General features: G+C 45.1%; 1 protein-coding gene across 1 annotated transcript; it reads right to left on the bottom strand.

Moving 5' to 3' along the window:
* Positions 1-54695: 54695 nt before the first annotated feature.
* Positions 54696-241240, bottom strand: TMEM116 (transmembrane protein 116). Its single transcript, XM_069214823.1, has 11 exons — positions 239742-241240; positions 154443-154489; positions 150796-150859; positions 124824-124955; positions 100753-100836; positions 96529-96578; positions 95799-95882; positions 68784-68931; positions 66546-66690; positions 56936-57012; positions 54696-55578 (listed from the first exon to the last, which is right to left on the bottom strand). The coding sequence occupies exons 1-11, from the start codon at positions 239811-239813 to the stop codon at positions 55381-55383; spliced, it is 1101 nt and encodes a 366-aa protein (XP_069070924.1). The 5' UTR covers positions 239814-241240; the 3' UTR covers positions 54696-55380.
* Positions 241241-288358: the final 47118 nt, after the last annotated feature.

Below are 288358 nucleotides of genomic sequence, written 5' to 3'. Positions count from 1 at the left end.
CACCGTGAGGTTCGAGTCCAGCTCCTGATGTGTCTTGCTGCCTAACCGGGGGATTTGTATCCCAGTCATGAGCTTATGAGTTGGTTCTTCTCTGAATCCCCCGGATTATTGTAAACCTTCTCCAGGTGGTCCCTAACCACCTCTAGCATAGCGCTCTGCATCCACGCTCCCATCCCGGAGGATCAGGCAGGTATAGTACTGGGGCATGGGGTAGCTCACGGCGAAGGAGCCAGGCTAAATGTCGACCTGAACTATCCCCTTCCCAATGTAATAGTTGATGGTATGATTTCAGTGTGTATCATTCCAGCCTGTCTTTGGTGTCTGTCATGTGCCTCAGGAGTTCCGTCTCCATTTCCAGTTCATTCCCGTGCCTGCCTGTCTTTGAAATGCAGCTAGTGTTTCCTCCTGATGAAGGAGTTCTATTTGTAGTGTGCGTCTTACCCCTAAGGAAAGACCCATGCATTTGCCTCGTAGCACTGTTTTCAATGCTTCCCATGCTGCTGCGCGGCTCTGGGTGGACAACCAGTTCATAGCCATATACCCCTTCAGATTGTCTGTCACTTAGTCCTTGCCCACCTTGTCCTTCAAGATCTCAGATGGGAATTTCCACGAGAAGGGAGTTTGGGTGTCACCCCTCCATTGGAACAGACACACAACCGGTGCATGATCTGATAAATAATCGGTCAAGTGAGCCACCCCCTGAACTCTGGTAGCAGTGTGTTGTGTTACCAATATTCGGTCCAGCCTACTAAACGTACAATGCGTGGTTGAATAACATGTATACTCCCGTCCTCCTGGGTGCATATCTCTCCAGATGTCACCAAACAAAGTGTGTCATAGTTTCAATCAGACTGTTCGTCATCTTGTGCCCTCTCGAAGGGGTTGACGTTCTAAATCTCCATGTACTACACAGTTAGTCACCAACCCAGAATATATCCATTCCTACTGGAGGCCATCTACCAGTGATGGAAAAAAGGAATAGTCATTGGTGTTGGGGCCATAGGAGTTAATGAGTGTCAGTTCCTTGCCATCTAACGTACCCTGTACCATTATATATCTCCCTTCTACATCTGCCATCATACATGTTAATGTGAATGGTACTCCAGGGGCTATCTACACCAGCATTCCTCTAGAAAAGGAGGAGAAATTGGCATAGTAAGCCTGTCCGCTCCATATTTTGGCTAGTTTAGTAGCATCGGGTTCAGTTAAATGCATTTCCTGGAGACATGCTATGCTGACTTGATGTCTTTTCAGGAGCAATAGCACTCTATACCATTTGGTACATGTGCTGAGCCCCCGAACATTCCATGAAAGGAGTTTATACGTTATCTTTTGTGCCATTATGTCATACAGTCCTGTATCCCATTAGTAATTCACCAGCATGCTGTGATGGCTCAAACCCTTTCAGAACAATTCCACAGGATTGTCCAATATATAATGAAACATCAAAACTTCCCACAACCCACCCACCCAAGGGCAACCATACTCCCAACATGTGACTACTGGAGCCCACCCCCAGTTATGACACGAAGAGCACAGTACCCCAGCAGGTCCCTGGTGAACCTGCTAACTAAAGTAATGGATATGTGTGCCGCTCAGTCAGGGATCATTACCTTTCTCCCCATTTTGGCATTGTTTAGAGGAGGTGCCTTTGCATGACATTTTGAGACTGTTAAAAAGCCTTGGTACCCCCTTCCCCCCCCCGTAGGACGTTTGTCTCCTTAATACATTCAAATAATGGTAGCAACAAATATTATACTACATAGAAACAGTCCTGTGCGATCACATTGTGATATGTACATATTTCACCAAATGTGCCAGGTATATCTTCAAGCAGAACAAGCACTGACTGTGTCCCTCTATTCCTCCCCAGTCTTGTTCGCCAAAAGGGCCAAATCTGGAACCATCTCTGGTGTAAGAGCCTGCTAAGGTGAACCGCCTCCCTCATCCAGCGGTGCGAGCCACATCAGGTGCATTGCTCCATCGCTCACTATTTTCACCCTTTTCAAGCCTTCTGGGGATGGGTTTGAAATGGGCCCGATGTTGCGTGTTTTGTCTGTGACATTGCTTGAGCGCGGCCCTCTTTTTCATCGGCGGTCGAGTCCGCTGTCTGCAGTAGTGGTCACTTGCTGAAGGTTGAGCCGTTATCACACATCGGTGGCGTAGTGTTACACTGCACTGTGAGCCCGCACACCAGGCTGTGCCTAAATCTGGGGGCTGGCAAGCGCCCCCTTTTCTGCCCCACCCCCTCACCAGGACACCTATGGCTGGAGGGGAAAAACACGAGAGAAGAAAATATCTTATTTGTGCTCTGGATGCTTGTTGGCACTTAAAACCTCATCAAACAAATTTAAACAAAAGAAAGCGAAGCAGGCGCTGGTTGGGCAGTTTTTCAAACCTGCTAGAACTTATGCAGTTCTTCCACCCTGATATGTATATTTACATTTCTTTTATTTAGCATTTGCTGCATTAGCCTGCAGGTTAGGGGCACCATAAATAACATGTCTTACTGTTATCCAAAACCACGGTATTCCTTTTTAGGTTGAACCTTCTAGACAGTGCATGCGCTGTCTGTTGTGAGGTACATTGTGGCTTACCAAGAACATAGAGGGTTTGGAGCCCACCCATTGCTTTCTATTGCTCGTCTCTCCTGTCACTCTCATCTTCCTTCTTCTTATTCGTGTCCCAGTTTGGCAATCACCTGTTGGTACCTTCCATTGAGCATGCCTCTTTACCTTCTCTTTGATTGGCTGGCATCTCTGCTATCACAGCTTGCATTTCAAGCACTACTTTCATGTGTTTTTCAGCTGTTTCCTTTGTGTACTTCTTTCACCCTGCATTCCATGTTGCTCTCTCTTGACCGAGTAATTGTCCCCGCCCCCTCTCTCCTGTGCTACTCCCCATCGTGACCTCTGTGTTTCCTCACTCCACAAGTGCCCTCCTCCTCCCTTCCCATTTTCCTTGCCACACCCAAGCCCTCTGTGTTGCTTTCCCTCAACCCCCATGTTGTTCCTCATACTGTGCTGCTTTTACGTCCCTCACACTCTCTCCTGTTGCCCAGGCATCCCCCCAGCAACTCTGTGTTTCTTTGACCTCCCACTGCCCTCTTTCATGATGCTTCTGTGTTCCCCCTTCATCTCATGTTGCCTCTGGATTGCTTCCCCCGCCTGTGCCTTCCTCCTCTCTCCGTTGTTCCTTTTCACATTCGCACCCTCCTTGTTACTTTTCTCCAACCCCAGTTGTGTTTCCCCATACCTTCCACCTTCCCTGTGTTTCTTTCCGGTCCCTCCCACTCTATCCATGTTGCTTTGGTGTCTCTCTGCCATCCTAAGTGTTGCCTTGGCATCCCACAGCCTTTCTCCATGTTTCTTCTGTGTTCTCCACATCCTCTCCCTATGTTGCTTCACCCCACTGTTGCTTCCCTCATCCCCCAACACTCGCTTAAGAAAAAACAAAGAACGCTTTTGAGCATTTCAAATTAATTTTAGTTACCGATTTAACTCAGATTGGGAACTAATAACAAAAAATCATCCGTGTTTTTCTTAACTTCAGCCATGATATGCTGTGCAGCGTACCTAAAAACCTGTGGCGTAACGAAACTGGAAGCCCCCCCCCCCCTGCACAGAACATGTAGGAGGGGCCTCCACTCTCACTCAGGTCAGGTGCTATGCTGAGGGCCCCCCCTAAAGCGTTCCCCCCGCGCCGCGGGGGCTGCGAGGGCCTTCATTACACCCCTGCTAAAAACCGTTGACAAAGCCACCAGGTGACTGAGATATGCCTTATTGGCTCTGTAAATGCTTGTTTTACATTTTGGCATGACAGCGCTTTTTCCACTGTAAAAGTGAACCATGTGGAACATTGGCATGAACCAGGTAGGCTGATCATCCTATATGAAAACACAGACCTCATCAGATGTAACATGGCAGCCAAGCTGGTGAAGTAGCTGCCACTTCAAAAGCACCATGTTATAGCTATGAGGGTGAGCACTTATTCAGAATTTAATTTCCTTGGACAGTCTGTTACTTGAAGTTAAAGGCTACTGACTGTTATTATAGCATTATAGCCCACTCCTGAGAGCTAGATGTTAAAGGCCCCCTTCCTCATTTATAGGCCCAGACTGCAAGCAAAAATATCTGTTCAAAGCAAACCAAGTTCACTCATAGAGAGATGAATATGCAGCATTATGATCTGAGATCCCAGAGGGTGAAATTAAGAACTTAGAAGCGGACTGCCTTGGTAAGTAGATAGGCTCTGACATGTTGCTAATGATGATAAGTCGGTCTGGTGAAGGAAATGCTAGGCTCCATGATAAGTGTGTTTTTTCTCCATTGACTTGTGTTTTCTGTGGTTGAACGAGTTGGGAATTCTTGTTAACAGAAATCCCATATTGTGCGGTGTTCCTACTTTATGAACCCTCTTTAGACTATGTTCTGAAGCAATTGAGCTTTTATCGTTCAGCTGTGTAAGTAGGGGAGCAAGTGTATAACTGAAGGCAAAGACGGGACACCAACTGACAGCAATTTAGAAACATTATGGAATTGAGTTTTCAATGACAAGCTCAAATTCTGACAATGTGGTTCTTTGGTACATGGTAGCAAGCATCTTGAAGACCCAAAGATGCCACAGTGTCCAATTAGCATTTCCTATGAGATCTCTGCTAGGATCACCATGCGTAAGATAACATTAGAAAGCAATAGTTGAGGTCCTAGAGATCTAGAGTCAGCCTTAAGCAATTTTCAGTAATTTATCATTTCCTGGAAGCTATGACCCAAAGACCCACCCTACCGCCCTGTATAGGTGGTGTGGTTATGGGCTCTACGTTGGGCTGAAGCTGAGATCATAGAGCTTTATAGGGAAGAATCAAGAAGACTTAGGAAATACTAGACAGCGCAATCGTGGGACAAATTGGTGTAGGAGGCTGGCATGGCTTGTAGTGGGTACCTTGTGGTACTTACACCTTGTGCCAGGTCGAGTTATCCCTTATTAGTAGATTAGAGGTGTTCTAGCAGCTTAGGCTGATAGAGGTAGCTATAGCAGAGCAGCTTAGGCTGAACTAGGAGACATGTAAAGCTCCTACTATACCACTTATATCATATAGCACTATATCACAAGAAAACACAATACTCAGATTTACTCAAAATAAAGGTACTTTATTTTAGTGACAATATGCCAAAAGTATCTCAGAGGATACCCTCACTTAGGACGTAAGTAATATACACAAATTATATGTACACAAACCAAAATCAGGTAAGTAACAGTAAGAAAAGTAGTGCAAACAATGTAGAATCACAATAGGATGATAGGTAGAAATAGGCCTAGGGGCAACACAAACCATATACTCCAAAAGTGGAATGCGAACCACAAATGGATCCCAGGCCTAGTGTAGGTTGTAGAGGGTGGCCGGGAGTGTCAGAAAACACTAAGGATGTCCAAGATACCCCACCCCAAGACCCTGAAAAGTAGGAGTAAAGTTACCCTACTACCCCAGAAAGACAGTCTAGTCGAGATAGGGAGATTCTGCAAGAACAACAACTGCCAGCAAAACACTGAAGATGGATTCCTGGACCTGAGGACCTGTAAAGGAAGGGGACCAAGTCCAAGAGTCACGCAAGTGTCCGGGGGGGGGCAGGAGCCCACTAAACCCCGGATGAAGGTGCAAAAGGGCTGCCTCCGGGTGGAAGAAGCCAAAGATTCTGCAACAACAGATGGTGCCAGGAACTTCTCCTTTGGTCAGAAGATGTCCCACGGCGTGCTGGAGGATGCAGAGTTGTTTCCACGCAGAAAGACCACAAACAAGCCTTGCTAGTTGCAAGAGTCACGGTTGAGGATTTTGGGTGCTGCTGGGGCCCAGGAAGGACCAGGAGGTCGCCCCTTAGAGGAGGAGACAGAGGGGGTACTCAGCAACTCAAGGAGCCCCCACAGAAGCAGGCAGCCCCCGCAGAAGTACCAGAACAGGCACTTAGAAGATCTAAGAACAGCGGTCACAAAGGAGGGTCCCGTGACGTCGGAGTCCAACTCAGCGAGTTGGGCAATGCAGGACGGAATGCTGGGGACCTGGGCTAGGCTATGCACAAAGGAAGTCTTGGAAAAGTGCACAGAAGCCCGAGCAGCTGCAGATCACGCAGTACACAGAATTACTGTCTGGCGTGGGGATGCAAGGACTTACCTACACCGAATTTGGACAGAAGGGCCACTGGACTGTGGAAGGCACTTGGACCCAGCTCCTGTGTTCCAGGGACCATGCTCGTCAGGATGAGAGGGGACTCAGAGGACCGGTGATGCAGACGTTTGGTGCCTGCGTTAGCAGGAGGAAGATTCCATCGACCCATGGGAAATTTCTTCTTGGCTTCCAGTGCAGGGTGAAGGCAGACAGCCCTCAGAGCATGCACCACCAGAAAACAGTCGAGAAAGCCGGCAGGATGAGGCACTATAATGTTGCTGGTAGTCGTCTTGCTACTTTGTTGCGGTTTTGCAGGCGTCCTGGAGCAGTCAGCAGTCGATCCTTGGCAGAAGTCAAAGAGGGAAGTGCAGAGGAACTCTGGTGAGCTCTTGCATTCGTTATCTGAGGAATAGCCCAGAGGAGAGACCCTAAATAGCCCTCAGAGGAGGATTGACTACTGAGAAAGGTAAGCACCTATCAGGAGGGGTCTCTGATGTCACTTGCTGGCACTGGCTACTCAGAGCTGTCCATTGTGCCCCAACACCTCTGCATCCAAGATGGCAGAGGTCTGGGACACACTGGAGGAGCTCTGGGCACCTCCACTGGGAGGTGCTGGTCAGGGGAGTGGTCACTCTCCTTTCCATTGTCCAGTTTTGCGCCAGAGCAGGGCTGGGAGATCCCTGAACCGGTGTAGACTGGCTTATGCAGAAAGGGCACCATCTGTGCCCATCAAAGCATTTCCAGAGGCTGGGGAGGCTACTCCTCCCCAGCCCTTTACACCTATTTCCAAAGGGAAAGGGTGGAACACCCTCTCTCAGGGGATTTTTTTTTTCTGCCTTCTTGGGACCAGGCTGCCCATGCTCCAGGTGGGCAGAAACCTGTCTGAGGGATTGGCAGCAGCAGCTGCAGTGGAGACCCCAGAAAGCAAGTTTGCCAGTACCTGGGTTCTGTGCTAGAGACCCGGGGATGCATGGAATTGTCCCCCCAATACCAGAATGGTATTGAGGGTGACAATTCCATGATCCTAGACATGTTACATGGCCATGTTCGGAGTTACCATGGTGACGCTACATATAGGTATTGACCTATATGTAGTGCATGCGTGTAATGGTGTCCCCGCACTCACAAAGTCCGGGGAATTTGCCCTGAACCATGTGGGGGCACCTTGGCTAGTTCCAAGGTGCCCACACACTAAGTAACTTGGCACCTAATCTTCACCAAGTGAGGGTTAGACATATAGGTGACTTATAAGTTACTTATGTGCAGTGAAAAATGGCTGTGAAATAACATGGCCGTTATTTCACTCAGGCTGCAGTGGCAGGCCTGTGTAAGAATTTTCTGAGCTCCATATGGGTGGCAAAAGAAATGCTGCAGCCCATAGGGATCTCCTGGAACCCCAATACCCTGGGTACCTAGGTACCATATACAAGGGAATTATAAGGGTGTTCCAGTGTGCCGATGAGAATTGGTAAAATTAGTCACTAGCCTGCAGTGACTATTTTAAAAGCAGTGAGAGCATAAGCACTGAGGTTCTGGTTAGCAGAGCCTCAGTGATACAGTTAGGCACCACACAGGAAACACATACAGGGCATACATTATGAGCACTGGGGCCCTGACTAGCAGGATCCCAGTGACACATAGGCAAAAACAAACATACATACAGTAAAAATGGGGGTAACATGCCAGGCAAGATGGTACCTTCCTACACAATCCCCCCCCCCAAATGAGGGACAATAAGGCTAACCTTGCCCAGATGAGTCTTCATTGTCTAAGTGGAAATATCTGGAGAGTCCATCTGCATTGGAGTGGCTTCAGGAGCTGTAGTGGTCCTTAAGGGAATGGCTTCAGGATACCTAGTGGCATGGTCCACTACCCCAAGGATGAATCTATTGCCTGAAGCTGTTGGAGGGTCAACGGGGCCAACTATGTCAACCCCCACCCTTTCAAAGGGCACCCCAACCACCTGAAGTGGGATTAAGGGGGCCTTTGGAGTGCCACCAGTCTTGCCACTGGCTTGGCAGGCCACACAAGAGCGACAAAACTCTTTAGTGTCCTTTGATATATGAGGCCAGTGAAACAGGGGGACAAATCTTTCCCAAGTTTTCGTCTGGCCCAAATGCCCAGCCAAATGAATTTCATGTGCCAAGGTAAGAAGAATCTCTCTGTAGTGCAAGGGAATAACCAATCTCCTGGCAGCTCCAGGTTTAGGGTCCCTTGACTCAGTGTACAAGAGGTTGTCTTCCCAATACACCTTATGGCTATCACTGACATCTCAATTCTGCTGTTTGACAGCTTACTGTGTTAAACCCTCTGGTGTGGGACAGGTCTGCTGTGCCACACTCAGCTCTTCCCTAGCAGGCCCCCCTGCACCCAAAAGCTCAGCAGTGTCTGCTGCCAGCTCCTCTGGTGTAGGTTCTGCACAGGGAGAGGATTCCTCTTCCTCAAAAGGGGAATCTTCTGGAGAGGGAGGGATAGTGGGCAAGAATTTGCCCTTTCTACCCCTAGCTTTTGGAAGCACTTGGTCCATTGTTCCAGGATCCAAGTTTCTCTGTCCTTTTTGCTTTTTGGCCTGAGCCCTTGTCAAAGCAAAAATATGCCCAAGAATGCTCAGCATTGCTGCATGAGCCTCCAGCTCCACTTCTGTCCGAGCTGATGTTTCCAAATCATTGCATAGCAAGCAATCTACAGGTAATTCAGTGGCTACCACAACTTTCTTTGGACCAGTAACCCCCCACCCCCCAGTTGAGATTCACAACAGCCATGGGGTGGCTAAGAGTATTGTTATGAGCATCAGTCACTTGGTACTGCTGACCAAGTAGGTGTTGATCAGGGTGGACCAATTTTTCTATCACCATAGTTACACTGGCTCCTGTGTCCCTGTAGGCCTCAACACCATTGATTAGGGGTAGTTGCTTGTACTTACCCATATTAAGGGGGCAAGCAACCAAGGTGGCAACGTCAATGCCACCATCAGATACTAAAACAGCCTCTGTGGTCTCCCTAACAAGACCAACCCCAACTACACTGCCAATAGTGAGCCCAGCTACACCCTTGGATTGGCTATTTGTAGTAGATTTTTCACCACCACTGCTATTACTAGGGGCACTAGAGGTTGCAGTTGGGGTTGTAGTGGTGGGAGGTTTGGTGTTTTTCTTCTTTGGACAAGTGGAATCACTTGCCCAATGGCCTTTTACTTTACATAAATAACACCAAGGCTTTTTCTGATTGTTTGAAGAGGATTTGGACCCACCACCCCCAGAGGACTTTTGTGGGCCTGATGAAGACTCAGAATGTTTACTTTTGTTCCCACCCTTGTCAGAAGACTTACCATCCTTCTTCTTGCCGTCCTTGTCACCCCCTGTATGAACTTTTCTGTTCACTCTTGTTCTAACCCATTTGTCTGCCTTCTTTCCCAATTCTTGGGGAGAGGTCAGATCTGAGTCTACCAAGTACTGGTGCAACAAATCAGACACACAATTGTTAAGAATATGCTATCTCAGGATCAGATTATATAGGCTTTCATAGTCAGTCATCTTACTGCCATATAACCAACCCTCCAAGGCCTTCACTGAACAGTCAACAAAATATATCCAGTCTTGAGAGGAATCTTTTCTGGTGTCTCTTGAACTTAATCCTGTATTGTTCCGTGGCTAAGCCAAATCCATCCAAAAGTGAATCCTTCAAAACTTTGTAATTATTGGCATCACTTTCTCTGACAGTAAGGAGCCTATCCCTACCCTTTCCAGTGAGAGATAGCCACAAGATAGCAGCCCACTGCCTTTGAGGGACCAACTGTACCATACAGGCCCTCTCAGGTGCAGCAAACTACTTGTGAATGTCACCCCCCTCCTTGTAAGGGGGACTATCTTATGCAGGTTTCTGGAATCTTGCTCTCTAACAGGATTACTATCTGAAACACTGCTGCTGCCACCATGGGGAACTAACCCCATTCTCTGTCTTTCCCTCTCTATATCTAAGGATTCCCTGTCTAAGGCCAGCTGCTGCTGTTTAAGCTTCAGTCTGGTCTCTTCCAACCTCAGCTTTCTGAGTTCCCTTTCCATTAAGTTATCCTCAGGGTGGGAGGCTTGGGAATGTTTGGATACAGAGGAAATGTGGGAATTGGCAGAGAGAGACCTGTCCCTAACTGGCTGGACCCTAGTAACCTGGCCTTTAGGAGTGAAAGATGCCCTGCTAATGTGTGAACCTCTCCCACTACCAGTGTCATTAGGAGGTCTGCAAGAGGGCAGGTCTTTATAAGAACCCTCCCTAATCTCTTCAGGGAACTCCTCTGAGTCTGACTGGGTACCTTCCCCTCCTACCCCCTCTTCTTGAGATGGGCCAGACTGGTTCTGGTCACTTTCTAAGAGCAGGTTAAAGAGAAATTCTTTTGTAGAATTCTTACCAATACTTAAACCTCTTTCTAAGCAGATACCCCTCAAACGTTTGTAGTTTAAACTCTCATAGGTTGCCTGAACAACTTTGGAAGTGAGCTCTACGGAAGACATGATAGAAAAGGTTTAAGACAGAGAGAGAAAAAGTTTTAGAACTTTTGAAAGTACAGAGAAAAAAACTTTTTCAAACTTTTTGAAAACTTTTTAAAGTTTTCAGAACTTTTCAGAAACTTAGTAGAAGGTTTTAGAGCAGAAAAGTAAACTGTTTTGGTTCAATGTACATATATTGAAATATTTGGTATAAGTTTTTCTTATGAAAATCACCAAATGACAAAGTGGTAAAGCAGTTACAAGTACTTATCCCACTGCTGCACCACCAATGTAGGAGGCTGGCCTGGCTCATAGTGGGTACCTTGTGGTACTTACACCTTGTGCCAGGTCCAGTTATCCCTTATTAGTAGATTAGAGGTGTTCTAGCAGCTTAGGCTGATAGAAGTAGCTAAAGCAGAGCAGCTTAGGCGGAAGTAGGAGACATGCAAAGCTCCTACTACACCACTTATATCATATATCACTATATCACAAGAAAACACAATACTCAGGGTTACTAAAAATAAAGGTACTTTGTTTTAGTGACAATATGCCAAAAGTATCTCAGAGGATACCCTCACTTAGGACGTAAGTAATACAAATTATATGTACACAAACCAAAATCAGGTAAGTAACAGTCAGAAAAGTAGTGCAAACAATGTAGAATCACAATAGGATGCAATAGGTAGAAATAGGCCTAGGGGCAACACTAACCATATACTCCAAAAGTGGAATGCGAACCACGAATGGACCCCAGGCCTAGTGTGGGTTGTAGAGGGTAGCTGGGAGTGTCAGAAAACACTAAGGGTGTCTAAGATGCCCCACCCCAAGACCCTGAAAAGTAGGAGTAAAGTTGCCCTACTACCCCAGAAAGACAGTATAGTCGAGATAGGGGATTCTGCAAGAACAACAACTGCCAGCAAAACACTGAAGATGGATTCCTGGACCTAAGGACCTGTAAAGGAAGGGGACCAAGTCCAAGAGTCACACAAGGGTCCTTTGGTCAGAAGATGTCTTATGGCGTGCTGGAGGATGCAGAGTTGTTTCTACCCAGAAAGACCGCAAACAAGCCTTGCTAGCTGCAAGAGTTGCAGTGGAGGATTTTGGGTGCTGCTGGGGCCTAGGAAAGACCAGGAGGTCGCCCCTTGGAGGAGGAGACAGAGGGGGCGCTCAGCAACTCAAAGAGCCCCCACAGAAGCAGGCAGCACCTGCAGAAGTACCGGAACAGGCACTTAGAAGATCTGAGGACAGCAGTTAACTCAGAGTCACAGAGGAGGGTCCCACGACGTTGGAGTCCAACTCAGTGAGTTGGGCAATGCAGGACGGAGTGCTGGGGACCTGGGCTAGGCTGTGCGCAAAGGAAGTCTTGGAAAAGTGCACAGAAGCCCAAGCAGCTGCAGATCACGCAGTATACAGGATTACTGTCTGGCGTGGGGAGGCAAGGACTTACCTCCACCAAATTTGGACAGAAGGGCCACTGGACTGTGGAACACACTTGGACCCAGCTCCTGTGTTCCAGGGACCATGCTCGTCAGGAGAAGAGGGGACCCAGAGGACCAGTGATGCAGATGTTTGGTGCCTGCGTTAGCAGGAGGAAGATTCCATCGACCCACAGGAGATTTCTTCTTGGCTTCCAGTGCAGGGTGAAAGCAGACAGCCCTCAGAGCATGCACCACCAGGAAACAGTCGAGAAAGCCGTCAGGATGAGCCGCTACAATGTTGCTGGTAGTCGTCTTGCTACTTTGTTGCGGTTTTGCAGGCGTCCTGGAGCAGTCAGCAGTCAATCCTTGGCAAAAGTCAAAGAGGGAAGTGCAGAGGAACTCTGGTGAGCTCTTGCATTCGTTATCTGAGGAATAGCCCAGAGGAGAGACCCTAAATACCCCTCAGAGGAGGATTGGCTACTGAGAAAGGTAAGCACCTATCAGGAGGGGTCTCTGACGTCACCTGTTGGCACTGGCCACTCAGAGCTGTCCATTGTGCCCCAACACCTCTGCATCCAAGATAGCAGAGGTCTGGGACACACTGGAGGAGCTCTGGGGACCTCCCCTGGGAGTTGCTGGACAGGGGAGTGGTCACTCTCCTTTCCTTTGTCCAGTTTCGCGCCAGAGCAGGGCTGGGGGATCACTGAACCGGTGTAGACTGGCTTATGCAGAGAGGGCACCATCTGTGCCCATCAAAACATTTCCAGAGGCTGGGGAGGATACTCCTCCCCAGCCCTTCACATCTATTTCCAAAGGGAGAGGGTGTAACACCCTCTCTCAGAGGAAATTCTTTGTTATGCCTTCCTGGGACCAGGCTGCCCAGGCCCCAGGGGGGCAGAAACCTGTCTGAGGGGTTGGCAGCAGCAGCAGCTGCAGTGGAGACCCTGGAAAGAAAGTTTGGCAGTACCCAGGTTCTGTGCAAGAGACCCGGGGATGCATGGAATTGTCCCCCCAATATCAGAATGGTATTGGGGTGACAATTCCATGATCCTAGAAATGTTACATGGCCATGTTCGGAGTTACCATGGTGACGCTACATATAGGTGTTGACCTATAAGTAGTGCACACGTGTTATGGTGTCCCCGCACTCAAAAAGTCTGGGGAATTTGCCCTGAACCATGTGGGGGCACCTTGGCTGGTGCCAGGGTGCCCACACACTAAGTAACTTGGCACCCAACCTTTACCAGGTAAAGGTTAGACATATAGGTGACTTATAAGTTACTTAAGTGCAGTGGTAAATGGCTGTGAAATAACGTGGACGTTATTTCACTCAGGCTGCAGTGGCAGGCCTGTGTAAGAATTGTCTGAGCTCCCTATGGGTGGCAAAAGAAATGCTGCAGCCCATAGGGATCTCCTGGAACCCCAATACCCTGGGTACCTAGGTACCATATACAAGGGAATTATAAGGGTGTTCCAGTGTGCCAATGAGAATTGGTAAAATTAGTCACTAGCCTGCAGTGACAATTTTAAAAGCAGAGAGAGCATAAACACTGAGGTTATGGTTAGCAGAGCCTCAGTGATACAGTTAGGCACCACACAGGGAACACATACAGTGCATACATTACGAGCACTGGGGTCCTGACTAGCAGGAACCCAGTGACACATAGGCAAAAACAAACATGCATACAGTATAAATGGGGGTAACATGCCAGGCAAGATGGTACTTTCCTACAATTGGTTCAAGCATTAAAAAACAGGGTGAGATTATGATACCAGACCTCCTCAGGTCCCAAATTAAAGTAGGCAGTATATCAGGATTGGACTTTACTGACCGACTGCCATTCGGTGCCACTCCAGTCCAAATAAGCCTTCTTTCCTGAGGGTCAGTCAGTACCTCACTCATATTTGGTGTCAATATGCATTTACACCCCAACATCTGGCAGACTTAAAAGAATTGTCTATTTCTAGGCACTAAACTATCAGTGTAACAGAATCAGTTGGGTAGTCTTTCCTCAACGGTGAAATATCTATTGCAACCGTACCTCTCAGCTGGTACAGTGGTATGCTTGCTGCTGTGTTTCTAATTATGGTTCAGGTGACAATGAACATTCTGAATTCCAAGAGGCAACTATGTCATATCACTAGCAACATTAACACATGCCTGAATAGTCATATGAATGTAATTTATAATGCTAATTTACATGTCACAAATGATCTGAAAATAAGATGATTTAAAGTAAAATTATAATTTTCTAGAACCAGTTTGACTGATCAAGAAGATACGTTTCAGAATTTCTTTTCGAAGTTCTGAAATTGTGTACCAGGTGTTAGAGGTTAAAAGGGAAACTTTTATGCATTTTCCATGATGACCAGCACCTCTTGATCTTGGATAGTCACTGTTCAATGGCAGTAAACGAATGACACTCTTGCTGCTCCTGAGGTTGATGAATCAAGCCAGTGCATTGCAACCCCGTTTCAAAGGCAGCCATGGCGGTGGTTTTTTAACCCTGGTAGAAGAGAGGGGTGATTTAAGTTTGTAACAAAATCAGGTTTTTTTTGTACGAAGCAGAATATTTCCCTGGACACTGATATCTGAATTTAAAATCCTTAAAGAGCCACTTTTGGATTAACACATTCATCCCTTCTTTGAGGAATTGTCATTGCAGTTGGTGACAACATTAATAATGTCACTGCAATGACACAACTTTAGAGTTTTACCAATCACTGCTGAAGCTATTGTGTCAGCCTAATATCAATTTATTTGCATCTCCTTCCCCTCAGGCATCAAATCACCGGCAGCGTCAAAAGTATGACATATGCAGTGTTATCTAGATTCCCTAGATTCTCCCACTTTGGTAAATTGTATCAAGACGTAGTTTTAATCTGTTTACGTGCGAAAGAATCATTGTAACAATACTTTTTTGCCTTAGTTGTCTTGTGCTTTGACCTTGTTATAGTGCATGGAAACCTGCCATCCCGGTATAAAACCAGTATCTAAATTGATAATTAGATCACTAGTGATCTGTGAAAAGAATATCGTGCAGTAGCTTAACGGTAATCATGTATTACAGTTGAGTTGTGACGCCACAATGCCACCATATATTACAGTTGAGTTCTGACGACACAATGCCATCTGCCAGCAGAAAGTGTGACGGCCAAATCAAAGAGCAAAATTAAAACTGCTGTTTGAACAATGAAAAGCTAGCTCTTCTGATCTGTTTTCTTAAAACTAATAGTCCTTAGAAGGAAGGGTCCATTTATTGCAGCATGTTTATTTTTTGCACAGGTAAAGCTCATTACTTGAATTCCGCAATCCCTCTGCATTTTATCCAGCGTTATGACGTATAGCTGTTTTTGACCATGACGTAAATGAAATTGTGCATATGTTTATATTGTTGCATGTTGGTGTGTTTAAATTCTCACTACAATTATTCTACATATTTACAACCGCACTGATTTTCAAGAAAGAGAAAGAGACTAAGGATCTGGAGGCACATTTACAAAATTTTCACGCAACACAGGGCAGCAAGCAAAGTTGCTGTGCTGCGTTGTGTGGAAGGGAGAGCCCAGAAATGCTACATATTTACAAAAAGATGGAGCATTTCTGCTCTCTCCTTGCGCTGGCGCACTGTGTGCAACCTAGCTCCAACACAGGCACCCTTGCAGCATAGGGGAATGGTGCCAGCTCTTCAGGCACGATTGCTTTTGTCCAGAAAGGGACATTGTATTGTACAAAAAAAAAAACCTTTGGAGTGTTTTCCTCTCTCTATGTGTGCTGTACAATACAGTACACGTGTAACAAGAAATAATGAGGAAAAATAAATATATTTTCCTTGTTATGCCTCACTTGGAAAGGCGTAGCATTTTGACAGATTCCCAGGTTTACAAATCTTTGTAACTCTGGCAATGCTCCAAGATCCATGGGTGGATGCATGGGAATGCCCATGGGAATGCCATGCTCCACCCATGGAACGCTTCCTCAGTTGAAATGTAGGGTAACGCAGCGCAAGCAGCTGCCTTGCGTTACATTTCTTTATAATGCTATGGAAATCAGGCCTTGCGAGGTCGTTTTGTAAAATATTACTGAAAGCTTTGCCTGGTTATTGCGCCGTCTTGCATGGTGCAAGGCCAACGCAAACATTTTCTAAATATGGGCCTACATTTTTCAGGTGAACTGTAAAGGAATGACCAATAACTAATATACCCTTTGACATATGGTAAAGGGTTATTGTAAGTCACTCTGGAGTACCATGACCTCATAAAGGGATTCCTCAGTGGTGTTCACTATCCTTTTAATGTTTGGCAGAGGGTACTTTATCCCGTATTTTAATTATTTTTCCATAGGCTGGACCTATCCATATGGGCAGTGGAGTGCTTCACATGTAACATGATATTACAGTAAAACCAATAGATAACGCCAATTCCGAGTCTTAAGATGGGAAGGAAGGAAGAAAATATGGTTGAATGCTGAAGGAGAGCTTGAAGAAGTGTTTCTTCAGTGCCTTTCAGGAGGACACAAGCTTGGGTGCTAGTCAAATGTTTTCAGGAAGTTGATTAAAGGTTCTCGATGCCAGCACAAACAAGGCATTTGTGTTTTTGGGGCTTAACATTTCAATAAGTAGTAGAAATGTCTGGTGGTGTCTGGTGTTCGTTCTCTGAGGAGGAATCCATAGATGGATAGTCTTGTAGTTAATGCAGGAGTTTTTGAAGCTGATTCAGGCTTCAAGTAGTAACCAGTGAAGTTTTGTTCCAAAGGGGTTCAATATTATCAGAGTTGTTTGCTTCTTCAGCCAGCCAAATGGCTGCCTGAAGTACACACTTCATGGGTGACAGTGAGGTGAGATATTCCAGCAAATAGCACATTACTGCCATTGCCATTCTGGGGTGAGAGTATTTTCCCAATTACTTACTGGTAAGCTTTATTACTTTGAGTCCTACGTTACCTCATTACAGCCCTTGCTAATTGACTGAACCCACTCACCAAGACAGGCAGCCATGACTGCCCACTTCCTTAAATACAATTCTTTCAGGGATCAAGAAGCACAGCTTTCCTCCTTTTGTTGTGTGTGGTCATAAGAGACTCTCCAGCCCCACACACTTCCTGTATGTCAGTAACCAGCAATGCCACCATGGGAAGGTCAGTGAAAGTAGGGCTGTCATGATGAAGGCTATGACTCACTGACTCACTCCTTCCTCATTTGCAACCTTGTCACAGTCTTTACTAATTAAGGATGTAACAAGAAATTCACAAATACTGAGAAAACAGTCGATGACAAAAGTAATGGCAAACAGAAAATATTTAGCACAAAATCAACACATCACATTTAATCTGCTGACACCACACTCAAAAGCTGCATAGAAACTGCACCCCACTTGCAAGCAATAGTGATGAACAAAAGTATGGGGAAGCCCGGGTATGAGGTCCACAAATGTAATTCAAAGAAAAATCCCCCACCTCAGCCTTTGCCCAGGATGCTGCCATGCCCCTGCAAGAGCCACAGCGGGCACTCATGAGTGGCAGCAACTGGGCCACCAAGTAAACAGCCAATACGGTTGCATGGAGCCAGCTAATCAAAGAAGACTTTTTGCCCCATGGTAAAGGGTCCCAAAGACAAAAGGTCATTTGGACACTTAAAAAGAAGCTATGTGACCCAGATAAAAAGGGGGTTTAGACAGAATATCAGAACCAAAAATATAGTGTCAAGAATATCGAGGACAAAAATATACTCAAGATAAGTTGCTATAGGTGAGCAAAGTTTTACTATAAATAACTCTACATATATGTATCATGACAATATATATATATATATCTTCAAGGTACGTAGATGTAGAATTAAGAATAGGTAATCCCTACTTCCTATTTCTATGTACCTTCTCGATATTTGATACTCAAGCGTTTTCACACAATATTCTGTCCACACAATATTTTTTGGGTCCGATATTCTGTCAGTGATCCAATAATAAAGAAAAGCACCCAATGCATGTCCAAGATAGGGAGAGCCACCTGCTTAAGCAACACTGGTCACTGGAGAAACATAATCAAAACAATCTCCCCCTCTAAACAAAAATGAAAAGCAACTTTAGATCAAAAAGACAGATCTGGCTGTAGAGCTATGGGATCCGGAAAAACAAAACAAAATGGCCTGGAAGAAACAGACTCCCAACTCGCTAACTGAAGCAGCTGATATAATGGTCATTAAGAAAAGGACATTATATCTGAGAAAGGAGACTGCTGCAGTCTCCAAAGGCTCGAAATATGTCTTCTGAAGAGCAGACAACACCGGAGGTTGATCTGAGGATTGAAACAAAGGTCTACGGTTTTCAAATCTTTTTGTGAAGTGACTGGCTAATGGCTCCAACTGGGAAAAGTTCATCTACATTTCTATGAAGGTGTGGAGGTTACCCATTGGATTCATGAATAAAAGGGAATACACCTACAGAAGCCCATCCCACAAACTATTCAAACTGCCTGGATTTAATGTCTGGGATTACAGCCCGTGTATCAAATACCATTTGCTCCATTTTACAAAACTGGAAAATTGCTAGCCATCAAGATTGTTGAATATCCAAGGCCCCCGTTGAGAACACCCCTTTCTCTGAAAACCCATCCACTCAATTTCATAGTCATTAGATGAAGACAAAGAAGGGTGAACGCAAATAGAATTGGCATGAGAGGAGACAGGTTAACTAGTAGAATCTGTGCTTGGCTCACTGTTATATGATGTTTTACCTGTAATTGCCTTTAATAAAAAGTTGAAGAGGATATCCTGAAATTCAGACTGCTAGTGGGTCTTTCTTAACCTGAATGTTGCCTATAGTGAATGGGGAATGACCACTCCTATAATCCTCCTATAAAACACTAGAGCCTTGACCCTAGGGGACTGTGTGTATTGTTTGTAAATGTCATATTTTACTAATAAATTCTCCTTATTTATAAAAGCAAGTATTTGACTGAACAATCCTTTATTGCTGCTGAACGTGTTTTGAGTTGTGAACCTGTTGACCCAGGCTACCAGTGAGAGTTAAGTGCTGAAAGGATTCATGGCCCAGTTGCTCATGATGTTAACCCCATGGCTAGGCCCAGTGTCTCCTGTTTGCCCATTGGCCCTCTGAATGGGGTTCTGAAATAGGGCAGGCAACATTAATGGCTCCTTATGATTTAGGCATTTTGTAGGCCACTAAAGTCTCTTCTTTAGACAACGGAGGAAAGTCAGCCTCAAAACCCTCCAACCAGTGATATTTTGTAACAATAAGTGGAAATGCCAGTCTGTCTGCATCAACTCATTCTTCAAGCATCCGTTTGCACACAGCTGCATGCATGGGAAGAATGCCACGATCAAAGAACTGGGTATGGCCAAACAAGTCCTCCTCCCAGAAAGGGCAGGACCCAGGATATCCAGGTTCTCCCTCAGATGCTGCAGCACCTCCTCCATCTGCAGTTCCTGATTGTATTTTCCATAGCCAAGAGTTCTTTATGAATTTCTTGTTCAGCCTTGGGCTGTTGTTGGGTGTGATCCTGAACAGTTGCTGAAATAACACTATCATTCAGCACCTTCAAATCTCTCTCTGACAGAACGTGTTTTATGAGCTCTTCACCCCAGACTTTCATCCTCCTGTGAGGTAGAAACCCAGTGTTGCTATGCTGAGCACTTGTGAGACTTTAACCCCTGGGCCATTTCCCATGACCTGGGTTTAGGGAGAGGGCGGATGATGGGTTGCCAGGCAGCAACAGTAGCAAGGCCAGGTAGAATAACACAACTGCGTGGGTATCACATGACACCATACTGACAGCTTATCAGTGGTGTAGTGTGGATTGTATGCCGGTGCCTACTGAAGCAGGCCTACTTCCATAGTGGTGCATGGCTGGTTCTTATCCAACCCTTAAGCCTGCTCAGCACTGCAACACCATGGTCCCCATACTATTAGCCTCAGGTAACATTACTTAAAAAGACATGAACACGGACTATCAGTTCAACTAACCTGACCTTCTGCCAAGCACAGGGTCATCACCTCGGTCTGTCCCATAAACTCCTGTGTGGAGGTCACCCATTGGCTTCATGAAGAAAAGGGGATAAACCTAAAGAAGGCCATCCCACAAACTATTCAAACTGCCTGGATCAAATGTCTGGGATTAGAGCCCACGTATCACATACTATTTGCTGAAATGCTCCCAGTGCTTTATACAAAACTGGAAAATTCCTAGCCATCGAAATTGTTGAATTTTCAAGCCCCCCTGTTGATAACACCCCTTCCTCTGAAAACCCATCCACTCAATTTTGTAGTCATTAGCTGAAAACAGAGAAGGGTGAGCACAAGTAAAACTGCCATGAGAGGAGACAGGTGAATCAGTAGAATATGTGCTTGACTCACTGTTATATGATGTTTTATATGTAATTGACGTTAATAAAAAGTTGGAGAGGAACTCCTGAAACTGAGACTGCTGGTGGGTCTTTCTTAACCTGAATGTTGCCTATAGTGAATGGGGAATAACCACTCCTATATCCCTCCTATAAAACACTAGAGCCCTGACCTTGGGGGACAGTGTGTATTATTTGTGAATGTTGTATTTTACACTGTGTTCACACATTAATTCTCTTTTTTTCACAATACAAGTGTTCGACTGAACAATTATTTATGGCTGCAGAACGTATTTTGAGTTGTGAGCCTGTTTTCACCCCCTGTATCACCCCTCCCCCCTAGAAGACTTGGACTGCTAGATCCAGGCTACCAGTGAGAGTTAAGAGCAGACAGGATACTTGGCCCAGTTGCTCATGATCCGTAGTAGGTTGGGGCCAGGACATCAAGCGTGAAAGTCCTCAACCCCATGGCTAGGCCCAGTAGCTCCTGTTTGCCCATTGGCCCGCTGAACGGGGGTCTCACAAAGGGTAAGCATCTTCAAGGGCTACTTATGATTTAGGCATTTTGTAGCCCACTAAAGTCTCTGCTCAGATGGAAGTCAGTCTGAAAACCCTCCAAATTATGATGTTTTGTAACAATATGTGTAAATGCCAATCTGTCTGCATCAATTCATTCTTCAGGCATCCGTTTGCACACAGCTTCATGCATGGGAAGAATGCCGCAATGAGAGAACTGGGTACGGCCAAACAAGTCCTCCTCCCAGAAAGGGCAGGAACCAGGAGATCCAGGTTCTCCCTCAGATGCTGCAGCACCGCCTCCATCTGCAGTTCCTGAATGTATTTTCCATAGCCAACTGCTCTTTATGAATTTCTTGATCAGCCTTGGTTGTTGTTGGGTGTGATCCTGAACAGCTGCTGAAACAACACTATCATTCAGCACCTTCCATTCTCTCTCTGACACAACATGCCTTATGCGCTTTTCACCCCAGACTTTCATCCTCCTGCTTTGCTGAGCACTTGTGATGCTTAAAACGCTGTGCCATTTCCCATGACCAGCGGTTTTGTGTGTGTATGTGTGTGTGGGGAAGTGGGGGGGTTGAAGTGTTACCAGGCAACAATACCAGCAGGGCTAGGTAGAATAATGAAATTATGACAGGTTCTTGCCCAATCCTTATGCTGGCTCAACAAAGCAAAAGAGGGGCCCCATACTGTTACACTCAGATAGCATTACTTAACGTGATAGGACCACAAACTCTTGATTCAACTAACCTGAAATTCCGCCAAGCACAGGATCATCACCTGTCTCAGTCTGTCCTATATAAAAATATGGCTTTGGAGGAGAATCTTCAACGAGAAAGTGGTAGACGAGTTTAAAAAATCTGTTCTTGACTCCTCTATGAATTTTATTGACTCAGGGGTCAATCATGACTGTCTGTCCTGGGGAGTGGATTGATTCAATTAGTAAGGACTGTGAAGAGGAAAGTGGATGAAGAGGGAATGTAGGTTTTATTTTAATGAGAAGATGAAACTGCAAATAGAGGTTTCATGGAGATGAATGAGAACTATTTTGAGTTCTCTGTGGCCAACTGAAAGCATCCATTAGATTGAGTTAACTTAGAAGGCAAGTGTTGACATCATCTAAAACACACAGAACATCATGCAGCATCAGAAGAGTTTCCATGCTGCTTCTTGGGTAGATTCCAGACTGAAATGAGTCCAGGACATTGCAGTTATAAATATGTTCATAGATTGGCGGGGATCTTCATTGTTTTTGCATCAGGAGGAATCAAGACAAATTGTGGAAGGTGTGCTGGTTGGTTGAGGGGTGCTTCTTTTTTTTTGTTAATTTATTTTTATTACATTTTTGAATAAAAGAGACAGGCAACAATCATCAATTAACACGAGTCACATCACAGACGTTGTCAAAGCCATGCAGCATTATTACAATTAGCAATGTATAAAGACAAGATTCATACATATCCGTGTTGTAAAGATATAACATGTCAGAGGGGACCAGTTAGTGTAGAGCGATGTATGGTAGGTGCGTCAAGTCCAAAGAGGAAGCATCAAGAGTGTTGAAATAGTCACAAAAAGGCTTCCATATGTCTATAGGTCTGGACGTGGGGGAGCTGGGGGAATGTGTAGTCCTCGCTGACGCTATCACCGCATGTCATACCTTTAAGCCAGTCGGTAGGGGATGGAGCTCTCCAATGTACGGAAACCTCTCGTTTAGCAAGTAGAAAGGCCATTGACACAAGACAGCACGAGGGCCATGGGAAATCTCTAGTGTACCCCAGAAGTGCAATGGCCTCTGGAGATAGGTAACAGCAATGAAACCATTTAAAATGCAGCAATTTTTGTCGGTAATTGATCAAAATGCACCGTTTTTGGGTACAGCAGATCCTCTGCCCATGCCTCTCGCACTCTGGTTGTAGTGTCGAGTTTTATAGGAAGGCATAGTTGGTATATTCCGCAGACTAACCGATTACCCTCCATATCCGTGATCACATGTGTTAATAGAGAGAAATCCTTGGGGGCTAGTGGATATGTGGTGAAGAGGGAATGGAGGTTGTTGTGTATTCTCCTAAACACGAAGAGATCCATGTAGGAAACGTTATGTTCCGCGGGGGTTGAATAACATGGCCGTTGGAGAGGAGATCCCCAATTGTGGATAGATTATGCTGGTGGAGTGTGCGCCTTACCAGCGCTTCTCATATGAGTGGGAGTCATGGGTTATTATATAGGGGGACAGTGGGAGAATAGAGGGGCCCACCACTCAGTGTCCGTCGCAGCTGATGCCAAGCCCAAAACATTGTGGAAACATTTTGGATGTCTTGGGGGTCCAGTGGTGTACTCTTTGGCAAGAGTTTGGAGTTCAGGAGCCCCTCCAATTGATCTCACTTGGATTTAAGATATGGGACATGGGCATCCGTATGGTACCATCTATGTGTGTACTGACATTGAGCAACAAATGGAAGTGTCAGGGTATCCCAAAGAACCTGCGGGTGACCCTCCACCCATATTAAGCGCAGGTCACTACGCAATGTACGAAAAAAGGCGAGTTGCATAGTGATGGGGATATTTTTTAAAAGGTAAAGAAAGCAGGGGAGCACCACCATTTTATTAATGGCCATTTGTCCCACCACAGATGGGAATTTTTAGCCACCCGGACACCTTAGCCTCTATGTTAGCCATTGCTGGGCCATGGTTAAGCTGGAGTATTTGGTCTTTGTCCCTATGAAGATGGATACCTAAATACTTGGTATCGTGCTGTACCCATCAGAGGGGGAATTCTGCTGGTACTGTTTGTGTGGAGTCTGTCAAGGGGAGAGTTCAAATGTAGACCAATTGATCTGCAATCCCGAAAGCGTACCATAGTGAGCAATTTCTTGAAAAATTGGAGTGAGGTTGGTTGAGGGATGGCGAAGGAAAAGCAGGATGTCGTTTGCATGTAGGGAGAGCAGGAGCGGGCCATGGGTAAGCTGGAGACCCGTATGAGAATGGAAGTCTTGCAGGTAGCAGACCAGAGGGTCAATAGCAATAACGAAGAGGGGAAAGGGGGACATCCCTTTCTGGTTCCTCGCCTGATCTGGAAGCTTTCTGTGAGGAACCAATTGACATGTATACAAGCCACAGAGTTAGCATACAATAACATAACTAGTGATATGAATGGGGATGGAATACCTACTTGGCTCATGATGGTTCTCAAAAAGGGCTACTCCAAGGAAAAGCTTTTTCGGCATCCAGTAGGGCTACGGCTGCAGGTACGGTAGGAGACATCCGATGGAGAACTGCAAAAATAGTGCAAAGGTTTAGGGAGGTCAAACGATGGGGGACAAAGCCAGATTGGGCGGGCGCAATAATCTGCTCCATCAGGAGGGACAGCCTGGTGGCAAAGACTTTAGCCAACATTTTATTGCAAAGATTCAAAAGAGAAAGGGGGCGGTAGGAGGCACAATGAACAGGATTTCTACCTGGCTTGAGCAATAGGGTAAGAATTGCCTCGCGGAGTTTCGGGGGAAGCGTGCCAGTATGTAGGGAATCAGTCTATAGTGCTAACAGGTGTGGAGCTAGTTGAGGCTTGAAAGATTTATAAAAAGCTCCTGTTAGGCCATCCAGTCCTGGTGCTTTGAAAAATCAATGGCATCAATGGAATATGTGAGCTCTTGAAGTGTGATTGTCTCAGTGAGGAACTCCTGCTGTTCCCCTGTGAGTCAGACCAGCACCACTTCACTGAGATATGTGTCTATCCTGGAGGGATCGTCAGACATGCAAGAGACATAGAAGTGTTTGTAATTGAGCAGGAATTCCATCATGATATTAGTGCTACCCACAATATGTTCCCCTTCCGTCGTTTTAAGTTCTGTGATGTAGCTCTTAAGTCGATTGGGACGTAGTGGTCTTTCCAGGGTGCATCCAGGGCATTCCCCTTCCCCCTATCGATGAGCCTGAGCATGTTTACCTGGGTACACCAGTTCTCTATCTGCGAGGCTGTGGAATTCCATTAATAATGTGGAGCAGCAGTGCAACAGGGGATCCCCGTCTGCGAGTGCTATGTTGTCAATGTTGCTTAGGTTTTTTTTTATACATTGTATTTGGGCTCTGGTGTCCTGTAGATTACCAACATGCTTGGAGATACACACTCCACGCGTAAAGACTTTAAATGCTTCCCACAACGTCCCCTGTGTGGCAACTGATTCAGAGTTCAATGTGAAATATTCATTCACCGGGTGGAGGACCTCTCCTCAGAACACTGGGTCTCACAGGGCTTCACATTCGCATGGAACCTCCAGGTGCGTTCAGAGCCACAGCCAGAAGGGATCTGTAGTTGAAGAAGGGCAGGGCTGGGTCCGACAGCATCCGAAGGAGGACAGCTACATGTGAGACCGAAAAATATGTATTGATCGTGAGGAACCAGCAGTCAAGCCTGGTCCAGAGTGCATGTGGGGCAGAGCAGAATGTGAAGCCCGGGGTGTCAGGATGTCTAGAGAGCAAGATATCATGCAATGTATAGGTGTCAATAATGTTCTGTAGAATGATTCAGGCTCTTGATTTATCACTGGGTTGGGAGCTTGTAGAATCCGACTGAGAGCAATGGGGGCATGTTAAAGTCACCCCCCAATATCAAATGGTCAGCTTCCAGTCTTCCCATAAGAGTAGTTATCTCCTGGAAGAAGGCAGGGTCGTCCACATTTGGGGCGTAAATGTTTAGTATCAGCATGTATTTGTCCGTTAACACGCCCTGCACAAGGCCATACCAGCCCACTGGGTCAGAGTGGCATGACTGGAGTGTAAAGGTAACACGTTTATGTATTAGGATACATGTGCCACAGGAACAGGAACTGTAACCAGAAAAGTAACAAAGTGATCCCCAAGTGCTAGCAAAGGGGAGGTCGTTGTTGGGGGGTGGGTGCATTTCCTGGAGGAAGGCCACTCCCAAGTTCTGTCTATTCAGATAGGACAACACTTGCTTGCCCTTCCTTGGATTAGCAATTACCCGTATAGAAAGGTGAGGTCATATAACCTAGTCATGGAACATCAATCCCATAATAAAAACTAAGGTGTGCGGACAACTCGCCGGGCGGCTACCATATGAATAAGGAGGAACATGCAGGGTGGTTTTAAATCAGATGCAGTTTGCATCGTATAGCTTGGTACATGAGCTAATTTGGAGATGTAGTCAATTCATCGATAGTAGCCAAAGAGTCATTGCCTGGTCAGGGCCTTCCACATGCCCATAGGCAGAGTACAACAGTCAGGCCGGGCCCGGTGATGGAGAACTGCGCATAGCATCAGAGTTGGGATGTTCAAGTGTATCTGGATGGGGGGAGACATATTTAGATGGTAGTGTTTTGCAGAAGGCGACTACGTCAGTGGAGGAGTCAAAATATGAAATTGCCCATTATGTTCCACTCGGAGACGAGCAGGATAGAGCATAGCATAGTGTACTCCCATCTTCTTAAGGGAATTCTTGGCGTCTGTGAGTTTTCAACGAGCATCCTACACAATTGGAGTGAAATCAGGGTATATCGAAATGGAAGCACCCTGATCTCAAAGAGTGCCCTCGGGCAGGGCATAATACTGTGTCTCTGTCCTTGTAGTTGAGGAGGCAGGCTATGAGAAAGTAGGGTGGGTGACCTCGGGGGTCTTGCACCCAGAGAACGGTAAGCTCGCTCTACGGCGAATATAGTGGAGAAACAGGAGCAGTCAAAAAGATCGAGGTGAAGGTGCTCCACAAAGGTATCTGGTCTGCCCATGTTGATAGTTTTGGGGACAATGGCTATACGTATATTGTTCCTGCGGGAGCGGGCCTCTAGGTCTTCAAACGTCATTGCAGCTTGTTTAAGGGTGTGCTCCATCATCTCCACACGTTTTTGTATAGTTACAGCTCCGTCCTCCAGGCCAGAGATTCTTTCCTCAGCGACGTCAAGCCTTACCCTCTGGTGATCCAAACACTCTCCTAGCTTATCAATGCGGCCTGCTATGGTGTTGAGTCGCTCCTCCATTGTGTGGAATCCTGCCTTGAGCTCTACCATAATTGGGCCCATGTCCTGGGACGAGGCCGCAGTGTGGTCTTGATTAGCAGGTTCTTCCATGTCTGAGGAGGTGTCATGAGTCCCAGTAGGCCATGTTTTATCAAAAGTAAGTCTGTGTTGCCTGGGGTCAGTCTTGCCCATTATGGTAGTTCTGCGCGTCCGTTAGGAGATTCAGCAGCAAGGGACGCTCTTTAAGAATGAAAAGTGCTCCCAAATATCGTGGCCTGGCAAAGGGATGACCTGACCAGAACCCCAAAGTGAACGAGGGCAGGTGGTCAAGTCTCGGTTGAGGTCCCGGTGTTGATGCATTGTCCGGGCGGGGAGGGGCACAGCAGGAGCACGATGTGTGTTGTTGCGGCTGGTGGGCGGCAGTTACAAATCTAAGGTTGAGAAGATGTTTGCCAGCCATTAGTAATAGCAGGGGGTGTTGTACATCGAAGCAGCAAATCCAATGGTGTCTACGAATGGAGTGGAATACTGCATGCATCAGAGTGTTCACATCAGGCATGGAGGGAGATCAAGCAGCTTATCCTAGGTATAGTAAGCACTCCAGGAGAGCCAAAAGAGCAAGCATGCCCAGTCTTGTATGTGTGATGGATGCCCAGTAGCGCACCATGGGGGACCTGCACTTCCAGCTGCAGCAGACATTCTAGTGGTTACAAGTTTGGATTCCAGCCAGCGGAGGGCACCACACACCACATGCCACGGATATCGCCTACAATGGCTCCCTGTTGCAGATGCGATGAAGTCTCGGGCCACAGGCAGGCAGCTGGCATCCACAGCGTCTGGAGCTCCAAGTCCAGCCGTCAGTTGTGCACCCATTCAACAAGGGCTGTTGCAGCCGCGCCCAGGCTCTACAGGCTACAACAGCCGCATCCGGGCCCAGCTCCCTGCCTAGCTCCGCAGGCCAGTGGAGGCAGGTGGCGCATGACTCCTCGCTGCTCCGAATGGGTGGTCTGCAGGATAGACCCCAGCACCATGCCAGGCAGCAAGTGTCAGCCTTCTCGGTGCACGTATGGAGGCCGGGTGTGGGGATGTATGTGGCGTACAGCTCTGGCAGGATCAGGCGATCCTGGCCTCATGCTCACCCGCGGACCCTGTTGCCTTGGAGCCTCCGAGGCAGGCCAGGCTTTAAAGCCCCTTTGCTCTTGGTAGCAGTAATCAGGGGGACCAGAGGCCCTAAACAGTTCCCCGGAACACCCCCAGCCTCCGCAGTAGTAATGTGCCATCTATGTCCGTCATTACAGCATTGATGGCAGTGATTGAAGCATTATTCAGGCTGCCGAAGCCTCACAAGACGACGGCCATCTTTGTGGGGGTCATGACCATGCCCCCGAGGGGTGCTTCTTTAATAGTTGTATGATTTGCTCTAACTTAAGGGATGGTGGATAGGCTTCTTCTTCAAAGGTGTGTGAAGAAGCATGGTTGCAGGTAGTGTGGATGACTGAAGACAGGTGGGCTCTGGAAGCTCAATTTATTTTTCATGGACTTAGGTAAACAGACATAGCAAGATAAAACTCCACCAGACACTAATGTTTATATACTGTGAACCACATCTACACTGGGGCTTATCAACTGACTTCCACTGAGCAGTCAGACATTAAACTTCCAATATCATAGGCACTAGGGCAATGGATAGGAGAAATCCAGACCTAGAGAGGACTAACTGCACATTAGAATACTCCTTCTCCTTTACAATCGAAAAACAAATGTTGCAGCTGCAATAAAACTCTGTCGCACCCTAACCAACCACACGATAACAAAACGTACATGCATCACAAAAATATCAACTTACGATGTACATCCCAGAAAATTGAATATATAACTCAACTAGAAAGTACCAGAAGGACATTGGACTCAGGCGGGCACACCTGGTTAAACAAAAACTCATCAAAAATCACTGGACACAGAAAACCACAGGCGTAGGACACAGATGTCTCAAATGCACTGTATAATTAGTGTTCTACAGTGGCAAGCAGTCTATGCCCATTGTTACATCTCTATCTCTACTTTACTTTTCTTTTTTTTTTAAGACATCTTTGATTGTTTACAGTTGGATAACAGCAATATAAATAAGAAAAATCAAAAACGACAGCCATCCCCCAACATCTGAAATGCAGTAAGAAGTGATTGCAGGCCAAAGTCCAAAGAAGGAGAAATGTTAGGTACCATGGCCTAACACTCTCCTCACATGGCACTGCAGGCACAACAAGCAATGTTACTTTACTTTTCAATACTTTATACGATTATTGTAAATCAAAAACCATAAAAACATACAATAAATTAAAGTAACAACGAAGCAGAACAATATTGCACAGAAATTAAAAGTCATACAATAAGATATAGGGGGTGATTATGACTGTGGCGGGCAGCCGAGGCTGCCCGCCACAGTCCCGCCGACAAATGACCGCGGTCAAAAGACCGCGGCGGCCATTCTTACATTTCCGCTGGGCCGGCGGGCGCTCTCCAAAAGAGCGCCCGCCGGGCCAGCGGAAATGCCCCTGCAACGAGGATGCCGGCTCCGAATGGAGCCGGCGGAGTTGCAGGGGTGCGACGGGTGCAGTTGCACCCGTCGCGTATTTCAGTGTCTGCTTTGCAGACACTGAAATACTTTGCAGGGCCCTCTTACGGGGGCCCCTGCAGTGCCCATGCCATTGGCATGGGCACTGCAGGGGCCCCGCGGCACCCCCTACCGCCATCCTGTTCCTGGCGGGAGACCTGCCAGGAACAGGATGGCGGTAGGGGGTGTCAGAATCCCCATGGTGGCGGAGCGCGCTCCGCCGCCATGGAGGATTCTCCCGAGCAGCGGAAAGTGGGCGGAAGACCGCCGACTTTCCGTTTCTGACCGTGGCTGAACCGCCGCGGTCAGAATGCTCGAGGGAGCACCGCCAGCCTGTTGGCGGTGCTCCCGTGGTCGGTGACCCTGGCGGTCACCGGCCGCCAGGGTCAGAATGACCCCCATAATGTTCAAACAGAGATATAGAACATGTTTTAACTTCCTCCTGCTTATGTGGTGTAAAGAGTCAAAATAACCAAAATATTATGGTCGTCCTAATTCCAAACAGTTCTGTCTTATACATTTCAATCATGGGAGTTGTAAAGACAGCGAGGACTGAAGACAGTCATCCACAATCTTTCAATTTAGGGTCCACATGTTATGCCAGGGAAAAATTGTTTGGACTCTAATCACATCGGCTAAAAATCGAACACTGGGTTCATTGTGGCAAACAGGAGATGATACATTTAGGATCGGCCAGGAGTCTCCTAACGAAGGCGTTCTCAGTAAGTTGGAGGGGTTTGATGTTACTGCGTTCCCACGCTCCCCACCCGATACAATGCCACAGACATACACTTAGCCTTATAAATAGTAACCATTTCATTCAGGGGTCTTTTGTCAAGCTTATTTGCAAAGTTAAGCAGCTCCGATGTAGCTTTTACAAAGTGCCATTTCCTGAAATTAATGGCCTATTTCCATGAATTATGTGCCTCGAATAAAAGCCCTAGGTAACAAAAGGTAGGAGTAAAACAGTTTAATATCACCAACTTTGAAATCACAGCACTTCATAACTTCAGGCTCATATTTCATTAAAAACGATTTACCCACTCTTACGTTTAAACCCAAATCCTGCATAAAACTAACAAAGCAGGTGAGTAACCGCTGCAACCCCATGGGGATACAAGACATGAGCAAGGCAGCCTCAGCAAAGACTAGAGCAGGGCTGGAATCGGGTGAGGTACGATCTGAGGGAGACCTGCGCACCATTCAGTCTAGACTGTACCCAAGCTGTACACAGTGAGGAACGGCATGAGAACACAACCCTGCCTAACCTCTTTCCATGTCAACTTTGCAAATGCATTCAGACCTGAGTCCATTGCGTTGCCTAGTCATGCTCTCGGCATACAGCTCTCTAAGAAAATAAATTATTGGTAGGTCAACCCCTAACTCCAATAATACTTTCCACAATTTGTCATGCACCACACAATCAAATGAGCACGATAGGCCAACAAATGCTAAAAACAATTGCCCCTCTTTAATTTGAGTATATTTATGAATTAGCAGATTTAAAGTTAAGACCTTGCTGAATCACCCCCATTCTTCTATGAAGACCATACTACAGATCTGACAGAATATCATTGTTTTCCACCCAATCTTCTAGTCTTCTCAACAGTATTCTGCCTATGACTTTCGCAGAAGAATCAAGTAGGGAAGTGAGGCGGTAACAAAATGGATTAGAACGGTCTCACTTTTTTATAAATAGGGACTATCAAAGAATCCAACCATGAGGTAAAAATACCTAATCTACAACAAGCCGCTAGCACTTTAGTCGGTATTGGGCCCCGGAATGGTATATAAGCCTTAAAAAGATCAGTAAGAATACCGTCTGGACCCAATGCTTGCAAGCTCTTGCTGTTAATAAGAGCCCTGTTGACCTCCTCTGAAGAAATTAGACAATTATGGTCTACTGGTAGATCCTCAAGAGTGGCATGGTCCAGCCTCAATGGTACCAATTCAGGGGCAGAATAGAGCTTTGAAAAATGAGCCTCCCAGGCATCTTCATTAATAGCAATTTCTAATCTGGAGTCCTGTTGCCGTGCCTCAACCTCAAAGGTACACCTACGAGAAGAGATGCTTTAAGTCGCCTATGGGCTTTTGCAAACAAACACAAACGATGGACGGAATGTGGAACCAATCGAACATTCACTCCCAGTCTCAGATCTGGGTTTAATCCATCAATTATTTTCCTCATCATGCCTCCCCAGCTTGGACACAGCTATATGCAAATCAGTCTTGACCCTGTTCCCCATGGGAACAGTCCAGTCCCAACTCCCAGGCCAGGTCTTCCCTGGAGCGGAAACAAGCATCCTGGGACCAGTTTCAGGGTATCATCCTTCATCAGCCAGGCTAGCTTGAATCCAGTGACATAGTGAGCCCAGGACCCATGTCTTAGTGTTAAGGTGCTCTGCCAGCCCGTGGATCCAGCAGAACTGACGCATCTCCTGAAGCACAGGTTACAATGGACTGCAGTATTTCCTTGCCTGGGACCAGACTAAAAGTCCCAGGCTCCCTGCTATAGTTGCCAACCGCCAGGAGGTGGTGGAGACATAGGACGCAATGAGTGGGCGCTCAAAAAGACACCACAGCTCCCACAGCCGGGACACACCCAGGCTCATTCCTGGGCAAGGATCGGGACAAGAAGGGTCCCATCTGCACCCATCAGAGCCCTGAGGAGGCTGGGCTGGGACAACTCTCATTGGCCTGTTTCTTCAGTTCCGAATAGTAATTTATTTAACTTCACTTTTAGCATCATGGCAAAAATAGAACTTCCCCTTGCAAGGGCCAAGGCTTCGAGTACAGACTTCTACCTACCTCAATTACTAAGTTTTTACCAGTGGAATAGGGGCCATTGATAAAGCAATTAATACTGTTGAAGCAAGACTTGTAATTTACCATCAGATTTTGTCAGAGTTAAAATTTCCCATCACGTATTTCATATACGAGGAATATTAGGACTGCTGCAGACATATACAAATCAGTCTTGACCCTGTTCCCCATGGGAACAGTCCAGCCCAAACTGCCAGGCCTGGTCGTCTCTGGGCCAGATACAAGCATCCTGGGACCATTTTGAGGGTGTTAGAAGTGTATCCACAGATCCAGAAGGTAGGCCTCACAGTAGTGAAAACACATTTAAGAGTTTTTCACTAGCAGGATATGTAAAACTTAAATGTATATGTCATACCTTTTAAATACACTACACCCTGCCCTCTGGGCTGTCCAGGGCCTACCCTAGGGGTGAGGTACATGTAATAAAGTTTGGCCTAGCAAAAGGTTTATTTTGCCAGGTCGGCATGGCAGTTTAAACTGCACATGTAGGCTGCAATAACATGCCCGAGACATGTTTAAGGGTTAATTAGGTGGGTGGCACAATTAGTGCTGCATGTCCACTAGTAGCATTCAATTTACTAGCCCTGGGTACAGGTAGTGTCACTTTACTAGGAACATACAAGTAAACGAAATATGCCAGTTGGACATAAGGCAATATTACCATGTTTTAAGGAGTGAGCACATGCACTTTAACATTGGTAAGCAGTGGCAAAAAGTTGGGGGGAAGATCACTCTAGGGCTGAGAGGTCTAATATGTGTCCCCCTCCAGCTGAAAAGCGGGGAAAACTACCTAACCCTTTGGGAGTTCTTATCAGTAAGGCAGAAGAATCTGGATAAACCATTGGGGTTTATGTGGTCTGACTCATGACGGTGTTCCACTGTGAAGTTCATTCCCTTTAGGGAGATAGACCACCTCAACAGTTTGGGATTTTTGCCCCTCATTTGCATGAGCCATCCGAGGGGCATGTGGCCTATCTAAATGCAAAAGGGAGTCCCAGACAGGTATGTCTCAGCTTCATCAGTGCCCAAACAGCAGCAAATGCCTCCCGTTTAATCGCACTACACATCTGTTTCCTTGGAAGTAAGTAACCTTCTGCTATTAAAGGCTACCAGTTGGTCTGGGCCCTCCTCATTTAACTGTGCTAATACCACCCTTATGCCAAGCTCTGAAGCATCTGTCTGCACTATGAACTACTTAGAGAAGGCAGGAGCCTTGAGTACAGGTACTGTACACATGGCCTCCTTGAGGGTATCGTAGGCTTTCTGGGCGGCCTCTGTCCAGATTACTATCTGGGCTGCTTCTTTGAACTCAGCTCTGTTAAGGGGAGCAACAATGGTGTCATATCCCTTAACGAACCTTCTATAATATCCTGTGAGATTATAGAAGGCTCTCACCTTAGTCTGCGTTTTCGGGGGTTGCCAGGCTAGGAGTTTCAATCTTGGCCTGAAGGAGTTTCATCTTGACCCCGCCCAAGATGTGGCCCAGATACACCATGGCATCCTGCCTTTTCTGACATTTATTGGCCTTGATAGTCAGGCCCACCTGGTGCAGAGCCTGAACCACCTCCTGGAGGTGGTACAGGAATTCCTCCCAGCTGTGTCATCCAGATAGATAGCACAGAATACCTCCTTCCTAGCTAGGACCCTGTTGACAAACTTCTGAAAGGTGGCAAGGGCATTCTCCAGACGAGAGTGCATCACCCTACACTTGAAGTGGCCCTCTGAGGTTGTGAATGCAGACTTCTCTTTTGCAACCTCAGTCAGAGCAATCTGCAAGTACCCTGATGTCAGATCAAAAGTACTGAGAAAGCTGGCAGCGCCCAACCTGTCTATTAGCTCATCAGCTTGGGGATGGGATGTGCATCAGTTTTACTAATGGAATTCAGCCTCTGGGAGTCCACACCAAACAGACGTTCTGGTGTGGTTCCCGGTGGGGCAGCCTTAGGTACCAGCATCACAGGGCTGGACCAAGGACTGTTGGAGAGCTCATTGGCCCCTTAACGCTAGCATCTTGGAGACCTCCTCCTTGATTCTGGCCCTCACCTTGTCTGACAACCTGTAAATCTTATTTTCCACAGGCGGATTGTCTCCATTACCAATGTCATGGACGCACAGGTGTGTGAGTCTAGGAGTGAGGGAGTGTGTGAGTCCAGGAGTGAGGGAGGCAGTAGGTGGCGACAGTCACTCTGCTGTTCTCGGTTCAATGTGGGAGAGAGGATGACACTCTCCACAGACCCATCATGCAAAGGGGCAGACAGGAGTGCAAGGAGGGGCTTGCTCTTCTCTTCCATTCCTTCATCTGTCACCAAGAGCATGCTTACTTCGGACCACTTCAAGTGTGGTTTGAGGCGATTCACATGGAGCACCCTCATGTGAGGCGATTCACGTGAGATCCACCAAGGAGATAGACTCCCCCTTCCGCTGCTTCACCTCATATGGACCTGTCTGGCAATCTTGCAGAGCCCTGGGCTCCACAGGCTCTATAGCTCACACCTTCTGGCCAGGTTGAAACTCTACCAGAGTGACTTTCTGGTCATACCTGAGCTTTATAGCCTCTCGACTGGCCTCAAGATTACTTTTAACCTTTGTCCATAAGCGATGCACCTGGTTGTGGATGACCAGCATGTAGCTGACCACATCTTGAGGGGGTTTCCTGGGAGCTTGCCCCTATCCTTTCTCTGAAAAGGCAATAGGGTGGCCACAGAGGAGTTCTAAAAGGGGTAAACCCAACCCCCTTCTGTGGCACCTCTCTGTAGGCAAAGAGAAGGCATGGCAGGAGGACGTTCCACTTACGCCTCACTGGCTCAGGTAAGTCCATTATTATGCCTTTCAGGGCCTCCTTGACTCTCTCCACAAGACCGTTGGTTTGGGGGTGATAGGGTGTCAAGAACATATAAGTTACTCCACCCACATCCAACATGGACCTCATGTATCCAAACATGACTTTAGTGCCTCTGTCAGACCCTACCTCTTTGGGGAACCCCACATGGGCAAAAAGCCTTATTAGAGCCATGGTCACCGTAGGTGCAGTCATCGACCTCAGAGGAATGGTCTCTAGGTAGAAAGTGGTATGGCCCACCAAGACCATGATGACCCTGTTACCCAGACCTGTCTTGGGATTCAAGGGTCAAGCAATGTTGATGCCTACCCTCTTGAAGGGAGTGACAACAACAGGTGATGGGGTCAGGGGAGCAATGAGCTTTTTCCCTGACTTCCCACTGGCCTGGCAGATGGGGAAGGACCCATAGAATGCATGTGAGTCTGTCTTTATCCGGGGCTAATAAAAGTAGGCAACGAGCATGGCAAAGGTATTGTCTTGCCCCAGCAGTCGTGACAGGGGAATGTCATGAGCCAGCCCCAGTAGGATGGCCCTTTAACACTGGGGAACCACCAGCACATGGGCTGCCCCAGGTCCAGGAACCTTAGGCTCACTATATAGGAGGTAATTCTTTGGATAGATCAAGTGATCTGCAGAGGTGTCACCTGCTGCCTGGGCCTCAGTTTGCTGCCTCAAGCCCACTACAGTGGGACACTCTTTCTGCGCTTGCCAGAATATCTCCCTTGTGGGTACGCTCTCAACTTGTCTACCAGCAAGCTCAGGCAGGTCACTTAGGAGCATGCTCCTTAGGTGCACGTCAACCTGGACCGGGGGAACTGCAGAGGATGGTTTCCCACACCCATTGTTCTGACTCTTCTTGGCAGCTGCCTGGGCCATTGTTCCAGGCACCCTTGATTCCCTTCCTCGGTAGTCATGAACCATGTGGCAATCCCAAAATCTCATTCTGGTAATCATCTCTAAGTGTGACCTGGGATCTACCTCCCTCCAGATAGTGTGCTCCAAGTCATTGCCTAACAAACAATCTACAGGCATGGCATGGCTCACAGCTACTTTTTGAGAACCCACCAACACACCCTCCACCCTCCAACACTCAAAGGGAACCAGAGACATTGGTAGGTGACTCTCAGGGTTGTCTGCGACTATAACTTGGTGGAATGTGGAAGGGGAGACCAGCTCTGAGGACACCAGCTGACACTTCAACCATTGATAGTGACCCACTACTTGTACTTATAAGTACTGGCAGGCATGTGGGCTTTTGGCACCATCTCCTTATCACTGAGAGAAGCTCGAGTCACTTCTGTCTGCTCCCCAATGCTAACTGGGACCACCTTCTCCCTAAGTGCTACACTCGCCAACCCAAGTGGGGGGCTGAGCCCTCTTGGGACATTTGGAGTCACCCTTGGAGTGTACATACTTGTAGCATTCCGTGCATTGGGAGACAGACCTCCATCTGCTTATCAAAGAACCCCTTCTTTTTAAGCTAATACTGTGACTGTCAACTGTTGTTTCCTTGGGAATTATTTGGGGGGATTTTGAGAATGGACCACCTTAAGGCTGACAGGCCTAACAGCATCTGTGACTGAGCCACAGGAGAAGAAATAGGCCTGATTCAGTGCAGCCACAAGGTATAGGAGGGCAGAGGCCTAACAAGCAAGATGAAGTCTCAGATGCCAGTATTAACAAGGGTGGCAGATGAGCCTGAGGCAAGTCTGCGGAGCGCTCACAGATTCGTATGCTCCATCTTTAGTAATCCAGCACCTGCTGCCACTGAAGGGGTTAGGGGAGGCTGTAAAACTTTGGTGGCTATCAAATAAGGAGGTGGCAGGACAGTGGGGGCCACCTTCTTAGGAGTTGCAGGGATTTGTGAGGAGTTACCAGGACCTGGAGCCTTGGCAGGACCACTGCCCTTGGTAAAAACTGACTGCTAGCTGGAGTGCTTAGCAGCGGCTCAGGCTAGATTTTGTGGTATTATGAACCTCGTGAGAGCACGTGACTCGAGCACCTGCTGCAGAACGTACAATTGTTGCTTCTCTTATTGTGAGCGGGCAGTGTCCATGACATTGCAGATGCAAGGGGCTGAGGCCTTCCGCAATGAACTGTGCAACAATATTTAACAGGCCTATTAGAGTTGTTGTACAAGCTGTGGTGAGTGGTGTGGCCACTTTGGAAACTGAGGGCCTGTAGCGTCACTGAATCACTACCTGCCTTAAAAGTATTTGATGACCGGAGTACATGGCAGTGGTACCTGCACAGATTGTTCTCACAGTCAACACGTCTTGAGTATCTGCTGCAGGATTTAAGATTGCTTCGTGGCCTGTTATGAACTGTTTGAGTTTAAAATTGCAGGGGGGCTTGAGCAGAAAACTTCCAGTGATAAACTGTGCAATATCACCACAGAAACCCTTTACTGGTGTTGCTCGGTCTGAGTATTATCTGCATATGACTAACTAACATACTGGCAGGCCCACCCTTACAAGGCTGGGATGGGACTTCCTGTTCATGTGAGAAGTGCAAACCTGCAAAGTTCAAAATGGGCTGTGGGGATCAGACACAGGCCAAACTATAATTCGACCCGAAAACAAAGGTAAGAAAATAGGCACTATCTAGTGCAATATGCGTTATTGCTGACACAGATAGGAATCAACTAGACAACAACTTCGAAAGGGGATCTTTATTGATGGAATTTAAATCAGGCCTTAAAAGAAATGGTGACAAAATTTACATAGCCAGGTACAGACTAGACAATTTAACTGAATTCAAGATTGACAAATTGTTCACACAAATGGCGGAGAGCGGAGGACCTCTAACTTGGAAGATGATATATGTAAAGAAAATGAGAAACTAACACGGATGGAAAAAACACAAAAGTGGTGATCTCAGCCAAGAATTAAGATTTAGAGGTACGCTTATACTGCAACAATGTATGTATCACAGGGCTGCTAGAGTAAACCAATATGTTGCCTATGTCGAAAATACGCTTTCTGAACTTGTCAGACACAACTGCCTCACAAATAAATTTCTGGTGGAAAGAGCGCACTGCAAGCTGGCGCAGAGGCCTTTGTCAGGACCTCATGCCCAAGACCTATCAAGGACTGATTACTTATTGGGACAGTTAGAGTGTGCTGCTGCTGCATCTTGATAGAGAAAGGACCCATTGCAATACCACTGCTCGGTTATAAACATACTTTCTGACGTTACATAAGCCTGACACAAATTCACCAAAGCAAAAACTACCCTATGGATCAAACATACTCCATGCAATATCCAGCCAAGCTCAAAATAATAACACAGGGCAAGACACACATTTTCACTGACGGCATTGAGGAAACGAAATAGGCAAAGAGACTTACTATGCTGAAAGACAACCAAACTCAGGATAGATCCAGATCTCCAGCCACAAGGGTCACTGGCGTGGTAATGACAAGCAATTTAGAATAGCACACCTATCCCAACACCCAACAACATGACCACAGGAATCATGTTGTTATTGTAAAATGTGATGGGTCTCAACCAGTCGCGGCTCACGGGGATTCCTGGGGGGCAGGGAGGCGTGCACAGGGGAGGGGGGGTGTCAGCAGGGGAGGGGGGATTAAGACCTAAAAAATTTAAAACTAAATAAAAAAAAAGTACCTCCTCCACTGCCCGCCTCTCCTCTCTCCCGCATTCTCGCTGCATGCAGGCACAGGCTCCCAGGCTGCCCTGCAGCCAAATCCTGATGGTGCTGAAAGCCAGGACTCTCCTAGGCAGAGAGGGAGCATGTGCAGGATCTCTCCAGCCCAGCAACTGGGCTGCAGAGAGTCTTGTGCGCATGTGTGTTTTGGCTGGCCAGAAACGGTTGGTCAAACATAAATGCGCAGTGAGGGGGAGTGCTGTGCACTCCCCCTCAGTGCATGTCACCCCTTTCAAAGAAAAGAATAATAAACAAAGGCCCTGATTTATACTTTTTGGTGCAAAACTGCACTAACACAGTTTTGCACCAAAACGTTTAGCACCGGCTTGCACCATTTCTGTGCACCAGCCAGGCACCATATTTATGGAATGGTGCAAGCCGGTGCAAAGGGTGGGCTAGCGTAAAAATAAATGACGTTAGTCGGGTGGGGCTGGCGCTATGGAAGAAGGGGGTTTTGCACCCAAAAATTACGTTAGGCAGGTTAGAGTAAAAAAAAAATGACTCTGACCTACCTAGAGTCATTTTCTGACGTAGCACCATCCATAACTCATGACTCCTGTCTTAGAAAAGACAGGAGTCATGACCACCACCCCAATTGCCAGCACAGGGGACCAGGGTCCCCTGTGCATGGCCATTGCACCCAGTGCCATGTAGGGGGGGGCATTTCAGGGCCCCCATGGCATTTAGAAAAATAAAATGCAATACGTACCTGTACTTACCTGGGATGGGGTCCCCCATCCTCCGCAGTCTCTCTGGTGTGAGGGGGGGTGTCCCTGGGGCCTGCGGAGGGCACCTGTGGGCTTATTCCATGGTGTTCCATCATGGAAATAGGCTCACAGGCCCCCTAACGCATGCCCTGACCCAGGTGTTAAAAAATGGGGCAAAGCGAGCTTTGCACCATTTTGTGACCCCTCCTCCCTCCCGCGCACCATTTTTGCACGGGAGTATAAATATGGTGTTAAGGCCATAGAGTCATTTTATGCACGGGAACGCCTACCTTGAATCTCATTAAGACAAGGTAGGTTTCCACTTCCAAAAAATGACTTTAACTCCATAAATTTGGCGCTAGATGGGTCTAGTGCCAAAGTATAAATATGGAGTTAGTTTTGCACCGACTTAGAGCAAAAAGAAATGACGCTAATTTGGTGCAAACAGAGTATAAATATGCCCCATATATAGTTTATTATCCTTTTCTTTAAAAGGTTTTGCAGCTGCCGCTGCTGGTGGGGAGGCGACACTCCTTCCGCCCTTATTGAGGAGCCATCCCTAGTCTCAACAACCTCCAAAAATCACAAAGAGTGTTGCTGTATTTAGACCAACAAACACAATGTCGACCTGGCTGTGCTACAGGTGATGCGTACACACCCCAATCGGTCAACATACCTACCTAAACAAAATAGCAAATTGGTTTCCTCATACAGTTCTACTCACATAGCGTCCGAATCCTTGTCTGCAAATTGCTGAATTCCAAATAAAGAGAGGAACATATACACCTGTAGGGGAGAGATATACTCCTGTTGGGGCCTATACAGGACAAATGTATTACATTCTGGTCCAAACATAGACATGCAAGCATTCTTTGATACTATTTGGGGTTGTGCAAAAAGGGTGCATGCAGTAAAATATTAATTAGAAATGGGTTATCTAAATCTGGTGCTGAACCAATGTTTAGAGTGACCCACATCTCTGGGCTCGTAGGGGAGCCAGGAGGCCACAAACGGGCTGCAACTTTTTGACATACTGCACCTGGGTGATAAATTGTGGTAGGCACAGCATGGTACAAGCATACTTGTTCTATCTTCTTCTCAGGATATGCTGTCCTGCACAGATTATTACAGCTGAACCCATGGATTTCAAAGATATCCTAGTTACCATGCTTGCTCTTGGTTCATTCACCCAGGCTACTAGAAATGGATGTTCATAACCTAAAAATGACAATTTGTAAAATGGAAATTCACTGCAGAAGTCCTTACCCAATGTTCTGTAATGAACTACACAAAACCCGGGTCGGAGCTTACCTGGCCTGAAGATGGCTACCAACTAGATGAGCTCCTTTGGCCACCAACAGTCCTTAATTATCCTGATGCTGCATTGCTCTCCTTCAATGGGGGAAAGGTGCTGATTTGGTCCCTAGTACGCTCGTCAGCCGTGTGCGACCCAATTGCTGGTCTCTTTGGCCATGGGTGCAGTGATTGCCTTGCCATGTGGCCGCTCCTATGGTGGTGTCATGGCGGCTGTGCTGACACTTTGAGGCCTGCTGCGGAGAGACTCAGAGCGGGTGTGGCCAGAATTGCTGCACAGTGGAGTTACAGAGTCATAGAATTGTGCTGCTGCATGTGTTGTGATGGAAATTATGTATTTGGCCTACATATTGGCCTACGCAATGTAATTAAAATGTAGTATTTGTGGAATGTGGGATGGTAGAGATTTTAGTTTGGTGGTTGGGACGGACAAGAGCAAGGCGTACTGTGCATTATGTGTTGGGGCAGTTTCTATTTGGAAATAAAAATATAAAAATGCAGAGGATTTGTGGATTTAAACTTAACAAATTTGGCGACGATTACTTGGCAGCCCCAGCATCATTCCCACGAGTTTAAAGAGTGTGAGTTTTCAGCGATACACATAAAGAACTTGTTTTTAGTTACAGATCCATTCAGCGGAAGATCAGTAAGTGTATGAGCATTTTTTTATTAATCTTCCTGGATGCATATATTATTCACTTTCAACATATGATCTCACGCGCTGTGTGTGTGCTCGTGCCGCTGCGACCCTTGTGTACTTGTGCTGCTTTCACCGCAAAAGACAGCGTGATTACGCATATGACCTTATCCGACGTGTTCATGTGTCTTGACGTATAAAAAACCATCTAGAAAGCTCACCTTCATCATTGTGTATGTCAATTTACACCGTTTCTCACGTCAAGAACCTGCCAGGAGACTGCAACATTGTGATCGTGTGATACTACATTAAACATATGGTTCTAGTTCTAATAAAAAAAGAAAAAAGAAGAAACAAAATAAATAGAAAGAAATTGTTCTACAAAAGTTAAGCTTTATCCTCAAGTTAATAACACAAAGTATGGCATCAAATACATTGAATTTATCACCACCACAACCATTTTTACCAGATATTGGTGATTCCTCAATGAAATGGCAGGAGTGGCAAGAATATTTTCTAGATTATATTTCTGCTTGTGATGAAGACAATGATTTCGCTGCGGAAAAAAAAAGAAGATATTGTTACATTGCCTAGGTCCTCAAGGTCTGAAAACATATAATCGCATTGAAAAAAAACAAAGGGAACAAGGTGATTTGTTTATACATGCTTTAGAGGATTTGGATAGATACTACGCTCCCACAGTTTGTGTTGGGATAGATCATTACAAATTTTATCACAGGAAGCAAGATAAAGATGAATCAAATGAAGATTACGTTTCTACTTTAAAAACGTTGGCATTGACATGTAGATTTGGCACTGTACATGATGAGCTGATAAGAGATCAAATAGTTATGCATGCTGCAAACTAAAATATACAGGATTGCTTGTGGGTTAAAGGGGATGCACCTTTACAAGAAGTAATAGAGCTAGTCAAAAAAGTGGAATTGACTGGAAGGTGTTGCAAAAGCAGTGTTAATGGGCAATATAAAGGAGGATGAACCCAGAGCGGAGTCTAACGATCTAATTAACAAAATAAAAGAAGGAAGGAAAAGTTTGAATGTGACGGACAATAAATCAAGTAAACAAAACTCCTATAAACAGAGGCTTAAAAAAGAAGAGGATTACAAGTCCAAGGTTAAATGTTTCAGGTGTGGAATTTCTGGTCACTATGCAAATGATAGGAAGTGTCCAGCTCGGAATCAGAAATGTTCTGGTTGTGGTATTATGGGTCATTTTCTTAAAGTCTGCAAAAAAAGAATAAGTCTGCTATTAAATTGTTAGAAAGTGCCACTGGTTTGGGGTCAACATCGGATAGTGACAACAAGAATATGTGTGTCCTTAACATAAAAAACTGAGATTGTTCAACATCATGCAATCAACAGAAGAAACCGAAATGTGAAATATCTATTGGAGGTGTTACAATTACTATTACGGCAGACTCGGGGTCGCCTTATAGAATTATAAACAAAATTATCTGGTTGAAGAAATTTAAACACATTATTGGTGGAGATCTAGGTACACCTGATATTTCTCCAAAAAGTTTTACTGGCGAACCAATTCATTTGTTAGGCTACAGGAAACTATTGTTTGTATTTAAGGATAGCAAAGCAGAATTTAAAATGTGTGTTTCTAAATCGGGTCCTTCTGTTTTAGGTTGGTGGGATCAAGGTGCACTGAGGATGATTCTTGATCCCAATAGCACGGAACCTATTTCTGTGATTCAGGATGAGGACATCAATGAGGAATCCATAAAAGGTTTATTTCCACATGTGTTTTCTGGTACTATTGGTAATTTGAAAAAATTCCAACACAGAATTCTGTTAAAGGATAATGCTATACCCACAGTCCATAAAGCAAGTAATATACCTTTAAGTATTAGGAGTGAGGTTTCTAATGAATTGGATAAATTACTACAGGCTGGCATTATTGAACAAATTGAAGGGTCAGACTGGATTGCACCATTAGTGGTTGCTAGACGTTCTAATGGTAAATTGTGGTTATGTGTAGATTTGAGGGATCTTAATAAGAATATAATGGTAGACCGCTTTTGTTTACCTAAAATCAATGAAATTGTGGCTTTAACTAAAGGCAAGGAGTGGTTTACCACAAATGACCTAACCTCAGCTTACCATCAGGTGTCTTTACATTTGGATAGCCGTAGGATGACTGCTTTGTTAGGGTTACTTTTGGGCTAGCTTCTGCTATGCTCCAAAGATTAATGTTTAAACTTTTTAACAGAATACATGATGTTGTCTTTTTTCAAGAAGATATCCTTATTATGGGTAAATCGAAAAAAGAACATGATGCCAAGATAAAGTATTAAACGAGCATGGGCTCACACCTGAATATAGTAAGTGTAAAATTGCTAAATTAAACATCACATATTTAGGACACAAGATTAGTGGTGAACCTAAGGCTAGTTTAGTGGTTACAATAAAAGATTCGCCTGCACCCACAAATAAAGAAGAGGTCAGAGCATTTTTAGGGTTGGCAGAGTTCTATGCCAAATATGTGCATAATTTTTCCTGTAAAATGTACCTTATTAGTCACAGCAACATTATTTGCTAGATGATAATTTGAAGTAGAAACATGTCTTAAATTGCACATCGTCCCGGCCCATTTGAGGCACCTGACAGAGGAGGCACAGGCCCAGATGCTTTGAGGACCTGGTGACTACTCGGGGTGAGGAGAGCCCTTGTTGGTGGACTGCCCAGATGCCCTTCGCATCCTGCAGCCGTGGCTTGCTTGCCAGCTGTGGGGTGGCTTACAGCCATAGCCCAGAGAGATTGTGGCCTAGCCTAGGTCTGCAGGAGGGATTACGGAGACTGGCCCATCACCCTGCTGTGAGTACCCTGCTGCTGTAGTGTACCATACTTTGGCTGAGTGCTGCAGTAAGTGCAAGAGGGAGTGACCCCCTATAGCTCCTTCTTTCTAGGCCTGAGAGCGCCTCTGGGAGTGAGTGAAGTAGTGTGCACCTACCTTGGTTGTGACACAGACTTGATATTGGTGTGAGTAGCACAATGGGTAAACCAGACAAGACACAACCCAAGCAGGGCGCAAGCAGCAGCTTAAGGTTGCTGGGGTGGGTGCCGGGGGGCAGTGAACTATCCAGTTCTGGACTTAGAGGAAAATGAAATTTGCCACTGCACAATTGACTCAGATGATCATATTGCAAAAGGCTAGAATGCAGGGCGCCAGATATATCTGACAGGAGTGGGTTGGTAGATGTTTGGTGGCACAGATCACCTGATGGCACGGAATACACCCATTACTCCTCTGTGCACGGCATCTATACCTGTATTGACTATTGGCTGCTGTCTAGGGGCTTGGTATCCAAAGCCCTCCTTTGTAAGCCTTTACTGCACACCTATTCCAACCATTAACCCATCTTGCTGAAACTGGTGTTAGACAATACCAATCGTATGGCATTTGCTCGGAGGTTCTCGTCGCACTCATCATATGATGTGGTGTTTCGGGAGGAACTTGCACTGGAGATTGATCATTTTTTGCTAATATTTGGGCTCCGTAGATAGGTTTGAAACTGCATGGGAGGCTTTTAAGGTATACATCCAGGGGGTCACCATCTCCAAACATGCAGCAGTGTTGAGGTCGCTTTGGAGTCGGTTGCAAAAACTAGAAGGTGAAATAGCTGCATTGGAATCTGTGCATGGTGAGAAAAGGGTGATCTGGGCGGAGATTTAGGCAAAATTGGAGAAATATGATGAGGTGGCCAGTAGTGAAATAAAACATATTGGAAAATATGCTACAGCCAGGAGCTATAGTGAGTTGCAATCCTCCTAAGGCCCAGTCGGTAAGACGCCATGACCTTAAATGTCCAAGCTTAGCTGGGGAAGTTGCTTAGCACCTCAGAGCAGATAGTAGGGCGTTTCCAGCACTATTACAGAGAACACGCATCTCTCATGATCAGTGGGCCATGGATGAGTATTTGGTTCACATAGCCATAACATGGTTTTCCAATGAGTATAGAGAGCGTTTGATGGCTCTGCTGTGCCTGGCAGAGGTTGAGGAGGCCCTGAATTGCATGCCAGGTGGGAAGGCACCTGGGAATGAAGGCCTCATGGTCGCCTTCTATAAAGAATATCAGTTGCTGTTGGTACCGCATTTGATCACCTTCTTTGAGCAAATGGCCAAAGGGGGGTGTAGGCCTCCAACAGTGTGGTAGCCCCTTATTGTTAACAAAGCTGGATAATCCTGCTGATCAGTGTTCATCTCAGCAACCCCTGTCGTTGTTAAATACCGATACAAACATCTTCAAGAAAGTATTAGCAAATAGGTTAGCAGCCCTTATGTCAGACTTAGTCGGACCGGAGCAGGCTGGTTTTATACTGGACAGATTACAAATGTACAATTTTAGAACCTTTTTCACCACAATTACCAGAATTGACCCAAAGATAAGCGCTGTTGCGGTATTTCCTAACACAGACAAGGCATTTCATTCCATAGAGTTCGAGTTTATGCTGGCAGTCCCATGGCACATAGGGGTGGGGGTGGTTTTACTTCCACTCATACAGGTTTTATACACCAGGCTTATGGCGCACGTTAAGGTTAATGGCATAGTGTCTGATACCACTGAGCTCAGAAGGGGTACTCGACAGGTCTGCCCTCTTGTATGCCTTAGTGGCTGAGCCCTTTGGGTGTGTCTTGGGTGAACATCACTCCCACTGGGGGATGTGCTTCCCGCGCAGTAGCTTGATTCTGTCTAGTATGCAGATGACACGCTTCTGTAGGTTCAGAACTCGGAGCACAGCTGAGCCCCAGACCTACATGACTACGCAAGGTTGTTTTATTTGGCAGACATTCTGGACTCTTGAGTCAAGTGGGACAAATCCTTGTTGTTTCCTCTCATGGCCACAGCATCGCCTGTGCAGCCGGAATATCCCTTACAATGAACCATGGATTCTGTGAGATATTAGGGCATTCGGGTTCACACTGACCCCGCTGTAGTATTACTGGAGAATTATGGGAAAGTTACTAGGCTGTCAGAGGCCATTGATAGCTGGATCAAACTCATGTTGTCGCTCAGTGGGCGCATCGCATAGCAATTATGAAAACGGTGGTGTTGCCTCATTTCTTGTTCTTTTTTTTAAGAATATCTCTATGCTGCTTCCACATGCCTTTTTTGCTATCCTGCAGAAACAATTGACTCACTTGGCATGGGCAGGTAAACAACCGCAGGTTATTTGGGACACTCTGACCCTTCCGTACAGACAAGGCGGTTTGGCAGCCCCTGATCTTGAGGCCTACTCAGTGCTTAATTTGTGCATATTTTTTTCCGGTGCTGAGCACAGGCACTTATTTTTGAGGGTCGGCGCTTATTCTTCTGCCTCAAGCATTTGCTGCGAGCAAACGACACAGATGGGAAAGACGGAGCAAGAGAAAAACTAAAAAGGTCACAAAGGTAGAAAGCAGAAAGCTGCCAGAGTGAGCTAAAGGGGCAGAGAGTGCCTTAAAATGGATTGAAGAGGCCCGAGATGGTTTCAGAATTACGCTGTCTCGGGATTCCGTGCTGGCACATTTAATTGCAGCAGCCGCGTGTTTAAGAGAAGGGCTTCGGGCACCGGCGCGTTTTTATTTACAAATCAAGCACTGGGCCTACTGTACAGCAGCACAATGTATGTTTGCTCATTATGGGCTTAACGGCCCCTATTACCTCCGCACCGGTGGCTAGAGAAGGATGCTGCCTTTCCATATCAGCTGCCTCAGAATGTGCTGGATAAGCAGATGCAGCGCTATAATACTATTGATTTGGTTAATACCATCGTATACTCCTGGAGGAAGTTGGAGGAACTTCAGATTTGCACTCGCATGTACTCAGTGCGACTGCTGAATGATTGGTGTATATGGTTTCCCTTGGAGTGGCGGGCCTGCTGCATCGCATGGGGCATTTCTTACATAATGGGATGCGGCGCAACTAGGAAAAGGTGCGTGCATCTGATAGAACGCATGGGAACTGTTTCAATACTTCGGCGCTCCTCATATCATGCGTGAGCGGCTGGGTGAAGACTGTTAGAGATGCCCACCCTGACGTATTTGATGCAGAATGAGTCCCCACAGCATGTAGTCACGAAGCTTTATTGTACTTCCAGGATGAAACCATGGTTGGGGTAGCCAAGGTGAGACACGGATGGCAACAGGATTTGGGGGTAGCTATAATCGATAAACAATGGCCACTGCTTAGTTTGTAAATACAAACGTGCCCAAAGCCCTCCTCTTAAACGCGGCTGCTGCAATTAAATTTGCGGGCACAGAATACTGAGGCAGAGTAATCCTGAAGCTATCTCGGGCCTCTTAAATCCATTTACAGCCACTCACTGCCCCTCCAGCTCACTTGTGCAGCTTTCTGTTTTCTCCCACTGTGACGCTTTTTCGTTTTTCTCTTCCTCCGTCTTTCCCATATGTGTCTTTTGCTTGCAGTAAATGCTTGAGGCAGATAAATTAATGCCGGACCTCAAAAATAAGTGCTGGTGCCCGCACCGGAAACAACAAGCACAAATTAAGCACTGAATATTCTTACTCTATTATAAAGACTGCATCACTAAATAGCCATTGTGGGTTTATCTACTTTAAATTTGTTAACAGGGTATACTACACCGCGGCCTGCCTGTTTCGCTACGGCCTGTGAGATAGCCCCGGTTGTCATAGGTGTGCCGCTGGAGAGGCGGGATTTGCCATGTGGCTTCTCACTGCCCTGGAGTTAAACACTTTTAGGATAGCATTTTTGGGGCGCTGAGAGAGATAATGGGGAAGCATATTGAGGCCACGCAGCTGCTTGCGCTCATGGGTTAGGACAGAGAGATCACGAAGGCCAGCAGGCGTTGGGTAGCTCTTGGGCTTTTGTGTGCGATGTGTCGATTGCTATGCGCCGGGCGAAGTTGGCCCTCCCAACACCTGAGGTCTGGCATGTAGACATGACGTTTTGTAACACTATGTCCGATGTCTTTTGTGACCTCATGTCAATCAAGAACAGACCGCGCGATATTTGAGGGGTACACCATACGTCCCTGACCAGAGTGGGGACAGATGTGGCGGTGAGCTGTGACAGATGCCATGCCGGGGCAGGGTGCGAACTGTTCACTGTGGGTTGGAGGGTGGTCTGTGTTCCCAGTGGATACATGCTGTTCTGTGACTGAGGAGGAGGTATGTTATTTGTCCCCTCGCCCTGTTACTTTGCAGGTGTTCCAGACTTCCCTGCTTTTCATGCTGTTATCATGTATCCATGTGCCCTGACCTGCCGCACAACGTGTTTTTGTGTCCGCACCTTTGTGCTCTGTAACGTAATGCTTAACAATACAGATGATTGTTCTAGTAATGATAAATAAAGGTTTAAAAGAAACTGCACAGCCGTCCGTGTTTTTTTATAATTAAACCTGGGCCCTGTTTCCAGCTTTGCAACCCTATAGAAATCTTTCAGAAGTGAAATTACCCAGTGCATATCCTAAAAGATATATCCTCTCACTTGGGAGCTTCTTGAGAAGGAAAAGAATGGAAATCCACCGTGAAGTGAAAGTAATGAGCATACATCAAACTTCATGAGTTTTGCGACTTAAGGATAGGAAATTGGCATCCCTGGGCAAGCATACCCTAGCCAAATAGTATAGAGAGGGGGAGAGGCCAGGTAAAACACGGGCCTGGCTGCTCAAGAAAGATAAATCCTCATTATTGTTACGTATATTGAGAGGGAGGACATGGCACTGCAAAGCCTAATCTAGAAATAGTGACTGAATTTGCAACATATTACTCTCAACTCTATAACATCCAACCGCCGGTGACACCTCTCAGACTGAGTAATATTCAGAGGGTATAGCTCTGGCCCGGTTGGAGGATCACCACAGACAACCAATATGCACAGTAGACAGGAGTCTCCGCTCATCCCCTTTGCTTTTTTTCATAGCCATGAAGCCTCTAGCTTGTTGCCTTAGACCATGGGTACTCACAAACAGTTCCTCGAGGGCCACAAAGAACTCTCTGTTGCTTGCCAGAGGGCCGCACCTAAACCAGCAGGGAAGGGTTCAGGTGATCAAAGGTGGGAGTAGGGGGATGCGAAGCAGATGCGGACAACAAACCAAGCCTTTGCGTGACTTCTGTCTGCCACCAATGCTCTATTCTTATGCACCAAGAATTAAAGTCAAAGCATACACTTCTCATGTGAAACACAAGAGGAAAAGAAAGACTCATCTGATGGCTGAATTGCAAAATGTGAAACCAGAAAACCTGGTATCTGTCCTGGCTTCCCAGTTTACCAAATTTGGTGATCCTAGGCAATTGATTAATTTCACTTTGCCTCATTTTTCTTCATTATCACACGAGAGTCCTTGAAATACACAAGTTCCAGGTGTGCGCTGCACAATACCTTTTCTTGTGGTTTATTTAATAAACTATAATGTTGTTCCAGTTATATAACAACCAGGACTATGCACCAGGTGCACCTGACAAATGACGCTTCTTTTAATAATGCCATTGATTTCCGAATATGGGCAGCATGATTATTTCCAAGATCATGTTTGAAAAATATCACTGCTAATAAATGTCTCTCAATGCAGTGTCATAACCAGAAGTACTAAGGAAAAACACTCATGCATGTTAATGAAGCACACTTCTTTAAGTTTGCAGAGACGTTTATCATGTCTCTACATGTTTAGTGCAAGATGTCTTTAAAACTAAAGGTGTTCCCAAAGATAAGTTGGCTAGGACACCATCTTTGCTTCTTTCCTATTACTTTAGTTAACGTGTAAATAAATGATGTGCATTTCACAGTTTTCTGAATGTTCCTTCTCTGTCATGTGTACAGCAGCCCAGTGCTGCCATTAACCAGGGGGGCACAATTAGAGGTCAAGAGGGCCGCAAGCGGCCCCCGGGCCGTACTTTGAGTATCCCTGCCTTAGACCGAAACATATCAATAAAGGACTGGTCTTCAAGATAGACTGTCTGCTAGTATCCATGTATTTATTTTAAAATTTGCTGGTTGATCCTAACCAGACCTCCTTCATTAAACTTAGATCATTGCTCAGTAAACTGGTCTGGGATGGGAAATAGCCCACAACAGGTGGAAGAAACTCGCACTGTCATAAATTGAGGGGGTCTTGGAAATCCCAGATTTGAAAGCCTATTCCCTAGTGGCACGGGGACACTTTGTTAGAAATTTGGTTGCATCCATTCCCAGGAACTCTGCATTTGATATTGTGGAAAGAGAGCACATTTCCGGCTGCAGTGTGTGCACACTCAATTGCCAATAGGTCTGCATAGACCAGGTACGGAGGTGACCATGGTGGCAGCTACAAGCTGATTTTGTCAGAGAACGTAAGTAACAGATGGGTGTCCAGAGTAATGTCAGCACATTCTTAGTCCCAAAATATTCAGGAAGACCCAAATGTTTGCTTAGGGTGCTCCAACAAGAAAAGAGAGCAGCCACATAAGTGTGCACCAAGTTCAGGACAATCCCCCGCTACAGAAGAACGTTCTTGCAAGCACACCAAAGTACAGTGATGAGTCTTTCTTGTAATTGAACAAAATGGTCTTCTTTAATTCATTCTTTTAATCAAAACTGATTTAGCCATCTTTGCTAACGTGTTTCATCAAGCGTGCATCATCTTGACTTACTCAGGGGTTTATATATGTCAAATAGGGAGTTGTGTTTTGTCTTTGGGGAGATCCTCCCGACTGCAGTCCTCAAGATACTACTCCTAAATGCCCTTTGTGAATTCCCAAAGTCGTAAATTTAGACTTTGGGTCTAAGTTTAGACCTAAGGTCTAAGTTTGCCTTTGTGCATCGGACCCAGTTAGTTTCTGTATTAAAATGAACCCTTGTGTATGGGCTCAATCTAGTAAATGTTCACACCCATGCACACTACTATGAACTGTAACGGGTGCAGAAGGGATAAATTATACCATTAAAATTAAGTCTATCTTGTTTTGTTCTCTGTTATTAGCACAGAACACTACCTTCAGTTATCTCTCTCCAGCCGGTACCCCATCAAACCTCCGATCCTTCTCGAAATCTTGCAGTCAGTGGAAGTTCATTCTCTGTCCCAAACAGCAAAACACTTGAAGTCTCTCCCAGCAAAGATGAGAAACAAACAAGCTCACTTGTCACATGGCTCTTTATTTCACTTCATGTGAAGCTTCACTCTATTGGGACAAGAACTCTTTGCTGGGAGAAAATTCCAGAGGTATGGCGGCTGGCTCTATGACACCTTCTCTGCCCTTTGTAGAAGAAAGCTCTTGCAAGCACATCATTGATGTTATTTAATGTGTCATGAGTGATGTAACATGGAAGGTCATGAGGAGGACATGATTGAGTGCAGGCTATAGTTATTCAACTAAACTATGCCTGCCATATTTCTGTGTTTTTTTGTGTTTTTATGGTTAGCTTGTATCTCATTCCAACACTTAACTATAATTTCGCTTTAGCTTGTTTTTTTTTCTCAGTAAAAAGAGAGAGAAGAGTTAGTGAGAGAGAGAGGGGAAGAGTGTGGGTGTGTTCAGAATTTAAGGCTCTGAATCTCTGAATGAGACATATTCCTTGCATGAATTGACTTTACACTGAAAAAAGATAGTGTCCATAACACAGGTTTTACTGACACAGATGGAGTGAGTCTATACAAACGTCAGGAGCAGCCGGACAAAATCAACCAGAGCCCTACAGCCTCATTACCAAGTCGAAACAACAGAAACGGGGCACAGTAGATGGGAGATGCTTTGGTGGAGGCATGGTTCAGATGGGATGCTCCAATGTGTCAAAGTTCTAATTTATCTTTGGCCCTGCCTGTTGGTGCACGCAATTCCTAACCAGTTGGGGTGGGGTGTTGGGGGCGGGGGGGAAAGAAAGAAGACAGCGTTCGTAAAGTATTGTCAGGCGTGTCTCGCAAACAGGCACAAAGAAAACAAATATACAGAATAATGTAAAAACAGCCTTGAGGGTTATTTTAAGATATGGATTTACAGATGGATTTTCATTTTATATTTTGAAAAAAATAGAATAGTATAACAAGGCATTGGCTCCAGGTTGCTCATCGTTATCCAATTATGCTTGCCCGTGGCACCACCATGCAGGTAGGCAGATTCTGCACAGGCACTAAGGAATCACTATACTAAGGGTTAATGGCAAAAACTGGCAGACATTCTGTGAGAGTTTCTTTGGCATTTACAGATATTGTCATAAACAACACACTTACTATTCAATACTCAAGTATTTTAATGATGTAAATAAAAAGTACATTTTAATTTACAGGATGGGAAGTGAAATATTTAACAATGGCACAAAAAAGTGTGAAAATATCACAGTAGCAAACCCCCTGTACTCGTGAAATACGTTCGGCCATGCCCATTCATGCCAGCTGTTTGCTAACTCAAATCAGCAGTTTGCTATCATCCCTGTTCAGCTTTCTCTGAAGATGCTTTTCTGGTTCTGGGTTCTAGGATGAAGGAAGCTGGCAGAAGTTCCCAACCACATTCTTGGTGGAATTGCAACATGTAGCAAAGATACTTAGGTGTGGTACAGACATCTTTTACAACTGAGTTTCAGCATGTGGCCATGTTGGAGAACTATTATAAATTAACTGCACTTGGCAAGTGGTGAACTAGTATGATCTGACTCGTCTAAATACCCCAAGGACATCACAAGGGACACAACAGAGAAGCAAAAAGCAAACATAAAACACTTAACAATGTGAGACAAATAAATTAACACTTTTGCAGCTTTTAGCTCTCAATTTCCCAAGAAGGACATAATCCCAAAAGTAGAAGTTCTGGGAGATCAAAAAGCAAGACCATGATCTACTTTCTTTCAATTCATCACCTGCTCTAAACACCAATACAGAAGCCCTTGATACCAACAACTGCTTGGGCATGAAGTGACGCTGGACAAACATGATAACAATGTTACTTTGTAGATAAAGTCATGAAGGGACCCTGTGACTGTAACAGTTAAAAAAACACATCTAGTTTATCTCAGGGCAGTAGCACAGGTGCCCTTAGGCTGCAATAAGCAAGCAATACGTCTTTAAACAATGCCTGAACATGTACATGTGTTATATGCGGTCTTCTCAAATTGCTATCAGCACAAGAAAGCCTGTGAATGCTGCAAACAAAAACAGCAACAAGACGCAAGGGAATGCTGTATCCGAAAACGTATATTAAAATACAGAGTCCTGGAAAAACTGACTGTAACCACCAGGCGGGAGCATAGGGCCAGATGTATGAACATTTTTTGCACTCACAAACGGTGCGAATTGCAAAATTCGTCCGTTTGCGAGTGCAAAAAAGTGGTCTGCGATGCATGAAAGGCATTTGCAGACCACAAATAAGAAATCGCAAAAATTGCGATTTCTTGCGTTGCGACCTGGTTGTGCAAGTCGCAATTTGCGATTCGCAAAATCCACATCGCAAGGCGACGCTGCAAAAAATTGCAAATTGCGATTTTCCGAAGAATGGCATTTTGCACATGCAAAATACCATGAAATGAAACCAGGTGGTAACCTGGTGCAAAATTAAAAAATGCATTTAAAATGCTTTTTTAAATTGAACATGTAAAGCACACATGCCCTTTTGGAATGTGTGCACCTTACATGTCCCCCAAAACATTTTTGGGGTGCAGCAGAGGGGGCCATAGGACCCCAGCACCCTGGGCATTTGCATTTCCAAAATTGCGATTTCTGGTTCAGAAATCGCAATTTTGGAAATGCAAAAAAATTGCAGCTACGGGCCAACAGGCCCATAGGTGCGAATGGGGCGGGTATCGCAATTTGCGATTCGGTAATAGCATTTGTGATTTTTAAGGAGTCGCTATTACCGAATCGCAAATGTGATACATGGCACTTTGCGAGTCGGAAATAGCGATTTCCTAACAATCAATATTTCCGAATTGCAAAGGGCCATGATGATACATCTGGCCCATAGTCTTTTTTTCTGCCCCTCCTAGTAACAGGAACTCATTTGGGCCCATATTTATACTTTTTTAGCGCCGCATTTGTGCCGTTTTTTGACGCAAAAACGGCGCAAACTTACAAAATACAATTGGCCCATATTTATACTTTTTTTAGCGGCGCATTTGCGCAGCTTTTTGACACAAAAACGGTGCAAACTTGCAAAATCCAATTGTATTTTGCAGGTTTGTGCCGTTTTTGCATCAAAAAGCAGCGCAAATGCGGCGCTAAAAAAGTATAAATATGGGCCAATTGTATTTTGTAAGTTTGCGCCGTTTTTGCGTCAAAAAACGGCGCAAATGCGGCGCTAAAAAAGTATAAATATGGGCCTTGGTGCTTTAAGGACGATCATGGTGGCCCTTTCTGATGGCACCTCTCCAAAGAACTGTGGCCATCTCACCTTCCTCCTAGAGTTGCTACTATATGTGCAAAATAGTTTGCATTACAAGAGGTGTCATCAATCACAGAACAAGTAAAACCCTATTGAATGCCAACTCTTGTGCAGGAAAGCAATGTTTCACATTTTAGGAGCACATGTTCAGTTTTTGCTGCATTATTGAAACTATTCATATTGCTGCCTCTCTTCCTAGTCTTTTTAGTGTGTTACTCAAAATTATAATTTAAAGTGCTAACTAACAACATGGGGTAAAACATATGTATTGTGCTGCATTGCGCAGAATCAATATGATCCTCTGCAATAAAGAATTGCACACTTCACCCTTATTACACCAAACTCTTCAATACATATTACACAGTTTATGTAGTAATTCAAGATCCATTTTCCAAAAGGAAGTATATTTCTTAAAGGCTTGTCTAAAATCGTCAACCTTCTGGTTCGTCTCCTTTCGAAGTTTAGGCATGAAATCCTTCCTCTAGGAAATCCTTAATCTTCAACAGTTCATAAAAAACAGGATTTGCATTCTGTCATAAGGGATTTTCAAGCAAGTGTGTTTGTTGTTCCATCCACTTTGTGTCTCGCAGGTTGCAAACTCTCGTATTTTTTTTTTTGCGTACGCAGTAATGGTGTCTGTGTGCTTGCGTCGTGGCATGTGCCACGTTTCAAATAGCGATAGAAATTCTGGGTCCATCCATACACCAAGCAGTTCAGCAGTCCTTGCGATGTTGCAGTGAATGCCTAGGAGGAAGAAATAAGCATAAACACATCATACACAGAGATGACAATTTGTGGCTGCAATTGAGATGTGACTAAAGCCAGAAGGAGGTACTGAAGAGCTCTTCATTATGTCTTATCGATCCTTCTGAACCAATCAGCTGCATTTTTCTGCAGACTCTTTCATCCTCCAGCTCTCCTTTACCCATGCCAAACCTCATCTTACCACTATGATCTCCCAATTAACACTTTCTGGATTCTTCCCTCTGCTATCCCTCCATTATTCTATTCATCAGATCTACTCACATGTCCACTGCTAAAAATGAACTCATATTTCACTATACTAATACTATACTCACATTTACCTGTACGAATCCATAACTAATCCTTTTGGGTTCTGGAGTAGCGTGCTACTCTCTGAAAAGTGCTTTAACGCCTTGTCAGGGGTAGTAAGCACTATAAATACAATTACAATTCAACACAATGGATACGATTTTTTTTCAAAAGGCTTAAGGATATAACAGAAACATTAAAGACCGCAAAAAGCTGGTTCTTAATTGTTTGTATTGATTATTGCTTGTAAACATATAATCATAGCCTACCCTTAGATTTTTCAACTTCTCTAACAGGGCAATGCTGCTTGTTTTCGAGAATGCTCTCTAAAATGCTTAGAAACGACCCACAAGATTGCAATGCCAAACCGGAGGCGCCTTTCCACACATCTGCCAGTGACTCAGATTTCTTTCCACATTAAAACACACTCAAACAACACTTGGCCAAGGCCCAAAACCAACAAAAAACATCTTCTAGTGGGAGGCTAGACCAGCAGCTTAACATGATGAACATCGTCATGCTCTCACTAGAAGGCACCACAATCACCCCTCAACCAGAGGTAAAAGTGTGATGCGTAGTGCATATCTTAATCTGGAACTCTTTCTCCGGTGCTTCTGGGTCATTCATTGAATGATTATAAACTTGGCAGCAATAGTGAAATAATAGTACAGCATGTAGAATACTATTCCACAATGGCTACCATGTTTATAAGGAGTTGGAGAACAGCATAGCGGCCCTGGGGAGTGAGTGTTGGCAAAGGCATTTGAAAAGTGCAGGCTTCAGAAAATAAAAGAAATTCTTAGATGCTTTTGTCAGCTCTCGCTCCCCATTGTTACCGGACACCCCACTGACTGATTTCAGATGCAAGTAGAATGGCTCAAGCATCATACATGACATGATAAACAGTGATAATTAAATCCCTGCAAAAGCTTATCAAAAGATACAAGGGACTTATGACTGTTCTATCCAGAAATCAGTGCACAAATAGGATAAAACAGATAATGCAACTCAGGGTAAACAGTAACTGTTAAAATTAAGAGGAAATTACCTGAAAAACATAAAGAATCATATAGACCGTCCCATGTTCATTGTAGTAAAACAGCTTCACTAGCCCGAGGATGAATGCTGCAAATAAAATGGCATGTCTCGTTATTTAACATGGTTTAATTCCTTTTGCAAGTATGTGCTTCTCCCCCCGGCACAATTAAACAGTTTGCCTAAAAGATATTTAATTAAACTGTCCATGTAATCACCAATTCTTGAGTTCTCCAATGCCGGCGAAAATCCAGATGTAGCATCCTCCCCAACCCAGGAGCATGTAAATGAATACACCACACACGGAGCTCTATAACAGACGTCTTTAATCTTCAGCATACTATTGTGCTCTATTCGCACTGCTCATAACTTTTATAACCACACTTTAACACCTTCCATCTGATTATGTAACTCCTGTCCAGGCGCGGCTCCTCTATATGGGTGGAGGAGTGTCGACCCCCCCCCCCCCCCCGCCAGCAGCAACTGCTGCAAATCCTTTTATACGGAAAGGATAATAAACTCTGTTTATTATTTTTTCTGTGTAAAAGGGACGGGGCATTGGGGGTGACGAGTCGAGGGGAGTGCTCTGTGCACTGCCCTCAGAGCGCATGTGTGTTTGGCCGGCCGTCTCAGGCCAGCCAAACACACATGGGCTGTAGGCTTTTGCTGGCCTGGAGAGAGCCTGCACAGGCTCCCCAGTCTGCCTGGGAGCACCCACATGATATCAAAGACACTACACCAGAGACCATCATTACATCATTTTGTGGTCTAGTGGGGCTGGAAATCTCACATTTCTCTGAAGAAGGCAAGGAGAGTGGTATCCAGAAACCCTTTGAGGAGGCAGACTATACTCCAAAAAGAAGCGTGGGATGTTTGAACTCATGAATGCTGATTGGCATTGAGCTGCTGCCCAACTGCCAGGGGTTTGAAATATCACCTAGAGCTTCCCCTAATTTACTGAACCCAGCACTGGGTACAGTCATGGTACCTAGAATCCCTACCTATCATAACAGCTTGAATATCTTGAAAAATGTAAACTTTAGTAAATGAATTTGACATTCAGAGTAGAGTTTTGAACTCCAGCTTTTGATTAATGTGGAAGCGGTGCCCTGGTCTTGTAAGTGTCTATTTATCAGCGTCATTAATAGCTACACGTCTAATTTTGAAGATGAGTTTCAGTCAAGTTGAAGGTTTAGTTTGAGCTTACCAATGCATTTTCACATCTCCCTGAAGGATGAAAACGGAGAGTAGGAGTTCTAATATTTAAATGACTGTTGTCATTCACATGCAGCACCTGGAGTAAAAAACTACTTTTGGGATTTCCACTGTAACAGTTTGCTAGCTTGCAAAAAAAGAATAATAATGATGCTGATGATAAATTCTGTTCTTCCATGACTGCAATGAATAGAAAGATAAGGGGACAAGCGATTCTAAAGCCTACTAGGTTCTTCATTTTCTCTTTCTCTTCCTTTTCTTCTTCATAACTACTAAATTGGCGGGAAAAGTGTTAAAACCTTCTGAATTTATGCGCACCTCATGTATCTTACTGCCGTAAAGGTGAACTTTTTTTAGCTTCCCTATCTTATGGCTTTCTCACCTCCTATTGGAAGAGATCAGACAGCTTTTATATTTAAGTTTATAAATATTAATGAAGATCCCCTGACAGAGAAGTGCAGGTTACTTACCTGTACCACTAGTTAGTTCCCTGTCAAGGCTGTGTTCATCAAATTCATTAACTACCTGCCCTCCCTGCCAGTGAAATCACAGGAATTGGAGCGAGGGTTTGGTCGAAAGACCTTATGGTTTTATCAGACCGTCAAAATGAACTTAGGCTCTTACGGTGGGATTCTGGTGGTCCAACAACAGCCCTAAGGCGACAGCAGTTTTTTTCTACCATAGGCTTTATGTCTAGGACAACAGTTTATTTTCGTCATTTTTAAAAAGGGTAAACGGTTCGAATGTTTCTGAGGAGCATAGCTGCTGCATTTTTTGACCCAATTTAAAGTTATATTGTGTAATTGATTAGTTTGTTTTCAAAAGTTCACAAATGTAATGCAAATGTTGCCTATTCATATTATTTTGCTTTTTTGGAGAGCTTCTGCTCTCCACTTTTAAAAGTGTTCTGGGATCCCATGCATGGACACGACAACTCAGTGTTTCTGAATGTTAATTAGGATTCCTTGGCAGAGAACTATTGCTACAACTGCAGTCAAGATGGGCGGAGGCTGTTCTTGGCAAGCACAGTTCCTTCCCACACCAGCATTTGTAACAACTGAATTTCTACATCCACTTTTATTGGTTTCTTCTTTGCTAAGTTTAGCGTTTTTGGAGAACCCGGCACCCCGCTGACCTGCATCCTAGCCAGAGTGAGAAAGACCTTTGTCCTCCAGGGTGAGTAACTTGTGCCAGTGGGTTGCACAGAGCCGCCCGTGTGCCAGCCTGTGATGGTCATCAAAGTTGGCTCCCCCTCACGGGAGAGGAACCGCTGAAATGAAGTATCTACAGCCTACACGTCATGTAATATGCCCGTTTCAAGGCAGTGACCACCTAAGCTTTAACTTGGAGATATACTTATGTTCCCTGACACTGGGACTACAATTCTCAAACTCCGAGAAACTTCCCATTGCACGTGCCGGTTACTGTTGTACAGTACACTGATTGCCACCGTCCTTCTCTTTGCTTCATTTTGCTTTCAGTGTTCATCATCAGTAGGGCTGTGAATGGTAAAGGTCTGCAAACCTGATCAAAAGTGACCACGTTTTGGCTGGAGTATTGCTACCTCCTATTTTACTGTGTTGTATTTGCAACAGTGTAGGAATCGCTAAAGGAACTTTTAAGAATATTACTTGAACCATTTCATTACAGTAACTACTTTCCTACTGTTGTTTTTTATTTTGCAGCAAAGTTCCAGTGTTCCGTCATCATTTACAGTTTTTATAGTCTTGTCGTCTGTTTTATCACTGCATTGTTTTAAGTTACTTTTTACAATTGGATTCATAGATTACTGTACATAGCTATTAATAAAGTGTTGTGTATCTACAAATGTTCACAATTATGGCTGCAAGCCAATCTTTTTTTTCTCATAATATGTTTATGGGCATTCTGCATGTTCATCATACATCAGAGGTAACAAAGCGTATCTGTCAACCATTTCCAAAATATCCAGAGCTAATTACAAGTTGCGATATGTCAGTAGGGCAATGGATGCACTGCATGTGGTGACCCGCTCAATAAACACATTTTACCAGAGTTATCAATCAACTCTCAAACGAACAAACAAACAACAATACCCGACCCAGAGCAATCAAGAGTATATAGTAGAGCATGCAACCTGTGTTTTTCGGCCTGCGAGCTGGTCCTAGGCGCGGTGGTGGAGTATGGGGGATTCATCGGTGTGCTCACAACCGGGAAGCGAGGGAGGGTGGCATTCTGCTTGTCCCCGCACAGCCTCAGCCCTATTCTCCCCTCCCGTGCCATCCCGCGTTCAGTCCACTCTCCTCTTTTGCACCAACACCGTTGTTGCAGATGGAATTAAATAGGCATCTGGTACTACAGAAGGAGCAGGTATGCTGTGGGTGCCTTTGTAAAAATGTGTATATTTATGAGACTTGTGTAATTTTTATATGTGCAGAGTAAGAGGTGTGCTCTTGGAAGTGCTGGATGATGGTGAACAGTGTGAGTGGGTGCAGCATGAGTGGGTCGAGTGTAGCATGAAAAACGTGCCGATGTGACAGGTGAGTGAAGTGTCACATGCGTGCAGGTTGATTAGTGACTGCAAGGTGAGTACAGGGTAACAGCACGAGTGCATGGTGAGAAGTGTGAGTGCAGTGTGATCACTGGGAGTGCAGGGTGAGCGCTGTGCTCGTGTGAGCACAGGGTGAGAGGAGGATGAACGGTGTGAGTGCAGAGTTACAGCATGAGTGCACGGTGAGAAGTGTGAGTGCAGTGTGATCAGTGGGAGTGCAGGGTGAGTGGAGTGCTCGTGTGACCACAGGGTAAGTGGAGGGAGAAGGGAGTGAGTGCAGTGGGGTCGCTGTGAATGCAGGGTGAGCGCTGTGCTCGTGTGAGCACAGGGTGAGAGGAGGATGAACGGTGTGAGTGCAGGGTAACAGCACGAGTGCATGATGAGAAGTGTGAGTGCAGTGTGATCACTGGGAGTGCAGGGTGAGCGCTGTGCTCGTGTGAGCACAGGGTGAGAGGAGGATGAACGGTGTGAGTGCAGAGTTACAGCATGAGTGCATGGTGAGAAGTGTGAGTGCAGTGTGATCAGTGGGAGTGCAGGGTGAGTGGAGTGCTCGTGTGACCACAGGGTAAGTGGAGGGAGAAGGGAGTGAGTGCAGTGGGGTCGCTGTGAATGCAGGGTGAGGCTGTGCTCGTGTGAGCACAGGGTGAGAGGAGGATGAACGGTGTGAGTGCAGAGTTACAGCATGAGTGCATGGTGAGAAGTGTGAGTGCAGTGTGATCAGTGGGAGTGCAGGGTGAGTGGAGTGCTCGTGTGACCACAGGGTAAGTGGAGGGAGAAGGGAGTGAGTGCAGTGGGGTCGCTGTGAATGCAGGGTGAGCGCTGTGCTCGTGTGAGCACAGGGTGAGAGGAGGATGAACGGTGTGAGTGCAGGGTAACAGCACGAGTGCATGATGAGAAGTGTGAGTGCAGTGTGATCACTGGGAGTGCAGGGTGAGCGCTGTGCTCGTGTGAGCACAGGGTGAGAGGAGGATGAACGGTGTGAGTGCAGAGTTACAGCATGAGTGCATGGTGAGAAGTGTGAGTGCAGTGTGATCAGTGGGAGTGCAGGGTGAGTGGAGTGCTCGTGTGACCACAGGGTAAGTGGAGGGAGAAGGGAGTGAGTGCAGTGGGGTCGCTGTGAATGCAGGGTGAGCGCTGTGCTCGTGTGAGCACAGGGTGAGAGGAGGATGAACGGTGTGAGTGCAGGGTAACAGCATGAGTGCAGTGTGATCACTGTGAATGGAGGGTGAGTGGTGAGAGTGACAGGTGAGTGAAGTGTCACATGCGTGCAGGCTGGCTAGCGTGCTCATGTGACTGCAGGGTGAGTACAGGGTGAACAGCACGAGTGCATGGTGAGTAGTGTGAGTGCAGTGTGATCACTGGGAGTGCAGGGTGAGTGGAGTGCTCGTGTGACCACAGGGTAAGTGGAGGGAGAAGGGAGAAGGGAGTGAGTGCAGTGGGGTCGCTGTGAATGCAGGGTGAGCGCTGTGCTCGTGTGAGCACAGGGTGAGAGGAGGATGAACGGTGTGAGTGCAGGGTAACAGCATGAGTGCAGTGTGATCACTGTGAATGGAGGGTGAGTGGTGAAAGTGGAAGGTGAGTGGAGTGCCATGCGCGTGCAGGTTGAGCAGTGTGCTTGTGTGAGTGCAAGGTGGGGGGAGGGTGAATGGAGAGAGTGTGAGCATTGTGACTGTGACTGCAGTGTGATGGCTGTGAGTGTAGGGTGAGCGTGAAAGTAAAGGGTGAGGGTGGGAATGCGGGGCTGACGTAGGGTTTCATATGCGTTTAACTATTGCTATTATGGTATCAATGACGTGCTGATCCTGCGGCAAACTTTCAGTCTTGTGATTAGGGTTACCAGCTCAGTATTTTTATGTCCCACCCGTACAAAAATAGGCAAAATCACCTAAAGCAGGTATTTTTTGCACTTGACTGTGCATACTTCAAACACCAAATATGAATATAAAGCATTTTTAAATGTGTTCTAAGGCTGCATTAATGACCCATGAGTAATAATTAAAGGAAACAAAGACAGAAAAGTCATGTTTTAAATAGATACAATTGTATTTACTGCTCTATTTAGTGTCAAGGCAAGGCTTCCCTTTTGCAGGGTCTTTAAATAACAAATGGCCAGTATTTACCTTCTGGAAAGGTGGCAACACTACTGATGATTTGCCTTTTCATGAAGTGCGTTCTCACACTGTGGCAATAAAAGTAAAAGGCACATGTTGAATAGACAGTGGGGGCCCAGGGGGTACTGACACTGCCCAGTGGATGCCACAGCAGCTCAAGCTGCAGCAGCCTGGGCTGAGACACACGGCGGGGAGGGCTAAAGCCTTTTTAGCCCTATGGGCATTGGGCACCTGGTGTCTATATGTACGTGTCTGTACAGGCCTGCAGCTGCTACACTGCATTAGCAGACAACTTAAATGCGCACTCCCCTACAGCTCTGCAGATTTTGAAGTAACGTTCACCAAATTTTCCAAACCTACAGAGCAGGTGTCCAAAAATGGTTTCTCTGACTGTATGAACTGCCAATCGATTTCACAGCTCCACCATAGCTAAAGACACTCCATGCTGGCCTTTGAGGACACATATTTATGATGTGATAATGAAACTGAAGCTACAGGACGGAGAATTCGATGTGTAGCTGGATTAAAGCTAAGATACCCCAAGGTGACCCTCATGACATGGAGATTGGCAGCTATGGCTACCCAGGCGCAGTGCTGAAACAGTGCGCACTGCCAAAATGGTAAAAATGGCTTCCACCATTTCAGTTAAAAAGACGCTGAAACCTAGACTAAGATGGAGAATTCATCCATCTCACCCACATGAAGGCAACTCTCGTGCATACAATTAGACTAGAGGTTGATATTTGTGGGCATGCGTGTCAAAAATGATAACATAGGATGCTCCTGGAAAGTTAACACGGGTCTTGATAAATCTTAACCGTCTTTGCATTCATAGATTCCAAATTTAATTTTTAAAGTAATGCTTGGCTCTGCAGTGGAGTCATTCCACTAGGTCCAAGGTTGGTAGATTTTGTTTCAAGCAGTGAGATCCTGAAAAAGAGTTACTGTCAATATTGAAAGCAGACTAACGGATGGATTATATCTATGTAAAATCGACCCTCAATGTTTGAGATCAGTATTCCTCAGTGTTATCTGTAAAACCTACAATCGAGCACCCATGCATGAACATTTCAGGTTCCTAGTGTGCAAACTCACTTGCACTGCTAACTGAAGAATAGAAGGGTGTGTAAATTATGTAAAAATTGGCTAGAGTCAGTGTAGAGTGTGAAGTCTATTCTACGGGATTACTCCAGCTTGCTAAGCATTATAAAAGTGGGAACTACATTTCTTGGTAGGATATTTCCAAAGATTTGGTGAGGGTTTGTACGTCAATAGCGTGTTACATGCATAAATGTATATATCATTTGACCCAAGCCACACTTCTACACATATGCTTACCATTGCCATTTCTCTTTAATGTAAAAAAGAGCCAATCAGTGCATCAGTTTTTCAGAGAAATGGATCAGGAGTGGGTGGGATGTTATGCGTAATAGGAACAAGCCTAGGGACTAAGGAGCAGCCTTTATTCATTTAAAAAAGAACCAAACTCCAACCGATCAGCAGAATGCATCAATAATGGTAATTGTATTGGCTGGACTTCCAACAGAAGAATTCTGTGGAGAAAAAATGTTGCAGAGTTGAACATTTGTTCTTCTTAAATGATGGGAACAGGTAAGTGGAAGCCCATGGGCTACGTTTAACATTACACTGCATTGTAATGATACTGTGGGACTCCAAGCTCAATGACGGGGAAAGTTCAAACGTGTGAATCCATGATAGATCCAGTACTGGAAAACTGTCCACACAGAAGCACCGACATCTGGGACCAAAATCGGAGATGGTACCTGGATCAAGACAGTGTTGTCAACTGAGTCCGTTGGCCTGGTACCAAAGGATAATCTAGGGACCTGCATGGAAGGTTGCAGGTGATGCACCAGGGAAAGTGGGAGTCACCAGGTGCTAAGCCAGTATATTAGGCAAAGGACCAAGGGAGTCTCTCAGCCTTTTAGATTCGCATATACCGCGTTGAGGAATGATGGATGATAGCACCGAGGCAAATCCTGCAGCTAGATCAACGAGAGCCAGGGAGTATTGCAACTCTAGCTACTTCTGTTCTGAGGGTTAAGAATGATCTGGCTGGTCTGCCATGGAGTCCACTACCCCTGAAGAAGGTATTGCTGATACAATAGACTGCACATTCCAGGTCAGACTCCTGAGAGGCCAAATGCCATGCAGGATAAACCAGTGTCAGTGTCTGCTCCTCGAGGAAGTAGACCAAAAAGTGGATTGTGGGGTCACATACTCAACAGGTGTGGTGCTCCTCCAGTGTCGGGGCAACTTGTAAGCAGTCCTGCAACAGAGCCTCCGAATGCTTATGCTTTGTGCCTTCTGTGCCTTCTTTGGGCACTAGGTGTCTGAGCACTGTGAAAGGCCTGCCTTCTGCAATCATTGCTGGCTATCTGGGATGAGCTCTTCTTCTTAACAGTCATCTGCCCAGCACAGAAGTTGGATTAATAGCCCTGCCAAGTTTCACAGGTCCATAGGTGATGTGCTGCTCCAGTCCAGGTTTTTCCTTTGAATTCTGTGGCTTGTTGTTTTACTTATTTAATTATAAAATAGGACTACAATACACATATGATGTTTCAAAGGATTCAAAGGAAAACACCTGGACTGGAGCAGTACATCACACATGGACCTGGGAAACCTGCCAGCTATGGGTTTAATGACGGCGCAGAAGCTGGGTTAGGAGAAGAACCTGTGCTAGACTAGGATTTCAAGAGACCCTGCCCATACGAGGAGCCAGGCTCAACTCCCCCGCCTTCGGATCATGGAGCTCCAGGCCACTGTGGTCCCAAATCCACACTCGGGGAGGGGGATGGACTCCTTCCCTATGTGCAATGTACCTTGGCAGTGTTCTCAGGAGAGACTGGCTCTACCTTTTAGTGCAGCAGTGGCTTATTGCTGACGTGAGAGGCACAAGAAAAAGCTAGCCAGGATAGTGCTTGTGGCCCCAACATCCATTAGAGTATAGTCTCTTGGTCCCCATCGTTTTAGCCTCTAGGCAGGAATGAAGGGGTGGCAATGGGCACAAAGAAGAAAGGAGCATCAGGAATGTTTCTATACAGGTTGTGATGTTAGAGACAAGTATCAGCGAGTGATATTTTGTGTGTGTGTGAATGAATCGATTTGGTTGCCTAATCCATTTGGCAGCATTCCACTTATTCAGTTACCTGAGGCTTGGCGGGTCTCTCTCTCACACATACACACACACACCCGACCCCTCCCTCCCCCATCTTCCCCCTCTGGAGCAGGTGCATTAGCCCTCAAAGTTGTCTTGGTGGAATAGTACATGTTGACTGATGAACCTTTTTTGCACAGAAACAATACGCCTTCTATAAAAATCTGCGAATGTCAGTGCAGAGACACCAGAACTTGCTACAAGTTGAGTTCGTGCACTCCAAACGTCATGTGGATGTTCCAGTACTGTGACACCAGTGTGCACTGCCCTGCCTGCACGCAAACATAACTCCACTGCCATCAAAGGCTGTAATTTAGTTCATGGAAGAGGATGCAAATGTCATTGTTCTGACAGCCGAATACCACCTCTTACTAACGCAAACAGACCATTCTAACGCTAATACCGAACATTTGTCTAATTTCAACATACACAACAACGACATCATCGCTGCTCAGTCGCAGGCCTCATTAGTCTGATCGGCTTAAGTAGCACGTTTCTTCAGTAAACAGTGAACTCTTTGCCGCTGGCCCACAGGCTATACTTGGAAGTATTGTTAGATTAGACATCTGTCTCCAGTGCATCAACTAACCTGGGCCCCAACAATAGAAGAAGGCAGCTGGGTAAAGCACAACTCGCCTCTCGGCCACGCTAATCAGTATTGATTGATGGCTGTCCGAAGGTCCTGCTATCTGCACATACCTCCTTTGAACAGAGCAGACTTTAAATAAAGGTACCTACGGAAAGAGAACAGGCACACTCTTGTTATGAAGGCACATATGGAAAGAAAACAGACACACTCGAGTTACAAATTCAAAGTTTAGCGAGTTGCTTGTTGGATTTCGTAAATACAAATTGCAAAGGGTTAATTCTCGGCAAATGCGAGCAGTCTTCTTGGAAAGCTATGGAGACAACTCGTTTAACATCCTAAGACCCAAATCGTAAAAAAGTGTAATTCAGAAACTTGCTTATTTTGTTTTAATTATGAAAAGGGCTTTTCAGCTCGCCACATTCTTTCAAAGGCAGTCACATACACACTCAAAACATGAACCCAGCATCCAATGTGCAATCCAACTCCTGATAAACAGTAGATTTTGTCTCCAAAATTGATGATCGTATGTCCAATTACTATAGGTGCAGGGGTCATGTGCTGATAGAAGCCAAAAATGATCTTAAGCACTGTTCAAGACACTAAGGCCCTCATTATGAGTTTGGAGGTCATGAGACGGCTCTACTCGCAGCAGCAGTCTAACCGCCGCAGACCCAGTGGTTAAGACGCCGCATTACGAATTGAGGGTTTTGGCCGAAGCCACAAAGCCGCCCAACCCGCGGGTGCAGTCGCACCGAGCAGCCGGCGGTGAGCCCCTCCAGGCCGGCGGCAGGCCTAAGCCCACTGGCCGTATTAGAAGGCAGCAAACCGCCAGGCTTTTCGTGGCTGTCGCCCTGCCATGAAAACCCTAGCAGTCACGCACCCAGCGACAAGAATCTCCATTCCTGTCGCTGGCACAAGCACCCCCACACGTCCACACACATGCAGACGCCCCCCACCCATCCACACACTTCCACACACACCCCACTGCACACATCCGTACTAACACCCCCACCCGCTCTCACACTGACATACACACACCCCCTCTCACACATACGCACCCCCCTCTGCAATCATTCAAACCCCACCCCTCTGCAAATCATACACACCCCATCCCCTACGCAATCATACACACCCCATCCCCCTCAGCATACATGCACACCCCCACCCCCTCCACGCATACATACATTCACACACTCCACCCTCCGCATACGCATACATACACACATCCCCCTCATCCACACACTTGCACACACACCCCTCATCTGCACACTTGCACACAGACACCCCCACTCACACACAAACTTGAACACATGCACCCCCACTCACATGCTTCCCAAAACACACACCTACTCACTCACACCCTGACACCTCCCTCCCCTCCACTTCATTTGGACACACACCCCCTCCACGCACACATACATACACACATGCACTCACCCACACCCATTCCGCTACACATACAAGCACACATCACACACATGCACCCAACCCCCCCTCTTTTCGGGTGGCCCACTTACCTGTTTCGGCGAGATGGTCATCCTGGAGAGGATGGGTCCTGGCTTCTGCCACCGCCAGCACCGCACCACCATATAAGACACCGCCGCGCCATATTACGCATCGTAATATGGTGGGCGGAGTCCTGATGTAGTGGCGGTGCTGGCAGTGGAACCGCCTCTCTTTCTCCGTCAGCCAGGCCAACGAGGTCGGATTTCCACACGTAAATGGGCAGAAATCCTATGCAACTCCAAATATGGCAGTCTGTTGGCGGCAGCGGCATCAGCGGTCTTGCAAAAAGTCTGCCAAAGTCATAATGAGGGCCCAAATATCTGGAATATTTCATGACCTCCCCTTCAGAATTGCCTGTAAAAACTTGGGATTTGTGACCAGGGTATCTGAAAAATATGTTGCAAATTTGTATTTTGGCCTCATTTTAAATTTATGTTGGTGGGAGAACCAACCTGAACCTTCCTGGTGAGGCTTGGTATGGTTACTCATGAAAGTTGGGCTAGTAGTAGGGCTGTAGTTCCCTCTCTGTCGCCCACCTCTCAACAATGGCCATAAATAGGTTCCCTCCGGAGCCGGCACTCAAAGTCACTTGTCTTTGCTCACACTTCCCCAGAATTAAGCTTGGAGGCATGCAAATCGCCCTCGTACTACAGAAAGGAGGATCCTTCGCACCATCAAAATCAAACCACACACTTGTTTTTATTTTGTGCTTGTATGAGAAATGCAACATACCAGAATAGTAATGCTGGTGATCATGAATGTGACCAGGAAGGCTCCAAGTCCATAAAAATGCACTCCAGTGCAGGCATCAGTGTTGAAGCCACCTAGATCTCCAGAGATGTTAACAGGAGGAGCATCATGCATTAGAAGACACCTATGGCTGTAAAGAGAGCGAGATAATGATGTATATCATAAATTACACATCTCCTATTCCTCTACAGACCTGCCCATGACTCAATAGAACCTCAGTCTACATTTATGACAAGGCAACAACAATGGGGATATCACAATGGAAGATATTGGGCAGGCAGCCTCTAGATTACAGGTTTGAAAAAAATCATGGGAGTTCTTCAGAGAGACTGGGTGATGTCATTGACAATGAGAGTGCTTCTTACCAGAACTGGGATTTTATACATACACATCATCAGCTGGGATGTCCTTTGCTATTTGATGATGATCCCAAGGAACATAAGTGAAGATGTATGGAATCTTGTAACAAAAGAGCATGGGTGACCAGATATCCCAGTGCATGCTCTCCAAATTTTGAGTATGTTATCATTAGAATTAAGGAGACTTCCTAACCTCATCAAGTTGTGAAAGGAGATACAGCACGTTTTGATTCACTGATTGTCCCACGTTTGATGGTGCTTTGAAAAACATAGTTTTTCTGCGTGCACCCTCTAAAATAATTGCATACATAAAGACTGTAAAGCCTTTTAACTAACAAAGATTTCTTTTAATTCAAGGTAGAGCTTAATCATGTTAATGGCCAGTCACTGAGAGTATGTAAAGTATATAAACATTTTTTTTACTTGAAGAGTGGCAACTGCTGTTCAGCTCAAACTCATATTACTCCCTCAAAGTTGATGCCTTATGAGAGAGAATGAAAAGTTACTTGTCTGTCATTCTTGTTTTCATCCAGGGCAATTCTCATCATAGTCATAAGCACTGAATAGTATCACCCAAATGTGGGGATCCCAGGGTTAGGTCCAAAGTTGGGCAGAGAGGCAAATTTTCAGTTGCATTTCTGACTGTAGCATGTACACTCAATAGGCACATTAGAAAAAGGTAGTAGTATGTTACATACCATGCAGTGAGAGTTTTCTGATACCCAAGGTCAGACTGCAGAAACAACTAAAGAACCACTGTGCCTCTGCTATGACACATAAAAATGTGGTATCAGATGTCAAGTACAACAGGGGATCCTCATCAATAGTCATAAGCACTGAATAATCCTATCAATGTGTAGGGGATGCCAAAGCACTTTCAAACATATATATATATATGCATATACAACTTTGTACACAGTTCATTTACATATATGTTTGCAGCTTATAAAAAGGTTAACATGACCACATTTCATTTATAATTTTAATTAAAAAAAAGAAGCCACGAACATAGAAACAGTCACAGACTACAAAATGTGACCACAAAAAATCGTTCATAAACCTTTTTTAAAATGATAAGGAAAGGGAATGAAGGACAATGTAAGCCAATAGGTTGCAATGCAAAGCATAGGAAAGGAAACCCTCTAACCCTGTTTCCCATCATGCCCCACACGTGAAAGTTAGGCCAGGTCATTTTTATGGATGATCAGAGGATCCTGGATGAAGATTGATGGTAGCTGTAATCTTTCTTGTCTCGGGTTTTGGGAGGGTTGCTTATGACTACAAAGATTATTCACCTGAAAGAGAACTAGGATTATAGGTAATCAACTTCTCCTCCACTTTCAGAAGGTCCTTCACAATTGTCATCAGCACTGAATAGAATAGCAAGCCCATCCCGTAAATTCAATGGATAGGAAAAAGAAAAGAAGTACAAAATCACCCCAAAAAGTTCAGCACACAAGCATGTTCTACTTGAATATTCGCTCTGGAGTCTGAATCCAGACAGTAAGGTCTAGTGAAAGAGTGAACAGACTTCCAGAAGACAGCCTTACAAATTTCTGATGTGGTAACATTTCTAAGACAGGCTATAGTAGAAGCTTTTCCTCATGTAGAATGTGCTTTAAGTCTACCAAGCAGGGGCTTCTTAGCCAACTGGTATGAAAGCAATGTATATAATACAATCCATCTAGAAATGGATTGTTTGCTGATACTAGGCCTGCTCTTACTAGGCCGTAATTAATGTAAAGACAATCTGATTGTCTTATTTTTTTTGTCGAGGTAGAATTTCAAAACTCTTATCACCTCTAGCAAATGCAGAGATCTTGCTGCTGGATTTAATGAATAAAGTAGGTAAAGAGATTGCCTGGCTCATATGAAAATCTAAACCACCTTTAGAAGAAAACTAAGGTGGGTTCTCATCAGCATTCTATTACTATGGAACACTGTCTAGAGTTCCATTAGGCAGAAGACTTCAATTTAACAAATGCTGTGCACAGAAGTGATAGCCACCAAGAAGACAGTCTTCTAAGTTATTTGTTGTAAAGAAGCGTAGAACATAGGTTCGAAGGTGGGTCCTATTAATGTAGATAGTATTATGTTAAGTTTCTAAAGAGGTGAAGGAGATTTAAGAGGAAAGAATAACTTCTTAATACCTTCCAAGAAGTCCTTTAACATAGGCCTCCTAAAGAAGGTGGTTTGTGAAGGAGATGGACCAGACTTTGCTAAATTAAGTAAGTCGTCAACACATTTTCCTGACACATTGAAGGGTCATAGCTGTTTTGAAAGCACCAAATGCAAAACCTTTTCCATTTGAAGGCATAGCAATTTATTCTGGAAGGACGTCTGACTTCTCAGGAAAAAGTTCATGTTGTCTTGTGGTTGACGTAGATGAACTGTAGGAATTCAGAAGCCAGGCCACTGAGTTCAGCAATGTAAGATTGGGGTGTTAAACCTGGCCCCCGAATTTGTACAGGATATCCTTTTGGCATAGCAGTCTCTTGTGTGAATGATCTGATAAGTGGAGGAGATCTGTGAACCACAATTGGCAGGGCCACTCAGGAGCTATCAGTATCATCTTCTTTTTAGAGTAGTACAGTTTTATCAGAACTGTCAGCACTGGGGGAAATGCGTATAGAAAATTATTTGACCTATCTATGACAAGCGCATTCCCCTTTAGCTCTGACTGGTAGAATGTGGAGTTATCTTGGCATTTCTTCTTTTCTGCATCTGCAAACAAGTCTATTTGTGGATAGGTCCAATTGTGAAAAATTGATTCTATAGCATCCACATTTAAATGCTTGTAAGGAGGACAGTTCTGATTGTCAAATTTATTTCTGTGATCCATTTCCATATGACTTGAAATTCAAGAGACAGCTTTCTTGAATTCATTCCTCAATGCTTGTTCAGATAATACATTGTTATTTTACTGTCCACTTGAACGGATAGGGAATTTGTTGTGATAGGAGTTCAAAGCTAGATGACCCACTGTTAATTCCTATAGCTTGATATAGTAGGTTTTCTCTTTGTGTGAATATATCCCATACGTCCTTAATTAGCCCATGTGAGTTCTCCATCCTTGGAGACAGGCATCTGTGCCTAGAGTTTGATCTGGGAGATCCCGATGGAACGATGTTTGTTTCATTAAGTTTATCTCATGGAAGGGACTGAATTGCCAATTGTAAAAGAGTCAGTCTTTTCTCCCAGCTGGCTAAGAACTGGTTCTACTGCTCTTCTAGGCATTGTTGCAAAGTCCTCATGGGAGCCCCAGCATGTGAAACCAGGAAAATACAGGACGCCATCGACAATATTAGGGATGCTATCAATTGTGCTGTTAGGTAAGAAGTTAACAATAGATTGTGACACTCCAGACAGACAGATGGCACAGTCTCTCCACCAAAGGATATGATTTTGCACACTGTGTATCCAGTTCCACATCTAGGTAGTGTATCTACTGTATTTGGTGGGTAGTAGATTATTTGAGATTAACCTAAAAACCCAAACTGGCCTGAGTGTTGAGGCATATTTACAAATGTTTCAAAGTCTCCTCTGATGGTGTATTAGCCAGTTGTCTAGGTGAGGGCAGATGAAAATATTTTGTTTCCTTAGATTTGCTGCGATGACAACCATACATTTCACAAATATATGAGGATCTGACTTGAGTCTGAATGATAGGACTTTGTATTAAAAAAGCCTACTGTGAATCAAAGACGTTTCAATGTTTCTTTATATGTGGCATGTGTAAATATGCATCTTGAAGGTCCATTGCACACATCCTTTCTCCATGATATAGCTGAGCATAGATCTGATGTAATGCAATCATTCTGAACTCTTCTTTTCTTATGTATTTGTTCAGTATTCTGAGCTGAGTAGGTCCAAGCTCTTCATTTGGTATCATTTTTAAAACCAGAAAATTTAAGGAATTACCATTCTTTTTTGCTGAAAAGATCCTCCTCCACTACATTTTTCTGTATACAGATGTGGACTTCCTTCTGCAGCCAATGTGTTGATAAGCCCATATCATGGCTGGCAGAAAAAAAGGAGGAGGGGATTTGAAACGAAGTAGCAGTGTGATTATGAAAAGCCACTCTTGTAAGTGATGGACTGTGCTTACCCCAACTGGAGTGACTAACAGAAAAGGGGAAAGAAGGAAGTCATTTTTTGGCAAGAGGTTTTCCAAAGGCTGCAGGTTGTTGTTGTTGTTGTTGCTCCTATACCTCTACTTATCATAGAGACTGTACTTTCTGTAGTCCTTTCTTTTCTCCAAACCTAGAGCGTTTAGAGTTTCCATCTAAGTTTTCGTACGGACGTTTTGTCATCTGCATGACAACCAAAGAGAGTATTTCCACAAAAAAGGCAAGTTCAGAATTCCCTGCTGTGCTTCTGGTTTGAGTCCAGGTAATCTGAGCCAGGAACTTTGCCTCATGCAAATACTATGGCAATATCCGTACACTACCAGATCACTGCTGCACCAGTGCTGCAGTTGGAGACAAGCAAGTCTTCATTAGGGAGCTCTTAGAAATCTTGTTTATTTTCCTTAGGTAGCTTGTCACAATATATTTGGCGAGAGTCCCAGAGAGATCTGTCATATCTCCCCAGAACAGCAGACATTGGATGTTTTCATGATGGACACTGGAGTTCTGCACATCTTTCTTATCACAGGGTCCATTCACTTGCTTTCTTTATCTGGTGGAATGGAAAAAGAAGGAGCTACAGCATGAGATTGTTTTAGCTGTGGCTACAATAACTGAGTTTGGAGGAGGGCCTCCTCTCAGAAACAGAGAATCCGGATCCGGTGGCTTGTATTTAAAAAAAAAGTCGAGATGGGGCTGACTAAATTGATGTCAGTGGTGACTTCAATGCTAAGGTATGTTTCGATATCTACTGTCAAGGATCTTTTGACATCAAGTGGTGTCTCTATGGTGCTTTTCATAGAGAACCTGTTGGCGGCAAACAAGTGAGTAGGTTACCCATCTTTGGGGTCATGCTCCTTGCGTTGATGGGTAGCATCACCTCTTTCTCTGATGCCTTTACTCCTTTGAGCTTCACTTGGGGGAGTCCTTGGAGCAGGAGGAGGGAGCTCTTGTGGAAAAAGGACCCAGCAGCTGCTTCCCATTGTTTTCTTTCCTATAGCTGATGGAGCCTGATCTTTTATCTGTCTTCACAGGTTCTTCTGGAGAATTCCTGAACGAGGCTGCTGGCTTCTGCAAGGAAGACAATGCAGACTCTGTGAGGGTCTGACAGGGCCCCCCTTTTTTCTACAGGTAGGGCACTTCACAAAACGTGAAGCCATTTTCACAGGAAAATATAGGCTTTTGTGTCAGATAAAGCTTGACATGTACTCTACATCTGAAAAGATGTTGAGTAAATCACAAAAGTAAAGGTTTTGGAAAATGTCCAATATTATTAGAGCCAAAACTCCTGGGGTTTAAATATAGCCCCGAGGTCTCACCATACAGCTTCAGGAGCTCAAAGCAACGGTGGCCTAAGCGTTGGGGCTGCCCCAGGAACACCAAGACATAATCCGTATTTAAGTACACCCTGTCTTCATGGCTAGTCCCACACCTCCACCCATCGATTAACGGGTCTCCACGGAGGAAGCAGGCCAGCGGCTCGAGGGCTAGGGCAAACAGTAAGAGGGAGAGGGGGCATCCCTGACGTGTCCCCCACCTAATCAGAAAGGGATCAGATAGAACGCCATTAACCCGCACATACGCGGAAGGGCTGTGGTACAAAAGACGGGTCATGCTCCTGAATTTCAGGTCGAAGCCCATTCGCATTAGGACCCCCTCCAGGAAGTTCCAAGCCAGGGTGTCAAAGGCCTTGCGAAAGTCCACCAGGAGGAGTGCCAGCTCATCCCCCTGCCGATCTGCCTGCGAAAGCACCACCTGAACCCGCCAGACACAATGCCACATGCTTTTTCCTGCCATGAAGCCGCCCTGGTCGGGATGCACCAGGTAAGGCAGTGTATGTACCAGCCGGGTCGCCAGAACCTTCATGAATATCTTAATGTGCGCATTGATCAGCGAAATGGGCCGATAGGACGAGCATTGATCCCGGGGCAGGTCGTCCTTAGGTATGACCACGATCGTGGCGCAGTTCAGACCCAGAGTGAAGGAGCCCCGGCGAAGCGCCTACTCATAGGTGTTAACCAGGGGGGATACCACGTGCGATCAAAATTGCTTGAATCATTCGACCGGGTACCCGCCAGGACCTGCTGTTTTCCCGGATTGAAGAGCGGAGATGGCTTCCCCCACCTCCTCTTCTGACAGAGGTAGGTCCAGTTTTGCCGCCAAAGACGACGGAAGAGAAGGTAGCGGAATGTCACCCAGAATAGGGTTTTCTTGTTCCGCTGTGGGCTGGGGGACTCAGGTGTAAATATTCTCATAATAGGAGACAAAAGAGCGTGCAATTGCCAACAGGTCCCTCTGTGCTGCACCTGTCTGATCTCTGATAAGGGGCACCACTCAGGCCGAGACTTCGCGGGTCCCTAGCCAATAAAGCAGTTTTCCGGTCTTATCACCCAGCTCATAGACTCTTTGGGGTGAGGCCTACCAATGCTGTTGAGCCTCCGCAAGAGACACCTGCCAGAACTCTGCATGTCGAAGCTCCAACTGTCACCTCGATTCCTCCCCCCCGGGCTGTTCGGCGAGACGCTCCAGCTCTGCCATTTGCACCTCCAGTTCAGTTATCCTCCATGCCTGCTGGGCCTCCCGCCTCCTGACATACCCCTTAGTAACGCCTCTCAAGGTGGGTTTGCTTGCCACCCAGAGGGTCTCTGCAAAGGCTACTAAGCCCTGGTGCTCTCTAAAGTAGTGCGCTAATTCTTGGTCAATGAATGTGACGCAATCGGGGTTTTTCAAATACAGGGCTCTAAAGCGCCACATGGGTCGCACGTTCTGCGCCAGGGCGCCCCAACTCAAGAGGACCAGTGCGTGGTCCGAGATACCGCAGGCCAGGATCTGCACTGAGGTCAAGGCTAGGAGATCCGCTGTCTCTGTGTGATGGGCCGCCGACCAATGGGTGAAGAATCATTTCCACTTTAGCCTGTGAGTTTTGTTGGTGGAGTCAGCTCTTGCTTTAGCCAATTTATCCTTGCAGTTGTAAGGAATGTTTAGGTCCTTGTATTCATTGAACTCAGGAACCATATACATAAGTGGAGAGATGTTGGATCCAGATGGAGAACCTGGCCTTTGTCCCTGTTCAATGGTGTTGGAAGTGGAGGCAGGTGAATGGGTTTGCACTCCAACATCAGGAGAAGTTCTGTATATCAGTGCTGCCTGGGCCATCTGGGGGCGCTGAGGCAACAATGCTCCCTTTTTATCTTCCTGAGAACCATTGGTATGAGATGGAAAGGGGGGAAAGCGTAAGTATTAATCCTTCACCATCTCATCGAAAGGGCATTCCCTCATGACCCTGGAAGTGGGTATCGACTGGCGTAAAACTGGAATTGGGGTTGATGTCCGTTGCAAAGAAGTCTAACACTGGCCTGCCCCAAGTGAGAATATCTTGTTTGTCTGCATTTGATTGAGCTCTCACTAGTGACAGTTTTCTGTTGTCCTGCTTAGTGTGTCTGCGAGACTGTTGTTGACTCCTGATATATGCTCCACCCTTAATGATATATAGTGAACAGTGAGCCAATTCCAGAGATCTTGAGCCTCTTGGGAGAGTGATATGGATTGTGTTCCTCCTTGCTTGTTTACATAATGCTTGCTTGCCATGTAGTCTCTACGGACCAGCACTGATGAGCCTGCTATCCTTGGAAGAAAGACTTGAGGGGTCAGAAAGATGGCCTTTAATTCCAGGCTGATTATATGCAATGCTTTCTGTTGTAATGACCACTGTCCTGAATTTGTAAATCCTGCAGATGGCTGCCTGAACCTTGAAAGGAAACGTGTGTTGTTATCACAAATTCAGGTACATGAGGAAGGAATGTGAGGCCTTGAGATAGATGAGAAGTTTGGGTTCACCACGCTAGAGCGTTTTTCATCTCAGGGTGATTGCTACCATATCCTCAAATGATCCTTCTTTCTGTTGCTTCTGCAGTTCTTCCTAAAGTGGTCTTATTTTGAGTCTCACAAGAGGCACTAGATTTATTGCAGATTACATCATGCCTACCATGGATTTGTACAGACGTACTGAAATGGACCTTTTTCTTGAACGCTTGATTGCCAGTTGTCTCAACTTGTATTGTCTGTCCTGGGATAAAAACGCTTTGTTGTGCATGGTGTCTAGAAGAGCCCCTAGAAACAGTATATTCTGCTTCAGGATGATATCCGATAACTGTGAGTTGATCATAAGCCCCAATTTGAGGAAGAGTCGAGACAGGCTTTCACTGATTTTCTTGCCTGTTTTGTTGTTGTGGCTTTGAGGAGCCAGTCCTCCAAGAAGGGAAACACTTGATGACCTTGGTTCCAGAGAGTCACTGCTACTGGTGCCAGGCACTTTGTAAAAATGAGAGGTGCCAATTTCAGTCCAAATGGGAAAACCTTGGATTGGTAATGGGTACTAGCCAGTGTGAAGTGAAGATATTATCTGTGTTTAGGGTGGATGGGAATATGGAAGTATGCGTTTTCCAGATTGAGAGATGTCATAAAATCTCCACTGTTGAGAAGATTCAAGATGTCAGAGAGTGACCATCCGGAATGACTGTTTGCCTAGAAATTTGTTCAGTTTTCTCAAGTCCATGATGGACCTCCATTCACTTGATTTCTTTTTTATCAGGAAGAACCTGGAATAGAAGCCGGTGCCTCTTTAAGAGAACGGTACTCTCTTGATTGCTCCTTCTGCAAGCATGATGAGGGATTCCTTTATTAATAAGTGAAGATGAGGAGGGTGCTCCTCTTGGGGGAATATTTGGTGGTGTTTCTGTGAATTCCAAAGTATGGCCATATACATTAGGTCTAAGACATATTTGTCTGCTGTTGTTTGTTTCTATTGATGTAAATGTCTGGAAATCTTCACACCCACTGGATGTTGGGATGTTGTTGTGGGTGATACCCGATGGAGGTCACTGGTTGCGCCCTGTGTCTCTAGCCTAGGAGGGTTATTTTCTGCGGGGCCCTGTTTCGTGTAGGCAATTGTAGGAGGTTGTTGGTACTGCTGCTGGTACGGGAGCCTATATTGTGACTCAAAGGGCTGGTATTGTGGTCTTTGGTAGGCCCCTCTGTAGGATGAAAATCCTCTTCCTCTGACTCCCCGAAAGGGATCTGAACTATGTCGGCTTCAGCCATCCTTGGTGTCTAAGTACTGTTGCTCCAGCTAACTGGCAAAAGCCCATTGTGACTATCTCCAAAGTGCAATCAATTACCTAAGAGGAGGTGCGCTCACCTTTCTGTAATATTTTAATTACCTCAGGCTTTTTATCCTCTGGGATGAGGTCCACAAGATTTACAATGTCTGACCACATCTGCCTGTCATAGCGGCCCAAGATAGCTAGGGAATTTGCAGCATGCACCATGTTGGACCTGGCTTTTTGACAGGGACATCCCCAAACTTTTTGCCTCCTTCCTCCTATTTTTTCTGACCTGTTGTTGTTGGCTTTTGACCTCTGAGCACTTTACCACTGCTAACCAGTGCTAAAGTGCATATGCTCTCTGTGTAAATTGTACTATTGATTGGTTTATCCATGATTGACTATTTAATTTACCTGTAAGTCCCTATTAGAGTGCACTACATGTGCCTAGGGCATGTAGATTAAATGCTACTAGTGGGCCTGCAGCACTGGTTGTGCCACCCACCTCAGTAGCCCCTTAACCTTGTCTCAGGCCTGCCATTGCAAGGCCTGTGTGTGCAGTTTCACTGCCACTTCGACTTGGCATTTAAAAGTACTTGCCAAGCCTAGAACTCCCCTTTTTCTACATATAAGTCATCCCTAATGTGTGCCCTAGGTAACCCCTAGAGCAGGGTGCTGTGTAGGTAAAAGGCAGGACATGTACCTGTGTAGTTATATGTCCTGGTAGTGTAAAACTCCTAAATTCGTTTTTACACTACTGTGAGGCCTGCTCCCTTCATAGGCTAACATTGGGGCTGCCCTCATACACTGTTGAAGTGGCAGCTGCTGATCTGAAAGGAGCAGGAAGGTCATATTTAGTATGGCCAGAATGGTAATACAAAATCCTGCTGACTGGTGAAGTCGGATTTAATATTACGATTCTAGAAATGCCACTTTTAGAAAGTGAGCATTTCTTTGCACTAAAATCTTGTTGTGCCCTTCAATCCACGTCTGGCTAGGTTTAGTTGACAGCTCCTTGTGCATTCACTCAGACACACCCCAAACACAGGGTACTCAGCCTCACTTGCATACATCTGCATTTTGAATGGGTCTTCCTGGGCTGGGAGGGTGGAGGGCCTGCCCTCACACAAAGGACTGCCACACCCCCTACTGGGACTCTGGCAGACAGGATTGAGCTGAAAGGGAACTTGGTGCATTTCTTAGAGACTCTTTGAAGTCACCCCCACTTCAAAGGCACAACTTAGTATAAAACAGGGCCTCTGACCTACCTCATCAGACACTTGCTGGAGAAGAAACCTGAACCAGAAACTACATCCTGCCAAGAAGAACTGCCTGGCTGCTCAAAGGACTCACCTGTCTGCTTTCTACAAAGGACTGCTGTCTTGCTGTTGCCCTGCTGCCTTGCTGAACTCTTGTCTGGCTGTAAAAGTGCTCTCCAAGGGCTTGGATAGAGCTTGCCTCCTGTTCCTTGAAGTCTCAGGACCAAAAAGACTTCTTTCTTTCACTTGGACGCTCCGTGCGCCGAAAATTTCGACGCACAGCTTGTTTCGCGGCGAGAAAAACGCCGCACACCGACGCTGATCGACGCGACGCCCTCGGGACGATCGAGACTTCGACGCACAACCTCGCAAGGACAAAGCCGCCCGACTTTCCAGGAGAATTCGACGCGACGCCTACCGTGAGTGCGAAACTTTGACGCACGGCCTCGCAAGGACAACGCCGCCCGACTTCCAAGGAGAAATCGACGCGACGCCTGCCGTGAGACCAAAATTTCAACGCACGGCCTCGCAAGGACAACGTCGCCCGACTCCGCAGGAGAAATCGACGCGACGCCTACCGTGAGATCGAAACTTCGACGCGCAGCCCCGCAGAACGACGCGCAGCCGGAAAATAAGCAGGAGAATCCACGCACAGACCCGGGACATCTGGTAATCCCCGCGATCCACAAAAAGAGACTGTCTGCGCGCCGGAAAACGACGCCCGACTTCCCCGCGTGGAAAAGAACGACGCAAGTCTGTGTGTGCTGAGGAGAAATCGACGCACACACCCCTTTTTCCACGCATCTCTTCTCCTGTGGCCCTCTGAGGAGATTTCCCACCAGAAACCAGGTACTCTGTGCTTGAAAGACACTTTATTGCTTTTTAAAGACTTAAAGACACTTAATATCACTTCTCAGTGATATCTTTACAAATTCGTATTGCAACTTTGATCGTGTTGACCTACAATTATCCAGATAAATATTCTATATTTTTCTAAACACTGTGCGGTGTATTTTTGTGGTATTATACTATGGTGTTGTATGATTTATTGCACAAATGCTTTACACATTGCCTTCTAAGTTAAGCCTGACTGCTCGTGCCAAGCTACCGGAGGGTGAGCGCAGGCTGATTTTGGATTGTGTGTCACTTACCCTGACTAGAGTGAGGGTTCTTGCTTGGACAGAGGGCAACCTGACTGCCAACCAAAAACCCCATTTCTAACATTGGTGATCAGCGGTGAGGATAGGACTTGTGTTTGTGCAGTGACATACAGTAGCTAAGTATTTCACTACCTACCCACAGTTGAAGGTTAACTTGATTTTTCATCTTTTTTGGCTTTTGGTTCTCTGATGTCCTCCTGGATATACTATTGATATTTTGGACTTTGGATTTTGGTTTTTGCTAGTAAGATCTTATCAGAATGGGATTGCTTACCTACTCATTCTTTGTTCGTACTGACCACCTCACTAAGGCTGACCTAAGGAAGCTTTGCAGACAATGGGGCCTTCCTGTAGCAAGGAGATCTACTAAAGCGGAGATGCTCCATCACTACATAGTCTGGGGGGAGGAAAGATGGGCAGAGAGAGAGGCAGCAAGAAACCAAATGACTAAGTACCCCTCAGATGAGGAGGAAGACTACTCAGATGAGGAGGAAGGCTACTCAGAGTTGGACAGTGACCCAGAAATAGATGAATGGCTCCGAAGTCAAAGGCGACAGGAGCAACAATTAGAGGAGTATCTTGCAGAGGTTGAGGCAAAAAGACTTTTAGCCCTGGAAGAAGAAAAGATTGCAGCTCAAGAGCTGAGCTGTATAGAGCTGAAACTGGAGGCCGGAAGGGCTGAGTCCAGTTCAGATGGTGGCAGCAAAAATCTTGCATCTAGTACTGCTGAAGAAGGGCACAAGCCCAGAGATGTGGTGCCCAACTTGAAGAAGGGAGTTGACACACCCCAGGCAGTTCAAGGGTATGAGGTAGTTCCCGTTATGCACAGGGTCCCTGAGAAGGATTGGGGAACTGGCACAGGGAGTCATATTCCTACTGGGGGGAGGGACACTTTACTGACTCTAGCAGAGAGTGACAGAGAAAAGGGTTCCCCCCTGGTGGACGTCCTGGATATAGAGTGTAGAGACATCCCAGAAGAGTTTGGGTTGAGTGTCAGGGACAGACAGATACTGTCTCACCAGTCTCAGGAGGGTGAAGTAGAGTGCTTTTCCAAGGTTGAGTTACTGGGTGGTTGGGTGAAGGGTACTGTAGTTAATACATGTGAAGGGCAGAGTGATGTAATTGCTGGAGAGCATATGTCTGGTCCTTATTTTCCAGAGCTACGCCAACACCAGGTGGAGTGTGAGTTCTCTGACCCCAGGGAACTTACAGTGGAGGCAGACTTTTGGGTGAGTACCAGAGAGTCTGAAGAGGCATTTGGGGGTGCTCCTGAAGGGAGTGGTCTAGGTGGTTCCCGACCAAGTGAGGTGGGAGAGGATTTAGTGTCCCAGGTAGGTCTCAGAGCCTAACCTGAACCGTAGGGCCACCTTTTGAGGGAAGCCCCGCAGTGTCAGAAGAACTTGGGGGGATGACTGTAGACAGCATCCCAACAGTTCTGGTGTCTGGCAGTACCACTCCTAGTGAGGGGGTGCAGAAGTCCAGACATAGGGTTGAGAGGGGGTGGCAGACCCCAGTGGAGGATCTTGAAAGTCAGGGGTCAGCTCTGAGAGCAGAGCCCCCCAGGAATGACCCAGGTGAGACCGTTTCTGGTTTGGGGGAAACCCAGACTCTGCCGGATGGGCAGAGGTCGGGAGACCTGCACCAACCAGACTCTTGTGTGGCCCTTGTGGACGGCGTGTCCCTTGTGGGGGGTGAGAGTGCCCCCCAGGAAGTCCTGGCATGCCAGGCAAAGATTCAACCTCAGGGTGGTGACTCTGGGTTGGATAACCGGGTTCAGAGGTTAAACTTTGACCTGGTGGGGGGTAGATGTGCCCCCCAGAAAGTCCTGGAATGCCAGGCAATGGCTCAACCTCAGGGTGGTGACTCTGGGTTGGCTTACCAGGTGAAGAGGTCAAACTCTGACCGGGTGGGAGGTAGGTGTGCCTCCCAAGAAGTCCTGCTGTGCCAGGCGATTGTCCAACCTCAGGGTGTTGACTCTGGGTTGGATGGTCAGGTTCAGAGGTTAAACTCTGACCTGGTGGGGGGTAGGTGTGCCCCCCAGAAAGTCCTGGCGTGCCAGGTAGTTGTCCAACCTCAGGGTGTCGACTCTGGGTTGGATGGCCAGGCTCAGAGGTTAAACTCTGACCTGGTGGGAGGTAGGTGTGCCTCCCAGAAAGTCCTGGGGTGCCAGGCAATTGCCCAACCTCAGGGTGGTGACTCTGGGTTGGCTAACCAGGTTCAGAGGTCAAACTCTGACCTGGTGGGGGGTAGGTGTGCCCCCCAGAAAGTCCTGGTATACCAGGCAATGGTTCAACCTCAGGGTGGTGACCCTGGGTTGGAGAACCAGGCTCAGAGGTTAAACTCTGACCTGGTGGGAGGTAGGTGTGCCTCCCTGAAAGTCCTGGCCTGCCAGGCAATGGTTCAACCTCAGGGTGGTGACTCTGGGTTGGATATCCAGGTTCAGAGGTTAACCTCTGACCTGGTGGGGGGTAGGTGTGCCCCCCAGAAAGCCCTGGTGTACCAGGCAGTTGTCCAACCTCAGGATGGTGACCCTAGGTTGGAGAACCAGGTTCAGAGGTTAAACTCTGACCTGGTGGAGGGTCAGTGTGCCCTCCAGGAAGTCCTGGCGTGCCAGGCAATTGTTCAACCTCAGAGTGCTGACTCTGGGTTGGATAACCGGGTTCAGAGGTTAAACTCTGACCTGGTGGGAGGTAGGTGTGCCTCCCAGAAAGTCCTGGTGCGCCAGGCAATTGTTCAACTTCAGGGTGGTGACTCTGAGTTGAATGGTCAGGTGCAGAGGTTAAACTCTGACCTGGTGGAGGGTCAGTGTGCCCTCCAGGAAGTCCTGGCGTGCCAGGCAATTGTTCAACTTCAGGGTGGCGACTCTGAGTTGAATGGTCAGGTGCAGAGGTTAAACTCTGACCTGGTGGGGGGTAGGTGTGCCTCCCAGAAAGTCCTGGTTTGCCAGGCAGTGATCCAGTCTGAGGGTACAGACCCTGGGCTGGAAGACCAGGTTCAGGGTGTCCCCCCGGACCTGGAGAGAGGGGCTACTGATAACAGTGCCCCTACCCTATTGTCTTCTGAGGAGGCCACTCCTAGTTGGAGGGTGCTGGACCCCAGAAGGGAGGGCAGGGGGAGGGAAGCCTCACCCCTGGCCCTAGTCCAACCTGAAGGTACAGACCCCAGGTTGGAGGGCCAGTTGCAGGTTAACAGCCCTGCACTGGTGGAGGAATGGTACAGGGCGACTTCTATAAGCACCCTGACCATGGTGGACTCTGGGGGTACCGCTCCAGGAGGGAGGGTACAGAGCCCCAGAGGGGAGGACCCGGTTCAGGCTGTTATCCCTGACCTGGTGGAAGGGAGAGTGGTTAAAGGGTGCCCAGCACCTGGGGCTACCGCCCCCCACTCTCCACAGCCACAGTGGTGGGAGAGCTTTGAGAGGCCTGGGGCCTGGCTCTCTTCCCTGACAACTGTCAGTAACCACAGTGGCTTGCTGTCCGGGTGGACAGAGTTATCCCTGGGGAGGGGACAAGTGTCACACCCCGGGGATAGAATGGGCAACACCACTGGGTTGGTCCTGGTGGTACTATCCTGCTCCTGGGATACATCTGTGAGCAATGTAAGGTTAGGTGCTGCACAGATGAGATCCGCAGGAAAGGAGAAAGGTTCCCCATGGATGGGCTTAGTGGGCCTTGAGAGTATGGACAGAGGGATCCAATTGGAGTCAGGAAGGCGAAGAACTGGAGCATGCCCCTGCTGTTGTGGGCCTGGGTCCTTGTTCTGTCGCCTCAAACAGGGAAGTACATCAGGATAGTGATTGTTCTCCCCTGGCTTTAGGCTGGTAGGGGGTCATGTTGGACCTGGCTTTTTGACAGGGACATCCCCAAACTTTTTGCCTCCTTCCTCCTATTTTTTCTGACCTGTTGTTGTTGGCTTTTGACCTCTGAGCACTTTACCACTGCTAACCAGTGCTAAAGTGCATATGCTCTCTGTGTAAATTGTACTATTGATTGGTTTATCCATGATTGACTATTTAATTTACCTGTAAGTCCCTATTAGAGTGCACTACATGTGCCTAGGGCATGTAGATTAAATGCTACTAGTGGGCCTGCAGCACTGGTTGTGCCACCCACCTCAGTAGCCCCTTAACCTTGTCTCAGGCCTGCCATTGCAAGGCCTGTGTGTGCAGTTTCACTGCCACTTCGACTTGGCATTTAAAAGTACTTGCCAAGCCTAGAACTCCCCTTTTTCTACATATAAGTCATCCCTAATGTGTGCCCTAGGTAACCCCTAGAGCAGGGTGCTGTGTAGGTAAAAGGCAGGACATGTACCTGTGTAGTTATATGTCCTGGTAGTGTAAAACTCCTAAATTCGTTTTTACACTACTGTGAGGCCTGCTCCCTTCATAGGCTAACATTGGGGCTGCCCTCATACACTGTTGAAGTGGCAGCTGCTGATCTGAAAGGAGCAGGAAGGTCATATTTAGTATGGCCAGAATGGTAATACAAAATCCTGCTGACTGGTGAAGTCGGATTTAATATTACGATTCTAGAAATGCCACTTTTAGAAAGTGAGCATTTCTTTGCACTAAAATCTTGTTGTGCCCTTCAATCCACGTCTGGCTAGGTTTAGTTGACAGCTCCTTGTGCATTCACTCAGACACACCCCAAACACAGGGTACTCAGCCTCACTTGCATACATCTGCATTTTGAATGGGTCTTCCTGGGCTGGGAGGGTGGAGGGCCTGCCCTCACACAAAGGACTGCCACACCCCCTACTGGGACTCTGGCAGACAGGATTGAGCTGAAAGGGAACTTGGTGCATTTCTTAGAGACTCTTTGAAGTCACCCCCACTTCAAAGGCACAACTTAGTATAAAACAGGGCCTCTGACCTACCTCATCAGACACTTGCTGGAGAAGAAACCTGAACCAGAAACTACATCCTGCCAAGAAGAACTGCCTGGCTGCTCAAAGGACTCACCTGTCTGCTTTCTACAAAGGACTGCTGTCTTGCTGTTGCCCTGCTGCCTTGCTGAACTCTTGTCTGGCTGTAAAAGTGCTCTCCAAGGGCTTGGATAGAGCTTGCCTCCTGTTCCTTGAAGTCTCAGGACCAAAAAGACTTCTTTCTTTCACTTGGACGCTCCGTGCGCCGAAAATTTCGACGCACAGCTTGTTTCGCGGCGAGAAAAACGCCGCACACCGACGCTGATCGACGCGACGCCCTCGGGACGATCGAGACTTCGACGCACAACCTCGCAAGGACAAAGCCGCCCGACTTTCCAGGAGAAATCGACGCGACGCCTACCGTGAGTGCGAAACTTTGACGCACGGCCTCGCAAGGACAACGCCGCCCGACTTCCAAGGAGAAATCGACGCGACGCCTGCCGTGAGACCAAAATTTCGACGCACGGCCTCGCAAGGACAACGCCGCCCGACTCCGCAGGAGAAATCGACGCGACGCCTACCGTGAGATCGAAACTTCGACGCGCAGCCCCGCAGAACGACGCGCAGCCGGAAAATAAGCAGGAGAATCCACGCACAGACCCGGGACATCTGGTAATCCCCGCGATCCACAAAAAGAGACTGTCTGCGCGCCGGAAAACGACGCCCGACTTCCCCGCGTGGAAAAGAACGACGCAAGTCTGTGTGTGCTGAGGAGAAATCGACGCACACACCCCTTTTTCCACGCATCTCTTCTCCTGTGGCCCTCTGAGGAGATTTCCCACCAGAAACCAGGTACTCTGTGCTTGAAAGACACTTTATTGCTTTTTAAAGACTTAAAGACACTTAATATCACTTCTCAGTGATATCTTTACAAATTCGTATTGCAACTTTGATCGTGTTGACCTACAATTATCCAGATAAATATTCTATATTTTTCTAAACACTGTGCGTTGTATTTTTGTGGTATTATACTATGGTGTTGTATGATTTATTGCACAAATGCTTTACACATTGCCTTCTAAGTTAAGCCTGACTGCTCGTGCCAAGCTACCGGAGGGTGAGCGCAGGCTGATTTTGGATTGTGTGTCACTTACCCTGACTAGAGTGAGGGTTTTGCTTGGACAGAGGGCAACCTGACTGCCAACCAAAAACCCCATTTCTAACATTGGTGATCAGCGGTGAGGATAGGACTTGTGTTTGTGCAGTGACATACAGTAGCTAAGTATTTCACTACCTACCCACAGTTGAAGGTTAACTTGATTTTTCATCTTTTTTGGCTTTTGGTTCTCTGATGTCCTCCTGGATATACTATTGATATTTTGGACTTTGGATTTTGGTTTTTGCTAGTAAGATCTTATCAGAATGGGATTGCTTACCTACTCATTCTTTGTTCGTACTGACCACCTCACTAAGGCTGACCTAAGGAAGCTTTGCAGACAATGGGGCCTTCCTGTAGCAAGGAGATCTACTAAAGCGGAGATGCTCCATCACTACATAGTCTGGGGGGAGGAAAGATGGGCAGAGAGAGAGGCAGCAAGAAACCAAATGACTAAGTACCCCTCAGATGAGGAGGAAGACTACTCAGATGAGGAGGAAGGCTACTCAGAGTTGGACAGTGACCCAGAAATAGATGAATGGCTCCGAAGTCAAAGGCGACAGGAGCAACAATTAGAGGAGTATCTTGCAGAGGTTGAGGCAAAAAGACTTTTAGCCCTGGAAGAAGAAAAGATTGCAGCTCAAGAGCTGAGCTGTAAAGAGCTGAAACTGGAGGCCGGAAGGGCTGAGTCCAGTTCAGATGGTGGCAGCAAAAATCTTGCATCTAGTACTGCTGAAGAAGGGCACAAGCCCAGAGATGTGGTGCCCAACTTGAAGAAGGGAGTTGACACACCCCAGGCAGTTCAAGGGTATGAGGTAGTTCCCGTTATGCACAGGGTCCCTGAGAAGGATTGGGGAACTGGCACAGGGAGTCATATTCCTACTGGGGGGAGGGACACTTTACTGACTCTAGCAGAGAGTGACAGAGAAAAGGGTTCCCCCCTGGTGGACGTCCTGGATATAGAGTGTAGAGACATCCCAGAAGAGTTTGGGTTGAGTGTCAGGGACAGACAGATACTGTCTCACCAGTCTCAGGAGGGTGAAGTAGAGTGCTTTTCCAAGGTTGAGTTACTGGGTGGTTGGGTGAAGGGTACTGTGGTTAATACATGTGAAGGGCAGAGTGATGTAATTGCTGGAGAGCATATGTCTGGTCCTTATTTTCCAGAGCTACGCCAACACCAGGTGGAGTGTGAGTTCTCTGACCCCAGGGAACTTACAGTGGAGGCAGACTTTTGGGTGAGTACCAGAGAGTCTGAAGAGGCATTTGGGGGTGCTCCTGAAGGGAGTGGTCTATGTGGTTCCCGACCAAGTGAGGTGGGAGAGGATTGTAGTGTCCCAGGTAGGTCTCAGAGCCTAACCTGTACCGTAGGGCCACCTTTTGAGGGAAGCCCCGCAGTGTCAGAAGAACTTGGGGGGATGACTGTAGACAGCATCCCAACAGTTCTGGTGTCTGGCAGTACCACTCCTAGTGAGGGGGTGCAGAAGTCCAGACATAGGGTTGAGAGGGGGTGGCAGACCCCAGTGGAGGATCTTGAAAGTCAGGGGTCAGCTCTGAGAGCAGAGCCCCCCAGGAATGACCCAGGTGAGACCGTTTCTGGTTTGGGGGAAACCCAGACTCTGGCGGATGGGCAGAGGTCGGGAGACCTGCGCCAACCAGACTCTTGTGTGGCCCTTGGGGACGGCGTGTCCCTTGTGGGGGGTGAGAGTGCCCCCAGGAAGTCCTGGCATGCCAGGCAAAGATTCAACCTCAGGGTGGTGACTCTGGGTTGGATAACCGGGTTCAGAGGTTAAACTTTGACCTGGTGGGGGGTAGATGTGCCCCCCAGAAAGTCCTGGAATGCCAGGCAATGGCTCAACCTCAGGGTGGTGACTCTGGGTTGGCTTACCAGGTGAAGAGGTCAAACTCTGACCGGGTGGGAGGTAGGTGTGCCTCCCAAGAAGTCCTGCTGTGCCAGGTGATTGTCCAACCTCAGGGTGTTGACTCTGGGTTGGATGGTCAGGTTCAGAGGTTAAACTCTGACCTGGTGGGGGGTAGGTGTGCCCCCCAGAAAGTCCTGGCGTGCCAGGTAGTTGTCCAACCTCAGGGTGTCGACTCTGGGTTGGATGGCCAGGCTCAGAGGTTAAACTCTGACCTGGTGGGAGGTAGGTGTGCCTCCCAGAAAGTCCTGGGGTGCCAGGCAATTGCCCAACCTCAGGGTGGTGACTCTGGGTTGGCTAACCAGGTTCAGAGGTCAAACTCTGACCTGGTGGGGGGTAGGTGTGCCCCCCAGAAAGTCCTGGTATACCAGGCAATGGTTCAACCTCAGGGTGGTGACCCTGGGTTGGAGAACCAGGCTCAGAGGTTAAACTCTGACCTGGTGGGAGGTAGGTGTGCCTCCCTGAAAGTCCTGGCCTGCCAGGCAATGGTTCAACCTCAGGGTGGTGACTCTGGGTTGGATATCCAGGTTCAGAGGTTAACCTCTGACCTGGTGGGGGGTAGGTGTGCCCCCCAGAAAGCCCTGGTGTACCAGGCAGTTGTCCAACCTCAGGATGGTGACCCTAGGTTGGAGAACCAGGTTCAGAGGTTAAACTCTGACCTGGTGGAGGGTCAGTGTGCCCTCCAGGAAGTCCTGGCGTGCCAGGCAATTGTTCAACCTCAGAGTGCTGACTCTGGGTTGGATAACCGGGTTCAGAGGTTAAACTCTGACCTGGTGGGAGGTAGGTGTGCCTCCCAGAAAGTCCTGGTGCGCCAGGCAATTGTTCAACTTCAGGGTGGTGACTCTGAGTTGAATGGTCAGGTGCAGAGGTTAAACTCTGACCTGGTGGAGGGTCAGTGTGCCCTCCAGGAAGTCCTGGCGTGCCAGGCAATTGTTCAACTTCAGGGTGGCGACTCTGAGTTGAATGGTCAGGTGCAGAGGTTAAACTCTGACCTGGTGGGGGGTAGGTGTGCCTCCCAGAAAGTCCTGGTTTGCCAGGCAGTGATCCAGTCTGAGGGTACAGACCCTGGGCTGGAAGACCAGGTTCAGGGTGTCCCCCCGGACCTGGAGAGAGGGGCTACTGATAACAGTGCCCCTACCCTATTGTCTTCTGAGGAGGCCACTCCTAGTTGGAGGGTGCTGGACCCCAGAAGGGAGGGCAGGGGGAGGGAAGCCTCACCCCTGGCCCTAGTCCAACCTGAAGGTACAGACCCCAGGTTGGAGGGCCAGTTGCAGGTTAACAGCCCTGCACTGGTGGAGGAATGGTACAGGGCGACTTCTATAAGCACCCTGACCATGGTGGACTCTGGGGGTACCGCTCCAGGAGGGAGGGTACAGAGCCCCAGAGGGGAGGACCCGGTTCAGGCTGTCATCCCTGACCTGGTGGAAGGGAGAGTGGTTAAAGGGTGCCCAGCACCTGGGGCTACCGCCCCCCACTCTCCACAGCCACAGTGGTGGGAGAGCTTTGAGAGGCCTGGGGCCTGGCTCTCATCCCTGACAACTGTCAGTAACCACAGTGGCTTGCTGTCCGGGTGGACAGAGTTATCCCTGGGGAGGGGACAAGTGCCACACCCCGGGGATAGAATGGGCAACACCACTGGGTTGGTCCTGGTGGTACTATCCTGCTCCTGGGATACATCTGTGAGCAATGTAAGGTTAGGTGCTGCACAGATGAGATCCGCAGGAAAGGAGAAAGGTTCCCCATGGATGGGCTTAGTGGGCCCTGAGAGTATGGACAGAGGGATCCAATTGGAGTCAGGAAGGCGAAGAACTGGAGCATGCCCCTGCTGTTGTGGGCCTGGGTCCTTGTTCTGTCGCCTCAAACAGGGAAGTACATCAGGATAGTGATTGTTCTCCCCTGGCTTTAGGCTGGTAGGGGGTCATGTTGGACCTGGCTTTTTGACAGGGACATCCCCAAACTTTTTGCCTCCTTCCTCCTATTTTTTCTGACCTGTTGTTGTTGGCTTTTGACCTCTGAGCACTTTACCACTGCTAACCAGTGCTAAAGTGCATATGCTCTCTGTGTAAATTGTACTATTGATTGGTTTATCCATGATTGACTATTTAATTTACCTGTAAGTCCCTATTAGAGTGCACTACATGTGCCTAGGGCATGTAGATTAAATGCTACTAGTGGGCCTGCAGCACTGGTTGTGCCACCCACCTCAGTAGCCCCTTAACCTTGTCTCAGGCCTGCCATTGCAAGGCCTGTGTGTGCAGTTTCACTGCCACTTCGACTTGGCATTTAAAAGTACTTGCCAAGCCTAGAACTCCCCTTTTTCTACATATAAGTCATCCCTAATGTGTGCCCTAGGTAACCCCTAGAGCAGGGTGCTGTGTAGGTAAAAGGCAGGACATGTACCTGTGTAGTTATATGTCCTGGTAGTGTAAAACTCCTAAATTCGATTTTACACTACTGTGAGGCCTGCTCCCTTCATAGGCTAACATTGGGGCTGCCCTCATACACTGTTGAAGTGGCAGCTGCTGATCTGAAAGGAGCAGGAAGGTCATATTTAGTATGGCCAGAATGGTAATACAAAATCCTGCTGACTGGTGAAGTCGGATTTAATATTACGATTCTAGAAATGCCACTTTTAGAAAGTGAGCATTTCTTTGCACTAAAATCTTGTTGTGCCCTTCAATCCACGTCTGGCTAGGTTTAGTTGACAGCTCCTTGTGCATTCACTCAGACACACCCCAAACACAGGGTACTCAGCCTCACTTGCATACATCTGCATTTTGAATGGGTCTTCCTGGGCTGGGAGGGTGGAGGGCCTGCCCTCACACAAAGGACTGCCACACCCCCTACTGGGACTCTGGCAGACAGGATTGAGCTGAAAGGGAACTTGGTGCATTTCTTAGAGACTCTTTGAAGTCACCCCCACTTCAAAGGCACAACTTAGTATAAAACAGGGCCTCTGCCCTACCTCATCAGACACTTGCTGGAGAAGAAACCTGAACCAGAAACTACATCCTGCCAAGAAGAACTGCCTGGCTGCTCAAAGGACTCACCTGTCTGCTTTCTACAAAGGACTGCTGTCTTGCTGTTGCCCTGCTGCCTTGCTGAACTCTTGTCTGGCTGTAAAAGTGCTCTCCAAGGGCTTGGATAGAGCTTGCCTCCTGTTCCTTGAAGTCTCAGGACCAAAAAGACTTCTTTCTTTCACTTGGACTCTCCGTGCGCCGAAAATTTCGACGCACAGCTTGTTTCGCGGCGAGAAAAACGCCGCACACCGACGCTGATCGACGCGACGCCCTCGGGACGATCGAGACTTCGACGCACAACCTCGCAAGGACAAAGCCGCCCGACTTTCCAGGAGAAATCGACGCGACGCCTACCGTGAGTGCGAAACTTTGACGCACGGCCTCGCAAGGACAACGCCGCCCGACTTCCAAGGAGAAATCGACGCGACGCCTGCCGTGAGACCAAAATTTCGACGCACGGCCTCGCAAGGACAACGCCGCCCGACTCCGCAGGAGAAATCGACGCGACGCCTACCGTGAGATCGAAACTTCGACGCGCAGCCCCGCAGAACGACGCGCAGCCGGAAAATAAGCAGGAGAATCCACGCACAGACCCGGGACATCTGATAATCCCCGCGATCCACAAAAAGAGACTGTCTGCGCGCCGGAAAACGACGCCCGACTTCCCCGCGTGGAAAAGAACGACGCAAGTCTGTGTGTGCTGAGGAGAAATCGACGCACACACCCCTTTTTCCACGCATCTCTTCTCCTGTGGCCCTCTGAGGAGATTTCCCACCAGAAACCAGGTACTCTGTGCTTGAAAGACACTTTATTGCTTTTTAAAGACTTAAAGACACTTAATATCACTTCTCAGTGATATCTTTACAAATTCGTATTGCAACTTTGATCGTGTTGACCTACAATTATCCAGATAAATATTCTATATTTTTCTAAACACTGTGCGGTGTATTTTTGTGGTATTATACTATGGTGTTGTATGATTTATTGCACAAATGCTTTACACATTGCCTTCTAAGTTAAGCCTGACTGCTCGTGCCAAGCTACCGGAGGGTGAGCGCAGGCTGATTTTGGATTGTGTGTGACTTACCCTGACTAGAGTGAGGGTTCTTGCTTGGACAGAGGGCAACCTGACTGCCAACCAAAAACCCCATTTCTAACACACCACAGTGGCAGACATTATTGAAAATCTTTTGCCCACATTATCCAATCGTCTTCTGTCCCTGCCCTGCAGTGTGGAGATGGGGGCAGACAGATTCTTAGATCATCTTTGAGCCGATAAGTATGGGATGACCCATTAAACATGCAAGTGAATCATCAGGGGCCTTGTATTTTTTGTCTATCCTGGGCGGCACACACCACTGTTGCAGGGTTTTTCATATTTTTAATCTCCTCTTCCCAGATGTAATATATTATGGGGATGGCCCTGACAGATTTTCTTGCTTGTTCCTTGAAATCGTAAAGGAAGCAATCAGCTTGTTTGAATGAAGTTGGATGGTGAAATCTGTTGGCTGCTCTATTCACTCGGTTATGGAATCCACCTATATCCTCCAGCGGTGAATCTGACAGATTCAGAGGTAGAGGTGAAAGGCGTGGGAATGAGATAATCATCCCACTCATTCTGTGGCCGAATAGTCTTCTGGATTAGTCCTTCTTCTCTTCTTAGAATGAAGGGTCGTCTCTCAGTGGTGCTGCCCCGGTTGATTGCAGTGTAATTCTAGGAGTTACGGGAGTGGGTCTAGGTGGAGGTGTAGAGGGTGCAACAGGCGAGATGGTGGCTCTGATTCCATGTCTGAAAATCTTCTTTCATAATCCTGTAGCAACGTTTGCTGATCCTGCACCAACGAGATAGGTATTTGAGGATTCTCCTGTCATTTTTGGTAATCAAGCGTAATATTGTTGGTAGTATGGGTGATCTTCCTCATAAAGTTCATCCTCATCATCATCCTGGCATTGAACCAGAAGCTGAGATGGGCTGTGCGCAGCCTGAAGAGTCTTTCGTCATCATCCGATTCCTCCAGATCCAAGAGATGTGATGGAGGATAGGGAGATACTTTAAGAGAAGTAATGTCTGGAATAAGTGTCTTTTTTTAAGCTTCAATGTCACCAGTGACGGGCCCGTCTACGGTGTCGTAGACGATGTCGTCGTCGATGGTGGTTCAGTCATAGCCAATGTTGTCGTCTTCGGTGCTGCCGTCGACGGTGGTGTCTTCGTTGATGGTGGTGTTGTTAGCAGAGTCTTAGCCGACTGTGGCCTCTTTGTTGATGGTACCGTTGACCGGGCCATAGAAGATGGATACATTCTCATCGACGGAATGGGAGTGTCGATGACTATTGGCATTGCAGTGTTGCTGACGATGATCTCATTGACGAAACATTGGTAACCGTCGCTGTAGCAGTCGTCGACGAGAGTGTCTTTGACGGTGATGTCTGTGACATAGATTTTTTGTAGATATGTAAATGGAACTTCCCCAGTCTGGTGAGACATTGTAGCAGGTTGAGAGGAGGCTGTGCCTGAGGAGATATGATGTTATTTCTGATTCTTGGCAGGGTCTCTATGCTGCAACTTGAAGGCCTTCTTACCTCCTTAAGATGGTCTATCAGAGGATCTCGCTCTTTTTTCTGAATCTCTCATAAGTGTCGCTTTCCTCATCAGAAGTGTGACCCTTGGACCTCTGTAGCCACAGAAGTAACCTTCCTTCTCTGTCCTTTAGTGTTTTTGTAGGAAAGGTTCTACAAATCTTGCAATCCTTCACCTAATGACTTAGATAAAGGCAGTAGATGCACTCCTTGTGTGTGTCTTTCACATGTAGATGCTTATTGCCACAGGAGTTGCAAGGTCTGAATAAACCCTTTTTAGAGGTTTCGGACATATTGAAGACAAAGTAATCTCAAGAAATGGAACAAACTGAGCTGAGTTCAGGCAAACACCCTTCACACAACATGTGGTAGAAAATCTGAAGGTAACAGCCTCTCTGGGGAGTATTCTGGAGGGTGCTGTTGCCTAGTTCGTCATGGTTCAAGTTTGGTCCCTTTTACAAAAGGACATGGATATGTTGTTAAAGACATTGTTAATTGCTATTAGGGCCTATGTTCGTAAAACATACTGCTGTGTTATGGTAACAAGGAACTCCCATGTCGATGATGGGGAATGATTCAAGCATTTGAATCTATGAAAGATCCAATACTGGATAAGGTGAGTACTGAATACTTACTGAGTCAGTGACTCAGTTAAGGGGAGCACCATAGGTATCCTCTTTGATTGGAATCTTGGGTAATCTAGTGCCATCCATCTGGTTCAGCATTTTAAGTTGACTAGTCGGAGCAGCGCTGGTCCAAGACAACAAAGACTTCATTTCCCTTGAAACATGAGAATGTCTCTGACATTCAAAGGAGACATCACAATATGGTCAAGCAAAGACGCTGGCCAGTCTTCTACTTGGGCCCTGTGGCACCCAACTGGCAGAGTCAATAGGCACATTTTGAGACAGTCTCACTGTCAATCAAGTGTAGTGACCCAAATATCTGAAAGAGGAGACACATCCAAGAATCCAACTGAGAGGTTGCTGGTCATGCCGCAAGTCAATAGACTGAAACAGCAGCTCAGAAAATTCTTGTGCACGTTTTCCAGACCTGGTAGGATGCTGTCAGTGTTACATTCAATGATGTTAAACTCTGCAAGAGGTAGAATAATATAACAGGATGAATGAGCCATGGGTTGTAAAGGAAATACGAAAGGCAGTTAGTGGAGAATATTAAGAAGACCCACAGATACCCCTTGAGTGCAGTTCATACCATTCCCCAAATTGGGCATGGGCTCCAGTCATTTGACACAAAGAGTAATAATATGAGGGCCAGCAGGTGAGTCAAGTGTAGATGCTGCCCCACAAACTGGGTGTGACCTAGAAAGACAGCTATAATGCATCATAGAATGGTTCTAGCATTTTTCCAACATAAATGTACCGACCCTTAAAAATGTATTTTGTAAGCCCCCCCACTTTGTGTTGAAGTTTAGAAGTCCATGTGATAATGGAGTACCTGTGCAGCTGACTGTAGTTCTGGTAGCATTCATTGGCATTTCCAAAGGAAAAAACAGGAATCATTAAAATCAAAGGTAGAAAACTGCAAAGAGAAAAAGAAATTTACATTGAAGAAACTTCCATAGATGAGACACTTCTACCTATATTACACGTGAAATAACTTTGTGATATCTGCATGTTTGTTATTTGCCTGATTGTTTATCTTTTATTTATTTACTTCAATATGATCATGTAGAATATTGGTAGTATGGTCTATGCCTCATACCCTTCAGCTGAGCTATGTGTTGTCCCGACAAATAAAATGCTCCAAAGGTATGGAAGCCGTAGAATTGAACGAATAAAGCTCCGACTATGTTCCCAGGCAACCAATCAAAATATAGCTATATGGTGTCCACTGTATCAGTAGAAAACATCCAATTGGGGAAAATGCCCCTCTTGCATTGTTCACTACTTGAGTTGTTATCCCATTGAAAGACAACAAAAACTGTGCAACACGGCATGAGTAGTAGAAAACATACAGTTTCACCATACTTTAGAGTCGTTCTAAATACTTATCTCCACAAGTGCTGGGTACATGCAGACGTTCTGGAGTTACACTACCCAAATGATTCAGATTCAGATTACATGCATTCAGATAAATGTGGGATAAATCATGGTGCTTGGACCAACTTTGCAAACCCCTGTGTACAATGATGATGAAACATATTACTAAATAAAACAAACCTTACCTTGATAAGATTATTGCCATTCGTCTGAGAAGACTTGAATGCACTGATGCCTGTGTAGATTAAGTTTTGGAAATATCAACAAATGATCTTTACTCAATCAGAACATTCTGAGAATAATGATATAATGAGGCAAGTCTGCAAATCAACTTTGCTGGGAGACACTGCATTTTAGGAATCTTGTACATAATGAAAACCTAGTGTCCCCACTTCAAACTAAACATTTATTTTTTCAATCTCACTCAAATATTGATCCTGCAACGCTGTACCAGCTCAGCAAAATTACCATTACTCACAAAGGGAAAGTGAGTTCTATTTATTTGTGATAATCTTTACCCGCAATATTTCTGTAGGAGAACGTTACATTAAAGTACTGAATCACTTCAACTGGATGACAAGTTACCAGCAGTATGAACTGTTAAGTAATGTTTGTTTGAACTGGTAAGTAATGTTTTCAAATGTATAAATAGACATAGACTCGATTATGAATGATTCGTAGAAAATGTGTGTAAAATATTACATAGAATGTAAAAAAACCTACATAGAAACCAGACCTCAAGGGAAAGGTTAGTTTCGTTCACTAGCACGTGCTTGAAAAATGGATGTGAATCCAACAACTTCCAAACACTCAATGGCCCTAAAAATCAGAGGTATGTTTGTAATAAAAAGGTTCCAATAATTCATTTTTGCATTATGTTAATTGTTATAATAAACTCATATTGGAGCATAACTACTATGTCATTCTATCCGTAGGCTAGGACAGCTCCCTACAAATATTGCCCTCATTTATAAACATTTCAAAGTAAAGTTATCTCTGTGAAATCTATTCGATTAGAATCTTCCTCTGTCAGTTCATCAAGGAATCCCCTCCATCACTCTTTCTCATATTTACAGACTCTCAATAAAGAATAAGATACCACCATAACATTACCATTGTTCTTTATTTTAAGAGTGGCATTATTTTTGCTAGAGGACGATTTGCACAAGTTTACCATTTTATGCTGTTGTTTTTTGCTAATCTGGTTTTAGCATTCTTTTTAAACTGTAATATCTCCACAACATGGCTGTTTATTTACATGATTGTGTTTCTGAAAGTTTTAGTGTTAAGTCTATTGTTGAGGTCAGCAGCTTAACCACAAGAACATACCTTATTTCATAAAAACAGATCAACCAATATGCAGTCAATAAAATATTGTTCATGTTATATTTAAAGATAAACACATATGAACCACATTCATAAAGTGCCCTCCCTTGCAATTGCTTCTACTTTTCAAGCCCTTTTTCCAATTCTCAAAAAATTCCAGTGGTAGTCCTGAAAATCTGTGGCAGTCACAAATGTTCAAGAGGGCTGAATATGTATATGTACATGTAACGCTTAACTGCATTTGCACTGTTCTTTTTGTCCTGTGTAGAACATCAGAGAAAGGAGAGGTCAGCATTTCTAATCTCACTTAATTTAATTGGTTTAAACAGTAAAAAAGGAACCCTATTATTAGTGTACATGGGCTGAGTGAATTGTGATTATGTACATTCAGTGGAGTGAATTAAACATTTGGTGCTTCAGGAAAATGCAAATATACTATCTGCAAATCAAGATAATCTGCTGTTTCTTCACTCCAAACTAGGAGTAAGTTCCCTGGGTGCATATAAGAAGAGATGGGGAGACTACTATGAAATGTCTGAGTTGTAAAGGTGTTGCAAGGATTGAGCAATGGAAAATGAACAACGATGTTGGGGTATTTACTAGCATTATAAAATCCATGTACACAAAGCACTGCAAATAGCATATTACAGAAGAGTTCTGACATAACAATGCTTGCTGCCCAAGTCAGCACTTGAGGGGAAAGGCAGGTGAGGTCATGAAGCATAAACGAAATGCTCCAGTTTCTTTTGCTCTGCTTTACTAGCTGTACAGTGACAACCAGAAAGGAGATATGTATGGCTACATCTTTACTTTCAGCACTCACAAGGTAATTATAAAAAATAAATGTCCTGCATGTTTCTACAGAATTCGTCCTACTCGCCCTTTTTTTAAAACACTGACTTGTATTGAACTGATTTTAATATCGTTTTACACAGATATCTAACAGCTTTTATATGTGTTTAATTGTGCTCTTCAAATTCTATTTGTATTTCTCATGCTTGCAAACATGCTCTCTCTTTTATATGAAAGGCCTATGTACCAAGGGTTTAAGAGGGGTTGTGGGAAAGGTGATGGTGTGACAATATATTCTATGGAATAAAGTACCCCCTCCCATACATAATAAGGATATTACAAGGCAATCAATCGTCAAGATTTGTATAGCACATTAATCAGCCAGAGTGCATCCAGGCGCAGGCTGGAACCTTGGAGTCCATAACCTTATAAAGGAACTCAGGCTTTAGGCTCATTCCTCTTTATGGTCATGGAACTTCTTGCTGACTTTCAATATCCTTATAATGTATGCCATGGGATACTTTCTCCCATATTTAATGACCTCGGGCCAACTTGATTCCATCAGAGAGAAATTCAGCACCTTAAAGGATGTCCAGGCTCTGAAAGCCTCATAAACTCAAACATACCATAGAAATGCTCCATGGAAATTATACAGTGCTACTTTTTTAAAGCTTCATCCAGTTCTGCTTTCTTACAAAAAATAAAATGAGACACACTCATTTAGATATTCAAGGGCCTTCTTGTGTTATTTTTTATGGAATGCCAAAATTCTACAAATACCTGTTAATAATGTCTTTGTTCAGCTGAATTGCTTGTTTCCTTTGCTGAAGCTCCGATTTGTTTTATTTGCTTCAGCAATGTTACAAATGTTGGACCCAGTTCACAAAACATGCTTTGCAATGGGGACCTGGGTGTTTTAGAGGATTTTTATTAGGGTGACCACTGGGAATGTGCTAGCAATTCACAAACTGTGCTTTTGTATGTATCCACAACCAATCCCAAAGCTTTTGACTCCACCCCGTTGGCCAGGCACATTGAACGTTACGAGTAGGCATGCAAATAGGTCTGAAAACCTTTCTGAACACCCCAATATCTTTCTGGGAGTACATAAAATTGTATTTCTCTACATTTAACAAGGGTTTCTCTTGGAGGAAAAGGGAATAACCCTTCCCTGCTAAAATGTATATTTCTGCCCCCACTTAATCCCATTCAATGGATAACATTAGGATTAATAACAAAATCTACGATTTGTGTGGATTTCCATGTCTAGTCCTGGAGATTTTTGTAACGTCCCTATTAAGTCAGAAATGTATGCAAACTGTAGTAGTAAAGTTACAATTTATATAACTCTGACTTCTTGATTCTGGGGGCTCAATTCACAAAGCCCGTTAGAGTCCTAGCTTTAAAACATGCAAACCTGCACTGGTAGGTTTAGCCCACATTTAGGTGCAGATATATGATTTTCTGGAATTCACAGAGGTTTCCAAGAGACCTTCTTCAAACCTGCAACTATTTTACACATCCCCAAACATTTCCAGTCAAAGGTAGTTCGGCATTCATAACTGAAAGGGCAATGTAGAATTGTGCATATGAAAATGCCTTTGCATTAGTACAATTACACTTTTTTTTCAGCCTGGGGATTCCCTTTGCATTCTCACCATAGAAATGGTTTTCCTCCTGTCTTTAAAGAGAGTAAATCTCTGACCTTTTCCATGGCTTTATGGATATGCACCCATATTTCAGGGCGTTATCATCCAAATAAAAAGGGAAAAAAAGCTTACCTATTGGGGAGACGCACTCGTCTCCCCTCTGTCCTCTTTCTCTTCCCGGCTGCACACAGACTCCCAGCCATTCACAACACTGCTGTCACCAGCATGACAGCAGTGTCGTGATTGGTCTGAGCGGCCTGCTTCACCACTCAGACTGGGAGTGGGACACTGGGCATCTTCTCCACTCGACTGTGCAAAACAGCCGGATAGAGAATATGCAAAGTGCGGATGTCTGTTTGGCCGGCCCAACACGGCCGGCCAAACAGACATGCACACTTTGTGGTTCATATATCCCTCCTCCAGCCCCCTCCCTCCAGTCCCGCCCACCCCTTCTCCCAGGAAAAATAAAATGATAATAATGTAGCATTATTAGCATTTTATTTTTCCTTTCCCCACAATTCAGTGGGGTGTTGCTCCTCCGCTACAGCGGAGGAGCTGCCCCTGAATGGTGTTAACAACATAGGTTGGACTACACACACTTTCCTGTAACATCCAGCAGTGTAGGTAAATATATATACTCACCACATTGTTTATTTTATCTTTCAGGTCGATATACAACTGCCAAGTATAATTTGCAGTGTAGAAAAACGATGACATATAAAATATCTGAAACAATAAAGAATTATTTATTATACTAGGAGTTTTAAGGTACACAAACTAGGAATGTGCGAGACTCATTATACAGTTTTCCTACTAGAGGAAATACACTTTTATGTTTATTAACTTTAGTTCAGTTTCATAAATCTGCACGCATTTCATAAACTTCACCTAGCATGCTGCATCAATTTTTTTGCAAATTGGTCAGACAGTAAAGTTTATATAGGTCGGACCCATCTCACTGAAGGTGTGCACTCCCCCTCAGTGCTTGTCACTCCCGTGGCCCGCACCTTTTACCAAAAAATGATACTAAACACAGTTTATTATCGCTTTTTGGTAAAAGTTATGCAGCTGTCGCTACTGATGGGGAGTGGGTGGGGACGCTGCTCCGAAGGAGCCACCCCTCGACTCTGCAGCTTCCAGCCAGTCAGTCATGTCGCTGATGCTGCCGAGCGCCAGGAAAGATGTCAGCTGACCTATCAATTTCTCCTATTTGAAGGTGAAGCAAGTGGAGCAGCTCATATATGCCCAGGGGCTGCAGAATCAGAGCAATGCATGCCAGGGCAGTGAATACATGATGAGCGGATAGAACCGCTCATTAAGTATTTGCTGTACAACCATGCATTACTCTTCTGCATACTTCACAGAGGAATGGCTGCCTGGAGCTCCAATAGTTCTCAGACAGAGCAGCTACCAGTGGCACACTATCCTTTTAATCATCTGTCCTGGCTGGGATCGGAGAAGTGTCTGGCACTGCCAGGGATTCAGCAGTCCAAAGGGGGAAACAAGTACACACTATTCTAGAAATAGCTGCTTGGTTTTCTGTCAGAATCATCTGTTGTGCAACTATGACCAAACGAGCAGAGAACTGTGTAGGAAAACGGGCAATGTTTCAATTTGTTGAGCGCCGTTGAGTGGGAAGGAAGGTCCTTCCCAAACAATGTCAAACATGTCTGGCAGGGTTTGAATTGAGAATCTTGTGGGCTAAAAACATATTGAGATATTACTGTCTAACTTAGTTAAAAAGTTACCACTAGTGCTATGATATGACGCAGAACTTCATAAACTGCAAAGATTATTTCTACAATTCATATTAGATGAAGTTATAGTTAAATAGCATGACAATGAAACCAATACACCTAATGGTACATGTGCACTAAATCCAGACCAGACTGTCTTCCTCAACCAGGGTATGCGACAGGACTAACTATGCAAAAGGATTTAATTATCTGTGTCCTGTGTATGTGTTCCTGTTCCAGGAGAACCAGTAAAGTCACAACATTTGGACATCTTCCCAGTAGATCTCAGGGGATACTTTCATTAGTCTTCGGCTGATTCTTCTTTCCTTATAGTTTTGTTATAGTAATCTAAAAAACGGAAAGTGCTGTATTCGTCACATCATGTTAAGTAAGTACCCTATGAGTGATACTCTCTCAACGCCCTAAGGGGAGTGGAAAATATCCCCTGGCAAGACCATCAAAAATAAGGGTAAAATTATATTGCTGTCTTTAGAGATGCTACAGAGCTTCATCTAGTCCAGTTACAATTGGATGAACAGGTCCACTATTTTTTTAAATCGCTAGATAAAGTAAGTAAAATAAGCACTATTTGATCAGGTGACTGTCATCTGGTGAAGTCTTCTTTTGCGTTTTACGAGTGTTAGCTGGCACCGATAACTCACCAGCATGCTCTACGCAAGAGCATACTTGCTTAGGTTTTCCTCATTTGTATTATGAAACTGTGTGGCACAGCAACATTTGCACATTGTCTAACACCTCAATTGGTCTTTAGCAATTTGTTTCAGTGGGTTACAACGGATTGATTGCCTTATTATTATATTTCCCTTATATATGAAGTTAAATGCCTGTAACATGAATGTGATCATGTGATCTTGCCTCACACGGCCACTCCTGTGACATAATCAATGGAATGTCCTAATTGGTATTAGTTGGTCTGAAGAAGGGTGTGTGAAAGGAACTGGAACAAGGGTTGGGGATGCGATAAATGGTCCACTAAGGAGACCCAGGAAGAGGCCTTCCTTAGGACAGACTTAGTCCAACACAGCGCTAATTTTCAAAGCAATGCCTGGGAACCTCCAAGGGTTAGTCTGGGAATGTTTCTGGGCTCTTGGAGTCATGACAAACCCATGTAAGTAACTCCCTCCAGGCAGTAAATGGCATCAGGCGAGAGGAGGACTCCAGTGTTCTAGGCCTTTTGATGGATCCTAGGTTCTTAATAGGCACAACTATTAGGAGGGACTCCCAGTTATTGAATGATAATATACTACAGGAAGGTCAGGAGAATGACAAGTCAATGGTGTCTAAGTGTACCCCATGCAGTATCCAGAGCACCCTAGTACAGATTTAGGAGGAAATCACCCCTAGTAATAAACTGGCTAAGAGTTTTACAGTGAGTTTTGTTGAAGTATTCAGTAGTAGAAATGGGAGGTGCGAGGCACACCTGTGTTTACAATTTACCCTCTTTATATGCAGGAGGTTACTCTGACTATTATGGACACCTTCCTTCATTATCCCCATCTTCAGGAATAGTGTGAATGACATTGGTGATCCCTCTTTTCTCCACACCCTCAACGATCATGAAATGTCAACTGCTCGCTGACTTTATGCTGCGGTCATAGAGAAACCATTTGTGCCCCTGTAGGAGGGATTTGAGCTGGGTCCGATGGTAAACTATGAAATAACTTCAGATGAGAAGTGCCATCCTGGGGCAGGGAATAGACTGTAAAGAATTAACGGTCCACTCCCTGCTTCTTGAGATCAACAACATTAAAGACCAAGAGACTTTGTTGAAGGATCATTTTGATAAGTGTGCAGAAGAATTAACTGACCACTCCCAGATTCTTGAGATCTACAACACTAAAGACCAAGAGACTATGTTGAAGGATAATTTAGATAAGGATACAGTGCCTTGCATATACAGAACAATCATTAATAATCTATCAAAGAGCTTTCAGACCATTAGAAGAAAATGGAAAGAGGAATGGGTGAAATGGAAGATCTAGATTGGGGAGAGGCCCGAAAAAAACCTGAAGGAGGTTGCAATGGAATCTGCTCTTCAATTAATTACACTTAAAATCCTGCACAGTGTTTATGATTATAGGACCTGCCTACAGCACATGGGCCTGACGAAAAATCCCACATGTGCAATGCTTGGTCGAACACAGGACCTTCCTTCAAACAATCTGGGGACATTCAACTGCATGTAAGGAAATCAGTGCGGTAACAATTCTATCCCAGATCTGCATACCTGCAAAAGGGGAATGGACGGGTGCATGTCTATTAAAAGTGATTTATAGGCATAGGAGTTGCACAAATGAAAGGGGGAAGATTTGGGACCATTGGGAAGAAGTGTTTTCTCCATTGAGTGTTCTCTGCATGAGGTGTGAAGTATATGAAATTTAGCGCAATAAGAGACTGTATTGATCTAAACGTATCAGCGTTTTCCTTTTTTGTCTTTTTTCTTGGTTAGGGTCAAGCGAGAAATGCTGGGAAGTTTTGTATTGATTGTTCATTGTTTCAGTGACTGATGATGTCATTTTTGTTTTCTGAAAAGCTAATAAAAATATGTTTAATAAAATCAGCCGTGAAGCTTCTCTGAATTATGAGTAAAAAGTGCTGCTCGGACCCAATGTTCATTGACAGCACTCGAGTGCTAGTTTACCGTCTGCACCGAAGATCTGATTTAGAGTTTGGTGGAAAGGTTACTCTTTCACAAACGTGATGGATATCCCGTCCACTGTATTACACAAGTTTTTTGGGATATAATGCACCGGTAATGAGGTGACAGGATATCTGCCACATTTGTGATGGAGTAACCCGTCCACCAAACTCTAAACCAGACTTTGGGTAGCTACATTTGGACATTCCACTATAAACCCTTCTATCTCGTCCTGATGCTGACGACACCTAGACTCACAGAATTCCTTGTAATAGGCAGCAAAGAACGAAGACTTTCCAATAGTGTTTGTTACCATCCTCCCATTTCTTATCCCTTACTCCTGCAATCAATCTGCCTTCCAATTCCTTCTTGACAGCCAGGACAGGACTTTGCCCACCTTATCTCCTACCTTGTATAATAATCTCAGAGACTTAATTGATTTTTCACCTCATCCTTCTCCAGGCATCTATATCGTTATCACCTTGCTTTTAATTGCCTCTGTAGCAAGCCTCACAATCTTACCCAACTGAGGTATCTGTTTCCAGCTGTTTAATATGAAATTAACTTTAAAGCGTGGAAATGATTTGCTTGAACATACTGTTAGTTTCTGCTACTTGAGTTACTGTACTATTATTCTGCAACTGCAATGCTTCGTTCCTCAGTTATCCAAAGGACCTCAGCAAGGGGTCATAATCTGTCCCTTGCAAAACCTCAAGAGCAACAGTGCTTACACCAACCATCAAGCAGGTACCATGCACACTCAAGCCCTAGGAAGAACCAAGCGCTGTCTACAATGCCTTCCATAGTTCTGCTCTCGCTATGATTTTACTGTCTGTATTTATTTTGTTTCATTTATTCTGCACTGAAATTGGCTTCCAATAAAGCCTTTAAAAGGATGGATTTTTTGCATATATTCAATTGTGGCAGAATGTAGAGAGTACTCACAATAATAAACATGTTTGACGGTCTCTGGCATTGTAACATGCCTAATATGCATTATCTCCAGGTAAATGCGTGGGCTATAATTGTCGATTACCTCAATTCAGAATTGGTACATTGGTCCAAACCTGTGCACAGAATCTATTCGTTTTATTTGCATAATACTTAAAATGTATCACCATGCTTTGATGAAATACCAAGACATCACTTATCAGCTGTTTCACTGTGGCCTGGAGCTGAAGGATTTTGTTTGACACCTCCTATAGGCTAGTTTCTATAACAGCCACCTTTTCATTTCTCTTAAAACTGGAACATATGAGGTTCACTATGAAATTAATCACTACGATGTTATGGTCCAGTGCAACACGGGATGTTGTTATCGCCTGCAGCACACCATAAAAGGATTGCTCCATTTCTGTCACTGAGAGAAAGTAGCCTCTTTCTAGCATGGCTTCCCCCATTTTTGGCCTTTTTATCAGTGTTTGTCAGTGTGTTTTAACTGTGTCACTGGGATCCTGCTAGCCAGGACCCCAGTGCTCATGGTTTGTGGCCTACTTTTCAGTCTGTTTCACTGTTTTTTTCACTATGCTCAACTGTGTCACTGGAGTCCTGCAAACCAGAACTCCAGTGCTTATGCTCTCTCTGGTTCCAAATGTATACTTACATACTGATAACCCAGTATTTCACTCCAAATTGGCAAACTGAACCCCCATTATAAGTCCCTAGTAAATAGTACCTAGGTACCCAGGGCATTGGGATTCCAGGGATCCTTATGGGCTGAAGCATTTCTTTTGCCACCCATAAGGACCCCATACAAAGGCTTCTACAGGACTGCCATTGGAGCCTGTGCGTGCACTTTTTCACAACCATTTTCACTACGCCAGGTCACCTATATGTCGGCCATCAGACCCTGAAGGCTGAGTGCAAAGTACCTGTGTGTGAGGGCACCCCGGCACTAGCAGAGGTGCCCCCACGTTGTCCATGCCCATTTTCTCGGACTTCGTGAGTGCGAGTACGCCATTTTAAGTGTGCACTGCACAGCTTTACAATGGTAGCTCTGAATAGGGCCATATAAGGAGTCTAACAACTGGTAATTGTACCCCAATACTGATTCCAGTATTGGTAGCACAATCCCATGCACTCTGGGGGCTCCACAGTGGACCCCCAATACTGCCATACCAGACTTCTGAGGTTTCCACTACAACCCCAACTGCTGCCACCTCACAGACAGGCTTTTGCCGTCCTGGGCTTGAGCAGCTCAATCCCAGGAAGGCAGAACAATGCATTTCCTTTAGGAGAGGGGTGTTACACCCTCTCCCTTTGGAAATAGGTGTTACAGGCATGGGAGGGATATAATCCCAGAGCCTCTGGAAATGCGTTGAAGGGCACAGACAGTGCCCTCCTTGCAAAATCCAGTTTACACTGGTTCAGGGACCCCAAGTCTCTGTTCTGGTGCGAAACTGGACAAAGGAAAGGGGAGTGACCACTCCCCTGTCCATCACCACCCCAGTGGTGGTGCTCAGAGCTCCTCCAGAGTGGCCCTGGGTTTTGCCATCTTGGATTCCAAGTTGGTGGGGCACTCTGGGAGCATCTGAGTGGCCAGTGCCAGCAGGTGACGTCAGAGACCCCTCCTGATAGGTGCTTACCTGTTTAGGTGACCAATCCCCCTCTCAGGGCTATTTAGGGTCTCTCCTCTGGGTGTTTCTTCAGATTCAGATTGCAAGACTCTAGCAAGAATCCTCTGCATCCTTTACTTCATCTTCTACCGACGGATCAACCGATGACTGCTCCAGGAACTCTACAAACTGCAAAAAAGAAGCTAAGACGACTTCTGCAACACTTTATCTTCAGCTCCTGCCAGCAACTGCAACAGTTTCCAGGTCTTGCATCCTTCGAGGACTGCCTGTCTTCAGACTGCACCAGAAGAACCGAAGGAATCTCCTGTGTAGTGACAGAATGTGCTGCAGTCTGTACATTCAACTCCACGACTGTGGAAGAGATGGTTTGGCAGGCAGAGGCACAGGAAATGAATGGAAAGATTGACTGGGGGGCAGCATGAAAGATAGAAAATTGAAGCAATGATGGCTACAGGTGCAGTGGGAGCATTGAGACAGGTTCACAAAGGCATCAGTCACATTCTACTAAGAACAGAAACTTACTTTTGTTATTTATTGACAGATGTTTTTCAACTGCATATTAAACCAACAAATTAGAAAATTTTGTTTTTGTTTCATTGTCCGAATTTTGCTTTATTGGGCATTTTTACTGTACATCATTATGTCATGTCAAAGGTGTTACAAGGAATACAATTACTGCACCACCAGTGGCTAGTTAGCACTGAAACAACTATTCTCTAAACACAACAACCGTGAAATGAAGTGGAACTATCTGAAATGATCTGTGATTCGTTTGAAATTGATCCGTGTGTCGTTTACAATTGTACAATTCTATTTAACTCACATGTGACAGTTTTAATTTATAGGGCAAGTCTACAGATTTGAGACACTAGGGAATAGTTAATCTCAATATGAAAATGATACTAAAAGGTATTGCTTTGCAGTTATATTTTGATAAAAAATATCACTGTCATTATACAAATAAAGGCTGCTTACAAACAGTGGACATCCATAGTAGTTCATACAATTATTTCATTTTAAGGGTTAACTTATATGACGTTTGCAATAAAGATAGTATGCTTTGGACAGAGATTCCTATTCATAAACACATATTTACAATGTATTTGCTCTGTATCAAGTGGCGGTTGGTGACAAATAGAAATACCAAATGTGAAAATGAGAAGGATAAGGTATGACATAGTAAAGGACGGGTATAGTACTAGCATATTAAATACTTAATGGTGTGTTACAAAAGTATTGTAGCAAAAATATCAACGACCAATACATGGGCAAGGTAAGTATATAAAGGTAATTATAGATTCACAATACTTAACACCACATCTATGTACCTCATAGATCTTCACAATGTGGGGGTGCCCCCTTGGGGGTTCATAGCTGTATTTCCTGGGATGCGTGAATGCATCTGCAATTACTTGTAAATTAAGACAGCCTAGAAGCATGACTGGCGCTTTTCCAGCCTGTCTTCATTTACATGCAGCAGTTAAAGTGCAAAAAAAGTGTGGTGACTGTATTACTAATTGTCATGGGGGCAGGGTCAGTGAATGTGGAGGTGTCAAAAGGTGGCTAAAAAGAACAGAATATTATTCATTTTGTTGTTGTTTTCACCTTCTGTTAACTACATATAAAATAACATGCACACACCTTAAATTAAAAATAAATGCAAGTTAAAAATAATCATTGGGAAATTAACTTTTTTATGGTATGAAATTTCACTTGGTTAATGTGATAACTAGAGATGTCTGTGTGTGTGACCAGAGTCACTGAATTAGATCTTGCTTGAAGCAGTGCGGAATTATGACTTGTTTATTAATAGTGCTAGAAGAGCCAAGCCTCTGACACAAATCACTGTGAATGTCATTTAAAAGTATATCATACAGTATAAAATAGGCTGTTGCAAAATGTAAAGATCAAGATAAAACTAGTGCTTTAAAAATGCACACTTTTATAATAAGTAATCAGACTGTATCAAGTGCAAAAAAAATTTAAATATCCACTAAAAGTACACAAGCTAGAACTCCACTGATGCTACTTTTATATTACCTCTCAAAAAGAATAAATATTTGAAACCAAGAAGCTTTAAGTAACTCCCTTTAGCACAGAAGCCCATCCTCTCTGCTCTACTATGAAAAGGGGGGTGGCGCCCATTTTTCGGAACAGGACCCAAGCAGCGGGTTGTAGGTGGGGTGTCTGGATGTGTGTTTTTTTAATACAAAGTGTCAAAAAGCCTGTTTTAGGTATCAGACAGGAATTTAAGTGGGCAGAGTCCCTCCAGGTCTTAGACCCGGTAGTATTCAAAAACTGACATTGAAACGGGTCCCTTTTGTGTCTTTATTTAACAGGCAAAAACACTGATCGATTTCTGGATGAGTGCCTGAGAGCACTGCACGTTTCTCTCAGTTCCTGTCAGTGGGTCAAATGATTAGAATACATGCTAATCCAACACTTAGCCTCTCTGCGAAGCACTCAGAACAATGGTCATGTATGCCAGTTGCAGGTGTGTGGGTAGGGTGGTACACTTCATGAAGTTTAGTTAGCATGTTTAAGCCACACCTTTAATTAAATAGGTCATGCCCCTTTTTGGAGCCTTCCACTTTTTTCATCCCACCAAAATCTCTAGTATCAGGTTTAAGAGTGCTTGAGAGCTGTAGGTATCATTGGTGCTGCAGCTGTAATAATATGACTGTTTTACTAACTTTCCTTTCTTGCATTAGAGGACCAGTGCATACCTGCTGTGTCAGTGTGTTGGTTTGATCATTGCAGCAATGGCCCCTGGGAGGGAAAATTGAAAAAAGCTTTGGTTTGGGCATCAGAGAGATGGGAGAGAGAGGGATGGCATGAGATAGGAGCCTGTGTTGTTAACAATGGGCAGAGGAGACAGCCTGTTTCACAAGGCAGTAGATATCATTAGCAAAGCAGATGCAGTAGCAGTGTGGCCCAGGGTCCAAGGGGCCACTGCATCACAATTTTAAATGATCTTTAAAAAGATAATCTTACTTTAAAAAGGGGGCATGTGGGTTCATTTTTCCTGTTAGCATTAAGGCAGAGGGCACCCTTGCCTCAAAAAGGGGGCCAACATGCGGGAGCTCATTTTTTTTTGTAAAGCAGCAGCAAGTCTGTTTCAAGATTGTAGGGATGGGGAAATGCTGGAAGGCGAAGAGTGAATAGCCTGCTTTTCAGGGCTGCATGTATCATCAGTGCAGCAAGTGCAGTTGCATTGGGATTCAGGAATGCAAAGGGGTCATCGCACCCCAATTATGGGGAGTAGTATTTTGGTCAATTCTGTTTGTGTTTGATGCATTTGCTTTTTAATAATTCCTGCACGGAGTGTTGATGATGAACTACAGAAAAGCACACTTTAAATTATCTCTTAACCCCCGCCCTCTGCGATTAACCATGTCACTCCCACTCCCCCACAATTTGTTATAAAATTTTGGAGGGGGCCTGACTTCAAAACATTTTGTTTAGACGGGGCTCAGTCTAAAGAACATATATGAAGACAGCTAACGTACCTTGATGATATATAAGCAAATGTGGGAATGTGGGAATGCTTTGGGTATACAGGTGTTTTAGTGTGTCATATAGGAGTAGTGCTTCGATGTTATTGGTGATGAGCTGCACTGTATAATCTTACTGTATTTTGTAACCACTCCTTAACTTGTATTGAACCTAAAGGCGCGACATAAGACACTAAGGCCCACATTATGACATTGGCGGCAAATGCCGCCTACCGCCACGGCGACGGCCACCAACATACCGTTGCCGTGGCTACCAGCCGCCCACCCGCATTATGACCCTCGACGGAATTCTGCCAGAAGGCTGGTGGAATACCGTTGACGGTCATGGCAGCGACGGTGGTAAGGTGGCGCTGCTGTCAGCAGCAGCGCCATGCCAGCAAAACACCGCCTACCGTATCATGAGCAATGATACGGCCTGGCGGTGTTTTGCTGGTGGATGCTGCTGCTGACAGCAGCGCCACGTCCTGTCTCCTGCCGGAGGACCCCCTGCAAGCAGGTAAGTTGGGTTCGCCGACAGGAGAGGGGGTTGGGGGGTGGTGTGTGCGTGTGTGAGGGTGTTGTGTCTGTTTTTGTATGCATGCATGTGGTTGTGAGTCGCATTGAATGTGTGCGTGAATGACTGAATGTGAGGGTACGTGTATGTTGTGTGTTGTGAATGCACGTGTGCGAAAATGTATGTTGGTGTGTGTTGCGGTGTGTGGGTGTGTATGAGTGCATGCGTGGGTGGATGTGGGTATGCGTGTGTGTATGATTGTGTATGTGTGCGCGCGTGGGTGTGTAAATGCGTGGGGGGGCAGGGGAGGGACGGGGAGGGTGGGGGAGGACTCTGGGGAGGGGGGCGGGTGAGACCCCTATCAGTGCCAGGGAAGGAATTCCCTGGCACTGATAGTGCCTACTGCCATGGTTTTCGGGGCGATACGCTTGCCACGAAAACCATGGCGGTAGGCGAGGTCATAATCCCTAGGGTGGGATTGTGACGGCGGCCGGGCTGGAGACCGAAGTCTCCAGCCCAGCGGCCGTTACCACCCTGGCCCCCGGAGTGGTACATTGGCAATTTGGCTTGAGCCAAACCGCCAATGTCATAATTTGGGAAAAGGTACCGCCAGCCTGTTGGCAGTACCTTTCCCCAAATTATCGCCGACCGCCACGGTCGTAAAGAGGGCCTAAATCGAGAAATTTCAACCTCCATTGCCCTCAAAATGAAATATGCTCAAGTGCCTATAAGTTATTTTGTTTAGAGTATAGAAACTCACTTATCACTTCATTTGGTCACATACATGCCAACACTTTCCAACTGGAAGGCGGAAGATTTTGAAAAAAATCAGGGGAATGTATTTTTCCCATTGACATATATTGAAGCATAGGTAATTTTAGAAAGGAGACAGATAAAATAAAGCCATTTTTGGCTTAAAGAAAGAGGGAGTCTCAAGCATGAACTGGGTCTGTTGGCACGTATGTGCTCTTGAATTATATGCATGTGATGCATATAATGCATTTTAAATATACATGGTCACTCTCCCTAATCTAACAAATCTCTCCTCAACCCGACTTATCCATTATCTCTTAGGCTTTGATAACCTGGGCACTTGGTCCTATATAAAAACCAAAACATAACCATAGCTCGTCGTCTCATAACCGGCCTCTATCGTCTCATTTCACTGAGACACCAGGAGGCTTGTGCAATATAGAAAACCCCAAAACTAACCATATTACCTCTAAGCATTCAGCTTTTGATTTAGGCCTGAACTCCATTTTACGTTTTTTTTAAACCCTGCCTTCAAGACAGTAAGGTGCAGATTTAAGAAAAGTGCCCCAAGCAGGTGTTAAAAGTGCCAGAAGAAAATGGTGCAAGGATATCTCTTAAATTTCCTTGCACTGTTTTTTCAGCCTCCCTAACGGGAAACGCCCCCCTTGCATACAATGTGCCCGGCGCAGGCATAATGTGGCGTAAGGGGTTACAAAGTTCTAAATATGGCGTGGGGATTTTGGTCACGTTGGGCCACATTAGCGTCAAAAAAGCAGGCGTTAAAGTGCCAAAAAAAATGGCGCAAGGATATCTTTTAGATTTCCTTGCGCCGTTTTTTCGGCCCCTCTAATGGGGTAACGCCCCTATTGCATATAATATGCCTGGCGCAGGCATAATGAGGCACAAGGGTTTAAAAAGTTGCGCAATGCATGCATTGCGCCACTTTGTAAATATGGCACAGGGATTTTGGCTACGTTGGACCACATTAGCGTAAAAAGAATTACGCTAATGTGGTGCAAGGAGGCGCTAGGGGCTCTTGAATAGGCCTCTAAGTGTGTAAGTCTTTAAAAGTGACCACAGCTAAACTGCAGCGCCATAAATGCCCTAATTTGCCCATGATGGCAAAAGAATACTAAAAATAGCCTTAAGTCAAGATTTTATTTTATTGAGAGTCACTCTGCTATGTCTGGAAACAAGCATTTTGGGTAAGAGCTCTGCTTTGGGAGATCATATTGGCACGTACTCGGTTTTCATGTGGAATTGTGCTGAGCAATTCAGTTACGCCTTAAGTTTCAGTACACCACCTTTTTGTATTAAGGACTTCTTTCAAGTTAAATCCAAAAAAAAAAGAAAAACATGAAAACATGTTTTAGCTGCTATTGATTTTCATCCTTTTTGAGGGGACATCTAAGGTCACCTAACAGCTGCGTGGCTCGTCTCTAAAATAGGCAAAATGCCCAAATTATTTGCGCGCCTTTCATTGGGGCTGTTTTTAACTCAGTTTTGCCGCCGTGTGCTTCTTGTGCTCGCCTCCCTGGAGGTCCAAAGAACAAAAACAGCACCATTTGCTTTCGAGGCTCATTGAGTTGACGTTTTCAGGGTTCATATAATGAGGCGCTCACATCCGTCACTCAAGGCCCGCCGTAGGTCGCAGTGCGGAGAAGGCACCGCCGCCCGCTCTGCGCCTGCTCCTGCGAGGCCTCGCCATAGAATTGCTCTGCCTCGCGCATCGAGGTACTTAAATGGCCTTGTTGAGCCGGTTCCAGCATCTGCCGTTCACATGGTCCCGCCTTTCAAAACAGGCCACGAGCTGACTCAGACCGTTCGTCCGTTAACAAAGTTTGACAGGGTCGCGCGCTAATTATGTAACTAGGAGCGAAGGCACAAACGAACCTGTCAGGGAAATGTTTCCACTTCACCGGGGCGCCGGCAAGCCGCACGTCACACGCAGGGCAGCACATTGTGTTCACCACAGTCAACAGCCGTGCCCCCTATGTCGGCCATTGAGTGGGACGCCCTACAGAGGGGCCCGGCCCTGTCTAGTGCCTGTGCCTTTCTTCTCTTCTTTAGATGAGCGTGTTCTGTGTCGCATAACATTTCTTGAAGCAACCTCCTCTTTTTCTATCCATTTTCACTTTATCATTTGTCTTCAGTGCAATCGGTGAAAGTTGTGGAACAATTCTTTTATTTAATAATAAGCAAATATTGGGCACCTGGGGTCTGCTGAATCCTTTATATCAGTGGTTTCCAACCTTTTGACTTCTCTGGACCCCCACTTAATGATTACTGGAACCCGGGGACCCTCACTGAATCATAACTGGAGTCTGGGGACCCCCACTAAGTCATTACTGAAAGCTAGGGACCTAACCTGTTAATATTGTTTCATTTTCTAAGCAGAAGCGGACCCCCGGGGGTCCCTGGACCACAGGTTGGGAACCACTGCTTTGTATCCTCCTGTATTTGATCCCTTCTCCTGAGGAGTACCGGTAGCAATGGTAGTCATCATCAAATTATGACTTGACAACAGCTGCTCATTCTGTCTTCACAGACCTACACATTCCGAGTACATGGGGGGTCAATACTGCTGAAATGACTGTTGATGGTTACCTGGAGGCATTTCCCCCATATTTAGATACAACACAATTATCTGGGGCCATTCCCAACATACTTAGATACCACACCATTACCTGGAGTCATCTTCACCAGATTTAGATACCACACCAGCAGTTTGGAGACTGTCTGACTGAAACGCTGCTTCCATTGGTTATTCTCGCCTCTCTTTGCCAACAGTGAAAGGCAACCAGAAATATCTCTTTATCATCGGGACGTGAAATAGCAGTACTGGACACTATGCAGTTTTATGGTTTCATCTATTACAAGTTTCCAGAGATGTTAATGGTGTAGATTGGTCAAAACAAAGGAGCTGGACTGTGTGCTGGAAAGAAACACTGGGACCTCATTCTCCCTAAATCTCAAATCACTACAGCAGCTTCCTAGAACAGAGGTTCTTAACCTGTGGTCTGGTGGCCCCTGAGGGCCCTTGAAATCTTCTCAGAGGGTCCACATCCGCTTAGAAAATTAAACAATATAACAGGTTAATAAAGCACATACAAATAAAGAAGCAAAATCGAAAATGTAACATTTAAAAAAGTCTGTAAAAGTGAAGGAATTTGAAATTGGAGGCTAAAAATGAAGTCGGTATCCTCAGATTGGTTTGTGGGACAGTGCAAGCACAACAAATAGACTTCTCATTCAAATGGAAATTGTGATTTGATATATATTTGAATTCAATAAAATATTTAATTGTGTATTGTTTTGTGGTTCAAATAATAAAATGTGTTTAGGCCAGGGACCCCAGCTTCCACTAATGAGTCAGTGGAGGGGGGGGGGGGGGGGGGCGCGAGTTCTCGAATTCCAGAAATTATTTAGTGGGGGTTACTGGATTCTGGTAATAAGTAAGTGGGGGACCTCGGAAGTAAAAAGTTAAGAACCACTAACCCAGAACTAAGGCCTTGGTGTAGGGAATTTTGGTTGTTCCTTTGACAGGATGATCAGTAGGGTTGGGCCCAGGCACTGCATTAACTTCAAGGATACCTCTCCTTTCAGAGGTAAATGTTAGGTTACACCTGTCGAGGGCTCTTCCTTCGCCCTTTCCCCCCACAGCCAGACAGGCTCCATTCACAGTGGGTCTCTTTTTGACGATACAGTGCCACATCAGGCTGGAGTGTCAAATCCTACTTGACAGGTATGTTGAGGTTTACATTTAACACTGGAGATGCACTTAAAAGAAAAGGAAACATGATGCAAAAACAATTCTTCTGTAGCCACCGTCTGGCTGCCGAAAAACTCTGCCTCGTTTTATCAGACTTCTGCCTCTGGCATTATTTGGAGTATAGAGATTGCCCAAAACTGGATTTTAGTGTTAGATTTGGGAGGTGTAGGTAGCGGGCTGTTTATATGCTGTATTAAAATGAGAAACCAAGTCCAGTTCTTCCTCGGCTTTGTGTTTGCAGCTCTTGAGTGTCCTTCTTCGTAGGTCAGCAGGAATCTGATTTCCTGGTGCCTGGGGCTACCCTAAATACTGAATTTAGGGGCATTTTGGGAAGTGTAGGGTAGTAGCCAATGGGTTACTTACCCCTGGGGTCACTGCACCCCCTATATGACCATTTCCTGTAGGAAGTGGACATAACCCTGTCCCAGAGTTCCTAATTCTGCCATCACCAAGATGGCAGATTTCTAAATGTGGTGTCCACATCAGGCAGCTCACCTTAGGGTGGGACTGACCTGAGGGATGGACACACCTATCTGTCCAGGTGCCAAATGGGTCCTGGGATAGGGGGGCGGCATCTCTTCTTTGAGTGAAGCCAGATCTGCATATCAAGGGCAGCGGGTTTTTTTGAAACCCTGTGCCTTAGAATGCAGATTCGCAGGTCATCCTGGTGGGTGGGGTGATAAACACCTCTCCCAGAACAGGCCTCGTTTCTGGCTGTCTGAGAGCATAGGCGCTCACCCTTGGGGGGCCAGAAATGCATCTGGTGGTGACAGGCTGGCTAAACCTAGTCAGTCGGCACACAGGTAGATGGTAGGTTTTCAGGGGCCACCTCTAAGGTGCCCTCTGGGTGCATGTATTAATAAATCCATCACTGGCATCAGTGGGAGTTTTTTAATACAAGATGTTTGATACCAAACATCCCTATTTTTAGTGAAGCCATCATGTAGCTGGGGAACACATATTGGGCCTGATTACAACTTTGGAGGAGGTGTTAATCCGTCCCAAAAGTGACGGTAAAGTGACGGATATACCACCAGCTGTATTACGAGTCCATTATATCCTATGGAACTCGTAATACGGCTGGTGGTATATCAGTCACATTTGGGACGGATTAACACCTCCTCCAAAGTTGTAATCAGGCCCATTGACCAGTGTCCAGTACATGTAATTAAAATGGCTTCCCTGTTCACTCACTATGGGGGTTATTACAACTTTGGAGGAGGTGTTAATCCGTCCCAAAAGTGACGGTAAAGTGACGGATATACCACCAGCCGTATTACGAGTCCATTATATCCTATGGAACTCGTAATACGGCTGGTGGTATATCCGTCACTTTACCGTCATTTTTGGGACGGATTAACACCTCCTCCAAAGTTGTAATAACCCCCTATGTCTAACAATTGACAAAAACCTCACATGTAATATAATGCACCCTGCCATAGGGCTGTAAGGCCTGCTGTAGGTGTGATTTACATATGTTGCATGCAATATTAGAGGATATGGCACACAGGCTGTGTGCCACGTCGTGTTTTCACTTTTAGCTGCACGAAGACACACAGCCTACAATGGCAACCTGCATGTGCTAGGTGAGGGGTTCCTGAGGGTGGCACAATACATGCTGCAGCCGTTGGGGACCCTCTTTGGTTCCCAGGCCCTAGATACTAGGGGTACCATTTATTAGGGATTTACAGGTGGACCAAATGTATTGTCAATTGGGGAACAATTGAAAAGTTTTAGGGAAAGAGTTCTGGTACCAGGGACTTGGTTAGCAGGAACCCAGTGCACACTCAGTCAAAATTGCATCAATTACCAGGCAAAAAGTGGGGGTGACCATGTCAAAAAGGGCACTTTCCTGCAGGATTACCATGGTGCACTCCCCACACCAGCCCGTAGAGCCCTTAGAGCCGAAGGTTAGTGTGGCTGAAGACTTCTGTGTTGTGTTGTGCTGAGAATGCCTATGAGCCTGGAACCTGGTCTGCTCTTGTGTTCCAACACAGAGAACCTGGAGCCCTGATGTGATTGAGGTTCTGAGGTCTGAGAGGATGGGGATTCTACGGCGGTTGGTGGAGCTGTCAAGATGTGCTGCTCTGGGTTGGTAACCAAATAAAGCCTCTGTGTATAATGTACAGTCTCCGCTTCATAACACTGGCGACGAGAATCTAACCAACCCAGAACCCACGAGTCCTTACCTGAAGATGTCCGTGGCATGTTACGTGTCGTTTACTGTTGCTGTGGATTTCCAGAAGTGGATGCGGAACGAGTAATACGAAGAAGATTTGATTGTGGAAAATTACAGAGACATTCCTATTTGGGCAAGTGTTTTTGTCTTCTTATTTTGCCAGACTTTTATTTTTCTCGACCACAGAAGAAGTTATCCTCGTGCTTCATGCCTGCGCGAGCTACGCTACGTGTTCAGTCTTCAGCGTAGGCGTTATAAAGCAACAACGTAACGCCATTGCTGCATGTTTTGTTTTCTGCTGTTACCTAGCAACGCCGCGTGCTCAGCTTTCCGCATAGGCGTTACCAAGTTACAATTTAACGCCATTGCTGCATATTTTGTTTTTTCAAAGGCCAGAGGATGCGTTTTCTAGCAATGTTGTAACGTGCGTCCCTTCCCGAGAATTGCGGTGTTTTGCATACATTCCCAGAGGTTTTGAGGACGCGTTACTATGCAACAACGTAACGCACGTCCCCATATCTGAGCACAGGCATAAGCCCGGACGTTTTTTTCCCTGATTGCTGTGTGTTGCCGGAACGTCTGCGTTACTAAGCGGCAACGTAACGCGCTTCCTTTTTACAGAATCTGCATTTTTTTTGGATCGCGTTTGTTCTCGAGCGGACAACACTAACTGACAAACAATCTGACAGTTTCTTAGACGTTGTGCTCTTCCTTCCTTCTTCAATGGCAACGCCTACAATGTCACAACCGCCCCCCTTTTTGTCAGATAAAGGGGACCCCATTCTTCCTTGGAAACGCAGGAAAAATCTGTTTGACTCCTACCTGATAGCCATAGGAGGGGAAAAATTCTCTCCAGCTAGGAAACAAGCTGTTCTACGGCTCAATCTAGGAATTGAGGGTAGAAACATTTATGATAGCCTTGAACCTCTAACCTTTGGGGTAACAGAGGGCGAACCCAGAGATATGTATGAAATGTCTGTAGCAATGTTAGCAGCACATTTTGAGTCAAACTTAATGTCGTTTTGGAAAGGCATACATTTTTTGCCAGATCCCAAGGTACTTCTGAAAGTGTTGGAAACTTTATCGCTTCCCTACGTACTTTAGCGCGCACTTGTGATTTTGGTGATATCACGGACTCTCTTATTCGTGACCAGTTGGTATGTTGTACCAACAACAAGAAAGTCCAAGAAAAACTTTTGACAAAGAACCCTGATCTGAGGGAAGCCATTGCTATTGTTGAAGGAATGGAAAGCACCAGCAACTGGATCAAGGAGATGAATCACCCAGAAGGAGATAATTTGTGCACTGTACACCTACCACGAATTCAGGAAGAAGTATTAAAGATTGGCAATGACAGTAAAGCACAGACATCAACCCAGGAGAAGAGGAGGGACACTAAACTTCTTCGTTGTTATCGCTGTGGCAACTCTGGACATGCGGCAAATAGTCCAAACTGCTTTGCGCGCAATTCTTTGTGTAGGAAGTGTGGGAGGAAGGGCCACTATGCCAGAGTCTGCAACAATGACAGAAACAATATAGATTTAGTCACTGAGAATGTGAATAATATGGTTCTCAATGTGGAGCAAGAGGTCAACCAGGTTGGAGGCAACTCTGGGAGGGTGGATGAAGGACCTGTAATTATGCCAGAATGCACCATTAGTCTTGATGGCAAAACTGTTACTGTCTTAGCAGACTCCAGATCTCCGTACACCATGGTGTGTGAACGAAATTGGCAGACAATTTTTGGAGAGGATCTTGTTTCTTTAGTTAAACCTGATATTAACCCAGTCAGCTATGGAGGTGCTAAAATTGAGGTGATTGGATATAGAGTCATGAACATCCAATTTCAAGATAAGACCACTATGGGCAAAGTTTATGTAGCCAAACGGGGCAATAATCTTTTAGGTTGGCGCCACCAACAGGACATGGGTATCAAATTAGACCCTAATTCGGAACAACAAGTTATGGTAGTACATAATAAGGAGGACCATATGGAGATTTGTAAAGAATTTCTAGGAGTGTTTAGTGGTAAATTGGGTTGTTTGACTGGCTTTGAACACAAACTTATACTGAAGAAAAATGCTGTTCCTGTGGTGCACAAGGTCAGAAGGGTACCCAAATTGATGTTAGAACCCCTCCGGGTGGAGTTAGATAAGTTATTGAAGGCTGGTGTAATTGAAGAGATTGAATCTTCTGAATGGTTAGCCCCTGTTGTTCTAGCACCGAAGGATAATGGGAAGCAGATCCGTATGTGTGTAGATCTCAGGGACCTTAACAAGCATATATGGGTAGATCGCCAACCCTTACCTAATATCTCCGAAGAGTTGTCATGTCTGGGTGGCTCGGAAGTGTTTAGTGTTATAGATTTATCCTCGGCTTATCATCAGATCGTTCTGCATCCTGAGTCCAGACATTTCACCTCTTTTGTAACACCATTAGGGGCCTCTCAGTTTTTGAGAATGCCTTTCGGGCTGGCCTCTGCGGCCGCCTGTTTTCAACGTATCATGAAGAAGGTTCTTGAGGGAATTTCTGGTACCTTGTGTTTCCAAGATGACATATTGATTCATGGCAGAATTGTGTTTGAACATGACAAGATCCTTCGTGAAGTTTTAGGAAGGTTGGCCAAAGCTGGTCTTACTGTGAAGGAGGAAAAGTGTAAATTTAGAGATACTTCAGTGACTTATCTGGGCCATACCATTTCAAGTGATGGAATCAAACCCAAGTTGGAATTAGTGGACTCCATAGTCAGCGCACCTGAACCTACAGATAGAGATGGGGTGAGGTCATTCTTAGGTTTAGCTGAGTATTATTCTAAATTCATTGCAAATTTTTCAAGTGTGACCCAACCCCTTAGGGCTCTTTTGAAGAAGGGGTGTGAGTTTAATTGGTCTAAGGAGTGTGTGGCTGCGGTTTCCTTTATAAAAGATTGCATTGGGAAGATGCCCACTTTGGGGCATTTTGATGTTTGTGCCAAAACCTCCTTGTATACAGACGCTAGCGTCAAGGGTTTATGAGCAGTTCTAACCCAAAGAGTAAACCAGGAAGAGAAAGTTATTGCTTTTGCCTCCCGTTCCCTCAAAGAGGCTGAGCAACATTATTCGGTCATTGAAAGGGAGGCTCTTGCGTGCATGTGGGCTATCAAGCATTTTAGATTTTATTTGTGGGGTTTACCTTTCATGGTGAGGACTGATCACAGGCCTCTTGTTCAGATTTTCTCTTCCAAAAAAGGGGAAGTATTAACCCCTAGGATAAAAAGGTGGGTAGAAGGTTTGTTAGAATACAATTTTGTCGTGGAATATGTACCTGGGCCAAAGAATATAGTTGCAGATTTCCTTTCCTGATCCTCAATTGATAGTAGTGATGAGCCTGAGATTGAAGTAGTCAATTGGGTGAGAGAAAAAGCCATAAATGAGGAAGAATGGAGATCAGCGGTGGAGCGGGATCCTGATAGACTTAAACTTCTTGATTTCATTGTCAAGGGATGGCCAGAGTAAAGGTGTATACCGGACTCTCTGAAAGGGTATTGGAACGTGAATGATGAGCTCTCTTTTTGTGGTGGTGAGTTGTTTAGGGGTACTAAATACGTACCCCCCAGGGACTTGAGGGATAAGATCTTGAATCTGGCTCATGAGGGACACCTGGGTAGGAACCTGACTAAGGGGGTTATTCTAACTTTGGAGGAGGTGTTAATCCGTCCCAAAAGTGACAGAAAAGTGACGGATTTACCACCAGCCGTATTACGAGTCCATTATATCCTATGGAACTCGTAATACGGCTGGTGGTATATCCGTCACTTTACCGTCACTTTTGGGACGGATTAACACTCCTCCAAAGTTAGAATAACCCCCTAAGTCCAGACTCAGGACAACTTATTGATGGCCTGGTTTAGATCGTGATGTCAAGACAGTGGTCAAAGACTGTGTGAGCTGTGCATGTAGTGACAAGAACAAAATTGTAGCGAAAGCTCCACTTTCTCCACTAGTGATTCCTAATAAACCCTGGATGAAACTTGGGCTTGACTTCATGGGTCCTTTCCATCTTTTGCCAACGAATGAGCGTTATGTTATACTTATGGTGGATTATGCATCCAAATGGGTTGTAACCAAATGTGTAAATTCAATTGATACCAGAACAGTCATTACGTTTTTAGAAGAGGAATTCTCTCAGGAAGGTTTACCCAGTCAACTGGTCACTGACAATGGTGTACAATTGACTTCACTAGGCATGAAGACCTTTTTGGACTCTTTAGCTATTGAGCATTTAAGGACAGCACTGTACCAACCTCAGGCCAATGGTCTTGCAGAGCGTATGAACAGAATGGTGAAGTCATGTGTGCAGGAAGCTATTAGTACCAGGGTTTCCTTGTCTAATCTCCTCAGGGATATGTGGTGGGCGTATCGCAATACTCCTAATAGCATCACCAACATTGCCCCTTTTGAGTATATGAGGGGGAGGTCGGCTTGTACCAAGCTGTTCCCGGCATGGTTCAAGAAAAAGGGGGTACAAGGTAATTTTGATTGGAGCAGATTTGACAAGGCACCTGAACTTAGGGAAAGGTATCAGAATAAATACAGGTTGTGTTATAATATCAAACATGGTGTTTCTAAGGTTGGGTGGAAGGTTGGTGACATGGTATTGGTAAAGAATCCCGGTTTCTGTACTAAGGGTATGTCATCCTTCAAGGGGCCTTTCCACATCAGAGAGGTGAAGAAAAATGTTGTGGTCCTTGATAATGGGGATGTGTGGAGCATGTCCAGGATTGTCAAATGGAACAACTTGGTAGAGAATTCCCCTACCATGGGGAGCCAGGATGGAAGTCATTCTTCTTCCGGACCCAAAGATCTAACACGCATCAAAAGTCCTTCCAGGGTACGCTCTAAACCATTGTGGTTGAAAGACTATGTAACATGATATCTTGTATTTAGTTTAAGGACAATATTTTCTGACACCTTGCAAATAGTTATTTTAATCCCTGATACTTTGTAAAGTTGTTGGATTAGGCACCTTAATTCCTTGTAGATTGTAGATTGTAAATTATTTTCCTTTAGTTAATTCCTTTTTACTATTGTTGCAAATTCCCTATATATTGGTCGGTTATGTTCATTATTTATTTATTTAACACCTTATTTTAGTATCCCATGCTAGATGTTCTTAATGTTCTTTGAATATTTAATATTTAATATAAGGAAAGGAGATGTGTTGTGTTGTGCTGAGAATGCCTATGAGCCTGGAACCTGGTCTGCTCTTGTGTTCCAACACAGAGAACCTGGAGCCCTGATGTGATTGAGGTTCTGAGGTCTGAGAGGATGGGGATTCTACGGCGGTTGGTGGAGCTGTCAAGATGTGCTGCTCTGGGTTGGTAACCAAATAAAGCCTCTGTGTTTAATCTACAGTCTCCGCTTCATAACATTCTGCCACCTTGAAAACGTCCAAAGTGGATAGGGTAGGCCTCAGAAACTTTTATCTCTTTGGTTAGGGCATCCCAGGTGTCGTTCCCACCCACTAGCCTATGCTAAGTATGAATCTCCATCACCCACTTCAGAACACTCCTGGACCTGAGGAAGATCGGAAGAGGACCAAAAGGACTAGACATGCTCTCTCTTGTATGCAGGGCAAAGAAATGGGCTTCAGTGGTCATAAGTTGACCTTTTAAAGCTACCAGGACACTATAAGCTATAGGAGTCCTTGTCCTGCAACTGCCTAGGTGACCAGTGGCAACTGGTTCAGGAGTGGACCATGCTGCTTGCCTCTGCCTGACACCCTGTGAGTCTCTAAGTGCCTTTCCTGAGGTTCTGGGGGGCTTTAGAAGTGTACTGCTGGGGTGGGTTGGGATTTAAAGGACTAAAACCAGAAGGTAAAATATTTGACCAGGACATACCTGGCTGGCGTATTCGATCCACTCTTTCTTGAGGTCAGGGTCAAATTGCGCTTATGCCCCAGTCTACCACAACCATTGACTATCATTGGCACGCTGTGCTTCTTGGTACTATTTTTTACTTAAAACTTTAAAAATTCATATAGCTGGGTCCCCTATAGGATTTTTGTCATTTTGATGTAATTTTATTTATCAATGTTCACTCTATTTTTCAAATACAGTTTGAGATTTTTTTATTGTGTTGCGCTTCGGCTTTATTACTGTTTTGGTATTGCATAAATACTTAACATATTGCCCTAATTAAGAATGTCTGGTTTGTCTCATAACTACCAGCTGTTGAGCCTAGCTTAATTTAGTGACTGTAAGGATTCAGCCTGACAAAGGTTGTGATTTTCCCTTTATATGGGTAGTCACCTGCTCCAAATAATAATCCAATTTCTTACACGGATGCTGTCCTACCTCCCCCGCATCTTCTCCATGCCTTGGTTCTTGTAATTTAACCCAGTCTTCTGCCTATGATAAAGAACACAGGGAAGAGATATGTCCATGCAGGCAAGATGTGGCAAAAGTCTGTCCCATTTCATGCTCTCGTAAGGTGGTTGATGCAAGACTCTAAGTCTCTATACGAGGGAGGGTTGGGACACAGAGCCTGTTAACAGTGGCCGGCAGTGTGGAGACACTAGATCTAATATCTAAAGGTGAGCAGCCCTTAGCTATTAGAGATGATGAAGACTGCTTTACTTTCAGCCTGCATCTTACCCATGAGCAAGGCGTAGTGTGTATCTGAGCTACAGCCTCATGATTCTCATTCTCGTATGAGGAAAGCCTAGCTAAAAGCCAAACAGGAAGATCTGTCTACCCATGGTAGAGCCCTTGTAAAGCAGATGTCATCCTCCAGGATTGGAAAGATGCACCAATTTCTAAATTTGATATATTTATCAACTGAAAAAAACCATTAACTTTTACCAATCTGACACTTCCGATGAGGATGAAAATGTCCAAAAAGTTTTCAAGTTGAATCTCAAAATTACCAGCATGTAAAATGACTTTGTGAGTTGTGAGAGATAGGAGTCGTTACCACATCAAATGTACACAGTGATTCTATAAAAAATATTATTTGAAAATATAAAAATGTGCATCACGACAGATGTTTACCTGTCCTGTGGTTTGGAGGTTGTAGCAAGCAATGTTATGATTTTTTACTGTTTTTCCATAGAGAGAAGCTCCTACCAGCCAGCAGAAGCCCAGAAGCAGGTCTGATACGCTGAGATAGAAGAGTGGTCTCACCTGGGGAAAGAAGTTTGGGTTACTAAAATATAGACGGCCATTTCAGCATAGGAATTTACCAAGATCTCTAGTGCAAGAAATATTCTAATAAATTACAATCATTTGATATATAAGCAGCTGAAGATTTTTACCCCAAAGGAAGAGTGGGTTGTTTTTTCTGTGCCTTAGTTTTTATCACATTATGTAGGACTGAGTGTAGCTGGCCCTCATTTTTACTTACCATATTTACCTACAAGGCAGGCAGTGCAATGATTTGTAAGAACAAATAAAATATCCAAGAATGCCTACTAGATGGCTTAGAAAGCTAGCGCTTGTGATCTTCAGGCTCAGAGTTTGAATCTGAATAAGGGCAACTCGAGGCAAACTGAGTACCATTAAATTGAGCAATATTAACACCTGTTATCTACAGCATGTATACATTTCAAAAGTGCAGTATGAAGCACAGAAGCACTATACAAAACAAGTTATTGTAGTGTACAGTAGAGTGACATTTATATAGCATTACTGTGCCTAAGGGGGCTCTGCAGCACTGCCTACATGGGAGGCATACTACACCATGTAGATGTGTGGTTGGAAGAGTGTTTTCTTTGATATGATCCTATGTGACTCAATGTTGTATGTGCTGACCAGAGGTTATTGTAATATGGGATGCAGCACTTCATTGATGAAGAAATGTGAGAGATAGGCATGCAGTTTATGGTTTTCATTTAGCTGGTAGCTTTGATCAGCTCCTTAGGGCCCTTTATCATATTTCTTATGGTCACAGTCCACTAAGCTGGTTACCGCACAGGGTTGGTCATTCTGAGATTTGTTTGTTTATATTTATTGCCCTGAGCAGGCATAGGGTGGAGGGACATATGGTTAGGAAATCTGATTGCATGGACTTTGTTACAATCATCCTTTATGATTGTCATAGTAAGACTTCAAGAGGTGGTCACAGGATGTAGTTAGGTGGGACCTCCAATTGTGGAATAAATTCGAGTCTTCTACTGGCCTACAGTATGCAGACAATCTTTTTAGTTAATCTATGCCTGAGGTATAGCCCATTGACATAGTCCAGCTTCAGGAAGAATTCTAGCTTTTTTTGGTATCAAAGGTATGGTGAGGTGCTGCAGCGTTTCCATTATGTAGAAGAGGCTCTTTGTGGCCTTGTTTACATCTGGTACCAAGGATAGATCTGAATCTCCCCTAGGTTTCTTAACTCTCTTGATGTAGCTGAGGGAACAAATAGTTCCTTTAGCCATATTGTTAGAAATGGGGTCTCTAGTTGGCAGTCGGCTTGCACCCTGTGCAAGTAGGAACCCTCAGTCTAGTCAGGACAAGGGAGATACCCGCTCAGATAACCCCTGCTCACCCCCTTGGTAGCTTGGCACAAGCAGCCAGGTTTATCTCAGAAGCAATGTGTAAAGCATTTGCACATAACACACAGTAATAAGTGAAAACACTACAAACGGACACCACACCAGTTTTAGAAAAATAGCCAATATTTATCTATATAAAACAGGACCGAATATGATAAAAATCCAACATACAGTAATAAAAATAGTAATTCTGCAAGATTTGCTCAGAAATACAGTTCCTTTAAGTCAATAGCTCCACCTGGGGCTATCATGGCGTCGTTATCAACAAAACCAACAGTTCAGGCCGGCCGCAGCGTTGTGGGCCAGCTACGGTGTCGGGAAGACCCACAAACAGTACCTTGGATTTGCAGGGCGTCGTGATCCTTGCGGTGAGCTCCGGAGAGTGGTGTCACTAACGTTACGGTATCGGTTCCAGAGTCGGTGCTGGAGTCGTCGGGTCTTTGAGGTCACACGCGTTGCGGATCGAACTCCAGGCTGATGAAGTCAGGTGTGCTGGCGTTGATGCTGTCGGGGCTGTGGTATGAAGCAGGACGATGCAGTGTGCGGTGCCCACAGGTCACGGTGCAGGCAGCGGCTCGGTGACGGCATCCAGCGGCGTCGGTGAGACCAGTGCTGCGGTGTGAAGCGGGGCGGTGCGACATGTGGTGTCCACAGGTCACGGTGCAGGCAGTGTTGTCGTCATTGCTGAAGCGCTGTCATCGGTAGGCCCATGCCAGCGGTGCGGGACGGGGCGGTGCTTCGTGACCCTCATGAGCGGTGTCCACAGGACACGGTGCCGGCAGGAGGCCTAGTGACGACACAGGAGTCGATGGTGCTGGCGTCAGTGGACCGGGGCTGAGGTGTGGGACGGGATGGTGCTTTGTGTACCTCATGAGCGGTGTCCACAGGCCACAGTGCAGGCAGTGGCACCGGTGTCAGCAGGAGCAGCGACGGCGGGGATGCCCAGGCTGCAGTGTGAGCAGGCGATGCCAGAGTGCGGGGCCCACAGGTCGTGGTGCGAGCAGCGGCTCAGTGAAGTTGTCCGATGACGGCATCGGGAAGACCAGGGTCGCGGTGCGAAGCGGGGCAACGTGACTCCGTGTGGCGTCGGCAGGTCACGGTGTAGGCCAGCAGCATCGTTGGCAACGGCGCTGTGGTTTTTCCTCTTGAACAGCACAAAACACACAGTTCCCAGTGCTGCAGGCTGAGGAAACTGAAGTCTTTGGTGTCCCTGAGACTTCCAATAGGAGGCAAGCTCTACTCCAAGCCCTTGGAGAATTTTCTCAAGCAGGACACACAGCAAAGTTCACCCTTTGCACTCTTTTCAGGCAGAAGCAGCAACTGCAGGCCAGTCCAGAAAAGAAACACAGCAAAGGGACAGTACTCCTCCTTCAGCTCTTCAGCTCTTCTCCTGGGCAGAGGTTCCTCTTGATTCCAGAAAGATTCTAAAAGTCTGGGGTTTTGGGTCTTCTTCTTATACCAGTTCTGCCTTTGAAGTTGGCAAACTTCAAAGCAAAGTCTCAAGTGTTTGCAAGATCCTTCCTTGTCCAGGCCAGGCCCCAGACACACACCAGGGGGTCGGAGACTGCATTGTGTGAAGGCAGGCACAGTCCTTTCAGGTGTGAACGACCACTCCTCCCTCCTCTCTAGCTCAGATGGCTCATCAGGATATGCAGGCTACACCCCCACCCCTTTTTGTGTCACTGTCTAGAGAGGTGCAAAACAGCCCAACTGTCAAACTGACCCAGACAGACAATCCACAAACAGGCAGAGTCACAGAAGGGTATAAGCAACAAAATGCCTACTTTCTAAAAGTGGCATATCCAAACAGACAATTTAAAAACCAACTTCACTAAAAGATGTATTTTTAAATTGTGAGTTCAGAGACCCTAAACTCCACATTTTTATCTGCTCTCAAAGGGAACTGCGCTTTACGGATTTTTAAAAGGCAGCCCCCATGTTAACCTATGAGAGAGGCCTTGCACAGTGAAAACCGAATGTGGCAGTATTTCACTGTTAGGACATATAAAACACACTAGTATATGTCCTACCTTAAACATACACTGCACTCTGCCCCTGGGGCTACCTAGGGCCTACCATAGGGGTGCCTGACATGTAGCAGAAGGGAAGGTTTAGGCCTGCCATGTGGGTACACTTGCCAAGTCGAATTGTCAGTTTAAAACTGCACACACAGACACTGCAGTGGCAGGTCTGAGCCATGTTTACAGGGCTACTAATGTGGGTGGCACAACCAGTGCTGCAGACCTACTAGTAGCATTTTGGACTTACCAGTAAATCAAATATGCCAATCATGGATCAACCAATCAACAGTACCCTTTACACAGACAACATATGCACTTTAGCACTGGTTAGCAGTGGTAACGTGCCCAGAGTCCTAAAGCCAACAAAAACAGTTCAGAAAAATAGGAGGAAACAGACAAAAAGACTGGGGATGACCCTGCAAAAAGGGCCATTTCCAACACATATTATGGTAGTCTGGTGTCTGTGCCCTTGTTCACGTCATGATCTCTGTCTCTGCAGTGGATGTCATGATCTATGTCTCTGCGGTAGATGCAGTCAAGTCTTGACATGTAGAGGTCTGTTAGCCAACCATTTGTAGAAATATGTATTATCTGCACAGTTGTAACAGGTGAGGTAGAACAAATTAATCAGGTCTGATAAGGGGGCCTGGTTGATGCTGAATAAGAGAGGAGATATGATGGACCCCTGAGAAAGGCCACAATATTGGGTGTGAGAGGGTGATGTGAAAGGAGGTAGGGTCACTATGCTTTGTTTGTCTTTGAGGTATGAAGCAATCCATTTCAAGGTATTTTCATGTATTCCACGATAATGGAGTTTTTGTAGTAGCACGTGGTGGAAAGTGTCAGTTCTTGCTGATAGGTCCAAAAGCAATAGGGCAGCCACTCTTTTCTCCACTGTGGGTTTTAGGTAATTCTATATGGACACAAGGGCTAATTCTGTGCCTGTACCTGGTGTAAATCCTGATTTGTAACCCCACACATACTGTTGATAGTGGGTAAGACCCCATACACAAACTAGTGTCTCACTTTCAATGACTGCAAATAAATAGTTCTTCTGCAGGTGAAAGAGCACGTGATCCATAAGCCACTATCCATTCCTTCTCTTGTTCATCAATTTGAGAAAGCACAGTCCCCAAGCCTTTTTTGCTGCATCAGTGGTAACACACATTTTGTACTTGGGATCAAAACGTCTAAAAAATGGGACATTGCATGTATCTTTTTTAACATTTATAAATTCCTTTTGACATTTTACAATCCAAACAAATTTGACTCTATTTTTTAGAGAATCCCTAATGCTATGTGGTTTTTCAGCAACATTTTGTACAAAGTTTGAGCAAAATTCAACCAAGCCTATGAATGCTCTGACATCATTCTTGCTTGATGGCAGTGTAGCATTACAGATCACATCAACTAATGTTTTCTTAGGGTTAATTCCCCTACCATTGATGTTATTACCCAAATGTGTCACCTCTTCTCTGGCAAACCTGCAATTTCCAAATTCTACTGTCAGTCCCTTTTGTTCTAACATTTGCAATACTTGTCTCAATTTATTTTCATGTTCCTCTGTAGTTTCACCCATAATTAGAATGTCATTCAGTAAAAAAACATAAGTTTATCTTTCTAATAGATTGCTCATGAGTCTCTGAAACATGGTACCTGCTGACGCCAACCCAAAAGGAACTAACTGCTGTGATAAAAGTTGTCAATTTCCTGCATTCTGGATGTAATTCCACCTGGTGATATGTAGACTTTAAATCCAGGGTTGAAAACCAGTTTGCACCCTTGGCATTTGCCAACATTCTATTGATCCTGGGTAATGGATATTGGGCCACCAGAATCTTTTTGTTTAATTCTCTAAGGTTGACGCGTAATTTGACTTTCCAATTAGACCTGCTGACCACCACACCCATTCAGCTGATTCTACTTGTTCTGTAATACCACTCCTAACCAAATCTTTCAATTACTGCGTAACTTCTTCTCTGATGGAAAAGGGAATATATCTTGCCATGGGTATACATGGTATAGCTGTAGATTTCATCTCTATTTTATGAATAATATCTTTTAACAACCCCACTTTTCCAGAAAAGAGGCTAGAAAATTCACTTAAAAACTGTTTTAGCCAATATCCTTTTCCATCTGAACAGTAAGAACTGGTTCTATATTATTGGGATCCAACATTATCCCTAATTCTCTTTGATCGTACCACATAACAACTGATGGACCTTTTTGCAAAACATATAACTTGCATGTAGCTTTCCTTCCCTTAAATGTGAATTCAGAACTTTTGAAACCTATCAGTTACACGTTTTAATATGAAGTGTTAGTACTTACATTGTCAATCCAACTTCCTAGCATGTGATATCATGGTGTTTCTTGTCACAGGCATGACGTTACGCAGCATAACTGAAATCCTTGCAATGGGGCTGATATTCTTTTTCAATAGGTTCATCCTCGTCACCATTTTCTTAAATAATAGACTTCATTAAGTAGTAAAATGAATTCTTTATGCAACCTCAGCATCGCAAATGCAGCAACGCTTACAGAAGCTGCCTGCTCGCTGCGCAGTCCCTTCTCAACTCCCAGACCTCTAACACTCGGGTTCATGTTACATTCTAAATTCCATTACCTACTTAAACATGTTTTTTTATTACCTAAACTTAATACACAACTAACCTTAAGACCACAGAAAGCCGAGTAAAACATACCATTCAATATTTTACCTAGGAAAGAGCTATTAGATATTTGTCTGTATTTTGCTGGGTCGAATGGGTAAAGTTTCTACCTTATGAGTAGTCTAATATAAGAAGTTTTCAACTCTGGTAGAAAGTAACCAAGGGTCAACTTTATTACACTTTGTGCAAGTGCAAAATCACCAGACGTGGCGCAAACCAATGCAAACTGCTGATTCGAGAATTACTTACAAGTCCAATCATTTTTTGTGATGGAAAGTTAAGATGCCTAAATTAATGCAAAGTAGCGTTGTGTGGTAGTTTGCTTTAGGAGGGTGTCCCTTGGGGGTGTACCATGGGCGCTTCCATATAACTTGTCATGGCTTTTATAGTGAATCCCTATCCTACTTTCTAACATTTGTAGACAGGGCCTATGCCTCCTTGTGATGGGTACAAAGACTAAGAACGTATTACGTGGCAGAAGATTGGTGTTGTGGTATTTCTGCATTTCAGCACTCGAGATTGTGCAATTATGCTAGAATCATATGGAGTTCCTTAGATAAGCAGTCTGGATCACTTATGCTTGTGGGCAGTAGTATTATTCAGTATGCCTACTTTGATAATTTAGCAAAAAGGCATGGGTTACAGGGAAATCAATTTGTTATTAACAGGAGCTATTTTTGTTTTATAAATGTGTGTTCATGTTACAAGAATCACAATTATGCCACATGTTAGGTCATCAAAAAGTAATTTACCTTATGCCGGTAGATCATAAAGTGAACAGCTGCATTCATATAAATAATTGAAATGACAACTTAGTAGACAAATGCATTTATATCAGTGTTATCAACTCAACTCGTCTCACAGTATATTGGATTTGTGTGGAACATGAATTTATTAAATGTCCAGCAAAGTTTGCACAAGGCTCTCCCTTAACATCTGCCAAGAAGATTGTTGCAATCTGAAATCAATGACTGATCGCTTATATTATGTATTTATTTTTAAGTGTTAAAGTAGAGTTAGCGTGGATCAGAAAAAAGTGCACTTCATGCTGTTTGAAAAGAAAACTATGCAAAGTATATTTAAAAATACAGGAAAAAGTTGGAAGATCCTCAACAGCCTCAACAGAAAGGAAAACATTCTCTCTCTGCATTTTCTTCATATTTTGTCTTTGTTCATTTTATCTCCACATCACTGTTGAAAGAGGTGCGTATAGTGCTTTTTCTTCCGAATGGGGCAGAGACTCAAAGTCCATATTTATCCCAGTGCTCACAGTTTTGATCTAACAATTATGGAGAAATGTGCTACACATTTGAAAGCTCTTTAGCACCTTCTCAGAAATAAGAAGAGCTACATAATGCAATTGAAAAAGGTTTGACGAAAATGGAGGACCACAGCCACGTTTTAAAAGTCTCTTGAATAAATTATGGGATCTCCTCCTAACTGCTATGTTGCCCAACAGGGCCACTGGAAATGTTCAACTAAGCAAGGAAAGTATCAGGATGTAGCGCATAAGGGGTAAGGCAGGCAATTTTCAACTGTGTACGAGCGGTAAAGGTGGCAAATGGAGATATTTTAGAGCAGAGGCTATGCAGATGAATCTTTGATACATAAGACCAGTATTGTGGCTGCATGAAGCAGTGCCCTCAGACCTAAAACAAGTGAGCAGTGGTTCTAAAATTAATTAAAAAACAACCTGGGTTTCAATTGAAATGCACTGATTAGAAGGGAGAATCCATTTATACGGGATGGACAAGAATTAATATTAAAGTGGATATCCATAGTGATATGAAAATCATGCCAAAACCTAGTGGGTGTGGTTATGCCATTAATGTTCAACTCATGTTTTAATCAACAACTTTGCCCAGATGTGGAATGTAAAGGGGATTCTTAGCTCAGCAGTTGGGAAGGTGAAAGGTGCTGGTGTGTGGTGAGGGGCTAGTGGTCTATCTACGTTTCTACTAATAAAGACAAAAACTGACTTTTGGTTTCAGCATCTTTCTTTATGAACTGCAAGTACCTAATCCGGCACACAAAAGGGACTAGGCTGTCTATTTAAGCACTCCCTTCCTGAGTTTCAGGGTGACTAGCCCAGGCCCCCATGAACAAAGTCAGAATCACTAAGTGGTAATAAACCTGCAAACAGTAATTATTACTAGATATCATGAAAGTTGACCATTTATTAGAAGATGAGTCCTGGTACAACTTTAGATTGAAAAAAATGTGCCATTTCAATTGTTGTTGACCGAGAGACACGGAATATCCTGCAGTGTTAACTTCTGAGAAGCTCTGTGGCTCACCAGCAAAGGCTGTGCTGGTTTATCCTGATCTCTTTTTCAATTAACAATTGACCTGTACAGCATGACGGGCCATTCTCAGCAATTCAGAGTTTGAAACCAATGTTAAAGTTAGGTCTTCTTTTGTGTTGGGCTGTATTGATGTAGACTACCAGTGTACCATTCACTGCAGTTCACCTCTGGCAGACCTTACATATAAAACTTAATTTTTATCTTCAGGGTTTGGGGTAGTTTGGATTAAGTTGACATACGAAAATTTTAGTAGCTAACAAAAGTCTGATCATGGTGATTCATGTCAATGCTTGAAATGTCCACTGGGCATTTACTCCATTGCCCTGGCGGAAGACGGGCCGACTGCCAAAAAATAAATCCGTCCCTTAGAAATTAACCTCATTTAAATAACAGACATGCTTCTTGATTGAAAAAAATTCAAGGATTATCTGAAATCTCCTGATGCGAAATAATAATTTCTGAGTCCAAGCAATGTGGTGAACAGCGCGTAGAGACACATTCCACATAGTGCACCCTGTTAATTATTTTATTTGTTCTATCTTTTTGTTTTGTGAATTATAAAGCTGCTCTTGAATTTGTAAGAGATGGTGTATTGAGTCTTGTGTGTTGCTGTATCCTATTTCCAGGAAAACTGTTTTTCAACAAGGAATTCTAAAATGACCATTTCCTTAAAAATACAAGCTATATTTGATGCAAGTATCTGACTTTTCTATATTGTAGGTCTTATTTCTGTAAGAATGTTTCATAATTCACGATTTGGGGATTTTTTTCGTTTCAACATTTTCTATCTTTTATCTGTATACAATTTGTAGTACAGATGATCATGTTGTAAATATGTATTGATACTTTTCTGGTCTTAAGACACATATGCTGTATTTTAATATTTGATTCATTAGTTTTAAGGTTTAATTTCAATATTGTTTTAGAAATTAATAAATAAATAGAAAACATGAAATATTTAAGACCTTTGTAAATTAATCTCTCGTTTTGAAGAGAAGCAGCTTCTGTTATTACTAATTAATATTCAGTTCAATGATGATTGAAAAGGTACCAATGGATATTTGGGGTAGCATCTAGTTAGTTCGCTAGATGGATGTGCTTCGTCTTGACCCACCCACTTATTTCCAACACCATTGAATCTCTTGTGTTAAACAGTGCTCTGAAGTGGTTGCAATCAACATTTATATTGCTCTACAAAACACTTGCGATTTCTGAGCTTTGTAGCATGAGAAGCTCCCTAGTGCACAGACGGCAGGCTGTTTCTTTAATGAAAGCTACTCCATTTCTGTGAAGTAGTTTTGCGCAGATCGCATTGAACCTAGGGTGAGGCAAGACTAGGCAACCACCTTTGGTAGCAACTTGTGACTTCAACTACACGAAGCAGACATTGTTTGGGGCCATGAGAAGCACATTGTCACTTGGCTCTTGCAACATAAATCCTTGACAAAGGTACTGTAAAAATAAAATCTAGATGGCAATGGTGGGTGACAGAGTACATATTGACTGTACTCCGCTCAAATCAATTTGAATCCTGGGATAATGAATAGGAAAAAGTTATTTACCTGTAACTACAGTTCTACAGCATTGGCACTAGTATGTTTCATAGATTCACATGCTTGAATTTTCACAGGTGTTAGGCTTGGAACCCTTGGTAGTCAATGTTATAGCACAGTTTCAATACAGCAACTGGCATAGAAGCTGATTGGGCAATCCTTTACAGATATTAATCAGCCCATCCCCATCATTAGACCTGAAGTCTAGAAAAACAGGTGGAGTGGCTCCAGGCTCCAACCCTCCTTGGATTCTCCAGCTGCCGAAGTTTCATAGCTTGTTACAGAGTATATCAGCCAATATACCTAATTACACCTGAAGTCCAGACAATCAATTGAAGAGGCTCCGGGCTTCAACCCTGCTCAGAGTCTGTAGCAGCCAGAGCTTTGTAGCTTGAAACAGAGTACTCATGAACGTTGAGGCAGGTAGGTGCATGTGAGTCTATGAAAGATACCAATGCTACAGAAAGTAGCTTTATCTTCTGCAGCATTGGATCTCTCATAGATTCATTCACATGCTGCCATGTTGGTATGGTTAGGACCACGTTTCCATAGGAAACTGCACCTAGGCATTTTGTGAATATTCTGGGAGTAAAATTGAGGTTGAAGGGAAGTGATCTGAACTGGTAGCATAGTCCATCAACCATAACACTGAGATATTTGCTATGTCTCTGATGTTTTGTGAGCTGAAAATATGCATCTTTCAGATCTATTGATGCCATGTAGTTGTGACTGTTTATGGATTGCAAAATATCCACTATTGTTAACATTCTGAATGTCTTTTTCTTTACGTATTTTTTAAGAGCCCTCAGATCTAAAATGAGCCAACATTCACCAGTCTTCTTGCAGTAGAAACCCAGATTCCTTTCATTGTGCTATGCTGGCTCTATTGCAGCTTCCATAATAATTTTTTTTGGCTTCTGCTAGAAGATCTCCAGTTGTTGATTTTGTTCTTTTTCTGGAGGTGAATTTGGTAATATTGTAGTGAACTCTATCAGATGTCCCTACTGAACTCCATCCAGGATCCAATGTTATTTGTTGCCATGCTGATAAAAAGTCATTCACCTTTCCTCCCACAGGCTTAGATGTGAAGGAGTCAGACTTCTTAGACGTCAGGTGTGTAGGCTTCTGTCTTGGCCCTTTTTAATGGAAAGGCCCCTTAGTTTTCCCTGTGTCATCTTTCTGATTCTTTTTTAGGGTCAAGCCTGCGTTGCATGCGCTCGCGCATGCGTATCGCAGCGAGACGCTTTAGTATTTAGAAAAGGGCTAGGAGCCCTGTCAAATTCACGTCAGTGTTTTTTATTGGTTCGTGGGCTTGCCTAATAAAATCTGCTTGCTTTCATTAGTCGAAGGCATGCATACGTCATGCCTTTTCCGGTGGCTAGCCCTCCTCGAGCGCATCGACCAAGTACAGAAAACATGCGAGGCTTGCTGTTTTCCATCGGGCTCGTGGACTTCTTTTTCTCTAATTTACGAGAGCGATCTCGCTTGGCAGAAGTCAAGCGCTTTACATAGTTAATTTCACTTTTTTGGGTTACGTACATAAATGCACTTTTGCCCGATAGGTGAAAAGTCGGGTTAGGAGTTTACAACGCGATCAGCTCTAATATGAGCAAACGCGAGACCCGTTGCATTGTAAATGCTTGTTATTGTAAGCTGTGGTTCCCTGTCCCTGAGAGCAGTAACCTTCAAAAGTATCTGGATTCCCCTGACTGAAAAGAGTGTTGGTGTAAGGAAATGGGCTTTTTTCAGGTTTCCTCCAACTTTTTGCCCCCATTTGGATTACTAGCTGCTGGTTTCCGACTCTGAAAGTGCACTAAAGCCTGCTAACCAGGCCCCAGTGCCAGGTCTCTCTCCCTAAAATATGATACATGTAAATTGTTAACCCCAATTGGCAAAGACTTTAACTCCCTTATAAGCCCTGGGTAAATTGTACCAGTGGTACCCAGGGCATCGGAGTTAAAGGGGTCACCAGGACCTGAAGCACTGATTGTGCCACCGTGAGTGACCCAAGCAAAAAGAGGACAGGAGCCCTGCCACTGCAGATTGCATGAGCAGTGTAAACTGCCCAAACGTGACTTTGCCTTCAAGAGTGATAAGGTCACAGCACTATCTTTAATGTATGTCAGGTACCCCTAAGGTAGGCCTCCTGAGCACAGGAGGCAGGGTGCATTACATTGAAGGTGTGGACATATAAGTGCAAGCTTACCTGTCCCTATAGGAGCCTCTTTCCATCAAGAGCTCCTATAAGTGTTCAGAGGACCACAGAATAATATGGGCTGGCACCAGGGCATCCTGAGGATGCCAGCTCCATTATGGTCCCACTGAAAAGGTGTCACGTTTGGTATCAAACAACTTGTGTCATCAAACCCAACTTGTTCCCCAAGTCAGATTAATGTGACATGCACCTATGTGACTACCTTAGAGGTTGTCCGCCTGGTTGTCCCAGTCTTTCCTGTGCCCTGGCAGTGGAGGAGAGTGCCACCCCCTACACCAGGCACATTTGCACCCAGGCGGGTGGAAAAATTAGGTAGTCAGGAGGCGTACACCCCCAGAAAGCTAGCCACATCCCTAAGGCAGGCTACCTAGGCTGTACAGCCGTGGGTGGGTTCTGCCATTTTCAAAATTGGCAGAATAGAGGCTCATGGGTAGAAAAGGTGCCACACTCCACTGGATGTGGTCACCTCAGGGACAGATTAGCCACTGGGGTGAGTAGCCCATTGACTACTAGCACCCACACACCTGACGCCCTTGAAGCTAGGATTTAAGGTGCTCCACTGGCACCAGAACCTCAGCTCTGACGAACCTACAACAAAGGATAAAGAAGAGACCTGTACCAGTGACTTCAGGACCTGCACAAAGCAAAGGCGCGACAACCTGCACCTGTGGCAACCATTCTACAGTTGCATGAGCACGCCTAGTCCTGGACCAGAGATCATCTCCAAATTAAAGAGGACCCATTCTGCAAGCCGAAGGCAGCACCAGAACTCTCTTGGACTAGAGGTACTAGTCACCTGCATCTCGTAGCCAACTCACACTCCAGGAACCAAAGAATCACTGGTCATTTGGCCCACGAGGGATAGCCCAAAAGTAAATGGTCCAGTGCATTGTGGGAAGCATAGTATTGACCTTAAGCAAGTTTCTGGTGGCTATCGTTTCCCCCCCGGAATCCAGGATGATGAAGTAAATAAACTCTGAATTTGCTACTGCCAAGGCTTGTAGGTGGCCAGTCCGTTACCATTAATTCAAGACTGCATCACAATGGAACCCCGTAACATCCTCAACCCAATGACCCAATGGCCCGTTGTCAAGATTCTACACCCCTTTCCTACCTAGCACTGTCCCAGCAGCAAAACCAGCAGCTCCCGTCTTCAGCACCAAGGACAGCCAGGACAACTCTGCTCCACGGCCCTAGGAGCCAAGTAGAATTGTACTGAGTGGTGGACCTTGGTCCAGGCAACGCACCATTTTAACCCTCAGTGGGTTCAACTGAGCTTGACCTGCAAGTGACTGTTTGACACTAATATATTTCCCCATTGACCGCATCGTTAAAGTTTTGCAAGATTAAATGCACTGAGTTATGTTTCCTTTAAAAATCAATAACTCCAGTGATACTCCACCAATTGTCTTCATTTTAGTATCTAAAATTATGTTAAAAATCTTGCTTTAGTTTTTTAAAATTAGAGTCGAATTTCTCTTGAGTTGTGTCAATTACTTATCATCCATGTTGAAGCTCTGAAAAGCTTAACACATTTTCCTCTGGTAAAGGGATTTATTAGTGTGAATCCAAAGGACCCAGCTGGGGGTCACATAAGGGTATTACATACTAAAGTCTAACCAGCCTCAGTGCATAATACCCCACGTTCCTACAGTTCACTGAACTATTGCCTTTGGTAGTATGAACATGTCTGCTTTTTCTGCAGGATGTCTAAGACTATAACTGTATCAGTGTTGGTTTTAACTGTCTCTAAAGCTTTGATAACATGTTTGAGATGTTGCTCATCAAAGGAAATATCAATAAATCTTCAATGTACATCCGGTCCGAAAGAGGTGCTGGAAGCCAACCACACCATCTTAAAAAGGCTCCAGTTGCATCTCTCTAAAAGCAGTAATGGAAGCCTCAAACAAAATGTGAATCAGGGAAGATGATGTTATTTCAGAATAGAATTTACTTGCTGCCTGCAGTCCTCTGGTACTTTTTCAAGATAACGTATAATGTGACAGAATGACCCCTCCATTGGCACTCTGAACCGATGTTGCTGCAAAAACGCGAATTATTTTGCCAATCATGTCTAGTCCCTTTCCCTCTTTATCAGTTAGCACTACACAAGGCGTTTCCGGGTTGCCCAATCTTCTTTGCGATGCTGCTGAGATAACTGAGTCAGTCTTGAATTGGTGGAGTAAACATGGAGGGGTCGTGGCTTCTATTTCTTTTCCAGTCTGGAGATGAGAGTTAAACATGTGATAGGATTTATCATACAGGAAAGGCCTGCCTCCTGCAAATAGTCTAAAAGATGAATGGTTCAGATGGATCTTTTATTCTTGTCCTTGAAATCAAATAGAAACAATTTTTTTCCACAATGGTTGTGGGTAGGTTGAGTTTATGGGCAACTCTATCCATGAGCATGTGAAAAATATATATGTCTAATTAGAAGGCCTTAAGCAGTATGTTGTGTTCAATGGCATCAAATGTGGACGGCACGTCTAAGAGGACTAGCTTGCAAAATTCTCCTGTATCAGTGAGCTACCAAAGCTTATCAAGGGCTGAGAGAACCACTAGTTCAGTGCTGTGGCTGGGACTAAAGCCCGCTTGTTGCTCATCTAATAGGTCGTTAGATGCTGCAAAGTTCTGCAACTGAGATAAGGCAACCTTTCCAGATGTCTTGCCAATATAAGAGCAAACATTTGCATCAAACAGAAATTATAGACAGTGAGTTACCAATCTCACCTCTTCGAGGTCAAACTCTACCTCCGGAAAGCAGATTTCAGTGCTACCAAGAATATCTTGGACCTCTCATAACTGGATGAAATCAATGCTCTGCTCTCAAGGATCAAGAGTGTGCACTAGAACCAATTGAAATCATTCCTCACTCTGCTGTGTGCCTCATCAAGGGACTCAAGAAATTCCACCACTTACCTCCCACTTCCAATGACCTAGTGTGGCTGAGACTTAAAGGCCACTTCATTCTCGAGACCTGCAGTAGCACATACGGAGCACTGCACATGGAATGAGAGGGAGTTTTTTGGGTTTGTGTTGCCTGGTACTCAAGCACACTCTTTAAACCATGACTCTCCACGGTTTATATTTACATAATCTAGTTTTCAAGGACACACAATTATTGCCAATGTTGACAAGTTATTTGATGCACATTGGGTTTTTTACCGTTCGATATTGTTTTATGCCACTGTTGAACGGCTGTGCACCAATAAAGCAGTTTCCACAAAACACATGTTGACTGTGACTGATGGACTATTGTACACATGAATAAGTGAATAATGAACTCCGTGGCAATTAGGCATCCTCTTCCCATCCCTTCAGCTATGTGCCAGGAGCTCCTGCACTCTGATGATCATTTTACAAATCTCTATGGTGCTCCTCTAGGTACGTGCTACATACTATAAATCCCCACATGTGCAAGCGTGGGCGCACACAAACACACACACACACAAATTAAATAATACATTTGGAAAGAGCCTTTATAACGCGCTGCTAGACTGATATATGCATTAGTGCAGTTTAAAAAAAATATACCGAACACTTCCTTATTTTAGCCTTGTTAGTTTACGGCCCCAAGCAATGAACCCTTCCCACAGGTTGCCCATGTCACCAGACACCACTTTTCCGATCTCGAGCTTTGTTTTTACAAATCAGTGCTTTCATGCCCAATAATCAAATTGGTCCAACTAAATTGATGCAGTACTGCAAATACCAGAATGCACCAGTGTGTTGAATGAAAACCCAGGGTTAAATGGAATCCCAGAGACATGCGTCATCTGGCTACCCTCCTTTTTAAGTACTTAAAAAGCAATGTGTAATGAGATTTTGAAGAACTCCATGTAAGTGTTGCATTTCTGCATCATTTCTCAATTGTATAATGTTATTCATTGTTAACACTCACGGGAAATAACCCTAAATTGTGTCAGAATCCTAAATGTTATTGTTTGTTAATGAAACAGGTACCAGAACTGCAAACACACAGGAGGTTACTGTTTCCTAAAATGCCCGTACAATTTGAAATATTGCCATCAGGAAAAAACGAAACCCTTAATCTAACACTAACCAGTCTTTATGTGTTCTTGCAAGATAAAAGCCCAGTATCTCGGCCGAGCCAGATCCCGCTGTCCCTTTTATTAGGTCTTTGTTCTGTATTGTGGGATCTGCAGTCTCCTGTGAGGATTACACCAGTGCCAGAGTTGTGGAAACGGTCTGTGCACAATGCTCTGCTCAGACCAGCTGTCACAGCTCTTTTTAGAAAATCTCTTAACTCCGCAGGAGTCGGTTGGATCCTGGGGGTGGATGCTTGTTCGATCTTTTGAGAAACATATCCAGGGCGACCATTTAATCAATTGGATTGAGTGCTTATGCCTCGTCGCCAATGAAGTTGTTGTAATCCGATTTTCCTCCATGGCTCTACAGCGTCCAACAACTTGAGTGCACACATAATAGGAGTGTAGCCAGAATGTTTTTTTTTTTTTTAAATAATTGTCATTGACGTAAACTCTTCTGCACTGAATTATCTTTTTAAGTTCCCTCCATTACGACTGCCTACTGCTTGTCAAAAATTAAATCTTGATTTTCTCTGCACAGAATACTAAGTTTGCTATAATGCCCCACTATTGCGAAAATCAAAAACAGGCCAGGGAAGTGCATTAAAGCAATACTCACAGAGGTGAAAATACAGGTTAAAAATACAAAATCTAATGCTTTGCTGTTGGGTGGTTGGAATACTTGCCACTCGAATACTAAAAAACCTGATTGAGAATTGATATACTGCCTGGGTGCCTCAAAAGTCCAGTAACTGGCAAACATCTCTTGAGAATATCCACTGTGATGGAAACATGTTTAACTATATGCACAGGCCTGTTTGCTTTGGAGTTCTGTTGTATAGCTCCATTGTTGGGATGCAAGAAGGCTGATATGAACCATAGGCTCTCTGCTGGATGAGCAGTCCCAGAAGCTTGTGAGGTAGCACAGCAAGTCAGGTGCTTGCAGCACAGGTTGTTTTAACCTGTAGGCCATAGTCTCAAATCCTGGCTGGTCCAACTAACCTGTCGTCTGTTTCAAAGTCAATATATTTAGCATTGCGATAGGCATCTACATTACTTGCCTCGCTGCATTCAATTTTTAATCATACAATGGGCTGACGTCAGGCTGTGCATCACCTCTCTTGTCTCGTTATAGCACAAGCATAGAGTCAAAAGGGTGCAAGTTATATGCTGCTGTTGTGCATCATCCAACAACAATGAAGTCGTGTGTTTTTATAGTAAGATTTTACTTTCAAAACAGATGGCCCCGGTGAAGGCTTTTAGGTGAGCTGAAAATTGAAGAGTTGATAGGCAAAGTTCACTTCTGCAGTGGTTAGAAAAATCAACATTTAGAACTTGTGTATTGTTTTCCTTCATTAAATAGTTGGAGTCCCTGGCCGATTCTAATGTCTTCACAACATGTTGCCTAAACCATGCAAGCACATTCAGGAAAATATCCTGTGAATGCCATTTCATTGAACTCACCTCAATCAGTGAAAGGCATGTCAGTTTCCAGAACTAGCTTCCAGAATTTGAGAATTCTCTAACTGTGAAGGGAATGATCGATTTAGGGAGAGACCGGAGTAAATAATGTCTGATCCCTACTGAAGGTGTACCCACACTGCCCTGAGGCACCCTCTTGCATTACTTTGCCCCCTTCCTCTCCACAGTTGTGAACAGTTTGAAGGTAATTTAGAGGTTGACTGATGCAGAACACCTGTAAAAGATTAGCAGATATCCCAGCCCTATCTAGAGTCCATACCACATCCACACCATTTAGCATGTTTAACATGTATGGCCATGTATACACTCTAAATGGGGCAGACAGGGAACCCACCAATTTCTGGCGGATGTTCTGGATAAGCAAACTGTTAATAATCCCTAGTTTTGAAATATGAATATGAAATACACTTTTCAGATTCAACCAAAGCATGTCTGCGATGACAGCAGCTTAACATTTGCCGTGGGTGGTTACACAGAAAGCCACGTGGTTAATAGATGTCAATACCAGATTGCCACGCTGGTAACTTTGGCTTATCCTTTCTTATCAGTGCTTAATTTGTGCTGATGGTTTCTGGTGCTCAGCACTGGCACTTAATTGTCAGCAGCTGCACTTATGACTGTCTGCCACATGGTGGTGCTGTTTGTCTAATTTAGAGATGAGCACAACATGTTTATTAATTCAATATACATTAAAATGACTAATGCCAGTCGCCCAACCATTCTTATTGCTTTGGGCTCCTGAAATCGTCTGAATTGTCACGCCTGTAGGAGGATAGTGGTTAGTTGTTGTGTTGGTAAAGTCACTGGCAAAGTTGGCAGGAGCAATGGGTGGTGCAATGGGTTGACGAGGGCCCTGGCACTTATGCTTTTGTACAAATTAAGCACTGTTTGTTACCCCTGATCTTTGGGGTCATTAATGTTAAGGCAGCAAGATAAGGTAAACAGAGGAATAAGCGCTCCTTCCCCTAAACTCTCCGCAGCAAACAGGATGCTGTTGAGGTGCTGCGAATAGAAGAAGAGGTCACTTGTGATGTAATCAAGGGTCCCGGGATGCGTGATGTCACTTCCGTGACGCCAAAGCGGCTATCACATTAAGACACTTTTTTCAGCTTTCATCAAAGGCGCAAGAAAGTGGGCATTCCTCCATTCCTGAAAATGTGCATAATCACATTTTCTGCTTTTGCTTTTATTGCAGGTTAAAATCCATTGTTAATGTGCTGCAGGAGAGGGCAGTTTTTATGGTGGGGGAATCAGGTTCGTGCAAGTTTCTTCTCTTGCACTAGGGAAAAAGGAAAAGCAGGACTGCTTCTTAAAACATTTTTTATTCCAAAAACGCCGCTGCAAATCTCAGATCAGATTTTAACAAGAAGAGGTATCGGTTGCAAAAGGCGTATGGAAATCCTACATTTGTGAGGGGAGGATACCTAGTGGGGTCTCTCCCTGTTGTGTCAGGGGGAATGGTTGAAGCTAATGCGGCGAGCAACCACAGTCTTAAGGTTCTGGGCTCTTACAAACATTTTCAATGCATTTTTCCACAAATATTTGCACTTACAGCTAAATTAAACAGCTGTAAACAGCACAGCATATTTTGGAAACTTCATCTCTATACCCTTTCTCGCAGCTTTGCTGGAGGATTATAGGATGGAAATATTTGCCGTAGATCATATTGTTTCGTTTATAGGAGTAAAATATTTTTATTTAATTTCTCTTACTCAAAGCACAAGAATGAGGAAATAACAGAAATTGAAAAAAGATACAGACATTTCTTGTTTCTTTTTTTCTTATTTCTGAAAGTAAAATGGGATATTTTTGTGCGCATTCTCTCACTCATAACACCAGGTACACTCATGTCATTCAGCTGGAATTTACAAAGTATAGGGAACTGGGTGAAAGGGCACGAAACATTCCCAATTTTGCAGCGAGTGTGAGGGGAAAGATGAGTTTTTCCATGAGGAGAAGAAAAATAATATATTTGTGACATTTCACAAAAACCCTAATCCTACAACTGAAATGTCCACATTGCTATGCTGACAATCTGCCCTCGCTGGGTTAGGTGATACAGGCTCAGGGCTGCTTCATCTGTAAGGTGAGATGTCAAAAGTATTTATCGAGGCAGCAGCAGGAGGTATCACATAGCACTGTTTGCCTGGAGCAGCAAATATGTCCTGTTAGCTCAAGACGATGGATGTGCCATCATACAAAAATGTATTTTGCCTGTGGTACATATAATCCGTGCACCTATCTTACACAGACTTAGCATCACGCAGCAGGGGCGTAGCTTGGTAAGTAGGATTGGGGGTGGAGGGGACTGGGGGGGGCGTCAGATTTTCCAACAATCACACTGCCATATAATGTTAAAACACATACTATGGGCATGGACGTCATTTAGGAGTCGCCAGGGGTCGCAGCTGCGACCGCTTGCTTGCTCTTTGCGACCCCTAGCACTGCTTTTGCGACCCCTGGCCTCAGAGGTGGCAAATTCAGTGCCAGGAACACAGGGGCCGCTTGTCTTTATGGATGCCAGTTGGGGCTTTCACTCTCTTTGTTTTCAGTACATTTTTTGTTACACTAATAGTGGATAATAGTATATTATCACTATTAGTGTAATACAAATGTGAATATGCCCTCCCATGGCAGTTGAGGTAAGTAAAAATGCCTCTAAATGTATTTTGTGTGCCTACATGCGTAAAGGCGTAGCTTGGTGAGTCAGATTGGGGAAGGGGGGCGTGAGCTTCAGATTTTCCAACAAATAGGACAAGCAAGGCACATGACAGGGCCTAAAGGGGCAGTGGAAAGGTAAACAAATGTGGATTGGCAGGCGTTGTAAGTGAGAAAAAACACAATGGCCCAGAATTACGAAAAACTGTCTCAGGGTTGTGCTGCGCCAAAGATATCAACACCGAGCTGCACCACTTTTGAAACACAGGGATGCGCCCTATTTACAGGAATACGGCGCACCCCTGTGTTTCCTCTTGCGCGATGCTAAATTAAGCTGCCTGCACTAACGCAGACATCCTTGTACCATGGTGCAAAGGTGTCTGCTTTGAGGGGATAGATTGTTTATGTGCAGGAAGGTGTCTCTTCCTGCACATAAACAATCTACAATGGCAATTTGGCACTTCTATGTGTGCTGCAAAATAAGGCACACATAGAAGTACCAAAGCGCCATTTTGGAATTATTGTTTATGTGCAGGAAGGGACTCCTTCCTGCACATAAACAATCTTTCATGGCCTTTTGTTCCTTTTATGTGTGCTGCAGAATGCAGCACACATAGAAAGAGCAAAAAACGAGGAGGAATAAAAAATATTCCTCCTCGTTGTGCATGCTCACACCACCCCTGGGGTGGTGTTAGTTTTTGGCGCTGCCTCAGATTTACACCTTCTTGTAAATCTGGGACAGCGTCAAAAGCAATGGGTGTTGCGGTTGAACACCACTGCATGCCCTGCTGACGCAGAAAACAGCGTCGGATGGGCCGATATTTACAAGGAGGCGTTAAGCCACAAGAAGTGGCTTAGCGCCTCCTTGTAAATATGGTGCAGTGAAAAGTGGCACCAGAGCGTCACTAAAAGTGTTTATGTAAAAGCTCCTGGTGAAATCCGACAGACACCTCACCATACCAAAGACAAAATTACAAAGAAAGGGAGCACACTGCCTGCACTCCAGCAACAAAGTCCAACCCCAATGCATTATGGTAAATGCAGTCGAATTCGTAGTCCATTCCGAAAGTAATAAAGTCTTTCACCTCTGTAGGCGCAGCAAGTGCTGTTTATCCCTGTACACGTGTTTCTGGGTTTAGCCCATCATCAGCAGGGAGCAGCATGGTATAGGGGCTTGCTTGAAATGCCGCCAAATGTTTTCTCAGGTTTATGTACCTCTCATGGCGCACAGGTGCCTCCCAAGGCTCGTCAGCCGTGGCTCAAGGGAGCCGTCCAAAGACAAAATTACAAAGAAAGGGAGCACACTGCCTGCACTCTGTTGATGCACCTGTTCGCCTACTGAGTGGTACAAAAACCTGTGAAGACGTTCGGCGGCACTTCAAGCAACCCCTTCAGATATATTTTCTCTCTGCTGATGACGGCCGAAAGCCAGAAACACGTGTCCAGAGATACGGCACTTGCTGCACCTACTTAAGGTGAAAGACTTTTTGAAAAATTTCTCTATCTTTAAATCAAATGACTGCATTTACCATGATGCATAGGGGCTATTTTATGCTGGAGTGTGAGGCAGTGTGCTCCCTTTTTTTGTGTACCTCACCATACCAGACTGAAAGCACCTGTACCCAACTATTTGACAGAAAATGCATTTATTAGTGGCGTGTAACACCCTAAAAAAACACCCTGAAGCTACATCCCTATGCATGCAGGTGAGAGTGTGTGTAAGTGTGAATTTGTGTGTATGTGTAAGTATATGTCTGTGAACAAAAGTGGAAGTCAAAGGGCGCGTGATGTCACTTCTGCTACCCCTAGCTTTTTGGTGAATCACCGTCCATGTACATACAACTAGCAGGGCAGTGGAAAGGGAGTCTAATGCAGATTGGTAGGAGCACTAAGTGAGAGAAAACAGTATTTTGTAAAATAACCAACATTTTTGAAAACCTTCAAAGCAGAGAGGGAGTGTGTGTGTGTTTTTGTCTGTGTTTATGTAAAAAATCCTTCTGAAATCTGACAGACACCTCACCATACCCTACTGAAAGCACTTGTATCCAACTATTCACCAGAAAATACATTTATTAGGGGAGGGAAGGTGTATTACCCCAAACGCCCCCCTGAAGCCACGCCATTGGCAAGCACAGTAAAAATATTTGCCACATGTCTGGAGTGCACTTCAGGCCTTTGTAGCTCAGGGTTAGGGTTATAAATATTTACACGTGTAAAAAATATTTATGCTGAGAAGGACTTCTTTGTAGACACATCCCAGCACATAAGCAAATAGTTCTGATGTTTGTTCACAGAACCATATGGAGCACTTTCACCCACCCATGGCGTCAACCCAGACACACCCAGTACGTCACCCAGCGACCACTCTTAACTCTACCTTTGATTACATTAACTCACCTCTTGGCCTATGCCACACACTCACACAACATACAACTCCTCTGCTAAATTCTTCCCACCACACAATACACCATTACTCCACAGAACAACCACCCAACCCATTGTGCTTCTTCCACTCAAAACTGTGCCACTCCTAAAAATGCTACCACTATGGCCATACCACATCCTTAAGAAGCCTCCATTCCACTCCAAGCTACAGACTGCCTACCTCACATTACAAATTGGCATTATACACTATTCTACAGTACACAAATAAAACACTATGCCACCACAAACATCTCTACAAGCCACCAAGCCACATCATACAAACAGAATTGCATACTCTGCAAAAAGAAGGCCGAGTAATAGCTGATTGTGCTGCACTTATGCCAAATGGTGCGGTGAGGATTTGGAAGGATCACTACAAACATAACTGCACATAATGTAGGAGGTGTATAGCACAACAGGTCCTATATGGCGATGAACGCCTTTCATCATTCATATTGTTGTTGCGGTACCAACCTCTCAGCCATGCACTCTTCAGCAACCTTACGAATCTTTGAAACATAGCACAGTCTCCAGTCACTCTTTTTTAAATCTGTTTAAATACACATCTCAGTTAAAGTATACTTCAAAAAGGTATCAATCATGGCAATGCCACAAAACGTGAATATGCATCGTACCATATTACCATGTTAGAGCAACCTTTTATTTTTTTATGAATGGTTTAGTTAAACACCAGGTTCAAAGCTGAGTCTCTCCCCCAACCACATAAGAGGATGAGCAAAAAGTAAGGAGGGGTGGCGCAGAGGGACCCAAAAACTGTAAGAAGAATCTCTATTAATAGGCATAGAGTTAACCATGTGATAAAGCAAGCTATCAGAAACAGCAGAGAAAAATCGTCTAGATAGATTTGTGACTGTACACAGGAATGCAAGATCATAAAGCCAAATCAAAATCAACACCCAATAGTCACCCAATAATTTAAAAAAACAAAATGCATCACTACATAAATGAACTGTGTTGCAGGAACTCAGTCCAGCACTTATGCCTCCCTTGGGGAGTGAATGATGTCAGGTAACACCATCAAAGATTAACCACAGTCCTTCTGGTTGGCAAACTGAAGCATTCACACCCTTTTTAACCACCTTGTCCCTAGTTGGCAACTGTGCTGGGCAGAGGTCTAGGTGTGCGACCCCTGTGTAGGTGTGCCACTGGGTAAGAAGGGCTACTAGGCCATAACTGTGATGGATAAGATCATTGGTCCAGGTGTCCCAACTTGGCCAAGTATACCCCTTCTACACTTGACTCCTAGGCCAGCGAGGACAAGCAGTCAAAAATTCTCAGGGAGGGAGTGTGGGGACAGACACTTAATGCTCAAACAATAGACACAATAACTTACTGTCCATCCCAGTGCTTCCCTTAGTAAAAAGAGAAGTACTTTATTATCACAGCAAAATGAGATACTGCCCATGGGTTCAGGTGCATGGTTCTATTGAATGCCACTAGGAGACTCTAGGCAATTTCTACAGTTCCCACAACTACAGTGATCTTAAACAGTTCTAGGTCCCCACACAAACTATAGTGCTCGAGTAGCAATTAAAAGATCAAAGGCAGGAATCAGGCCCAGGTGAGAGCTCATGGTTAGGCTGTGGAGAAATGACTGCATTCAATAAGTCGGAGGTTAGCTTGCATGTATCTTAAATAAAAGTGTTCCCTGCTGGCAATCATTATCTCTCCAATGTGCAAATGTTGCTTTTTGAGTTCAGGTCTCAGTCTTCCATTTCTGGTCTAATGTTACCTGTCCGCTGGTACTCTGTTCGACATGGGGGGGTGTAGCTTGGTACCAGTGACACAGTAACAAGGGACCCATGTCTGGGCATACCTTTGACCACTTAGGACATTATATCAAATATACAAAAGGTGATGAAAGGAATGCTTGAAATAAGTCTAACTACTGGCAATTGCTCATGGTAATCCAGTGCGAGGCACAGGCAAGATAAAATATGTTGCCCAGAATCATAGTCTTTATGGGTTAAATTAGAACACAGGTCTCCAGAATCCATGGACAGAAACCACCTCCATGACACATAAAGATGAGACAGAAAATTAAAGAGCCCAAAAGGCACTCACAATTATACCTGAGGTGACAGAGATGTTAGATAAATGCTTTAAAATGTTGCTAGTCAAGCAGATAGCTGAATCCTTACTTTCAGGAATAGACAAAAAAGACTGTTGACCAAGTATCAGCCATCACCCAAAAGGGTATCCTACAACCTGTACCTACCAATTCAAATGACCTCATAGACACTTTTAGTTGTTTTGATAGACACTCACCGACTCTCTTAGTGGCGTGCTCATTATCGGTTCTCATTCTGGTTCCTAAAGACCTAGAATGCTTCAAACATATTCCAGGGATCACTTGCAATATTCATTTACTGGGATCTTAAAAAAATATCTAGAGGTTTAACCAGGTATTCCTTTAATCCTGGGTGCCCCTATATAGATAAAAACAATGTGTTGGGTGTTTAGAGAATATAATGTCCTAACACCCTTATTTGTGTCAGGACAAAAGGGAGTGCCCCAGAACACGCATCTATTTGACCTGTACTGATTAGTATGAGTCTATAGATCCTTGTGCTTTCAGAGAATTCCTTTGCTTTCTAATAATGGGATATGGAATAAACTACTGAATTGAGTCACTAAGCTATTAGTACAAGCCACAAACATAAAGCTACCCATTTTTAGGAAGCCACAAAATTGATTTCTTTGCAAGTGAATATCTGTGAAAGTAGAGAATATTTAAGTGCCAGGGCATCTTAGGTTTTTCTGCTCAAATGAATATGTATTTTCATGTGCAGACATCCCTCCCACTGCAGCATTTCCATACACCCTTGAAACAATTATGGTGCTTTTGGAATGAAGGAGGGGAGAGGAGTGAAAAAGAGAGAGCGAGAGAGATTTGTTTCTCCTCCACTAATGACTGTTGCTCATTTAGATACAGAGCTAGAGAAGACTACTGGCTAAGTATCAGGTCTGTGCCGCTCCACATCATTGATAAAAAGAACTACTGGCATGTTATTTTATGCCTGCATTAGTACAATATTAACAGCCACAAACAGGCGAAGAGCCATGCATGCCTCTTACCTCTGGGGATCTCACTGAGCGTTGAAACACTGCATATACAATTATTGAGCTGGAACCTATAATACTGGAAAGAAAAAGATATGTCAACATCAAATGTGTGCATGTTGATAGATCATCATTACGTCACATAACGTACCAGCTTACTGTGCTTTGGGAAAATTTAAAGACATCTCTTCAGAATAAACCCCAAAGTCTAACTCCGACTTCCTCTCTAATCCCCCCTTTATTCCTTTCTTCATAGTTACATTATGCATAGGTGCAGTCCTGTGTGATGCGCTATGTTGCAGTCGGGGCTAGCTTTGCCTGTAAAAACACTATAAATAAATTTAAAATACTATACAAGCCATATGGGGCTACAAGGGATTAGTAAAATCAAAAACAGCAGTCCTGCTTTTCTATAAAGCATTTTATTGTGCATCAATGTGATGTGTTTTCAGCTGTACCACACTGAAGCCGAGTGTGGGAAGATATGCGAGAGCCTTGGCTTATCACATCTTCCCACTCTGTGATAGTATACCTTCCAGTCTGTGTGCCTGCATCCTCATTAAATTATTCATTAATGCTTTGTGTTTACCATGAAGAACACAGCTCAATGACCAGAAGTGATCACTAGGTGGGAAACATCGTCTTCTATATTATTATTTTTATTAGTTATTATTATTATTTATTCTGTTTCCCATATTTGAAGTCACCAAGGTTATGAATGACCTATTAGGTCTTTGCTATCAATGCCACCAATTCTTGCATACAGTGAAATTACTTAGAATCTGCTCTCTACCAGGTCATGGGGAATGGTGACCGCTGAGGCAGCATAGAAGTCCCAAAGAGTGAAGACAGTGAAATACACTGACAAGTGACTCATAGTGACCCATGGCCCGTGAATCAAGCGCAGCCCCTGGAAGCAAATTAGAAACCCAGTCACCCAGAAGGGTCACTGCACTATCTACCTCTGCTACAAAATAGAGCAGGATCACGCCACAGCAGGACACCATGTGAAAGAGATGCCTATTGGTCTGCTTCCATCATGCACAGCATCCATGATCATACAATATCATGTTAGATCTGCATATCTTTCCTTTTCAACAGGAAAACAGTTCTTCCCAAATAGATAGGGTACGACCTATGCACAAAAACCATGGAACGTGAAACATAAAACTAATGTGTAGTACATATTCTGTTCTGGATTCCTACAACTTTAATTTGTTGGATATGAATATTTGTAAGAATATGAGTTCTTGAGGATTGTGAACAGGTCTTTCAAAACATCTCAAGATGTGATATAATTAATACACATTCATGGTTCAAATCACAAGAGGATTGGATTGATACAACTTTAATTTGTTGAATATGAATATTTGTTAGAACATGAATTCATGAGGATTACGAACAAATCTTTCAAAAACAGCACAAGATGTGATATAATTAATGAAGATTCATGGTTCAATTCACAGAAGTACTGGAGTTGAAATTTAGTAAGCCATTTATAAACTATTCCAATAACACTGCAGTTTGGAACTATTTTCATCTGTTTGGGAATAGCTCTTTTCTTGTTTATTGCTGTGTTTGAGGACAGAGTCGACGGTGGCATGTCCATAGATGATTAATTTATTGAGTTTGGCTTGATTAAAACTGGAGTTCATCGTAGGAATATTTCCTCAATTTCATTCCTCATCATCAGGGAATCATGTTTCAGTTTTAGATATTTATTGAACAACTCAATACTATCAGAAAGTTGAAGGCCTTGTTCACTCTAATTCAGCCATGGGAATATAAATTCTAAATTGCAGTGAATTCAAGAAGGCAAAACTAATCCAGAATATGGTGTCTCCTTTGACTTAGAGATCTGGTAACCTTATGGAAAGAGCATGAGCAATTAGGTCTAACCAGAGATAGGTAGATTATGACAGTATATTGTATAAGTATTTCCAAAATACCAATGACAAAACAAAGACTACAAATCCAAGTGTGAGTAGTTCAATACCAGATTGGGATATGTGCATAACAGCTAAGTAATTAGACAGGAGTCAAATTTCCTTGACAGTGAAAGAAACTTATCAGGAAATAACAGTACCTTTTTTACATTGTTTGAAACTTTATCCATTAAGGATTTGCCAGACGGATTTTACTCCCACATTTGCAGCAGAATTTGGGCTTCCATGGGATTTAAAATTATGCCATGAGTCCTGAAGGAAATCTACCCCATCGTAGATATAATTTACTGCACTGCTGCTTAACATTTATGCATTCAAAATCCAGATGGAATATTCCTTGCGTGTAGGTGTGACACAAATATGCAGTTTTACATTAACTTTTAATGTTTTGTTTGGCTAGAGGAAAATTATTTACCCTAAGGAGAAACCAGTTCCTGTACACAACTTTAAAAACTGGGATGTTCCTATCAGATCGCAGCCTAGCAATGACTTTGACAAGAATACATTTGGAAGGATTTCCATGGTGCAAACTATCTGCAAGAGATATGCAAATAGTAATAAAATGTATGGGTATATAGGTGTTCTACTTGCAGCTAGGATCTCAGTGGAATGCCCACAAACCAGCTGTAATCCGTAAATTTATATTTCAGAAATAATAACATACTGGTGGTATTTCTCCATTCATAAATGTACTGTGCAAGAGTAAATTTCCATCAATCCTGGTGATCAGATTTGGAAATTTACCTTCATAAATTGTGCTTTTTGTCCACCTAAATTGGAATTAGGTGTATAACTGATTGTTAATCAGGATCTTAGAAAGTTCCTTTATTTTCTCATAGAAGAGGATCCACCGGAATATAATTTGTGGGTTATTTGATTCAAGTGTTTTTTCTAATCTGCCTCAGAATGGGGTTCATTAGATTATACACACAATGGAAGTCAAGTAGGCGTAGTCAGAGATATCATCTGCTGCCTCCTGCTTTCTCCTTTTTGAAGCATTTGCCACCCCTGATCTCACAGATAGTTAACGGAGTAGCCGGAACTAAATATAAACAGTTCTCCAAGATGTGTGTTTAATTACTGTAGTTTGCACGGCTTGACCTTCCCCACAGCAGCAACTAGAAGACTAAGAGTGAGACATGTGTTCCATTTTCTAGACATAGGGTAAACAATGTTACTTCTGCTACTCCTGGCTTTTTGATGGATTGATGTCCAGGATAACCACATTTAAAAATGTACTTCAGCAATCACTTGGCCCATACCCAAATAAATATGTTTGCTAGGATAGGCAAGACATAGCGCTTGGAAGGGAATGACTCTTAAATAGCATCTTTCCACTGGTAAGTTAATTGCTCAGTGCTGACATTTGAGTGTGACTTGCTGCATATAAGTTAAAATCCCTGCAGAGCCAACTCCCACATTACCACTCCAAGGTCGATAAAGTGAGTACAGTTAAATAGGATCATAGTAAGACTGCACAAGTGATCACTGTATTCATTCAAAGATTCATCATTATATGCTGACACACCCTATCACAGACTCACTCTACCCAGTGAAATACCGGCCAGGGTTCGACATCACTTTCCTATACCACCCACTCATTTCATTTTTCAGCCACACGGTTGACAGTTATTGAAGTACATTTTTTTCGAGAATAGTAAACAATCCTGAGGAGGGATGGTTAGTGCTAAATATGCAAGAAGGTCTTATAAATACCTTAGAGTGGCCATCAAAAACTGGATCCACTGCAGGGCTGTGAATACCTGTAAGATAAGGTAAGACATATTTTATTAGGGGTCAGCTATGGTGATTTACAAACCAAGCACTGTATGGGTTGAACACTCAGGCTGTCTTTGATTGAGTCTGCCAGAGACTGCCTGGCCAGCAGAGGCAGCATTACACATGTGCACGTTCAGATAGCATGAAGGAGGGGACCTTTGGCCGACTGGCTCTGTGCTTCTGCGCTAGCTGAAGACTCGCGTTTATTGTTTACAAAGTGAGTAATTCTGGTATTTCAGTTCTTACTGCAGTTTCGACGATACCAAAGACACCTTGGCATTGTTCAGTGGGGACAGTAATGAGGATGCACACTGTGTTTGCATGTAACAATCAGCACTGATGGGCTGAAGGGTATTTCCTGGTCCACTGCTCCACAGTCTTCACCCACCTTCATCTGCGTGGGGCAGTGGGGCCTTGAAGAGCGCACCTGAGAATGTAACAAAACAAAGGACTCTGGTGTTTCTCACTCTTTGCATGTGGGGCAGTGGATAACCAGAGAGCTGTGGTGTTTCTCTCTTTCTATGTACTTGTGATAGTTGCTAACTAGAGTGTGGTGCACTGTGTCTCATTCTCTGTGTTTTGGGGATAGCACCGAACCAGATGTCTGTGGTATGTCTCACTCCATGTGTCCTTGGACAGTAGCTAACCAGAGTGCAGCGGTATCTCTTATTCTAAATGAGCTTGAGACAGCAGCTGACCAGACTGCTGTGGTATCTCTCACCTCAGTGTACGTGGGACAGTTGCTAACCAGGCGGCTCTGGTGCCTCCACTATTTAGATACTTAGGACAGTTGTAAAGCGAGTGTGCTGTGCTATCTCTCATCCTCTGTGTACTTGAGACAGCAGCTGACCAGGGTGCTGTGGCATCTAATTCTAAGTGCACTTGGAACTGTGGTCACCCAGAAAGCTGTGGTGTCTCCCAACGTCTAGGTACAGTTCTAACGAGGATGTGCTGCACTATGGCTCATTCTCATCGTTTTTTGGGATAGTAGCCAGAGTTCAAACCAGAGTTCTGCGGTGGGTCTCATTCTAAGTGTACTTGCGGCAACAGTAAAGCAGAATGCTGTGGGGCTGTAGCTAACCAAAGAGCTGTGGCGCATCCCACTGTCTGTGGACAGTTTCTAGAGTGTGCTATGCTATCTCCCATTCTCTGTGTACTTGGGACAGCATGACGCAGGGGCATCACTCATTCTATGTGTACTTAGGACTGTTACCAGAAAGCTGTGCTGTCTCCCACTTTCTATGCGAGCAGGGAAATAACCAACGGAGGGCTGTGGTGACTCAAACTTTCTGTGTCCCTGGAAGGGTAGCTAACAAGAGAGCTTTTATGTCACTCCCTTTCTGAGTTCATGGAAACTTAATCACATACATGCCTCACACTCTCTATGGTCCTGGGCCATGAGCAAACCAGCAGACTGCGAGGTATCTGTATATGTTGGACAATAGCCAACAAGTAAGCAGTGGTATTTCTCACCTACGGTGTACAAAGAGAAGTAACTAACCTGAGTGGTGTGGAGTTTCTCACTCTGTTGACCCCTAGGTATCCAGAGAGGGGCTGTGGTTTCTGCCACTTTCTGTATACCTGGGACAGTAGCTAAGCAGAGAACTGTGGCTCCTTCCACGTTCTGTGATTCTTTGGACATCAGTAAACTTGAGCGCGCTGTGTTTCTCACTCTCTGTCTACTTGGCACTGTAGGTAACCAGACAGCGGATCTCAGCCCACCTTTTCCTGTGGTGGGTAACCCAATTAACTGCTGAGCCTTTATTTTCTGGAGAACTGGGACATTGACTGGCGCGGGCGCTGTTTTATTCTCAGTTTATGAGTATGCACAGTACAACCAGAGACCTCTGGGGAAAGGCTGACATACATCAATCTACTTGAGTTGCGTTAACTTTGGTTCGCCAATGCTTTGTTGGAATAGCCTGTCAGATACCCAATTACATAACAATACTGTAACAGCATTACATTAAGGTTTCAAGTAACATAAAACAGGGATTGCACAAGTAAAAACTCCAGGACATCGGTACGCAGCCTCAAGTTACACCGTTAATCGATTATTGTGGCGCCAGTGAATTTTTGGACTCTTTGAAATTTAGGGAACGGGCAGTAAAGAAAAAGTTAAACTTTCAGGTGACGTTTGTCTGTCAACAATAACCTGATATTTGATGCTCATGACTTTCGAGATTTGTTCTTTTTTAGTTTTTTTGTTTTCGCCTTCATATACATAGAACATATCAGGCCATATGTATTAGGCATTTTTGCGGTCGCAAACCTGCAAAAATGCATTTTGGTATATATGAATTCCAATTCGCGATTCAGTAACGTTACCAAATCGGAATTTGGAATTGTGCATACATACCGATTTGGTATTAGGAAGGGGTGTGTCAAGGGCGTCCCTTCCTAATACCAAATTGCAGCAGTATGTAGGAATGTTCTGTGACCGAAATGCGGTCGCAAAACATCGTATTTTAGCACCTACTTCAAGTAGGTGGTAATCCATTCACAAATGGAAAGGGGTCTCGAAGGGACCCCTTGCCCTTTGTGAATGAATGGGGAAATCGTTTTTTAAGAGCAGGCAGTGGCCCCACGGACCACTGCCTACTCTTCAAAAATGAAAAAAAAAACTTTACATTGTCCTTTTTTAAACGCATCCCGTTTTTGTTTAAGAAAAACGGGCTGCATTAAAAAAAAAAGATTGTTTTTTTAAAAGTAATCACAGACATGGTGGTCGGCTGAGCCCAGCAGACCACCATCCCTGTGATTTTAGCGTTTCCTAATGGGTCGCAAACTGCAACCTACCTCATGAATATTAATGAGGTAGGTCGATTTGCTAGCCATTAGGAAACGCTAAATGAAAATCCTGGAGTTTCATACATTTAACTAGCGATTACCTAATTGCAATTGGCAGAAAATCGCAATTAGGTAATCGCTATTCAAAATGATGATACACTTGGACCTAAATTCGGATCATCAAGACCCTGCTAAAGAAAAGGAAGTAAACAAAACACCATAACTTGTGAAACTAATATGAAGCCTGATTTTCCCCTGAAATCCTTGTCTTAATTTGCTGTTTGCGAGGAGCAGGGTTGGACTTTCCATAGATGGGAAGGGCACAGCAATGACTGGATGCCTTCTAGATGAATCCTGTTTTTATGTTTTTGTGGGAGGGCATGAACTTTAGTTTACATTTCATGACTGTTTTTATGGTGATAGTGCAGTACATGTTTACAGAGATATCATTCTCCTTGTCTTTCAATAAATTAAACCGAAACCCAAATTTCATTCCATTTGCATTTTGTTTCCTTTAGGCGCATACTGCCACTGGCCTTTGTGAGTGGAGGGGAAAGGGTTTTGTTACAAATTAGGAAGTGACACGTCAAAACTAAAGGAAAATGAAGCTGTACTAAGAAAGGTAACACAATTAAGTGGGAAGTTGCAGCAGTCAATAAAACTAACTTCATTAAACAATGCATAGCTCCTTTTTTGGGGGCATATGGGCAAGGGATTAACATGAGTTTGGCAGTCAAGCGCCACGGGTTTTAAAGACCTGGAGTGGATTGGCTGTCAAAACGCTTAGCTTTGTCCGCCCTTTCTTCCTAGTTGGTTTAGTTCAAATTTGTACCAGTCCATAGGACGGCAAAGAAGGAAACAAGCATTGGCAATCCTATACATCTGGCTTTAAATGAAAGTGCTTTTTCAGTCAATGATAGGGTTAGACATTTGATAAGTTAGCATACATGCACTCTGTTACTCATCTTAGTGATCATGCATCCATTCATCCACCTACTAATTCTTGCATTCATCCACTTACACACCCAAAATAGTCTCACACACGAAGTCAACAACATATGCAAGGTAAATTAAAATAGTAAAAGTAAAAAAAGAAAACGAGCTGCCAGCTAAACACAACAGGCTTATGTTTGCATTAACAAATAAAATAAATGTAGCAGCCTCAGGCCGTACATGGTGTTTTAATATTTTGAATTTCCAACATGGCCACCACATTTAGAACCAATGTAGTTGCCAACCTGTAAGGTAAATCAGTGAAACTGTGGCCAATTACATTACATGATGGTGGAATGTTCACCAGGCTGTGGTCAATGCAGGGTGACGCACACTGTATATTAAATTAGCAGCGAGCAAGACGCCTGTTAGCACTGTCATGGGAGCTGTAGTATGCTCTAAAAATAATGAAAATAAAAAGATGAGAAAGAAAGAAATGAAAGAAAAAATCCTGGCACTGAAGCACACTAATTTTCAGGTGGAGGTGCGTGTGATCAGAAAAAGGCCTTCATTCATAGGGCAATAAAGCCAATGTCTGAAGTGGCTGACCTCTTGGCCCAATCAAGCATAACGAGGAGAATTATTTAATTTCTCCTTGTTTTTCTCTCCTTGCATGTGTGCTGCATTCTACAGAACACATACAAACTGGGAAACACCTTAAAACATAGTTTTTGTACTGGATAGAACCCATTCCTGTACAAACAATTATGCATTCCACAACGCAGACATTCGTGTACAATGGGTTGTGATGTAATAGGGTTTGAATTAAGAATTTCTGTGGTTAGTTTTTAGCATTTGGTGGTTGATTTATTCTCGGCCTTATAGTAAAAAAAAAAAGCTGCTCTCAGAATAGTGTTCAGCATCTCTGTAGTCTGGGCTATAGTCTGCTCCTCCCTGTCTCTCCTTCACTCGCCAAATAGTGAAGTAGGAGAGGGACACAAGCAGAAGCCACTTTTGCACCTCCACCCACTCAACAATTCGCTTGTGTGCAGCCACTTTCTGTCTTGCTGCTTGCTGTGATCGTAATCAGTTTAATTGGGTATCGTTCCATCATGGCAGCTTCAAGGTCCCCGCTCCAGAGTTATGCTGTTTGCGCGCACAGGCACATTTTGCATATTATTGGCATCACCCATCCCTTACATGCCACATTTGGCAGCTGAAAGGGATAGTTCAGCGCTTATCCTGTTACAGTGGTTGGTCGGTACACCCATCCCTCACCAGTAGTTGATACTGCCGCATGTACCATAAAGCATGGAATGGGCTTTGCTTCGGAGAACGGGTGGATCTAGATGTACTCTACTCGTCCCCTCCTCCAGCTGCACACCAGCTATCATCCACTGCTGCTTGTTACTCATTAATCTAAGGTGATCTCTCAATTAACAGATTGTGGGTCATTGGTGCAATCTATACAAAAATGGCTCCTCTGTTACATTCACAACTTCATAGGAGATCTCCTCTATACCGCTTGGATATATGTTTGTAATACTGTCTGTGTGGCTTGTGCAGGTCGACATTCCCTGCTTTTTCTGTTGAACCCATCACATTTCAGACACTGGGAAGACTCCTACTGGCCACAAACCCTAAGCACTTACTTTCTAATTTATATCATACAGCTCAGCAAATGGTCCCTTTGGCAGCTCAAGTGGCAAAAACTAGGTGGGAGCGGAAACTGGGCGTGCCATTATCTGAGATGCTGAGGTTCTGCTGCTCTCAGAATGGTCTGATCTCCCCAAGTAGCAGATTGCATATCATCCATTATACATTTCTGCAACCTGCATCTGGCCTAGTCATGTATTAGCGTCCAAACATAGTGGTAAAAGATAATGCCCACCATCACCAATATGATTGATTGTGAGGAGCCCCTGGACCCAAAATAGCTCTTTTAAGTTAGATTATTTTTTGCTCTGGTGCTTCTGCTGGCAAAGGGGCAGGTAGCCTGCACTGGAGCAGGGGAAGAGCCCTGAAGTTTAAAACGTGGCTGGGCTCCCTTGTTTATTGTAATGAATAGATGGACTATATGCTGACCTGATGCAGCTAACACTGTAGCCCAAAGATATCTGGAGCCCACTAAAAGCTTCTTACTTACAATTAACCTGTAATTAAAGTCTCATGCTATTCCTGCTGCGAAATAACATGCCAAGCCTATTGGCATGTTTGGTGATCACTCAGGGAATCACCCTGCGGCAACTATGCCTTGTATCTGCTTCTGTGACTGACCTGTGGCAATCTCTAATTGTGTGGGATTCGATAATTTTAATAGGTTCTGTACTGATGTCCCAACTAGATCTTTTGAATATTATAGACGGCCATGTAGGATGCAAATGGGTATGTTAATTTCCCATCTGTCTCCCCTCACCCACCTGAGCAAACTATCTTTGATAGTGGTTGCTCCTTGGTATTTGCTTTTTCTGTATTGTTAATCTGAAAATCCTAAATAAAATACTTATAAAGTTAATTGTGTATTGCGGGTTGCCAACTTTTAGTTTTTGTTACTATTCTGGCTGTTCTTTTGTGGATTTTGTGGGCAATAACTATGATCAGTTTTAACTACTCAGACATTCCACCATACACCAGTCTGCAAAGGACACACTGTGTGGCCACTGTGTGGGCTCGGTGCATCACTAGTAATTGATATATTTCTTCGAAAGTCCTGTTTGGGCACCATCCAATTCTGGTTAACTGCTGTCTACCTCAAGTTAAATCTCTGAAAGACTGAAATCATCACCATCAACAGGGACAATCTTCAACATATCACAATGGCGCAAAGTATGCAGCTCCATGACTTTTTCGGCACTCAACACCAGTGTCAAGCCCCTGTGCTTCTACATCCACTTGTGCGTCTCCTTCAAAGACGAAGTATAGAAAGTCTCAGGCGGCTTCGTACTAAACGTTACTCCTCCCACCAAACTGAATAGGGCAATAGGCACAAGACAACCTCCCAATGTGCTCCAGCGACCACTGTGACAGAGGGTGTCATTGGACACTTAAAAAACAGCTACTCACAGTAACTACTTTGACGAGGCGAGTCTGGCCAAAACTATCAACTTAGTATATCCAGTACACAAAGCAGCATTGGGTCAACTGACCTGCTGTTAATTAGGCCAATCAGTGCAGACCAGGAATTTCCCTGTCCTTCTGCCACCCTGAGTAGGTCAACCTGGCCAAAATCAAACAGTCCATCTTAGCGACCAAAGTACATAACGTCATGGAAACAGCATCTCCTAAGTCAGTGGTTCCCAGCCTTTTGTCCATGGACCTCTGGGGGTCCGCGAAGCCTCCTCAGAGGGTCAGCGACTGCTTAGAAAATATTTTTTTTTTTACATATTAGGTTCACAGCTTTAAGTATTGTCTCAGTGGGGGGGGGGGGTTCCCTGGATTCTAATAATGATTCAGTGGGGGTCCCGGGGTTCCAGTAATGATAAAGTGGGGGTCCATAGAAGTCAAAAGTTGTGAACCACTGTCCTAAGTAATTAACAGATGCCCAAAAATGTTCTCACTCTCTCGCCATTCTGAATAGGCCAGACACTGTAGAACCTACCCTTAAGTGCCCTGTAGCAACCTCTGCAGCATAGGGTTACGTGTCCACCCATCATAGGGGCTAGTTCACACAGGTAGTAGAGTTTCTTTGTCACCTCACCCACTTTTGCCAGTTTCCCAGACGTTCTACCCACCCCACGCATCTGTAGCAGTGGGAGTTTGACTATGCAAAAGATTTTTGTTTGGTCCTGTTTGGACCTGAAAGGGCTACTGGCCAGTAGATCTCTCAGACTTTGGATACTTAGCATTGCGCTGCCTGCCAGCACACAAATATCATGTTATTTCCATCCTCTTCACACAGCCACCAAATACCACACACTTTCCCGTCACCAAGGCACATCCAGCACCCGAAATTACCACCCTGCTGTCATCATGCACTCATCAGCAAAATTATTACACCTCATGCTCGTCGACGCCTTGCTGCACTATGCCATCACCATTCACAACCGTGACATAACCTTCTTCAAGTACTCGTGAATCCCTCCCAGCTCTTCACGCTTCCTCTGCATATTTTTCTCACCAGACTATATTCCAGGACACTGAACACAATGCAGATTAGCCAATGAGAGGACAAAGTTATTAGGATGCTGAAAAGTAGCATTTCACATTTTATGTCAGACAGAAATGTCTGCTCTTTACTACCGCAAAAAATGCTAACGGGTTACACCAAACATGGCATGAAGAAATAATTCTATTCAGTAGACATTACTGATGATAACATTTGTTCTTGAGATATTTGTGTTACCGAAACTTCTCGGATGGGCTTCTAATGGTTAAGAGGCACTACCAACCAACAGAGGGGGCTGAAGTGATTCCTAGATGGGTGGAGACTACAGTTTTCACCAGAAAACGAGACAGGCGTATTAATAGCCCATACACAATATGCACAGCTTTATTTGGAAATTAACTCACAATGATACTGTACAATGGTAAATTTCGATTTTGTAACCCTAATCCTAACCTAACTCTACACTGGTATTATTATGTATTATGTGCAAGGTCATTCATGTCCTATGTTGGCCAGGTTGAAAGTGCCAGTGTGGGCTGTGTTTCCTAGTCCCCTGGATAGGTATGGGACCAGAAAAAAACAGCCCACACACTGTCCTTTCAAGCTGGTCCATCTGGTAGAGCTATTCTTGAACATTCTTGTCTTTCTCTAGGGTGTTCCAATCTCAACATGTCACCGAGTCCCATGGCCCTAGCGAATTGTGAGAGATGTGTAGCTTGTGATGGGCATGTCATTTGGTTGGTTGACCTATCTCTAACATCATAACATCGTTGAAGTGCCCTCACACTATTTGAAGCAGAGAGACAACTTCTTGAATTATATACCCCACTTTCTTTAAGACCCTTTGTTGAATTCTGGGTTGTGCATATAGATTAATTATTGTGATACTTTGTTTTCCCTTTTCTCCATGTATCCAAATAAAGCATTCTAGCCATTTCTTGCTTATATAGAAAGGGTTGTTTTTCCTCACAAGAATACCAAACCCCTTGCCCTCCTGTGACAGCCTTGCATGTGCTAGGGATACATGCTGGCCCCACCAGCTATTTAATGTAAAAGTACAATATCTGGAGCTTGCTGTTTCAAGTACTGAGCCACAATTCCTCTTGTTACTCCATCACCCAGGGTATTCACGTTCCAAGAACGTATTTTAAGACCTATGTTTTGGTCCATGGGTCTTATCCTTTTGGCTCTAATGATCTTCTTTCTGATGGATACAACTACCTGTGGATTCCTCCCTCATTGAATTTTCCCCATGCACCAGCATCCGACAGAAATTTTCTCCTAGCTTCTGCACGTCGACGAGGACGTCACAATTGCCCGGCTCCCTCACAACGCCGTCTGACATCATACAGGCAATAAGAGGTCCTCGCCGACGTGCTGACGTCAGTTCCCTTTTTTCGGTGCCTTCGAGCGACGGTTATTCTTTGAGGGAGCAACTGTTTCTTCTGCGTAGTTACAGTTACTGTTTCTATCAATATGTCACAGCGAAAGTCGGGCTTTAAGCCTTGTAGAGAGTGCGGAGGCAAGATGTCGGTGACAGACCCACATGTGGATTGCTTGTGGTGTCTGAGCTCCGACCATGAAGTGGAGAAATGTGAATCCTGTCAACGCATGAATCCTAAGGCGTTGAAGGAACGGGAGGTGAAGCTGTTTTAAGCGAAGTCCAAAAAGAAGGAAAAGCGGCACCGGCGCAGATCGTCTTCACCGAAATCTCATCGACGTCACTGTGACTCCCGGCGCCATCGTGAATCTCGACACCGTTCCAGTAGAGAGCGTTCACGCTTGAGGTCGCCTTCGGTTCGGCGCCGTAAGACATGGGAGGTTGGTCCCACCATCACTCCTCAGCCGCAGACGCCTCCAACTTCTCCGACGTCTCCGCCGTCTGTTTTCAAGGTCGTGCCTCAACAGGATCCTGAGTTTTCACCTACATCAGAGATGCCGGGGCCGGCGCCGTTATCACCTCGGGCGCAGGCTCCACAATATCCATCATTCCTGGCGCCAGGTGCTGATAGTTCCGCATTTCTTAATGCGATATTTGCCATTTTTCAACAGATGGCTCCAGGTGGTGGTCCGGCTGGTCCTTCGGGGCCATTGGCTTTTAATATGGGTGCTCCGGCTCCTTTACGACCGGCACCTTTCATGCCCTTCCTTCCAATGGGAGGTGCTGGCTCAGCGCCAGTTCCTTTGTCGTCGCCTACAAGACCTGTGACTCGGATGAGGACTGCTGTCCCGGCAAAAGCCCACGGCGCCGATTGATCCGGCGTCGGATGGATCAGAGGATCAGTGTCAGGTGAGGTCATCGACTTCGGCGGACGCCTTGTCGACGCCAAGGATCGAGGCCAGGCTTCATTCTAGGAGGCTAGCTCTTCGCCTCCTTGAGGATAGTGAGTATAGCAGGCAGGCCTTGGAGGAAGGTGAGATTGAGGAGCCTCTGACAGATCTTCATGGTTTGGACACGGCTAGTGGCTTGGACACTTACCCGGAGTGGGACTTGACATCTCCTGGGGAATATACAGAGGAGGCTGCTTCTTTCCACTCTGTTTTAAGGAAAGCAGCTGATTTTTTAGACCTTCCCCTCCCAGTGGCTAAGGCAAAACCCAACATCTTGACGGAAGTACTACATCCGGCCTCAGCTATTGCAGAACCTCTTTTGCCTTTTAATGAGGCTCTCCTTGATCCAATTATGGAGATTTGGAAAAAGCCAGTCACATCTACGGCTGTAAACAGGACAGTAGCGAGCAGATATTGTGTGTCTCCTGCGGATCCAGGTTTTTTGTCGAGGCACCGACTCCAGAAAGCTTGGTTGTGCAAGCTTCATGTTCCTCATGTACTGCCCCAGGTTCCTTTCCGGGTGTGCCTTTGGACAGAGACTCTAAAAAGATGGACCAGTCTTCAAAAAATACTTTCTCTTCTTGTAGTATGGCCCTTGACAACCACGAATGCCACCTGTATCTTGGGCAGATACATCTACGCCCTTATGCAGGAGGTCAAGTCATCTCTTTCAGGATTGCCTCAGGAAGTGTTGGGCCTTGTGTCGGATGCTCAGGCTGCGGCGACCCAAGTAATCCAGTCAGGGCTGGACACAACTGATTCTGTAGCCAGGGCTATGGGCACCACTGTCGCTACGAGGAGACAGGCCTGGCTTCGTTCTTCAGGTTTTTCACCAGATGTTCAGTCGGCCCTGCTTGATCTACCCTTTGATGGGGATAAACTTTTTGGGTCAAAGGCGGACTCTGCCCTTGAAAGATTTAAAGAAAGTAGAGCCACAGCAAAATCTTTGGGCTTACAGGCCTCCTCCTCTGTTTCTTCTCGATCATTCAGAAGGTTTAGGGAGTATGGTTGTGGTTCCTCCTTTCGGGGCAGGTTTCAACAGCAAGCCACCCCTGCCCTCACCTATAAATCGTACAGGGGGAGGGGTAGGGTTCGAACTAGAGGGGCCGCCCAGCAGCACTCTGCCTCTTCCTCCGGAGGGGTACAGCATGGAAAGTAGCCTTAGTCATCCACCAATTCCTTTGCATACTACTCCTGTAGGGGGGAGGTTAATGTACTTTCTCCACATGTGGGAGGCAATAACATCGGACTCCTGGGTCACCAGTATTGTGGGGAAAGGCCTTTCGGGAGTTTCCACCCCCCATCCCGCCCCATCCATCCTTCTGTTCGGAAGAACATCTCCTGTTGCTAGAACAGGAGGTTCTAGTCCTCCTTTCAAAGGGTGCAGTGGAGTTGGTTCCAGAGCAGGAGAGGGGTCAGGGTTGTTATTCAAGATATTTCCTGATCCCCAAGAAGGATGGTCGGTTGAGACCAATCCTGGACCTGAGGATTTTGAATTGGTTCCTCAAACAGGAAAAGTTCAAGATTCTGACCCTAGCACAGGTGCTTTTGGCGTTGAACGAAGGAGATTGGATGGTGTCTGTCGACTTGCAGGGTGCTTACTTTCATATCCCGATACTCAAGTCGCACAGGAAGTATCTCCGGTTTGTGGTGGGTTCGCAACACTATCAGTTTGCGGTCCTTCCCTTTGGTCTTACTTCAGCACCTCGAGTCTTCACGAAGGTGATGGCGGTGGTTGCAGCAGAGCTCAGAGGAAGGGTATAGCGGTATTTCCTTACCTAGACGATTGGTTGATCAAAGCCAAGTTTACGGAGCTTGTACTGCATCACCTGCAGTCGACAACCCAGTTGTTGTTCGATCTGGGCTTTTCGGCGAACGTGCCCAAATCTCACCTAGAGCCCTCTCAACGTCTCCTGTTCATAGGGGCGGTACTGGACACAACATTGAATCGTGCCTTTCCTCCGCCCCAGCGAGTTCAGGACATTCAGGCGTTGGTTCCAATGTTTCAAAGTGGAGCGGTCATTCCAGTCCTCAAGGTCCTTCGTCTGCTCGGTCTGTTTGCTTCTTGCATTCTGTTGGTCACTCATGCACGCTGGCACATGAGGGCTCTTCAGTGGTGCCTCTGAAAACAGTGGTCTCATCACAAAGGGGATCTCGAGGGATCGGTAAAGATTTCCAGAGACGCTGCAGTGGATCTTCGATGGTGGGCTGCGGTCGCCAACCTTTCCCAAGGAAGGCCGTTCTCGCTGCCTCCTCCAGTGGCCACAGTGATAACGGATGCTTCCACTCTAGGGTGGGGAGCTCATCTGGGGGACCTGGAGGTCAAAGGTCATTGGTCTCCAGTGGAACAGATGTTTCACATAAATCTGTTGGAATTGCAGGCGATACATCTGGCTCTCAAGGCCTTCCTCCCTTCCCTTCGTGGTCAGTCAGTCCTGGTCCTGACGGACAACACTACAGCGATGTGGTACATCAACAAGCAGGGAGGAGTAGGGCCGTACCTTCTCTGCAGAGAAGCTCTTCGGCTATGGTCCTGGACAAGGGACCATCGGATTTGCTTGGTAGCAAACCATCTGGCCGAAGTCTTGAATGAGTGTGCGGAAAGTCTCAGTCGGCACTTCTCGACCGATCACGAGTGGCGTCTTCATCCAGATCTAACCCTGTACATCTTCCGGACGTGGGGATTCCCTCGGGTAGATCTTTTTGCCACTCGGGAGAACGCGCACTGCCCGTTGTTCTGCAGCCTCCAGTATCCGGTGCAAGGAACGTTGGGGGACGCGTTTCAGATGTCCTGGTACGGCCAGTTGCTTTATGCGTTTCCCCCATACCCTTGATTCCTAGGGTTCTGAGGAAAATTCGCCAAGACCAGGCCCAAGTCATCTTAATAGCTCTGGATTGGCCAAGAAGGGTGTGGTATTCAGATCTTCTCCAACTCTCACTGTGCCCCCCCGCTCCGTCTCCCTCACAGGGCAGATCTCCTCTCACAATCGCAGGGGCAGGTTTTACACCTCCACCTCCAGAGCCTACACCTTCATACCTGGAGATTGAACAGGGCAACCTGAGTTCCTTTTCTCTCCCATCCGAGGTGGTGGAGGTTATTTTATCGGCCAGGCGACACTCCACTAAATCTATCTACTCTAGCAGGTGGGCTAAATTTGTGAATTGGTGTGGAGAGAAACAAATTGATCCTTTACGTGCCCACTTATCAGACATTTTGTCTTTCGCGTTATCCTTGGCACTGAGGGGTTGTGCAGTTGCGACAGTTAAGGGCTATTTGTCGGCCCTGTCAGCCTTTCTGTGTCTGCCTGACCAACCCTCTTTATTTAAATCCCCATTAGTTTTGAGGTTCATAAAGGGCCTGACTAATAGATATCCTCCCACTCCTTTCATTATGCCTCAGTGGGATTTGAACCTAGTTTTAACATTTCTTATGGGCTCACCGTTTGAGCCAATGTATTCTTGCCCCTTAAGGCTATTGGTTCTAAAAACTGTTTTCCTTGTTGCAATTACTTCGGCTAGAAGGGTGAGTGAGATAGAGGCTCTTTCTGTTAAGCCCCCGTACACATCCTTTTATGGGGATAAGGTGGTGTTGAGGACTAAGGCTGCTTTCTTGCCGAAGGTTGTTTCACCCTTCCATATGGGTCAGTCTATTACACTCTCCTCTTTTTATCCTCCACCTCATCCTTCGAAAGAGGAAGAAAGACTGCATCGTCTGGACCCGAGAAGAGCACTGAGCTTCTTCGTCGATAGAAGGAAGGAGTTCAGATTGGAAGATCAGCGCTTCATCGGGTACGTGGGAAAGAGGAAAGGAAAGGCAGTCCACAAGAGAACACTCTCCAGGTGGGTCATTCTTTGCATTAAGCTGTGTTACTCTCTGGCAAAGAAGGAACCCCCTGATGGAATAAGAGCTCATTCTACCAGAGCTAAGTCGGCCTCTTCTGCCCTAGCTAGAGGTGTTCCTGTGGTTGACATCTGCAAGGCCGCAACTTGGTCATCCCTCCACACTTTTGCAAAGCATTATTGCTTGGATTCGGAGGTGAGGATTTCTTGGTCTGACCATTCAGGCACCCTCCACCGAGTGCGGTACTGCTTTGGGACTCTATTCAATGAGTAAGGAATCCACAGGTAGTTGTATCCATCAGAAGAACAAGTTACTTGCCTTCAGTAACGCCTTTTCTGGTGGATACACTAGCTACCTGTGGATTCCTCACAGTCCCACCCGCCTCCCCGTTGCCTGTCTGGTCTTACCAAGATTTACTTGGGTGAGCACCTGTAAGTTGTTGATTTGTTTATACTAAAGCAGATGGTATACATGCTTGTGTTTATTTATATCCATATATATATATATATATATATTTATTATTGTATATTTGTATATTATATGAATATATTTTTGTATATATGCATATTTATACAAATGCTTTTCTATTTAATTTAATTAAATATTACGGTATAAGATTTTATTTGATGTGTTCGTATCACATATGTTTTGTTAATATTTACTTGTTCGCCTCAAAGGCACGTAAAAATGTTGATAACTGACGTCAGCACGCCGGCGAGGACCTCTTATTGCCTGTATGACGTCAGACGGCGTCGCGTGGGAGCCGGGCAATTTTGACGTCCTCGTCAACGTGCAGAAGCTAGGAGAACATTTCTGTCGGATGCTGGCGCATGGGGAAAATTCAATGAGTGAGGAATCCACAGGTAGCTAGTGTATCCACCAGAAAAGGCGTTACCAAAGGTAAGTAACTTGTTCATACTGCATTGCCCCTCTGTGCCTGTATGGGTCTTGAGCGCACCAACTGATCTGAGAACATATTTTTGAGGTCTCAACACAAACTTTCCAACTTTCAATCCCTCCACCTCCCCACTTTTCCTTGAAACCCCATGAACATAAAGATGGCTTGTTACCCAACTTCAGAAAGATCTGTCACTACCCACCACCCAAACGTCCAATAAGCAAACTGCTGAGACAAATCAGAGTTTCTCTGCCACATAATTCCTATGCTAACATCAACTACAGCCACCCAATCAGGGAGCAGTATGATTTCAGATGTATGCCCCGTACAGGCCAGTCAATTGCTGTCTTACCTAACCCATGAGATGTCCCTTTCATCCCTCCCTTTACGGTTGTATCAGTCCTCTTCACTGAATTTCCAGAGAGCCCTTTTAGGCTATTTATTTGAGCATTTGTGTTTCTACAGTTCCTTTGGAGTATTTCTTTGTTTCTCATCTGGAGCAGGGGTCGTTCCTCCAGCCAGGCCCAAGATTCCTCTGGGGTAACAAAGAAGTGGGGTTTGTCGTAGAAGGACACTTTGAGCTTAGCCAGGAATAGTAGCATGTACTTAGGTCCATGTGTTTTGCTTCACCTGGTAGCATGTTTTCTATTGCCATTGAATTGCTCTTGTGTAGTTTGGAGAGATCGGTATTTTATTCGACCTTCAGAGTATTTGACCCTTAAGTCTCACTTCTCTAAGGATTGTGTCTCTATCCTGATGGCTTTCTGCACCCTCTACTCTCATTGCAAGTTCTTTAGAGGATGTTGCTAGTGACGTTACAGTATTTCTGAGCTCTTTAACAGTGCCTTCCAATTCTGAAAGCTGAGCTACTCTCTCAGAGACTTTTCAGAGGTCTTGTCTAATAAGCATTCCCTCCGATTTTGTGTTCAAGGGCCTCTCTGAAGCCCTGAATTGCAGAGATCAGTGTTTATGTCACTGGGGGCTCAGCCCCTGGCTCTTCATCACCCCTGTGCTCTCTGCCTCCCCTTGGGGTACCATCACTTTAGTGTACCTGTCAGTCCTCTTATTTGAGGCACGGTGCTCCTTGGCCATTAACTTTGTTGATGAATGACCTTTGGATTTGTTTTCACCTCTTCTTTCCTACATATTCTGTGATCTAGGGTTGTTCAAATTTTTGGGTCCCAGTGGGTTCGCCATATTCCAGGGGGATCTCGCAATTCTTTATTGAAGACCAAAGGGAGATCCACATGGGTTGCTCCAAGCATCTCCACTGAAATTCTGAATTCTGCCCAGCCCGCGTATCCCTTCTCATATGGCAAGCATGAGCAGCTGTGCCTTTATTTTCAAGCGGGACAGCATCCAGACAGTGCCTGTAGTCCCTTCCAGGGGTCTCATTTACTTAGGATATAGGACATGATCTCTAGGTTTGGCAGCACTGGCACTCCGACACTCCCAATGTCCTATGATTGTGGTATGCATAATGGAGTTTTAGTGGCATTCCCCCTTGAGGAAGGCAGTAGAGGGGGGCCTTTCCACCCCTCCCAGTGCTCACCATTGCTGCCCCCTCTGCCGCTGGTGGGGGAAAGGAGAAAAAGAGGCTCAATGCAAGGCCAGGGAGCTAAGGGCAGTGGAGAAACATAGGGTCCCACCTTCCTACCCATAGTCCTCAACCAGAATGCACCCCTCTCTCCTGTCCACAAACTTTCATTGCGGTCCCTTATTATTTCACCAGGAATCAAGGTTGTACAACTCTCCCAGACCCAGTTGGGCCAGTCTTCCATCTGCATCGTTTTCAATGCCTTGTGGGGTGGTCAGGCCACATACCTCCTGGCATTGTCGACCTATTTGCATGGTGCACTGTGGACATCCTCCTCCAACACTGGCCACGCCCAGTATCAATGTCTGTGTGCTTAGTTTGCATTGCTTGTCTTCCCTTGTCTCCACCTTCCTTTCTTCATGACTACTGCAGCAGTCAATGATTCTGCTGCAGTGTTGGATTGTTCGGGGCTTTGCAGCCCTTCTCCGATCTTGTCAGTATTTCTCTAGGGTGCAGGACTGTTCTTCATGTTAATTTGGCCATCTGACGGGTATTCAGGGTCAGGGTTGCTTCAGGATCATTTACAGCCCAGACAGAACAAACACAGCTCATATCCAAATGGCAATCTTCCTGGCCACACTCACTGTTATATATCATTTTTTAACATTTTATTACATGTCTATATATATTTGTAAAAAGTCAATTTAATTTATTTTAAGATTATTTCTCATTGGGTGCTATTTTAAGTCCTTGCCTTCATTCTTTTCAATGGAAACATATTGCATTAATGATGGTTGTCATGTGTGGTGATTACTTCATGTTCGAACTGGAAAACATTTACTACCTCTTTGAGTCCATTTTGGCTGAAGTAACTTTAGAAATGCAGTTTGTGACTAGCAATTGGCTGATCCTTTTGTGGATGGGTGCATGTCCTTCCCTACACCCCTTTCCTGGACATCTCTTAACTTGTGCGTACTCCTCCCAAAACCATTTTATTTCGTAGTAAGTATTCCCCATTTTCCAGCCTCACGTCTGCCCCTCTTACACGTGGCAGTAAAAAGCAGGCCTATGTGTGCAGAGATCTCACTGAGTTTGGAGCAAAGATCGCCACACAGAAAAGATAGGAGAGGCAGAGACAAAGACTTCCACATGTAGGTTTGCGAATAGCATTTTGTAGTACATTAGTATTATTATCAGAGTACTACCAACGTACTACAAAATGCAGTTTATGAATAGCCCCTATGTTTAGAACTACCAGCTTTAAAAAAGAAATGCACTTTGGTACAATCCTTCACTGAGAGTCCAACTGAAATGTGGAATTCTCTCCCCTTAGGTCTTTATACTTCCAGCTCTCTGTCTACCTTTAAGAACAAGGAAATACTTATTTGCTTCTTGACATACCTGGTGTTGGTTCCTGGCTAATTTATCACTGATCAATTCCTTCTTCGCTGTTGCCTTTATTTTTCTATAATTCCGTATTTTAGCTTGTCATCCTAGTCCTGCCATCCTTCTCTCCTTCTCTCTTTTTTCCCACCTTTTTGGTTTCTTGCCATCTTCTACATTACTATTCTTGCCCTACTTCGAGCTCCAATTCTGCATTCCGATGTAGATCTTGTGAGGCTTGCGACATTTCCATGGAGTGCATGCAGAGTTGCGGGGTTCTCTACCATGGTACCCATCGCCAGTACCAGCAGACAGGAAGCTTGTGGTGCTGAGAAGGGTAAAGTTGTTCACTCACAGAAACTGGGAAGGTTAATTCACTGTTCTAACTCCAGTCTGTAGTAGTGATGTTGCCAGTGCTTATTTTGTAAATGAGTGCCTGTGCCCGAAGGTGTGCTCAGTCGCGCGCAGCGGATGCTACTGAATGTGTGTGTGCCGAATACCAATGCTGTGTAGTCTTGATTTCACCTCAGGCCTCTTTAAACCATGCCGGACACTCTCTTTCCCATTACCTGACTCTTGCAGTTTCATGCATTCTCCTTTTATGACGGATTTTCCGTCTTTTTCTTCTTCCAACTTTCCAATTTGTGTGTTTTTCATTACTCTCAGTAGAAGTCTGATGGGGCCAAATAAGTGCTGGTCCCAGAAATAAGTGCTGGTGACCCCACTGGCATCCACCGTCAAAAATTAAGCGCTGGATGTTGCACCGTATTGTAACCTACATACACGAGACCGATGAGAATAAATATTCTGTCCAACCAACACCAGCAGCCAACAGTGAAACACGGGTTAGAATTTTACTTTACATCATTTTATGATGGGACTACACTAAAAGGGGGACAGGGGTAGGGCCATTATGCGGGTGGCGATAAAAGGAATAATTCTAATACACCCCATCCCCAAAAAATAATTCAGGAGGCTAATTTAATGTTCTGGAATATTTTGAGGAAAAGGTGAACATTTTTCGAGTGTAGCAAATCACAAGTAAAAAGCTGTAAATTAGATTCTCGGCACAATCCCAGTGTCTGGTGGTCTGAGACTGCCACTGAAGGGAAATAAAAAAAAAACACAGGGCAGCTACTATTAGGAATCATTCACTCGGTTGCTGCATACTAGATTTCCTGACTATGCAAAGTAGGTGGCTGGTGAAGGGGCACGTCAACATGCACACCAGTGCAAGAGCTGAAAGTGAGGTTGTGACCCAATAATTCACTGATAATGCAGGTAAGTTGGTAGCAAACAACAGATAGACAGCTTTTCAGTCTTCCAATGTGGATACATTTCTTAAGGTTTTTGTAATGCCCAGATAATCGAACAATCTGTTGGACTCAAGAGGAGGAGATCTTTGATGGAATAGTCTTCTGGTGTGATTGTTACCCTTAGCACCGCTGTGCCCAGGGATCTGCAGTATTTCCAGGGGATACTCTGTGTGCAGGATGCAGACGTTCGGAAATGAGGACAATCACTTGCTTCAGGCTGATGAGAATGTGGCAAGGGCAGACAGCAGTTTAGCAACCTATTTGTTGAGGATACATTGAAAAAGCCACTCTGCATCCTCAAAGGAAGACCAGCAGCATGAGGCAGCTAAACTAGGTGGATTGGTCTGTTTTTAAAGGAGTTTGTTACATACATATCCCCAAGTTCAATTCTTGTTTATTGTTGCAGGTGAGACGTTTGTGAAGATCTCCTTGGAAGACTTCCCAGAATGTCTTCAGAGCTAGACACTGCACCCACGTCTCGTGCAGGGTGCATTTCAAGAAAAATCTGATGGTATATCTATGTGTCTGTGAGGCAGAGAGCCAGATCAAGACGAGGTCATCTGAGGATTCCACCCCCATGGCTGGCAGAGATGGGTCACTAATGTCTCTCAAGGTAGGTTGCACCTTACGTAGCATTAAGAAAGTGGAGCATCAGCATTTCACTATGTGGTTTCAGCTCCCGCGATGTGGTTTTGGGGTCAACCACATTGACAGATTGCATCACAGAGGTGCCACCGGTTATGGTAAGTAGGGAAATATCTTACTGCATAATTTATATTAAAAATCAATACAACTCCAAACAAGTAACCCCCATTCGTTACCACTTGAAATAAATACAATCTAAAATTCCACCGTTAGAATTCATTGTTACTACATTATATTTGACATGAATAAGATCAATTGTTTCTGTTGGTTCTTGAAAAGCCGCCCTAATAAATTGTTACTGTTGCTTCTAGAGAAACAGCCCCAAACTTCCCCTTAGTAATAAAATACGATCAGAAATATTCAGCAGTTAAAATTCCTTAGTGCACTCTTAAAATCTGACGGAATGAGATACATTATTTACGTAGATTCTTGAGAAGCAACCCCAGCAAGGAAGAAAATTGTAGTATTGAGTTTATTTCTAGTATAATAATGTAGATAGTGTTTTGTTGTAATGTTTTAATGTCTGATTGTATTCTGTGTTTTAGGAGTATTTGTATTATTTATGATCTGTTTAGTATCTCCCAGCTTCACCCGTGGCATTTGGTATCTTCCTCAGCTGGACAGCATTCCGTGCTGGACAGTTGATGGTGCTGGAGGTTTGGGTGAAGACTGGAGTTCCTGTTTTACTATGTATGAAGTATAACTGAAATAAACGTGATTTCAACTTCATCTGCATGGACTAATTTTCATCTCCAAGACTGATACCACAAAAATTTAATTGTACACCCAATTAATTTGTTAGTACTTGTGAAACAATATGCCTTCGCTTCTTCGAGTGTTCTAATGCCCGCTTCTCTAAAAAGAGGTTTCAAATACTTGTTTCTTATGTCCTGTAAAAATGGACAGAGGCAAAGGATATGGTCTATAGTTTCGAAGAGTGATTTGCAAAAATGACATTGTCTGTTTTGATCCCCAGCCTTAATGCAGGATTACCCGAATTACAACAGTGGAATATATAAGAGCCTAAACTGTAAGAAAAGCCATTTTATAGGTGAGAGAGAGTTCTCAATAATTGTTGCTGCAGCTAAATCTGTTTTATATGATACAACTCTCATGTTTCTTTGTATTATCATCTATCTTTCTAGTCAGCTTAGGCTTTGCAGTTTTTTATTGTAGGCAATTGATTTCCTAATATTAGGAAATATTGGTTTCAGTGGCCACCACACTGCTCTAGGGTGATTTGCCGTATGTTCTCTAATGAGGCCCTTTAAACTGGTCAGTGGTGCATTCTCACAGTCACACAAATAGTTAACTATATCAATGTAATTTAAAATAGTTAACTGAGTCAAACCAAATTCTAGTATTATCAAGGCATGAGGCGGAGAAGATCTTCATTTAACAGTTTGCCAAATAGTTTTTAATAAAAATGGAATCTAACACCTCCATATTTTGTTTCTTTAAAACTACAGCCCTATATAAAAAAAACTTGTATAGTTAAAACCGTTAATGTAGGGCCCATGGCTCCTCCCCCATATAGCTGTGCAAAATGTGCAATGGATATAGCTGCTGAAGACAATCTGTTCTTATTTCGGTCTATATATGATGACCACGTAAATTTTAAATCAAATGATACCCTTAAATATGTATGTTCTGCGACTTGCTCTATTAGTTTGTCCACTCGCAACTTAAATCTAGGTTTTAATGTTCCAAATGACATTATTTTTTTAATGCAATAATTAATAAGAAGGCGGTTTCCCATAAAAAAACTTTCCTAGTTGTTCTAAATGTCTCTGTAGGTCATTATTTAGGTGGGTCTCCATTGTCCTTGGCAAGAATTGGGGTTAAATCAGCAATGTGAAGTGCAGAAAGCACTGGTGTCAGCATACAGCCATGTCTGATGCCATTATGGGTCTTAATTCTAGGTGTTAATCCTTTTGCCTGCGTTAATTTGACTTGTACCCAAGTGTCTGAATAAAGTTCTATTCGTAAATGGAAAAGGGCATCATCAATACCTCGTTTTAGAAGCTTAGACCAGAGATTACCCATATTAATTGTGGTCTGAAGAGCTAGCCAGTTGTCTGAGAGTCCTTAGATTTTTATTTGATAAATTCTCTTTTTATGCTCAGGCTTTAGTGTTCTGATGTGCCCAGTGCTCTTAATTTCTTCCTATGTTGCCTTTTTTCATTAAGTATCTGTAGGAAGTTGGCTCTGTATGTACTATTTCAAAGTAAGAAATAGCATGCACAGAGTCCAAGGGTTCCCCTTAGAGGTAAGATAGTGACAAAAAGAGATAATTCTAATGCTCTATTTTGTGGTAGTGTGGTCGAGCAGTAGCTTTATCTGAGGGTAGTGTTAAGCATTTGTTGTACACACACAGGCAATAAATGAGGAACACACACTCAAAGACAATTCCAGGCCAATAGGTTTTTATATAGCAAAATATATTTTCTTAGTTTATTTTAAGAACCACAGGTTCAAGATTTACAAACAATACTTTAAATGAAAGGTAATTCACTTAGGAACTTTAGGAACTTTGAATTAGCAAAATAGCATATACAGTTTTCACACAAATGGCAATAAGCTATTTTAAAAGTGGACACTGCAATTTTCAGCAGCTCCTGGAGGAGGTAAGTGTTTGTTAGTTTCGCAGGTAAGTAAACCACCTACAGGGTTCAAAGTTGGGTCCAAGGTATCCCACCGTTGGGGGTTCAGAGCAACCCCAAAGTTACCACACCAGCAGCTCAGGGCCGGTCAGGTGCAGAGGTCAAAGTGGTGCCCAAAACGCATAGGCTTCAATGGAGAAGGGGTTGCCCCGGTTCCGGTCTGACAGGAGGTAGGCACCCACGTCTTCGGAGGGCAGACCAGGGGGGTTTTGGAGGGCACCGGGGGGGACACAAGTCAGCACAAAAGTACACCCTCAGCGGCACGGGGGCGGCCGGGTGCAGTGTGCAAACAGGCATCGGGTTTGCAGTAGGTTTCAATGGGAGACCCAGGGGTCTCTACAGCTAAGCAGGCAGGCAAGGGGGGGCTCCTCGGGGAAGCCACCACCTGGGCAAGGGAGAGGGCCACCTGGGGGTTGCTTCTGCACTGGAGGTCGGATCCTTCAGGTCCTGGGGGCTGCGGGTGCAGTGTTTTTACCAGGCGTCGGGTTCTTCGAAGCAGGCAGTCACGGTCAGGGGGAGCCTCTGGATTCCCTCTGCAAGCGTCGCTGAGGGGGAATCAGGGGGGTCAACTCTGGCTACTCACAGGGTCTCAGTCGCCGGGGAGTCCTCCCTGTAGTGTTGGTTCTCCGCAGGTCAAGCCGGGGGCGTCGGGTGCAGAGTGCAAAGTTTCACGCTTCCGGCGGGAAACGTGTGTTCTTTAAAAGTTGCTTCTTTGTTGCAAAGATGTTTCTTCTTTGGAGCAGAGCCGCTGTCCTCGGGAGTTCTTGGTCCTTTTAGATGCAGGGTAGTCCTCTGAGGCTTCAGAGGTCGCTGGACGCGTCGCTGTTGCAGTTTTTCTTGAAGTGGGGAGACAGGCCGGTAGAGCTGGGGCCAAAGCAGTTGGTGTATCCGTCTTCTCTGCAGGGCTTTCAGGTCAGCAGTCCTTCTTTGTCTTAGGTTGCAGGAATCTATCTTGCTAGGTTCTGGGAGCCCCTAAATACTAAATTTAGGGGGGTGTTTAGGTCTGGGGGGTTAGTAGCCAATGGCTACTAGCCCTGAGGGTGGCTACACCCTTTTTGTGCCTCCTCCCTGAGGGGAGGGGGGCACATCCCTAATCCTATTGGGGGAATCCTCCATCTGCAAGATGGAGGAATTCTAAAAGTCAGAGTCACTTCAGCTCAGGACACCGTAGGGACTGTCCTGACTGGCCAGTGACTCCTCCTTGTTTTTCTCATTATCTCCTCCGGCCTTGCCGCCAAAAGTGGGGCCGTGGCCGGAGGGGGCGGGCAACTGCACTAGCTGGAGTGCCCTGGGGTGCTGTAACAAAGGGGGTGAGCCTTTGAGGCTCACCGCCAGGTGTTACAGTTCCTGCAGGGGGAGGTGAGAAGCACCTCCACCCAGTACAGGCTTTGTTACTAGCCACAGAGTGAAAAAGGCACTCTCTGCATGTGGCCAGCAACATGTCTGGTGTGTGGCAGGCTGGTAAAACTAGTCAGCCCACACTGGAAGTCGGGTATGGTTTCAGGGGGCATCTCTAAGATGCCCTCTGGGGTGTATTTCACAATTAAATGTACACTGGCATCAGTGTGCATTTATTGTGCTGAGAAGTTTGATACCAAACTTCCCAGTTTTCAGTGTAGCCATTATGGTGCTGTGGAGTTCGTGTTTGACAGACTCCCAGACCATATACTCTTATGGCTACCCTGCACTTACAATGTCTAAGGTTTTGCTTAGACACTGTAGGCGCATAGTGCTCATGCACCTATGCCCTCACCTATGGTATAGTGCACCCTGCCTTAGGGCTGTAAGGCCTGCTAGAGGGGTGACTTATCTATGCCATAGGCAGTGTGAGGTTGGCATGGCACCCTGAGGGGAGTGCCATGTTGACTTACTCATTTTCTCCCCACCAGCACACACAAGCTGGCAAGCAGCGTGTCTGTGCTGAGTGAGGGGTCTCTAGGGTGGCATAAGACATGCTGCATCCCTTAGAGACCTTCCTTGGCATCAGTGCCCTTGGTACCAGGGGTACCAGTTACAAGGGACTGTAAAGATTCCCATTCAACATACCAACTAGCTTCCCTTATGTCTAGATGACAATACAGTAACTTTCATTGCTTCCACAACTTTGAATTTAAAATGTAACAACGAGGTGCCCTTCCCCATTCCCGTGGTATACCTAAGAAATGTATTTTCTCTTACTACAAGAGTATTCAAATTGCTTAGGCCCCATAACTCGGCCCCATACAAAGCTGCACCCCTTACCTGAGTTTTGTATATTTCCATTACAGGATTAATTGATGTACTCTGGGAAGCTCTAACCCTCCGCTCTAAGGCTCCCCCATGGCTTACTATGTGGGAGCATTTCATAATGAGGGCATCCCAGTAGCCTGAATCGGATAATCTGACTCCTAGTTAATCAAACACAGTGACTCTCTCCAAACTAACAGAGTTTAGGGTCACCGAGGCATTCACCTTTTTCCTCCCAGAGCTGCATACCATCAACTTAGTTTTTGCTGCATTAACCTCTAGCCCAAAGACTTTACAGAACAAACAAAGGTTATTGACTAGGTTCTGGAGACCCCCCCTTTGTTTTTGCCAGTATGAGGGTATCATCCGCATAAAAAAAGAAAACAGTATTTTCTGACTTGCCACGCTGGGAGAATCATTCACATAATCATTCAGGTACTTAATGCAAATATTTCATGTATAAAAAAAAGAGAGTGGGCGCCAGGACGCAGCCCTGCCGCACCCCCCTCTCAACCTAAACTGGGTCTGTTTATTCACCATTATTGCCACTTCTAAATCCTGCAAAAGTGTATTTGTGTAAACGAATAATTAGATTTAAAAGGTCAGGGAGGGGCACCCATTCTCTGGAGCGTGCACCACAGCTTTACCCCAGGAACTAGGTCAAAAGTCACTCAAAGATCAATTAAAAGTTACGTATAGGCCCCCTCCGATATCCACAATCTTCCATTTAAACAATAAAAATCTCAAAACCTGGTCCAAGGCACTAACTGCTGGTCTAAATCCTGCCTGTAAACTTGATATAACCCCACTTTCCTTGATCCAATCTAACAGCCTGTCTAAAATTTGTTTGGAAAAATTATTTTGCATATTATCGATCAAACTAATCAGCCGATAATTTACCGGGTCACTCGGGTTGCCCTTTATAAAAAGAGGAACTATTTCTGCCCCCTTCCCAGTGGGCGGAATTTGCACACCTGCTGCTATTGTATTGCAAACCAAATTAATATAAGGTGTCAACTATCCGGATCAGACTTATACAGGTCGCCTGGTACTTTATCACGGCATGGAGCCTTACCCCTCTTAAGTGAGTTAATGGCCTCCAACATTTCAGTTACAGTGAACTCAAGTGGAGTCAATCACTCCCCACTATCATCACTCCTCACTTCTAGCCTGAGATTATCAAGAGTAGAATGAAGGGGTCCAAAATATGAAACCCATTCGTCTGATTGAATTGATGACCCCATTGGGGACTGGGGGACCCAAATGTCATGTAATATAAATTTCCAAAACTGTCTTTGGTCATTATGCCTGGCAGCTTCCAGGAGGGTTTCCCAATATGACACCTTCGATTGTCTCCTGGCCCGTGTTAATTCCAACCTATATCTTACCATAGCTTGTTTTATAGAATATTTATCCCCACTTTTCAGTGCCTTTACTAACCCTTTTTTGGCTTCCCTGCATGTTTTAGTATACCACACGCTACTTCGCTTTGGCCCCACCTTACCTGCTAGTGCTTTAACAAATAGCCCTTTAAGGGAATCGTAAAGGTTCAAATGGACTTCTACTATCTTCCCATGACTGGGGCCAAGTGTAAGCATAGTTTCCATATAGTTTGCCAGCTGTTTGTACAGAGAGGCAATTATTGATGGGGCGGTCTTAAATGTTTCCCATTTGAGATTATGCTTGTTATTGTTCTATTTAAATTGGTGCCAAAGAACACCAAAACCAGAGTCATCTAAACATGGGAAAAATTTCTAATAGAAAGTAGCAATGTATCATCATCACTCTCTTCATGCTCCGACACCTCCATGTCAACCAAATGACCACACAGACGAATATCTAGAAGTACATAATCAATGAGACTCTCATACATCCAGCTTCTAAAGGTTGGGGCTAAATTGGCATCCGAACGAGAACGATCATTGCATGCCCAGAGCCCATGTGACTGCGTGATGTCAACAACCTGCAATGCAGCTCAAATAAACCTGCACCCATTAGGAGCAGCTAATTGCGGGATGACACATAATTGTTCCTCTTCCATACAGAGTTTTTGGGCCACTAAGTAAGGTTCAAAGATGGTATTAAGATCCCCTGCTATCAGGATATAATAATCTCTTTTGCACCCTGCCAACAAGTTATCTAGCACACATAGATTTTCCGACTCTCTGCTCTTACCCACACTTATGTTATAAATGTTTATCAGTAGAAGTGGGATCTATTTATTCATTGAAATAACTAGTCCCTGAATATCGACGGAGCCCAAATCTAATTCTTTTGCTTTGCACTTGAGATTAATAATTTCTTCTTCCAGGACCTCTGAAGGGATTATTGCTGGAAAGAACGGTGTGTTACAGGTCGGACAGACATTTCTCAAAATTAAGGGATATTTTTCCTCTTTAGCGGCTTTTAATAGGATTACCTATTCAGATAAGTACTTTCCGTTTTACCAAATCATGTTTGCAATCTTTTGTGACCTCCGTGTACAAGTAATTTTGGCTGAGGTAATTACAATCTGTTTAAATTCTATAATAAGTAGGTCCCTTGAACTGACACCCTTCAAATCCTCGTAAACAGGCATCAATTTTAAATATTTTGATGATACAAAACATTGTGTTTACCTTTCGAGTAGTTTTGAGGACGTAAGTCAATTTGCTTGTTAACATAAGGTCTTCGGTTTTAGGGACTGCCTCTTTCATTGTTTTGGACCCACCTTTAGAGTAGGTCCAGTTTTGAGCTGGGATCAAGCAATATGGATCTACGGTGGAACCCAGTTGTGCTTGATTGTGATGTTGCGTACTCACCAACATCTTTGAGGGAGATTTATGTGCCACGCCCACAGGAACATATAACATCTGGTGCTATTCTTTCTCCCCCCCCCTTGGATTGCTGGTGTGAGCTTTAGATTACTGACTTTTTCCTTAACACCTTTAGGAATTTCCTTGAGTATTACATTGCCAGTTGGATCTGGCTCTCTTCTGATAATTGACAATTGGACATTACTTAAGGGTGCACTCGGTATGTAAATAGTTAAGTCCAGATGATTTTCATTAGTAATTGTAATTTCTTGACAATTTTCTAGTGCTGGTGTGTTCCCCACCTTTTCTCGGATACTTAATAGTTCACAGTTCCCTGCAAATTCAGCAGGGCCAGCCATATAGCTAATACATTTCTCCCCCTTTTTTCATTTTTGGAGTCCTCCTTTTATTTGGTGCTCCCTCTAAAAATGGTATATGGGTTCTCGCTGTTTTTATTTGACTACAGCCGAATTTTTTTGTTTAATTTTCTCCGTTTTTTGAGCCTTCACCTGTTAATACATTTTTCACATCTATTGTCTTCCCTTCCATCTCTTCGATTTTGCAGCCCTGGCCTGGATGACTCTTTACCTTTAATAGGGCAGGCTGCCTGTTCTACTATATTCGATGTACTTATTCATCAACTGATATTTTCAACATTTAATTTACTATCATTGTTCCTCCCTAACCTTATAGGGCCTCCTTTGGGTCTGCACTACAAGATAAATTACTATTGTCTATGGGATCGCTCCTTTTTGGATATTCACTTGTCTGGTATGAGGCTAGCAAGGCTGTTTCTCTAATATTTGGTAATTGAGAAAATTGCACTCCTAACCTGATGGGCAATAATTGTAATAAGTCAATAATGTAATCTATTCACAGCAAAGACTTTATATTGTCCAGTAGAAATTAAAAACCCTCTTGATGATACCCTAACAGGGTTTGAGACTGGTAAATTTACGTTTTTTGCTATATCTTTGAGAGAAGTTGTTTTTTTACTATGGCAGATTGATTTATCAACGTCTCACTTACGCCATCCATTGTTGTTAAAACCTGGAAAACAGGTGGAGTATTAGCATCATTAACTGCAGAGCTATTTGACCCCTTTTTTGATAAGCTTAAGTTAGTTACATTGCCCTGAACAAAAATGTTTCCTATTTACAAAAGGATATCCGATCTGTCTAGACACTTCTTAGAAGAATTTAACCAAATTAGTGTACCTGCCAAGTCCCTAATTGATTCTCTGCTGTAAATAGAGTATGTTCCAAAATCATACTCTAGTACCTGTTGCATGGTTAATCTGATCATTAATTACTATCATGTTGTTTAAGGGGGGAAACTCTCTAGCTATATTTCTTTCCTCTTTCCCAATGTCACAAGGTTGGGATAAAGATCCGTTAGCAGAGTTTTACCTAGGTTATGTCCTAGAATGTGGTGAAAAATAGTCCTCAATTGATGTTTTTCTAACAAATTTGTGTTTCGGCACTCCCTTATTGACCTTAGACAGAGGTTGATCCTCTTGGACGGAACCGTCATTACTCTATTTATTGTCTTTTGAATGTTTTGACCTTTGGTCTGTTGAATAATTGTTATCCTTTGTCGGCACTTCCATACCTGTTTTTCGAGATCTAGTTTTCTTGACTTCCTCCAATAACTAATACTTGCTTCTGGCGAGCAGATAGGCAGATCAACTAATAACCAAATGGCAATAATCGAGCTGGACATGCTGAAGAGGTCCCTCTGTCACTGCACTTGAGTGAATGACTTGTTTGTGCCAATTGTCATGTACACATCCTGCAGTTACTTTGGCCAGAACTCAACAACTGAGCTCCACACTCAAATCCATTGTCCCATCTAACTTCTGACGGAACGGAGAGGGTTAATCTGTTTCCTATAAAGGTGGAATTGGAGTTTGAGTTGAGCTGTCACCTATGGAGTTGAAGGACTCACATCGCTCCGGTTGCTGCCAGCCAGCAGGTGCAAACCCTCTTGCCCTATTCAGCCCTTTTCCCAGTGTATCTAGCATTGCTGCCACCGTCACTTCCCCCTCCTGGGCCGCCAAAGCCCTCACTCACAGGTGACCTCTGCTGCCGTGTGACGTCAGGTGGAAAAATAGCAGCCCAAGTTGCGGCAGGGCAAAAGGCTGGTCAGCTAAGGGGCAGGCAAGGTCTCAGGACAAGTGGGCTGACCAGAGTGCATCCTGAGGGCATTCGACACACCTGCTGCCCGAGCCCTGCCGGCCGTAAGCTGCTGTGCTGTAGCTGGCGTCTGGTGTCCGCCTTCAGGAGCTGGGTCATCTCTATCCAACACCCTCACCAATGCCCTTTCCAGCCCTCCAAGGTCTCCAACATTCCAGCACTGCACAGTGCTTCTCAGCTCTACCTCCTCTCCCAGACATGAACTGTGCAAAAGCCACTGAAGCGAAGGACTGGCAAAACCTATTATGTATATCATTTAATTAATCTCTTACACCGGAAATACATATTTCTGTATGTTTCCTTTTAACACCACCTACCCATAATAAGTCATCATAAGGCATGCAGACTGGAAAGCGAAATTGGCCTTTAATGAGATGCTTCATTACTGAACAGATTCAACCTCTGGTGTTCTGGTAAACACCATATTCCTTAACTTCCACACTTCAAAACCTATATGGCATAAAGCATATCTGCATATCTTTGGATCTGTATTTACTGTTTAAGTGATGCTTTTTCATTATATGTAGAAGTTATAGAAACAAGTATTTAACCAGGAACATAGAGGTTGAATCTGTGCAGTGTGTTAAAGCCTTATTAAACATGTCTCAGGGGTATAGAACCAAGGGCCAGATGTACTATAACTGTTGTTTCAAAAACTAGTCGCAATTTGCAAACAGTATTTTTGTGATGAGGGTTGAATTTTTCAATCCAACCAATAGGTCGGTTCCACAAAATTCTGGGTCACATTCTAGCCTACCTCATTCGCTGAAGTCAATTCACCAAACTGCCAGAGGTAGTGGAAGTGACATCACATGTTGTTTCACACAAATGACATTACAGGAAGTGATGTCAAATTGCCTTTACCCTGTTGTCACCATTCCTCCTGTTGTCTGTTTCTCAACTGTCACTCTTTTTATTATCTCTCGCTCTTCTCTCTTGAGTAGAAACTGAACATAAGGTGAGTACTTATCTTATTTCTCTTGTTTCTGCCAGGTCGAGTATGGAGGTCTTCCCGCCTCAGTCAGCTTGGTGGTGAGCCACCTCATAATACCGCTGGCGGGAACAGAGGCTGGACCCCAGCCATCAGCCGCTGTAACCTGTGACGGCTGTCAATGTGTGTGTGAGAGACTGGCGGTAATACAGCACTCAGACTGCCAGCGTAGCGGCGGTGAGTCCGATGACGACACCACAGCCGTACCATGACCGCCAAACTCATAATCAGGCCCTATGTCTTTCTCACTGATCTCCTTACAATCTCAGATCTTTGCCTCACTCACTCACTTTCTCACCTGTTCTGTCTCTTTTGCACTTCTTTCTCACCTGTCTCCCACCTCTTTTACTGAGCTCCATATTTCTCCCTTTTCATTCTCTTCGCCTCTCTTTCAGCTGTTTTTTCTAACTTGTCTCTGTCCTGAACCACTTTCTCTCTCTCTTGCTCCCTAAACTACACATCAGCTCTGTCTTCTATTCCACTCCGTCACTTTAGTAACCACTTTCTCAGTTGTTTCCCTTCTTTCAGCTGTCTCTTTCTCAGCCGTCCACCTCCCCAGCTCTCACTCCTGTCTTTCTCACCTGGCTCTTTATCGAGCCTCTTTCTCACATGTCTTCTCTTCTCTCTGAGCTGTGTCTCTCATCATTGTCTCTATTATATCTCTCAACTTCTCCCCATCACCTTCTGCCTCTCGTTCTTTCTGAGCAGGCCCTTGCTCATTAGACTCTCACCTCTTTCACCTGCCTCCCCATTTGCTCTCAGATGCTTTTTTATTACCTGTCTCTTTCCTGTCCATCTCTGAGCTGCATCTTTCTAATAAGTCTCATCAACCTCCATTTGCCTCGCAAGTGTTTGTCATCAACTCTCTTTATCACTTTTCTCATACCACTCTCTCCATTTTAGCTATCTTGTTCAAATCTGTCTCACATCATTTATACTGTCATCCACTGTTTACCCTCTCCATAACTTTGAGCTGTTTGTTACCTGTTTATGTAGCTATCACCTATCTCACTCGCCTGTCTTACTCTCTTTCACACCTGTCTCTATCATACACACAAACACACACCTTTGACTCTTGATCACCAACCTGTCTCTCTGCAGTGTCCTCTTCATTATTCCCCCCTCTGCTGTCCATCTCTCGTTTGTATTTCTTGCCCCCTTCAAATGGTCTTGGGCAGCAGGAGACACACAGAAAGCCTTTTTGTTGGGGTCTGCACACGAGGCAGCTTAGGGGCACAGAAAGTAAACAAGGCTTATTAGAACCTTGTTTAACTTCTGTTTCTGACTCTGTCCTTGCCATCTCTGTGGGGTCGCAAGGACAGTGCCAGGGGATTTAAGAGGCAAGCCAGGGGTAGGAAATTATGTCTATGACCTCTTTAATATTCAAGTGGGAGGTCCCAAAACGAGATTACTGTGATTGGACACAATCACAGGGATGGTCTTGGTTGACTAAGTTTAAACAGGAAAAACTTTTATTTAAATCGAATGCAGCTCATCTTTTTTCTTGAATGAGACGGGGCTGCGTTTAAAAAAATGTTTTCTTTTTTTTCAAAAAGTTTCACTGAGAGTTCACAGTGTTCAAGTAAATGCACAGGATCGAATTACACCAAGACATTTCAAAGTATTTTTTAAAGACAGCGTGAAATGCCTTGGTGTCAAACATGCCTTTTGTGCTTTCATGACATCTTTCTAAGAAATCACTGTGCTGTTGACACAATAGTATTGAGCATGTTTTGTGTTTTTTTTTAAAGAAATCTGGTTAAAGGCTAGCACGTATGCTAAAAAAACGGCTGAAAATGTAAACAATTAGATATGTACTTTGCAATCCAGTCTCTAGTGGTGCTTCAAAATCGAAGTTAATAATCCACGCGTCTGGGGAATGTGAATGACTACAGACCATAGAGAATATAGCCCGTGGCCAAAGCTTTAGGCTGTGTGTGGTAAAGATAGCGTTGGATTGGGGCCACAATTAGGGCAGGGTAGCCAAAGCAAAGTGGCCCACATCCGGAGATCGCAATATTTTGCATTAAACTACCTGGTTAGGATCATGAAGCTAAGGGCCGTATGTACAAACACATTTTCTCATAGACACAGAATGGGTAAAACCCTTTGCTACATCTGGCCCTAAGTGTTAGCAAACATTTGTGGTAATGGCACAGACCTAGACTGCCTTTTATTCTCACCGGGGCTTTTAGATATGTATTTTTACAGAACTTAAGAGAAGCCCTCAAATGCACAGAGACTAGTGAAAGGTGTATCTGCTTTCTTTTTTAAAGGGAATGATGCTTGTGTGTAAATGCAAAAGTAAATACAAAAATACCTCAAATACATATAGTTTTATATTACACGAAATTGGCGCAGAGGCATTAAAGTGCTTCACATGAGCACCTGATAACATTAAAGATGGTTAGATTCATTTTTTGTGGCTGGGGGCCCAGAGGATAGATTAAGTGATTTGCTCAAAATCACAGGATTTTGAGCTGAGGCTCAAACCTGGTTTCCCGTTTCAAAGTGGGCTTAGGCCAGGATCTCTCACTGTTGACTGCAGTAATTGATTTATGGTAGGCGAAAAAGAGTAGCAGAGACTATCTCTGCCTATTCCATGCAAAGGAGGGGGACAAAAATAACTGAAGAGCCCCCTTGCTGGCCTCACCAACCCCCCACCAGCAGCTCCAGTCCTCTACCCTGCCCCAGTCCCCTGCAAAGCAAGCGCTAATGGCTTTCCATCAGCAGCTACACCTGAAAGGAGTCAGGGGGCAGACACACCTCATGTTGTGACAGCTGGAGCAGCCCATTGTCAATCAGGTCAGGCTCACTGTATATATGCAAAGACTGTAACTACAGCCATTGACCTTGTGCACCTGCAGTGGAGACTGAGATGGCCACCAAAAAAACAGCCCACCAATGAGCCTCAACCACAGGCCCATTGGCCCATGGCAGATTGCCCGCCTTGCCAATCCAAGGCTGGTCAAAGAGAAGGATGGAATTCAAAAAATGATGGTCAACCCTTTCAAGTACAATCTCCTACTGGAAGCGGGTGAGCTTCTGCCTCTACTAAAGGTTGAAGTCTAAACAGAGGCCTGGTGACTGAGTTTGTTACTTCAAGACTTCAACCTATTAGTTTAACTGTTCGAGGTGGGATGATAATATTCCCTGCTGTAACAGGAAGTCGCACCTCATCAACTCCGGAAGTCTTGCCTTTTAACATGCCGCTGGCGGCGACAAATAAATAATACCTAGCTTTTTTAAACTTAGGGTTTTTTGGGCCCTGACGCTTCATGGTGAAAATATTCAAGAGACATCACAGTCGTAAGGGAGCTTCAAGTTTAAATGACAAATTGAGGGCTGAAGAAGCATACTGTCTTATCGTTTGAACGGGTTGCCAACAAATCTTTTACAAGGAAATTATATTTTCGTTCTATTTTGAATTTTCAGTGACACTTTTCAGAAAAACAGACGCAACTTCAGCGCAAATGAAATTTGCCTAAATAGCTTTTGACCCAACGCAGGCAATGCCACAGTGCATGTTGCTAAAACTAACACCTATAATAATGCATGGATGTCAATTAGGAGTAGCCAACGGTAGCACGTGCTACCCATGGCTTGACCTTTAATATCCCAGGAACGTCTATAGCTACCCCTTGTCACCGAGGTCATAAAGATATCAGCAGAAGGAGAGGTAACAGGGTTTTTGGGGAAACGTTTACCTTTGTAGATTCTACACCCTTTTCAATACTACAGTGTCAACGAGGGTAAAGGGATGCATGATGTCATTTATACTACTCTTGACATTAGGGTAAACTTATGTTTTTTCTTGTTTCTCCACATGGAAATTATTGTCACTCAATGGGAGCTCCTTCGCCTGGGCCGCCATTAAATGTAGAGGGGTTCCCATTGCTTTCCCATCCAGCAAGCTCACAAAACTTTGATGGACTAGTTTTTCTTTTCTAAACGGGTGGGGAAAACATTTGTAATTGCCACAATGCTCAGATATGTCAATGTGCAGAAGCGTGTGCATGGTCCTAGCCCTAGAAAATACCTTTCCTCCCATTGCCCGCAGACAGGCTTACTAATGAGGAAAAGCCCAGACCTCCACATATTCCCCCAACAGACCCTGACAACAGGTACAAAAAGATTGACACACAGAGACTGATGTACAAAGCTATTTTGCAGTCGCAAAGCCTGGGTCACAGGATGAGCAACATCAAACTGGCATTCTGTTATATACTAAACCCATTTTCAGATTCGGTAACACGTTACCCAACCGCAAAATGGCATTAGAAACCCATACTTAATTTCTATTTGGAAGGGGTGTTTTTAGAACCAAGGTACTGATACACTCTCCCACAGGCAATAGTGGAGGTAGGGAATGAAAATAAAGCTCCGTAAGAAATAATGTTAAATTAAATGTAAAATATTTAAACATGTAAATAAATATAGTTTAATGTTAAAAATGTATAAAATACCACATATGTATTATTTAATTATAAAATAGTTTAATACCCTATTTTGAATTTAAAAATGAATGCAATTATTCTATTTATTAAAAGAAATAATTTTAATTTAATATATTTCCACTCGTTAAAGACTTATTTCAAAATTAAGTTAATAATGCTGTAGCATTCTTTTTATTTTATTCTAAATTTAAAATAAATATATCAAATGAACTCATACTAATATTTAATATACAAATATTTGTAGTATTTATTTTTCAGTTAAATAATGTTTTTTTTCATTTTCCCTAAAATTTACCCTCAGGATTCCGCAGTCGAGGAGCACACCTGCCACCCCTGTGGATTGAGGGGGGCGCTGCTTTGGCCATGTCTTTTAAGGCGATGCTCTTTAGCCTACCTACCAGAAAATTCAATTGCGTTGACCTAATAACTACTACTTAAATGAATGTCAACAGCTGTTGAGATGCAGACAGTGAAAAGCTGCATTGGGCCCCCAGGGGCCCTGCGACTCCCCTTTCCACCAGCCTTTTCATGGAGGTTCAAACAGCCATGAAAAGGCTGGCAGGAGGGGGACTCGTTATCCCCTGGGCAGCGCTGCTAGCAGAGCTGCCCTGGCGAATTAAAAATACCGGGACCATTGTGGCGGGAAACCGCCGGTCCCGGCGGTGCGACCGCGTCGTAATACCCGGGATTTCATCGCCAGCCTGTTGGCGGTGAAATCCAACATAATGAGGGCCATAATTTCTCGAGTGTATGTTTTGGCTTAATGGAACGGATGTCATGCATGATCGGGACCCATCAGGGATAGGAGCAGGACATCAGCTGTGACATTTCTGACGCACAGTGGTTGTTTTGCTGCTTGGCCATTAAAATTTTCCCTTAAGAGTAGACACACGTTCATACAGTTTACATTCATGCAAAGATTCTACTACACACCTGATAAACGCCATAGATACAGTATGAGAGAGGACGCCGGATGCCACAGGTGCCAACAAGTGGTTGCTGATTTTATGCATTTATCTTGGGAATGCCTTGGCATACAAAGGTTTTGGCATAATATATTCACTCATCTTGGTAAAATGGAAGGCATCAGAATTATGGCGGACCCCCTTATGGCATTACATAGATATGTGAAAGAGGTAACTACATCGGTCAGAAAATACATTGCACTGGAACACAAAGGCCTGCTGTGAGACCAGGCTGATGTCACCTTGAAAGCAGGTCTCTTAGGGATGAGGGGACATCACATAAAGTCTACACAACCTGTCGGACAGGCTGTGAGACTGCCTGGTGTCTTGAAGCCTCCCTGCCTGCTCACAGAGGATAAGAGAGGGCCTGGCCCTGCAGAAGGTCGGACGGTCCAGAAGCAGATGCCAAGTCATGTTCCCTGTGTGCGAAGCACCTAGAAGAAGCCGACTGTAATAAAGAGTGCTACTAGCATCAACCAGAACGTGAGAGATTACTCTGCCCCCTACGTAGCTCATGTGGTGAGCAGTGTGAGGAAAACTGCAAACCTGTCCAAAACCACTACAGTGGATCAGGAGGGACTTGTGCTGCCTTTGCCCCTTGGAGCGGAGAACCTGTTCCATGGTTTAGAGACTATAACTGCTACAGACAAACAACCACTGACCAGGCCGGCTGCACTAATTAATCCAAGAGGCAGGGCGTGGGTAGCCGAACATAGCGTGCGACGGGTCCTGCTAGAACCTAGGTGCTGTGGTTCCCCTGGACACTGACATCCTGTTTCCGGAAGCGCCTCCACATGCAGCCTGGGCAAGATGACTACTTCAGGGAGCAGGGGTGAGACACTGGCAGGGTGCTGGAGGCCTGGAGGCGGAGCCCTGAGGTGAGTGAAATTGGGCCTCGGATGAGGCAAAATGGCGACAGCCCAGTGGGCCGTATGAACCTACAGCAGCCCACAACATCAAGGAGCTCCAGCGAGCGTTGTAGGTTTCACAGTGAGGCAGCAGTGCTCACTACCTGTGGGAAAGGTGGATGCTCCCTGTGTTGACGCTGCGGGCTAGGTAGGTGTTTCCCAAGAGGGGAGATCTGAGTTGATTGAGGACACTGACCTGATGCAGCCACCAGCACATTGTTGCAGCCTTCTTCACTAAAGCATGTGACCAGATCCAAACAGGTCCATTTCTCATTCTAATGTTCACCTCTGTGGTTCTCACTGTGGTGTGTCTATTGGTGAACACAGACCCTCTAGGATGGCACCAGAAGACTTGACAATGCTCCAGGCGGTCCCAACGGGAGGAGGGGCATTGCATTCTTCTTTTAATTTGATCCAGGACTTCATCACAGCAAACATTGAGGCCACCAGCTGCCACATACCAGTGGGGACTCACATCAGGGGGCCTAGTATGCACCTCAGGAGTGAGTGGCTACGCACCTGCAGAATACAGAGGCATTCTTGGTCCTGGCTCTCCAAAGGTCCTCAGTGAGACCGAAGGGGCCCTGAAGTTAACAAGAGCATCACTGGGTAAGGAGAACACAACCACATGCAGGAGAGAAGATGTACAACACCTCCAAGTTCAAACATAGATCAAAGAGACCACAGGATCTGGCATAGGTGATGGCCAAGGAGATGAGTCAGGGTGCTTTTACCTGTGGGGGCTGTGTTTACCTTACTGGAGCTATCTGTTTCTGTGGCTCAGCCTCTGGCAGGCTTGGGAGCCGGTCTGCTGGGATTGGGGGCTGTGGGGCTGGGGATTGCAGGGGTCCGGGGCCCCAGGCAAGGGGCGGCAGTGGGTCGCCATGTAGGGTGGTGCCTGTTTCCCTGACGAGGAGCTGGTGGGGAGCTGAGGGAGTCACATCCTTACCACAAGCTGTTCAGCATGATCCAACGGACAAAGCCCTGAAAGCTCATTGGCACAATGGTGCCCACCAAACATACGAAATTTAGTCCAACTGCGGATACCCAACAGGTCAGTGAGAGCCCTCAGGACACAACTAAGGCTATGCAGGTCAGGACTTGGAAGATCATACAGCAGCGATTTTGGCAAACATCAGCAATACCAAGATGGTGCTGGAGAGCAAAATCAATGCAGTGGCCCTGGACCTTGGAATCCTCCGCGCAGGCTGTAGGAAATTGGTGGATAGAGTGGGAAATGTGGAATCTGCCGTGGTCCAGCTGCAACCCACGGTCTCTGATGATAACAAGATCCATTCCATGCAGGTGGCCATATAGAGGTTACAAGAACGAATTGGTGATGCTGACGGTAGATCTTAATGTAATAATGTGAGGCTGGTGGGAGTTCCTGAAAACACTGAGGGCCCAACTATGGAATTCTTCCTCGAGGACTGGCTGTTAGCTGTGGTTATGGAGGGAAAGTCCTCTAATCTGTTTACAGTGGCAAAGGCCCACAGAGTGTCAAGTAGACTGCCAGAAAAGAAGGGGGCGCCACCTAGAGCCAAGGTGGCCAAGCTTCTCAACTTTCAGGACAAAGGAAAAAAACTACAGCGAGCCTGTGGACATGGCCCTTGGCAAATAGCCAGAGCGACAGTACACATATATCTGGACTCATCCAGGCAGTACAACATCAATGAGAAACATTCATGGCAGTGATGCAACATCTGAGGAAGTTGAATTTAAAATACACTTTATACTTCCCTGCAAAGATCAGTGTGACAGACCAAGAACAATCATACTTCTTTATCTCAGCAGCAGTAGCATGGAACTGGCTGGCAAGCAAGGGCCACTCACTTCCAGCTACAACGGGGACACAAGATCATGAGGAGTGGCAGAGGTTCAAGCCAAAATGCAAACAACAACGCAAATCCAGAGCAGCCCCGTCTAAGGACCAAACAGAAACTGAGAGGGTGAAGGTGTTGGTTGAGATACAACTACACAGTTCTCTGGACACCAGTAATAGATGGGAAGAGGTGGCACAGTCCTCGGAGGGCTTTGAGGGGGGAATCTAAGGATTCCCAAGAAGATAACGATGATGTGGAACTCCTGGTGGTGACCCCAATGACAGTGGATATCCTAGGATAAAGAGACTAAGGCCTGACTGTGGATTTGATTGACAATGAAGGGGCTATGCTTGAGGCCCTGTGGAGACCATCAGGTCAGAGTGAACTAGTATATTGAGAGTTTGATGGGCCTCTTCACAGATTGCAACTACTACGTTAGACAGGAAAGGTTTTCAAAATATTAAGTTTGAAATGTTAGGGCGACAGTCATCACAGGCTTTGGAGAGGTGAGTAGTTCTAATCCAGCAGCGCAAAGTGATACGGTGGGGGGTTTGGTTGGTGGGGGGAGGCAGTTTAAGGCATGTTTGTTCAAGCACCAAACAAGAATGCGCTGGTCTGGTGAACTTTTGGCCACTTACTGTAATCTATGGAGGACTCTGAACAACAAGGACCTACCCAGAGTCTGACCCTAAAGATCCTGTCCTGAAATGTAAATGGCCTCGGAAATAAACCAAAGAGGGGGGTGGTGAGGAAATGCGTACTCAGACACAACCCTTAGATTGTCCTGCTGCAAGAAACACACCTATTGGGTAATAATGATAGATTCCTTAATATGGGTAGGTACAAGCTACTGGCACATGCAGGATTTTCCCCAGGCTCCAGAGGTGTAGAGATCCTGGCCTGAAAATCTCTTGCTGGAGTTATGGACAACAAGAATGGATGCCAGGTGAGAGTGCAAGGGTGCTGCTACGGAGAGGATATGGTGTTGGAGTCCTGGTGTGGTGTTTCCTACCAGGCCTGCAAATGGAGGGGGTGGATCTCCTGGGGGCCTGGATAACGAGTCTCCTGTAAGTGCTGATGCTCATTGAGGGAGGCCTTAATCTGACACTGCAGGTGTACTTAGACAGAGTGATGATGTCAGGAGAGAGACCGAGAAAAGATGCACGATTGGCCAGTTTTGTAGAGGCCCTGGGTCTGGGGGACTGCTGGCGGGAGAAACATCCGGGGAAGTGCCAATAGTCACATGCGGACTGTTCCATGTAGCCATTGTCTTGACTAGAATATCTCCAGGCACCACACCATCAGTTGGGTAGGTTTAACCACACAGCCACAAAGAATATCAGATCTTTTGTCCTCAGTCACGAACATACAGACAGGTAGACCAGGCATCGTGGGGCTCTGAGACTAGATACCTGGGAACTGATGGATAGGAATACTAGAAAGATTAACATTAGCACCACAGATAAGTATTTTAAAGAAAATAGTGGCACTGTTAAATCCGCGGAACAACTGTGTATGGCATACAAAGTGGTGGTTATAGGACACCTAATTGCCCATCTGGTAGGTAAGAAGAGGAGGAGAGATGAGGAGAGCAAAGAGCTTGAGGCGCAGCTCCTGCGCTGGGAGCTGGTATGAGTTAAAGGTATGAGACAAGAGTACAGGGCCCTCATGCAGCAGGAAGTGAGAGGTCAATTCTGAGTCAATTCTGAGCGACACAAGGTAGTCTGTATGAAGTGGGCAATAAGGCGAGAAAACTCCTGGCCTGGATAACCAAAAACGAGGAAAGGCGGTGGTGGACACAGAGAATTAGGAGAGGGACGTGAAAATGCAGCAAAAACCGCTGTAATTGTAAAAGCATTTGTAGTCTACCTGGAAGACCTCTACAGGGCACAAACTGACAACAAGCTGGGAGACCTAGATAGTTTTGTCAGTTTTGTAAGGGATATCCTGACCCCCAGACTCGAGACCGAGTAGCGTTTCGCTCTGGAAATGGAGATTACTGAAAAGGAGATTGCAGTCACCATAACCTAGCTACGTAATGACAAAGCCCTGGGCTCAAATGGTTTTCCACTGGAATCCTTTAAACCTGTGAAATCCCAAGTGTAGGGGCCACTCTGTAAGGTGTTCTATGAGGCCTGACAGGATGGCATACTCCTGAGAGACCATAGAAGGGCGACAATTGTCTTGATGCATAAAATAGGGAAGGTACCCAAAGACTGTGCCTCATATAGGCCGATATCTTTGTTAAACATGGAAACAAAGATATGGGCGAAGGTGCTGGTGAATCATTTGACACAGGTAGTGGACTCCCTAATGGCACTGAACCAGTTGGGCTTTATGCCCCAGAGGGCTACAAGGCATAATCTGAGGCGGCTGATGCGGTGTTTGGCGCATAGGGGTAGATTGGGTGAACCAGCAGTTCTGTTGACCCTAGATGCTGAAAAAGCATTCGATTCCCTGAAATGGCCATACGTTGTGGCCCTCCTTCAGAAGACAGCCTTTGGTCTAAACTTTCTGTCCTGGATGAGGTTGCTGTACAAGAACCCTGTTGCCCAGGTTACAATCAATGGGGTGTTCTCGGGGGAATTTGAGTTTTCCAAAGGCACTAGACAGGGATGCCCACTGTTTCGCCTGCTCTTCGCGGTGGCGCTTCAGCCTCTAGCAGCCTGGACCCTTTTAGATGCATTGCTTCACAGTCTCAACTGGGACCTGAAGTGGGAGGACATCATCTCATTTTTTGTAGATAATATACTGCTGTACCTGGTGGAGCAGTAGCACCAATACTGAAAGTGTCATTTTGGATCCCGTACTGGAATCCGCATTAATTGGCACAAATCAGTGACATTCTCACTTGGGGAGTGAAGGTTAGGCCAGGAGTGGAGATATTCCCCCAAGTGGGAAACTAAGGGTTTGTTGTATTCAGGGATATAACACTAGATCGAGATTTATTCCTCCAACAAAATCTGACGAGGATCATGGAGGCATATAGGAATGATGCAGAATGATGGGGGAAACTGCTGCTCTCTTTATTGGGACAGGCAGCTCTTTACAAAATGATTTATTTTCACAAATTCTTGTATTTTTTGCATAATACCCCCTTCAAAGTCCCAGACACATTTTTTTGGGCTTTGGATGAAATCATCTGTGTTGGGATGGGGGTGCACCTAGAATTGCCCTGTCAACTTTAAATAGACCCCTCACAGACGGGGGAATCTTCTTTCTGCATCTTCGCCTAAACTATTGGGCTATGCAGTTGCTAGTGTTAATGACTGGGCCTTTTTGATGCAACACAAACCCCTCTGTTAGCAGAGAGGAAAGCAATGGAACCAGAGTGATACATCCAGAGATTATATCTTCAACAGCCACAATTGTGAAGGTGTGGCATAGCAACGAACACTGGGACCTCCCCCAGCGCAACTTGGATCCCTTAAGTGACTAGCAGAGGGTAGAGGTATACAGGAAATGGGATTTGCTTGGAATTTCTAAAATGGGGAACGTATGGAAAGATGGGGAGGAGAAATCATTCTCTGACCTACAGAAAGAGTATGAGTTGACAGAAAGTCAATTCCCACAGTAGCAGCAACTGAGATACATCCTTGGGAGATGTGAGACCCTTCAAGTGGAGGTGGCAGAAGAATCCCCACTGGAATACAGGGTGCAAGGTGCTTCCTGATGAGCCATGCGGTATCCTAGATTTACCCTCCTCTCCTCCCCAAAAGTCTCCCATTACCAGACAGGCTAAGAAGGAAATGGGAGAGAGATCTGGGTAGACTTGAAGATGGTGACTGGGGGATAACATGGGAGGAAACAATTAGGGCAGGTTTTTGCTTAATTTAATTGAAACTACTTCAGATGGCATGCTATATAGTGACCCGGTTATTCAGGATAGGGAGAGCTGGAAATAACCTCTGCCTGAGGGCCTGGCGAGTGAGGGGCACCTTGATTCACACGATTTAGGAGGGTAGACTCTCAGCGGTGTTAGATCTTAAAGTGACACTCACCCCGCAAATAATGTCCCTTGGCACATGGAGAGCAACAATCCCTTGAACTGTATGCCTTGCTTTTCAGTAATGCAGTACTGAGGTAGCAGAAACAGATCTAATAAAACATTGGGGGATGAAGTTGCTACCGACCCTGCAAAAGTTGGAAGAAGGTATGGACTGGTACATGTGGTCAGAAAGGATGGTGTTTCAAGCAAGGGGCAGTCCATGTACATTTGGTAAAATATGGGGCTCATGGATGGCAGCAAAAGATGTGACATAATGGAAAAACAGGGAAAACCAAAAGCAGCACGACAAGGGAATGCAAGAGGCTCCAAGAGCGGTGGAAGAATGTAATGGGTGGGAATACAACATGCAGAGTTATGCTGGGGTATATGGTCCAGCTCAATACTAATACAGAGGGATTGGTTATTATTGAGTGGATGCTTGACAACATGCCAATAAAAGTTGAGATGGGTTTGTGTTGGTATTTATCTATGTACGAAACTCAATAAAATATCTTACAAATTTATCCAAGAGGCCAAAAGGAGGAGCAAAGCCACGGTCTGCGTTCCTGCAGTACACCTGAAGATGCCACCAGGTCAACCACAACAAATGTGTTATCCAACACTTAACTTACTACTTCTCCTGCAAAAGGGTAACCCGGGGCCTGGAGTTCACTGAAAGACTGTATACAGAGCTGCAAAGATAAGTCTGTGAGTGGAAGTGAAGTTGCTAGTTTGAACGCTTTTTCTCAAGATCTAATCCTTACACAACATAACATAACAAAGCATAATGATTGTTTAGTGGACTCCTACCTGTGTCTGCTGTTACCAACGAAATGTTAATCCCACTAGAAACCCTGGATATTGGGGGCACCTTAGGACATTAGGGGTGGTGGAGCACTCAACCATTACCAATTATTCCTTGTCCCGTCGACCTGGAAGGCAGTCAACGTGTCAATTGAAAAAATGGTGTTCTCACTCCTGCGATTTCTCCCGTCTCCTTTCCTACTCCTCTTTCGTCTCCCTCTTCAGCCATATCTTTCTTGAAGGTTATCTTCACTGCCCTCTTCAGCTCATCATTATCTCTGTCTTTCTACTCACTCTATTTTTCCCTTTTCCTATCTACTTCACTCCACACTTCAAGCATCTGCTCCTTTCCTACCGTTTCTTTACTCGTCTCTCCTCCCCTTGCAGCTCCTTTTCTCCAAAGCTGTAACAAAACCTGAGGGTGCTGCCCTGCGAAGTACATGGAGAGGCTCCCCTGACACCCACACAGCCTTTCAGGAGGAAGATGACATGTGATTAAGGGGTCCTCCCGGGGAGCCCAGAGCTCCCTGCTTCACACTGAGCAGGATTACACCCCTTCTTTTATCTCCTGTCCCTCTTCCTCCCTCAACAGAAGATCTCATCCTAATCTCTCCCGTGTCTGACTCCTACTACCCACCAGCCACAGTTCTGCCTGTGGTAGGGCTGAATGGAGGAATAAGGTGACTGTGCTTCACTGTTCCCTGCCATAGCCAATCACTGCTCTACTCCATGTACCCCTCTAGTGGAGACCCTCTTAGCAGGGAACTGTATTGACATTCTTCATGTAGAACTCATTTAGGGCCCAGTCTCATTTTACTGCCATTTAGACTCAGAGAAATTGCTGCTTGAGTAATAAATGTTCATACAGTCAGACCAACGCAATTAATGGAAAGTTTGAGTTGGAGAAGCCTTGTCCGTGGACTATCACAATGCTGACAAGTTGAGAGGTAAGTGCTGGATGTAAAACGTCTAATGTCCCACACTAAGCCAGCTGCCAAGAATTGTAGCATTACCCAAAATAAACACGCATTTAAACTTGAGATTTGTGCCAACTAGACAATCATCATCATTCTATGCCTTTGGCCACAAACACCCTATTGGGTATGCAGAGAAAACATCAAGAAAACCAAACACTAAGGCCAAAGATTAATGTTTCCTAAGTAATCAAGAATACCTTTATCTCAATGCTGAATCTCCATGGACACCTGTCCTATACACCTTCCCTAAGATTGATAAGAACTTTTTGAATTCATCTGGTAGATTAATAGACTCTGGCTGTGGTTCAATGGTAGAACCCCTTGGTAAATACATTAATGTTATTCTAAAAGAGTTTGTACTCTCTATAGAAAGCTACATATGGGACAGCAGTGATTTCATCAGATTAGTGAAGAAATCCCTCTTCTTCCAGGATGCACATTTTTTTACATGTTTGAATCCCTCTACACCAGTATCCCGCAGAGGGGTAATATTAAGTGATTCCAGAATTATTAGACATTCGCACAGCTCCAGCTTTGATTCTGGCTGAATTAAATGTTTTCATCTTACATTGGACACTCAGCAGAAAATATTTTGAATTTAACTGTAAATATCACCTGCAAACTAAGCTCTATGAGGGCTTCTTTTGACCCCAATTTTGACATAACTTTTTATTATTTTAAAATGTATCTATAATGCTCAAACTAATCTGTTCCATCAACTCAATCATCTACGGAAGAGATAAAAAAAATTATATACTCATGATCTGGAACAGTGAGTACAAACTAAATGAATTATTTGTCTGGATTAACTCCCTCACTAAAGCCTTACTCCTCACCTTTAACTACAGCAAGAATTCTAGTGACTTTCTGGATCTTACCATAGTTCCTTCGGGTTGTTATCTTGTTACCACCATTTACCGAAAGCCCACACAATGCAATACGCTTCTGAAGCATTGTAGTAACCATCCATAAGCCCTCAGGATGTCTTACCATATGGTCAATTTTAGTGTATTCGCACAAATTGCAAATGGACGGTGGATTATGTCCGTGAAGCAGAGATTTTGAGCAATAGACATTTAGCCAGAGGCCATCCAAGGAAATTTATATAAAAAGAACCATGAAGAGAGCATACCTACTTGCACCCAAAAAGAAGAAGGAAACACAATGCATGGTCTATGTTGCCATCGTCTGTCCTTATATCAACACCCTGGTGAAAATTATTTTAAAAAAACAGTGGCTGATTGATTTGGTCAATTGGTCTGAGTGATGGCCACCTGATGTTTTTGTTTAGAAAATGGAACACCTAGTGCATGCTAGTGTTCAAAATAGTAAACCTTCTGGCTTGGCAGGATATGAGGATTAAACAAGATCATTGGTCACTGTCACTGTGGCAGCTCTGCAATGTGTAACTTCACAGAGTACAGCAAAGCATTTGCAAATAGACCCATTAAACGACCCCTTCAACGTTTTTTTTAACTACAGTTCCAGCTATCTGCTTATGCCATCTGATGTCCTTGTGATGTGATCTAGAAAGGTCAAAACCACACAAAAATTCAAGGCCAGGCCTGCCACCATTGCAGTAGAATCAAATGTAAGGTCACGTCCATTTCTTTGGTGTTTCAGTAAACAACCTCCATTGGCAGGTTGGCCAACTGGTGGTTCTCAAGAATGACAGTGTTACAAATGCACATCACACACTGAAAAAGTGTAACTCTATTATAGCCACGTGATTTGTTTGATATACTTCAAACACATATTTCTCTCTTTAATAAGGATTGAGTCAATCTCTGATATTCAGAAATTTATGATGATGTACTATGTAACTGCCCTTCTTGTGATATTTGCGACTAAGGAGATTATCATTTATAAGACTATTGTTGATTGTGAATGATAGGCAATGTCATCCAAAATGTATCTTTCACATTCAACATAACTTTGGATACATTATATTTGGTTTCATGCATGACTGATCGTGTTAATCTTCTTTACTGCAGTCATTTTAATCTCCTATACTGCACTGATTACATATGCATTGCAAACAGTTTTACATATGATAATTTTGTTCTAAAGTAATTCCATGATCACATCTAATTTAGGGCCTGATTTAGATAATGGCAAAGGGATTACTCCGTCAGGAACATGAAGGATTTCCCTTCCACCCTATTACGATTTCCATAGGCTAGTTTGGGATCGTAATATGGCCGATGTGATATCCATCACATTTGTGACGGAGTAATCCCTCTGCCAGAATCTAAATGAGGCCCTTAGTCTGGATTGTTACCAATGCCAATCATAAACCAATGTTTAAATTGTTGATCACATTCAACTGATTCTGTATCATGAATGATGTCAACATTATCTATCATACTGCCATCATGTCTGTATCACTATCAATAGCATACTATTAATTGCCATTAATGTCATACATTATATGTCATACTGTTATCATTATTTCATTCTTATCACTGTTATACTACCAGCAAAGACTACAATGTGTAATGTACTAATTTTCATTACATGTATCCATTTGTTTTTTCCTGTCATGTATTGTGACAGAATTGTATTTTAACTTACTAGCCAATTGTCGCACACCTTACTATTGACACCTCTATAAACCAATCTCTGGCATTCACGCAGGCTTTTTCCATTTTTAATTAACCTCCCTGTTTTTCATTAGACAATATTTCCAGGGGCTAAATTTATTACACCAAACTACTAGTGAATTCTCTATTTTTTTTATTGCATATCATCTTTTCATATGCACCTGTTGACCTTTGCACCAGGAAGACAGCAATCAGGCTGGGAAGGTGCAACTGGACCACTGAGGGGCCTGCGACAAAACTCTACCGGAGGGCGGGACCCGCAAGCAGGAGAGCAGGGAAGCCCACAAAATCACTGTGGGCCGATTGGTCACTGACATTTGAAAAAATCCAATTGGATGAGGGCCCCCACAATGCCACCATTTAAGAGGCTGGGCGCTGCCCGTAGATTGTGTTAAGGACATAAGCCGGGTAGCGGCGTGAGGAGGAGCACGCTGACTGTGAAGTACCCCTGAGAGGATTCAAAGGCAGGCAGCTGCCCGTGTGTCACAGTCCTTTGTGGTCAGGTCAGGCAGCAGTGTGAGGTGAGCGCATTTCCTGGGTGCAATGAGGAGTCGGTTTGCGGCGAGTAGTCGGGCAGTGGCGTGAGGATGAGCATGCTGCCATGAATGCCCTCCCAACTCACCAGCAACTAGCAAGGCCCACCAACGGGAGCTCCCAAAATGTGGCCTCACTCAGAGAAGCAAACCTGAGTCTAACTGGTCACACTCCGACCCACCCAGATCAGGCTCCACCTGTGTCTTAAAATAGCACACCATTTTGCAGGATTGTGCTGCTGGTGGCCTTCGTAAAGGGCCAGCATCGAAGCTGTGAGTGAATCCAACCCAGATTGGTTTGTTTACTGGGTCAAGGACTAGGGTCAAGAGCGAGTGGACAAAGGAGCTCAGAGCATTTTTGGAAGTGTCCAACAGTGTCAAAACAGTCATCAAGGCGGGAAGCCCATTGTGAGGCACAGCAAAAGGGAATAGAGGCCAACGGAGGAAGGATAGGATACTAGCTGAGAATAATCGGGGTACCATACCGAAAACTCAAACTACTAGCCATTGCCCCAGGGGCTCTGGGAGAGAGCGCCACAAGCCGGCCAGGTATAGGAGGGAAGATGATGAAGCGAGCATCAGAAAGCCAGGACGATTACAAAGGACCAGGGCTGGACAGCGATCTGCAGGAGCTGCTGGAGAGGGCACATAACCTCATGGCGCATCTAGGGAAAGAGTGGTTTGGCAAACAAATGCTGGAAGCTCTCAGCCGGGCAATACCATGGGGCATACAGCAGCAGGCAGCAAGAAGGCCAACAGATCCCAAAAGAAAAGTTCCTGGAGTTGGAGGCATGCATCCTGAACGGCGGCCCCCGCAGGAAGACCAGCAAAGAAGCAGCAAGAGTAGGCTGCAGGCAGGAGGACCCCGTACCACCATCGCCGACTGAGGATAGGGCATTGGACGCAGAGAGTGACAGTTAACAAAGGGGGCAGAGGACACCTGAAGCCAGTACGGTGGCAGCCAGGATGCCTACAGCAGAGCAAACCAAAGACAAGTCAACAAACAATGGTGAGCCACATGAGTGCAGCGCAGCTAGGGCAAAAGGGCAGACCAATGAGGGCATAGCACCAAGTACTTCCGGAGCTTACCCCCATTTGCTTGTGCGCCATGATGGCCATCGTCGGGGCCTGGAAACCATTAGCAGCACTGGCCCATCTGTATAACGGCCACAGTTTGGGCCCATGGCACAGTCAGGGCAATGGGGCAGCGAGTACATCTGCATCAACCGCAGGCAACCTACTGCCCACCCGACCAAGAATTTTCAGTCATGGGGCAGTCTGATACAGAGGACCAGCGAAGTACACCAAAAGCGTCTGGGGAGGCCAGTAAGCAGTCAGACAGTGCGACTAGCAAAGAGCCGGAGCCTCGGGCTTCTACTTATCCCACCAAAGCGTGAGGTGGGGCGGTACAGCAGTAGGAGGGGAAGATAAACCAATTAGTGAATACATAAGACCTTCACCAGGCAATCCACCAATGATAGCTAGGCAGATGGGCATTGCTAGCCTCATCCCATTAGCAGTGAAGGGGATGATATGGTGTAAAGCATACATAGACATATTCACACTGTTGGAAGCGCGCCAAGGGGGACTGAACCTGACAGCACAAGACAAAAAGGATAAAGATAAGAGAGAGAGGCAGAAACAAAGGGTGGAACTGACCATTGAGACAGCGTATTTGTTGAAAAATTCCTGCAAAGTGCATCACCCATGTTTTTGCATGCCCAAAAAATGCATGAAGAGCAACAAAAATATCAAGGAGATGCATGGCTCCGGTATGATGAAAGGTTCTGGGAAAAGATGCAAACTTGGCAAATCATAGAGTGGGATCATCAGGATTCCACAAAGCAATAAGCAGCAAGCCCAATCACACCACACCACACCCAAATAAATGCCAAATGTCTTTCAAACCATCCTATTATGTGCATAACACCAAATGCACCCGCTGCTCCAAGGTGCGCCCCCATTGGAGGCTGAATAACCAATCCTTATGATTGATGTTGCCCCAATGTGGTATAACTGCATTTGATTTCAACTCCAAATCACATAGTGCACATTCATAAATCCTTTATTCATTCATATCCTTTTCACCAATAGTACATAGCATACAGCCAACAGGTTTCGTTCAGTTGCTGTGAACTTCATCAGGGCACAAATTGTTCCACGATCTCATGTATCTATGCTTCGCTCTCGTGTTTCCAATTATTGTCAACCCACAATAGTAATCATACATCATAGGTTCATGTGATGGAAACCTGTGGATTTCCCAAAAATAAATGCCTCAAAACCACTAGGTTTTCTGAAAGGGTTCAGGATACCATATCAAGGCCCACTAACCCAGCGTCTTAGTAAAAATTTGAAGTCAGTTCAGGACATTATAGCTGTGCCCGGCAAAAAGTTGACAAAGAGGTCCACCTGCGGAGGGTGGCTGGCCCTTTTTTGGAGCTGCCTTACAATTTTGTGGTATCACTACTAGCTGTTTAGTTTCCTATGCCACAATAGATGATGCCATAGACCAGATCAGGACACTTGGTAAAGGGGGGCTGCTAGCCAAAGCAAACATTGAATCTGTTATCTGCCTTCTATCGGTGCACACGGAGAGATATTTGATGGCCTTCAAGCTAAAGGATGGATATTACTTTGACAGATGCTTATGGATGAGCTGTGCAATCTCCTGAGCATATTTTGAAGCTTTTAGCAGCTTCCTGGAGAGGAATGCCACCCGGTGGGGGGATGGATCCATTACCTAGATGATTTCATGTACATTGGCACACTGGGATCCTCTGAGTGCAAGGGTCTTCTGGGGCAATTTGTGGCATTGGCGGACGAGCTAGGGGTACCACTGGAAAAAACAGAGGGCCCAGCTGTCATTCCTAAGCATTGAGTTGGACACTTTGCAAGGCCAGTGTAGGCTGCCAGCAGCAAAAGTACAAGATCTGAAAAAGCTGTTGATGACACTGAGGGACAGGAAAAAAGCCACACTGGAAGAGTTGCAGCAACTGCTAGGCAAGCTCAGTTTTGCCGGACGAGTGATACCGACAGGTAGAAAATATGCCAGGCGTCTTGCCTTGCTAACAAGAAGGCTGACAAAGAGACACCATAGGGTCAGGCTGACACAATAGGGGAAGGAAGGTCTATGGCAGTGGGACGCTTTCCTAGCCAACTTCAATGGGACCTTGATATGGCTGGAACCCAGGGTGTCATCAAGGCAACTGGAGCTGTTCAGAGATGCGGCCGGGGGTGACAAGTTCGGGGCCATACTGGGCTCTACATGGGCCGTGGCCAAGTGGCCAGCAGGGTGGAACACAAAAGGGACCACTACAAAGTTGACTGTGTTGGAGCTCTTTCTGATCATAGTAGTTTTCTCATTATGGAAGGAGAAGTTAGCCAACAAGCAAATCACCCTATGATATACAATCACACAGTAGTTCAGGCCCTGACTCTAGGATCAGCGCAATGCCCAAAAGTGGTCTGCTTTCTAAGGCATCTGCCAACTGGAGGCTAACATAGCAGTGAGGGCAAGGCATATCCTTGAATTGAAAATGTGGTGGCTGATGCCTTGTCTCATTTTTGGTGGCAGTGATTCAGGGAACTGGTGCCACACGTGGATATCCACAGGAACTCTGTAACCTGGTAGACCCAATCTGAACCTGCTGGTGGACAATGCATTAGCCCCCAAGACAGCAACCGAATATTGAAAGTGCTGGAAAACGTTTCAGGCCATTGCTGGTACCCAAGGGGTGGGCGAAGTGTCTAGTAAGGAGGTGGAAGAAGTTATATGGTAGGCATTTTCCACGAAAAAAAACAAGTCATGGGCATAAACTCACATTAGTGCAGTTTCTTACTATGCAAAGTTGGCCTGGAACAGCGACCCAGCCAACACTTTCTATTGTAGTGCAGCCATGAAGGGATGGAGACGCCTTCAACCAAAACAAATGGACAGGAGACTCACCATATGTTTTGTCACCTTGCAAAAAATACTTAAAGAACCACACAAAATTTACAGGGACAGGCATGAGCTGTTACTCTTTAGGACAGCCTTCTCTCTCGGCTTCTTTGGGGCCTACTGGGTCACTGAATTGGTGGCTCTGGCCAAAGACAACCCGGAGGCTGCATGCTAGAGAACAAGGGATTTGCTCTTGAATGACAGCTCCATGACAATATGCTTACAGAGATCCAAAACAGACCAAGAGGGCAGAGGCAAAACCACACGCCTGTATTGCCTAACAAGCAGCAAATGCGGGCCCATCTGCTGCATGTGAGAATTCTTTAAAAGCAGAGGCCAGGTCCATCAACCATTTTCTGGCTTGAGGACAAATCATACCTCAGCTGTTTTCAATGTAACACAGTTCTCAGAATGGCCATTAGTGCAGCAGGATTCTCATGGAAAGAGTTTGCACCGCACTGTTTCTGCATAGGTGCAGCAATGACAGCCACGGACAGCAGCCTGGATGCACAGTCGATCAAGCAGATAGGTTGGTGTGCATCAGTGGCCTTGTAGGGCTAAATCTTGCTGGATTTAAAATAAGTTCATCTTTTATGATTGGTCCCACCAGTTAGGCGAGCAGAGTGTGGATACTGGGCCATTCGTTCAATGCCAGGTCTCAGCGTTGGGTGTTGGCTCTGAAAGAGTACAAAGGAATGTGGCTGCGCAACAGAAAAGTGTCCTGGATGAGGAAACGGGCGATGTGATAGGAACACCTGCAGCCTACCGTTCAATGCGCTGTGCAGCATGAAGGGAAGCCAGACGTGATAGTTGTGCATTTAGGGGGAAATGACTTAGCTGACCTGGGTCGGAAGGACTTAATCAGGGCCATGACAACCGGACTGACAGCAGTAGCCAGACTCATTAGACAAGCAGAAATTATTTGGGCAGAAGCCATACTGCGATTCAAATGGAAGGGGGAATTGGACAACGCACCAGTAGAAAGGTAGAGAAAGAAATTGAACGTAAGCATGTCGAAGATGTGCAAGGCCAATGGGTGGGGTTTCGTGGGGCATGGGCTCATAAAACCTACAAATGCAGGGATATTATGAGCTGGACGGGGTACACCTATCGGGCATTGGTATGGACCTGTTCCTCCTCAACAACAGGGGGGTTCTCGAATTGACAGGCTTTAATTAAGAATTTATAGGATAGCAGGTAGGGGAGCTGCCTGAGGTCAAAAAAGCACAAGGAGCATGGCAAAAACAGCACAGAGGTGACAGCAAAATGAGCGCAATATCCAAGGGAAGAGCTGCTCAGGTGTGTGCCCTTGGGATGCCTTACAGCAGGGGAGGTCCATCGGTGAGCAAGGGTCAGCAGAGGGCGAACACAGCACTTGCAACTCAGTTATGCATAGGGGGCTGCCCACAATACTTGGCAGCAAGGTGTAGCCTGGAGGCCACAGGATGTGCTAGTCCCTTACCGGAAAAGGGCAATCCCTCAGAGACTATCAGGAGAGCTGTTTGGATCTGAAGGGACTGAACTGGAATAACAAATAATTTGGCGAAAATGATGTTTATGCTTGTTATGATCTTGAAATGCATTTTTAATCATGTTGAGTAAATAAACTGTGGCCGTTTTTGCACCAACAAAGTCTCATGTGTTGGCACAAAGAAAGGTTGGGTGCATGCTTGCGGCCTGGAAGCTTGTGGGGCACTCGCCCGGTTGGGAGAGGTTTGAACAGTGGTGTTAGACCTGACAGCCTTAGGGTGGTCAACCCCCAACTTGTTGCTTGCCTCCCTCCACTTTTCTGACACTGCTTTTGGTAGTTTAGGGCTCCCTGCACTTTACCACTGCTAACCAGTGCTAAAGTGCATATGCTCTCTCCCTTAAACATGGTAACATTGGTTCATCCCCAATTGGTATATTTGCTTTACTTATAAGTCCCTAGTAAAATGCACTACATGTGCCCAGGGCCTGTAAATTAAATGCTGCTAGTGGGCCTGCAGCACTAATTGTGCCACCCACATAAGCAGCCCCTTAACCATGGCTCAGGCCTGCCATTGCAAGGCCTGTGTGTGCAATTTCACTGCCACTTCAACTTGGCATCTAAAGGTACTTGCCAAGCCTTAAACTTCCATTTTTCTACATATAAGTCAGCCCTAAGGTAGACCCTCGGTAACCCATAGGGCAGGGTGCTATGTAAGTAAAAAGCATAACATGTACATATGTGTTTTATATGTCCTGGTAGTGAAAAACTCCTAACTTTGTTTTCCACTACTGTGTACCTACTCCTTTCATAGACTAGCATTAGACATGCCCTCATATACTTTTTGAGTGGTAGATTCTGATCTGAAAGGGGTAACCAGGTCATATATTGTATGGCCAGAATAGTAATAGTAAATCCTGCTTATTGGTGAGGTTGGATTTTATATTACTATTTCAGAAATGCTAATTTTAGAAAGTGAAGATTTCTCTGCACTTAAAATCATTTCTGCCTTCCAGCCTGTCTCCAATCCACATCTGGTTTGTGCTGGTTGACAGCTCCTTGTGCATTTCACCCAGACAAACACAGGACACTCAGTCACATCTGCATTCATCTGCATACTGAATGAGTCTTCCTGGGCTGGAAGGGTGGCGGGCCCGACACTTCCATTTCAAAGGCCAGTGACCTGCCCTCACACAATGGACTGTCAAACCCCCTACTGGAACCCTGGAAGATAGGACTGGGCGGAAAGGGGAACTTGTGCACTTCAAAACCAATCTTTGAAGTCTCCCCCACTTCAAATGCTTTTTAGGGTATATAAACTGGGTCTCTGACCCCACCAAATCAGACACTTCTGGACCTGCACCTGATCTCTGTCAGAAGACCTGCCTAGCTGCCCAAAGGACTCTCTGGACTGCTTTGATGAGAAGGACTGCTGCCCTGCTTTTGCCATGCTGCCCTGCTGGCCTCTGACTGTGCTGGAAGGACTCTGCCTCCCCCCAAAAGTGCTGTACAAGGGATTGGATTGAGCTTGCCTCCTTTTTCTGAAGTCTCAGGGACAGCAAAGACTTCAAGTACTAGCTTTTTGCTAGTACCCGACTCCAGCAACTTCAGAACACTTTGTGGACCTGGCTGCACGCAACGACTGTGGTCTGCAATGCAAGTCCAACGTTCCTGAAACTCCACTGATGTCACTCAGGGTCAGTGTGACACTGCGGAGTCGACACATCACAATGATGCATCATCTCCTGCATCTGGACAGAACCGAAGCCTCACCTCCCCCTGCTTCGTAGCGTGAAACCAACACCTCTTTTTCTCTTTTCTCTGAAGCTATAAAGGACTGACGCCACAACGACTCCAGCATGCCTCTTTCTTACTCTGTGCGATGTCCTTGTTCTTTGTTTTCAAAACGTACTGTACCTGGGAGTCGATGTGTGACTCCATGACCAGCACTGGTGGTGTTAGATTGTTGGGAACAACTCCCTCAATGATGCCATGATAGCCTCAGTCAGAGCTATTGTGTTTCTAGGCGCTTCAGTTGGATTGAATCTCTAACAATTCATAACTTTGCTTGTGTACATTGGATTTTCCTTGTTTCCACACTATTTTATTCAGACAAATATTCTCTTTTTTTTAAAAAAACCTGTGTGGTGTTTTTATGTGGTGTTTTCACTGTGTTATGGTATAAGTTCTGCACAAATACTTTACCCATGGCCTTCTAAGTTAAGCTTGACTGCTCAGTGCCAAGCTACCCGAGTGTGGGCACAGGGTAATTTGGATTGTGTTGTGACTTATCCTGACTAGGATTGTGGTCCCTACTTGAAAATGGGTATACCTCTGCCAACTAGGGAACCCATTTCTAACAGGATGCCATGTTGATAAATACAAGTCTCACAATCAAAGGAGTTTTCCGTGAGCAGCAAACTGACCCTTGGCAGTGGGGCTCTAATATTGTCTCAAAATCTGTGAAGGAGGTAAGAAATTATAAGAGGAGTTTCCTTGTAACCTCAACATTAATAACAGCCAACAGTTCTGTGCTTATCTTTAAGTTCCTTCAGCACTTTAGGTCTGTTCCGATTTGAACCGAGACGCTCCTGCATGTTTATCGATTCAGACATGTGCCTCATCCTCAAACTCGTCCCTTTGATCCAATTCGTACACCACACACCAAACTCATGCAATAGGGCTCCTACTACCTGCTTCATTCTGCACTTCTCTGCAAACTTCACCCTCTTTTCAAGCCAACAACTGTGTACTTAATTTTTCATTGATCTCACTTTACAGGAGTTTCCTAACTTTGGCGAAGATGCTTTTATCACTGACAGAAGCTGTTCTTGTCTGGTAACTTGGTTACCACTGTAGTGTCTCTAATGCATTTCCCCTTTCACTCAAATGCTGGTTTACATGTTTAACTTTTCTTTGGCAGAGTATCTTTGAACACTGATGTTACACCTCATCCTTGGGATTTTTGATACCTCTTGTAAGTTCTTTTATTCTCTCCTCTCTTGGTGATGGTCTATTTATCGGTTCTTTTTTAATTGTTCTCCTCTTTTACTTACAGAATATTCCTTGACCTATGGGTCAAGAATCCTCTTTGACCTATAGGTTTATCAGTTTCTGTAAGTATTTTTAGTGACATGGCCAGGTCTCCTCATTTGAAAAAATATATTTTTCACACTTTGCCTAATCTAGCCACACTTTCTCCTTTCTTATATTTACAGATCTTTGCCTCAAATAATAAAGGCAACCATGCACAGTTCTCAAACTACACGTCAACCTTTCCTTCAGCATTTCAGCAACGGCAGAAATGCGACAAATGCTCCACAATCTGGGGCTGCCCGCCAACCGCCCCCACGCTATCGCAACACTGAGACATTGCACTCTGCTTTCAACACAAGTTCTAGTAATCACTACTTTGCTATCACTCACTTTGCAAAAGACAGCCGGGCCAGGTCACTCCCAAGTTCTCTTGCTGCAGGATGTGGCTAAACATGCAAAACCTGTGATTGACGTCAGCCAATTCTGCACTCAGGTCTAACTCATCTACACCAGATAAAGACTGGAACGTAAAATCTTTTTTGCAGAAAATTATCATAGCAACCACCTTAAATAAAAGGGACAGTTACAGAAGTTGTGGTACAGAAATTACGAAATAAATACTTTCTTGTCGAGATATGCAGAGGAGGAAAGGTACACCGTGGTAGAAGACTAGAATTTACGAGAGTACTATAAAGAAATTGTCAGATCAACAAAGCATATGGAATCCGAGTTTTAAAATGTTTTTCCGTCAATACTGCTGATCGAGTTTGAGCTGTAAGCGCGTGGCAGCCATGGAGAGCAAAGCAGTGAGACAAACTTTTAAAAAGAGTTCTCCCACGCTAAAGTATATGGGTAATCGTGCAATTATCCATGTGACTGGGTCAGTCCCCAAGGTGGTAACAAAACTGCCCCACGGCGGGACAAACGTAATGTATTTAACAATTACATCAAGGGATTTTTGAAAGGCAAGCCCACAAACGAATGAAAGTGATGGGCGTGAGGTGGGCGTTGTTAGAGCCCATAGATAAATAACAACAGGACAGAAAAGCAGCACCTGCATGCTGCTATGCTCGACCTAATAAGAGGGCACAAAATAACACAACACAGTACACCACAACAACAACACATCACCACCATAACAAAATCCAACACAAGTATGCACAAATATTTCTTGTCACATATTACCATCTGCTCAAATCTGCTTCCATGATTCGGTAGTTAAAGTGTTCACACCAAACCCTACCTTACTTACCACGCAGGACATGTAATAGCACCAAAATGATTTTGATTCAGCCACAGGTCAACAAACTCCAAAGTCCAAAATTTAGATACTGTGCCTATCTAAATATGTATGTAGCTGGACAGACATAGGCACAAATACAATAAGGTTGTCACATAATTGAAAATTAGTAGAATGACGACTTCATATAGTCGGACATTATTACGTTCTATCAGACATTTCATATAAATATTCTAATTATTTACTAGTATACATGAAAAATATAATTTATATTTGATGATGTGTCAAACTATTTGGTTTATACTTGTATAGATGTAGAACTCGTTTTTATGTGAAATTAATTGTCCAGCACACGCGTAATGTGTACAATTACATGCATAAAGTATTCTATTTTTGTACACTGTGTGACACAGTTATTTTGGTGTCTGCAGAAATAACTCTGTGGAGTATTAAGTAATGCATTGTCTCAAAGTGATATGTTATCCTGTGCTTCCTGCTAGTCTCGTGTCATTTCAGGGTGTCTGGGGCGAGGCTGGGTGTTTTTTAACGCTCTTTTCTAGCCACTAGCCTTTAGCTGCAATTAAATATATTTGCTGTTGTGACTCCTTTAGGCGTATTGCTTATTGCTAGAGCACGTATTTCAGAAGGGCACTTTCATATTCATGTAAATTATTAATCTCAGACAGAAAACAATACATTGTATTGTTTTATCTAAAATGCATACCATCTGGAAAGATACAATCTGCTATACGCCCCCTTAACGGATGCCCAAAAAGATCAGATTACTGACACTGCAGCCCACCCCACCCTGCAAGACTCTTGAGATAACCTCTTGTCCGAATATACGATTTTGGTGCATATACATTGCCACATGTATAAGGTGTAGCAGAGCTCGTGTGGAGAAGAAAACAGCAATCACAAATCTCACGCCTCGGGATGGCTAAAAGCATACTGCATTAGGCAGTATCCCTTATTCCAAGGTGTAAAACCCTGGATGATGCAGAACAGCGAGCGCACAGTAAATATCGCACCCAGACGTGTTTTTTCTGAGGGCGGTATTGCTGCACGGGGCTGATAATGAGCCATGAGTCGCACTGGGTATTATGTTAGTTTATATATGGGTGCCTCTTGGTTGAGTGGCAATATTTTTCCCATGTGTCAAAAGTGTGAAGCTGGTTACACATACCTTAGACTGGAACCTGCCTGTTGCCCGGATATCCAATATAAAAACAAGGTGATGGATTAATCTCAGCCACTGGCAATCGTTCGGGCCGCATCCCAATCTATTGTTTTTTGTCAACTATGCCACCTCAATTGTACCCACCTATATGCAAATATGCTTTGATTCTGATCAGTCCAGCCCGAACTGCCGGGCCAGGTCCTCCTTGAACCGGAACACAAGCAACCTAGGACTAATTTTGATCCAGTCAGAGCACTTCACCCGGGTATAGCTTGGTTCCAGTAGCACAGTGGGACCGACACCCATGCCGGGGCATACCTGGCGCACTTCAGGTGTCAAATGCAAAAACAACAAGGTGATCAATGGCAAGCTTAAATTAATCTCATACACTGGCAATCACTCAGGCCGCATCCTAATCCATCTTTTTTTGCCCACCATGCCACCTCAGTACCCAGCTTTAAGCAAATCAGCCTTGACCCTGCTTCTCATGGGAACAGTCCAGCCTGAACTTAAGTTTGTTGCATTAAGTGGGACGGGTATGCCAAGACCTTAATCCCATCACTGGAACCAAGCTGTACCTGGCAGATGTGCCTATAACTAGGGCAAACCAGTGCTGGGTTGCTTGTGTTTTGATTCAGGAGAATCAGGCATGGCAATTTGGGCTGGACTGTTGCGATCGGGGCAGGGTTGAGCCCAGTGGCTGAGATTAATTCCAGCATTCTCTACATCACTGTTTTGTATACTTCGGATGTTCAATATGGCATGCTTAAGCTGCAGTGTGTTCAGATGTGGTTGAGTGATGTGCTGTCTCAGGTCTTCCTATATTTGGACTTGATGGCTGGTACTGTTGCTGGGCCCGAGGTATGTAGTCAATGTGATTTTTAAATTCCAGAAATTAGTTTAAGGGTTTGGATGTTATTGATGTACCACAAGACGGTGCGGACTGTACTGTATGCACAAAGAATGCCATTTGTATCGAACGAAGAGACAAGCATCTGAAAGATTAGAAAGATGAGGGAATGTGCTTGGCTTTCCATCTTTTGTGTTCCCTTGGAGGTTTGTGGCATATCTTTGGGGCAAGTGCTATTTGAGGTCCCGCTTGATAGCCAGCTCAAAGACATATCTCTTCTCGGCGGATGTAGGAGATATGTTCTAATGTGTTCTGTTGGTTATTTGTGCATGGTGCATCTTGAAAGTAAATGCTGTTAGGAGGCCACTGATAACCAGCGATAGGGTATGTATGAGACGCTTTAAGTCTAATGTAATCTGTTAAATATTTGTACATGGTATATCTTGGTGATGGAATGTGATTCACTGGTGTTCTCACTCAAGCGGTCAGCTTCAATACCAGTAAAGTCTATTCACCTTGAACAAGTGGTGAAGCTGTCAGTGTAAGAGAAGGACATGGTAATGAGTGCATAGGGCCTTGGGGTATTAAAGCATTACAGGTATCACCCTTAAGATGGTGCTTCAAATACTGAACATTTTAGAAACCAGTCTAGAAAAGGTGCTTTACAAATTGGTATATTCAGTATACTGACCTAATGAGGGTGCTTTAAGAAGCGTGTCTATTCGCCTACGAACAGTGTTTTACCTACTTGTGAATTGTAATAAGTGGCTTGACTATGGAAGTGTACATGCAAGGCCAACACCAGCATGGCGATGGTGCTATTCTACTTCAGAACTGTCTATGAAATCGACTGCTTATGAGCTTGCTTCGTACAATTTAGGACTGGTGTCCAGAGTCCTTTTGCTTTCCCAGTCCTCTTAGACATGTTTCTTGCTTCCTCCCGCTTTATAACAGTATGCTTTATAGCTAGGGCCACTGGAATTATACAATTCTGCGGCTGCTGTTTTTTTTCGTGTGGTTATGGATTTGCTGCACTTGCCACATAATTTACTGCAAATCTGCACATATAACCAAAAAAAGTTGTTTCTAGCTCCAACAAATCAAGGTTTACTAAAACGTGGCAACATGTGTTTGTGCACACAGTAAGGCCTTTTCACAAAGTTAACTTGTCACCTTGCAAGTGCTTATTTCTGTTTTTGGTTGTTAAACTGGTACTAATGATGTAAAATCTTTGCCCAGACAGTATTACCATGTGTAAAAATTACAAAGTAAAGAAGTATAACTATCACAAAGGTGGTGCATTAAGCTGCAACATTTCCCTGTTCTTAGCTCATAATTTAGTCAATACTGCCGCATAATTCTATGCTCCCCTGACGCATAATTTAAGTGGCCTTGCTTATAACCAGGAGGGGGATGCTAGATCTATCCAGACTGGTCCACTTGATTTTAGCATATGTGTGGCATCATGTACTAATATTCCAAATATATAATTGTAAACTGCGAATAATAATGATTCGCAATTTGCGATTCCTAATATGGTATGTGATCAAATGTATTTGGTAGAAGTGGGCGCAATTTGCACATTGACTTCTACCAAATGCGCTGCTATTTTGTGAACCAACCTATGTATCAATGGATTGGTTCAGAAAATACTGAATTGTAGTGGGTCGCAATTTTACCTACTTCATTAATATGCATGGGGTAGGTCGAAAATTGCGACCCACTACAATTGGCTACAGTCACAGGCATGGTGGCTTGCAGGGGCAGCAGACTTCCATGCATGGGATGGCTTATAAATAAAGCAGTCTTGCGTTTTTCTTCTAATGCATCCCGTTTTAAAATGCAGCTTGTTTTCCTAAATGAGATGCGTTTAAATAAAAATTGAAACATTTACAAACATCTTTTGGAGTAGGCAGTGTTCCAATGCACCACTACATGTTCTTAAAAAATGTTTTTGCTCACAGTCACAAAGGGGAAATGGTCACTTGTGGACTCCTCCTTATTTGTGAATGCTGACCACCTCCTTAGACCTGGTGGTAAAATATGAATGTTTTACGAACAGATTTTATTTGCCAAAAAATTAATACATAACTTAAAGAATTGGTATGTGGAACAAATGTCCTTCACACGCCCCTTCCAAATACCAATTCGAAATTTACTCGCAAATGCAAATTGCGATTCGATTGTAATTTGGGTTTTGTATATTTAAAAATGCCATTTTACAGTCACACAGACCCCGACTTTGCGACTGTAAAAGTGCTTTGTACATGAGTTCCATGATTCTCTAACAAACGAGAGGAAAGGGGTACCCTTAACACATGAGCTCAGGATGCTGCAAAGCTGGCTAGAGGGAATTATAAAAAAAAGAAGAATTTCCAGCATAAAGCAGCCCTTCTGTGCGTAAAAATACCCTATTTTGGAGAAGAAACGTAACAAAAAGCTACTTGCCATAGGAACGCTCATGCCAGGAGCACAAAACTTGGAGTGTGCTCAGTTACATTTGCATTTTTCTTTAAATGTGACTAGCTGATGTAGGCCTAGAATTATGTTTTCCTCCATCTTGGAGTTTGCAAATTAACCGAAAACTAGGATTTACACGAAAAATTCACAGCGAACAAAAGAGAAATTGTGAACATTTCTTGGCGACAAAGAGGTGTACACCAGTGTGGAAAACTGCAAAAACAAGAGAAAAGTGCATTGAGAAGACAGTAAATTGCAAAAAACAAAAACAAGAGTATGCCATCTGAAAATGGGCCCCATTTTCCTGAGTTTAAAAGGAGACACTTTTATAAACACAAAAAAACAAAAGTGTCTTGCTCCCTCAGTTCATACCCCCAAAGTCCCAGTTGCTGCAGGCAGCTGTGGCCCGGTGCTGCATCTCCCACACATTTCACCTGTCTAAAGGTGCACTAGCACATGTTCTGGCGTTCCTGTTGATTGGCTTCCCATGGTTCCCTGGTATTTGTAAACAGCACAATATGTTACCTTTGACGGCTCAATCACTGCACACCATAGTAACCTGTTCATAAAGGGACACCTTTTATCTTCTGAACAACTGAAGATAGATTATCATCTACCTCCAGGTTAATTCCTCCTTGACAGACAGATTGTCTCGTGGCGCACCAGGGATACAGAACCCGTAACTTATCCAGCTATACAAACCACACTCACCATGGGAAATGGTCGGCATCTCATTACTTGGTTCTACAAAGCCATCAGAGATCTGTCAGCGAACCCCCTGACTTCACTCCAAAACAAATAGGAGGACAAATTTGGTTTGAGTATTGCATGATACAAAATGGCAGCAGGCCCTCTAATTTCCCCAGCAAGTCTCGCGAAATTTCTGCTGTAAAAATATGCAATTCTTTATTTTACACAGAGCATATTTTACCCCATCCCAAATCAACCGATACTTCCCAGATGTGAAGCGAGTTGCCCATGCTGCCAAGCCCCTGACCAGGACCTGAAACATATGCTGTGGTCCTGTCCGGCCATTCAACATTACTGGCAAACGATCCATGATGTTCTCAGGATGCTCCCAGAACTGCTCGACATCTACACCTGGGAAGCGCGCTTGTTAGGCATTTTTAAGAGCTGAAAACAATACGAAGTCAGTACTTGTTTTCCTTCCTTGGCCCTCCTCCTTGCTAAATGCACACTCGCCCTACACTGGCGCTCCCCAACCACCCGAATACTCTAGGCCTGATATGGTGCAGTGACTGAATGGGCTGCGACGGAGGAGGATGCTCTCCCTTACGATGAAGTCCGCCTCTTGCATAAACAGCCCATATCCCCAAACTGGATGACTCTGTTGACGGAGTCCAATCAACCTACAAAGAATTAGAACTTGCCCCCATAGCCATGGCAGCATAGCCCACTACCCTCACAATAGCCCAAGATCCAGACCGCCTTCCACAACATACATCACTCTGCCTCATCTGCTGAATATAGACGCTCTTCGCCCCTCCGCCCAGCATTCCCCTCCTCGCCCTACATCAGCCCCCACTATGTCCTGCCGCCCACTCTCCCACCCTCAGTCTGGCCCCAACCGGTTCGTTAAGAATATTGTTTTTGTTTCCTACTGCATGCTCGAATGTCTCCAGGTGGCACGGTACTGTCGCTCTCTTTGTTCACTCACTGAATACTGATGTATATCGTTAAATCTACAGCTTGGGTGGCTGTTGGACATAGACTGTCAAACAAGGAGATGCATCGGAATGTTTCTTTCTGTGACAGGCACTGTGTTGGACATATGTCGCTGTTTTATTATGGAAAAAACGTAATAAAAATAATTTACAAAATAATATGGCACCACTGTAAGCAAGACTGAACAACAGTTGATGGAGTATGGCACAGGTCATTCACTAAGATACTATATAAAAAATACTATCATATAGAAAGAGCTAAAGATTAAAAAAAATGTGTGATCCTAGACCTGATAATTTCAAGAAATTTGTGTGTTTTAAAAAGAATTAAAAACAGACATTAAGCCATTAGGTCTGTCTTTGGGAACAGGGTCTGGTAAGATGCACAGATCGTTTAGTACAAGCACTGGCCACATGACCGGTCATACGTTCATCTGCTGGGGCACAAGAGCTGTTGGGTAGAAGTCCTGGCCTCAAGTCAGGACATGCCACAATCTTCTGTTGTGTATGGCCTGTGGCACTCATCTTCAAGTGCAGGGCTTGCGTCTAATGACTGGCGCACACAGCTAAAGGCCATGAACTATGGGGGTTGGATGCACAGCGACAACTTTTATGCTCATGGATGTGATAAAGTATGGATGTTCTTTTTCTCTCTTTATTAGTTTCTCCCTTTCGTGAAGCATGGACCAAGTACTGATTGATTCTTTTTGATTAGTGTCCTTCCATTTCTCGCACTGGCACTAAGGTACTTTTTTATATCTTTTGTGTTCCCCTGTTGTCTTTGTAGTTTCTTGTTCTCCTGCGCCCCTGTGTCAGTGTGTGTACCACCACCCTATCGCCATCACCCAAGCACTCCCTACCATCACCACCATACTGCCACTACCCTACCATCACCAACCTTCCACCACTACTCTCTCCTACATAAGTATGTGCACCACCACCATTGAACCACTACCTGCCATCACCACCACCCTACCAAGACCACAACACTTCCAACACCAGCCTACCACAACTACACCACCATACCACCACACACTACCCTAACATCACCACATTACCACCCGCACACCAACCTACCATTACAACCCTACTACTACTTTACCATCACCCTAACACCACCAGCCTCCCAAACCTACCACCCCAGCACCCCCACCTCCCTAACGCCACCCCTGCTACCACCACTGCCCTGCAAACAACACCATTGTACATTCACCACCACTGTCAGAAATTAGGTCTCTAGTTGGGAGTGGTTTGCACCCTGTCCAAGTAGGGACCCTTACCCTCACTCTTGTCAAGGTAAGGGAGCCACATGGCTAAGATAACCCCTGCTCACCCCTTGGTAGCTTGGCACAAGCAGTAAGACTTATCTCATAGGCAATGTGTAAAGCATTTGTGCACACACAGGGTAACACAGTGAAAACACCACAAACGTCCTCCACACCAGTTTAGAAAAATATCCATTATTTATCTGAGTAAAACAAGACAAAAATGGCAAAAAATCCGACATACGCAAGCAAATTTTCAAAGGTTAAATCTCAATAAAGCGCTTAGAAACTCAATAGTTCCAACTGGAGCCATCACAACATTGTTGACTGAGTTGTTTCCAACAGTCCAACACCACTCACAAGACAGTGCGGGCTGGTCACAGAGTCGCACGGACCACAGGTACAGTGCCTTTGGTACATGATGAAACAAAGACATTGCGGGAGGTGAGGCGTCGCTGGAGACGGTGCGGCATTGGCTCCTTACTGCTACCAGGGAGGAGAGGGGTTGGTTCCTCACTGCAAAACAGGGGCAGTGAGGCGTCAGTTCCTTACAGTTGAGGTGACTGCAAAACAGGGGAGGTGATGCAGCATCGGTGGTGAGGCATTGGTTCCCTATGATCTGGTGGGATTGATGAATCCAATCGGTCAAGAGGCGATGCGTCGATTTTGCGGTGTTGCAATCACACTGCAAGGCCACAGATGCTGTGGCAGAGTCGGGTGTCCTAGACATCGAGGACATAGCACTCAGGATTCACGTTGTGGCAGGACTTCAGAGGAACTGCTGTGGCGTCGGGCTTGCAGCGTCGGTCACGGTCTTTGCACTCAGAGGGGACCATGGATCCTGTGCAGGCAGCAGCATGGGGTCAGCGCAGATTCGGAAGTTGCTCTGGAGACAATGCACTTGGTTTCTTCTTGGTTATAACAGAACTCACTCCCAGGGGCCCAGGAACTGGATTTGGCACCACTTGGAGAGTCAGGACTCTCAGCAAGAAAGCTCAGGTGCTGTCAGATTAAGTCTTTGATGTCCCTAAGACTTCTATCAGGAGTCAAGCTCAGTTCAAGCCCTTGGAGAACCTTGGAAAGAAGGATGTAGAAATCAAAGTCCAGTCCTTTCACTCCAAGGACAGAGGCAGCAAGCAGCAGGCCGGCACACCAAAGCAACAGACAGAGTGGCAGTCCCCCCTAAGGCATCTAGCTCCTCTTTCCTGACAGAATGTCCTCAGTCCAGAAGTGTTCTAAAGATGTGCTCAGTGGCCCAATATTTATACTCATTTCTGCCTTTGGCACAGGTAAACTTCAAAGGAAAGTCTTTGGAGTGCACAAGACCCTTCCTTTCCCTGCCCTTGACCCAGACACACTCCAGGAGGGGGTTGGAAACTGTTTTTTGTAAGGACAGGCACAGCCCTATTCAGGTGCATGTGTCAACTCCTCCATCCACTGTAGCCCAGGAAGACCCATCAGGATATGCAGGGCAAGCACCTCAACTCCTTTTGTGTGACTGTCTAGAGTGAATTCACAAACAGCCCAACTGTCATCGTGGCCCAGACGTGTATTTTCACAGCCAGACAGGGACACAGAATGGTTAAGCAAGACAATGGCCAATTTCTAACAGTGACATTTTCAGACTTACAATTTTTAAAAACCAACTTCACCAAAATATGTATTTTTAAATTGTGAGTTCAGAGACCCAAAACTCCATATCTCTATCTGCTCCCAATGGGAAATTACACTTAAAAGATATTCCAAGGCGATACCCATGTTAACCTATGGGAGGGATAGGCCTTGCAATAGTGAAAACCAAATTTAGCAATGTTTCACTATCATGACATGTAAAACACACTAGTACATGTCCTGCCTTTTAAATACACTAGCCCCTGACTAGGGGGCTACCTTGGGCTTTCCTTAGGGGTGACTTACGGGTAGTAAAAGGGAAGGTTTGGGCCTGGCAAGTGGGTGCACTTTCCAGGCCGAACTGGCAGTTGAAACTGCCCACACAGAGACTACAGTGGCAGGTCTGAGACACGTTTAGTGGGCTACTCATGTGGGTGGCACAATCGGTGCTGCAGGCCCACTTGTAGCATTTGGTTTACAGGCCCCAGGCACACACTGTGCGCTGTACTTGGGACTTACTAGTAAATCCAATATGGCAATCATGGATAAACCAATCACCAGGATCATTTACATAGGGAGCATTTGCACTTTAGCACTGGTCAGCAGTGGTAAAGTGCCTATCCTCCCGCCTGTCCTCCAGCTCCTTTAGGGATAGATCTCTTGAAGAAACACTGCTGCTTGCCCTGGAAGATGCCTTCCTCCAGGCATATCCTGGTTATCCACCAAATCCTTGTGCAGGTTCTCCTCCTCTATGTTTACAACAACATTCTCCTCCTCTGTGGGCATATCAACACCACCACCCTAAACACCAATCTAACCACCACTATCCTAGCCATCACTACACTACCACCATCACCCTACCACCACCACTAAATACCATCATGTTACTCTAACCGCCACCATCTTACCAACCACCATCCAATCCTGAACACCACCAAGCTGACCACAACCACCCTAAACACCATCAACATCAACCTAACCACCACCACCACCACACCACCCTACAACTGCTACCCTAAATAAAAAGGAAAAAAAGCCCCTACGCATGGTGGACACACCTAGAAAATGACAAAGTGGCTGCATCATAGCATCTTTTTTGTTTCCTCTTTGGCCATGCTGCACAACATCACTAAACATCGTTGGCAAGGCCAACAGTTCCCAAAGGTGGGACCTACAGGCTTTGCCAATGTTTGCTAGTTTTTGCATAGGTGCCACATCATCAGGGAACTGTATTTTCGAGGCGAAATAGCTGTACTGCTAATGCCATAATTAACAACCATCCTGAATAGTGGGCTTCTTCATGCAGAAGTTACAAAGCACAGTTTACTTTATTCTTCAGATCCAAGTAAAAGATATTACATAATTAGGTTCCATAACACACACTCCTACTGGGAGCTTGTGGCCTTATCAGCTCAGCACATCTACTGAGGCACTCCAATCCTCACTTCAGGAGCTCTCAATAAAATAGAACATTCATAGCAGACCCATTCCATGCATTCCACACCAAGATATGAACTGCACCCACGCTGTACACTGAGAGTCAAAAAGGACCTAAACATGGTCCTTCACCTTGGTTAATCAATGTGGTAAAAGAAATTGCTACACGGTTTTATCTTTCTAAGTGAGCCAGTGCAAAAGCAATGGTTATTAAAGTGCATACTGGCTACAGTAAATGTCACTGCAAGATGATCAATTTATTGCCTTGGATTATCTGGCTAGGAAGGCCAGACCTACAAATAAACAAGCATTGGCAAAAGCAATAGGTCTCTGCAATGCAAGAGTTATTGGCGTTGTCAAGGTGAATGTCTTTTAGCCATGTTGCATAGCAGCACATCAGCTGTTCAGCATGGCTGAAAGTCACAGAAAAAAGTGCTATGATGCAGTCACCACTGGCCACGATATAGCACTTTTCCTGTGTGGCTGGAGGGGTGGGACAATTAACTCAACACAGGTGGGCAAAGAGACAGTGCATGGGCTGTCTAGCCAAGACCTAAAACCTTGTGTAATGTAACTGTTTTTTGTAGCTTTATAAAGGGGAAACTCCAACTGAAGGTATTTGAGCACTTTACCTGTGCACCAGTTACATTAAATAAGGAGACATTTATTTTTTGTGTGCACGGGGAGATCAAGTGATTTGGCTACAATCACAGGATGTTATTCCAACTCCGAGACTTGAACCTCGTTCTCCAGCTCCAAAGTCGGCAGCTTCGGTCAATGCACCACATCCTCTTTGAACGATATCCTACATTTAAGGGAAATCTCACAGTTCAGTCGTACACTGTGATAGAAATCCCTGTAGATTGAGGTTTGGTTTTGTAAATAGTTTGTGTAATGTTTTTTAAATTGTATCAATTTGCATTTGAACTAACCAGCAGTGAGTTGCTTTTTTGTTCCACTAGACCACAGTCATCCAGTTCACAACCAGGAATCCAGCAAACATTAGAGGTGCCACACTGGGGCGTAGCTTCTATTGGCACAACAGGTGTAGTGGCACTGAGCCACCGAGGCAAGATGGGGCCAACTGAACCCTGATTATTGCTATATTTCATGATTCAGGCAGCAGCCGAGTAACCCATCCCTTAGTTGATCTAGGGCCCATGGCACACTGGCCCAGCGACGGATACCACAACTGGATTCAGAAGTTACGTGGTAGCTGGTCAGCTGCAGTCTCTCTCCCATGATGTGTCTGTTGCTGTTTCCGGCACAAAGGCCAGTCATCAGAAACATCTGACAGCATTGCTGCACAGAAGGCCCAGCAGTGGAATTCACATTCCAATGGTCTCTGCAGCAGTTGTTCATTTAGATAGAGCCATCTGCAGCATGGTCTCCTTTCCAGGCTGGATTGTCACTGGCCTGACTATTCACATCCCGTCTCCCATAATGCACTCTTCATTTTGTGCTAAACATTAGTAACAAAGACGGTTTTAAGCACATATGTGGTACTTATTTACCAACCTCTGAAAGATGCAGTGTTTGTTTTGGCAACCTTGGAAGGATGATTAGCTTCATGTGTTCCACGGGATTTGAACCAGCGACTTACATTTTACATTATTTAATATAGCGCTAACTCAACTTGAAAGTATTGGACCATTTATGCGAGCACCAGTTACAATACTTAAGGATGAACTCATTTTTGTAGCCACTGGAAGGTTAAGTGATTTACCCAGTATCACAGGATGTGGAGCCAAATCCAAGACTCAAACCTGGTTCCCTGCTCCAAAGTTGGCAGCTCTGGCCATAACACCATATCCTCTTTGCATTAAAGTGATTGCTACCGGGCTCTAGAGGGAAAAGAAGCAACAGGTAGCAAAAGCAGTGACTCAAAACACAAGCACTCATATAGAGTGCTTAAACACAAATAAAAAATTACTTCCAGGGAGCAGTGGATGGACACAAGTACTTATTCAAATGCTTAAGGGGACGGCCAAAGACAAGAAAAGGCATGACAAATGCATGCCATGAGAAATGGGAACAAAGGATACAAGAGTGTCATTAAAGCGAACAAATGGTAAGCTATGAGTGGGCTGTAAACCCATTGGTTGCAAACAACATGTCTCGAAGAGAAAGAGCATGCGATGTCTAGCCAAAACCTAAAAATTTTAGTATTACTGCTATATAAAGTGGGCAATGTCCTTCTTAGCAGTGAAACGCGGGCATCTGACTGAGGCTACTAAAGGTACTATGAAACCTTCACGCGTATAGACCGATTCAGATTACAAACACAAATAATGGGTCTGCGCAAGGTGATTCTTTTCTGAATTTTCTTAGAAAGGACTGTGCTTGGCATGTCTTTTCCCTTTCTTGGCTGGCCTGCAAATTAACCTATTACATACATGCTCATTTGTTGCAAGTGTTAAGGGCATAGATGTTTTATTTTTATTTTATTTGAGCGAATGCTTACAATTAGCAGTTAGATCCTGATTATAACCTAGGCTGAGCAAAATTAACACATTATTCTGTGCTTATGTGCATGACCTGATTATAAATTTTATTCCAAGACGAGAAGCTCCTGTTATTCTTCTCTAATCTGGCATTTATTTAACAGCAGCAGTCAAGAATCAAAACTAAAATACAACTCCCATAAGGCATAGGAAAGATTAGCCAATGAGAGCAAAACAGACCGACTTCCAACCAATGGGGTAACAGTAACACCTATTTCACTCCACTTGACTGCGAACAGCCCTGTTTTCTTGTGTGAGACGTCAGTGATGATCCATAAACAAAGGAAATATAGATAAAACAATGAAACAGGCTAAGGTAAAGGTAAAAAGTTATTTTTTTATTAAAGGTTTCCGTGTCTTTAAGAAAATTAAGACTTTCCTTCATGAATTACTAGGAAAACCTACATTATTTGTTTTTTCCTCACCCAGTTTTACAGGGTATGTTAGAAACAAACACGATCTTCCCAGCCAGGAAAGCATGACAGTTTGGTTACAACTCTTCTTCTAGAAAAAAAATTGAAGCTGTGTGTCCCAGAACATGACTTCCGAACAACTATACAAGACTTAGCCCTCTCACATGTGGACAAAGGCAGTGCTCTGATCAGTGATCTCCAAATACTACCTTCATATCCCTGAAAGATATCCTACAGAAACTGGCACAATTAATCAAGGCCTCAAAAAAGCGACCCCCTCCACGTTAAAATACTTATATTGGCTCCCCTTTCCAGACCATGTTATCTTCAAGACCAGCTGCATCACTTACAAAGCCTCAGCAATAAGACCTCAGCTTAACTAGAAAAACAATCTACCACATCTGAGTGACAACAACAGGCCAGGAGCCTGGGACAAACCATTGCAAGAAGGAAAATACAGGGGTCAATTTTTCTCCGTCCTTGCTTCATGGATTTGGAGCAGGATCACTATTGACATCAGATCAGAACCGACTTTTCTACAATTCAGAAAAAAAGCTGAAGATGCACCACTTCAAGCAGCACAACCCAAGGTCCGACAGTCTACCTTTGAACTTGGCCCAATGATTGAATCTTCCTGTGGGCCATGGCTCTGTTCAGCACTCTGATGCTCCTGGGCTAGGTTTGACAAATACCAGCACCTGCATACCTACATGACTGCCCAAAATTATCATACTGCACATCTACAACACTCAACCACTACTACACCATTAGGGTGCTGCAATTAAAATACTGCAATAGCAAATCCAACACTAGAATTACAAATACAAACTAAAACTACAACGAGAAGGAATAGTTTCCTACCTGTAACTCCAGTTCTCTTGTAGGGGGATTTCCATTCTAGCCATAAGTCTGAATAGTCCAGCCCATGTGCGGGGACCCCGGAGCACTTTTTCACAATATATCTTCTTAAGTGCAGATTTTCACCTTTCTTTGGGAAGGCCTGCAGAGTCACTTAAGAGATCAATATTATGCAGCCTACAGGAAACAGGCTACAATGGCCCAATTATTCATCTTGTAGGGGGGCCAGGAGATTATATATGTATGGATTTCATGTTGTTTTTTTAAAACAGCAGAAATGACTTACACAAACCCTTTTTTGGTAGAGTAGAGAGAGGAAGTAAGGCACGGCAGTATAGCCCCATAGGCTGCCATATTATGAGTTAACATAGAGGATGCGCATTTAAGAACCCAGAGACCACCAGTATCCCATCATGCTCAGCAGGTGGCAGTTACTTCAGTTCTTTTCGTGGTGACGTGTGTGATATATCAGTCTACTGATGGATCTCTGTTCACTCCACTGGGGAGGGTTGCTTATGACTATAATGGAAATTCTTCTACCAGAGAACTGGAGTTACAGGTAAGAAACTATTCCTTCTCTCATAGGTGATTTCCATTTATAGTCATAAGCACTGCATAGAGTAGTAAGCCCATCCCTACTTAAGGAGGTGGAGAGGACACAGAAGGCAATTTAAGCAAACAGATTCCTGAGGGAGGCCTGTCCGACCTGAGTGTCTGCTCTGGCAACAGAATCCAGGCAGTAATGTTTGATAAATGTATGTAGATCTCCAAGTTGCTGCTTTGCCAACATCTTGGATAGGGAAATTTCTCAATAACGGAGCAGTAGCCTCTTTACCACTAGTGGAGTGTGCTTTAGGCTTATCTGGTAGTGTCTTGTTAGCCCTTTGATAACACAACAGAATGCACGAAACTGTGCATCAGGCAATGGACTGTTTAGAAGTGGCTAAGCCCGTCTGGACTGGACCATAGGTAATAAACAGTGTGGATGCCACGTGTCCTGTCTAGATAGAACTGCAGAACTCTCCTCACATCCAGGGAATGGAGAGATCTTTCAGCTGGAGTAGATGGGTTCTGAAAGAATTTTGGGACAGATATGATCTGGTTAACACAAAAGTCCAAAATAACCTTAGGGAGGACCATCGGGTGTGTTCTCATAACCACTTTGCTGGAATGGAATACTGTGTATTGTTCATGACAAAAAAGCGCTTGGATCTCACTAACCCTGTAAGCTGATGTTATTACTATAAGGAAAGCTGTCTTCCATGAGAGGTGTTGCAGGGCAGCTTTGTGAAAAGGTTCAAAGGGTTCCTGCATAAGATGAGAGAGTACAATGTTAAGCTCCCAAGGAGATGAAGGGCGCCTAATAGGAGGGAAAACCTTTTTTAAACCTTCTAGAAAATCCTTAATAACTGGGATTTTGAAAAAAGATGTTTGTGAAGGACATTTTCTGTAGGCATTAAGGGCTGTCAGGTGAACCTTTATAGAAGAGAATTGCAAGCCAGATTTTACCAGATGGAGTAAGTATGGCAGAATGACATCTTCCTGGCATAGATGTGGGGTCCACGTTCTTGGAGGAACACCAGATATAGAATCTCTTCCATTTGAAGGCATATGCGGAATGAGTGGAAGGCCGCTTAGCCTCTTTGAGGATGTCAATGCAGTCCTGTGGCACATTCAAGTGTCCGTACTGAACTAGCTCAGAAGCCATGATGCCAAATTCAAGGAGGAGAGATTGGGGTGTACCATCGACCTCTGAGCTTCTTGAGCAGGTCTATCCTGAATGGTAGTCTAAGATGTGGACAGATGGACTGGTGAAGAATGTCCGTGACCCACCATTGACTTGGCCACTCCAGATCTATTAAGTTCATCTTGGACCTCAAGTGGAACAGTTTGATGAGGACTGCTGGGATCAGGGGAATTGGTGGAAAGGTGGAAAGAAATTTGCCAGACCAGTCAATCCATAAGGCATTCCCAAGCATCCCTGGTTGGTAGTACCTCGAGGCGAAGCCCTGGCTTTTTTTGGTTTTTCCAGTGGCGAATAGGTCAATGGAAGGTGAGCCCCACAGATGAAAAACTTAATGAATGACGTTGTTGTGCAATACCAACTCATGGTTTTCTTGCAGAATCCTGCTGAGAGAGTCTGCCTGTGCATTTTGCACACTTGGAAGGTGAGTTGAAGTGATCCCTGGTTATGGGGCATTTCCAGATTCATGGCTTCATGTGATATAGGCCTGGACCTCGTCCCTCCCTGCTTATTATGGTAATACATGGTGGTCATATTGACGGTCTGGACAGGCAAGAAGTTGGATCTGAACAACAGGTAAAACACTTTTAGAGCAAGATGGACTGCGTGTAACTCCAGGAGGTTGATATGGTATGTTGACTCTCTCTGACCGTTTGCCCTGCCTAGCAGTGAGGCATCTGTTACTATTGTTTGAGGAGTAATCTCCTGATGAAAAGGCATCCTTCGAAGAAGGTTCTTTGGAGAGCACCACCATTTCAAGGAGAGCTTTGCATGAAGACACAGGAGTATCCTGTTGTCCCAATCGCCTGTCAGCAGGTCCCAATGGTTCTCAAGACATTCTTGGAGAGGTTGCATGTGGAGGCGAGCATTTGGTGTGAAGAAGATGCAGAATGTCATCGAACTGAGGAGAGAGGATATTGTTCTCACTGTTGGATGGCAAGCTGTCATGAGACAGTGACATTTCTGAAGGATCGATAAACATCTTTCCTCCAAAGGACACACTCTTTTCTGTACTGTATTGGTGGAAGCTTCCAGGTAGTGTGAGGTTTCAACCAGGACAGAAGTTGACTTGCTGAGGTTGACCTAGGGGCCTAATCTTTGGAGAAGACTGCAAGTCCAGATGTAGTGAAGCTGAGCTTCCTGAGACTTTGACACCTTTATCAGCCACTTGTCTAGGTTGGGATAGACAAATATTTTGTGCTTCCTCAGATGGACAGTCACCACCTCTATGCACTTTGAAAAAGTTCTGGGTGCTGACTTCAGACAAAATGTAAGGACTTTGTACTGGTAGTGATCTTTTCCCACTAAAAACCTCAAGAACTTGCGATTCTTTCTGGCAATTGGAATATGAAAGTATGTGTCTTGAAGGTCGATGGAACAGAGCCAATCCTCCTGAGGTAATTAGGGATAAATGTTGTGTAATGACAGCATCTGGATCTTTTGTCACCAAATCCACTTGTTGGCTGATTTGAAGTTGAGAATGGGTCTGGAATCCCATAGAGCTCTGTCATATATGCTGGAAAGGCTATAGTGCTTGCCGCTTTCATTGTGGTTGCTGCTGTGCTGCAAACTTTGCGACCTGACTTTCTTGATCAGGAGGAACTGTGGAAGTAGGAGTAGTGGCATGATGTTTTTTGGCTGCCACTACATTGACAGAGTCCAGTGATGGGTCCGTATGTATAAAAGTAGGATCATTCTCTGGAGGGCGGTACTTCTTCTGAAGCCTGGATGGTGCTGGATTGACAGAGGCTGGAGTTAAAAATAAGCCCATAGCAGGTTCTAATAGGCCTGATTAGTGGTAACAAAGACCACAATGCAGACCTATGTTGTAGGGTCTCAAATATGACTGAGGTTGACGGTGTTGAAGTCGATACTGGTATATTTAGCTTGGCAGCTCCTCTTACCAAGACATCATGAAAGGAGGAGATGTCACCCACAGGAGAAATACGTGGTGATGAGGAGTCTGAGACTGTTGGAGAGTAACGTCCGGTTGTAGAGGATGAAGAGTCAAGAGTGTGCCTTGAACAAGATCTCCTGGAACTTAGTGACGACGTGAGCACCTAGTTGATGCAGATGAGCGCCTTGAGCTGTGGTGTCTGGAATGATGTCACAATCTAGAACAAGTTGTGGAGCTCTGTTGAACTACTGGCGCTGAAGGTGGAGGCGGTAGTGGAGGTAGAGGTTGAGATGGTGTAGGAGGCAGAGGAGGTGGTAGAAGAGTTTGTGCTGGTAATGGTTAGCCAGGAGCAAGCCTTGAAGGGCAGTATGTTCTTAAATACTCTGAATCTGGAAAAGTATAGCTATGCCTCCACTTTCTTCTTGCCTCCTGTAGCCTTGAGGAGGTTGTGAAGCTCCTAGATGTTGACCTTTCCCTACATCTCAATGTCGACCGGCTTGATTGCGTTGATGTCTCAATGTCAGTGTGGATGTTGACGTGGATCTTCAATGGATTCTTGACAGCGAGCTTGACCTTGACAGCAAGTGTTGTGATGGCGTCTGACTCGTCAACGGTGATAAAAGTCTTCTTGTTGACAGTGTTGTTCTGGACATAGGCAACCCATGTTTTGAAGGCGACCGGTGCCGTTTTCTCAATGGCGAGTCATGGATGGATGGCAAACAGGTCAGGCCGCACCTATACTCGACCTCGATCGGAACCTATGTTGTTTTTCTGCAGTTTTCTGTCTCCAATGCTCACCAGATACAGATGAAAGAGCCCTGGTAGAAGTCTGACCCTCTCCTCGCTCTGATGTCCCTCCTTCAGACTACATCTGTTGTTTCCTTCTCTCTTCAGATCCATGGAGGCAAATATTTTCTCTGTCCTTCAGGGTGTATGTAGAAAAGGTCCTGCAATGTTGACATGATGCAGGAATGTGAGTGTCAAGACGACAGAGAAGGCACACTTTGGCCAAGCACAATGCTCCAGGGCTGTGTCTGCAAGAGCCGGGAAAAAGAACTGAAGCAAATGCCACCGGCTGAGCATGACGGGATACAGGTTTTCTCTGGGTTCTTAAAGGCGTAGCCTCTATTTTAATTCATACAATGGCAGCCTACAGGGCTACACAGCCCTGCCTTACTTCATCTCTCTATTCTACCAAAAAAGTGTTTGTGAAAGACATTTATGCTGTTTTACAAAAAACAACATGAAATTACATCTATATGTAATCTTCTCGTCCTTTTTTTAAGTACACGATTAATAACTGGACCATTGTAACCTGTTTCCTATAGAATGCATAATATTTTTAACTCTTGACTCTGCAAGCCTGCCCAAAAAAAGGCAAACATTTGCACTTAAGAAGATATATTGTGAAAAAGTGCTCTGGGGTCCCCGCACGTGAGTGGGACTATTCAGTGCTTATGACCATAAATGGAAATCCCCTACAAGAGAACTGTACAATATGTGCATCCTGCTTCCCCGCTCAATAGTTCTCCCAGGCCAAACACAGATACACACTTTGAAGGTCACACCATCACAAGTTTGAAGAAAGCAGAATTCTGAGAGGAGAAGTATCTTGCTGAAGGTGGGATAGCAGATCTAAGAAACAGAAGTGTCTTTTGTGGAAATGCCAGCAGCGGGAAAAGCGGATTGGTGACAAGACCGAGCTGTTGTCCACCATATTTGCAATTTTGGACTGCCATAATACAGGTTTCACTATCCCTTGAAAACATACCCAAGAGACAGACAGATGTCTTTCAGTGTCCTTGATTGAGGGCAAACAACTGCTCGGAAATGAAGAGATTGAGTGAGAGCAAAGATGCTTGGGGGGCACAGTTCTATGAAGCAAAGACATCTGTAGGGAGCAGTATAAACAGGAGAGCAAAGAGGTCTCAGAAGAACAGGGACCTAGGGCGAGTAAATACCCACGAAGAACAGAGGAGCAGACGCTGGTGTTTTTTTGCATCTAGTATCCCTTTGCTAACTTTGAGGAGGAGACAACACTTTTTAATGGGTCATGTAATGAGGAGGAGGGGTATACCCACAAGACTATTGTAGGAACAGTGATACGCAGTGCATTTTAAAGCACATGCATCCCAAAACCAGTTGAACACTACGTTTTACAGACAGTTCTACATGGGAGTTTGTAATTTACTCTAATATCACATTATACCAGGAGTGTCATAACTTTATTTTAACAGTAAAGTGTTTATATGCCACCAGAAAAATGTGTGCCCAGTAAAAGCACTGTATGCACAGCAGAAAAAAATATTTGTACTACAGGAGAAATGTGCTCATTTGATTGATCGTTGCTGATTTCTGCACAGCAGAGATAACTCACAGAAGCCCCCATATCTCTACCGCCTTTAGAGATGGTTTTTTTAAAGCTTACCATGCTAAAGGAATGCTGAGGCAGGCAGAGTTTTACAAGTTAAATTATAATGGGTCAATTGTGACCAACAATGAGTGTTCAATGACACCGTACATATGACAGATTCTGTCACAGCAGAAATCCTCGGACAGAAGAACCGTGAATTTCATGGGAGAGCAGACAGTCGGGAAGAGAACACAAGCAGGAGAGCAGAAATTCTGGAAGAGCAAAGATCATGATAGCGGAAAGCAAAAATCCTAGGAGTGTAAAGATGATAGGAAGACCAAAGACCTGGGGAGTGTAGCGATCATAGACCAGCAGAAATCTAGAAAGTGCATAGAAATCTAGAAACAGCCTAGGAGAGAGGTGTTCCGTTTAGAGAAAGGTCGCCTGGTGATCAGATACCATAAGTAGGAGGCAAAAATCCTCAGAAAGTAGTGGTTCCAGGAGAGCAGAGGTGATAGGAGAGAAGAGATCCAGGGAGGGTTTTGCTCATAAGAGAGCAGATATGATGCAGAAATCTATTCGGAGCAGGCATTTAGAGAGAGCAGACATTCAGATACAGTATAGATCCAGGGAGAATTGTGATCATGACAGAGCAGAAGTCTGGGAACAGGACAGAGTCTTCAAGAACAGATATTCACAGATTGTTAGCAAACAGAAATCCAGTAATATTACTTTTTAATACTTTTATTGTTTGATTGATTAAGTTACTAACCAAGTATCAAAAACCATGAACACATTTACATAGCATTTCATGATCAATGCAAGGTTGCCTTTTATGACAGGTGTAGATCCAACTATGCAATCTATATCAAGGCAGTGGTAGAATTGCTAACAGCATTTTAAATAAATCATCTTTTCTATTGGTTGCATTGAGTCTTTTCCAATATTAACCATTAGTCACCTCCATTCATCTCAATTGATGGGGGGGTCCTTTCATTCAATGCGTCTATTGGATCACCGGGAGCAACCTCCCCCACAAGTGGAGCACACTCAGGGACCTCTGTCCAGTTCACTGGCTCAGCTCGCAAATCATGCCTAAGTTGTGCGTGTTTGTATAGCTGCGAATATGACAGCTCAGACTCTACTCACATCTGGTCAAACAAATTTCTCAGTCCAATCTTTGGAGATCCAAATCAGGTACCAGCGTGTAAGCCCTTGCAGCTTAATTACTTTCTTGATCATGGCCTCTTCCCAGAGTGGTATCTCTAGGGTGACTTTCCTTCCACCCCAGGCAAGCAGTCACCTTGTCCCAAGCCATCAGGGCAGTTTAAGTAAATGCAGCAAGGTCACACTGGCCCCTCCCCTGTAAAAGATAATGGATCCTGGTGGAAGCCTCCTTACCATACCTGTCCAGCCGTACTAGCGGATCATCTCCAGGCGCAAAACCCCAGTCACTTACCGCGTGCATTTGGGCTGCCCAGTAGCAAGACTGTAGATTTGTCAGAGCCAGCCCACCATTTAACGTGGATCTACAAAGAATCTTTAGAGCTATTCTTGGTGCTGCCCTGCCCCAGAGCAGCAAACATAAGTTTCTATCCTCCTTATGAAATGTTGATTCCAGTGTCAGGAATGTAGTGTTCTGCATTACACAGAGGAGCTTCAGGAAGGTAATCTTTAAAATAGCTGTGCACCCCATTATCGTCAACGGACATCCGCATCACCTTGCAGCATGCCCCTGAAAACCCACCAGCAGGTGCTCCATATTCCTGTCAAGGAACGTATCAGGTTGTGGGGTAATTCAGACCTCAAGATATTTAAAATCGTCACTGGTGGTGCCTATGAGATTGTCTATTATGTCATCCAGTTCCCAGAGAACGATTTTACAACAAACAGAGTTTATCCCAATTTACTGTGTATCACAAGTGTGTGCCAATTCCCCAGACAACTCAAAGTTCTGTAGTAGTTCCAGTAATGTTCTTGTGCCACCACTAAGAGCCAACGTTGCAGGTCAAACCCTCTAGGATTAGGCCTAGCTTTTTGCAACCAGTGCTTTATCTCACGTGCTGGAAAGTTATCAGCCATAGGAGGAAGTTCCCTCACAATTTATCATTTATTTACAGCAAGGAAAGAAGTCACTCATTGGGCGTGACCCTGCTCCACAGAAGCACCTTCTTGTACAGCGTCTACTGCTTTGTAGCTAAGTATGGCCTCTATAACTCACTTAGATACAAATCACATAAGATTGAGGTAGGCCTCCCCTGGACAGTGTGAATGGAACACAACAGATCACTGGGCTATGAAGCCCCAGGCAACTCAACCAGCACAAAGTAGTAACCACGAGCGTCAAAAACAACAAACAACAAACGCTCAGACCCAGCACGCTCACGAGAACCTAGCGCCAAAGTTAAATTTAGTGTGGCTTACACATTAGAGGTGGGCGAGCCAACAAATGAACAGGGAGAGACAAGATAGAGCAGAGCCAAGGGTCTGGTTGGCTCTAGGAGCCCTTGCACGAGACCAGCTCGGAAATGTTTGCCATGTAAAATATGAAAAAGTTTCTTTAAAATTGAAAAAGCACATCTCCTCAACATGCGACAGCTTTGTCATTAATAAGCCACATTATAGGTTGAAGAAAAGGGTGGATTTGTGAAACAAAGTATTTGTCTAAGATCACAAAGTGATTACGCGGGAAAGTTGGCATTAATGCCCCGGGCCAATCGTGATGAGACCTGTTTTGTGAGCAGACATCCGTCCACCTTGGCCCCATGTCAAAAGGAGGCTGGGGTGTCCCTTTTACTGTGAACGGAGCCGTGGGCACCCTCTGCCCGACCACAGTAGCTGCTTGAAAGTGCAAACATAGTATGCCATCCCGCACACGTGAACTGAAGCCTCGGGGTGAACCCTCCAGCCTCCACCCCCACCACCGCCACCCCCACCCCTGCAGCAGCACCCTTTTTATCTTTCAACCCAGATCATTCGACGACGTGGAATGCTTGAGAGCTTTAAAACCACACGCAGGAAACAAACGCGTTAACACAAAACTATTGATAAAAAAACAAAAATACACCTAGCGCGTTTTACTTAACGAGAACGGCAGATTGCAATATATCTAACACGTGCCACTCATGTTTACTTTAAATATATTTTCAGCGTAGTTTCTCTATTATCTTAGCACATTTGGAAAAGATGCGTGTGATTGATAAAATGTGAAGCTGAAAGCAAAAATTTACTTTGACATTTATGTGGATGATTACATTTATTTGGAGTTTTTGTATAGTGTATATGTGGTCAGGGCGCTGTTTCGGAGCCTGACACACACATGAAAGGAAAGTTCGTGCACTGTGCCATCTTTTTTAGTGGGTCACAAAGAATGCCTTTACCTTTCTGCCATCTTTGATATCAACTTGCTGAGTTCCAAAATATAAATGGCAATTTTAGAGGAGCATGGCGCCTTCAGCAAGGGCGTCACCCCTTCATTTGTATTACTTGAATAAATGCACAGATTATACTTTAATTGCTGAAACAAAATATTGGCTAAAACACCCGCTGCTTTGGATACGCCGGAAAGTAGGCGTACCCGTGGTTTCGCTAGGAATATGACCATGAATCCATGTCTCAAATCAAGTCCTGTATCTCAGCCTTGACCGTAAAATGGGTCAGTTCCCATTAAGTGACAGCTATGACAGTGTTGTGACTTTTCCAGCAACATTCCTCCATGTGCCATCATTTCGAATTGTCTATGTTAATTACACCCCCACTCTTGTTTTAGGACCTGTACCCTGTATTAATTGCACTATTTATGGAAGTTGCCCACTGGCGATGTGACAATGATGGGATTCATGCTGTTACTTGGTTTCTGTCTGACTGTTATGTCGGATTATTTGCCTCAAGCCTGCTTAAGCGTGGCAGTTTTCTGTCATTTCAGACCAGTGCTATCCCTGCAAAAGTAGGAATTTGCTTTGCACAGCACTTCATACTGGTGTTGGCCAGTCTTTAGCATTTTCACTTTGGGCAAACCCGAGAACTGGGGAGAAGGGAGATGAAGGGGGCTGTAGAGGTTCACACACTGTGGTCCACGTTTCCTTGTTCCACAAGACAACACCTCTTCTTCTAAACTACCTTGTTCAACGTCTCCTTGTAAACCAAATCTCTCTCATGAACCACATCTCCCAGGCTTTAGCACATCTTTCCTATAGACCACACCCCCCTGGAACCAAACTCCACTAGAGCCCAACTCTACCTTGAAACCACAGCTCTCCCTCTCTCATGGCTGCACCACTAAATCACCTCTTTACTACTCTCTCCCATTAGGCCATATCTCTCCCTCTGGACCACTTCCATTTCGCTAAAGATGTTACCTAAACACGCCCACTAAACCACACTTCTACTACTGAAGCGCATCTCTACCAATAAACAACCAATAAACAACATCGCTACTGCAAAACCACCTAGCTTCCACTAAATCGCCTCTCTCCTGTTGGGTACATCCCTTCGCTGGATACATCTCTTCCACTAGACCACATTTATCCCACCATATCCCACATTTTGTGCCAGCCAGCATTTCTCCTACTAAAAAACAATTCTCTCAGTCAGCAATATCATTGTCTGCACATCTTTCACTAAAATCATATCCATGTCTCCCTCTAACCATAAAGCAACCATAGTTGCAAACAATCAACATTTTTACGACTAAGCAACAAGATTTGGTTTTATTGTATCCATAATAATTACCACTGATCTAAAATTATCACCTCTACCTCTTGCTCACATCTCTCTCACTAAACTACAGCTCTTGTGCTAGCTAATTTCCCTCAGCAAAATTGCTCCCTTCCGCTAGCCCACACATATGAAACTTGACCTATGTCTCCCAATAGAAGACATCTCTCCATTAAACATTCTCTGTTCCATTATCCCACATCTCTGGCGCTTGGCTGACTCCTTGTTGGCAGACCGTATACATCCCACTAGACCATATCTCTTCTATTTATCCACATCTATAGCACTTGATCAAGTGTTTTCCAGTAGACCATGCCATTTGACAATAAATTGTGTATCATCCAGTTCCTACAGTGCAAGCATTGAGCATGCCTCTGGCAGTGGATCACATCCTCGCACTAGACTGTATCTCTTCCACTAACCCACAATCCCCGTATTGGCCATGCTTCTGCCAGTAGACCACATCCTTAGCACTAGACCGTATTTCTTTCACTAACCCACAATCCACGTATTGGACATGCATCTGCCAGTAGACCACATCCTTAGCACTAGATCATATCTCTTCCACTAACCCACAATCCACGCATTGACCTTGCTTCTACCAGTAGACCACATCCTTCGCACTAGACCATATCACTTGCACTAATCCCAGTGCTTAATTTGTAAATTAGGAGGTGCCGGTGCTCAAAGCCCTTCTCTTAAACACAAGGCTGTTGTAATTAAATCGCCAAGCACTGAATACTGAGGCAGCGTAATCATGAAGCCATCTCGGGCCTCTTCAATCCATTTACGGCCACCCCTGCCCCTTCAGCTCATCCTGCAACTTTCTACTTTCTCCCTTTATGACGCTTTTTAATTTTTCCTTCTTCCGACTTTCACATATGTGTCTTTTGCTCGCAGCAAATGCTTGAGGCATAAGAATAAGCCCCGGCCCTCACAAATAAGTGCCGGTGCTCAGCACCGGAAACAAGAAACACAAATTAAGAACTGACTAACCCACAATCCAAGCATTGACCATGCCTCTGCCAGTAGACCAGCTCCTTCGTACTAGACCATATCTCTTATACCAACCCACAATCCAAGCATTGGCCATGACTCTGCCAGTAGACCACATCCTTTGCACTAGACCCTATCTCTTAGACCAACCCACATCTATAGCATTGAAACCCGCTGCTTCAAGGACCACTAGTCCGCACCAGGTCGATGCTTCCTTGCTCAGACAAGAAATAAAGTCAGCATCACCTAGCAAGGCTACGATCATCAGAAGAGCATTAAGCATTAAGTAAAGACTGAACTGTGCTAAATGCTTAAAAGAAAGACAATTATCTCATTTAAACCTGATCAATGTTTTACCGATAAATACATATTAAAAAAGAAAATGAGTGATGTAAGGTCTACATCTACCACAATGCTATGGAGCCATGCCATACTGAAGGCAGACTGAAGAAAGACATCTGCTTTATTTGTGTACCACCAAAATCTGTGTTTATGTCCACTTTTATAGGACATCAACAAGTGAATAAGTATAATAAATATGCCCTGCTACACCATATCACTACCACTAACCCACACCTATAGCCTTTTATGTGTCTCCAGAAGATCACATCTGTTATACTGGGCCATAACTATACTGTCCATCCAAACCACTGTCAGTACACCACAACTCTCCGAAAAGGCCATATCTTAGCTATACTGCCCACCCAAACCACTGTCAGTACACCACAACTCTCCGAAAAGGACATATCTTAGCTATAATGCCCATCCAAACCACTGTCAATACACCACAACTCTCCCAAAAGGATATATATTTACAAACACTGACTCATGCCACTGCCACAGACCATACTTCTAACACTGGGTGATATCTCTCCCATCCGGGAATGTCTCTATCACTTGTCCATAGCTCTACCTTTAGGTCACACCTCTTTTCTATAGCTGGGTAGATCACAGTTTTGTACTGGCCAGATATGGCTGTGATCACTTGGATGACTGTTGGTATCCGTACTTTAGAATTCAATTACCTCCTCTCGTTTCTCATATGCCTCAGTGCACAGACCTCCTCAGACTGCTTTTATATTTCAAAAACTGTGAAAAAAACTAGCAGTGGACTTAGCTCTCTCCCTCAGCCCCAGCCTTCCATCTTGCCTGCGCATGGGAGTGTATGAACTGTACCACACATCGAGCCACTGTGAAACTTTGCAACAGGTAATAGTTTGCTCTCAATGCGACCTGAGAATGATAGGGGGAAAGACAGCACGGTAATTTAAATTATTTTAAACGTGTATAAATCCGGAGGTTTAGTGCTTTACAAAAACTCTGGAGACTGTCACAAAATGTTCCAACTCCAAAGTATCTTTATTCGATAAATAAATCAATGAGTCACCACACCATCATGATGCGCCCCCGGCACATGGCAGTGATGCACACTGTCACGATATGGATGCTCGGTAGCAGGCGGCCTTGTAAATGACTGACTCTGCCCCAGCCCTGTTAACAGCTCAGAGGCTTCAGCTGCTAGGATTCTCTGTCAGTTTCCTTGTCGGTCTGTCCCACACACAGACACTCGTACCTGCATAGGGTGTGCCAGACTGCTTGTCGCAGTGAGTTTGTTTTTGCATGCTGCCCCGTGTCACCATAACTACACTTATATATGCACCCTCGTGCCAGTGCTGTCTGAAACCTCTAAACAGGTAAATCGATATTTCCTAATCTCGTGATGCTTGCTGATTTATTCCTATCGCGTTGTATGTTAGTTGTATCAAAATACCGAGCCCCAGTCATCTCTTTATATATGAGCGCACTGAGAGCTGTACATACATGTAACGGGTGAATAAATCATGATACAGGGCAGGGTGTGCCTCGTACTTACCGATTTCCATTGTTCGTCCTCATCGAATTCATGGGTGGGGGTTGCAGGTACGGAGATGGCCCTATAATCCATGCCTTGTCCTAAACTGTGAGAACCCCGCCTCTTTCTCAACCTCTAAGAGATGCAGAATAGATCCAGTGATGCGAGGCGATCCCAAAGATTATAGGAGGTGTATTTCTGTGGTTGAAGACCAGATCCCAGAATTAGGAACTGTCTTCCTGCAGTGTGAGACCAGATCCCAGATTTAAGAAATGTCTTCCTGCATTGTGAGACCAGATCCCAGAGTTAAGAACTGTCTTCCTACAGTGTGAGACTAGATCCCAGAGTTAAGATGTGTCTTCCTCTTGTGGGAGAACAGATCCCACAGAAATGAGATGTCTTGCGTTGGTGGGAGCTCAAATCGAGAGTTCAGAGGTGTCTTTCTGTGGTGGCAGAGTAGATCCCAGAGATATAAGGGGTCTTCCTATTGTGGTAGAGCAGATTCCAGTGATACGAGGTGTCTTCCTGGATGGAAGAGCAGATCCCAGGAATAGGGAGTGCTCATCTCTTGTGGAAGTCTAGACTGAAAGGTATATGGTGTCTTCCGGGGTTTGAAGGACCAGGTGACTATTGGAAGTGAGGTGTCATCCTGGTGGGTGGGACGGCAGATCCCAGTGAGATGAGGTCTCTTCCTGGTGTTGGGGAGGCGACAGAGCATAGATCCAGGGAGAGCAGAGATCCAATGAGTGCAAGCATTCCAGGAGCACAATGTTTCAGTTCCAGAAAGAGCTCAGATCCTTAAGGGAAAGGGCAGAAGCCCCAGGCGAGCAGAGACCAGGTGGGCTCCGTACCCCCGAGTGTGGGCGAGTACAGATGCTGCGGAGATGAGGGGAGTCTTGGTGGTGAAACGCACGTGGCCCCGTGCGCACCACCTTAGGAGCGAGACCCCTGGCGCCGCACTGCCTTGGCAGTACTGCCAGATGAGTGAGTCCTCACTGCCCCTGCACTGCCTCCGGAGAGCGAGCCTCGCCGCCTCTTCCCCCCGGGACAGCGGTCGCCGCCTTCTCTTGATCGGCACTCCTGGCGGGTGCGCTTTTATTTGCAGGGCAGGGAGTGTGTTCCGAAGGAGGGGCAGCTCAAGAGGGGTGTGGAGGGAGGAGAGCCGGACTAGGAGATCCTGACAGCAGTATGCACTGCCCCCCCTGACGGAGGGGAGGGGGACGATGGCAGGTATCAACCTGGCCCCACCCCTCCATGAACTCTCCGCCTGGGGAGCTCCTGGTATCCGGCGAGGGCGACCCTGAACTTGGCGTTCTCCGGCCAGCAAGCAAGCAGGGCTGTCCTAGGGTTGACCAGACGTCCCGGATTTCCCCGGACAGTCCCGCTTTCGAGAGGACTGTCCCGGTGTCCCGACACTTTTGCTAATTTTAAATAAATGTCCCGGTTTTTGGGGCATAGGGCAGGTGAACCTGTGAACGCTTTTGTTAATTTAAAATAAATATCCCGGTTTTTGGGACAAGGGTCAGGTCAACCCGAGAGTCAGAAGTGAGAGGTGTGCCCTCCTTCACACGCAGCTCTAGGGTCTTAAATGCCTGAAGAAGTAACTTGCTGGTTCCTGCCCGTCTGCTGCTGCCCGCTCCCGTGTGCGTGTCTGTGTCCCGGTTTTTTTTCTTTTCAAAATCTGGTCACCCTACCTCATAGTGAGGGGAAGGAGTGCTCTGAAAGAGAAGGGACGGAGGGAGACGACAAGGGAGAGACAGGAAAACAAAGAGCAGCCGAGCTACAGAAAGCAGATTACCCGGAAAAGAGAAGACGGCGCAAGAAGGGAAAACTGAGCGAAGGGGCAAAATAAACAGAAACAAGAAAATAGGGACATTGAGATGGGGTGGAGAGGACCCATGGAGAGTATGATAGGGAAAAGAGTGGAGGGTGAAAGGGGCGCGAGGGGGAGGAGGGAAGACGAGAGGAAGAGAAGCAGCCAAGTGTCAGGAGAGGGAAAGAATGAGCATGACAGGAGGGAAGGAAGAAGGGGCGAGAAATGAAGGAAAAATTAGCTGAAGGGAGACAAAGGGTAGAGAGTGTAGGGGCAGTGAGAGAAAGGAATGGAGAGAAAACTAGAGCGATAAGAGGAGGGTAAAGAGAATTAAAATGAGCGACCCCGATGGGGACGGAGAGAAAGGAGAAGGGGGGGTAGACGAGGCAGCAGTAAAGGATGGAGGAAAGTAAACGAGAAAGAAGGAAAGCGAGCAGGATGAGGAATCAGGGTAAAGAGGGAGGATGAGGAGAGAGAGAGGGCGAGAGAAGAGGAAGCAAGACGAGAGATTTGAGGATAAAAAGTAAAATTGAAGACCTCTAGGAGCGATAACATGAGCGAGAGAAAGAGGTGGAACTTAAAGGGTCGAGGCAAATCTTTGGGGCTGTGTGAGAGAGGAAGAGGGAGCGAGGATGAGGGGCAGAGGCAGGGAGAGAGGGATGGGCGGATGGACGTGGCCCGGCGTCTGCGCTCACGCTTCAGCTTCGGCAGTAGAACAAAAGAGGGAAAGAGAGGGGGGCACGGGAAAGAACAGGAAAACTAAACAAAAAAAAGGCGCGCGACAAAGAAAGTTAAGAAGAGCCGTAGAATTAAAGAAAGAGAAATCAAGAGGGGGAAAGTGAAACCGTGTTAATCACTTTACTTCTCCAAATTGTTAATACGCCTTCTGTAAGAGATATGGACATTCCACTCAGGCCACTGTGAGTTAACTATCACGTTACCAGGTATTCCTAGAAACGTTTTGTGAATTTTCAATTACGACTATGTGAAGGTAGTTTGCAGGAAGATGCCCCTCTCCCTACACAACCGCCAATTTTGGGATGTTCCCTATACATCCCACCTTTGGAAATGGATTTACTCCTTCTCTTGACAAGAGTGAATGTCTGAATATTTCCAGGGCGGGAAGGTGTTGCGGAGAAGTTTATTAATACCTACAAACTTTGTGGGTTTTCGCAAATTTTCCAGGTTATTCCCTCCCTGGAAATTCCACTTCCCACCGACAGGTTAAGATTTACACAAGTATAACGTTGGGATCTGAAGATTCCTTTGTGAGTGCAAAAGTTATGTTTTATGAATTACAACTTTGAACGTGCACACTTAAGTCAAGCCAGCTGCACCTGTAAATTAACCTTTCACATGCAAATGACTTTGTGAATTGTGCTCTCAGTGGTTAACATTTTCCATTCAGTAATAAGCAATCTTGCAGGTGCTAATACTGGAAACATCTTCTTGTCGTTCTTCTGACGTCAGTAAAATAATGCAAATTTCCCATTTGGTAATATGAATCCAGGTGTTTCACACTAATATGGTATTAGCTTGTCAAATATAGGTGGCACAAACATAACTTTTGGAAAAATACTCCACCTCTGCTACCAAAGAGGGCTGTCTATCTCGCAATCGGAAGCGACCCATGAGGTGACCAGCTAGTGCTCCATACATTTTATATACATAGATACCTCTACGTCCATAATGTAGCCAGGGTCTCGCTCCTTACTCTTCTCTTCATGCATTGACCCTCACTAAACGACAATGTCAAATACATATTTTAGTTTGGAAAGTGTGCTTTGTAAATCTGTTGAACCATTATTAGTGACCTTTGCCCAGGCTGTAAAAAACAGTTAATTTTCCATTACCCTTGTTAGATAGGATAGCGCATGCCTCATTCAGCATTTCTTCTATAGCACATGAGCATGCACCCCGACAGTCAAGCAAAGGTCCTGTTTTACAGTATCACATTTATGCAATTCGTGGAGCGAACCCCACTCAGTTTACATAACACATATATTAATGGGGGCACAGACATCAAGGGAAACACTTTAGCATCTTTTCAGTACAGGACCATGGACAATAACCATTTGGCAATATTATTTCACAGTTCAGTGGTGTGGGATGTTTAAACCTTCAGCTTGGTGGTAAATCAGAGCCTGTGCCAGTGATTTCCAGAAACCTAGATCGTCTTGTAACTTATCATCAGTTCTGGTTAGAGACATATTAGTCACATTGATTTCTTCTGCTAACATCTATTCAGCAACATTTGTACCCCTAGTATTTTTGTGCTCTACCAGTGGATCACCCCTCTTCGTTTCACTAGGAGTAGTGTCAGCTGCACAAATCTCTTCTTCTTTTTATACTTAGTTTTCATAACATCTATGCCTTACAAACACGTTTGTGGTGCTAACTGTACACTACTCTTTTAAACACATGTTCTCTAGCATCCACAGCAAAGTCACTTCAACATCTGCGGATAAATCATCCCTTCAACTACACTGGGAGATGGACCTTAATATTACATTGGATCAGATGACAAACAATTGCAAGAGGTATTCCTTTGCAAGAATAATTTTGCTTGCCAAGACAAGTAGATCCTCTACAAAATGCTGTTTCATTCACATCTTACCTTGAACAGCCTCCACATTATCAATTGCACTTACCCCTAGATCTCCTGGCATGGATGTGAGACACAGGCTACTTCTTGCACATCCTATGGTCTTGCCCCCAACTGGGAGACTTCTGGGACAATATGTTTCTTGCAAATTTCACAGATCCAGGGCCAGACCCATGACGAGCTTCCTGAGTTTGCCCTTTGTAGGCCTTTGGCAAGATTCTATCCACTCCACTCTAGTGCGGAGTAAAAGAATATCCCAACTCTTCCTACCCGCCAAGCGCAACATTCTCTTTCCGGGGAAACCAACTACTCCAACCTATGAACTTTGACTCCATAAGCTTCAGCACCTGTTGAGGCATGAGAAAATAGAGTATGACCTGGTGGACAAATCTCAGATCTTCCATAAACTTGGGGTCCCGTTCTTTCATATCTGAACACAGGATTCAGAGGTAAGAAGTGCCCACAACCTCTGCGAGCCACGGGAATGCTAAATCCTGCATTGCTACCTCGATTGGCATCATCTGTAGCCCCTGAACTGCTGTGCAATATACTGTATATTTACCATATTATTCCTTCTAAAAGCATCAATAAAAAAACATTGAAAAGGAAAGTTGTGGTTGATCCTAAAACCTTTTTATCAGTTTCCCAATCACAACTAGGGATGAGTTTTTCCTGTGAGTGCCCGAGGTTCCGCAGGTGCCCCCATAACTGAAAAAAATGAGACTATGCCCAGACACTTAAGAAATGCATGGGTCTACAGTATGATACTCCTGGCAGATCTACTGTGACTGATAGCCCTGTTCAAGCAGCAGAACCGCCTTCTGGGCCCCCAACCTCCTGTTTAAACTTTGACTGCTGACCAATCAGCGACAATTGGAGCCTAGATCCTGGAATATTGACTTCATACTCATTCTTTGACCCTCTAAAACCATAATCGTCTTGAGGATGAGAACCGTAGTTCATTAGGTGATTTTTGCGTGTTTAAAACTTTTTTGGTCTTTGCCTTATGATAGAAAATTCCCACTTGTCGGGGCACAAATACACTGATTTGTACTACCCTGCGCACAAGATCACCAAGAAACTATGATAAAGGGCAAATGGACCATTGCATGCTTCTTACTTTTGTAGCATTCTGGTTGGCTCTTTTCCTCCTTGCATAAACTCATAGTAACATTACTGAGACACTATATTCCTGAGGGCAGGTAGGAATTCATAAACCCATCTCTCTTACGAAAACACTGTCCATAGAGGCCCATGTTCTCTGAATTACAGCGCCTTATTACAAAATGGCTTTAAGATAATTTGGTAGTGTATCGCTGGCCTTTATTTCTGTGTTTATCGTCGTTTCTAATTTTTGCTACAGTTAAAAAATATTCTTTTTAAAATACATGTCTCTAATTGAACAGTGGTCTTCAATGAGTGCTATTACTTAGTGCCATACACTTTAGGTTTGCATTAGATAGTAGTAGCCTTATTACTCCCTAGATTAAGCCATGAGTACTGAACAATACTACTATTTTGAGTCAAAACTCAAACAGGAATACTTGTCATCCAATCACTGGCGGCCCTTGTGGGGCAGCACCTGCTGCAAGTGCTGCAGTTGTCATCACAAGGTGCAGTACAGTGCTGTTTTCAGGGTGCCACCTAAATCACACAACCCCCCGAGGGTGGACTCAAGAAGAGACAAGTCGTTATTTTTTTTGTTAATTGTATTTCTAGATGCGCCTTCCTGCCACTGCTTGCTTCCTTCTGGTAAACAACGTCTTTTGCCGGTTTGCCAAGGGGAGTTAAAGTTTGATCATTAGTAGGGAGATGCTTGCATAAGCTTCTCAAAGGCTGTCTCTGCCCTCTTACCTACTGGACTGTTTATTTTATTGTAAACAATCAGGGGTTAAAGGTAGAAATGCAGGAGTCAAGTTTTATTTTGCATTTCGCAAGTCTGGCAAGAGGCACTATGGCATATGATACGATCAGCCATTTGTGGCTATTCAGCCAACACCATGGTGCATTGTGGGGTTTGTAGTTTTGATTTTAACAGTTTCATTATAGCCTTAAAAACTCAGCATGCAAAGTATTGTTGGCTAAAATTCCAAACATTGTCTGGATGTGTTAGATGTAATGTTGAGCCACTTTTGCTTTATGTTTTAAAAATTTCACAAAGCCACCTGTTTCAAAAACTTTGTTTCACTGAAAAAACAAAAGTAAATTCAGCTCACATATTTTATGTTCACTCTTCACTCACATCGTGCATTAAAACAACCATTGTCAATGGCAGATTATACCGAGCTTCACAACACAATAAATTTATGATATAGACGGTTGCAGCACAACCTTCCCTAGCACAATAAGTTAAGGAAAGGTGACAGTAGCAGAAGGAACATCACACGGATCTTTCACACATACAGGATAGGTACTATACAGGTAGCTAACAGACTAAGTGGGGAACAAGAGGTAATAAAGGACTTTTTGTCACTATACAAGGAGTACAACACTCCTGGAAGAAACAGCCAGACCTCTTATGTAATTACCATACATTCATATTTTCATATAGGATGATGAACGCACACCTACCTAGTGTGGTATGCTTCACCTCCCACCAGGAGTCATCTGAGAGTACTATTATTCATTGGTTGTACAGTCTCTAGGATATGGGTTCCCTAGGGCGAATGAGGTTATGTCACTTATGTCAACATTTATATTCTCCCCTTGTTAAACTGTCAGACATGTTAAATTGGCATAGGAGTGAACTAAAATGTTTTAATTGTGTCTCCCTATGACAAGATTAAAAACAGGACTGCTAAGCAATGGACCCTGATTCTCTATTCCATCAACGAGCATCAGTGCTCAAATATTGCCCCTGTGGGCTCAGGCGTCTTAGCCAAGGATACAGGTATCTCACATCAAATATTGGGAAACAATCCCCGCTTCAAAGGCATGTTCATTACCCTGTAAAGGGAGGGTGTGATGGGGCAAATATGCTCAGGCCCTTATCCTTGAAGAGGCCTCGCAACGTGCTATTAGTGAGGCTATCATCATGGGAAGCATGTTTTACATGGTGAGTCACTGTAATCGTAGCCAGCACTATGAAACAGGCCAAGCCACACTCACATCTGACTGGGTGTGGGCAGCTGGATTGCATAACCTTGAGATTGTGAACTATGCATCCAAACCAAAGCAGCGCCGGCCTCACTACTAATGCCAAATGGGCAGATGTAGTGAGGTAGTGATGGCCTGGTCCCATAATTATGCGTGGCCACATCTGTGTTGCATTCTGTCTGGAAAAGCAGCACCATGGAGGCTGAGGAGAACAGCTCTTTCAGCCAGGACCTCTTGCCAGCTGCAAGGGTCTCTTCATATAAAGCTGAGGAATTAACTTTTACATTAAAAATGTATTCTGGACTGTTTCACTTTAGCACCTTAGGTTAGATTACTGCATTGAGTGCCCTTTATTAAAATTAGTGAACCTAATCCTTTCTGCTGTGCCAATTTTAATAATGGCTCAAGAGGTGTTGTGGTGGTACATGGTCTAGGGCCTGCCCAACAGCTACCTCCCGTGTTAGAGCAGGATCTCTCCTATTAACTGCCTTGCAGCATTGCTGTAGATGTGACACACAGTTTTCCTTGTAGGAAAACCCCTGGACAATCAGGGCTGGTGCACCGGTGGTTATTCTGCAAGAACTCATATTATGCATGGTATAATGTTTCAAGTCTCATAGTATGTCTATCGAAACGCCCTTTGTTTTTGTTTGACAGTGACCTGTTAATTTCTCTACATCCTTGTGGAAGTATGCAGGTTGTTACTCCTTTTTGTTTTCTCTTTTAGCTTTAAGTTTCACAGGGACTTCAAGTCCCAGAAGCCCAGGGAAGTGGCAATCTTGGATGGGGCACAAGCTTATAAAAGGAGGACCCACCCGAGTACACATGTTCTCCATTCAGGAACTTCCTGGAAGCCAGTCCCTTCTCTGTCGGCTGTCTCCTTGACAACGCAGCATTCCCTGCAGGAATCAGCTGTTTCTCTCCGCAATAGTGGTCGCAGCTATGCACTGAATCCAAGCATTTGAAGACTCGCCTGGCCTTCAGCGGTAACCCCACTTTGCCCACATTATTGGTTCTTGATGCAGCTGGTGTTGGCGGGCTCTCCCGCTCTTCACAACTCACTCATTTTGGTTGGAATGTGTCTAGTCTGAACTTTTTTTTATTTTGGGCAAAATAGTAATGTACATGATTTTGAATAGATGAAATGACATAAAAAGTGAGATGCGATTTTTGTATTAAGATAATAATATTCCACTGACGTAACCAGGAGAGAAACGAGAAAGAGACTTTATCATACTGATTTATTAAGGTGGAAATATACTCCAGTGATTTGTTCAAAATTCCACAGCACACACAATTTATTCTTGTAGTTCATTCAGAAATGATGAGTCTTGAATAGTTACACTTCAAAGTTTTGGAATCTTTTTATTCTTCCATGATTGAGGAAAATAAATAAAGAGCAGCTAATTCTGTGCAGCAACAGACGACACGTGTTTCGTCAAATTGACTTTCTCAAGGCAAGGAATGTATGTCTTTCATGTTATCCAATGAGCTGCAGAGTCTCTTAGATGATGCATACATAGTAAAGGTGTATCGGGATTGTCCCAGAACAGTGTGTATCACAAATCAAGAAGTACATTCGACCATGATAAGTCAGGTTTGAGAGTTTGTTTCTTGCGTTGTAGATAAATGTGCAATGAAGATACTCCAGTGATTTAACCAGTAGAGAGTGGGGTTACGTAATCTGTGATCCCCTGAGTAGCAGTTAAACCGTGGGGTGATTTATTACTGGTCTTATCCTCCCTCCTGATACTAGAGACAACATATTCCAAAAAAGAAGTGTGCTTGTACATTAGTCTCTGAGACCATACCTCGCATTAGACAGATTATTATTATTGATAGCTAAGGTACTAATCAATGTCAGTGAGGACATTACAGCAAAGAGTCTATTATACACTACTGGTTTGTATTACATATTGTTAGACCTGACATGCTGAGGTAGTGTTTCCCCAAACTTTTTTTGCTTTTACCTGTAGGTTTTGCTGATTCTCTGTTAGTGGCCTTACGGCTCTGTAGTTACAGTGTGAAGGTGTGCACACCTTCCTTTCATATGTTAGGTAGAGGCCCTTACTTGTGTGTGCACACTTGCACCTATAGTGTTCTTAAACATGTGTCCAGCCTGTCAATGCAAGTTTGTGTGCTTGCAAGGGCACATATGCCTAGGGAGTGAAGAATACCCATGTGTGTTTTCCCTACCAATAAGAGCTGCTCTGGCCATAGGTTAACATGGGGGAAGTTTCCAATCATCCCTATCTGCAATTCTGGATTGCAGTGGAGCAGCCTCATAATGTTTCCTATCATTGGATTAATCTTGGCAACCCCATTCCAATGGTAAATGTGGTTTTGTCAATAATAACTTAGAAATGTCACTTCTAGAAAGAGGGCGTTTCTATGCTCCAAAACACTTTTGTGTGCCTTTTAAATTTGGCTCCGATCCACACCAGAGGATGGGGGAGCACATCTGTGCATTCCCCAGCGACAGCTATAAACTGTATGCATACAACTGGAACGACAGACCTCTGGCATTTGAGGGCCTGGCTAAATAGACTGGAGGCAGAGGTTTTGACACTTGGCCTCACGGGGTCAGATCATGGCCCACTAAAGTTCTTGTGGCCAGATCACGGCCCCACTAAAGAATAAGATTTGCATTTCTCAGCCTAGTACCCAGGGAAAGGTTTCTTTCATCTCCAGACCTGGGGGTGGGGCAGTAGCGGTTGGTTGAAGGCTGGAGGAGGGTTTGGGCCCACACGGTCTGTGAGTACAGTGACAATTGACCTGCCAGATATAAGTGCACCGCATTAGAGTGTTGGAAGCGAGTGTGTGCTATACAAGCCTGCCTGATATCCATGGCGCTGCATAGCAGTGTGGAGTGAGTGTGAGGAAGTGACTGCCTGTGATCAACTGCACCGCATGTAGGTATTGCCGTACACGTTGTTTCCTTGCCAAAAGATTATCAAGATTGACACTGTGTTTTTTACCCATGTGGTCTAGCGTTAATGCTGTAATTATCAGTGTTACACATTGCTGCTATTGTTGTGGACTGAGGTGCACCCTATAGCTGTGTTAACTGTGTGGTACTGAATTGGAATAATAGCTAGGGTGGGTCTCGTATTGACAACGTTCTGCATCACGTGAGGTTGCTGGGAGGGAAAGTATAATTTTTCCCAAGTGTACATATTGCTGATGTCGTTTCAGCATGGTTGGGCCTAGTGCTGCTAGTGATATTTCTAAATTTGATTTATGCCCATAACTACATGATTTACATGTCGTGTTAGTTAATGTGTGTGTTGAATACAAATCTTCTTTTCATAAACAATGTGTGAAATTTCTTTCCTGATGCTCAGTGTTTTTATTGTGTAGGAGTGCTGGGCCACTGCTTTAAACATTGACCCAGTGATAATCCTGACCACTCACTGCCAAGCTACCCAAGGGTGAGTGCAAGTTATACAGTGAGTGTCATCACCCACCCCTGATGGGAGTGGGAGGTTCTGCCTGGACAGGGATTTGCCGCAGTCAACCAGAATGTGCCATCTCCAACACATATATGTTGTATGTTGTTTGTGTGTTTGTTTAGACTTTTACTTTGTAGATCTCCCTCCTCGCATTTCCCAACCCAACACCCTTTCCCTCACTCAGCCACTCCAATACTCAGCGCTTTAAGAGCATCTGATTTGGAGCTGCCCAGAGGTGGAACAAGCATACTTCAAGCAGATCCAGAGGAAGGAGATCTATCAACAGATAAGAGAGCCCAAGAATATATTCCTCCTGATCTGCTTGAGATTCCTTGCCATGGTCACTTTAGATGACCTACTTAGAATAGTCACACAGATGCAGAAAGATTTGGCTGAGCCCAAACATGTCACAACAGAGCTTGCAAATAAGGTGGTACAATTGCAGAACTGGGTGGGCACGCAAGGTATTGATCAAACAATGTGGCAGAAAGGGCTACTTTGCTAAGGAATGTCCTGTAAAACCAAAGGGTACATTTCCTGCATCAGATCCGCACAAACAAAGCATCACAAGTACGGACTTCACTGTGGAAAACAGAAAGCCCAAGTCTGAATGAAGGGGATCACTTGGGCTACTTAGCTATCCCTTCACTAGCAATACATAACGGAGAGCACACACCACACTTGCTGTTACATTTGACTTTAGAAATAACAAAATATGCATATGAAGTGCAAGCACTTCTGGATTCAGGGACCACTGGCAATTTTATTTATTACGGTACTGTACAAGATTTACAAATTCCTTATTAGACAAAAAGTGTTCCAGAAATTGTACAGGTGGTAGACAGTAGCAATTTATCCAGCGGTCCAGTAACTTTACATACAGCAGTGATTAAAATAACTCATACTGCTACCAAACAACATTCAGAGTTGATCCATCTTAATATCATTTGAGCACCTCAATGCTTAATTATTTTGGGAATGCCATGGTTGAAAGTACATAACCTTGTCATAGACTGGGAGAAGAGAACAATCCAGTTCTCATCAACCTATTGTCTACACAACCGTGTCACAAAAAAGATAAGTCAAGATCCTGTGCAACAAATACTAACAGCCGCAGAAAAAGACGTTGTTACCTGGGCAGTATACTCCTTTTTCTCATGTGTTCAGTGAACAACAGGCAGTGTTGCTGCCCCTAGACAGACCCTATGACTGCTAAATCGGTCTAGAACCTGGCACCAACCTCCCTAGTTGTCAGATATATGCTTTGTCTGAACCAGAGAATCAGCATCTATGATAATACCTGGACCAGAATCTTGCTAATGGTTTTATTCGACCCGCCAGGTCTCCTGCGGCCTCACAATTGTTCTTCATCTCCAAGGCCAACAGAAAATTGTGTCCTTGCATAGACTATTGAGCCATAAAGAAAATCACAGTCATGAATTGGTACCGACTACCCCTCATTCCAGTCTTATTGGATCAGGTAAACACTGAGGTCATTTACAAAAAACTGGATTTGAGAGGTGCCTACTATTTGGTGCATATGAGAGAAGGGGACAAATGGAAGACCTCGTTTAAGACTCAATATGGCCTTTTTGAATACTTCATAATGCCCTTTGGGCTGTGCAATGCCCGTCTGCTTTTCAGTTCTTTTGGAACAATGTTTTAAGGGATTTCCTTGATCTATTTACCATTGTATGCATAGATGACATCCTCATCTATTAAGACAGTAAAAACTTACACAAACATCATGTTTAATGCCTTTGGAAGCATTGCACAACAGTCATCTCTACTGTAAACTCAGTGAATGTGAGTTTCATGTGACTTAAGTGGAATTTCTTGGTGTAATACTAACTCCATCAGGTATGCAAATGGGCGGAGGGAAAGTGGATGCGGTAGCCAAATGGTCTAAACCCAAAATATTTGAGACATTCAATGCTTTCTTAGGTTTGCAAATTTCTACCGCAGGTTCATCGATCACGTTTCAGAAACAGTAGCACCATTCACAAAACTTTTGCACAAAAAGACACCCTTTGAATGGACATCAGCAGCTGATGTTGCAATCAATGCTTTGAAAGCAGCTTTTACTACAGCTCCAATTTTGGCTCACCCAGGTACAAACAAGACTTTCAATTTGAAGCCAATGTCTCAAATATTGCAATGGGCACTATGTTGTCACAGAGACATTCCAAAACCGGACAATTACACCCAGTGGCGTTTATATCTTGGAAATTAAATGATGCAGAACAAAATTACACCATCGGCCAGAAGGGGCCCCTAGCCACCCGAGACACCTTCAAGCAGTGGAGACATTATCTCTTAGGAGCAAAGTTCACAACCACCGTCTATACTGACTATAGGAACTTACAGTTCATGAGCTCAGCAGACTTTTGACTCCAAGACAACTGAGGTGGGTGTCCTTCATTGCAGAGTTTGACTTCATGGTAACTTACAGACCAGGAATTGATAACAGAAAGGCTGATGTCTTATCTCACCAGGATTCCACAGCAATTCATGTGCAAGGTTTCCGCAAGCTATTATAGCTCTCTCAAAGGTTTTATGATTAATCTCTGCAGAAAACGTCTTAGACACAATACAAGACAATTTTCAAATCACAAAATGGCGAGACTGGCTTATATGCCGTACCGAAAGAAGAACTAAGCATGATCTTCTGTTATATGAATCTCACATGTTTATTCCCCCTAAAGAACTACATCAAAAGGTTTTTAATTGGCTGCATCAGAACTCCCTTGCTGGTCGCCCAGGTTTGCCAAAACACATTGGATTTATTACAACAATACTTCAATGGCCTAATTGGAAAAAAGATGTGCAACAAATGATCAGAAATTGCGATTCACATGCACGTTCAAAATCAAATCATTTTAGATCTGTTGGTTTTTCACAACCGCATTCCACACCAACTACACCTTGGGAGCATATCTCAATGGATTTCATCACTGGTTTTCCACAAGATCAGAAATGTACTGTAATTTTGGTGATTGTGAATAATTTGATAACATACTTTCATTTTATCACCTGCAAAGGCCTTCCTTCATCCAGTCAATTGGCCACGATACTCTTGCAGCATCTGGTCCAATTACATGGCCTACCAAAAGTTATCCTCTCAGATAGAGGGTCACAGTTGTCTGCTCAATTCTGGCAAACATGATGTAAGGCTCCTTAGGTTTCTGCAGCTCTATCCACTAGTCACCATCCTCAAACTGATGGGAAAACAGAGTGTCGGAACTAGACTCTTAAACAATACCTACATTGCTACATGACAGATGCAACAGACTCTTGATTATATCTACTCCGGCTCACTGAACTGGCATATAACAATTCATTTAATTCCTCAACAGTTTCCTCACCCTTCTTTGGAATATATGGTTTTCACCCACCAAACTATCTGTGTCCTTGCCAAACACCGCGGTTACTATTCCTGCTGTGAAAGACACTCTGACTTATATCCACCAGTTACAATCCCAGATATATCACCACTTGGAGAAAGTCAAAAAGAAGTATAAAACATATTAGGGGTCATTATGACCCTGGCGGTCATGGTTACAGTCAGACCGCCGCCAAAGTGGCAGTCCGGCCGCAACATTGTCCGCCACAGTAAAATCACCAACACTGCCAGGCTGCCGCCAACCTGGCGGTCCCAGCGGTTGTAATCTGCCAGGGCAGCGCTGCCCTGGGGATTACAAGTCCTCATCCACCAGCCTATCCATGGCAGTTTACACTGCCATGGAAAGGCTGGCGGAATGGGGGACCCAGGGGCCCACTGGGGGCCAATGCACTGACCATGCACTTAGCATGGGCAGTGCAGGGGCCCCCATGCACAGCCCCGTTGCGCATTCCACTGCCCGAATTACGGGCACTGGAATGTACGACGGGTGCTGCTCAACCCACTGCATCGCCACATTGCCGCCGGATCCATTAGGCATGACTTAGCTGGTATTGGTGGGCTCTCCCCCTCTCCATGGCTCACTCATTTCAGTTGGAATGTGTGCAGTGTGACATTTTTTTGATTTTGGGCGAAATAGTAATGTGCTTGATATCAAATGCATGAGATGATATACCTAGTGAGATACAATCTTTGTCTGGTGACATAACCAGGAGAGAAATGAGCAAAGGTCTTTATTATACTGACTTATTAAGGTGGTAATTTACTCCAGTTATTCAACCAGGAGGGAGTGTTAAGTGGGGTTACGTAATCCGTGTTCCCTGAGTGTCATTTAGACTCCGGGGGTGATTTATTACTAGCCATATCCCCTCTCTTGATACTAGAGAGAACATCTCCAAAGGAGAAGTTTGTTGGTATGATAGTCTGTGAGACCATAACTCGCATGAAACAGATTTTTCCTGATAGCTAAGATATTAATCAATATCAGTGAGGACATTACATCAAGGTCTATTACGCACAAATGGTTTGTGTTACACTTATGTTGCATGTTGTTTGTGTGCTCATTTAGGCAGTCATTCTGACCCTGGCGGTCATGGACCGCCAGGGCCGGGGACCGCGGGAGCACCGCCAACAGGCTGGCGGTGCTCCCAAGGGCATTCTGACCGCGGCGGTACAGCCGCGGTCAGAAACGGAAAACCGGCGGTGTACCGCCGGTTTTCCGCTGCCCTGGGGAATCCTCCATGGCGGCGCAGCTTGCCGACCCCCATACTGCCATCCTGGCTTTGGCCGCCAGGAACAGGATGGCGGTATGGGGTGTCGTGGGGCCCCTGGGGGCCCCTGCAGTGCCCATGCCAATGGCATGGGCACTGCAGGGGCCCCCGTAAGAGGGCCCCACCATGATTTTCAGTGTCTGCCATGCAGACACTGAAAATCGCGACGGGTGCAACTGCACCCGTCGCACCCCTTCCACTCCGCCGGCTCCATTCGGAGCCGGCATCCTTGTGGAAGGGTGTTTCCCGCTGGGCTGGCGGGCGGCCTTCTGGCGGTCGCCCGCCAACCCAGCGGGAACCCAGAATAACCGTGGCGGTCTTCTGACCGCGCAGCGGTATTCTGGCGGCTCCCGCCGGCACCGCGGATACCGCGGCCGGTGGGAGTCAGAATGACCCCCTTAATCTTTTCCTTTGCAGATCTCCTTCCCCGCAGGTTCCCAAGTCAACACCCTTTCCTTCACCTGGCCCCTCCAATACTCAGCACTTTAAGAGCATCTGAGTTGGAGCTGCCTGAGGTGGAACAAGCAATCTTCGAGCAGATTCCAAGGAAGGAGCTCTGTTGATAAGAGGCAAGTCAGTTGTCGTGTTTTTCCTATATAAGCCTTTATTTTTATAGATGAAGAAACATTATAGTCTATTAGAGCATACACAAGAGAGATTGTTGTACAATGTGCATTCTGAACTATTTCAAGGAGCTCAAAAATGTGCTGATTATGGAAACGAGGCACAGTGAAGAAACATAGTGGCCTAGGACCACGCTGTTCGGTCAAGCTTAGAAGCTGGGATTGTTACCGGGTTCCCTGATTAGATACAGCAGAGTTCAGATCCTGAATGGATATCGCATTCTTTCCCCCTTCAACCCTGATGAGAATTAGCAATCCAAGAGGCAAGTCATTTGTCATGTGCCTCCCATACAAGGCCTATATCGCTGTTATAAATGGAGCAAAATGATGGTCCATTAACCCATTTACAAGAGAGGTTTTTGTAGAGTGCACATCTTGAACTGGATTATTTTAAAGTGCTCTCAAATGTGATGATCAATGAAAACGAGGGTCACACAGTTTCACAAAGCTGGAAAACTGTGATTGAAACCAGGTTCCTGGACTAGGACCCCACAACTAGTTTTGCCCTGGGCCCAATAAATGCTTCTGACCTGCCTGGGCATGTTGTGCAAATACATTAAAAATATCCTTTGTTTTTTTAATACAGTGGGGGAACAGCATTGGAAACACACCACTTCATTTAGCACCTACACCTTGGGCATGGCAGGAGCAAATTAAGATTCTATCTCTCACGGCCGGCAATATGTGCAATCTTCCATTTCCCACAGAGCAGGTCCAGCAAGGCAGAGTTGAGAGTTGTAAGAGCTTTCATCACTCACAGAACCTGAACAGTTAAGGCATGAGTGACATGTGGGTTTCAGGCACATCTTTGGAGATGGTGCTTAACTCACTGAGTTGATATATTAGCACCCTGAAAATCCTGCTGCTGTCACTCAGGTGCCAACATCTTCCAAAAGGTTTTGAAATGATAGTATTAGCACAAGCGCTAAGACATAAGCTGTGAGTGTTAATACTAAAGCACGTCCCAGGCCCAGCTCTCACCGTGCTTCTGCATTGCTCTTGTCCTGCCTTCTCCTTGCTTTTTGCCCTGTGTTCTTATACCTTCGCCTTGCTTTTCCCTAGATTTCACTGATTTCTCCTTGCTTTTTCTCCTGCTTTTGGTGCAGCCTCCCCACGTAACTCTAGACCATCACCTCACTTCCAGAATTCTGAAGGGCCCTCAAGTCCTTGCTGTTCGAATGAGCCTCTAGGACCTGCACTTCACAATGGTGAAGGAGCGTTGCCCCACTGGCTCAGAGCCAACAGCTGAAAAATAAATCGATATTTAGTTTCATTTTTCAGCTGCTGGCTCTAAGCCAGTATGTGCCGGGAGGGACGGGTGCTGGGCCATGGGAGTGGGGAGGAGGAGTGAGTGCACCTAAGTGCGCATGTCTGTCAAACAGACATGAGCACTTAGGTTTCTCCAACCCAGCTGAATTTGACAGCCGGGTTGGAGAAACAGCACAGACTCCCTGTGCCTGAACGAACAGTAAACCAGCCACCTCACGCCAATCCCCACGCTGCTCTCATGCTTGGTAATAGCATGAAATTCGTCTGGGATTGCACAGGGAGTCTCTCAAGCTGCTGGGACCAGAAAGAGGAGCGCGAGGCAGCCAGCAGCACCAGGTAAGCTTTATTTTTAATGTTAAAACACTCCTGCGCTCCCTCATGTACCCTCTCCTCTATGTGCCCTCCCCACACCCCTTCCCCCCCGCACCTCTTCCACCTGCCCCACCACTTTTACTATGTGTCGGATGCCCCTGGACAAAAGTGCTATAAGTGGTGAAAATGGGCTGCAGTCGCACCTAACCGGGGTCCATCCATGTGTTCCTGTCCTTGTAGATGGAGAAAATGCCTCCCCAATATGCGCAAATTTACGCTGCCCAACCTGTCTAACTGTCTTGCTGCTGGCTATTCTCCAGTGGTGCTTGCATTTGATTACGAGGGTGTGCTTGTGCACGTCACTGTTTGTGTTTATGTGTGTGTGACCAGGTTCAGGCATCTATGTGTATCTATTTGTGAATACGTGCCCATGTATACCGGTGTCAGTTACCTGTGCCCGTCCATGGACCTGTGTGCCTTTGTCTCTCTCTGTGCGAATCTGAGTGTGCACTGTACACCAATCTGTATGCACACTGCATGCAACAGGTTCCCCTATGTATTTGTCCTTATGTGTTGGCGCTTGTGCCCGTGATCCTCTGTGTGCCTGCCATTTTGTCTGACTGTGAAAACTAGCAATGTGTGTTTACTGGTGAACTGTGGAAGCTGGCAATGTGAGCCTACTCTAGCATTGTGTAAAATGGGAAAGTGTACAAGATGGGGCCTGAAATTGGGACTGTATCCATAACGGGGCTTGTGAAAACTATGAAAGTGTGTTTACTGATGCATTTTGGAAAGAGGCGTTGCTGAAACTGAACGCTTCATAATATGACTGTTTGAAGTGGCAATGTATGTATTCCCGGGGCATATCCTAACTGTTCATTGTGTTTCCAGGGGAGAGTTTCTGCAGAAACTGTGTGTTTAATGGAGCCTCGAGAAGGCTGGCAATGTGTAAGTACTGTAGTATCAGGAGACGTTTTAAGTCATGGGCACAGTGGGGTCTGGCCCGGGGCCCCAGCCTTTCAGGGGGGCACCTGATAGAGCCAGCTCTGTTCTGCAGAGCCTTGCACTGATGACCTTGAATAATTCTTAAACAGCTTGTTTTAAATACCGTTTCCCTTTAATTTAATGTGGGTGATGTGTGAGTCTATTACATACATTTTGCAGAGAAGTGAGCTTGTTTCATGCAACATCCATAAAGAACGAGTTACTTACCTTCGGTAACGACTTTTCTGGTGGATACATTAGCTACCTGTGGATTCCTCACCTAATGAATTCTCCCATGGCACCAGCATTCGACGGAAATCTTCTTCCTAGTCTCTGCACGTCGACGAGGACGTCACTCTAGCCCACGCGACGCCGTCTGACGTCATACAGGCAATAAGAGGTCCTTGACGACGTGCCGAAGTCAGTACCAATCATTTTTTACGTGCATGAGAACAACCAGGCAATGCAATGAAAGAGCAAGGCAACATCCCATAACATTGTAAAATACACAACATTGCATGAATAGCTGTAAATCTTTTATATATATATATAACTCTCTCTTTAAAAAAAAATATATATACACATCAAGTATATACACAAAGATATATACATATATACATATATAAATATATTATACACAACATCTATTGCACCCTCGAAGACCAAGAGGAGCGCACTCAAGGATTACTTGGTAAGACCAGAAAGGCAACGGGGAGGCGGGTGGGACCGTGAGGAATCCACAGGTAGCTAATGTATCCACCAGAAAAGTCGTTACCGAAGGTAAGTAACTCGTTCTTCTGATGGATACAACTACCTGTGGATTCCTCACCTAATGAATAGAGTCCCAAAGCAGTACCACGCCTGGCGGTGGGTGCCTAAATGGTCAAACCAAGAAATCCTGCAGCACTGACCGTGCAAAATGGCCGTCCCTTCTAACCTCAGAATCCAAACAGTAATGTTTTGCAAAAGTGTGAAGGGACGACCAAGTTGCAGCCTTGCAGATGTCGACCACAGGAACACCTCTGGCCAAGGCCGAAGTGGCCGACTTAGCTCTGGTGGAATGAGCTCTAATGCCCTCAGGAGGATCCTTCTTTGCCAAAGAGTAACAGATTTTAATGCAAAGAACAACCCACCTGGATAGTGTTCTCTTGTGGACTGCCTTTCCTCTCCTCTTGCCCACGTATCCAATAAACAGCTGATCCTCCAGCCTGAAATCCTTTGTTCTATCAATAAAGAAGCTCAATGCCCTCTTTGGGTCCAGACGGTGCAGTCTTTCTTCCTCTTTGGAAGGATGAGGCGGAGGATAGAACGTGGACAAAGTAATTGCCTGAGCCAAATGGAAAGGTGAAACAACATTCGGGAGGAAAGCAGCCTTGGTCCTCAACACCACCTTATCCCCATAAAAAGTTGTATAAGGGGGCTTTACTGATAAGGCCTGCAACTCACTCACTCTCCTTGCTGATGTTATAGCTATCAGGAAGACTGTTTTTAAAAACAAATACCTTAAGGGGCAAGAATGCATAGGTTCAAAAGGGGACCCCATAAGGAAAGTCAGGACCAAGGACAAATCCCATTGCGGCATAACGAATGGTTTTGGAGGATATTTATTTAGAAGACCTTTCAAGAATCTGATAACAATAGGGGATTTAAATAAAGATGGTTGGTCTGGAAGACATATGAAGGCTGACAAGGCCGATAAATAACCCTTAATGGTAGCCACTGCACAACCTTTCTGCGCTAGAGACAGAGCAAAAGACAAAACGTCTGATAGATGAGCATGTAAGGGATCAATCTGCCTCTCTCCACACCACGCAACAAATTTAGACCATCTATTAGCGTAGATAGATTTAGTGGAGTGTCGCCTGGCCGCTAATATAACATCCACTACCTCAGGCGGGAGAGAGAAAGAACTCAGGTTGCCCCGTTCAATCTCCAGGCATGTAGGTGCAGACTCTGGAGGTTGGGGTGTAAAACCTGCCCCTGCAACAGCGAGAGGAGGTCTGCCCTGAGAGGGAGACAGAGCGGAGGGCACATTGAGAGTTGGAGAAGGTCGGAGTACCATACCCTCCTTGGCCAATCCGGAGCTATTAGGATGACTAGAGCCCGGTCCTGGCGAATCTTCCTCAATACTCGAGGAATCAAGGGTATGGGAGGAAACGCGTAAAGCAACTGGCCGCACCAGGTTATTTGAAACGCGTCCCCCAACGCTCCCTGCATCGGATACTGGAGGCTGCAGAATAACGGACAATGCGCGTTCTCTCGAGTGGCAAACAGATCTACCCGAGGAAACCCCCACCTCTGGAAGATTAAACGGACTTGATCTGGATGGAGACGCCACTCGTGGTCTGCCGAGAATTGGCGACTGAGACTGTCCGCACGCACGTTTAAGACTCCGGCCAGATGGTTTGCTATCAAGCAAATCTGATGGTCCTTTGCCCAGGACCATAGTCGAAGAGCTTCTCTGCAGAGAAGGTACGACCCCACTCCTCCCTGCTTGTTTATGTACCACATCGTGGTAGTATTGTCCGTTAGGACCTGTACCGACTGACCACGAAGGGAAGGGAGGAAGGCCTTGAGAGCCAGACGTACAGCCCGTAACTCTAACAGATTGATGTGAAACATCTGTTCCTCTGGAGACCAAAGGCCTTTGATCTCCAGATCCCCCAGATGAGCTCCCCACCCTAGAGTGGAAGCATCCGTTATGACTGTGGCCACTGGTGGCGACTGCTCGAACGGCTTTCCTTGTGAAAGATTGTTGCTTGCAATCCACCACTTCAAATCCACAGCAGCATCTCTGGAGATCTTGACAGTACTCTCTAGATCCCCTTTGTGTTGAGACCACTGCCTTCGGAGGCACCACTGAAGAGCCCTCATGTGCCAGCGAGCATGCGTGACCAACAGAATGCAGGAGGCAAACAGACCGAGCAGACGAAGGACCTTGAGGACTGGAACTACCGCTCCATTTCGAAACATTGGAACCAAATCCTGAATATCTTGAATCCGCTGAGGCGGAGGAAAGGCCCGACCCAATGTTGTATCCAGTACTGCCCCTATGAACAGGAGGCGCTGAGAGGGCTCTAGGTGAGATTTGGGCTCGTTCACCGAAAAACCCAGGTCGAACAACAACTGGGTTGTTGACTGCAGATGATGCGACACAAGCTCCGGGGACTTGGCTTTGATCAACCAGTCGTCCAAGTAAGGGAATACTGCTATCCCCTTCCTTCTGAGTTCTGCCGCAACCACCGACATCACCTTCGTGAAGACTCGAGGTGCTGAAGTAAGACCGAACGGAAGGACCGCAAACTGATAGTGCTGCGATCCCACCACAAACCGGAGATACTTCCTGTGTGACTTGAGTATCGGGATATGAAAGTAAGCATCCTGCAAGTCGACAGACACCATCCAGTCTTCCTTGTTCAACGCCAAAAGCACCTGTGCTAGGGTCAGCATCTTGAACTTTTCCTGCTTGAGGAACCAATTCAAGATCCTCAGGTCCAGGATTGGTCTCAAACGACCATCCTTCTTGGGAATCAGGAAATACCTTGAGTAACATCCTCGACCCCTTTCCTGCTCTGGGACCAACTCCACCGCGCCCTTTGAAAGGAGGGCTTGTACCTCCTGTTCTAGCAACAGGAGGTGTTCTTCTGAACAATAAGAAGGGCGGGGCGGGATGAGGGGCGGGAACTCCCGAAAGGGAAGGGTGTAGCCTTTTCCCACAATACTGAGAACCCAAGTGTCCGTTGTAACAGTCTTCCATTTGTTGAGAAAATGCTGTAATCTTCCCCCTACAGGAGAGGAGTGAGTGGGAAATGGTGGAAGCCTAAGGCTGCTTCCCCTGCTGCACCCCGCCAGAGGATGAGGAAGAGGCAGAGTGCTGCTGAGAGGCTCCTCTGGTGCGGACCCTACCTCTCCCTCTAAAAGATCTATAGGGATGGGAAGAGGCAGGTTGCTGATATCTTCCCCGAAAGGAAGAGGAGGAAGAGCCACGCCCAAATCCACGAAACCTCCTGAAAAATCTGGAAGAGGCCGTGGAAGGAGGAGCTTGGAGCCCTAACGACTTAGCCGTGGCCCTGCTCTCCTTAAAACGTTCCAAGGCCGAATCAGCCTTGGCTCCAAACAGTTTGTCCCCATCAAACGGGAGATCCAACAATGTGGACTGTACATCCGCAGAAAAGCCCAAGTTACGGAGCCAGGCCTGCCTCCTTGCCACCACAGTTGTGCCCATTGCTCTGGCCACCGAGTCGGTCGTATCCAGTCCAGTCTGGATAATCTGGGTCGCAGCAGCCTGGCCATTTGAAACAACATCCAAAAGACCCTGGGGAAGCTCTGTAAATGATGAGGAAATGTCATCCATCAGAGCATGAATATACCTCCCCAGGATACAGGTTGCGTTGGTGGCCTTCAACGCCAGACTGCAGGACGAAAAAATCTTCTTGGACTGCGCCTCCAGTTTCTTTGAATCTCTGTCCCCAGGCACCGTCGGGAAAGAACCAGGCGCTGACTTGGATGAACAGGAGGCCTGCACCACCAAGCTCTCCGGCGTAGGGTGCCTGGACAGAAAACCAGGGTCAGTTGGAGCCGCCCGATACCTCCTGGCCACGGCTCTGTGAACTGCTGGGGAAGATGCCGGCCTCTTCCACACCTCTAACACCGGATCCAGCAGAGCGTCATTAAATGGCAAAAGAGGCTCCGCCGCAGCTGAGGCCGGATGTAGCACCTCTGTTAGAAGGTTTTGTTTTGCCTCCACCACCGGCAAAGGCAGGTCCAAAAAACTAGCTGCCTTCCGTACCACTGCGTGAAAGGAAGCAGCCTCCTCAGTATATTCTCCCGGGGACGAAAGATCCCACTCAGGGGAAGTGTCCAGCCCACTGGCCGACTCCAGACCACGCAGCCCATCACCCGAGTCCTCTAGCTCTCCTTCCTCCAGGGCTCGTTGGTACTCCTGCTCCTCTAATACACGTAGAGCACGTCTCCTCGAATGAAGCCGTTGCTCAATACGCGGAGTCGACAATGCCTCCGCCGAAGTCGAAGATCGGCGCCGATCTTCAGAAGCCACCGACGCCGCGTCCGGCGCCACAGGTAACTTCGGCGCCGACGAAAGAGCAGTCGAAGCAGATGGACCCACCGGAGTCACAGGCCGAAATCCCGACGTCGACGGGATGGAAATCCCCGGGGCCAATCCCTCTGAAGCCACCGGAGCGGCCACCGGCGCCGACACCGGCGCCGAGCCCACGTTCCCAAAAGGGAGAAAGGGCATAAAGGGTGCCGGCCGAAGAGGCGCAGGATCACCCAAAGAAAAGGCCAAAGGCCCAGCCGGAGCACCCCCTGGAGCCATCTGTTGGAAGATGGCATACATCGCATTCAAGAATGCGGAACTGTCGGCTCCAGGGGTGGGAAAAGCCGGATACTGGGGTGCCTGTCTCGGAGGCGACCCCGACGCCGGCCTCGACGCCGGAGAAAACACCTGAGGCTCCAATACCTCAATCACCGACGCCTGTCCAGGTGAAGTCGGAGACGCCGGGGAGGGCAACGGCGTCGAAGGATGCGGCGTAACTGTGAGACTGATCTCCCATGTCCTTCTGCGCCGATCCGAAGACCTGGAACGAGTCTCCTTGCTTGAATGACGCCGAGATTCTCTACGGCGCCGGGAGTCTCGATGACGCCGATGTCTTGGCGAAGAAGACTTCTTGTGATGCTTTTCTTTTTTCGATTTCGCCATAAACAGCTTCGCCTCACGTTCCTTGAGGGCCTTTGGATTCATGTGCTGGCATGAATCACAAGTCGAGACGTCGTGGTCGGAGCTCAAACACCAAAGGCAGTCGAAATGAGGATCCGTCACTGACATCTTGCCTCCACACTCACGACAAGGCTTGAATCCAGACTTTCTCTGCGACATTATTAGCACAGCGAAAGACTACGCAGCAAAAATACACTGTAACCACAAAAGTAACAGTTGCTCCCTCGAAGATAACCGTTTCGAATGCACGGAAAAAAGGGAACTGACGTCGGCACGTCGTCGAGGACCTCTTATTGCCTGTATGACGTCAGACGGCGTCGCGTGGGCTAGAGTGACGTCCTCGTCGACGTGCAGAGACTAGGAAGAAGATTTCCGTCGAATGCTGGCGCCATGGGAGAATTCATTAGGTGAGGAATCCACAGGTAGTTGTATCCATCAGAAACGTTTATTTTAGATCACAACAGGATCTCATTTATGAGAAATGGGAGATTGTCACAGAGATTATTCGCAGTAATATCAGTGAGCTGCTGCTATGGTACAATATGTAAAACACATATCACTATCCCTGAATATTAGATGCAAACACATTTAGAATTTGGACAAGTGCCCCTCTGCACTAGCAGTGACCTGGTTAAAGAGGGAGTGAAAGAGCTGAAACTGAGTCATACATTAAAAGCTGTACTGATCAGAGCCCCCCAAATGGGGTTTGCCCAGGACCACAAAATACTTAAGATAGCCCTGGTAGTATTAAGCGAAATGGACAGTTTATACGTTACCAGGGTAATGCAAAGTAGTCAGTTATTGTTTGCTTGGCATTGTATACGCATGTAATGTATGTAGAGGAGCATTATTCACATTTGGCAATAATGTCCTTTTATGGAGCACTTTGTTGGTTTGTAACTAGGTCTGTGCTTCATATTCAGTCTTTCATCTTTTGTGTACCATCTTGTGTGTTGCCACAATTGTGTTATGGTTTTGTGCTGACTGGGTCATTGTGTCTTTAAAGCAAAGAGGACTTTATGTACTGACATGGCCTCCATTTAAGTGCTGTCGACATAGAGTGACCAACATTATTAGTCAGAAGCAGTGTCCTATCTTTGTACAACATAGTTTCAAATTTGCTATGTGCCAATATCAAGACATGTTAATTTTAATGTTTCCACAAAATGTCTTGCTATGATATAAGGGACTTGTGTGCCAAAATGTGGACCATAATTAACTGGTAAGGGTAATGTCAGACTTTCTGATATTATATTCATATAACAGAGAATGCGTTTCAAACTAATAATAGTGATCACTGTGGTGTACTAGTTCTGATCTTGGTACTTGCTGAGGACGGCACTCATTGGTTAGTGTAGGATTTGGAACAGGTACTTCATTCAATGGGCTAGTACTGGGGATGGTGTGCACTATAGGGAGCTTGGAATGGTGTGTACTGTAGGGAATTGTGTTTTTGGTTGAGGGGGGAGAAGACCCTTCTCAATCACCAGTCCCAATTCCTGTCAGGGTGAACTTCAAAGTGTCCCAAATTTAACCTGCGCTCAACCATTCGTTAGCTTGGCCCAAAAGGAGTCAGGCTTAACACAGAGCCAATGTGTAACGAATTTATGCAGCACAAAAACAGTAATAAGGTGAAAACACAGCACAAGAAACCCCCCACAGAAATGTAGAAAAAGAGAGATACTTTTAACAAATAAAATGATAAAAGTACAACAAAAACAATAATTTAATCAGTAGAACTGATGATATGCAGTTTCAAAGTTTTAGGTAAGTATAGTGCCTTAAAGCACAAAGCGTCACTCATGGTCATCTGGTCATGCTGGACCGGGGGAAAGTCAGGCCTACAGTGAGGGAGTGTGGGGCAGATACAGGGATCAGGTTAGTCAAGCTGAAAAAGTTACCTTCTCAAATCCTGGTGCAAAGACTCCAGTTTGGCTGTGAGGAGCAGGAAGAGCGCTGCAAATGGTCGTCACTGTAGCGCGAACAGCAAGTCTAGCATTGTGGATGGTCATCACAGGGGTTTCACATTAGTGGTTACCACGGACTGTCGATGCTCTAGCACAAAGTGCAGATCTTGTGTTGCCAGTCATTACTGGTAGTCGCTATAGGGTGAAGTCACGTTCACCGGAGCTTCGCATTGGTGGCCATTGTAGGTGGCAGAGTCTCAGCGTGAACAGCTCAAAACTTCAGAATGTCTCCCTTTCTTGGCAGAGGAGTGCACTATGATGCCAGCCAAGAGTCCAGGACCTGGGAAGGCACCTCTTGGGGATCAGGGATTCACTCTAGCAAAGGCCAGCAGGGCTCAGGCAGATTCAGTTGCAGGTCCAGGCAGGCCCAGTTGCAGCAGGTAGCTGGGTAGTTGCAGGGAGGCCTCTGGAGCTTGTTTTGTTCCTATAGCATAGAATAGGAGGCCAGTCAGCTAGCACTTGGAGTCATAGTGGTCTTGGGTTCAAGGAGCAGATGCAGGCTTCCTTCCTTAGGCAGCAGGGCAGTTTTCTAGCAGCAGGGTAGAAGGGCATTCCTTTTTCTGAGTCTTCCACAGGGCCAAAGGTGAGCTGATGAGTGGTTCAAAGGGTCCAATATTTATACCAATGCCAGCCTCTGAAGTAGGGGAAACACCTAGGCCACCCCCACATCTACTTCTAGAAAGATCCTTCCTTTCCCTTCCTAGGCTCCGAATGGTCTGCGGTGACAACAGGCTGGTGTCAAGTTCTTCTGTGTATGTGTGGAGGTTGCCCCTTTGAAATGTGATTGGGGCAGGGAACAGGTCCACCACCACCATCCTGGCAGGATGGGCGACCCTGCCAACAGCTAGTACCTCTTTGTCTCACTGTCTGGAAGGAATGCACAAAGGCCAACTATTCACAGTCATGTGACCCAGGACACAGACTGCAAGCACCAAATGATTAGGACAAGAAAATGCAGTTTAAAATTATAATTCTTTTGAGACCAAACATGACATGTCTACCTGTTCCCAATAAAATCTAGCACATATTAAATGTAATAAGATTCTCTTATTGCAATAGTGAAAAACAGCATCAGTAGTTTTTCACTACCAGAACATGTAAAACTTAAACCACCATGTCCTACCTTTTAAATACAATGCACACTGCCCTGTGAGCTTTTAGGGCCTACCTTAGGGGTGACATATTAAAAAGGAAGGTTTAGGCTTGGCAAAAGCTTTACTTTGGCAGGTCGAAATGGCAGTTTAAAACTGCACTACAAGCTGCAGTGGCAGGCCTGAAAGATGTTTTAAAAGGCTAACTTATTGGGTGGCACAATGAGTGCTGCAGGCCCCTCCATAGTATTTAAATTACATGTGGTATCACTTTACTAGAGACATAGAAGTTAATGAAAGGTGCCAGTCAGGTGTAAGCCAATTTTACCATGTTTAAGGGAGCGAGCACAAGCACTTTAGCAGTGGTAAAGTACACAGAGTCCTAATGCCAAAAAAATACGAATCCAGAAAACAGGAGGGGTGAAGTGTGGTAGTGACCTTGCAGACAGTGTCAATTCCAACTTGACCCACCTCCAGCCTAAAGCCAGAGTAGATTAATCAATCCCTTGATGGGCTTTGCTGCCCAGACAACAGAGCATGGACAATGGCCCTCTGCTGCAGAGACACAATCATATGCTTTTCTGAACCCAGCTGGACTCTCTGTCAAATCTCTCCTAAGCCACTGGACTGACCCATGGGAAACCCTTCTCCTCACCTGTAGCCCTCACCTGTGAAACTCTTAACCTTAATTTGCTCACAGATGCATCTCAGTAGGCACACAGTATCACCATGACTAACAAAGGGATATGGCCCATTCAACCCCTTGGATCAGACGTCTGTCCCCAACCCAAGGATAACTCTGCCCATATGGATAGCAACAAGGAGAAGCAACTGACAGCATCAATGTCAAGACCCAAGCCCCAGTCCATGTACTGCCAGGGGGAGGCTCCAAGAGGGGGCCTAGGGTAGGCCGCACTTCCAGCCTTGGGGCTGGCAAGGATCTCCCTACATGCTCCTGAGGTTTCCCAGACCTCTAACATTTCTCAGAGTGGGGGGCAACAGCCATGTGTGTTTCGCACCCTACTTCTATTCTCCTTTCCCCCAGTCCAGGGGAGTTTGCCAGAGACTGGCCATTCAGGTCAGGATCTGTACCCTGAGGCTGAACAGGTGTTTAGCAAGCCAGGACTTCTAGGAGGGAATCACCACCCCCTCAAGGGTGGCATGATACAATGTGTCTGTGTCATGCAGGTATCTTCCTGGTGCAGGTCTCAGGCCCTCTGTTTCTGTGACAGCATAGGAGGCACCTCTAGGTCAGAAGTGGCCTCAACAGGGCCAGACTCGGTGTGCTCTGTTCTCAGAGAGAGCAACCCCTAATCCACTGGTCCTCCTGCTATCAACTGTTTCCACCCCCTGCTCCTCCATCTTGGCCTCCATATGGTTTTCAGGGCGTCCAGGGCAGCTGCCCCTCTCAGCTCTCCTTACACTGGTGATAGTTAATGGGCATCTGGGGACTAACTATGACCCTCCTCTGGACCACTTCCCACCCCCATTCCAGGGACACCTGAACCACAGGGCAGAAAAAGTCCTGCTCTGTCCGGTGTACTGCTCTGAGGAAACCAGCCTTCCTGCCACCATGGTCTGCCTGGGACATGTATCACTTAGGGCAGTGTCAGGTACTGCATTAACTGTTGCCTGATGGAAGCGACTATGGCCACCCCCAGAGATCACAAGTGTACCCTTGAACTCCACCTCACAGCTAAGGGCCACCAAGGCATGCTCCAACATCTGCTCCTGGGGACTACCCAGCCCTACGGCTACACTGGCCACCCCTGAAGAGTTTCCCACCAGTGGGTGGTTTCTTGGGACGGACAGAGTCCCTCTGACTGTGTCATGCGTGTGGCTTCTTGTGGACTATGGTGATGAGCCAGAGGACTAGTGAACTTGCTGTCTATCAGGTGTTGGCTTAGCGCTGAAAAACAGAGACTGAACGCAATGCTCTCAGGAAAATAGATTGTACAGCTCCCCGTAAGTGTATACTTCACTACCCTTCACCTAACCATTAAGTGCCTTGCTGAAATACACCACAAAATCTACCTAAGACTGATGGGGCAGTTCCTGGCTGTCCCTGAAATTCTGACTATACTTTTTATGGGTGAGCTCATACATTTGGATAAGGGCTGCCTTCATCAGGGGGAATTTCATCCTGTCACCCTTCCCTAGGGCTAAAAAATAATCCCCCCTCTGTAGGTATGTTCCTCCACAGACTGGCTCCCGAATCTCCCTCAGGGACACTGTGCCTTTTTAAGGCTACATTGTAGGCCTCAAACCACTTATCTATGTTAACCCCCTACTATAAAGCTAGGCACCACATCATTAGATATGTGGACTCTCCTTTCCTCATAGGTGTAAGAAATTGAGTTTTTGATTAAGGGGAGGGGGGGGCAAAAGCTTTCTCAAGCAACAACCACAATCCTTGTCAAGGTAAACCACAAAAGTCACTAAAAAAGCCTATGCTTAACTCTCAGGTAGCGTGGCAAAAATCAGTCAGGCTTAACTTAGAGGCACTGAGTTAAGTATTTATGCAGTACACAAACAGTAATAATGTGAAAACACAAACATGAGAAATCCTACGCCAATTTAGAAAAACAGAGTAAGATTTATTGAAACAAAAGAGACCAAAATGACAAAAATCCAACCGGTAGAACCAGAGATCTGCAATTTTAAAGATTCAAATAAAAAATAACATAAACAAGCAGAAAGTGCTAATTGTGGGTATCTGGTAATGCTAGACCAAGACAGAGACACAGGTTTGACCGTGATGGAGTGTGGGCTGGGTATAGGGACCAGATTAGTCTTGCTGAAAAAGTTACCTTCTCAAAGTCCAGAACACAGAGATCAAAATGTCAGAATTTCACAGGAGAGGTGCAACTGATGCCAGCCAAGGGTCCAGGTTTTAGGGAGGCATCTCTTGGGAATCAGGACCTCCCATCAGCAGAGGCCAACAGAGCTTACGCAGGCTGAGTTGCAGGTCCATGAAGGTCCAGTTGCAGAACCAGGCCTGGCCGCGAGCGGATGCAGGGAAGCCTCTGAAGCGTGCTGTGCCCCTGTAGCTCAAAACAGGAGGTCAGCCAACTGAGTCTTACAGTCACTCAGATTTGCCTCGAATGAAGGGAGCAGGTCCAGTCTTCCTGCTCAGAGAGCAGGGAAGGCCTCAAGCAGTAGGGCATTCCTCTGGGGAGAGAGGCAGGCTTCCTTTAAGCAGCAAGGCAGTCCTCTCTTAGCAGCATGGTAGTCAAAGGCATGCCTCAAGAAGCAGGGCAGTCCTCTGGGGAACAAGGCAGTCCTTCTTCTGTAATGTCCACAGTTCCAGGAGTTTACTTATGAGTGGCTCAGGAGGTCCGATATTTCTATCTGGTGTCACTCTTTGAAGTGGGGGAGACCTCTAGTCCCCCCCCACATATGGTTCTGGAAAGTTTCTTCCTTCCTCTTGCTTCCCCTGCCCAGATTCCCAGAGGGGTAGGGTGACAAAAGGCTGGTGTCAAGTTCCTTTGTGAGTGTCCTGGGGGCAGCTCTTTGAAATGTAAGTGGGGCAGGGAACAGCTCTACCCCTCCCACCCTGGGAGGATAGCTCTCTTCCAGCTACACCCAAGTCCTATTGTTCACAGTTCAGCCCCAATACCTTTTTCTGACGGGGGTTTAATTAAGAGGCTCTGGCAGTAAAAAAAAACCTGGAAGGCCTTGGAATGCTTAGGGCAGGAAATTGTCAACTTTCTAAAGGTGGCATTTTCATAATTGTAATCTAAAAACCAACTTTATCATTAAAGAGGATTTTAAATTACAATTGTTTTGAGTAAAAAAAAAAAAATTCTACCTGCTCCAAATCAAACATTAGCACTTATTAAATGTAATAAGGTAACCTAATTTTATCCTAAGGGAGAGGTAGGCCTTACAGTCTTGGAAAATCAATGTAGGAGTTATTCACTACCAGGATATGCAAAACATAAAAACACATGTCCTACTTGTAAATACAATGTACCCATCCCTATGGGCTGTTCAGTGCCTTCCATAAGACAGACGTATGTGTATTAAAAAGGAAGATTTAGGCCTGGCAAAAGGTTGTTTTTGCCATGTTGAATTGGCAGTTTAAAACTGCACACAGACTGCAATGGCAGGCCTGAGTCATGTTTTAAAAGGCTACCTTAGTGGATGGCACAATGGGTGCTGCAGGCCCACTAGTAGCATTTAATTTACAGGTCCCAGGTACATGTGGTATCCCTTTACTAGGGACGTAGAAGTAAATCAAATGTGCCAATCAGGTGCAAGCCAATTTACCATGTTTGAGGGAGAGACCACAAGCATGTTGGCACCGGTTAGCAGTGGTAAAGTGCTCAGAGTCCTAAAGCCAAAAACAATGAATCCAGAAAACAAGAGAGGTGAAGGCAAAGAGTTTGGGGGTGATCCTGCAGAAAGACACAGGTCCAACATGTACCAACTCCAAACATATTTGAAGCACAAAATCTTTCTAGAAGTTTCTTAACACCCATCCAAGTTTCCTTTATACTGTTGGCCACAAGAGCCAAAAGGTTAATATTCTCCCACTTAAGATCCTGACTTAGACCATTCCACAGCCTGCTGCTTTGTCTTTCACAACAGGTGTGCCCATAACCCTGCTGCTGCAAGGTGTTTTATAATGGAGATGATTATGCAAAACATACCTGAAGCCAGGCCTCTGGGCACAACCATCCCATAAGCTGACTGAGTTTAAGACTTGAAGTGGCATATCTCCCTCCCCTGGTTTTACAATATGCAGAGGTGAAAGCATAGAACCTTTGGTATTCAACCTTAATCTTTGGATTTAGTGCCGTGGTAAAGAATGGTTTCTCAATTGTGGAATATGATATAAATTGGTTAATATTTGCATAGCATAACCTTAATATAGTGTTAAGAAGAAAGATGATACAGTTAGCAGAACAAAGATACATAACTGAACATTCTTATAAATTATTTTTCCACCAAATGTCTGCTTTCAGAACAGAACTGGAAAACAAATACAAAGAGTCTGTTTCACATACATCTGAATGAGCTTTTCCAAGCCAATGGTTTAGAAATGTTTTAGGAGTAACAAGTGTAAATCTCAGAACATCGGGTGATTATTTCATCCGTGACTTGTTTGACCCATCTGCTTCATTTTGTATGAGACACCCTTATTCGTGCAATGATTGATTAGGTCGGAAATCCTAAAAATAACAGTTTCAAAATTGCATCTTCTATACAAATAATATAACCAAACGCCTTATTAGTGTAATAATTTAATTAGCAAAACCCAAGGTTACTTTATCACTCATGTTGCCATCCCAAGATGATTCTGAGAGGCTGGCGGACTTTTTCCAGACAAAGGGGGTCATTCTGACCCTGGCGGCCGGTGACCGCCAGGGTCACCGACCACGGGAGCACCGCCAACAGGCTGGCGGTGCTCCCTCGAGCATTCTGACCGCCGCGGTTCAGCCGCGGTCAGAAACGGAAAGTTGGCGGTCTCCCGCCGACTTTCTGCTGCTCGGGTGAATCCTCCATGGCTGCGGAGCGCGCTCCGCAGCCATGGGGATTCTGACACCCCCTGAGACCTGCCAGGAACAGGATGGCGGTAGGGGGTGCCGCGGGGCCCCTGGGGGCCTCTGCAGTGCCCATGCCCATGGCATGGGCACTGCAGGGGCCCCCGTAAGAGGGCCCCACTGTGTATTTCAGTGTCTGCAAAGCAGACACTGAAATACGCGACGGGTGCAACTGCACCCGTCGCACCTTCCCACTACGCCGGCTCCATTCGGAGCCGGCGTCCTCGTGGGAAGGTAGATTTGCCCTGGGCTGGCGGGCGGCCTTTTGGCGGCCGCCCGCCAGCCCAGGGCAAATCTCAAAATACCCTCAGCGGTCTTGTGACCGCGGAGCGGTATTTTGACGGGGGAACATTGGTTAGAATGACCCCCAAAGTAGGGAATTTTAGACCAGACAGTGAGATATTCAATCTAAACCAGCTCCAAGCAATAGAGGTTATCTTCCTTCCACGGCCAACCGTACGTTGCTTCCAGCACCTCCAAGCTATAAAATGTAATTTCAATATGTTGCAGCTGCAGTTCCCACAATTATATACCCCATACATAAATCTGAAAAATGATGACTAGTGTCCTCTGTGCCACAACCCGACATCTTATAAGTTGACCACTGACTGAAGAGGTGTTTCTCCGGCTTTGAAAACTGCAGTTGTCATGGCACTGTTGAACAATCATTTCCTGGATCCCACACATCTGGAAAACCTTTGATCATTTGCCCTTCTCCCAAACCAAACCAAGCTGCTGACGTAGCAGGCAGCCACATACAACTCCATAACATCCTGAACTTGTTTCTGGTATTGAGATAACTATGAGTCCCGAGATAGTTGTTGCGTCACTGCGTCACTGCGTCACTGCTTAAAGCAGGGCCCACAGATATAAACAGGGACTCAATTCTGCTTATTATTCAGATAAGGTGCATACTTGCTGTCGTTCTTTTTAGCTTTAGATGACAGCAGTTGAGGTGTCTGTTTTCTCCCACTTCGACTATAGGATTCGAATTAATCTTGGTTAACCAGCCTGTGCCAAAGCCTGTTTAAAATGCAATGGGCACACAATCTAGCAGCAAGAACCCAGCTAGGACATAAGCAGTTTGAAAGCAACACGCCTGCCCCCCTTCGCTAACCATGCTGTCTGTCCATAAACAAACCCAGTTCCAATCAATATGTTTTTAATTTCCATAGGGCCTTCTATGACTCGGACCCTCGTTATCTTGTAGGCCCATCTTTCACTGAGATATTCTGCTAGTTCCGCCCTCTTGAAGAGTATGCTTATGACGATGCACACTTAAATACACAGGAAGTGCTAATTAATGGGGATTAAGTTGTGTTCAGTCTCACAGCCAGCACTGCATGAACATTATTTATACAAAAAGAACCACTGCACAGATCTGAGGCACTAGAGAATGAGCAGTTTGTACAAGGCACAGAATGTAGGTCTATTTTAACACAGACTGCTCCAGACAAAGCGCCCCTCTCATCCCAAACCCATTAAGTTCCGTGTTTTGAACAGCTCCAAGATAATTTGTTACGACAGCAGCATCACCAGAGTCGACGCCGACTTCCAGTTCACTGAACAAAATGGATCGATGAGATTGTGTGTCCACCAGCCGTCCTGTTGTTATTTTAAGTCAGTGGGTGGAATGGCAGATTGCAATTACTTGTCAACTGCTATCTGATTATTGATTTTTAATGATCACTGTGAACATATGTTAAAACAACAAGGCCCTTTCAGACCCAGCCCCAACTTGTCTCCGGACTTTTAGTGAAAGAATTACGCTAATTCACATTGTGACAAAGCAAAGATCAAGCCAAAGACAGGAAAATGTGAATGAATCCGGGCGCCATTCACCTAGGCCCTGGGGTATTGATTAGGCGGCAGAGCGGAATTCTGTGTGGGATTCGCCTCATCACAACTGGGCCGGTGTTCCTGGACTCCATTTCTGGCAACTTAAACCTCAAGTGATATTACTGGCAAGAATTAACGGCCAGCAGAATCACACGAGGCTTTGGCAGCTACACTAGCTAAGCCAAGCCCCCACCACCAGGGACCCCCGCTCCACCGGCAGGGAGGAATATTCAATGATCCCCCATGCAGACCTAATCCTTTTCTTATCTTTCTTGAACTTTTAGATAGCGCACATTTAGCTTCAGAGCGCTTTACACGAGCACCAGATTACCTTGCAAAGGTCAGTTCTTATGTATTTATTTATTTTAGGGAAAGGGAGATTAAGTGATTTCCCTAGAATCTCCTCCTTCCCACTACAACCTTCCCTATACCCCCCCTTACATCCTGACAGAAAGAGAGGCACCCACACACAATTGCCACCTTAGAGCAGGTGATGTATGTGTGTGTTACACTGCTTAGAAAAGGAAATAATGTGCAGAATACCATACAGTAATGCCATGTCCACAGAGTTATTCCCTATTCCGAGGGGTTAAACTCATAATATGGTATTTCTCATTGGAGATGCACTAAACTCATAAAACGAGTAAACGTGCAGAGATACTAGTTGTACACTCTGCCACCTGGAATCTCTGCAGATGTGTATTCCTAACTTGTAATCAAGACCTAGGTAAAGAGTACTCCTTAGATTAAGAACATCAAAAACCCTTACTATGTTAATTTATTTGCATTTCTGTAGTGCCAACTATATAACATCAAAGCACTTTCTCAATCTGGGCACTCATTTCCTACAGTTAAGGTATGTGTGTATTTGTAAAGTGTACTATCACCCGCAAGTCTATCTTGGCACTGAGCAGGTATGTTTGCCTATCCCTCCTTGGAGTAGGATGGTTAATACGACTGTTCAGGTAGGTTGGGCCGAAGTTGTTTAATGCCTTTAATATGTATGTGAGGAGTTTGAACTGAGCATATTTGTGTATTGGGAGCCAGTGAAACTCCCTGAGGTGTGGTATGATGGGACCCCTGTTTGGGAGCGTGATGATGAGTCTGGCTGCCGAACTCTGGATGATTTTCAGTCTTTTGGTGAGGTGCTTGGTAATCCCAGCGCAGAAGGCAGTAGTCCAACTTGCTGATTATTAGGGCGTGAGTGACTGTTTTTCTTGTGTTACTTCGGAGCCATTTCGTGGTGTGGAATCAGGAGGCACTGACAGTGTTTACTTGTGTGGTCATGTCCAGTTTGCTCTTGATAGTGATTCCAAGGTTTCTGGCGTGGATGCTGTGTGTGGGTCCGAGTTCGGACAGCCACCAGTTGAAGTCCCAATGGTGAGGTTTTCTTACTGAACATCACTACCTCTGTATTGTCTGTGTTGAGCTTGGATGAGTTGGTTCTCATCCTGTGAATGACTTCAGTCATTCTAGTTAATGACTTCGGGCATGCAGCTAGTGAACTTGTTTCTTGTGTTGAGTCTTGTCCAAGAGGGAGAGTCTGAGTTACGTGTTATCGGTGTAAGACAGGATATTGCTGTTGTGTGCATGGCTGACTTTGGCCAGAGGGATCATGTATGCATTGAAGAGGGTGGGGGTGAGCTATGAAACTTGAGGCTCTCCATAGGTGAGTTTGCAGGCTTCTGAGGAGTAACGTAACAGGCTGAGAGCTTGTGTTCAGTGATTTCTGTTGATTGGTCGTGTATGGGTGTTTGGTTACTAGAGATATGTTAATTGTCTTGTTCAGTAATTGTTTGTGTTGGTTAATGTGAAAGTAAAATGCTCTCTGTAGTGTTTTACATGTATTCAACAAGTTTGCCATTTTTCGTTGTACTGGGTGGTCAGCCAATGCCAGGTCAAGTCATGTTGATTGTTTTCTAGACAGCATCACTAACCAGGTTAGCTTTGATGGTCATGTTTGCAACATCTGTCTTAGCTGCTAAGTAAAGTTTAGCTGTGCAAATTTCTAAATGCTGCAATAGCAAAGACTGCTGAAGAAAAAACATAACGTTATACAGGACTAATGTACACTCTAATATATGTAAACAGATTACAAGTTATAACGAGTTCATTGTCCATACAATGGAACAAGCTCAGTATTAATAAGACCCAGTAAGTTACTGCTTACCACCTACACCTGATGTGACCTACAGGTCATGAGTTTGAATCCCAGCAAGGCTAGCTCAACCTTTAATTTTTCCAACATTGGTACACTGCGCACTGATAAATTGGTAATAGTAATACATTGTGCTTAGAAACAGCAGAAGGTCATTAATTGCTTTTCAAAACTAACATTTGTCCATTTTAAAGAGAACTGCTCCTGACCTCATGGGTTTATCTAATACTTCAGCAGTTTCAATGATGCCAGATGTAGTATTCCTCTCTAGCTACAAAATTTTGCCTTTGACTATGAAATAATATTTCGAGTAGCTGATGTACTGAAGAAAAAGTCTGTGCAACTGCTAAACTAGGACATATGCAACACCGAGACACCACACAAATGTGCCAGCACTGATAAAATGCCAAGAGAGATATAGGCCGCTACAAATGCGATGTCAGGCGAAATTATGGCCTTGAGGAGAACAATGCTAGGAGAACTAATAGTCCACACAATTCAGAAAGTAACAGAAAACATGAACACAACAAAGTCAGGAGAAGTAATTGCAGTCAAAAATACGATAGCAGGAGAAATAGCGCCATCATATATACAGGTCCAGGAGTAATAATGGGCATCACAAACACAATGCTAGGGTATACGGCAGACGGACTCAGTAGTATTATGTTACCACAGGGAGAACTATACCATAAAAACTGCCATCAAAAATACAATGATCCAATGTGAAAGTATGCCCCAGAGCAGTACAATGCAACGCATCTCAGAATACTGTACCGTGGAGCAGTGCTCTATGAAATACTGCACACAGACGCAGCATGCTCACAGAATAATAGACCATAGAAACCAATCCTTTAATATTGCGTGGTAGTCAAAAGTCCTCAATACTGCTGTCTGCAGAAAGGCAATTTTTATTTCAGTGCTTAAGTCATCTATTTCAACATAAATTCCTAAAAGCATTTAGAGTACTACTGATGGCCAGTGTGTTTACTGAAGGTGGTTAGGAAGGAGTATGCTTTTAGATTCTGTATCTTTGCAGGCTCTGAAGATATGTCAGTCTGTGCTCCGCGTACTTATGATGTGTTATTTTGTTTTTCTAAAATCATGTACCGTTGCTTTATTCTTAATACCAGAGTTATTTGTAGCTCTATTCCTGAAAACGTGAGGAGTAAATCTGATCTCTGCTCTTGTTCATACCTAAATTCTGAGCTTTGCTTTAAACCTCTATACTCAGAGATCTGATTTAAGAAACTCCAGGAACTCAAAACTGTGCTCTCGATAATACAGTAACTCAATCAATGATGTTCTTGATAGTACTAAGAATCACTCCGAGTTCTTTTCCTAATGCCAAGGTACTCTTAGAACTCTGATGCAAAATACGAGAATTCCGTGCAGTAGGGTAGTAACAACCGCCCTTTGTCCAGTGTCTTACTAATGGTTTATCCCCCGGATCAGTTTCAGTGCCCCATCCCACTCAGAATTTTCATGGGACTAATTCTTGAGAGTACAAGAAGATCTTGTCATGAATGTTACCCTGACGAACGGTGACCATGGAATATTGAGGGATATATGTTGATAAATATTTCTTGGTTGATGGTGGATTTTATATTATCACAAAATGAATAAAAATAAACAAAAACATGAATGTGACCTTGGCAACCATGTTGGGTGTGGCAACATATACACTGCACTTAATCTTGAAAGCCCTCCTTTGCTTCAATTCGTAAGATGGGCAACAGAGCACTCCAACCTCGTCCGTGACACTCACCCCAAGGAAAAGTCCTGCAATCTTGCTCTCAACGCTCTCTCATATTATACCAGATCTAGATAAATCTAAAACAGTTTGCTCATTGATACCGAAGACATCTGGAACTGCTGGTTCATCAATCCGAAGGTAAAGAAAATTAATAATGCTTAGACCATTTGGTCAAATAAGGATGCACCACAGACAAAGAGGTGCTGTTGTTGATCAATGATCTGCACATAGTCATAACTCTAGACATAATTATAAGGTGCAGTCATTCTAAACAGAAAGAAGTAGAGAACTTATAAACTATCGTAGAAGAGAAGGATTTTTAAGAGAACTCCCAGTAACTAAATACCAAACAAGAACCCAAACCATTGGAAGAATTTATATTGTTCATCTGGAGTTGGGGTGCATTCTCATTCAGTCTAGGTAGAGGGGGACTTGAATTACAGCAACAGGGAAAGAATAACTTGCAATCATGATGGTCTCCCCTCTTGTACCACTAAGCCAGGCCAAAATGGAAACGTAAGAGGCTCTTAGAGTGTCCTCTTGAAGGAGTGTCCTGAGAGCGTGTCAACACCAAAGATGTCCCTGTCCATTTTCCCTTTTTTTGCTCATTTCCTCCCTCTCTTCATAAGGAAGGTATGATTGGAGTCGAAAAGTTACGAATTACGAGTCCACAAGCTCCTGTCCTTGATAATATAGAAGGTTACTGAGAGCTCTGTTTTAACAAAGTCTTACACAAGTGTATCTCACATAACATCATAAGTCACTAAGAATACACTACAGAACCCAGGCTCACTCCGACCTAGGCTGGTTCAGAGGTTTGCTTTAGACAATATTCAAAGTGAGTCATACTGTGTTCTTGATAATGCTCAGTTTGACTCAGAGCTCATTTTATTAACTACATTTTCTCATCGTTTTGTCCCAATAATTAACACAACTCAGAGATCTGCACAGAATTTGCTCGAAGCTCTAGTCCCTATAATATCAAAATTCAGTCTAAGCTCTGCTTATGATAAAGCACAGACTCCTTTACCTCTTCATTATTCCTAACATAACCTCTGTTTTTTATATCACCCAGAAGTATGTTGTTGATATTAATCAGAGACACACCACTAAGAGTTCTTGCCTTGATTTTAGTCAGACACTTGATTTTTTTGTAAACGAAAACTCGTTGCCTGCTGTTAGTAACTAGCAGAGTCAACCGTAGCTTTCTTCACAATAGCACAGAGGCACTCTGCAGTCTATTCCTTCATTTGTAATAAAACATTTGAATGTTAACAGCTCAACTGAAGACAATGGAGCAGCAGCAAACTATTAAATTCTTGCATTGGCCCAATACTGTCAACATTACAATGTCTTAATCTACAGCCTCTGACTCTCCCTTTGCATCATATGATGAATGGACAGGAGTATAAGAGAGGCAGAGACTGGCCACCCATAGGAAAACAGAGAGCCTCTCTTGCCACTTATGTTGTGTGTCACAGGGACACTGAAGTCACGGAAGAAGGGTGGAATCCTCTTCAGCTCCTGTATCTCCCTCTGCTCTGCCAAATAAAGAAAAGCTGATTGGCAGAGCAGAGAGTGAATCGCTCACTGACTTCTGCCACATTCCACAGTTTCTGCTGTCCATGTTGGATAGTTACTGCTATGGCTGTGCGTGCAGCACTGTCTGTCAACTATAAAGAGCAAGAGGTTTAAAAGAAGCCTAAACTTTGAAGCAGCGGGGGTTTTAATCCTTCGAGATTGTATTATTATTATTTAATGAGGATATTTAGCTCTCAGTAGGTGAAATGTTTTAACAGCCTTTTCAGCCATGTCAGGGGCATAAAGAGAACCATTTCTAAGTAAAATCATAATGAAGAATAAGAACCAACAGATAAAACATATGAGACAACTCTGCATTTGCCAGGCTGTCACGCCAATCTGCAAGATCCAGCAACCACTCTGATAAATACTTCTGCCCTGGAATAAACTTGACTGCTGGGCCCCAAATCGTATTGTGTTTTCATGAGCATCCGAGTGCTTCACATTGAGGCTTTTCCAGATTCATGCAACTACAACTAAACATCCAATGTTGGGGGAGGGTCTGTTGCCCACCAGTGTTAAGTAATATCTGGCTGAGTGAACCCAAGCTAAGTAGACATTTCATATATTGGTTAACATTTATATAATCAAATATATGAAGGAGAGTGGTCTTAGGGGAAAATGTCACAAAACAGACCAGTGCATCAGTCAAGGCTGTAGATTGGAAAACTGCAGATTGTATGAATAAATCTCCCTCTGTTGCTTGGCACCAAAGGTGTGTCAATGGAATATTCTGCTGCATTTCCCTGAGCCGTTTCAGGTGTAACAGTCTGTGAAGACAAGTGTTATACTTCACTTTGTAGCGACCTGAAATAGGGACCTCTCTCTGGGACATGAATACATTCCTTTACTCTTTTTTTTTGTAAACAGATTTTATTGAGTTTTATCATAACACATACCAAAATTACCACTAGAGCGGAATTTTCTGTTAGGGTATGCAGAGGTGCCATCCCGCCCCCAACCGTTCCTGAGTCTGAAAAATGAAAGCTGCGTGATATGTTACAGTGCGTCCGCTTCTGCGTGTCCCTGTGAATGGGGCAATTTGTCATTGTGGTGTGTACGCCGTCCAGTGGGGATAAAAGACATAAGCTGTATTGGGGAATCCTGCTGATGTTAGTGATTAAGTAATAGGGCCCTCAGAGGTTGGTTCTCTGTGGGGGGGGGGGGAAGAAATCTGGGGAGGTCTCTTGCGAGGATAGGGCAGGATTTTTCAGTAAATCTAGTAGTGTCCCCTAGGCTCGAGAGGTATCTTGGGCATAAAGCATCTACTACTCCAAAATGTCTGTTGATTCTATCCGGGGTGAGATAGGCTCAATGAAAAATATAGAAATTGATTAGTTTGAAGCGTGCATTTCCAGAAACTTTCCGGGTGCACACTTGAATGGTCTCCAGGCTGCATTAGGGATTGGGATTCCCAAGTCTCGCTCCCATCGCATCCTTAATATTTCTAGTGAGTGCAGAGAATCTTCCTGCAGTGAGTGGCAGAGGCAGGTAATGGCTTTGAATGTACCAGCCGATAAAGCTATGTAACAACAGCTTAGAAGGGCCTTGGGTTCGGTACCTCCTGAGCACCAGTGTTGGCGTATAGCTGCTGCCACCGAACCATACAGTAGGAAATAACCCTGGGGTAAGCCAAAGTTCATTCTTAGATCTTCAAAGGGGAGCAATACAAAGTCCCTATAGAGGGCGCCTACCATGGTGATTCCCGCATCCACCCATTCCTGAAGCCCCCTCCAGTCACCGCCGTAGGGGAGAAAATATAGAAGCCTGAGAGGGAGATCCAGGGAATAAGGGACCTGTGTGGTTGTTTTCCATAGACAGAGGGTCCAGCACTTCCGAAGAACCATGAACTCTCTGCAGCTAGCTTTTGGGCATGTCTGACTCGCAGCAGGGTTCTTGCGAGATCTTCCAATGGTGGGACGGTGGGGGCCATAAGTCTGGCAGGGGCCTGTCTACCCGCCATCCACTGTGTGAACCACTGTAATTGGGCCTCCAAGTAATAGGATTCAATGTCCAGGACTGCCAGCCCTCCCTGCATAGTAGAGCGTTGCAATGTGGCCAGGGTTATGCAGCGGCATCCAGTACCCAGAGGAAATGTGTTATAATTCTGTGAAGAATGATCTGAGTATCCAGAGTGGGAGCGCTATAAAGAAGTACATGAATCTAGGTAGGACTATCATTTTTAGGATGGCTAGGCGACCCACCAACAAGAAGGGGAAGTGTTTTTCAGAACTCTATGTACTTTTTCAACTTCCTAGTGGCAATACCCAGGTTCCATTCAAACATATTACTGTCATTATGATAGGTAAGAGAGTCAGTGCAGTTCCCAAATGAACTGACCGAAAGTTTCAGGGAGTGGTTTTTTTTCTGCCACTGGGAAAAGGCAGGTTTTTGCCAATTCACTTTTAATCCCAAATACTGGCCAAAGGTTTCTAGCATCGCTCTGGCCCCGGCCAAGTCTCCCCATCTGTTGCTAAGAAACAGCACAAGACCATCCATAGAGCGCAATCCTCTGGGTGGTGGGGCTCATCTGGAGGCCTCCATTAGCAACACCAGATCGTGCCATCTGCGCAAGGGGCTCCATAGCAATCCCAAAGAGTAGAGGCGAGAGCGGACACCCTTATTGGGTGCCCCTCTTGACTGCATAGCTTTCAGAGATTAGTCGCCCGGTACCGTCTTTAGCCATCAGTTCAGTGTAGAGGATCCGGGTCCAGTCAACAAGGGATCTACCAAACTCCATGTGGAGCAATACAGTGTATACATAATCTCATTCAAGGCTATCAAAGGCCTTCTCAATATCAATGGCCAAGATCGCCATGCACTCCATATCATAGGTGGTGGTCTCAAGAGTCATAAGCAGCCACTGTATGTTAATTGCTGTGTTCCGTCCCAGTACAAAGCCTGCTTGATCCGGGTGAATTAGCTTGGTCATAAGTGGGAGTAATCTATTGGCTAGTATTTTACTTAGGCGTTTATAATCAATATCATTGACAGCGGGCGGTAGGCTTTAAAATCCGTCGCTGACTTCCCTGGTTTTAGGAGGGGCATGACCAGTGCCTCTTTGGTGGTTTGTGGCAATCACATTGTCTCTTTGGATGTCTGGTATAGATCGACCAGCTTGAGTGCTAGTTCCGTCGCATAAGCAGCATAGAATTCTGTCGGCAGCCCGTCAGAAACTGGTACCTGGCCCCTTGCCAGACCTTTGTTGGATAGCCGAGGGAGATCTATCCCTGAAATATAGTAATGGAGGCCTGAGATGACATGTGCTCTTTTGCTGGAGTGTAGGTCTCGGTAGTAATGGGCAAAGCAATCATTGATATCAAGCTGAGAGTACAATAGAGCTCCCTCATTAGAAATGAGCTCCACCATGGGCGTGCCTCTCTTGGAAGGGTTGGTGAGCCACACTAGTAGGTGGCCAGAGCGGTCGCGATCCACTTACAGCCTCTTTGAGCAGTCAATCCCTGGGTCCAGGCCACCCAGTACCTCTCTGAACTGATAAGTATAGAGTCGCCCTACATTTTAATCGTCATCACTTTATCTCTGGTATCCATCTTTGAACAGAGTCACATCATAGCTCAACCAACTTAGTCTGCCCCCTCTCGGCCGCTACATGGAATAGCTGTTCTAAATCAGTTCATCTGCCGTTCTAGGTATCACCTCAGGTGGGACAACGCTTGGCGTGTCCAATATGGAGGAGGCATGATCTGAGTCAGTGTCCTCTCTGTCTAGCCCCCGAATTGAGAGGTCTGTCCAGAGTCTGTGCCGCTCAAAGCCACAACCTCGACCACTCTTTTCCTTTTCTGACGTTTCTCCTTTGGCGATGGAGCACTGGGGAAGTTCTGTGCAGTGCTAGGTCTGCGCTGTGACTTGCGTTTTCTGTGTCGTGGTCTGGGCTTTCCACTGGGGCCGGCTCTAGGCTATAGGTCTATCCAGGCTCAGGCATTGGCCGGTGATTGAAACAATTTCACACATTCTGGTGTGACCACTCGCAGCCAGGCTGGGAATCGCATTGAGTAGGATAGTCCCAACTCCCGTAGCTTCTTTTTAGCCTAGAGAAACAAGGCTCTTTGGTGCTGTACTTTGCGGGAAAAGTCGGGAAAGATCATTACTTCGGTGTTATCCACAGTTAGTGTCCCTCGTAGTCTTGCTTGCTTCAGGAGGTGGTCCCGGTCTTTGTAATAAAGTCATATGGCCACTATGAGATGTGGAGGGGCCCTTGGGGGGGGGGGAGGCGGCGGCCTTGCAGGCACTCAATGGGCGCACTCCAGAGCAAAGAAAGGGGACAGTCCTTCAGGGGCCACTTCTGCTCAAAGCCATCGCTCTAGGAATTCCATCATGTCTAGCCCCTCAGCCCTCTCGGGGAGCCCAACGACCAGATGTTGTTGTGGCATGCTCTGTTTTCCGTGGCTTCTGCTTTGACTTCCAGGTGTATTAGGTGGATCTCCATGGTACTCATCTATCCCACTGCCATATGCAGAAAGGAACTTACTTCTGCAATGTCTCTTTCTGTGGCCATTACTCTCCCTGCGAGGTGCTGATGATCATTCCATAGCAGGCCCAGGTCCGTGCCAAAACAATTGATATTTTTTTTCGAGTGAGGCTGTAATAGTTTGTAGGATGTCTTGCAGTGTGGGGTTCAGGCTAGGGGTCTCAGGGCCAGCGCAATCATCTCCCTCTGACTGTATGTCTCTCTTCTCCGAGAACGCCATCCCTCTCAATGTTGGTTGTCTTTTGCGGGCGTGCTTAACCATATTGGCCGACAGGCCTGGCGGGGGTCCGCGGAAACTGGTGCTAAGCCACAATCTGTATCTGCTCTGAGGATGCAAGGGGAGGGCAGGTAGCCCCAGTCGGCAACCAATATTGTCTTGTGTGAGGAATGGGGCAGGAGCGTGGGGCCCTGGGAAGGTCCCGACAATTCACTCAAAGGAGGGATTCCAGGCATCTGTAGCCAGCTCCTCACCTGCGGCCACAGCTCACGGTTCCGCTGCCCACAGCAGTGTTGTCGATTGAGTCAGATGATAGTGGGGTTGGTCCAGATTCACAGCCGCTCGCACCTGGAAGCTCAGGAGCCCCAATAGAGCTCGATGGGTAACTCAGGGGCGGTGGAGGCTCCCCCGTACTGGATCCATGGGTGATATCAGACTCATGGGGCCCGCCCCCCAGGTGGTTCACGCTGGCGGAAAAAAGGGGGAGCCCCCAGGAAGCGACAGCGGGCTTCCTACCACCCATCATACGTTGTGGGCCCGCTACTCGCAGCAGCTCCATTAATCAGTCCAGGGGCCCCAGGACCTAGGCCCAGAACACCCACAGCCTCCGCATGTGATTGCTGATGAGCATGGGGTCCCATGAGGGACAGGCAAGTCACCCAGAGGCAGTTCAGGATTTGCAGGTGGTAGCTGGGGGTGGGGGACTGTTGCACCCCTCGCCCCATGCCCCACCCAGCCAGCCAGATTTCTAAGCCCACCGGTCTTTACAGGCGTCCCCAGGTGCAGAGATAAGAGGCCCAGGGGGGTCTCAGAAGTCTGTCAGGAGAGGTGTCCCCCTTTCCCCGGTATGTCCAGAGCTCCCAGTGTCTGTGATGGTCGCAGCTGGCCCCTACCGCCGAGTGCGGCCCGCCAGCCTGCTGCTATACTGCCAAGTATTCCCCAGGGCGCAGTGAATAGATCTGTGTCTTCCGGCCACCCGCGCACCCGCAGCACTGGGGCCTCAGGTGGTGCAGACAGGTCCCGCAGAAGCAGGGGGAAATGGGGGCCTGCTCCGGCACCTGGTCAACTATATGGGGGCCCGGCTGGCAGTGGCGCGCGCATGACCTCGGCGGCTGGTGGGCCCCTCCTCTCGCAGCTTTGCTACTCCTGGGTGTCCTTTCGCTGCCGCTCCTCCGGTCGGGAGACTGCTGATTGGTGATTGGGGGGGGGGGCAGGACACCCCCCTCGCTCCCCGTCCACAGGGGCTTTTTAGATGGAGGCTGACATTTTGGGCTGTCACATCGTCGAACGCCCCCCAGACGCCAGGCTGCTCGCAGTTCAGGGTGTCAGGTGTCCTAACCCTCAGGTGCCTAGGGCTGTGGCATTTGTCAGGGCTGGGGTGGCAAATGGTGGGCAGAGTGGTGTCAGATGGGGCCTGGGCTGCCGGAGCACTGTTGGCCACCCCGTACTCTTTTTTTGGGGAGAGTTTGCATGCTGCTATCCCAGGAAACCTGCAAAACCATGAAGGTATCAGGAGAATTAATGATAACTGATATATCAATCTGGAAAATCGTCTTACATTCCAAATAAGTTTCCCCAAGTAGGCTAAATTCATGGACACAGTCAAGCTTTTCAAGTGTGAGGCATTCATTGCACGTCTTATCTGCAAGTGTCTAAAACATTGGGTAAAATGGAGTTCAAAATCATGTGATAAGTCATTACAGGAGCACACCTGGGTAGATTTACCACATCACTGACCTGTGATATGGCAATGCTGTCTCACTGCAAAAGGCACAAGCAAAAGGCATTTTGTCACATGCAAAAGGCATGTCCCAACCCGTAGAGGAGTCTCTCCTATCAACTTATGGTTCCATTTGTTCACAAGGTGTATCTCTCCAAATCCTAATTTAAGTCTGAGTGGTTGGGGGCATTTGTCTGGAAAGCTTACCTCCATACAAGTAATGCAGTAGACTAACTTCACCCAGAGACTATCATTCAGTTTTCCAAAATGGGTTAGACTGAGAGCCAAGGAACCACCCATTAACAACCAGGAAATGAGACATCCAACAGCAAAACAAGACATCAATCATGCCTAATCCCCTACGATTTAAACATTAAGCCATGGAAATCATGGCTTCTTATTCTCCATAGACAACAACAGAGTAGTGCCATTATGCTGCGTTAAGGAGTAGGGTAAGTGAAGAGGATAATGCTTTAGAGCCCTATTAGCATAGCGAGTAAAACCATTTTACCTGTGGTTGTTGTCCCGTTAATGAGTAAAAGACGAAGATTCCAGTGATGCAGGTCACGCTTAAATGCACCTAACCCAGAATTATGCCCTCCCTTAATCTTTTAGAGGGTTTCCTGCTACAAATCTCAAATGCATCTAAAATTTACAACTGTAGATTTGAATTCCCTTGCATGCAAGCTGTTGCAATGAGCATCAGGAATACAACTGGTTTAGAGCAATACACCCGAAACCCAGAGTATTGGTCAAACAAACCAGTATCCACATTGATTGAGGCCCTGTCATATTCATAATTTGTTCAGAAATGGTTTGGAATGGGAACCATTACCCATACCCAGATTAAAGGCTGTGTATAAAGCAATCAAATGTATCAGAGAAGGTTTGTGCCCAGACCCACCTATGCAAAAATGGTAAAGAAATAGACTCACTCCACAAAATCAAAAACCTTCTTAAAATCAACTTCTTCGGTCTATTATTAATGACACATACAGTCCCCATAAATTGTCTCTTGATAGTATTGAGAGTCTCTAAGAAATTTGCTAGTGAAAATACACAAGTGACGTTGAACAGAGCTTGGGATTGTGTCCTGCTCCCCTCCCCTGTTGAAAAAGTGAAAACGTTGTGCCACTGCTGACGAAGAGTTGTTGTGTGTCCTGTAGCATGTCGTCCATAGGGAGTCTCACTAAGAAAAACAAAAAAGTGAGGGGTGGAATGATTATGTTAATCTTAGCGACTGGTTACTACACTAATCTGTATTCCACTCCATCATTTTGCTCACAGTGCCACTCTGGGCATGGAGCAACCTTATATAAATCAGCCATTGTACAGCTCCAGTAGGAAGAGTTCAGTCAGAACAGCCATGTCCCATCTCAATGGGAATCCAACCTCACACCAGATTCATCCATGCTGGGATGTATCTTTGCTCACTGTGGCACAGATTCATTTTTTGATAGTGTAAAGTGTATGAATGTAGTTAGGCATTAAGTAAAGTAACTACGAACGGATGGATAATGAATGGCATAATAGTTTAGTGGGTGCAGGTGCCTATTACAAAGAGTCAACAATATTATGAAAAAAGAGCTAGTGGATGATTACCAGATACTGCAATAGCATATTATAACATACCTTAGATCTTCAAGTTAGACACACCACAATATACAAGAGCGAAGATATCAACACAAGACTTGGGTATACATTTAACTCCA

The sequence above is a fragment of the Pleurodeles waltl genome, chromosome 11 (assembly GCF_031143425.1).
Source record: "Pleurodeles waltl isolate 20211129_DDA chromosome 11, aPleWal1.hap1.20221129, whole genome shotgun sequence".
In the NCBI taxonomy this organism is placed as follows: Eukaryota; Metazoa; Chordata; class Amphibia; order Caudata; family Salamandridae; genus Pleurodeles; species Pleurodeles waltl.
This window is presented reverse-complemented; position numbering and strand designations above follow the sequence as displayed.

Bases quoted from the DNA above. Each gene is read 5' to 3' on its own strand.
- TMEM116 (XM_069214823.1), bottom strand. From the start codon at position 239,813: ATGGATTATAGGGCCATCTCCGTACCTGCAACCCCCACCCATGAATTC. The intron at 150,860-154,442 runs GTATTTATAAGA...TTTTCTTTCCAG, and splicing joins TTTTTGATGGCCACTCTAAG to TATTATAGGTTCCAGCTCAA. The intron at 95,883-96,528 runs GTAAGGTTTGTT...TTCTCTTTGCAG, and splicing joins ATGGCAATAATCTTATCAAG to TTTTCTACCTTTGATTTTAA.